At 50.4% G+C, this 287,589-nt stretch overlaps 1 protein-coding gene across 1 annotated transcript; it reads right to left on the bottom strand.

Annotated features, from left to right (window-relative positions):
- Positions 1–138,666: 138,666 nt before the first annotated feature.
- NFATC2 (nuclear factor of activated T cells 2) lies at positions 138,667–278,561 on the bottom strand. The gene is made up of 10 exons (XM_044262822.1): positions 278,432–278,561; positions 258,915–259,932; positions 255,021–255,192; positions 216,212–216,414; positions 215,022–215,194; positions 199,854–199,994; positions 182,648–182,703; positions 182,121–182,247; positions 179,400–180,089; positions 138,667–142,546 (listed from the first exon to the last, which is right to left on the bottom strand). Exons 1-10 carry the CDS (start codon positions 278,559–278,561, stop codon positions 142,518–142,520), a joined length of 2,739 nt encoding a protein of 912 aa, XP_044118757.1. The 3' UTR covers positions 138,667–142,517.
- Positions 278,562–287,589: the final 9,028 nt, after the last annotated feature.

Below are 287,589 nucleotides of genomic sequence, written 5' to 3'. Positions count from 1 at the left end.
AGAAAACAAGGGCTTGATCTGTGAATTGGGGACAATGAAGCCTTGGTTTTTCCCATCCTATGACTTTGTATTAGTTATGGAAAGGTTTGGCTATAAGAAACACAGACCTAAATAAGGGTCTCCTAAACAAGGTAAAGGTTTATTTCTCTTCTGTGTAACAGTCCAGAGGGAAACTGTTTGGATCTGGTCCAGAAAATCCTCAGGGACTGTGAGTCCTAAAAGTTTGTTGCTTCACTGTGCATGGTGTCCATTTTCCAAGGTCACCTCATTGTTCAAAAGGGCTTTGAAACTCCTGCCATCATGGCTACATTCCAGCCAACAGAAAGGAGACAGAGCAAGAGTCTTGAAGGACTTTTGCAAGACATTGCACACATTGCTTCCATTCACATCCCAACTGGCCAGTCCTTGGTCACGCAGCTTCTCCTGGCTGCAGGAGCATCTGGGGAATGCAGTCTCTGTCCTAGCAGCCATGTTCTCAGCTATAAGAAAGAAAGGAAAATGACTACTGGGAGGAAGCTAGCAGGTTGTTTGGGAGGGAGCAATGATGCCACGGAAAACATTGCTGAATGCATCAGAGGACCCGTGTTTGCACTGCAATCTGTCCTGCCTCTTCCCCCAGCCTCAGTTCCCTCACCTGCAAAGTAGGGATGGTGGTAATTACCTCAGAGTTTGTGAAGATTAAATGACATGTTGCACTGGAAGTTACTTTCTGAGGCTCGCAAAGCATCAGAAAACATTAGGATCTGCTGTGGAAATTCATTTCTGGTGCTGATAATATGTGTATGGAGGCATTTGTATGAAACAGTATGCACCTATCTACAGGTCTGCTCTTGCGCGGGTCTGGCAGCCTGGACTTTGTAGTTTCTATGAGGCTGCTTGGCCAGAGAAATCATTTGTCCGGTGCCCGGGACCTGTTAGTGCTGGTTGTGGTGTCAGGAAGCCCAGATGGAGCACAGTGAGAAGTTCTAATGTGTGGTGTGGGTACCATTGGTGCACAAGTTGACTTTCGATGGAAACCTTAAAACATTTGTCAATAACAGTATGTTTATTTTAACATATTGTTAGAATAAAAAAAGGAGAACTTGACCACCCAGACTGGGGCTTTCATAGACATTATGGCTTAGGACAAGACTGAGTTTCAATAAGGTGAGCTTAAAGAAAAATTAAGTAAATAATAATTTGGTACTTGGCTTTGGCAGAAACTCAGATGGGGATTGTATCTCTGGCCAATATATAGATTTCAGCATGGCGAGACCTGGAGCAGAGGACCCAGGAAACCTTTTCTGGACTCCTGACATGTGCGTGGAGACTATGACATAATATTTGTGTTTTTTAATCTGCTAAGTTTGTGATAATTTTTTATGAAGCAGCAGAAACAAATACACATAGTTAGGGGTTAAGACATCAGAAATGTCATCAACCTGGACATATTTTTAAAACCATTTCTTTATTTGGACCCTGGTGACAGGACTATGAACTTGTTGAGCTGCTGGAGGAACAAGTAAGGAGAAACATGTGGGTTCTTACCAAATGTGAGGCAAATATTGAGCTTAATAATTGTGGATTAGAACACAGGGCTGTAGGGTCAGTCCCCACAAGGACCACATTTGCCCAATTCCATGACCCCAGAGATGGGCGAAACTTGGCAAATCTCAATAAAGCTTTTAGACTAGACAATCCAGCAGAACTTTCTTCATGCTCTAGTCATTTAGTTTCTTGTGCTTTGATTCTCTCCAACCATTAGCAAAAGGGCTTGAACCTGGACCTAAGCCTGATGAGACAGTTGAGCATGGAAAATTCTGGGCAACCCACCGTCTCCACCAGGAAAAATCAGAGGGAGATGCTTTTGGGTGTGGGATCAGAGAAGCCAGGACACTTAGGGGACAAGCCCTGTTGAGCTTCTTTCTGTTGGGGTCTTGAGGAGAAGTGCTCTGCCCAGAAGTTGGATGGGACAGCAGCTCACAGGATCCTAGATCAAAACCCTTTTCAGAATCCATCGGAAATGGTTTCTTAGCAAGGAGAGGGCAGAGTCTTTCTAACTGGGAAGGTTTAACTGATCTAAGGCAACCTGGAGATAAGAAATCACCTGGGTCACTTGTTCTAAAACATTCCCAGATCCCCCAGCCCCACACCCAGAAAGTCGGATCCAGAAACAACACGTCACCAGCTGTCTGCATTTTATCAAGCTTCCCAAGGGGATTGTGGTTCTTGCAGCTATGTGAGGGCTGCAGGTGTCCTGACAGATGTTTTACCACCAGTTTTCTGGGATAGTAAACCGTGATTTGTAATGTTTGCAAATTTCTGAGGTATAAACACTTTGATGGTAGCTGATGGCATTGACCATGGAGAAGAAATATGCATTAGCATGTCATTACGTGGTATTTCCACCACACAGGTACGAAAGGCGTCAATGACCTCAAGAGCATAGAAGTACAGTAGTTAAATGTCAAGTAATTATGAAGGGCTGTGTTTTGAGTAGTACCTTTGTTTTCAATATAGTTTAATTTTAAGTTTATATAATTTAATAGCCAGCAGTGGATCTGTTTACCAACTGGGTCACAAAATTCCTGAAAACTGAACAGTAGGATTTTGCCAGCCAGCGCCAGGGGACTCCAGTACACAGTTGAGCTGAGGGACGTTGATGTGATTTTAGGCAATTACATGATTCCTGTGGGTAGGGCCTGGGCACCTTAGCTCGAAAAGCTCCCTGTGTGATTCTGATGTTTGTACATGGCTGTGAACCCCTGACCGAAACCCTCAGTACTCAGTGGGTGGTCCATAGGCATGGACGCCGTATCAGCATCACCTGGGGGCTCATAAGAAATGCAGACTCTCAGGCCTGGCTCCAGACCTGCCAAATCAGAACCTGCATTCTAAGAAGATCTCAGCTGATTCTTATGCACAGTAAAGGTAAAGAATTCAGGGTTCCCAAACACACCAGCCTGTGACAGTGACACAGATGTGCTTTAAAATGCAGATTCCTGGGCTGATGCCCAGAGGTCCCCATTCAGCAGGTCTGGGGCTCCAGGGAACCTTACTGGGGTGATGCTCCTGTATTTCTGGGTCTGGGAACTTGGTGTAGGAAATTTATTTCCAATATAGTTCTATAGGGTAGAAGGGAAGGGAAATCCTAGCAAGAGAGAGAGAAATTCTTCAGTCTGTACCTGGTAAATGTCACGGGGTGAAGCCTGAGAACACAAAGGACCCTGTGGAGGACATGTAATCGTCCAGGAGGCCGGGAGGACAGGCGGCTGACGAGGCCGAGTGCCCGGCTCACAGGTATCCCCGGTGTTGTTCTTCACTGCCCCGAGGTGGGTGTGGACTTTGGAGTTAGAGAGCCCGCCCGCCCCCACGAGCAGTTTCCTGACTTCCTTGTGCCTCAGTCTGGTCTTCTGTGAGATGGGGAGGATAGGCCCTCCCGGCACAGGGTGACTCTGAGAAACAAAACGCGTGTGTAGAGGTCCAGGCAACCAGGAGTCTGAGCACAAGACAGCCGTGACCAGTGGGAAGTTTGGCTCATGCGCACGCATGTGTGGGCATCTGCCTGCCTGTGGGTGGTCATCCCCACGGGTGTGCAAGAAGACGGGTGGGAATGTAGCTAGACGCCCAGCCACGGGCTTCTGTACTCTTTCTGTCCTTGCAAGTGAAGGTGTTGGCCTCTCCGATCTCATCCCCCATAGCTGTGCTGTTTAGTTCCAGGTCTTCCTAATCAGCCAGACTCCTTCCATTACCGCTGGTGTCCCAGTTGCCTTGAACTCAGCATGAAGCTCTGGGGTCAGCCAGCATGGACGTCTCGAAGGAACAGAGGTGGACGGGACTACGGGGGCCCCTGAGTCTGGAGGGAAACACACCAAGCAAAGAGGCTAGATATAGGCTATTTCTTTGCGGTTGTCTTTTTAGTAAAGATAAGTCATAAATAGCCAGCCGGAGCACTTCCCAGCTAGAAAGTCAGTTGATAACGGGACTGTAGTTTGAGATGCAGAAGGTCTGGAAGCACGAAAGCTGTGGGTGCTTCTCACGCTCCTCCCCCGGCTCCTCCATGAGCTTAGCAGATATCGCTGTGTAGCTTTTAGGCATCACTTTTGGAAAATGCCCAGGAGCAGTCCCTGCCTCAGAGGAGCAGATGTGCAGCAGTTTGCAGAAGCGTGTGTCTGTCTGGGAACAGGCAGTAGTAAAGTGCCTGGTGCCACAGAGAATTTAGGGCCAGTGCTCGTAGAATCCTGCTGGAAGGTGTTCCTTCCGTCTAAATCCCCAAGAATGTAAATTGCTCCTGTTAACCTGCCGGGATTTGCAAGGAGAAAGGCCATGGATGGAAGAAGCTCTTGTGCCGGCAGGTGCCAGGGCAGGGTTGCCTACATCGTTTGCAGGACCCAGCGTGAAACACAGACCTTATTCCTTTCTTCCGCGGTTTCTCTCTCTCTCTCACAGAGTTTCGTCCTTGCTACTTGATGTTGTTCTAAGTAAAGCAAAATTAAATTTTAATAAATAACATGAATTTTGTTGTTCATCTCGTATTGTGCAATGCATGTTTGGAATGTGGCGATAAGCCTTTAACTCATTCATGCAATTACCGACATGACACAATCTGTATTTTGTCACTTACACTTGGATAGATGTTCTGTTTGAACCAGCAGAGTGGGGACCTGCACAAATTTAACTCACCTGCTTTCATTTCACTTCCTGATGCGTGTACATTCTGCCAAGACTCTGTGCCTCCATTTCACGGATGAGTAAGGAAGGACAGAACGGAGAAAGAACTGTGGGTGGTTTATCTTTCCTTTTCCTCCCATGGTGTTGTAAACAGTCAGCTAGCATGAGGCTTCTCAGACACCAGGAGACAGGGTAAGAGAGGGCTCCTGTGTTGTTCATGCTTCTAAGAGTGTCATTGCCTCCTTTCTGGGTCGGAAGCAGGTTTTCTCCCCAGTCTCACTGAGGTGTAATTGGCAAATGAAGCTGTGTATATTTACAGTGTGCCGTGTGATGATTTCACAAACGTCCACATTGTGAAATGATCACCACTTCGAGTTAATGAGCACATCTGTCACTTCACATCATGATTTATTTTTCTCTTTTGGTGGAAACCGTACGATCTACTCTTTTAGCATATTTCAAGCCTACAATACAGCGTGAGTTCCGTGAAGCAAGTTCCAGTGGGAGCAAAGCATACTTCTTCTCGGCCTTACTGCCTACTCAGCCACAGATGTAACCTATACCCAGTACTCACTCTGGGCCTCACCAAACCAGCATGCATCCTGGGTCCACTGTAGTCTTATGTTAAAGGGGCTTTTTGAATCCTCTGCACAAGGAAGGTGGGGGACACACGGAGTGCGTGTTATCTCCTCTGCTCACGCACATGCTCCATTGTCCCATCAGACTCCACTTACAAATCATAAGGTCAGTGATAAAGTGAGTAAGATTATGAAGAAGGGGACAGCAAATTGAACCAAGCACGTGGGACTTCTGACTGTACAGGTTGCATGCCCTTGAAGGTGGCCCTGACTGGGAGCTGCCCAGGCACCACGCACAGGGGTGAAATGGACCAGTTTTCTCCCTTAGGGGCTTCACATGCCAGTGGGGCAGATGCCCTGGAGGGGGAGCCAGTGTGGCATGACTGAGGGACAGAGGAGCAGCTTGGGGGCCAGGGGACTGCTGGGTAACAGCAGAATGACAAAGTCCTAGTGAATATGGGCAGTGCAAAGAGCACAGGCTTTGGAGCCAGGGGGTCCTGAGTTCAAGTTCTGACTTCGTCACCACCAGGGTGATGACCTTGGGGTAGGTTATTAACTTTCTCTGAGCCCTCACCTTCCATATTTGCACAATGAGGACAAAACCCAGTACTCTGCGCTGCTGGCCACTTAGGGAGTGTTGTGAGAATTGAGGCGAGAGTGTATTTGGAAATCTTTTGCATGCTCTAGGTTGTTATACAGTCATAAGGAGTGAACAAGGGAAAAAGAGAGTCAGATAAATAGAAACAGCACAGGCCCCGAGAATGGTGGGGAGATATAACTTACATCAGGACCTTTCCAATGTGCCAGCAGCATCCCAGTTACAAACTCCAATGGAAAAGATCTCATGTAGAGCAGGATCTGGACCTCTGAAAGACCTGGGAACAAGTCAAATGGGCGACCCAAGGGTCTTATGCAGGAATCTCCATCATTTTCCTGGGGACACAGAAGGGAAGAGCAAATGGAGAGGCACGCTCTGCTCCCGGTGGGGAGAATCAGTAGAACAAACATGACAGTTTCCTCCAACAAAACCCTGATAACATTATGGACGATAACAAGTGAAAATGTGACATAGCTAAGAAAGTTTGAAAACAGGAAAGGAAGACGTAATTTCAAATATCAAAAACAAGACAAAACCAAACCAAAACCTATAAAAGCAACCCGCAAGGCAATGAGAGTGTAAGCAGCCTCGCTCTGGCAGAGGAAGGGACCCACGCGAGAGCTCCTATAGGTTGGTGGGAATTTAGGGCACGCTGACAGTGACCCCCACAGTTCGTGGAACACCTGTGGCTCCCGTTCATTGTGCCCTGTGCTCTGTGTGCTTCACTGTCCTCTCTAAATCCTCAGGGCAACCCTAAGAAGCAGGTGCTGGTATTACTCCCAGTTTCCAGGGGAGAACTCTGAGACACAGAGTTAGGTGACACATCCCTGAAGTCCCAAAGCCGTGGAGGGGTGGAGACTTTCTAGCTGAGACTGCCCAGCTCTGGAGTTTACAGCCTGAACCACCAAGCCGCTGTTCAGTAAATGGTGCTAGAATACTTGGGATCTCAACTGGGGGAAAAAGTGAGATTCTCCTTTTCATACTGTAGACCCCCTTACCTCCCGCCCTCCACAAAAGTCCCAGTCTTAAACATTAAAACACAGAAGTACTAAAAAAAAAAAAAATTGGAAAGTATTCATGCAATTTTGGGCTGGGAAAGCCCATTTTAAAAGCCACAAAAATCCCAGTTCATAAAAGATTGACTTTTAAGCTTCTTTATGGGAAAGACAGGAGAATCAAGTTAGAGGAAAATTACAAATCTGGGAAATATTTGTGCCCTAACTGACAAAGTCTCCATATCCTTAAAATGAAGCACTCTTAGAAATTTATAAGGACAAGTCAAACACCACTGCAGAAAAATAAGCAAAGGTCATACAACAGGCAATTCACAGAATTATAAATGATCCCTAAAATGGGGGAAAATGTTTTACCTCAAATAATATACGTCTCTTTCACCTCAGATTGCCAACAATTGGGAAAGAGACTGGGGTAAGGGGGTAGTAATAGCCATATTGGTAAGGATTTGGGTAAACACAGAGCTTTATATTTTTTGGTTGGGAGTGCTATTCCCTCTTGTCTGGAATGTTCTTCCCCTTCATATCTATCACTTCAGTTCCTTCACCTCTCAAAGGAGTTTCCTGCTTACTTTATCTAAAATAGTCCCCACCCATCCTGCCTCATTCTGTCCCTGTCCCTACCAGCTTTTTCCTGTAACTCTTGTTACCCTGAGACACTCTGCAACTTCTGTATCTGTTCCTTTTCTAGCTTCCTTCTTCAGACTGTAAGCTCCCCGAGGGTAGGGACTCAGTTTCGTTCCCATCATATTCTCAGCACCTAGAAAAGAGACTAGTACATAGCAGGTGCTCACTTAACATTTGAATGCATAAGAAAGAATGAAGGGGGGACCCCTGGGTGGCTCAGTGGGTTAGGCCTCTGCCTTAGGCTCATGTTATGATCTCAGGGTCCTGGGATCAAGCCCTGCATCAGGCTCTCTGCTCTGCAGGGAGCCTGCTTCCCCCTTCTCTCTGTCTGCTTCTCTGCCTACTTGTGATCTCTGTCTGTCAAATAAATAAATAAAATCTTAAAAAAAAAAAAAAAGAATGAAGGTGTATGGGTGTAGATTTTCTGGAGGGCAGTTTATCAGTACTATCAACTTAAAATGCACACATCATTTTGCTTTATAGAATTTACAGAAATTCTACTAGAATTTTTCACCAGACATACTCAGAAATACAGAAATGTTCATAAGAGGCAAAATTGTGTGTATGTGTGTGTGTGTGTGTGTGTGTGTATGTTAATTGTCTAGTGTGGAAATGACCCATCAAAAAGATGTATTTGAATGAACTTGTAGTCGATTCAGACAACAGAACACTACTTGACTTGTAAAAAGAATGAGGTAGCTTTGACATGGCTGCAGATGTGGCTAGATATAGTATAAATAGAGATATGGGTAAGGATATGGATGCAGTATCCTCAATAAGGGAAGAAAGCTAACTCTAGAGTAGTATATATATGGAATGATTCTACTTCTATGAAAGGAGAATTAATGTGTATACAAATGGATGATAATGTTGGAAGAAGTCTGGTAGGGCATATAACAAACCATGACCAGAGGCAGATGGGAAACTTTCACTTTAGATTTGTCTACATGTTTGATTTAAAAATTTTAATTCAATGAACATGTTTCACTTTTTAATTCTTAACTTTTAAAAATATTTATCTATTTATTTGACACAGAGAGACACAGTGAGAGAGGGAACACAAGCAAGGGGAGCGGGAGAGGGAGAAGCAGGCTTTCCGCTGAGCAGGGAGCCCAATGTGGGGCTCGATCCCAGGACCCTGAGATCGTGACTTGAGCTGAAGGCAGACACTTAACAACTGAGCCATCGGGACGCCTGGGTGGCGCAGTTGGTTGGACGACTGCCTCTGGCTCAGGGCGTGATCCTGGAGTCCCGGGATCGAGTCCCACATCAGGCTCCCAGCTCCATGGGGAGTCTGCTTCGCTCTCTGACCTTCTCCTCGCTCATTCTCTCTCTCACTGTCTCTCTCTCTCAAATAAATAAAACAAAATCTTTAAAAAAAAAAAAAAACAACTGAGCCACCCACTAATTTTTTATTTTTAAATAATTAATTAGAGACTCGCAAGCCTGTATTATCTTTGTAATTATAAAGTGCAAATGGTAAGGGGAAATGTGGGATGGAAATGGAAGGGGCTGTGATTCTATTCAAGTAGGAGAGACTTGACCTTGTTTTTAAGAAGAGGAAGGTTCTGGAAATTACAGCCAAGTCTGGTCGGTATTGGACACCACCCCCACTCCACCCTCCCATGATTGTCACCAGGTGCCCACAGGGCATGGTACTAGAGAGAAAAGGAACAACAGGTGTGTTCGATCCTGACTTGAGTCAGTACTTAACAAACAGGACAAGTATGTGACCTTGTCTTTGCACAAACACTCTATAACTCTCCTATTCACCTTGATCTTTTTTGTACCCTGAGAACCGAGCATAGTGTCCTGAATGCAATAGCCACTGCCTTCAACAAGTGTTGATGAAATTGTCTTTGGGGTCCAAATGAGTCCTTTAAAAAAGTACTTCATGTTTTAGATGTATGTTCAAGTTTTTATTTTGGCATAGTTTTACACGTGACATCCAAAATGAAGTCTTTGTGCCAAATTTTTGTAAATAAGATTCACACAGTAAGGACCAGAATTTGGGTTTAGGACTGTCTACAGTAAACATGCTGTGTATAGGGCCAAGTCTGGGGCAGAACTGAAATATTCAGCAAATATTGATTGATTGATTGACTGATTGACCGATCTGTCCTAGGCACTCTTTTAAGCTTTGGAAAAATGGCAGAGAAGAGTAGAGAGAGTAATTCCTGCCCTAAAAGAGGTTTCATTCTAACTGCGCCGGGGAATGAAGAACAATTAAAGTAAATGCCTCATTTCTTAAATTCTCAAATGCAAGACCCCTCCCCATGTTAACGCCTTTGACACTGAGATACATTTTATTTTGCAGTCGATGGCACTGCTATCCTGTGCTTGCTGTCAGGGAGACAATTGCCATATGCGGTTGCCATTGTATGCTTATGCATTAGCATCATTATAGCTGTCCTGTGGCTGTCCCTCCTGCCAAGTTATGTGCATTGCTATAACTACATGTGTTGAGTTTAATTTCCATTTAAAATATTGTAACATTACACTCTGTTGGATTCAGCATTGCTATTATGGAGGCAAAAGGGAATGGGAATAGAGCAGCAGCACATTTGTTTGATGTGAGTGAACAGACGTCATTGGAGGGATAATGGTTGTTACATTTTTTTTTTATTGTAAAGGAGCACCCACATGTTTTATAGGCCTAAGCAAGGAAAATATTCAAGGAAAATGTTATTATATTTCTTTTGGTTATTGAAATAAGTCCAGGAGGATCTCCTACCATGTGCCCATCAATGTTAGTAAAGGCAGAATGATCACATCTCCTTGGAAGAAAGACATTTTAGAATATCAAGAAGTTGTTATCATTGGGGTTTATGTAAAAGAATCAGATCTGTTGTTAAAGCATCATGCCATTTATTTTGTTTTTAAGATTTTATTTATTTGACAGAGAGAGAGAGATCACAAGTAGGCAGAGAGGCAGGCGGGGGGTGAGGTGAGGGGGAAGCAGGCTCCCTGCCGAGCAGAGAGCCTGCTGTGGGGCTCGATCCCAGGACCCTGAGATCATGACCTGAGCTGAAGGCAGAGGCTTAACCCACTGAGCCACCCAGGTGCCCCAAAGCATCATGTCATTTAATTAGCTACTTTTTATTTTTCATTTTTAGTGGTACCTAAAATAATGGTGTGTCTCACAGCAAGTGGCATCTTAGATGCAAAGGAAACACTTGATGTAAGAAGTAGCAATGGGAAAACAACACAATTCCTTGCATAAGGAGTAAGGAGTTGGGGAGATTGTGGCTTTAAAGGTGTGATTAGGGAAGACCTCATTATCACTGTTACAATATTAAGGCCAACAACTGTGCCTTATAAAGAACGTTGCTACTCAAAGTGTGGTCCATGGACCAGCCATAATTTTAGAGAGAGTCAATAACTAGTTTTGAAAGCAATGAATGCAAATGGAAGGTCTGTGGAATGTGGAAGAGTATTTTCTTTGGGGAAATTGGCCTGAAAAAGAAGTTGTCCTTGGTCCACACTCTGTTGAACTGATTGATAAAGGAATTCTCAGTCCAGCCCCCTCCACGTCTGAAGATCTCACCAAAGTTTCGTAGGCCACACAGTTTTTACATTGTGTTGGGTTTTACATATTTAATGTTTGTAAAAGGCATTGATTTACTTTGTGTATTTTCTTTTCTTTTCATGGTCTGCCTGCAACATCTTTGCCTGAGCATTTGACTTTTGACCATTGTTCAGGATTAATTAAATCTTAAGACAGAGGTTGTCCGTAAACACACTGTATGGATAGTACTGGTGCCTTAACACTATTTGTTATTTTTCCCCATATTAAATACTAGCAAAAATGTGTAACAATGTCTGTCCAACACTCCATCCAATAGGCAAGTTTTAGTTTACTGGTAGGATATTTAGAGGGCTTATAATTGTAGATCATGTTACCACAAGCGTTTTCCTCGATGCTTTTATCAACTCCATAGGCCAGTGTGGTTCTAACAGGACTGCATTGCTCAGCCAGACCGGGAGACTCTTGGAGCTGAGTGGCCACTCCCGACACCTGCTAGCACAGGTGTAGCAAGTGGTCAATAAATATGACAAAGTGATGGATCAGTGCGTGAACAGATCATCCACCAGATAGTACGTGACTCTCCAGAAACTTCTGGGAGCCATTCTGCTTGGTGTCTTTGTTGACAGCCTGGGTGATGGGTTTGAGAATGTGCTTTTGAAATAGGTAGATGATATAGAAGAGGCAGTGCTCCTGTCCTGGAAGACAGAAATGGAATTCAAAGAACTTTGAACAACCAGAGAAAAGGCTATTTGAAAAACAGAATGAAATGAATTTATACTGATTTATGAGCAAAGATTGGTTTCCACATAGAGTGGCAAGGATGTGAGTTTTGGAGTCAGGGGAAATGTGGGTTCAGATCCTGGGCTTCATCACTTCTGGGCTGTGTGACCACGGACATGCCATAACTCTCTGAACCTCCGTCTCTTCATCTAGGAAACAAAGACAAAGTGTTACCTCCCGTGGTGTTATTACTGTAAGGACCAAATGACTTAATATAGTTGAAGGGTCTGGCATGGTTCCTGGCACATAGTAAGTATTCAATAAATGCTACTAATTTTAAATAATATCCCGAGGTCCCCAGAAAAATGGGACTCACAAAAATCATGCAGAAATCATCTAGGGCTGGGATAAGGAGGTGTGACTCAGCTATAATCCCTCCTCCAAACTGCAGGTGGGACAATGGTCAGGAGAGACTGCCCCCCACCCCGGATCAAGACTGTGATAGGTAAGGTCAGAAGTTCCTCCTATACCCTGCATTAGATAAACCTTTCTTGGAATTCCAAATCCAGCTTTGGCTGCTCATTCCACAAGGAACACTGAGATGGTCCAGGGAGTCTAGGGAGGGAGGGATGGCTGCGGGGATCAGAGGGTGGGAAATGGCCCCGTGGAAGAGGAAGGAGTTTGAAGTCAGAATAACTCAGTCACTGATGTATACTAACATGTACATTTAATTACTCTCTTACCTCGGGGGCAGGCAGTTGAGGTAATCTTATGCCTCATTTCATGGCATGCTCTACGATTTATGTATTGGTGAATAATAAATCACCAAGAATTTAGCTCAAATCAGTGTAAATTCATGACCTCCCAGTCTGTACAGGGTCAGGGGTTATGGGGTCCTCTGCCCGAGGACTCATGGGGCCGTGATCAGTGTCAGCCCAGCTGCATGGCTTTCTGGAACATGGACCGTCTTCCAAATGCCAGCGGTTGTTGGCGGAACTCAGTTCCTTGCCATTGTAAGACTGAGGTACCACTTCCGTCCTGTGAAGAGGCCCCTTGCAGATCCTAGAGTCCTCTGCGGGTCGCTCCTTGGCACGTGGCCCTCTCGTGACGCGTGACGCAGCTGTCACAACTTGGCAGTTCATGTCTTCAGAGCCGGCCGGAGAATCTCTCCCTCTGGTCTGCTAAGATGGGACGTCCTACAACATCACAGTCAGGGGACTGGCTACTGGGCACGTTGGCCGTGTAATACAGTCTGGCTGGGGGGACCCTCTGTCTTTACCTTTGTCGTCTGCTCTTGGCTGGAGGCAAGTCGCAGGTCCCATCTGCACTCTAGGGAGGGGGATTGGGGTCACTGGGGCTTTCTTAAAATTCTGCCAGACACACATTGTCATCATTTGCTTGGAAAGCCCTTCATTTTTACCTTTTTGAATTTACGTTTCCTACTTCACTCTTGATCCAGGCACACTCCCTGCTCACTGCCACCCCGCCCCTACCGTGGGCATCGTGGGTGTGATTTATGGGCTCGGAGGTATATGCATATTATGCAATTCTTCCTGTAGTTCTGGTGCAAAGGTGCTTTTAATTCACAGGAATGGCTTTCTGTTATAAATCTCATTCTGTTTCTTTGTCATTCGACGTTCGGTTTTAAGATTTATTCATCTTGCTATATGTAGTTCATTGCTTTGTATGTATCTTCAAAGATGAAGGTAGGATCATGCTACGTACCTGGATCAGTAACTTGTTTTTTATTTTCACTATGACTTTGTCATCTTTCTTTCTTTTTTTTTAAAGATTTTATTTATTTATTTGACAGACAGAGAACACGAGTAGGCAGAGAAGCAGGCAGAGAGAGAAGGAAGCAGGCTCCCAGATGAGCAGAGAGCCCAATGCGGGGCTCGATCCCAGGACCCCGGGATCATGATCTGAGCTGAAGGCAGAGGCTTTAACCCACTGAGCCACCCAGGTGCCCCCTTTGTCATCTTTCTATGTCCACATCTGTTGGTTGTCGTTATTTCTTTTAACCACTGCATAATTTTCCATTTAAGGGATTTATTTAATTCCTGTCTTCACAGGTCTGAAGGGCATTTTGAAGGCCAGTGGAGGGGTTGTTTGATCGAATGGGACAGAGGGATAGCGCTAGGGATCAGAGGCTCCCATCCTAGGGTTGGAGGTCCCTATCTGTGTCTGGAAGCCAGATGGTCACCTGTCTCTGCTTCTAACCATGGGTCTGCTCTTTTCTCTGGCTCAGTTTCCCAGACTGTGGGGAAAGTTCAAGACCAAGTCTGGTCACCCCAACCCATTGTCCACCTGGGCTCTGATCTCCAGCATCTCTGTTCCTCTTCTCCCACATTTGAACAACAGACCCAATCTGATTGGCTTTTGGCCAGCCAATGGGGATGTTGGCTGTTAGTCTAATCAGAAGGAGCTGTGAGCTGAGCAGTCACATGACGTAATGTGAACAGAGCCCCCAGGGGTGGCTTTGCTAATGGACTCTGGCTGCTTCCTTCCCTGGCAGGTGTTGGCATTTGCAACTGTGGCCCTCTAGGTCAGCACTTACCAAGTGTGTGTGCGTGTGCACGCGCACACACACACACACACACACACACACTCATGACTCACCTGGGGCCCATGTCACCATGCAGGCTCCATTCTCCCTGAGACACAGTCGTGAGACTGCTGATACCATGGAATCAGGGCAATGGCGGTGACCGCAGCAGGGAGTGGTCACTGCGTCTTCTGTGAGCCAGCCCCCCTGGTGTGTTAAGACCTTGGATCTTCAACAGCCTTGGCTGAGGGCACTTGGGAGGGCACTTGGATAGCCCTTCTGCTTGGAGATCACTGTATTGTTCACAGCTCCTGGAGAACTGGAGGTGGATTCTGACTGGGGCCACCTGACTCCAGGCCAATGGTCTTCACCTCTTAAGGGGCTGGGGAAGCGAGGCATACAAGTCCAGAGGATGAGCGGCCAGGCAGTGAAGGCTGTGGGCAGGGAAGGGAACAGGGGTCCCTGTGGCCGTGGACTTGAGAGCCCAGGCCCAGCACCTAAGACTGCCTTGATGATGCCCACCAAATTAAAACCACATTGCGATACCACCTTACACCAGTTAGAATGGCCAAAATTAGCAAGACAGGAAACAACATGTGTTGGAGGGAATGTGGAGAAAGGGGAACCCTCTTACACTATTGTTGGGAAGGCAAGTTGGTGCAGCTTCTTTGGAGAGCAGTGTGGAGATTCCTCAATAAATTAAAAATAGAGCTTCCCTATGACCCTGCAATTGCACTCCTGGGTATTTACCCCAAAGATACAGGTGTAGTGAAAAGAAGGGCCATCTGTACCCCAATGTTTATAGCAGCAATGGCCACGGTCACCCAACTGTGGAAAGAACCGAGATGCCCTTCAACGGACGAATGGATAAGGAAGATGTGGTCCATATACACTATGGAGTATGATGCCTCCATCAGAAAGGATGAATCCCCAACTTTTGTAGCAACATGGACGGGACTGGAAGAGATTATGCTGAGTGAAATAAGTCAAGCAGAGAGAGTCAATTATCATATGGTTTCACTTATTTGTGGAGCATAACAAATAGCATGGAGGACAAGGGGAGATGGAGAGGAGAAGGGAGTTGAGGGAAATTGGAAAGGGAGGTGAACCATGAGAGACTATGGACTCTGAAAAACAATCTGAGGGGTTTGAAGGGGGCGGGGGGTGGGAGGTTGGGGGAACCAGGGGTGGGTATTAGAGAGGGCACGGATTGCATGGAGCATTGGGTGTGGTGCAAAAACAACGAATACTGTTATGCTGAAAATAAATTTAAAAAAAAAATTAAAAAAATAAACAGCCACATAATAAGTTTAGTTGCTATTGTAAGGAAAATGTTTACAGCCCTTAATCTCTAATCAGGACAAGTTCATGACCATGAGCACATAGTGGGGAGTTCCAAGTGGCTGTTTTCTGCCAGCAGAGATCGTGGGGGACAGAGAAAAGTTACTGCTGACAGGGAGCTGACAAAAGAAATGAAGGGAATCACTTAATATGAAGTTGAAATGAACAGGAGAAGTATTAATAGCTTATCTAACACATGCCAGGACAACAGAATACTTACCAAGTGCTTATAGTGCATCAGGCAGTAATTTAGGTGCTGACCTGCATTCATCTAAGCGGTACTTAGATTACGCCCATTTTCAGGGAAGGAAGAGAGGGTCAGAGAGGCTAAGTGACTTGCTCGAAGTCACACAGGTGGGTGGAAACAGAGCTGGTTCTTCTTACTCTCCTGCTAACCCACACGGACTCCATGAGGTTGTTCACAAGAAGACAGTGTGGGTTGGGTGAACTACTTCGTGTGGTCTGCAGTCCCCAGAAAGCACCTTGTAGGCAGGGGGGTGTCTTACTTGTTGCTGTTAACAAAGCAACATGTTCTGGCACTATAAAATGATTTTTTAAATTTCTTAAGTTATTTTTAAAATGCTTTTTGAAGGAAAGATGAGATCTGTAGTGACCCAGTCAAGAAGGACTTCCTGGAGGTGGAGGCTCTTGGATGGCGCTTGAATGATGGGTAGGGACAGAGCTGGAAGGACAGGGGAAGATGCCCAAAGAGAGTCTGACTTATCCCAGGATTGCTCAGGTCACTGGCAGGCAAAAAAAAAAAGGAATATTCTCATATGGTCAGGAGGGACAATGGTTTAAAACCAAATACTCTTTCATCTCCGCCCCCCCCCCGGCCCCCGACAAATGAGGGAAGCACTGGACAGAGCTGCTGTGGGCTGGGCAGCCTTCCTCATTAGCTTCTTGCCTCCTCCCTTCCTGTGTATGTGTGTGTGTGTGTGTAGGGGGTGATAAATGTGTGTATAGGGTGTGTGTGTATACGGATATGTGTGTGTAGGGGGCTGTATGTGTAGAAGCAATGTGTGCGTGTGTGTATGTGTATGTGTGTGTGCATGTGCGTGCCAGGGGCTCAGGGATTGCAGAGGCAGAAGCAGCTTCAGTAAGGAGGAGGGGGAGTGAGACACCCTCCCCACCCCTCACCCTCTGCTCTGATCCGAAAGGAAGAAACCCAGCCACCAAGCTCTAGGTAGTGGAGTCTAAGTGCATGCATCGTCCTAATCCCATGAAGAACTTTCGAAACCTCTCCTCAAGTCTGCATAACGTTACTGTGGCAAGAAGAGAATGTTAGTGGTTCTGTTGTCCTGATCAGCTCCTGCTGCGTGTCCAGTGGGACAAAACACACAGCTTCTGAACAACTGAGGAGAGCAGAGATCTCCCCCCTGGCCGTGAGGATCGCTGATCGTCTGAATCTTCTCTTCCAGGCTCCCTTTCTGCTACACCTCAGTTATCCTCCCTACTTTGACTGGGGGTTCCCTGCACGAAGGAGGGTGGCCCGCTGTGACGATCTGGGAGGAACCGGGGGGATGGGATCCTGTTTTGGGTTCCGTTTCTGACTCACTCCGTGACCTCTTGTGAGGGGTTTGGTCTTTTTCCAAAGTCTTGTCCTTTGGCTCCTGGGTAGATCAGTGCTTGGTTTCTTCTAGATGTTTGAAGAGTCCTCTGGGTCTTTACTGATTTGTGTCTGAGACAACGGGATTCTGATACTCTTAGATTCTCTAATAACCGTGTCTCTGGCATTTTGGATTCAAGAATCCACTGTCCCACGTGTATGCACCAGCCAGTCCGTTCCTACCCCTCACCACTTTTTTTTTTTTTAACCAGCCCCGCCCACGGACTGTCCCACGCCACCACCACCCTCATCTGTTCTAGCCTTTCCCCTGTCATGCAGGGCAGAGATCATACACTGGCAGCCCACCACTCAATTCCAGTTGTTGTTGTTGTTTTGTTTTCCCCCCGTTTTGCTTAAGATGTAATTTACATACAGTAAAATCCGCCTCTTTTTACCATACCGTTCCGGGAGCTTTGACAAACGTCCAGTTCTGTAGCCGCCGGCACAAGTCAAGACACGGGGCATCTCCATCCCTCTCAGACTTCCTCCGGCCGCCTCTTCATGGTCAAGGCCTCCCTGCTCGCAGCTCCTTGCAGCCCCTGATCTGTTTTCTGTCCCTATAGTTTTGCCTTTGCCAGATGTCCTAGAAATTGAGTTCTACGTTATACAGCCTCTTGAGGCTGGCTTCTGTCATCAACCCGATGCATTTGGGATTCGTCCATGCCACGTGTATCTCCAAGCAGCTGCTGTCCCCGCAGACAGATGTGTGTCCCAGCCACCACAGTCCTCACCTGGCCTGCAGTTACTTCACCTGCCTGTCCCAGGGAGCACTTGAGTCTGAAACTCCCTGGCAGGTGCCGTGAAAGCAGCAGGACTTTTGGGAGCAAATGGTCTGGGGTCAAGTCATGGGAACTATGTGTGGTAACGCGTGGTAAGCACTTGGCGTGGTGCCTGACACCTAGGAGGTGTTCAGGTAACTCTTGTCAGCTTCATCGTCGGAGTGGACGAGACCGGGGTTCTCCGGGGCCATCTGTGCCCAAGTAGCAAATGCGTGGGACGGCTTAGCCACTCACTGAATCATGCCGGGGCCTGCCCTGTGGGGAACATTAGTGCACTTACTGTGCATCAAGCCCTGCTCTTGGGGCACAAGCAGGATCTTAGCAGATAAAAGAGGACTCACGTGAGCAGCGTTACTCATCAGACTTTGCTGGCCGTCCAGATCTGAGCCCTTGTTCAGTCACAGCCAGCTCGTTGAGAAAATCTGGAAAAGCTTTGGGGCTTTTGGGGTTTCTGTCTTCTCCTCCCCTTTCAGTTGTTAATCATCCCCCGAGGAACCTTTAAAAAAGAAGAAATGGCAAATAGTCCGGCTTTGCCAAACCTCGGGTCGTTTTGAGCATGACCTGTTTGCAATTCCGAAGATGGAATTTCACGGAGGTTTCATGTGGGGTTGTGCGGGTTGCGGGTAGGGGCATGGTTGGAGAGCTCTCCAGAGAGAGGCAGGGGTGGGTGTGGCCAGTGTAGCAAAACTTTGCGGGAGGCATGGAGCTTATGTTGGGGAATATTCCCAACAGCAAGTCTGCACCACCACGTGCAGCGGCATTGGGCTCTGGTGGGTCCCAGAAGCAGATGCGGCTGTAATCGTAACGGTCATATTATTCCTCTTGGTAGTGTGCTTGCCTCTCCTCCCTGGACTGTCACAGTCCCCTCACTGAGCAAGCCAGGCCCAGTGTTAGCATCTCGTTCTACAGATCAGCACACTGAGGCTCAGAGTCACGAGGGGCCTGGGGCCCAGTCACCCAGCAAGGAAGCAGTGGGCAGTGCTAGCCGGACCCATCTTCTGTGTCCTGCTTTTACTTCTGTCGTGTGGATGCGTCTGCAACGGGGGTCTCACTACTGGAAACCTTGCGGGGTTATTGTCTGCCTGTACGGGCTGCACACTGAAGGTAAGGGTCACAGGACTGGATGCAGGATGGTGGACAGACGGCAGGGATGACCAGGGAAGACTTCCAGAGTTTTGACCTGAGCACCTGCAGCTGCTGTTTTCTGAGACGAAAGACTTACCAGGATCAGGGGCGGGGAGGAGGTAGGGAAGGGTTTGGTTGCAGATAGGCTATGTTTGAGATCCTTTTGACCTCCAGCTGGAGATGTTGAGTGGGTGGTTAGATGCATGAGTCTGGAATTCAGGGCAGAGGCCTGGCCTAGGAGTGCGCATTCTGGGGGGCCCCAGATGCAATTTAATGAGAGTGGGCTGGTGGAAAGTCCCTAGGAAGAGGTCTGCACTTAGCCCTGGAACCCTCTGATGTTTTGATGTTGCAGGGAAAAGGAGCCGGCAAAGGAGACAGAACAGGGGTGGCGAGGGAGGCAGAGGGAGGGCAAGGAGTGGTGTGGGGGAGGGGAGGCGGCGTCCTGGAGCCAAGTGCAGTGGTTTCAAGGCAGACACAGTGCCCGAGTGCACGAGTGTGTGGCTGGGCGGGATTCGAAGGGAGAATAACTGCTGGACCGGCCACAGTCAGCCACAGCCCCTGGAGGCCACTGGTGACCTCAGCAAAAGCTGCCTCGGTGAGAGGCAGGTGAGAACGAGCAGTTGGGAGCCAGCTCGGGAGGGGGGGGAGCGGGGCCGGGGAAGGGAGGTGTGGAGTCCGCTTGGTGAAGGTGCTTATCCGTAGAGGGGGCAGAGAGACGGGGTAACCGCAGGAGGGTGGGGGTCTAAACCAGGAGCAAGCCGTCAGCTGAGAGAGAGGGTGGGTGGGGAAGGGACCACCGGGAGAGGATGAAGCGGAGGAAACCGCCACCCCTCGGTCATTGTCAGGATGGAAGGGCGTGGCTAGAGACGCCCTCTCCCCTCTCGCAGCGGTGCCCTGGGCCAGACGTTTGACCAGAAGAAAGGAACTGCCTGAGCAGTTTACTAACATCTCATAGCAAACTAGTCAGCCTTTCCGAGAGGCTTCCCCCGTCGCTAACGGGTGCTTTCATTCAAATCTTCCAGGCCGGCATGTTCTGTTTCCTGAGCACACTGCCGTCTGTGTTTGGTGAGCAGAAGGAGCTGCAGGATTTCCTGCTTCCAGATGTGTTTGAGGCTGTCCCTCACCTCCCAACCGTGGGCATCCGGAACCTTCCCTCCTGCCGTGGAATCTGCCGCAGCGTTCCTTCCTCCCAACCCCCTCATGCGCTCGGTCAGGCTTTGCGCCTCGCTTGTCCTCCGTCCTGCGCGCCAGCCCCTCACCCAGGCCTCCATCGATTCATGGTTGATCTGGTCAAAGCCTCACCCCAGCCTCTTTGACTGCAGTCTCCCTCCCTGCCCCGATTCCTCCTGCCTTGGTAATATCGGGATACCACATTCCCTATGCCGCTCAAATGCACTTGTGTCTGGTTCCACGGGCATAAAATAGCCATGACCTGGACTGACTTCATCTCATTCCCCACCGCATTTCCTCAGGATACATCCTGGCTCATTCAGGCTGTCCTCTGAACCCCCACGTTCTTTTCTCTCCTCCTGCCTTTACTGTCTCCCATTGCTCTTAGGCTAAAACCCAGGTCCTTGCTGGGAACTTCAAGGCTGTGTGCCATCTGTACTCCACTTGCTCCAACACCAAACAACCCCGGCCTCCAACAACATAAGCACCTTCCCACCTCAGGACATTTGCACTTGCTACTTGAGTCTGGGAAGCTCACATCTTATTTACTCTTGACCTTAAATGTAACTCCTTGGAAAGCTCTTTCAACCTTTCCAACAACAATATCCCCCTCTGCGGTGTATAACCTGTGGTGTTATTTTGTGGATTTGCCTCATTCATAAAATTGCCACATTTTGAATTGAACTTGCTGATTTGTTTATCATCTTGTCACCCACTGGAATGTCAGCTCTATAATGTCCCTGCCAGTTCCCCAGTGGGATCTATGGTTGCTCAACAAATAATTCTTGGAAGATGGGTTGAAATGAGCCCCACATGCCATCCTCCTTCACCTGGGAATGCAGCCCTGTGTCGCTTGTGTTCATGGCCAAAGGTGGCCTCTTCCTACTGTCTGTTACTGGGGGATCCCTCCAAAGTGCTCCTCTCACCACTGTTATAGGCGCTCACAAACTGTGATGAAGGAGATGATAAAAGCTCTGTTTTATAGATGAGGAAGAAATAGCAGGAGTAGGGACGTCTACAACTTACTCCCAGCCCTGTAACTGCTAGGGGAAGGAGCTATTCATTGAAGGCATATGGTGGGGCAAGAAGAAGTGTGATGGGACATGATGGAGCATGACAGAGCATGATGGGACATGACAGAGCGTGGTGGGATGTGATGGAACATGGCGGGGCATGATGGGACATGATGGGCCATGGTGGAACATGACAGGGCACGATGGGACATGGAAGAGCATGATAGGTCACGATGGTCGTGACAAGGCATGATGGAACATGGCAGAGCCCGACGTAGCATGATGAGGCATAATGATGTCTTAATTATCTGAGAATCATGTGGGCATATTTTCAGCTGTCAGACTTAACATGCTCTTTGGATAACAACTATTTTGTAACATCCCCTTTGCCATCTTAAGCTGATACTCATAGATAATATAACTTACATATCCACATATTTTTAAAAAATAACATAATACCAAAACATAAGGCAATAAATAAGAGAAAAGTAATTTTTATGACATTAAATATTTAAGTGATCGCTCTGGTATGACTTAAGCATATGAAGTAGTCATATTTTTTTTTAACCTAATAAAATATTCAGCTGAACTCTTTGGCACTTTCTATTTTTTAGAAAAATAAGGCTATTCAAAACTCACTGTGTGAATGTGACAGCCGCAGACACAGACCAATACGGTAGTGTTATATGGTGACTCAGATGCCCCAGGCAGTGTTTCTAGCAGTCCGTGGGGGCAGTTCTTTCTCCATCACAACTGTCCTATTGCCAGGGTAGCCAGCCTCCCTGGCCCTCACCCTCTAAATGCCAGTAGGGCCCCGAAAATGCCCCAGTGAATTTCTGAAATGCCTCTGGGGGCAGTTCCATCTCCATCAAGAACCACACATATGGGGGAGCCACTAGGCTTAATTTGAACCCTACACAGGGGGAGGGATCCCCTTGGCGTCCCTGAATAAGCTGGATAGCCTTGATGAGCCTCCTTTTTTCTAAAATGGGGATAATAAGTCTTTCCTCTGAAGAAATGTTTGAGGGTAAAATGATCTGATTGTGCTGCTGCTAACATGGTAATCCAATATACAGTAACCCTTAATATTCATTAGTTCTTTTCCCTAAACTGGGCAAACTTGCTCTACAAAGGGCCAGCTAATAAATAGTTTCGATTCTGTGGGACACACAGTTTCTGTTATAACTAACTACTCAGCTCTGCAGTCCTGGCAGGAGAACAGCTACAGATGGCATAGAAACAAACAGGCATGTTCCAATAAAACTTTATTCACAAAATCAGATGGGGGGCCGGATTTGGTCTGTGGGCTGTAGTTCACCATCTATGCTTATGGGCACGTGTACACCACTTCCTCTGTCTGCTCAACTGGATTAAAGTCTTCCCAGAGTCCCATGTTTCAAAGTTTTGTCATAGTAAGTGAGGAAGGCCAGGGTTTTCAGATAGTGGAACGGGTAAGCTCCAGAGGCCATTGTCAGTGATTATGAAGTTACCTACAGAGTAGAACAGGCTCCCATCTTCAGGCTTCAGGGAGTGGTACAGGGGACAGGGGGAGAAGCCGGGCTGCTAACGACCAAGGTCAGTAAAGATGAAATCTCAGGATGAGACAGCGTGGGTGAAGCAGGGTGAGATCTCTCTGTGCAGGGGACCAAGCTTTGAATGGAGCAGATAGCTCATCCTTGGAGGTTTCTCAGGATCCCTAGTGTTTTTCAGAGCAAAATCCCAACCTCTCCCTTGCATTCGTTTTAAACTTCTCTTGTTCCTCCAATAGAGGAGAAAAAAAATGAAGTTTAAAAGGGGCAAGAGATCATCCAACAAGACTGATTAGAACCCTGGAGCTACTAGCCTCAAAGAGTCACCTGCATTGTGTCCCTTCATGCAACGAGTTGTAGAATTTGCATTTTAAGTTTTGAAGCTGGCAGCTCATGGTACAGCTTCTGCCTAAGGATAAGTTTGTTTTGATCTTTATAGGAAGGGTCTTGCACAAAATAAAATTTGGTTCCTGTACAAAAATCGATCTTCTGAGCTTCTGCTGAAAAATTAGAAACCCTGGGAACTCCAGGGCTGTTTTCTCCCTACAGCAATTGATGGATGGACAGAGGCTGTGGGTGGGGTATATGCTCTCCAGCTACAAATGCCCCAATCCCTTTTTCTCCCACGTCCTGCCTGCTTCCTCAACTGGGGCCTCTGGAGGCACTTGGCTTTGAGATGCCTGTATCCCTAAGAAATGGTAAAAAGGTCTTTCATCAGCCATAAGAACGCATGAAAGGTGAGGGTCGGCTGGGAGTGACCCTCTCTGCATTTATGGTGGGTTCCTACAGTTGATGTTCCTTGAGCAGATGGGAGAGTGGTCTAAAATACCCAGCTAGTCTGCCACTGCAGGGCTTAACTCCCTCAGTTGCTTCCCATTGCTTTTTGGACAAAGACCCAAACCTTTAACTCAGCCTGCAGAGTCCTGGGTGGTTTCCTCTCTGCCCACCGCCCAGCTGCCTTTCTGCTCCATGTTCTCCACCCACCCCCTCATGTCGAACTCCTTTCAGTTCCTTAAACAGTTTGTTCAGTCCTCTCGTGACTTTGTAAACCCACATTCCAAGTGTACAACTTTGTTGGGACAGACTCCGTTAAGGTTGGTCTAGTTTGAAGTTGACAGAAATTCAAAACAAATGAAAAGGATGCTCTTTCTCTCATATAATAACCCAAGTGTGTGTGGTCAAGCCTGGGAGGCATGATGGTGTGTGGTGATTCGATGCCCCTCTTCTGTTGTTCACTGTCTGTGGCCTCATGACCCAATATGGCGGCATACAGATCCCAGGAACAGAGAATAAGGAAGGAAGAAGAGAGCCAAGGGGGCATGCATACCATCTCTTATGAAGAGATCCTGGAAGACTTCACAGCTGTATACTTCTCACTAAATTCTGGCTAATGAGGTGACTCAAGGCCACCTGAGCTGCCAGGAAACTGGGAAATGTGGTCTTTGTTTCAGGAAGTCATGTGGCTATAGGAGTTATAAACTTCACACACCCGCAAGTAGACTCCAGTAGGCTCTATGTTCTTGGGCCACCAGCATCGCCGTAAGTAGTATTTGGATTTAGAACCATTTTTCCCCAAAGCAGTGCTCTTAATTTTTGCTGCATCACTTCCTGATGTGCAGTGCACACAGGAAGCATTTAATACATGCTCACAGAGCAGTGAGATACAGATTAGGGCTTGGGTGCTCTTGGGAAGTATTGGTCTGTGTGTGCAGGCTGCTTCATTAATTTTTTCACAAGAGTCTGCTAGATGGATCTTAGAATTTATGAAATTTTAGAACTGGAGGGAATGGCCCTTCTTTTTAAAATTTAATTCACTGAATTAGATATGATGCTTGATCCATGAAAAGCACACATTTTAAGCATACATTTTGATGAATTTATACAAACATAAACACTCTTGTAATTGTTACCTCAGTCGAAATGGAGAGCATTTCCATCACTTCAGAAGGTTCTCTGGTATTCCTTGGTAGGGAGCCCTGAACCCATATCCCACTCCAGGTGATTCCTGATTCATTTTCTATCATATGCTGGTTTTTCCTCTTCTCAAAGTCCATGTAAATGGAATCACACTGTTTAGGCTCATTTATATCTGGCTTCTTTTTTTTTTTGGAGATTTTATTTTATTTTTTTAGCTTAATGTGTTTTTATTTATTTACTTTATTTTTATTTAAATTGAATTGATTAACATTCAATGTATTATTGGTTTCAGAGGTAGAGGTCAGTGATTCATGAGTCTTATGTAACACTGGGTGCTCATTATATTACATGCTCTCCTTAGTGTCCATCCCCCAGTTACCCCATTCCCCCATCCACCTCCCCTCCAGCAGCCCTCAGTTTGTTTCCTGTGATTAAGAGTCTCTTATGGTGTGTCTTCCTCTCTGATTTCATCTTGTTTTATTTTTTTCCTCTTTTTGCCTATGATCCTCTGTTTTGTTTCTTAAATTCCACATAGGAGTGACGTCATATGATCATTGTCTTTCTCTGATTGGCTCATTTGGCTTAGCGTAATACCCTCTAGTTCCATCCACATTATGGCAAATGGCAAGATCTCATTTTTGAAGACCTAGTAGTATTCAGTATATCTGGCTCCTTTAGCTCGGCATTTTGTTTTGCAGTGCAATCTGTGTTGTTGTTCATATCAGTACTTTGTTCCTTATTCTTTTATTCATTTATTGGCCATATAGTGTTCCATTGTATGACTACTTCCAATTGTTTCTCCATTTATTTGTTGATTGACAAGGTTGTTTCCAGTTACTGGCTATTACGAGTAAAGCTACTATGGACATTCATGTACGGGTCTTTTAATTTTCATTCTCTTGCTCAGTATTTAAGAGTGGAACTGCCTTGTCACATAAATAGGGATATATTTACCTTTATAACAAACCGCTAAGCTGCTTTCCGCTTTACATTTTTGCGAGCGGTGTGTGGGAGTCCCAGTTACTCACATCTTCACCAAACACCTGGTATCTTCAGATAATTTTATTTTTTTAACTTGCACTATTTCAGTAGATACACAGTTATATCTCATTGTGGTTTTACTTTGCGTTTCCCTGCTGACTAGCAGTGTTGAGCTTCTTTTCATGTATTCACTGGCTGAATCTATGCCTCCTTTTTGAATTATCTGTTCGAATCTTTTGTTCATTTCACTACTGGCTTTCTTATTATTTAGTTGCAAGCATTCATTATATATTCTGGATACAAGTTCTTTGTCAGATACATGTATTTTGCATATTATCTCTCAGCTTGTGGCTTGCCATTTTATTCTCTTAATGGAGTCTTTTGATGAGCAGAAGCTCTTAAGTTTGATCCGTTTATGCAGTTTTTCTTTTATGCTTAGCACTTTTGTGTCATGTTTTTAAAACATGCTCTTCACCTGCCCTGTGGATAATCAGAAAATGTTTGCTTGAGTAGTTGAACTCCTTCAGAGCAGGGGTAGCTTGTAGGTCCGTAAAGATGTGTCTTCCTTGGACTCTCCCCTCTCTCTCTCTCTCTTTAGTTTTAGGGATCCTTGTTGGAAGGCTGCTTCCCATTCTGGCCTCCTATTATCCTAGGGTTGGGCTGATGGAGGGCCGTGTGTGTGTGTGTGTGTGTGTGTGTGTATGTGTGCACCAAAAACAAGTGAAAGGTTTCATTGTCAATGACTGAGGTTTTCTCAGGTGACTTCTTGGCCTGATATCCTCAGGAAATGTTGCTTCATAAATCTTGAATTGTGTCGTTACCTTCTGCATATGCCGCCAGCGACTGCTTCCTAGAAATGGATTTGGGAGTCGTGCAGTAATTACCCCTGCAAGTGTTCATTCAAGTCTGAGAGCAGATTAAATAATGAATAGCAATGTCATTTATTCGTTATAATTTAGAACCCTTGTCTCATTATTTTTCTGGATGAAATCGAATGTCAGGATGGGGAGAAAACTCGAGGGAAGGGGGATGCGGGGATGGAAAGCGAGGTGGATATGTGGGCTCACACTGCATGATGCCGGAGATGGAGTTCTGCTGGGGAATCTGGACCCCTCTGCCCCTCCAAGATAGTAGGGCTCTGGGACCAAGATAGAGGGTCAGGTAGGTGGAAATGTACTATTGTCCTTGCTCCATACCACCATCATTTTCCCCTTAGAACATAAAGTATGAAAAGAATTAAAGGGGGGAAAAAACCAAAGGTAACTGTCATGGAGCATTTCATTTCCCCTGCCTTTTTTCCCCCTCTCTGCTGCGTTGTTGTTGTTGTTGTTGTTGTTGTTTTTAAGCATAACCTGAGACCATACCATTAATATGATGTATCTCCTGGTATGTGTATTGGCTCACCATTAGGATGTAAACATTTTTAAATAGGACTGTGGGCACTTTATGAGAAACAAGCTCCATGGGCTCTGGGACCCTTGCAGCCCCAGTGCTCTATCTGGTGCCTGGCAAGCATGTGGGAAGGACAGGTCACTTTTAATGCTTGAGTGTCATGCCTTAATAAGAGTGGCCAACATTGTAGGATGCTTGTAGCGAGCCAGACACATGCTGAGAGTTTCATGGAGTCTGCCTTGTTTACCATGCCCATCACCCTCCTAAGAAACTGTGCTTTTCATGGCTGAGAGCACAGATCCTGGAGTGAGTCTGGCAGCATGGTATCATGCTTGAGAACTTGTGATTTGGAGCTGGACTACTAGGGTTTGTATCCCAGGTCCATTGTGTCTTAGCTGTGTGATCTAGGGTAAGTCACTTAACCTCTCTGAGCCTCAGTTCTTCAACTCCTAATAGTAATATCTACTACGTAGGATTGTCCAAGAATTCAGTGAAGTAACCAATCAGTGAAATAACTGATCTGGCAAAGAGAAGGTGGTATGGACTATGAGGTATAATTCCTATTATTCTTTATCTGGGTGACCTTGAGCAAGTCATTTTGCCTCTGAGTCCTAGTTTGTTTATCTGGAGGATGGATAGTGGTTGTGATCATTGAAATGAAATAAAATATGCCTGGTTGTGGTCAACGGGAATGGTTATCAATATGTACTAAGAAAGTAAGATCTATTGAACTCCTGTATTTCCTTCTAAGCTCATCCCCAGGGTCACTTCCTCCAGATGCTTTTCTTGATTCCTCTTCTCCCTGTCCCCATCTCCTTGTTCCTCCCGTGCTCTGTGCTATCCTCTGTCACAGCAACTCCATCCTGCCTTGTAATGTTTTAACTTGTTTGGGTTCTCACCAAACCCTAAACTCTTTGAAGGCACTCACCACTGTATCCCCAGACTCCAGCATCTAGCACACAGTAGGTGCCCTACGAAGCATTTACAGAGTAGAACCACGATTGGAGCAGCCAGGGAAAGCTGTGGGGGCAGCCAGACGGAGAGTGAGAGCTTCTGTTGAGTCATCTCAGAGGGGAGATGTTAGCAGAGGCTTCTGGAAAAATTAGCTGCTGTCATAAATTCCAGCTCTGTTTGGTAATGTTTGGCCAATCTTTCTTTTCCTGACTTAATTCAAAATTGGATGGGAGGGAAAGAAATTTGTCTGAGTGACTGTAAGTTAACAAACCATAATGATGCTCCGGGAACCGTATAGCTTGGAGCCATCAATTTGCAGAGAAAGAAGGGCAGGGGTGGAGAAGTAACTACGGGATGTTGGAAGGGGTTGTCAAGACACAGAAGCAGGAAGATTCTGGATTTTATCAGAGTTCCTGTGGTCCAAATACCTTGGATTACTTGTCTTTAAGAGGTATAATTTATGGACAACGCAATACACTGATTTTGCTGCACATTTTGGGTTTTGACAAAAGCACACATCTGTGTAACCACCACCACAATCAAGATAGAGAAATTTTCTGTTGCTCCAGAAATTTCTCTGTCAGTCATGCCCCTTTTTAGTCAGTCCCCTCACTTCCTGCCCTGGCAGCAACTAATCCTCTCTCTGTCCCTATAGCTCAGTGTTGTCTGTTTAGAATTTTACACAAATGGAATCATACAGAATAGATTCTTTTGCCTGGCTTCTTTCATTCAGCATCTTGCTTTTAGGATTCATATTGTGGTTTTTTTTTAAGATTTTTATTTATTTATTTGACAGACAGATCACAAGTAGGCAGAGAGGCAGGCAGAGAGAGAGGAGGAAGCAGGCTCCCCACTGAGCAGAGTCAGATGCGGGGCTCCATCCCAGGACCCTGGAATCATGACCTGAGCCGAAGGTAGAGGCTTCGACCCACTGAGCCACCCAGGTACCCCCATATTGTATTTTTGAAGTCAGGTTTAATCCTGTTTCATCAATATCCCAATCCCTTTCTGAGATAATTCAGGGCAATACATGCTTTCTTGCATGGTGTGTGCTTAGATGGTTCTGATTCTTTAATGTGCAGCCTAAATGCTCTCTCCTCTGAGATTCCTGGCCTCACTTTCCCCCAGCACTGCTGGCCAGGTTGAGGACAATACTGATCGCAGCTACCATTTAATAAGTCTTCACCATGCTTAATAAGCATTTACAAAGATTATTCTAGTATCACAAACCTCATCTGAGTTGAATAGTATTGTCCCCATTTCAAAGAAAGAAAACAAAGGCTCAGCGAGGTTGAGTCATTCAGCTGACATCACCCAGCTCAATAGTAGCAGAGCCCAAGTCTTGATCCAGGACCGTGACCCCAAGAACCGTGCTCATGACCTCCCTCCTATCCAGCCTTATAGGTGGATTGTTTTCTTCTCCTCCAGTATTTCCCCTCCTTTCAGATATCTGGGGTTAACCGCGGTCTGGAAGCAGATGGTCCTCCTCCTGATGGAGTGTCAGGAGGTAAACAGCAGCCTAACAGTATGTCACGGTGCCCAGGTCATGCTCGTTCATCTCATCACAGAGGCATTTATGGCCTCAGCTCATCACAAGAAGTGTGAGGACAGTACAGTGAGATGTTTGGAGGGAGAGAGACCACGTTCACATTACTTCGTTAGGGCCTATTGTTATAATTGTCCTATTTTACCATCAGTTGTTGTTAATCCTTTCCTGTGGCTAACTTATCAATTAAACTTTATTATAGGTCATATCATCATATGAATGTCATTGTGCATAGAGGGTGTGGCATTATCTGCGGTCTCAGGCATCCACCAGGAGTCCTGGAATGTGTCCCCTGTGGATAAGGGGAGGGGGATACGGTCTATTCTGACGCATGCTTAGACCTAAGGGTTTACCTTATTTACCCAGCATGTCACCTTCCTAGGGGACAGTTCTTTTCTTGGCTGAGAGCACAGACCTCAGATATCCTGGTATCTCCTCCATACGGCCCTTGTTTTTGTATAGTTCATTGTTTTACCGTCTTCCTACCTTATCAGCCCGAGTTCTTTGTTGCAAATGACAGAACCCACTCTAGACATTTAAATAGAAAGAAAATTTATTAAAGGAGATAAGATAGTTCCCAGAATCTCCAGGAAGACCAAAATCAGCTTGGAGGCTATGCAGCCAGGAATAAAGTGAGAATTTCACTGAACACCACAGCCCCTGCTGCCCTGAAAGGTAGACAGCCTCCCTGGAATGAGAGTCTCTGGTTGTCTGTCTGTATCTTCCGGTGCTCCTGAATTGCTGTCTGATTGGTGGAGTCTGTGTCACATGACTATGCCCTGGGTGCAAGGGATGCTGGGAGAATAAGTGGCCAGCTTTAGCCAAGGAAAGGCCAAAATTCCCCTGAACTTGAGAAAGAGGTTCCGCAAGAGTTGGAAAACTAGAAAACTAGAAGAGACGTGTCTGTTACAGTTTCTCCTAGACTATAAGCTCCTCCGGGAAGGGGAAGGGTCTGTTTTCTGTATCCCCAGCCCAAAGAACATGGCAGATGTAGTGTAACAATCAAGGACATATATATTTAGCAAATGAATGAATGAAGAAATGGATGGGCCAATATGCATTTGACATAGGGAAGACCTCAAGACCTCAAAATGTGTTGAGTCATCTTGAGAAATGGTTTCTTGGCTTCATACTTGAGTCATTCCTTCACGAGTTGAGGATGATTCAAGCCTGGAGCATTTCCGAGTCCACAGGCCGATGGACCCAGGCCCCCTCTTTGAATGTGGCAGCTCCATGGACTGATCTGGGCATGAATGGGGGAAGCCACCACTGTTTACCCAAAAAGAGGTTTCGAGGCTGTCCAGAAGCAGAGTGTCAGCCACAAGCAGAAAGCAGGCTGTGTGTTCAGCCTGGTGACAGTCACTAAGGTGGTAAGAAGAGACTAACACTTCTAGAACCCCTGCTATACTCCAGGCAGTCCGGGTTCTCTAATTTAGGTCTTGCTTCAACTCTTTGAGGTAAGACTACTATTCCCATTTTATAGATGAGAAAACTGAGTCTCAAAGAGACAGAGTAAATTTCATGACACCATCCGGCTGCTGTGGTTTAGAATTCTATCTCAAGGCTAGACTTTTTGATTAAAGTCTGGCCCTACCACATACTAACAATGTGACTTTGGTGTGCATATGTGAGCATCAGAAATAGTAATAGTTCTGACTTCAGGTGTTTTCTACAGACAAAATATGATGATGCATGGAAAACAGTCTGGTGCTTAACATACAGTAAGTGCTCAGTATGGATGTCCAGTTGTTCTGTCATCACTTGTTGTAAAGACTATCCTTTCTCCCTTGAATCATTTTTGTGTCTTTGTTAAAAATCAGTTGACTATATTTGTGTGGACCAATTTCTGGGCTCTCTCGTCTGTTGTACTGATCTATGTATCTATCCTTTCACCAATACTATATCATCTTAATTACTGTGGCTTTATGGTAAGTATTGAAACCAAGCAGTGAGATTCTTCCAACTTCATTCTCCATTTTCAGAATTGTTTTGGCTGCTCTAGGCCATTTCCTTTTATATAATTTTAGAATTAGCTTTTCAATACCTAAACATGACTTTTCTGGGATTTTGATTTGGATTGCAGAGTCTACAGATCAAATTATAGTTAACATCTTAATACTGCTGAGTCTTCCAACCCATGAGCACAATATACCTCTCCATTTATTTAGATTTTCTTTTATTTTTCTCCTCAGTGTTTTACAGTTTTTAGCATATAGAGCCTTCACACATTTTGTTAGATTCATAGTAATTATCTATTATAAATAGTATTTTTGGAATTTCAAGTTCTGGTTGTTCACAAGATCTAATTGTTCTAGTTCTGATTATATCACATCATATATTTACTTTTGCATTGAACGTGTTGAACTCATTTATTCTTGGAGTTTTTGTGGATTTCACCAGATTTTCTCATAGATGATCATGTTGGGTATAAATGAGGCATTTTCCAACCTGTACGCCTTTTATTTCTTTCTCTTGTCTTACTGGACTGGTTCTAACCAGTCCAAATGTCCAACGTGATGGTTAATAGGAGACATAGGAGAGGGAAAACCTTGCTTGGTTCCCAGTCTGAGGTGGGAAGTATTCTCTTTCTTATTAGTTTGCTGGATTTTGTAGATGACTTTTATTAGGTAGGCTGAGAAAGTTCCCTTCTTTTTAAAAAAATTTTTTTTAAAGATTTTATTTTTTTGAATATTCTCTACACTCAATGTGGAGCTTGAACTCACAACCCTAGAGTTGTAAGTTCAAGTAGTTCAAGTGAGTTCAAGTGTGAGTAGGAGTCACACACTCTACCTACTCAGCCAGCCATGTGTTTTCCAAGGAAGCTCCCTTCTGTTCCTCATTTGCTGAGAGTTTTTATCATGAATGAATATGGAATTTTGTTGCTAGCCTTTCCTACAATGATCCCATTTTTTCTTATTTAGTTTGTTAATATAGTGAATTACATCAGTTGATTATTTTTCAGTTGGTTTTTGAATGTTGAAATAGCCTTGCGTTCCTGAGTTAAACCTCACTGGTCACATATCCTTCTTACATACTTTACATTTTACAGACTGTTGGGTTATATTTGCTGCTACTTTGCTGGGGATTTTTTTCACCTGTATTCTTGTAATGTCTTTGTCTAGTTTTGGTATTAGTATAATCCTGGTCTCATGAAATGAGTTGGGATATATTTTCACGTCTTCTATTTACTGGAGGAGATTGTGCAGAATTGGTATTATTTCTTCTTTAAATGTTTGGGAGAATTTGCCAGTAAAACCATCTGAGTCTGGAATTAGTTTCTCTCTCTCTCTCTACATCTCTCTCTCTCTTATGGTTTTTAACTACAAATCTAACTTCTTTAATAGATATAGGACATTTCAGGTAATCAGTTTCTTCTTGGATGAGTTTTGGTAGTTTCTATCTTCAAGGAATTTTTCTGTTTCATCTAAGCTGTTGAATTTATGAACATGAGTTGTTAATTGTGTGTTCTTTTATGTCTGTGACTCCAGTATTACATTTCATTTCATTTCAGATATTGCTGACTTGTTTTTCTCTCTCTTTTTGATCAGTTTTATTATTGGTTTATTCATTTTATTGATCCTTTCAGAGAACCGGCTTTTGGTTTTGTCACTTTTCTCTGTTGTGCTTCTGTTTTTAATTTAATTGATTTTTACTTCAATATTTATTTTTTCTTTCCTTCTGCTTGCTTGGGGGTTTAATTTATTCTTCTTGCTCTAGTTTCTCGAGGTGGAAGCTTTGGTTACTGATTTTAGATTTTTTCTTCTTTTCAAATATATGTGTTTAATGCTATAACATCTAAACACAGCTTTGGCTATATTCCATGAATGTTGGTATATTTTATTTTTATTTTCATTCAGTACAAATATTTTTAATTATCTCTTAAGATTTCCTCTTTGAGTCTCAATGAGTAATTTAAAAGCATGTTTTTTAATTTTCAAACATTTGGGAGTTTTCCATATATCTTTTTCTTTGTGGTTGCTAGTTTAATTTTTTTTTTTTATGATCTAAGAACATGATTTGTATATTGCTGTTACTTTGCATTTGTTCAGGTTTGTTTTGTGGATCAGATTATGATGTATCTTGGTGAATCTTCCCTCCACAGTTCAGACGGATGAGTTCCTGTGTTGTTGGGTAAAGTGTTCTATAGATATTTGTTAGATATTTGTTGGTTGGTAGTATTGTTTGGGTCTTCTATATCGATACTGATTTTCTGTGTACTTGTTCAGTATTTACCAAGAAAAGAAGTGTCAAGGAATCCAACTACATTTGTGGATTTGTCTATTTCTTCTTTCAGTTCTATTACTTTTTGCCTCATATATTTTGATGGTCTGTTCTTAGGTACATACACATATATCATTGCCATGACATCAATGTGTCTTCCCAGAGAATGGGTGCCCTTATCATTATGTAATGCCCCTCTTGATTCCTGAAACAGCCTTTGTTCTAAAGTCAACTTTGTCTGAAATTAATATAGCTACACTGGCTTTCTTTAGGTTGGTGTTTGTGGAGAAGGAACAGAGGGAAGAAGGTGGTGAGCAGGGGCTAGGAATAATGTCTACATCTAAACAATATCTATTTCCAAACTATCAGTGTGTTTGCCTAGAGCTGTGCCCAGTGGAAGAGACTGGATTCCCAGCACTGACTGTAAATTAGGCACCTGCCTGAGATCTATGGCCATCAATAGCCCGTTTGCCTGTGGTTAGATTTCTCTGGGGAGGGACAGGTGTGGCAGGAGACCACCATGGCTCTGGAGGCTCTTCTAACTTGGGACTCAAATTATTCTGTGTTTCCAACCTTTCTCCACAATCGGGAGCACCTCGCAACCCCAGAAAGTCATCTTTTAAAATACTTGGGGTGTGCATTGGAGGGAAGGAGGTAGAGGGATTATCTGTAGGTGTATTTTTTCTTTTAAGAAGCTCTTTCATAAATCCCCCTGCTGTGTGATTGCGAAGTGGGCTGTGGGAGGAAAGGGAAATATTCCAAGTTTCATCAGGAAACACAGAAAAGACTAAAGTAGATGTCTAGGGCCCAAGGTCATACCTAGAAGATGAAGGATAAGTTGGCCACTCCTAATTATTGGTACTCTCTTGGAGTTTCAGCCTCAGTAAGGACGGAAAGGGTGGCAGGGAGGGGAGGAGATGTTACTACAGTTCTCATCTATATTCAGTCTCCAAGAATAGCCTTCCGATTGTAATTGAATATAATTGGAGACAGAGTCTGGCTGGCTGGAAGCTCGCTGATTGTCTACCTTCGCAGTCTTGGGGTTGGGCGGGGGGGAGGCGGCAGGAGCAGGAATGGGGGTGGCAGGGTGAGGAGAGAGCCCTCCCTGTGCAAGCTGGGCTCTATCCTGGACGAGTGAGCAGCCAGGCTGGGGTCAGACAGGCCTTGAGTTCAAATCCCACCTGCTAGCTGGGTGACTTAGCCATTCTCTGCCTCAGTTACCTTATCTGTGAATAAGGGTAATACATATTTAGAGCACGGTTGTGATAATTCATGTCAATTATTTCTCTTACTTGCTTCTCAGAGTGTGCACACAGACCAACAACATTCAGCCTCCCTGGTTCCCGGGGGAGCCTAAAGGAAATGCAGATTGTCTGGCCCTGCCCATCACAGGTGATTCCAACGCCTGTCACAGTTGGAAAGATTCTGCCTTTATGCCACTGCCCTCTTTTCTCACTGAGCCCATTCCATTTTTGAGGGGTCCCTCCACCCACATGAAACAACACTCAATACCCAGAGTATTTGGAGAAGGTAATTTCCTCCTGCTGTGAGGGTCCTGGCCTTTCTCAAGAGTATTAACGCTGGATTCCCTCCTTCCATCTCCTTCCCCCATCCCCCAAACCAATAAATCACCATCAGTTCCTGCATCTATTAACATTTATTAACATTTGTGAAGACATAGCCTTTTGGCAACTTAGATCCCTTTTTTTTTTTTTTTTTTAAATGTACCTAAGGGAGCCTGCCATTTAAAGAACACCCGTGGGGAGCACTTCTGCAAAGTAAATAATCACCAACTAATTCATCTATTTTACAGAATGCAAATTTGGCATATGATGATTTCAGAACAAAGCAGGTTGAACTACTGGGATTTCTAGTTCTTAATTAGCAGTATTCAGGAAAAACAATTTTTTTTTCTTTTTGTGAGTGACTTAGGTCGCTTTTCCCAGACTAAGTGGGGCTTCGAGTTAACCTGTAGAATTTTATGCTTTCATATTTTTGAACTATATAAATTAAAATGCATGGCTTGATGATTTTACATGTGTATACACCTGTGCAGACAAGATGTGGAACAGTTTACCACCCTTGTTCCTGGTCTGGAATTTCATATGATGAAATTGAGGCAGGAGGGAAGGGGGACTAGGGAGACACATTGACCAAAGTAAAGCTACTCTAGTTTTAGGCTGACCCTTAACCTGAAAGTCAGCAGGTCATAAAAAGAGTTATAAGATCTATGGGGCACCTGGGTGGCTCAGTGGGTTAAAGCCTCTGCCTTTGGCTCAGGTCATATTCCCAGGGTCCTGGGATCAAGTCCCGCATCAGGCTCTCTGCTCAGTGCGGAGCCTGCTCCCCACCACCCCCTGCCACCAGCCACCTGCCTCTTTGCCTACTTGTGATCTCTGTATGTCAAATAAATAAATAAAATCTTTAAGAAAAAAAAAAAGAGTTATAAGGTCTAATTCATAGGAAATCACAAGACCCCCTTCCTCCTACCACAAAAGTAACATAGGCTGGACGTTCTTCAGAGTCGCTCCCTGTTGGTAACTCCACACCCCTAAGACGATGAAAAAGCTTAGCACCCAATGTAAATGTTAAGCCCAAAGTTAAAGAGGAAGCCCCTCTCTTGACTGAGCTAATTTAAAAAAAAATTTCTTACAAAACCCTTGGTTAGAGGCAAGGGAAAGTCCTCTTCCTCACCTAGGAGAGACCACTGCTTTGTCTATGAAGTAGCTCATTTCTTCTATACTTACTAAATCTTTGTCCTTTTCTCTAAATGGCTTGCTCTTGAATTCTTTCTATTTTTTCTTTATGGAAGCCAAGATTCTGGCGGCATACGGTAGATGCAACTCTGAGGCCGGAGTTTGGATTTGTAAGGTTGGTGAGACCGGGACAGGATTTTCTTTGGTTATTCTCCTGCTCCCAAGTGGCCACCAAGAAGACAGTGGTTTCTAGATGCATCTTTGAGGTCCTAACTTCTGGTTTCCCATTAGGAGTGAGGTCTGTGAATTCAAGGACGCTAGCACCCTTTCCTTCAAATTCTCCTTTTCCCATAAAAATGCAATTCCATCTAAACTATAAGGCATAGTGAGTTCTAATTACTATATTTATAAAAATTATATACAATTAGAGCAGAGTTTCAGGAACCAAGCCAGTTCTCTGGGGTGGGCTGGGGTGGTGGCGAGAATTGAATACATTGAAATGCACATTTTAAAAGGGCAAAAAACGTTTTGGGGCAAAGCTGTATTGTGGCATCTTCCAGGCCCATTTTGGTCATTGGTTTTTAGGAGCAGAATACAGGTTCTTCCTCGGCTGTTGACTCCAGCTTTGATGCAAACCATTCATAAGACATCGGAATTCATTTTGGAGATTATACGGGGAATGGCTGTATTTTCTGAACCAGAGGTAGAGCATGTGGTTAGTTGAAGATCTTGATGCCCTTTATACATGTGAATGGCAGAGTGATGTCAGAGACAAAGATGGATTTAGAAATCAGAGAGAGATGGGACTGATGCATAGTGGTAGGAGGTCCCGGATCCCTTCCAGGCATGGGACCAAGCCCTGCTAATGGAAGGGTCAGGTGATTTAGCCTCCAATCCTCTGATAACCAAGGCTGGCACCAGGGAGACCAAATCCACATTTTTGGCCTCCAACCAAAATCCCAGAGCTCACTAGTTTTCCATGCACAGGAGAGCCCATAGAACTTTCACACAGGTTAGAGAAGCCCAAGCTAGAAGGAACATTTCCCCTGAGCATGCTGGTCCCCCAACCCTGAGATCATGACCTGACCTGAAACCAAGAGTCTGGTGCTCAATCAACTGGGCCACCCAGGTGCCCCCAGGGCTCTCTCTCTTACTGCTGACACTGAACAGCAAACTCCACAGTCTCTGGGGAGGGAGATACTCCTCACAGGAACTGCAAGCATTTCATGTTCTGGGTGTGGTAATATGTATACATGCCCTTTAGAAAATATCAAGAGTCTGCAGTATTACTTAAGGGTAATCCTCAATGTGGACTAATTTTGTTTCCCATCTGATAAGAAAAATCATTCACTGCTACACACAAAGTAGGAGAATTCAATTCAACATTGGGGAAATTCCTTGAGGACTTGGCCCAAACACCTTCTGTAATGCTGTACGTCAGAGGATTTTCCATGTCAGTTCATAGAGGACGCCCTGCATTTTTCATGGCTGCATAGTATTCCACAATGTGATGAGAACACATTTTATCTAAGAGGTATTGATGTGCATTTCACTTTTCAACCGAGAGACATTAAGGGAGGTCAACTGAGAGCTTTTGGTTTCAAATCCAGGCTCCAGTACATACTAGCTGTGTGATCTTAGACAAGTCGCTCAACCTCTCTGTGCCTCCATTCCCTGATCTTTAAAGGGTGGATAGTTATCACATCTATCTCATTGGGGATTAAAAGAGGTAATTTATGCAAAGGATGGAGAACAGCATCTGGGACATAGTGCTTGGTAAGTATTAACTGCATTAGTATGTTGCATTTCTTACTGTTAACTAGAAAAAATTCACAGTGCAACAATTCGTGCATGCGTTCTTGTCTTCATGTCTCCTCTAGTAGTGTCTAAAAGCAGGTCTTAAGAAACAGGTTAGCTAGTAAAGCTAGGAAATACCTGATAGTAATAGGCATTTTAGAAGTAGAAAGAAGAAAATTATTACTATAATTACTGCTACTATCTTTGGACTGTTTCATTCCAGGGCTGGTTCTCTTTTCCCCCCTGTTTGTTTGTTTTGCCAATATTTGGAGAGGAGTTTTGTCAGCCTTTATTTCTATGTGTGTATAATGAGGGTCATATTAAATTGAGTTTGTATCCTGACTTCTTTTTCCTACTTTATTTTTAGGGTTTTCCCCCCAGCTTTATTGAGGAATGATTGACAAATAAAACTGTACATATTTAGGATGTACAATGTGATATTTGGGTATACATATATGCTGTAAGGGGATGACCTTAATAGTTAACTTGCTTAGGTACCCTGTTTTCATGTGTGTAATAAGAAGACTTGAGATTTTTCTCTCTTAGCAAATTTTAAGCATACAATACATTATTAATAATAGAGTTGTTATGCTATACATTAGATTTCTAGAACTTACTTATAACTAAAAGTTTGTCCCCTTTGACCAGCATCTCTTTTGTTTTGTTTTACTCCCCTCTGTTGTACTTATTATTATTATTTTTTTTTTTTTTTTTGAGAGAGAGAGTACATGCAAGCTGGCGGGGAGGGGCAGAGCGAGAGGGAGAGAGAGAGTCTTAAGCAGCCTCCACGCTCAGTGCAGAGCCCGACACGGAACTCGATCCCACAACCCTATGATCATAACCTGAGCCAAAATCGAAAGTCAGATGCTTAACCAGCTGAGCCTCCCAGACGCCCCTATTCCCTTCTGGTTTAGAGCAGGCTTAGGTGAATAAGGAAAAGGGAGGGACAAGTGTGTGAACAAACGTGCTTAGCACAGAACAGAAGCTTCAGCATTGCAGTTCACCTGGAAAAGGGGCTGCTTATCTACAGGTTTCACATTACCCCCATTCTCTCCCGAAACTCAAGACGTCCCATGATGTTCTGGGTGGCCCCTTTCCCAGCACACATGTTGTGCCTATTTGTACTGGGGGTGGGGGGTACGCGCCTGGCTGTGCATTTTACTTTTCAAGCATGTGTCCGTCGAGAACTTTGTCCAACAGGTCCCTTCCAAGAGCCAGGCCAGGAACCTCTCCAAGTTCAGAGGCGGGCTTTGATTTCTGAGAGCACATTACAGAGCTGTTTTTGATAGAAGAGTGATTCTCAGCTGCTGAATAAGAAATGGTCCTCATCCATAATGCATAGCCCTTTAGAAGAAAGGGAGAAAGGGAAGTCTAAATCTAGCATAGGCTGGAAAAAGATGGTGAGTGATTGAGAATGCCATTCAGAACAGACTGGGTGCTTTTCTCAGCTAATTCATGCTTCCCTCCCGCTCGCTGAGGAGGCTCCCACCTCGGGGCTGGCCTGGCTGGGGGGCCCTGGGGTCGGTGGGGGTGGGGGGAGGCTGCACAGGAAACTCCTAGGAAGCAAGGAACAGGTAACAAGACACAGAGACCAAACGCTGAAAGGGGATGCTTTCCAACTCAAAGATGACTTTACTCGAATATTCTAGATCCTTATAAGGTTCTTATTTTGGGATCCTAGTTTTGGCTGTAGTGTTCACCAACCGAAACACAACTACAGAAACCGGGGGAGGGGAACATATGGGTTCGGGGGGCCTTCGCTGAATTACATTCCCACTGGCCTAAATATACCACCCAGACACAGGAAGGAGCTTGTTTCACATTTCAAGTGACATTTCTAGAGCCTGTCACCATCCATACACTGTTGCTTCTTGTTTGTTCAATCTCAGTGACAGTGGGAGACTTCCCAGGGCCCGTAGCTTCTAGAAAGGTTAGTCTTGGGAACATTGTGGGGGATTGCATAGTATCCCCCAACTCCTAACCCCCCTGCTCCAGTGAATGTGACCTAAATGGACATTGTCTTTGCAGACGTCATGGAGTCAAGGCCCGAGACAATGTTTTTCTGGATCTGTCTTCCTGAGTTAGACCCTAAATCCAAGGACTGGTGTCTTTACAAAGAAAGAGTAGCTCACCCAGGGAGGACGGCCATGTGAGGACAGAGCCGGGGGTGATGTGGCCACAAGCCAAGGATTGCGAGGACCCCCCAGAAACTGGAAGAGGCAGGGAACGGTTTCCCCCGAAATCCTTCAGTGGGAGCGTGGTCCTGGCAGCACACTGATTGAGGATTTCTGGCCTCAGGAACTACTGTTTTCAGTCACGCATGCTGTGGTGACCCATGACAGCAGCTCCAGGAAACAGATCAACCCGCCTCTCCAGGCCACCCTACTCACTCGTTCATTCAGCAAACGTGCGGGACCCTGGCCCTGTCTGGGTTGGGGGGTGGCCGAGAAGGGAGCTGTGGGAGAATTTCTTTGTGAAGAAATACTGATGTTCTCTTAGATAGTCACAGCCAATCACTGAGACAGTGGCTTTAAGAATTAAATGGGAGGGGCGCCTGGGGGCTCAGTCGGTTAGGCCTCTGACTCGGTTTCCCCTCAAGTCATGATCTCAGGGTCCTGGGATCGAGCCCTGTGTTGCCCGCTGTGTTGTGCATGGAGGCCGCCTGAGGGTTGTCTCTCTCCCTCTCCTTCGGCCCCGTCTCCCACTCACGTGCTCTCTCTTTAACAAAAAAAAAGAAAAAAAATTTTTTAAGAATTAAATGGGAAAACAGCTAGAAAGCTTAGAACAGTGCCTAGTCCACAGTTAGAAGTCAGTCGATTTTAGTTGTTGTTAGAGTTCCTATTATTAAGAAGTTATAATTGGGAAGAAACAGCATGTAGCCCAACAGAATGTGGCTGGGAGCCAGATCCTGCCTGTGCGCCCACTATTCTCTGGCAAAGCAAGGGCAGGGGCAGGGAGTCTGGGGGGGGTGGGGGGAACAGCACACAGCACATAGCTCCTTGCTGTTGCCCCTGATTCTCTGGCTCAGGCTCTGAGTGTCACTCTCTGTCACACACACACACACACACACACACACACACACGGCGGCCCCCGGTCTGCCACGTCACCCCACATAATTGGCATGGCAGCCAGCTTTCCCAGTGGCTCTGAGGCCACAGGGGAATTTCTCAGAATCTCTTTCCGTTCCAGTGAGCCGCCAGGAGCCGCGGGCCGGCCTCCTAGTGCCGCTCTGACGAGTTCGCACAAACTTGGTGACTTAACACAAATCCGTTATCTTCCAGTCCAGAAGTTCAGAACCTGAAATGGATCATCCATGCTGTGTTCCTTCCAGAGGCTCCAAGGAAGAATCCATTTCCCTGCCTTTTCCAGCTTCTGGAGGCCCCCGGCATCCTGGCTCTGTGGCCCCGCATCCCTCCGACCTCGGCTTCCACCACCACACCTGCTTCTCTGACTCTGACCCGCCTGCCCCCTCCCTCTGACCACCCAGGCAATCCAGGGTCATCCCCCGATCTCGAGACTTAAGCCCATCTACAGAGGCCCTTTTGCCCAGTGAGGTAACAGAGTGGCAGGTTTGGGGGATTAGGACGTGGACCCCTTGTGTATGGGGTTATCATTCTGCCCGCCACACCCCACAGGACTGGTCGCGGCAGCCAGCTTTCCCAGCGGATCTGGGGCTTCGGGGGAACTTCCCAGAACCTGCTTCCTTCCAGAGGTGAGCCAGGCAGTCTGCACTACAGACTTCCATGAGGCAGCCACAGCCTGTTTGCTCAGATGCTGGTGCAGTTCATCCCCCTTGGACTGGGCCCCTCCCCCGACCAGGGTGAGGTCATCCTCACCTCCTAGCCCTGTGAGCTGGGGAGGGAGGGCCCCTTTGATCCCCTCCCTCCCTTTCCCCATTCCCTGCGGTATCCATGCCCCTCTCTAAAACCGTATGTGGGAATACATTTGGGGTCAACGCAGGTAATCCAGGACAGGTGCCTTGGCTGGAGAGCCTTAATTCAATCACACTTTATGCCACTAAAGGCAGTTCTCACTCTTGTATCATATAAAGCAACATTCACAGCTTTTAAAGATTAGGATGTGGGCGTGCCTTTTGGGAGCCACCATTCAGCCCACTCAAGGTGGGGAAAGGGCCAGCCCTCGGGACACAGTCGGGCTTGGAGTCCAGTCCAGGTTCTGCTGATCCCTGGCTGCGTGCGCTGGGGCAAGCTACCTCACCCTACTAAATCTTCAGCAGTCCCATGGGATTCAGAATCCAGTTCACAGACCTGTGGCCGTGGTTCAGCCTGCTAATGCGCAGAAGGCACCGGGCGCCGTGCCAGGCACTGCGAGGGCATTGGGCATGCGGGAACAGAAAGCACACTATGCGCAGACCCCAACTGCTGCACGTCCTCTCGGACACTTTGTAGCTGTGTCTTATGCCTCTTATGTATCTTATGTATCTTATGTGAGATAAGCAAGTCAGCTGCTTTCCCCGGACATGGGCATTTTCTACATTCCGGGAGAAAAGTGGGGAGAGCGAGCAGGAAATAGACACATGGGTTTCTCTTCCCCGATGCGTCACAGGGCCTGGTGCTTCTCGGCTGTGATTCCGAGTTCCATCGTTGCTCTGACTTTCCGCAGCCGATGGGCAGGTTTGGCCGCACCTGTCTCCCGGAAGCAGGGAGGCCAGGTGGCTGGCCCCATCTCACCCAGCCAGTTAGTGAGGAAGCCAGGAGGAGGCGCCCCTACCCTCCATCCCTGGACCTTGCCGCCAGTGGGATGTTTGCACTCAGCAGCGTCTGGAAATTACTTCCATCTCCTCCTGTTGTTTTACAGGCAATTTGGGAAGAGTGAACTGAGTCTAAAATGTTACCCACCTCCTGCCTATAATGAAATCAGCTGGAGAGAGGCACATGTGTTGCTTGGAGCCCCCTGGGCACATTAAACCACGTTCTTACTAATAGGAACCAGCACCCCATTGAAACACCAATGGAACATTTTCTCCCCTGAGGGCACCTGTGCAGCTCTGGAGGGTGGGACTGTTGCTGTTGGCTTCTGGTAGCTGTGGTTCCTAATGAGCCTCGAGGCTCTTTAGGAATGGGATCTACCTAATTCTCCCAGGATGGGCCACGGAGGAGGGCATGTTGACCAAAGAACGCCAACGACATCGTCACCAGAACTTCTATATGTTTCTCACTAAGACTGTCAAGTTTCTGAACAGGGGAAAGGAGTTGACAATCAACAGGGTCCTTCGCTGTCGGCAACAGAAGGAGACTGTGCGTAAGGATAGCACATGATGGAGATGCTCAGAGGGTGGAAGGAAAGAGTAGAAAATGAGGTTTGGGGGAAAAAATCAAGTTGTGCAGATCCGGGGGAGGGGGAGGGCGGTGTCTCAGTAGCAAAACCCACCTGACAGTCTCATCTGGGAACCGGAGCTGAAATGAATTACCCCTGCCTTCCCTCAGGGTTCTTTTCATCAGATCCCGCCATTTGGAACACTTTCTCAGTTTTTGCCCAGCTAACTGTGTCGGGCTCACCTTGTCCTTTTCCTGTCCTGACCCTGATTCGGCCATTTCTCAAGGAGCTCTGGTTGCTTTTTGTGGGGAATGGTGTTTGGACCCCAAGACGGAGAGTAAGATGCACGCTGTGCTGTCAGGCTGTCCCCGCTTCTTGGCCTCTCGGTGGACAGAGCATCCATGTGTGCCTGCGCGCATGCGTGTGTGTGTGTGTCCCCGTGTATAATCTAATGGGACTCTGTACCGATGTCTTCATGCCAGCCTGATGCCACAGGGCTCCCCGTTGCCATTCTGCATCCCGTGTTGGTGTCTCCCTCTTCTCCCGCAGTGGGAACCCAGGCTTTCAGCACAGCCAAAATATTTACTCATTTGTTTAATCCTGCAACACACACAAAATCATTTCAAAATTGTCATCTCCAAACCACTACAACAGCCTCTCTACAAAACAGAATTCAGGATTCATTTGCGGTCCTTTCGGGTCATCGAACTGAGGGTCCCTAGTCCAGGTGCTAGGTTCCGAAGGTATGTGCGTTGGCAACCTCAGCTTGGCTGTATAATTCCTTGAAACGCAGCTTGTTTCCTTTGTTTTTTGTTTTTATTCCATTTTAGGGATTTTCCCCATTATTGTTGATATCATACTTTTTTCAACAATAAGTTATTTTATGTTAATCTTGTTAATGCTCATGCAGATTCCGAAAGACTGACTGTATGAAAACAGTACTTTCAGCAGAAGGCCCTTGCTCTCCAGTCGCTTCCACCAGGACTCCCCCCCTCCCCACCAGGGCCATTAGTCTTTGGTCATCAGACCTGTACATCTTTTTTCCAAAATAAGCAGGTACGTATAAAACCATAACAACGCTCATATAGGGAGGAGGGCAGAAACTGTGATTGTTCTCTGACTTTAAAGGAGAATGGACTAATGCGGCAGCTACCGAAATGTTAATTTTTAAAATAAATAAAGCGCCTGCCCCTGGTGGTCTTCCCAGCTCAGACTAGACTAGCCCCATTCCTGCAGCTCTCAGACTGTCCTTTCCAGCCTCCAAAATCATTTTCTGGTCCCTAGGACAGATGACGCTAAAAATACCCATGAGTGTCCTCACTGACAGACCCTAGTTCCAGGAGGCCCTGGGGCCCTCTGCCTCAGTGACTCACCAGCTGATCTGGGGAAGCGGCACTGCCCGGAAGCGCTTGGCTTGCAGCAGCGTTGGCGGACTCTGAGTGGAGAGTGCCAGCAGTGGATTCCAGACCTTCACAAGGCATCGCGGAGAATATTGCTTAGAGGAGGCCTGAAGCAAAGGGAGGTTCACTATATCGCACTTGGAGCGGACAGCTGGTTGCCCAGGGCCCAGCTACCGGCACCCCACCTCCCACGTGGCTCCGCCTTTGCCAAGAGCCAGCTGCAGAGGCCTCTGTCTGCCTGTTCCCCTCAGGCGTCTGCACCTGCTGTTTCTTGCACCTAGAATAATCCTCCCAGAGGTGTCCTGAGGTTGGGTCACTCTTGTCAGTCAACTCCAATGCCAGGTCTTGGGAAAGGCTCTTCCTGACTTTCTCTGCTCAGAAATTTGCTCAGGTTCCCGGGACAAGATGCCACAGACTGGGGGGCCCGAGCCCAGAAATTTCTTGCTTGTGGTTCTGGAGACTAGAAGCCCCACAGGGCTCCAGATCTCTGCCGTGTGTGTGTGTGTGTGTGTGTGTGTGTCTTCATCTCCTCTTCTTAGAAGGACACCATCATTTTGAATTAGGGCCCACTTGAGTGACTCACTGGAATCTCAGTATCTCTTTAAAGACTTCAAAGAGGGGTGCCTGGGTGGCTCAGTCGTTAAACGCCTGCTTTCCGTTCAGGCTCAGGTCGTGGATCTAGCCCCGCAATGGGCTCTCTGCTCCGTGGGAAGCGCGCTTCTCCCTCTCCCTCTCCCCCGGCCTGTGTTCCCTCTCTCACTGTGTCTCACTCTGTCAAATAAATAAATAAAATCTTAAAAAAAAAAAAATAAGACCTCACATATATTCCTGACTACAAATATGGTCATATTCTAAAATAGTACAGGTCAGGACTGCAGTGTATGAATTTGGGGGGTGGTGGGGACACAGCTCAGCCCATAACCCTGACCATCCCATATCAATGCCCTCATTCTGCCTCAGCACCCTTTATCCCGTATCCTGCTCTGCCTTCTTCAGAGCGTTCATCATTTCCAAGATCACCTGAAACGATATTTGCTTACCTATTTATGGTTCATCAGTTACTGTCCAATAGTTCGTTACTGTTCAGTGGAAGTACAATACAGGTGCAAATGTAGCCATACACATAATTTTAAATTTTCTAATAGCCACACTGAAAAAAACGAGATGGGTGGAATTAATCTCACTAATGTATTTGATTAAGCCAATATGTTAAAAATATTATCATTTCAATATACAAGCAATAGAAGTGTTACTAATGATACGTTTTATGGGTTTTTTTTTTTTTGTACTAAGTCTTTAACACGTGGTGTATATTTTACACTTAATAGCACATCTTAATTGGCCACATTTTAAGGGTTTCAGAGCCGTATGTGACCTGTGGCTCCACACTGGGCAACACAGCTTTAGATTGTTAGTTCCTGCAGACCAGACCCTTATTTCCTTTGTGTGACCCAGTTTCCCTCGTGCCCAGCACGTGGTAGGCGTTCAGTATTTGCTGAGCGACTGGAAGGACAGATAATGTGCTGGGCGTGATCGGCTCCCCTTGCCATACCCGAGGCCAACTTGTTAATCAGAATCGCCTTTCCTTGGTGTTGGGAGGAGATCCTGTCGTTTTGCAATAGATGCTTCCAGAAGAATGCATTTGTCATGCGAGCTGACCCTGCTGGCCGTCTCCAATCTCACCAGTACCCGAGTTGCACACCCTTGTTTTGCCCAAGTAGTCACAGTTGTTTGCCTTGAAGCTTTGCTGCTTGTCTGGGATGTGTGTGTTACCTACATGAAAGCCAGAGCCAGACGCTCGGGTTGCAAGAGCCCCTCTGGCCAGGAAGGGTGGTGGAGGCAGCGGGTCCAGTGCTGGTTTAGTCGGGCTGGTAGAAGTTTGACTTGGGGAGATTTTGTTGCCTCCTCAGCAGAAATCCTGGAGAAAGAAACAATGACAGGGGTATTTATGTATGTGCCTCGGAGGGCCGACCACGCTTCATTCTGCTTGATTTTTCTTATTCCCCTCATTGAGCACTGCTGAACTTTATGTTCTGCTTGAATCATGATTCTGCTCTAAACCACGCTTCTAGAATCCTATTCCCTGCCTAGTACGGGCAGACCCAAACCAGCATGTTATTTATTAGAATATTGTAGCTCCTGGGTAGGATGGCATTTCTGTTGGGGCTGCCAGCCAGCGTGGCTTTGATCTTGCTGTGGTCGTTTGCCCACAGAGCTGTTCATGTGTCTGATAGCCCAGAGAGTGCCCAGAGTTGCGATGGTCCCCAACGGTGCTATTTCATCTCTCCTGGGCTCTGTGGGAGCTCTTGGAAGGCCCTGGTGAGGAGCTGGGTTTTACTCCAAGTGTGCTGGGAAGCCAGTGGAGGGCTTTGAGCTGAGGAGTAATGTGACCTGACTCAGGTTCTACAGGGTCCCTCTGGCTGAGAGACGGGAATAGGGGACCGGGGAGATGGGAGGGGCCCAAAACAGTTCAGGCGGGAGAGAATACAGCCTCTCCTCTCTAGCATGTAAGTTCAATAGCTTCTCTCTCCTTCATCCCCTTCCCATCCCCTTCCCCCAGAGGTAAGAGGAGCTCATCACTGCAACGTTGGGATCTTCTTGAAGAGTTTGGTGGGACTCTGAGTGATCTTCCTGCCTGGTTTTTCTTGCATAATAAGAATGAATGAGATGCCTGCTTGTGGGAAGTGGGTTCTTTTCTACTGTTCTGTAGTTCAAGGGAGTATTATATTATCTAAATTTGATAGATGTCTAAAGATCGGGCCAAATCCTTCAAAGGAGCGTGCTTACTCCCCAGTCAGTTAGACTGGGGAGTAAAGGAATGTTCCAGAACACTTCGAGCTCCCAAGTCAGTGTCCCACTGCTGCCTGAAATGTCACCACTATTCTCTTGGGGCCAACCATTGCCCTTGTCCTGCTCCTTATCTGCCCCGCGAGCCTGGATTCTTGGTGCAGACACTGTCCAGTGTGGTGTGTGTGCTTTCTGCTGTCTTCCAGCTGCAGTTATGGAAGCATCTCTATGTAGACAGCTGCAGAATCTTCCGGATATTCTCTGCTTCCCTTCTTACTCTCCTACATGTGCCTCAAATTAGCCTTATAAAGTGTAAGTCTGTTCATGGAATTCTCCAGCTTGAAACCCTCCAGAATCTCAGAGCACTTGGAATAGAACCCAGACTGCTTTCTGTGCCCTGCATGGCCAGGCTTGATCCGCCCCCATAGCCTCCTGCCATCTTCCTCTGGTTCATTCTCTCCAGCCACGCTACCTTCCTTCCATTATGTTGAACATGCCAAGATGGTTCCTACCTCAGGGCCTTCGCCCTTGCTGTTCCCTCTGCCTAGAACACTGTTCCATCCTCTGTCTGCGTGCCAGGCTCATTCTGTTCTTTCAAGTCTTAATTCAAACAACCTTTCTTCAGAGACATTTGCCCCGATCATCAGATTACAAGTGACCATTCAGGTCACCCATCATTGTTTTAGTCCCTTTAGAGCAGTCCCTGCTGATGTTTTGTTTATTTTTTATCTGCTCATTTATCAGCTGTCACGTCTGCACTGCATGCTGTAGAGACAAGGATCTGGCCTGCCTTATTTGTCACCGTGAACCAGTGCTTAGATGAGTGTCTGGCACATAGTAAGTGCTCAGTAAGTATTTGCTGAACGAATAAACAAACTTACAGCTTCAACACTCCAAATGGAGTTGAGTATCTCCTAGTATAGATCTTAGATGAGAGCAGCTGCGTAGTTCTCTTAGGCACGGTGTGTTCTGGTTACTTGGCACTGATGTGGCTTCCTTAGATGGGCAGAGCCTTCTCGATGGGGTGGGAGGAGCGCCTGAGGTGGGCTCTGTCATTCCTTTCGCCAGGGCCCCGAATCACCTCCCGTCACCCACAGGGTTGAGCCTATGAAGTCTTTACCTTGATCCTGGCGGCCCCTGGAGGCCAGCCCTTTGCTGCCTGCCGACCCTGTCTCTGCCTTTCAAGCTCATCTTTCACCTAGCCCCCCACTATCCCCACCTGATACCTGGCACCTCTCAGCCACATTCAGTAAGCTTGGAGCTCTCCACGTGTCTAAGTCTTTCAAGAACTTGTATGAGTCAGGAATGAACTCTTCCTTAAATGTTCCATAGAATTCATTGCCAAAGCATCAGGGATCTTGTTCCCCTGGCTCCTAGATGCCTTGGCAGCTCAGACCTCCAACCTGGGGTTCTCAGTTCCATGAGATTGCTGAACACAATCCCTGTCTCTATATCCTGTCTGTCTCTAGCTCTCTCTAGCTCTACCTCTGTCTCTGTCCGTCTCTGTCTCTGTGTCTTTCTCAGAGGCCACAGAGGTCCTAGCAAGAGGGCAGCCATCTGTAAGCCAGGAGGAGAGATCTCCCTAGAAGCTGAATTGGTGGGAACATTGATCTCAGACTCCCAGTCCCCAGAACTATGAGAAATGAGTGTCTGTCGTTTAAGACACCGGTCTGCGGCCGTCTGTTAGAGCAGCCCGAGCTGACTGAGACGAATGCCTTACTCTATACTGAACGCTTTATGTTCTCTGCCTCTCATTTTCTCTAACCCGGAACTTGGCCAGAGTGTCCGCATGTCACAGGAGAGGCAAGCGAGTAGGGGCATGGTCAGATGAGTCCCTCATGTCAGAGAGGTAGGTCATAGCCTTGTTCGAGAGAGGGGAGGCTGGGTGGCCCCTGAGCTATGCCATGCCAATTTTTTTTTCCTTATTAAACATTTTTTTAAAAGCTTCTAATAGTTATAAATTATAAAATAGACATGTTTGGCTTCTTTTGAGTTTGTGTTTCCCTGGACAACGAGTAAGAACTGTTGTGTCTGATGTCGGTCCGAGGGCCTTGTTGAAAACGGTAGGAAATGGACCGACCAGCCAACCCTGCCAACGCCTCTCCTTCCCTGGGGGAGGGAGGGGGCGCAGCATTTCGAGGCCATGGCCCTGGAGACTCTGGGCATCCACCCATCACGGGTCTTGTGTCTTTTCCTGGATCAAGGCAGTCTGTCCGGGGAGGGTCTGCCTTGTCACAGAGAAACCCAGAAGCCCAGGGCAGGTGCTTCGTAAAAAACAGAGATACTGATTCCAGGAGGACTGTGGGAAGGGGGAAGGTAGGCTCCCACCTGCAGCCCGTTCTAGGACTTTCACTAGAGCCCCCCCTCTACCTGATGACATCCCCGCACCCCTACTGCCCCGTGAGCTAAGCGGGTGGGCCCTGGAGCCGGGAGGGCTGCGTGGGAGACCTGGCTGAGCTACTTCCCAACCCCGAGACTCTGGGCGAGCTCTGAGATCTCCAGCCTCTTGCCCATGTGGTCCCCCCTCTGGAAGACAGAAGGGCACCAGGTGTGACAGGGAGAGGTCACTCCGCGGGTGTCCGGGAGCAGTCACTCTGGGGCGCTTCTTCCGCCGTTGGTGATATGCTCGCCCTCATCAGCCACTCCCAGCAGCACATGAGCCGTGGGGATGAGCCCACATTTTCGCACTTTCTAGGCGGAGTTTCATATCCTGCCATAGCTGTCAAAGCCCAATGTCAGAATGTGATGGCAGAGGTTTACTGACATCGTTTCAAGCTTTGTCGTTCAGATGAGACTTGTCAATCAGGCGAGAGCCTGCTTTCTCTTTCCTCCTGCAGCTGCATTTTTACAAAGCGGTGGGACTCTTTTAGGGCGGAGAGGACCTGTTCCAGCTGTTCTGCAGAGTGCTGAGATGTTAAGGGTGTTATGGGCAGACCCCGCGCCCACCCGGCTTTTTAAACACACGTCACCGTCCTTACTGTGCTGCCCGTCTCCAAAGCCTTCTGTGTTCGGAGTGTTTGCACACACAGTCTCTTGTTTGAGCCCCACAACAGATCTTGAAACACAGCACAACAGTGAGCCCAGCTTTAGCTGGGGAGGAAACAGAGAGGCAAAGAAGTTGAGACTGAGTCCCAGGACAGACCGGTCACAGCAGAAGAAAGTCTTTGCTCCTGGCATTAATTTGGATGCCCCCTGAAGGGGGTCTGATTTTTTAAACCACACATTCTGGCCTGCCAAAAAAAAAAAAAAAGGCTTTTTTTAAACAGCTGTACTCGACCTCTCATTCTGCCCAATGGAGTACATGTTAATCAAGTCCAAGAAGTCATTTCCAGGTTTTTCCCCCACGGGCATTCCAGATTTATTTATTTATCTATTTAAGAATGGAAGAAAACTTATGCTAGAATTGAATGAAATTTATAAGGTCATGGATGACTTTTTATTTTTGTTTATTTATTTTTTAAAAGATTTTATTTATTTATTTGACAGAGAGAGATCACAAGTAGGCAGAGAGGCAGGCAGAGAGAGGAGGAAGCAGGCTCCCTGCCAAGCAGAGAGCCTGATATGGGACTTAATCCCAGGATCTTGAGATCAAGACCTGAGCCGAAGGCAGAGGCTTAACCCCCTGAGCCACCCAGGCGCCCCGGGGGCATTTCAGATTTAAACCCAGCTGTTTGGGATGCCTTCACCTCCACGCCAGGGTGGCACCCATCTTTGGTCGCACCTGTCATTGGAAAGACACGCCCAATGTTATCACCTGTTTTGGAAGGTGCCCACGTCCATGTCCATAGTCACGCCGTCTTTTCCCCAAGAGGCTGTTCTTATCCAGGTCTTCTGGGTAACTTCGAGAGACTTGACCAAGGCCCCACCTAGAGGAAGTGGATGAGTCTGGATTCAACCCAGGTCTTGGGAGCTGGGCTGGTCGCTGCCTCAGACTTGGGGCCTCCCTCCTTGAACTTCCAAGACACACAGGCCCTGGAACCCTTTCCAGTTGTCTCTGTCACGAAGGAGTGAACGTTTTACTCCCTTGTACGGGAACTGCCGAACGTATCACACCTTCAAGGCGAAAAAAACATCTGAGGCTTTTAAGTGCCTCTTTTTTTTTTTTTTTTTTTAATTAATATTCTTGAAATAGTAAAGTGAGGAATGTGCAGACCACTTACCAGCACCAGCAACCTCACTCCTTCCTCACAGGCTGTGGTGGGAGCATCAGGAGAGACGTGGGAAGTGGAAAAGAAGGAACCAGCAGTGCAATTTCCAGGGCAGATTTTCAGGACCCCAAGAGGTTCTTGAGCCTTTGGGACACATGGAAAGTTTATGGAAGTTGCCAGTAGTCGGACCTCACCCCACAGCCTTCTGTTCTGTAGCTCTGGGGTGAGTGAGAAATTTGGTTTTTGGTTTTTTTGGTGCCTTTTTGAGACTTCATTTTATTTTTTAGAGAGGAGAGGGGCAGAGAGAGAGATGGAGAGAAAGCATCTTAAGTAGGCATCACACTCAGCGTGGCAAGACTCAATCTCATGACCCGAGATCATGACCTGAGCTAAAATCAAGAGCGAGTCACTTAACCAACAGAGCCCCCGAGGCGCCCCCACAGAAGTTAGGGTTTTCACATGCTGCCCACTGGCACCTTGGCGCAGGAGGTCCGCAGACCCTGCTTTGTAGAATTCTATCTCAAACCTGCGATCCCTGCTGAGCTTCACGGCGATTCTAAGACTGAGCCATCTTCAAAGCAGCTTGGTATCTTGGGCTCCAGAGGCCTTCAGTCAAGTTCAAGCCTCATTCTAAGCTAGTCTGTGTAACTCTGAGCCTCAGGGAGTAAACAGTGTGAGCACCTGTGTGGAGGAAACTCACAGAAGAGATTTTACCTAGTTCACTGTGGCTCAAACAGAGTGGCAAGAGATTATGCTTCCAGAGTGGGTGGAGCCTTGTCAACCTCCAGGAGTCTGAACTTCTTGCTCTTTGGCAGTGGGGATCCCCGAGAAGATCTGGAGCAAGGAATGATGGGAGCAGAGGGCAGGAAGATGGGTCAAGAGGCTGGGGTAAGAGACCAAGCAGTGATGGACAGTGGCCTGACCTAAACAGAAAGCACCACAGATGGAAAGCAGCAGGCTGGTGAGGTCACAGGGAGAGGATGAAGTCCAGGTCTTAGAGACTGGTCCAGTGGAGGAGAAATCGACGCACCCCTCTGTGCTTAACATCCAAAGCGGTGTCTGGCACATGGTAGACACCCAAAAATAATTACTGGATGGGTGAACAAAGGAATGAGTTATCTTAGTTCTAGACCCCATCTGGTTGTGAGGCACAGATGAAATCTTCATATGAAAACACTAGAAACAGGCATACATTCAGAAAGTAGCTCAGCTACTAAAACAAATCCCAAAATGGTAATGGTTACAACATAATAGAAGATTCTCTTTCTCTATCATGCAACAGGCTGCCTGAGCATATGGGGCTCATAGGGCAGCTTCATGATCATCTGAAATCCAGGCCCCTTCTTTCTTGTTTTTCCATTATCTTTTTTTTTTTAATGAATCTTCTTGAAGCTCCAGTCCCAATACTGTCTTTCATGGCCCATGAAATGGGCTCTAGCTCCTGCCATCACATCTGCCCTCCAACGGTCCTCATTTTCCCTGTGTGTGAGTCAGTGGTAAAGGAGAAAGGGCATGTACTTCCTTTAAGGACGTGATCCAAATGTTGCAAACATCACTGCTTGTCATTTACTATCAGCCAGTACTCAGTTATGTGGCCACCTCAGGTGCGGGAGAGGCTGGGAACCGTAGTCTTATTCCGACAATTGTCTTCCCAGCAAGAACATGAGGGTTCAATTTCTAAAGTGAAGAGGAGGACAAATACTGGGAGGCAGGCAGTCGGCTGTAGCTTTCATCATGTGAAGCTCCTTCAGCAGATGTTAACACTTGCTAAATCTGGATGGAGCATCCACGGGCGATCATTAGATCGTCGTCTGCACTTCATGTCGCTCCATAAGGACACAGAGTGCGACACTGATGGGAGCACCCAGCACCGCTTTTCTCTGTCCCAGCAAGTCACCCAGCATGATGCCGAGGCTCAGTGTCCCCACCTCCATCACTGGTTCATGGCGAGCGGTCAATGAATGCAAAGCAGTGCCTGTCCGTGGGGATTTGTGGACTTGGGCTAAAACGGGGACCTCACAGTATTGGGACTGTAAATAACAGAGCCTCTGATACAGAACCACTTATAAAAAGAGGCATTCGTGTTGTTTAACCGAAGTCTGAAGAAGGGTCCTCCCGGGATTATGCTAGCAGCTCATTCATGTCGGGGCCCCTGTCAACTCTGTGACTCTCCAGACCTCTCCCCATGGTCCCAGAATAGTTGTCACAGCCCCGAATGTCATCTGTTCATATGGCTGTACCCACCTTGGCACTCTGAACATGGGGAGCAGCTAATTCTCTGCTGGGGTGGTGGGGCGCGGTGCGGTGTCCGGGTAGGATGTCTCACAGCTCCCTCCTCTACCCACTGGGGGCCACCAGCAGCCCCCACCACCAATTTGCAGCCACCAAAAATGTCACCAGACATGGTCCTAGGTCCCCTGTGGGACGCAGTCACCCCCGGGCGAGAAGCACTGTCCAAAGCAGGAACGAAACTATTCTTAACTGCAGCTTACTCTGTCTTCGGTGAGGAAAGGACCCCCTCGCTTTGCACTGGCCAGGGCGGGTCACCTGCCAGAGCCCCGAAACGGAGCACCTGGCATCTCTGCTCTTCTCGGAGGAGGCAGCTCCGCCACTGGGGAGGCGGGAGGGCGGTCGTGGTGGTCCTGGGTGTGCCCAGCAGCGTCTGCATGGGGGGGTCTTCTGAGGGGGTCCAGGTGTCTTTCCAGAGCTCTTTACCCTGGGGGTAAAAGTGTCTCCCCGGGTCGCCCTGGCTGGCAGGACCCACTGCAGACATCTGTGGGGCGCTCTGCCTATGTCAGGCGCTGTATTAAGTCCTTTACCCACGGGGACAGGATGAATGGTCGCCTCACCTCTGTGGAGACGGGATATTTTTATCCCTTCTGTGGAGGTGAAGACATGGTGACTGAGAAGGCTTAAGCCACTTGCTGTGGGTCCCCCAGCCCCTGATGGGCGAGGTGGGCACCGAAGGCCATGCATGTTGCCCAGTGCCCCGTCAGGGACAGAAACCACAGCAGCTGCTTTCCTAGCGAGAGAGCACGAAAAGGACTGCGGCCTGGGAACGAAGGAACTGCAGGGGTAGCTGAGACTAGGAAGGCGCCACGGGGGAGCGTGTTCTGGGAGCTTCCACCACACCAGGGGGGATCCAGAGAAGGCCGGACCTGCCGAGACCTGGAAGCTTGGAGAAAGGTCTGAAGCGGGGCTCCAGCCACTAAGAAGCCTAGGGAGGCTGGCTCTGGGCCCACTGCTGTGGTCGGAGACGCTGGCTAGAGGCTGACGGCGTCAGGAAGCTGGCGCTGGACAGACCAACGGACAGAGAGAGCCTGAGAGAGCATGCTTCCCCCATCCTTTGGCCCCTCGCAGCTGGCAGAGAGGAAAGGTGGTTTTTGGAGTCCCGGTCCAGCATCGTGAAACAGCAGAGAGGGGGGTGGTTTGGGGCTTGGGGACAGTCCCTAATAACCAGCAGGTCTCCCAGCCTCCTTCTCGCCCTGCCCGATGTCGGGAACCAGGAGGGCTTCACGGAGAGGTTAGATGATTGACTATCTGTTAGGACTGGCGTGAGAGATGGGCCAGATGCCTTCGGGATCCTTCAATGAAGGATTCTTGCGTCCGGGATCACAGCGTTTGCTGTGTGCTCACGAAGCTGGCAGCTCTGGAGGCAGCCTCTAGCTCTTTGCTCTCCTGATGGAGGCAGATGGGCCAGCTCCCTTGGTGGGCCGGTCCTGCCGTGTTTTCCATGGAGACAGCCCAGGACGGCTCTGTGTGACCTCCTAGTGGTTTCCGTAGGCCCCTAATGCTCCCCCCCAATTTCTCTGAAATACAGAATGGTTCTGCTGTTGGACACTGACTACTTCAGTCACGCCGTAGTCTTCATGAAACTGATTCCGTTTTACAGATGAGAACGCGGAGGCCCACAGTGGTTCGGCATCCTGCTTGAGGCCACAGTCCATAGTCAGTGGCAGTGGCAGAACCACAGTGTGAGGCCAGGTCTTCTACCCCCTGATACTGTCCCTTCCCACCTAACCCCGGGAGGGTGTGACTTTTAAACTGAAGCAAGGATGTGGTCTGAAGTTACATTTAACTTGCAAATCACCAAATGTGTCCCACTTTAATGCTGAATTCATCTGAGCCTTGATTCTTGTTTGTTTCAATTGTCTGATTAAGGAGAGCATCATGATTCTCCTCTCGGGTCGAGTGCCTGTGATTGACAGGGTCCCGCACCCAGCCAGCACCTCCACAGTGGCTGTGGCATGGGGGCCTGTGCTCCTGACCCTCATCGCCGACCCCTGGATATGACACGAGGACAGGACAGTATAGAGGGGTCCAGCTTTTATCAGGCACGCACCCAGTGCCAGGTGCTCAGCCCCAGGGTGGTACCTATGGTCCTTGCGATGTCCTTGTATAATGAGGACAGCCACGCCCTTGTACAGATCAAGAAACCTCACTCAGGTCATGATTATTAAGTAGTTGCAGGGTGTGGCTGTGGTTCTGAATTGCTCAGCCTCCCATCCCACCCCACTGGTAACAGCGCCTCTGTTTTCCTTTGTGGGGGCGCTGATCCCTCCCCCACCCTCAGGCCAGGCAGGGTTTGGTTGGCACTGACTCTTCTCATCTCCAGCTGCAAAGGGAATTCCTGACTTCCCCCTTTCATCCTCAGATTATGAGGATTCAGCCAGGGGCTAGTTAGCATGTCACCCAAACAAGACAAAGAGACTTGGTCCTGCCACCACTCTTGAATTATTGAGAATGAAAAACTGGTTCTTTCTGCTTCAAGACGTATTCATGGAGCAGCTGGGGTTTCAGGAAGACACAGGAAGACAACCTGTCAGTAAGAAACCCAGGAGGTGGGAGCAGGGAGAAAGGGAGAGCCAAAAGAGACAGGGAGAGAGGAGGCAGATTCTTGATGACATCATTTATAATGCTGGATCCAACCCTACCTGAAACTATCCCTTCACACCCTAGGTTTCTCAGTTATGCAAGACAATAAATTATTCACCTTTCTTAAGCCAATTAGGGTTGACCTCGTACTTAACTTGAACTTCAGTGTCTCCTGACTGCTAACCAGATCTTTTTTCCAAGCAGGTCCCATGTTCTTTCCACCAAACTAACCCCCTCTCCCCTCAACTCTAGATAGGTCGAGCTTGGACTGGTCTAAACTGCAAACTACTGAACTTTTTTAGGGTTGCCATCCTGACCTCTCATGTGACCAACACTCGAGATTCAACCAGTCCCACTTCTTTGATTCTCCGAAAATAACTTAAGATTGCCTTCAGATGCCACCTCCCAAATTACCCAGAAACCCAGTGTCACCCTCTGGGCTCGCTCTGTCTCTCCCTCTTTCCCTGGATTGTCTGTGAGTGCTGGAACACAGGAGGAAAGCATCCTGCAGGAGGGGGCCGCTGAACTGAGTTTCAAAGAGTGCATGTGTGTTATTCTATCAAAGGGGGCAGAAGGAGTGCTTGCCGGGGGAACCATCCAGCTGTGTGAAGGCAAACACTGAGAGAGAGCAGGCGAAGGGCTTGGGGCTTTATGGAACTCCAATGTTTGTAAAAAATGTTCCACTGAAACATCATGTAGAGAAAAGGGTACATACACCTGCACGCCTGGACAAATGTCACCCGGATGGACACATCCATGTCCCCTGTGTATGGATCCAGAAACAGAGCACAGTCACTACCCCAAAAGTTTTCTAGTCCTTCCTGTCTCTATGCACCCCAAAGGTAAGTTCTCTCCTGACTTCTCCTATCCTCATCATAGCTTAGATTTTCCTACTTTCAAATGTATAAAAATAGGATCATATCTGTCTTCTGTTGTCACTGGCCTCTTTAATTCGACATTGTGAGGTACATCCTTATTATTGTATGTATTTATGTGTTGTTTACTCTCAATGCTGTTGGGCAGAGCTCAGCAAACTTTCTAGAAAGGGCTAGAGATAGTAAATACATGAGGCTTCTCATGCCATTTGAGCTCTAGCACAGTGACGCAACACTACTGTCATTGTTTGAAAGCAGCCGTAGACTGTATTTAAAACAAGGCATGGCTGTGTTCTAATAAAACTTTATTTACAAAAATGGCAGCCTGGATTACAAACACAGAGCTGTAGTTTTCCGACCCCTGCTGTAGAACATTCCAGTGTGTGAATATACCACAGTTCATTCATCTGTTCTGTGGATGAGCTTTTGGGTGGGTTTGAGACTATTTTATGCCTAGCACTGTGATGAACATTCTTCTAGATGTGTTTGGTGAACAGATGTTTGCATTTCTGTTAGGTATGTTCCAAGGAGTGAAATTGTGAGGTTGGAAGTTATACATATGTTCAGCCCCATAGCTTTGCAAAGTGGTTGTCCCCAATTTATTTCCCCTCCTGGCTGCAAAAAGCAATGCCTGGGCTTTCCAGTTGCTCGACCTCTCTACCAACGCTTGGGATTTCCACGTGTACCTTTCCAGTGGGTGAGTCCTACTATTGCTATATGGTCTCCATGTGCATTTCCCTGAGAAGTAAGAAGCTCAGCCCCTTTTCGTATGTCTAGCTGGGGTAGTTTTGCGAGGTGCCTGTTCCAGTAACATTTGTACTTTTTATATTGCTAAATCTGGAAGCCTCCTTTGAAGAGTTTGGTTCTCTTTTTCTCCTCTAAACTCAGGAGTCTTCAGGGGCCTGTGTTCTGCATATGTTACTAATTTGTCTTTAATTCCAGAATCTACTGTGAGATGGTAGCCCACTAGGAGTTTGTTGAAGTCTTCTTGCCTGAAGGAATTTTGCTCCTGTGTCTTGTACATGTAACTACTGTTTTGAAATGCGAAGCCAAAGGAGCCTAAACTGTCAGAGATTGGGACCTAAAAGAATTTAGATAGTGGACACTTTCCAGGCTCAGGCGAGGGGCTGTGATGGTGTGCACGGGGTCCATCACTGAACCAGCCCAGGTACCCGAGTGTAGGTGTGAGTGGTACTTGATGCCTCTATCCACTCCTGTCTTTTTGCTCAGGACCCTGAAGATCCTCCATGAGAAACTATAAATTCTAAGAGTCCCAGGGGAGAAAAACTTTGAAATGGGGCAGGATGAACAGTAAATCTGTCTGAGGAGGGAAGATTAGTGGTAGTGATTATCATATTGTTGATTCTGAAATAGACTACCGTGTGTGTGTAACAAAGAGAGAGATAAAGAGAATATGACTGTTGGCTATGGACTATCTATGGCTTACGTAACCCACATAAACCTAGCTGCATTGAGGTCCAGCACAGCCAGTAGTCCTTATAAAAACAAAAAGAGTGTAGCAACCCCAAATTCACTAAGAGTCATCTGAATATATATTGGAGCCTTTCGAATAGCACACCAAAGAAGGGACCTGTGGATAATATGTATCAAAACTTCTTTTTACAATCCTTCTTTCTACAGTATACAACAGCTGCCATGAAGCTATTTTCTCCTCTTTATCTCCCACATTTAAACAAAGTGAAACAAACCCAAAAAAATCTGTCTAATGCAACTTTCTCGGGTTTTGCGATTTTGATCCTTCCCTAATTTCCCAAGTCTGTTAGACGTCATCAGCTGAAGTTCTCACAGTTCCCACTGGAGCCCCCACTAGGTCTTCCTCAGCTTATCTCCCTTATTATTTTATTTTAAAGTTTTCATTTCTTTATTTGTGAGAGAAGGCACACAAGCAGGGGGAGCAGCAGGCAGGGGGAGATGCAGGCTCCCCGCTGAGCAAGGAGCCTTATGTGGAACTTGATCCCAGCACCCTGAAGGCACATGCTTACCTGACTAAGCCACCTAGGCATCCCTCCCTTATTGATTATTGCATTCAATTAAGAAAAGGCTCCGTAGCCAATCAGACAAGATTCCTTCCCAGAGCTGGGAGGAAGAGAGCAAAGACAAAGCTGATAGAATTTTCTTTAGGGTTTAAGATAAAAGAGGCCACGAATACCTCATGAGTTCATATTTCTGTCCTTGCGACCCTTGATTCTTGGTCCATGCAAGTATGTATCTTTTGAACCTTAAAAAAAAATAAAAAATAAAACAAACAACAACAGAAACCCCAACCAGTTACTTTTAGGGAAAACTCTGATCTGATTCTTGCAAGTAGGACATTGAGCCCATGACTGTGATGGGAACTCATTATCTGAGGCTTCTACTTCTGAAGACTAATCATGGAGCAGGTCTAAGTGCCTGAAGGTCTTCACTGGGGCTGGCCACCCAGTCACTCTCTGCCCGGCATGTGCCAAATCTCACAGGAGGGAAGCAGGTGTTCCGCAGAAGCCGCACTGTGGGTGCCCATTGTGGGCAATGTGAGCCCTCCTCGGCAGGGAATGGTGGGGACCCTCCTGAACCCCACCTTCTCTGATGCTCTCCTTTGAAAGGCCTGCTTTCAGAGCTGCCAGGCCTCCTATGGTAACTGCATGTGCACAGTGAGAAAGAACCCTCCCAGCATACCCTAGGAGGCTGTCTGATCCTTCTCCCCTGTTGGAGGAGAAACTGAGGCTCAGAGAGGGGGAGAACTTTTCTACTAAGAGCTAATAGTGGTAAAAGCTGGAAGGAGACTATACTTTCACCATGCCCCACTGCCTCTCAATTATTTATTTCAATTTGTAACTATTTAATAGCCAACATCTACTGAGTTTTTTCTGTGAGGCTGGCCCTGAGTTAACAGCTCGTTTACACCTCCCTTTATGTGCTCTTCTGGTAACCATTATCTCCATTTTACAGATAAGGAGGCTGATAAAGATCCAATCCTTCTCCCCTGTTGGAAGAGAAACTGAGACACAGAGATACAGAAAATTGAACACTGGGGCATAATAATCATGGCTATGTGTTGGGTGCTTTTTGGGGCCAGACTCTGCAGGAAGCATTTTATGTGCTCATTAAGTCTTCATAATATCTTTATAAAATGGACCTATGGCAGCCCCAGGAGTCAGGGGTGGAAGTGAGTAAGGGATGGCAGTCTGATTGGGAGGAAATTTTTTTTTTTTTAAGATTTTATTTATTTATTTGACAGACAGAGATCACAAGTAGGCAGAGAGGCAGGCAGAGAGAGAGAGGAGGAAGCAGGCTCCCGGCTGAGCAGAGAGCCCGATGCGGGACTCGATCCCAGGACCCTGAGATCATGACCTGAGCCGAAGGCAGCGGCTTAACCCACTGAGCCACCCAGGCGCCCGATTGGGAGGAAATTTAAGGGTTTTTTTTTTTTTTTAAGACTTTATTTATTTGGCAGAGAGAGGTCATAAGCAGAGGGAGCCGCAGGCAGGGGGAGAGGGAGAAGCAGGCTCCCCACCAACCCGAGAGGACCCTGGGATCATGACCCAAGCCAAAGGCAGACGCTTAACTGACTAAGCCACCTAGGTGCCCCAGAAGTTTGAGGTGTTCTGTCCCTTCACCCAAGGCTGAGGAGATCTGATTGTCCACATCAGGAAGGGGGGCCCCTCCAGGGGACTAGGCGTCACAGTTGTTTCCAGTTTATGGCTGAAGTGTAGGAGTATTAAGTAACAAGTGTAAGGCCACACTACTCCTGGGGGCCCCCTGGTTTGATTCCAGGATCCCAAGGCATGTTCCTCCTGTGTGTCTCTATCAGCTTTGCCGAGTGTCTTCTCCATGGTGACCCCCGTAGAGCAGAGCTGAATTGGAGGTGACTTTTCATGGAGGAAAGCTGGCCTGAGAAGGAAATCAAAAGTTCCAGGAGCCAAGGCTGATGCAGGGCTCCAGCTCAGTGGAACTGAGTAGAATGCCTCCAGAAGAAGAGAAAGCAACTCATTTACCCGGTCAGGAAAGGGAAGACCAAGTGGAAACTTTCAGTCTCTGGGCTTGCATGAGTTCTCAATGCAAAGTGTCCTGTTCTGTTAGGTGGAGACGCCCCATATAACTTCTCCTCATTCTCTTGCCCACACATACCTTTGCCCCACCCTGGTGCCCACCTAGAGAAGGGGGATTATGTAGAGGCTGGGGGGCTCCTTGGAATCCTTGTCTGGAGAGAAGAAGGTGTGCACCCAGCGAAGAAGAGAAGCTGAGAATTTATCCGAGCCCAGAGTGGCAAACTGGTGCCTCTAGCCGACTTGACAGGTGCAGATAGCAGAGAAGAGAGCAAGTTAGTTAGAAGGCCAGGAGGCCAACCAGAGAGCTGCTGAGTCATTGCCATGGTCTGGCCCTGCTTTTCGGCCTGCCCAGCCCAGCACATACCACACCTGCCCTGAAGTGATACAATTTGTGAAACATGCCCTTCCCAGCCCTCTGGAGAAAGTCAACAACTGATGTTGATTTTAGGAATTTTAAAAACTAAGGGTTACTGCTATTCTGCTCATAATACAATGTAATGTGATGTTAGGCTTGTTTTTATAGCAGAGTTAATACTGATCCAGAGCATCCTAAGATCTGAAGGGGACACTTCCGTTACATTTTCCTGCAATTTAGAGTGAAATTAAATTCGGCAGCAGGGATTGCCAACTCAGGAATTTACCAAGAACTGCTGGAGGGAACCCTTGCAAAGCACGTGGGATTGTTTCAAATGCAAAGATGATGCTCAGCCTAGAGGCTTGGCCTCGGTTTAATATCTACCTTGAAGCCCCACCCACCCAGCCGAGCACAAGGATGTGACTAATACTTTGCCTACATTAGCAATCTGAGGACAACCGCTTGCCCCTTTGACTATTTTTGTTGTTTTTTTTTCCCCCAAACATTTTATGTACTTGACAGATCACAAGCAGGCAGAGAGGCAGTCAGAGAGAGCGGGGGAAGCAGGCTCCCTGCCAAGCAGAAAGCCCGATGTGGGACTCGATCCCACGACCCTGAGATCATGGCCTGAGCAGAAGGCAGAGGCTTTAACCGACTGAGCCACCCAGGTGCCCTACCCCTTTGACTTTTTAAGTTCAGGCCAATAGCCCTGGGCAGGTCGATCCAGCCCTCCAAGCCTCAGTGTCCTATCTGCAAAAAGGAAACGACCACGTTCCTAACACTGGTTAAATGAGACCGTGGACGGCAAACGCGGGGTCTGCCGCTAGGAGGTACTTCACACACGCTAGGTGCTGCGGCTCCTGCTGCTGGTAAAGGTACCGGAACCAGTAAGGCACACTGAGCACAGGATGCAGGCGGGAGGCAGGGCTTCTGCATTAGCTCAGCGGAGTCTGCGCCCACTCTCGTCTGTGAGAGCAGCCAGTGGCGATCTGGCCCCACCGCATCTTCCCCTTCCGCCTTCCTCAAGCTTCTAGAATTTCCTTGAGGCTCGTGTGCCCCACCTCCACGCAGCCCAGGCTTTGGGGAAAGATGGCTCCACCCCCTTGCTCCAGCGGTCGCCGTGATTGGTTTATAGGGAGCCGCGTCCCTTTCCGCACGGACCAGTCATTGGTTCGCAGGCGAACATGTGACTCAGGGGGCCCAATCAGGGTGCATCTTCCTTGGCCCCGGGCGCTTGCGGACCAGGAGAACGTGTCTATGGGATCGTGGACCCGCTGGGGATGCAGACGTGTTGCTGAGAGCAGGGCTGGGCAGAGAAAACCCCTGCGGCAGGTGGCGTTGTGAAGCCAGTGGATCATCTACCCGGAGGCTTGAGCTTACCCGCACTTTCTCTGGCACGAGACAGATCCCCTCGACCGCACCAGCCAGTTCAAGCAGCTTCTCTTCGTTCCTCCCATCTAGGAACACCCACCTGCGCTGCGCGCGTATAGAGGCAACGATCTGCTTTCATGTCTGCCCTGGAGAAGACGGTAATGTCTCTATTATTTTCTGCGTTCACAGCTTCTCGCGGGCGTCGAGGACACCTCAGGCACTTAGTCATTGTCTGTTGAATCCATCGGACACGACTTAGCCGTGGAACTTGCAGTCTGTTTGAAAAATGAGACACATGGCTTTGAATCCGAATAAGATGTGAGACAAGCTGTGACCAAATCCCAGCGCTAGTCCTACAGGCTGTCAACGTTGTCATACTTAATCCTCCTTGAAGTGACCGTATAATGCTGTTGTGAATGAATGACAAGCCCATACGAACTAGCGAACTAGCGGGGCTAGAGAGGAGGGTTTTTCTTGAGAAGGTAAGTTGGAATTGTTATTGAAAGTAGGAGACAGGCCCCAAACAAGGTGTCTGTTAGAATTCTTTTGGTTCAAATGGTACAGAAAATTGTTTGCAAAATGGCTTAAGCAAAAGAGACCAAGAGAGGCAGAGGGAATTTATTGATTCCTTCGAAAGAACAGCCCAGGGGCAGGTCGATCCTCAGGAATGTAAATGTGAGCAGAATCCATCCCCAAGATCTGCCTTCCTCTGTGTTGGCTTCCGTCTCCCACTCTGCCTGGTGACAGTTGCTGTCACCAGTACTCCTCATGGGTTCACAGGAGGTGGGAAAGAGCCGGGGGCTCCTACCTCATTGTGTCTGTCCCGAAGCTAGTGGCTGCGGCTGGGAGGTGTTATGCTTTGATAAGTTGAGGCTTCAGCGGGATGCTTCGCCCCTTTGGTGCGGTCCCGTTGTCAGTCCCTGAGACACTGGGGCGCTATTGCCAGAAGGCCTGGGGTGCTGGGGACAAAAACAAGAGCTGTCTGCTGCACACAGCAATGACAGGAAGAGTGGACACAGAGAGGTGCACACATTCTCCCCGGCTCACTCTGCGAAATGCCTCCGCCTCATCAGACCCTGGGCTGGGAATACAGGGATACGTGAAATACAGGGCCTGGCTTTGAGGAGCTCACAGCCCAGATGACAGGTGGGAGTTTTATTCCTTTGCGGCTTGGAATAAGGATGAGGCACAGAGCTGAGCAGGACCTCTGGCATCTTCCCGCCCCTTATCCCTTATCTTTCCATTTGGTGTCAAATCCCCAGGTCCCATCAAGGAGATGGAGGGATCCAGGCCTGCCTAGAGAGCTCTGGAGGGACCCAGGGTAAATTCAGCTTCTGTCTTCCTGAGGAGGAAATGTAGCACTGAGGACAGGACATGGAGAAAATTAGCACTTGAGAGGAAATTGTTTCTCTAGGGGATGGCTTTTTTTAAAGGTGGAGCTTGTTGGTTATACCTGCGGACAATCCTAGAGCCCGTATGACGCCTGGCACGTCAGGTTGAACAAGTAATTTCTTGGAGTTCTGCCCCTACCCACCAGCTTCTTTAGATGTCTAAGACTTGGTCTCAGGGGGTGACTATTGCCTTATGATTTATTTTGGTCGCTCTACAGTGTGAAGCCCAGTGCCTGGCACATAGTAGGTGGTCAGTTGTTTGGGTTCCTGGCATCTCCGTGAATGTGTGGTGCAGCCTGCAGAAAAAGAGGATCTGTATCTTTTTTTTTTTTTTTTTAAAGATTTTTATTTATTTATTTGAGAGAGAGACAGTGAGAGAGAGCACGAGCGAGGAGAAGGTCAGAGAGCGAAGCAGACTCCCCATGGAGCTGGGAGCCCGATGTGGGACTCGATCTCGGGATTCCGGGATCATGACCTGAGCCGAAGGCAGTCGTCCAACCAACTGAGCCACCCAGGCGTCCCGAGGATCTGTATCCTTATAAACCTTCCTGTGGAGTCGGGGCTGATGGCTCCTTAGACATGCAGAAAAAGAGAGTAATGATAATGGACTTAATGATCACCGACTGGGCCCCTGCTGTGCGTTAGACTCTGTGGGGAAACTTGACAGGTTGTTTCAAGTCCTCCACCAACCCTTCAGTCTGGGTATTATCCCCATTTTCTACACAAGGCAACTGAGATGTAGAGATGGCATGTGATTAGCTCATTCTTTTAGAGCAGGGATTCACACACTGGCCGGTGGCTCAAATCTGGCCCACCACCTGTTTCTGCAAATAAAGTTTTATTGGCACTGGCCTCAGCCATTCATTTACATAATGTCTTCAGCTGCTTTCGCACTACAACAGCAAAGTTGAGTAGTTGCGACAGAGACCATATGGCCCACAAAGCCTAAAATATTTACTATCTGGCCCTTTACTGAAAAAGTTTGCCTGGTTTAGAGGAAACGTTTGAATATTTCTCTTTGCTGGGCTGGAAATCAGATGTGGGAAGGGATGTAAGGAAAGGAGATTTGCTGGGCTGGCAGGGATCACCACTGCAGGGGTTGGAGCAGGAGAGGGACAGGCCTGCATTTGTGTTCCAGGACAACCCGGCTGGTGGCTGAGTGGGGAATTGTCAGCAGCAAGCCAGAGCGCAGGCAGCGAAACCTGTTAGAAGTCTCTTGAAATAATCCAGGCAACAGGAGGCTAGGCTGGAAAGTCCCAGTGGGGTGAGGGATTTAGGAGGGAGAATCAGCAGGAGTTGGTAACTAGTTTTCAGTGTGGGGAGGGGGAGCGCAGTAGTGGAGAGAGGGAATCAGGGAAATAACCTCCGATTCAGCGAGGGGATTAGAGGACTCATTTACTGAGGAGCAGGGAGAGGGGAGCAGGAGGAGGAGCTCCTGGTGCTGGAGTCAGAAGCTGAGTCTGAGAGGGGTGGAGTTTGAGGTGCCTGTTGGATGTCTCCGCCCAGATGTCCAGCTGGAGCTTGGCCCGGTGGGTCTGGAGCTCAGAAGGGAGCGACTGGCTTGCACCAACGGTGGGGACATGGAGACATCCACGGCAGGAAGAATGAGCTGAACGGCAGGGCTCTGTTCAGACCTGGGGCTGAGTTCTTGAAAACCCCTATTCTTGTAGCTGCAGCACAGGGCTTCTCCTCACGTCCTCCTGAGACCATTTCTTGAGCCTCAGGTACAGCTTTAGCCCGTGAGGGGAGTCCAGAGCCCAGCAAAGCCCAGCCCAACCCCCAAATGGCCGGATCCTACTCCAGGCCACAGAAGCAGGGAGACAACGGTCTACCTAGAGGCAGAGATCCAGGGAGAGATAGAGGCTGTCACTCTTCCTGAGAAGTTGACACCTGTCACGCAGACAAGGCCTTTTCTGGTGCCTCACACCCGCAGCTGTGTTTCTGCTCCAAAGTGTAGCTCCGGGGCGGGGTGTGTGTGTGTGCGTGTGTGTGTGTGTGCGTGCGCGTGTGCCGTGGGGCTGCTGTGTCCCCACATGGCCATTTTGCTGGAGTTGTTTGCTTCTGTGGGCTCACGTGAGTACTGGCTGGTCCGGGAAGCTGGAACAGGACCCATCTGGCCCTCAGGTCCTATCTTGAGTGCACAGAGCGACGAGGATGCGCGCTTCGTCCGGGCCTGGGAGCCGATGGCAAGTGGGAGGCATACTGCACGCTGGAAATGTTTTGCACCTTAAAGAAGGCTGAGGAAGTCTTTTTCCTCTCAAGATAGGACTGGTGCCTCGGATTTATTTTTTGACTTGAAAGATTTCAAGGCTGCCTGAAACCCTGAGAGGGGTGAGGAGAAGCAGGGAGAGGCCAGGTGCCCGGCAGAAAGCAGCTCAGGAATCCCTCCGTCTGGGAAGATGCTAGTTTTCCTGCTCAAAGCCTCATTTGCCCTCTGGTCTAGTCTGCCTTGGGGTTTTGTCTGCCTTTTCCCGTTTCTGGTGAAAAACGTTGCCCCCTGTGTGCCGCAGAGAAAGCAGTGTGGGGAAGCAGTGTGGGGCTGGCGCCGGCTCTCACCTCTGGAGTTTGGACAGTGGGGAAAAGGTGGCCCTCTCTCCGCAACTGGCACTTTCTGCCCCAGCCCGCTCCCACTCCCCTGCTGCCGCCTGACGTCTCTACTAACCAGCTACGGACGAGTGCTTGCTCTGTGAATCAGAGCAGTTGTAGCAGCAAGTGACAAATTCAAGTCCAGCCAACTTAAGCACAAAAGGGAGTTCATTGGCTTTCGGGAGTGGCCGCGCTCCAGGTGAATCCGGATGCAGGTGCGTGCAGGATATCGTCTGAGCGGCCTGTCCCGGAGCTCTGCCACCCTCTGTGCTGGCTTATTCGCAAGGCAGGCTGTTCCCACGCTGCCGCGGGAAGATGGCTCCGGGCGTTCATCCACTTGGCTTGGCGTCCCCGACACAACGGCGCCTCCTTGCTAATTCACACGTGCTGAAGGTCCCAGAATTCAGTGTCTGTGGGACTGGCTGGAGTCACGTGACCATTCCTAGCCAATCACAGGGGAGGGTAGGACAGCGCTGTGCTCTCATTGGCCAGGCCTGGGCCACGTGTCCTGCCTTGAAGCTGGGGGTGGGCTCGGTCTGAGCCCTGGGGCCTGAGGGAGGGTGAGCCCTGATTCGGTAGGGACAGCGTTAGGGTTGTTGCCCCAGGGGGAGCGTGGCGGGGTGGGGGGGGAGGTGAAATAACAAAGTGTTATGCTTGGTGCCTCTGAGCCCAGTGATGTGAACTGGACTGGCCCTCATGACCAGAAGAAATACCAATGACGGAATGTTATATGGGAGGCAGCCGTCTACACGGGGTTAGACTGGGTGTTGGAGTCCAGTGGGGGTGGGGGGGTAGGTCTTGTGCGTGAGGGGGCTGGGTGGGGCTGGGGGCGTGAGGAGACCCGGCACCTGAGGATGCGGGGGGAATGGGCGCTGCAGAATGGGGGAGGGGGAGGGCCTCCAACTTCCTCCTCCTTGCCCTCTGGTCCCCCACCCCACCCGTCAGCCCCAGGAACGCAGAGCTGGACAAGACGGAAGCGTTCCCTATCTCTCAGTGCATATACTCTCCCTGGGGGGGGGAGAGTTAATAGATAAACGAGATCACTTCCCAGAGATGAGTTAGAACATCTCGGAGGAGGTGACATTTGGGCAGAGGCCAAATGATGAGAAGGAGCTGAGCCTGGGAAGAATAGGGGTGGGAGAGGAAAGGCAGCGAGCATGATGGCCTTGAGGTAGCAAAGAGCCCCAGGTCCTGGAGAAATAGGCAGCAGCCCATGTGGGTGGAGCCCGAGGATGGAGTATGTGCTAGAGGTCAGAGTAGGGCTAGGCGGGAGCAGAAGGGGCAGTCCTGGAAGGCCAGGCAAGATGTCTGGATTTCTGGGCCATTGGAAGGGAATTGAGCATGGCTGCCTCCTGGTCTAGGTGGGGGTTGGGGGGATGATGGAGCCATGCTGTGGCTTGGGCCCAACCTTCTAGAAAAAATAAGAAGAAAGAAGGATCAATGTCCTTCAGAGCCAGTTCTGTGCCAGCTGACAGCCATCTGTATTCCTTAACCTTCAGAAAGACCCTGTGAAAGGTATGATGCCCATTTTACAGATGATGAAAAATGAGGCTCAGCAAGGCAGGCGGCCCCAGGCTTCTTGTCATATTTTGTGGAGCTAGAATTTGAACCCTGGTCTTTTCAGCTCCCAAATTCTTCCTCCTACATGAACCTGCCTCTAGCCACACGCATCCAAATGAGGCAGCGGTCCAGAGTGATTCATCGCTTCTCTTCCCTTCCCGCCGCCTCTCGTTTCCTTTCTTAATTTCCACATTTCGGCGCTGAAACAGGCTGGTATTTAAATTTGCCAGTAGCAGAGTAGCAGATGGGGGTGGGGGTGGGGCAGCATTGGCCCCTCAGAGCACTGAGGAATGGGAGGCTGAGCCCCACCTGGCCACCAAGACTGGCGGGACCCTCCCTGCAAGCCAGATGCTCCCCACAGCTCTCGCCAACGCCCCCCCTTGCCCAGCTCCTGAAATGGTTTCAGAGTAAGACAGAAGCTCTGCTTCTCCTAGCACGTAAATGTCACTTTACTTCATGTCTTCCTTTTTTATCAGTGCACTGGGAAAGTGCCTGCTATCTCCAAAGAAACGGCTTTGGTTTCGTCTTCCAAATGCCACCACAGTTGGTGCCGGCACAGGGCTTAATAGCAGATTATTTTTACAGCTTGTACTCTTCCCTGTCTCTGAGTCCCGATACCATCTTAGGCAGACACGTGAGAGGCTAAGTGGAAGATTGCCATCACAAACGCCCCATATGTCCTGCATTATGGGGACTTACAGAGCCCTTCCTCGGAAACCCTAATTCTGGGACTGGACACAGGGTCCCTGACAAGGGCTCAGGCTTGAGAAATTTGCTGCAGAGGAAAGAGTTGCTATTTCACATAGACATTTTGCATGCCTGTCTGCTGATTTTTCCTGCCCAGTCACTTCTGAAAATGGGACCCTTAGTTCATATATTTGGATGGGGATGAAATTATTTTTAGGGGCAATCACATTATCCAGGCCTGGCTAGTGGACATATTTTCTCCCTGATCTACCTTGGTGATTCGGACGTGAACAGGAAACCCAAGCCAGGCCAGCGAGTTTTGCTCTGGGGACTTATAAGGGAAAAGAGTAGTTGTCCTGCTAGGAACTGGCTGAATGGGGAAGATGGAAACCAGAAGTTGCTGGCAGCCAGAGAGTTCAGGGAGAGACTCTCCTTGATAATGAGGCCAACACAGGAAAGCAAAAGCTATAACTTGTATGTGAGAGAGGGAAAGATGGAGTTCTAATGACATTACTTGGACATCTGGATCCCACCATTCCTGAAGCTAATTGGTTTTGGAGTTGATAGCTATACACGCTCATAAATTCAGTTTGATGGCAGGATTACCGACTAATAGCTGTTGGTATGATCTTAGCTGCACAAGGCAGCCTTGTATCTGAGTTCCCCACACTGACATGTCACTGCAAGGGACAACTCATAGCGAGAAGAATGGGTAGGAGCAAGGCATAGATACCACTCTTTCTCACCTCTGTGGACACCTTGGGGCCCTCTCTTGAAGGTTCACCTGTTCTCTGGGGATCCCTGAGAGGGGTGTTCAGAGTATAAAGACAGGGCTACCTGCTAGGACAAAGTTGGCAGTTAGGGGGAAAAGGCAGGGGTCACAGTGTGAAGAGACCTCCCATGGCCCCATCCTTGCTTTAACATGGGGGGTGGGGGGCCTTTGTCCTCCAGTTTGCACTCAGCAAGGGGCTCTTATAAGTACTTTCATTCTGCTTATTTCCTCCCAGAATTGCACTTAGACTCAGCAGGTAGTTACCAAGGGCAGGCAATTGACAGACTTGGGTCTGGGTTCTTCCATCCTTGTCCCTTGGTAACTTGTGGTGTTGAACTTGTGGTCCCTGACCTCCTGGAGCTTTCTGTTCCTTATCTGTAGATCAGGGATAACAGCATCAATTGCTTCAGAGGGTGATTAGGAGAACTTAATGTTTAGCCCTGGGTCTGGCACACAGTCAGCAACTACTAAGCATTCTCCAGGATTACTGTTCTAGAGATGATAATGTCCTAGGCCCTGTGTGTGTTTTGGGGGGGTCGGTGGGTAAAGGTGGCTTAAGTTTTAGAGACTTAAATAAATGGATTATTTCTATGTTGTATTGTGAATGATAAGATGGACTTAATCCACTTATACAGGCAGCTCCTGGAATCCAGAAGGAGAAGTATCTGATCAGTAGGTGTGATTCAGGGAAGGCTTCCTGGAGGAGGTGACCACTGAGCGTAGCCTTGAGAACTGGGTAGGAGTTGGACCAGAGAATAGCAGGGGCAGATACTTAGAGGCATAATGTGAGCAGGAAGTGTGCCCAGTTTGAGTAAGAAGACAATGGAATGTGATGGAACACAAGACTCAGAGGGTAAGATTGGGGAGACCACTAGAAAGAAAATAGCAAGAGTGCAGGTTAGATCCTATGGGCAGCCAGGAACCTTGGAGGGTTTACTGAGGGAGAAGAATGATCCGATTTGAGTTTTAGGTGGTTCCCCCATTTGCAGTGGGGAGATCAGAGGGAGAAGTGTCCACTGAGCGGGGAGGTGGTTAGTGGCATCTGGACCAAGTTAATGAGGCTCACCATCAGGCAGAGGTAACAGTCTGCGGGGAGGGGCAGAGCCAAGACAGATGGGAGGGGCAGAGAGCTCAGCTGGACGAAGCACCTAAGCACCCGGCGTCCCTCTGATCCGTGATTTGAAAACACGTCACGTGTGCCTTAGGGAATGATGGATTGTTTACCAGGATCTCTCAATGCTGACATCATCTCTCCCCAGATGCATGTCATTTTTTTCGGCCCATCTGCCATATCTGGACATATTTTGCCCCGATCAACAGTTGCCTGTTTTCATTATTTTCCATCCTGAATGCCCTTGCTGACTCTCCTAGCTGTAGACCTGATTCTCTCCATTCTCTGTACGTCAGAGCCCTTGACCACTTACCAAATGCCCCTCCCTTGTGTCATCCCACTTAATTTACATAGAAGCCTCACGTAGCAGCGTGCAGTGGATATTGTGTCCCTTTCAGACACAGAAGAACAGAGGAGCTGGGAATTTAACTGACTTGCCTGAGTGTCTGTTAGAGCTGCCCTGTGTGTTTGGGGATTTTCATTTCTGTTTTAAGGGCATGTGCTAGATACTTAAGCATGAAATCACATTTTAAAAGATTTTTGAAATTCAAGGATGCCCCTCTTTAGCTGGGTGGTACATGTAGCGAACCGGTGTTCAGCATCCATGTTGACCTTCTGCACTTGCCCAACTACTTTTCCCAGAGTCCCTTGCAGCAGGCATTCTAGCTGTTCTTTAGGTCAGGCCAGTCAGTGTCATGCCCAGGGGATATGCTCTTCCCCTGAGACCCTTTGCCGTGTCCTGTCTTTTTTTTTTTTTTTTTTAAAGAATTATTTATTTCTTTGACAGAGAAATCACAGGTAGGCAGAGAGGTAGGGAAGGCAGGCTCCCTGCTGAGCAGAGAGTCCAATGCGGGACCTCGATCCCAGGACCCTGAGATCATGACTTGAGCCAAAGGCAGAGGCTTGATCCACTGAGCCACCCAGGCGCCCTGCCGTGTCCTGTCTTAATATTAAGCTCTGTGATCTTAGGACATGCTTGTGGCCACATGTGTTGAGCAGAGTACCAGAGATGTGTGTCGTCTCATGGCAGAAGGGTATTTGTTTAAAAAGTCGGTCTGCACATTAAATGCATATACAGACACGTTTTCTTGGGCTGATGACCAGACACTCTGTCCCCAGACAAAACTTTGCTTGAGTAACCGGCTTATACCCAGTGCAGGAGACTGACCGCTAGCTCTGTCAGGGAGAGCTAGCTGTGCACAGAGCGGGAACCCGACCAGCAGTGGCTCAAACAAATAGGTTGGGGGGGTGGGGTGGGACTTTGTTCTTTCACCACAAGATCCCCCAAGGTAGGGAACTGCTGACACTGATTCAGCTGCCCAAAAGGGACACGAGGAACCTGAGCTCACTCTTTGTCCTAGCCTTCTACTTTGCTCTCCTTCACATTTTGACCACCCTTGCCTCATGGTCACAAAAGGACTCCTGCAGATAAGCGGTCATTTGTCCTTCCTGCAGCTTCCCCTGGTTGTCGAGAGAGGCTTTGTTCTGTTGCTCCCTCTGCTCTGGTGCGGCCAGGATGGCCCCACGCTCCCATGTCCCATGTGCACTGAGTGCTGGCAGCAGCGGACCCCACGGCACTTGGCCCCTGGAGCAGCCGGGGGGCCACAGTGGGTGCTGCTTGTGTAAGTGACCAAGGCCAGCGATTTTAACATCGTTTCAGTCATAAAAGCTGATCCAAAGCTGCACAAAGTGATGAAAGTTCACAAGCCTCAAAATATGGCGATGAGGACTGTCGATCAGCCTGGCTGAGCTCTGGAGTCTGGATGTCGGGCCTGATACTCACCGTTTCTTCCCTCTGGCCCTGACAGAGGTGTGTAATCCAGTGCCTTCTGCCCAGACCTAAGAGTCCCTGCTGAGTGCCCTGTCTGTGCCTGTCACCTCATCTGAGAAACTGGGGTACCTTGAACCACGAGATTTATTTCCTGTGGTCCAGATCTCTGGGGGCCGTGGTGAGGCTTTGGTGGGATTACACAGGTTCATCTTTTAGCCCCGGGCTGATCCCCTTCACCTTTGCGGGGGGTGCTGGATATTCAGCCAGAAGATCTCTTATGTTCAGGGGATCACTGTTTACGAGAAGCATTTACATACATCATCTTACTGAAGCCAGCCCTGGGGGTATTGACCCCCCTGTTTCACAGGTGGATTCACCAGGCTCAGAAAAGCCAAGCTACTTGCTCTAGGTCACATCGGCCGGCAAGTAGCAGAACCAGGACTGGAATGCTGGCCCTCCTACGGCAAGCACCAGGGCCATGAAGAAGATGAGGGAGGCGAGGCACTATTTTTAAAAACTGAAATCCATACAGAAAGAAGCCAAGGCAAATACCCACATGGCAAACTATCACCATTGTAAACACAGACAGGATTAGTCTGATGGATTTTTTTCCCTTTTGCTTAGATGCCAGCAGGGCTTGGCATGGCTGTACTGTCCCCCTTGCTGGTGGCTGAGGTGGCCCCAGCACCCTTGGGCGTGCTTCCTTCTGCATGAGACGCACACGGGGGCTGCGGACAGTTCTGTCCTCCACTCCGGCTCGCCTCCAGCACTGGGAGGAAAACCAGCCCCACCTGACCGCACAGTGACAGTTGGGAAGGGACAGCACTCAGAAGTGGTGGGGTGCGATTGTGATTCTGAAAAGAGGCTTGGGTGTGAAACATGCAGACGTTGCAGGTTCTAGTACCGGGGGCAGTGCCTGATCCAAAGGACCATCACTGCCACAGTGGAAGATGGGTTTGGGACACAGCCAGGCTTGGGCCAGGAGTCCCTCCTGGTGTCCCTAGGTGGGTGCAGGTCTTGGAGGCAGCTGGCACCTGGGTCCTTGTCCAGCCCTGACTCTCAAGTCTCAGCCTTCTGCTCAAGGCTGCTTAATCTGTACTTATGTTTTCCTCTCCCTCCTCCTCTCCCTCCTCCAAGGCAATCTTGCAGAATGTTTAGGGCACTTAGTTATAATTCTAATCTCTTGTGATCAACCATGTCTATTTTTGCACCAGTAATGACTGGGTTTGCGCCTTGGTCCTGCCCACAGTGAGGAGTTCCGGGGGAGGAGAGCAGCAGGGTGAACACATCCCCATTTCCCCGGGAAGGAGCCCAGCACGGCGGGATGAGGGGCTCAGGTAGACCTCTGACAGTGCTCAGAGCGTCTCTGTATGCAATACAACACAAGAACAGCGGCAAGTTTGTTCTAGAATGTTCCCTTCTTGGGGGTTCACCTCTCCTGTGATGGCAGGTTGACGATGGCATCCCACAATGGTGCTGTGGGCACTCGGGAGCCAGGGCCAAGCTGGCAGAGACGGCAGGAGTCGGTGGAGAGGTTGCACACCCGTGGGCAGTCTGCCGGAGCCGAGGAGCCGCTGAGGGCACTCCCTGGTGTTACACCTGCGCTGCTCTCCTCGTGTCTGTTGCCTGCCTTGCTATTGCAGAATCAGAGTCTCTCTTCTCCCCTCATTGAGACTAAGCCTTTTGCGTCCCAGTATCAGGGCATCTGCCAACAGGACGGGGGAGGGTGTCCATCAGCTCTCAGATCCCCAGGCCAACCTTTAGATGATTGTTTAGCAAACGTTCAGTCTCTTCCTACTTCCCTAAGCCTCTGTTCAAGGACTTTATTCCCTGCCCCACTGAAGTTGGGCTTGACCTTGTGATTTGTTTTGATCAGTGGAATGAGGGTCCAAGTGACAGTGTGCCAGTTTTGAGTCTAGACCTTAAAAGGAGTCACACGGTCCACTCGCCCTTCTGGTAGTCCAGATTGTACCCAAAAGAATGAATAACAAAACTCCTGGGTAGCTGCTATCTTTCTACCCTCGACTCCAGAACAAACACAGGTAGAGAAAAACCACTGCAGCTTTCCTGCATACCTTTGAGCACGAGAGTAAATTTGTACGGTATCGTGCTGAGTTCTGGCGTTGTTTGTGACGCAGCAAGAGCGGCCAGATACAGAGCCCAGGGCTTTTGGAGGTTCAAGAAAATTGCAGTAGCAGTGAGCATCGGTGGTGCTGACTTGGGGCCAGCTCGGCCTTGGTTGGACGCTGGTAGGATCTTGTACTTTTCCCCTGTTGAGCTGAGGCCTGTTACCTAGCCTCTCCTTCAGGAGCGTCCTCGTGTGACTAATGGGTACAGTCCCACCTCCTTCACAGGGCTGTTGTGAGAATTAACATAGCTTGTATCTAAAGTACTCGATATGTAGTGGGTCTTCCCGTGCCTTGATTTCCTTTTTTTCCCTTTCCAAGTACAGCCAAACTCTTCAGTTTTTTGTTTTTTGTTTTTAGGATCGTATTTACTTCCTTGACAAAGCGAGAGAGCACAAGCTGGGGGAGTAGGACAGAGAGAGGGAGAAGCATACTCCCCGCCAAGCAGGGAACACAGTGTGGGACTCAATCCCCGGACCTGAAATCATGACCTGAGCCAAAGGCAGACACTTAACCAACAGAGCCACCCAGGAGCCCCTGAAACTACTAAGTTTTCAGTAGGGCTTTGTAAATCACCGTGTCACCGGAAGCCACTTGATCTAAGCTTTAGATGATATCTATATCCAGTCTGTGGAGTGAGGCTGTCTTGCTCTAGGTCTGCCCCCACCCCTTGCTGGGAGACTCTGGGTCAGCTTCTTGGTCCCCCCACGCCTCAGCAGTCAGTGGGTGCGGTGGCATTTCCCAGCTCAGGGCTGCTGGAGGGGAAGGATGTTCTGAGACGGGGGAGTGGCAGGAAGGCAGGAGGATTATTTAGTTACTATATTTTGAATTTCATCAATAAAAAAAAAATGCGTGGAGATTTTTTTTTATCTTGTAAATATAAATACGTACATAATTCAGTTTTGCCTCTTGACCCACAGTCTAAAATATTGGCTCTCTGGCCCTTGATAGAAAAGGTTTGGTATTTCTGGTCTGCACGCGCCCTCCCCACCCCGAGTGGTCTCACTAACCCCTTGGCCACTCGCCTCCCCCCATTGCCTGGAGGTTGGAGTTTCCCATGGCAGAAGGAACAGAGGGAGCATTATTTAGTGATGTAGCTCAAGGCAGAAAGGGGACGGAGGATGGGCGCTGTGGGCGTCCGAAGGCGTTATCCCCACTGCTCCCAACTGCTGGACCATCCCCCTGTCAGAGAACGGGCCGCCGCCTAGATTCATCTGCCCTTGGTCGTGACCATCAGGTGGGGCTTTTCCCTCCTTCCTTTTCTCCGCCGTCAGAATTGGCAGCTGTCCATGGCCTCTGCCAGGTCAAAAAGTAGGGAGCCAGCCACCCCCAGTGCCAGCCCAGGAAAGAGGAAGTGGAAGCCAGAGCAGGGGAGAAAGGGGAGGCATTGAAAGCCCTGCGGAGGAAGAGGGACACAGGGCAGAGAGTCCACGGGGTGGCCCCTGAGGTCCTGGAGGCCCAAGCCCCGCGCCAGCAAATCCCTCACCGCTCCCCAGCCCGAGTCCCCACAGCCCTGGTGGGCTCAGATTCGGCGCCTGTCATTGGACTCAGAGCTTCGTGTCCTTCTTTGTTGGGGCTCCAGGCCCGCCCACTTCCAGGCGGGGGCAGATCCTGGAGGAGACCAGACGGCTGTGTATGCGTCTGACCCCACGGCGGGTCACCAGGCTGCTTTGTGTCGTGGTGAAGCCCTCCTCTGCGTCCCCCAGAAAGGGCGTGGAGCTCAGAGAGCAGGAACTTAAGCAGCAGTTTATAAATGCGCTGAGTACAGTTTTTCATAAAAGTTAAAAGGAATCATGTCATGATATTGTCCTAAAATTTGCTTTTCTCACCTCTCTCCAGTCTCCCGGGGAGTTTCGCCTCTTGCATTTAACTGCTATATGCTTCCCCAGTGTTCTGCTGGTGCCGGAATCTACATAACCCACTGCTCTGTTGAGCGGTGTGGAGGTTGTTGCATGAACGGGCATGTACACATCACCTCCTGTTGCACGCGATGTTTTCTGAACATTCTGGAACATAAATCTTACTCAGGCCTAGATTCCTGCTAGGAACGTTTTGGAGTAAAAGGGGGATCGTGTCTCTCACTGAAACGGATTCTGCCAAACCACACTCCAGAAAAAGCCTGGACTGCTTTGTCCACCAAGAAGCTCCAAGTCGGATGTCCACTTACAGATGGGGAAACCGAGGCACAGAGCAGTTCAGGGATCCGCCGACTAGTTTCCCTGCCCCGGGGTCATGGACTGCTGGACCACAGGGTGGCCCGGGCATGGCGGCTGTCGTCGGCCGCCCGCTGGTGCTTCCGGATGTGATGGCTGGCTTGAGTTTTCTCGGGAACCCTTATGAACAAACCCAGAATTCACTAAACTGTGTCAGGGGCGCTGTGATTCACATCTCCTCCGCAAACCTTCCCTTTTATAGGCACGCCCTGGGATGCATCTCAGCGTTGGTTCTGCAGAAGTCGGTTGTTGGTAGAGTTTTCTAGGAACCCTTCTGCCGGAGAAGTCCAGGTTCACCTGTGAGCTTGGGGGACACCGCGGGTGGCACCTGTTTTTATCCATCTCGTTGATGAACATCCAAAGCAAAGATGCGGACATGGCCTAATGTACTAGAAGGCTCTTTGCCGGGGGGCACGTGTTAATGCCAGAAATGGCCTCGGAGCGAGCCGGGCAGGCGATGTCTCGGGCTGGGGCATGGGGAGGGAGAGCAGGTGATCCCCGTGTACCTACTCAGTGCCCCACACTACGGAAGGTCAGTGAGCCACGTGCCAAAGAGAGAGACAAGGTCCTTGCAGGAGGCTGGGTGCCGTGAGGATACTGAGAAGTGTAGACAGGGTGGTGAAGAACCTTCCAGACACAGGGAATAGCAAGTGCAAATGCCCTGAGGCAGGAGTGGACTTCACTGAGTAGAGCAGCCGAAGAAGGCCTGTGTGTCAGGATGGATGGAGGGAAGGGAGGGAGGGAGGGAGGGTGAGGAGAGGAGGCCCTCAGGGGTCTCAGCTTGGATCTTCTCCTCAGAGCAAAGGGCAGGGCAGCTGTGGGAGGCTCAGAAGGGGTGTGAGTGTTAGCATGTACCCAGGAGGGAAAGGAAGTTCAGAGGTGGGCCCAGCCTGTCTTTCTGCTGTCCGTCTGTCTGTGGCTTGTCACCTCACAGTGTCACAATGGCCACCAGAGCCGCCACCATCTGAGACAGGAAGGCAGGGGTGGTAGGATGCCTGCTGCGTCTGTGAGGCAGACAGGAATAAGGCCTCTTCTGGAAGCCCCAGGAAGCACCCGCTTTCCAGCCGTTGGATAGAATTGCATCTGGAGGCCCACAGGGAGGGAGGCTGGGCGACAAAGCATCCGCCCTGAAGCATCCGCCCCGGGGAGATCAGTTGGAATTCTTCCCCCAGGCTGGACCGGCCCCACAAACCAAGGTTCTCAGAGCAGGAAGGACGTGGGGACCAGCCCTGGGATCTAGTGCAGAAGAAGAAATCTCAGGCCAAGTAAATCAGTAACTGTAAATTAGAGGCCTGTCCAAAGTGCAGGGCCGCTGCGCACCCTACCCTGGCTGTTGCTGGGGGAAGGTGGGAGGTCAGGCTACCCCCCCCCCCCCCCCCCCCCCCCCGTGCGGGATCTTGTTCTTAGCAAAGGTCTGGCAGGAGCGAACCTGTGTTAGGAAAGGCAAGTGCTCCCTCTAGTGGCTGCACAGAGGCGAGCCGGGCAGGCTTGATCCATCACTGAGCCTGGCAGGGGGAGGGCACCAAGGATGCTGGGACAGGCGGACACTCCCTGGGGACCTGCAGTATGCCAGGGACCCTTCCGTGCAACTGGCATGAACTCCCATCCTCTTGACAGCTCTGAGAGCTTGGTCCCTTTCACGTTTCCATTTCAATGATGGGGTCCTTTGCCCAATATCACAGGGACAGGATTGGACCTGTGTCGGTCCCTGTAGAGACTGTGCTTCCAGGCCGTGGATTCAGGGACCGGAGAACACACCCTTAAGTGTTACACCTGGGGGACAGCTGCCCTGATCACGAATTACATCTCTCCACTGTTTTAACAGGCGTGCTGGGGACTAAGGGACTCATGGAAGTCTCCAGATTTGGATGCGAAGTGCCATAGGCAGCTCTGACACTTCCCCGGACAGGGCCCCAAGCAGCCATCAGACGGGCAAAGGGATTGGGACCTGAAGAAGTCGAAGAGCCTCTGTTTCTTATTATTTGGATGTCATGCTTCCTCCACAGACTTGGGAGGGGGGCAGGGATGGAACCTATTAGAGGATGTTTGTCACAAAGGCGTGACTGAGCCCAGCTGACTTGTGATGATCTTAGATTTTGCATAAATTCTGCTTTTGTTTAGCTCTGGAAACCTCTTGACTTTGACATCTAATCAGGGCCCCTTGAGGGTTGAGGAAGGCCAAAGCCAACTCCCTATTTAAAATTAAAATGTTGCTTTTAAAAGTCAAAAGGGAATGTGGAAATGATGGTAGATTTTCGGTACTTGGGTTTAATAAAATAGCACTTTCCACATAAAGTTCAATGATTACTCATCTAAGTTTAGAGGGCCTCACGAGTCTAAGTTGGAGGAATGTGTGAATGAATGGTGGGGGCCGGATTGACCTCCTGTCCTTTTCCCTACTCTAGAATGGGCATCGGGGAGCTGAATTACACGGACACCGATGCTAGATTTGAGCAGAGATAGCAAAACATCTCCCTTCCTTCCGGTTCCTGGAGAAGACGGCAGAAACAAGGCTGCCTCTTCTACTTCAAGTAAGTAGGTTCTTCTGCACGGAGTTGGGGCACATCCAGGGCCTGGGCAGGGGAGGGAGAAGGAGATTAAGGAAATTTCTCACCCAAGCTGAATCCTTGACCATTTGGGGTCAGGGATTGGGGTGACGTTGATCCCGAACAGCCAGCCCCTATTCAAAGGATGCAGCGAGGTCATTCCAGAAACAGAAGAAATGATTTTGAATTCCCAGCTGTTGGGTAATAAAGGGAAGAGTATGGACTTTGGATTTGGTTTCGGTTCCTACCCCTTGGGGGCTGCGTGGCTAAGGGTTAGCCTCTTTGAACTTCTGATTCTTCACCTCTCAGCTCAGCTTGGTAATTACCCCTTGCCTGGAGCCATAGGAGAAAGTGGGGTTCAAGCGGTAGACATTGAGGGTGGGTGCCTGGGCACCGGGGGTCTGCCGGGCACTTGGGATACAGGGGACTTGAGGGCCCCCGTGCTAACCTCAGGGTCATGGTGTGGCACGTGGGAGACAAGGTGTTGGGATTTCTGGAGAGATCGGGCAGGGGTTGGGGAGCACAGGGCAGGACTGCCTGTGGCTCAGAGAGAGCGTCTTGGGAACTAGCAGTGTGGAGATGACGGCTTGGGGTAGCCAACGCCTGGGGAGCAGGTACCATTGGCCATTTCATCTTTGCAACAGCCTGTGACAGAAGTGCTGTCGCCCCGTTCTGCAGGACGCTGAGGCACATGCTAGCTCAGATCATGCTGGGAGCCTTGTTGACCGCCAGTGGCAGAGTGGGGTCTCATGCCTGACCCCACAGACCTCAGGACTGACTCTGTCAGAGCAGGGAAAAGAGCTCAGGAGCAAGGGGACCAGGAGAGGGAGAAGCAGACTCCCTGCCGAGCGGGGAGCCTGACGTGGGGCTCAGTCCTAGGACCCTGAAATCATGACCAGAGCCAAAGGCAGACTCTCAACCCACGGAGCCACCCAGGTGCCCCAAGTTTAACTCCACTCCGAACAGCCTCTAGAAAGCCTATTTTTCTAGCCCTACTGCCCAGCTCCTGGAGAGGCTCTGGGCCACCTCAATATTTTGATGACCTCCTGAGGCTCATGTTCCTGGGGCACCGCTCAGCCTACACCCCGGCTCCCACGGACCTCACTGCGCTGAGAGCTATCCTCCTGCCCCGAGGCCAGTGTTCCCTGTTGGATCTGTCACATGAAGAGCACAGAGGTTTGGGGTAACTTTCACACGTGCACACAAGACCCTCTAGGAAGGCTTTTGGGCACGGAGAAGGTTTGGATCAGTGGAAGTACTTACAGCTCAGTAACTAAGCCCTGAGCACTTTGGCAGATCTCTCTGCCGGCCTGACCTCCAGCGTCCCCATTCTGTCCTCTCCCCAGAGGCCGTGTGGGCCCAGGACTGCCAGGCTTCAAGTCTAAATTTTGGGTGAAATCGGCCCACCTGTGGGCATTAACATTCATTATTCCAATATTACGTAGACTTCTCCAGCTCTGTACCCTGACGGCTTGTGACTTTTGGAGAGAAACTCAATGATACTCTCCCCAGTTTATAACGTTTGTGACTCTGTCACAGCCCCCAGGGAGAGCAAAATCGAATCCACACATACCCTGTGACACACCCGTTCAGCCCTCGGATTAGGTCCCCTGGAGGAAGCCTCAGTCCCGTGTGCGGGAGCCACGCTGAAGGGTGCTCGGCCCAGCGTCATGTGTGCACGTGCGTAACCGGGAAGCAGGGGCAGCCGTCGGATGTCCCTCGCCCGGCTAATGGCACTTGTGACATACTCACCGTGAGAAGGACCCGCGGCTACATTTATTCTTACGGACGAATCTGAAAGCATCACTTTAGAATGAGGGAAACGTAGTATTGTATTGATGTAAAGCATTCGGGCAGACAAGTAATAAGGTGGTGGTTTGCGTGTACATGTCAGTGTTCTGTCACCATGAGGACCGGTCAGGGAGTGACAAGTGGCATATTCAGGACGATGGCACTGGGTTAAGAGAGAGATATAGTTGGTTGGGGCGGGGGGTAGTTCCCCATGAGGCTTTAACTTGAACTGCTGCAGATAGATAGGCTTTGTTTCTTACAAACAAACCATGGGCACAGGAAGGTTTCCTGGGACACTGCTAATAGATTTCTTCATCTGGATGCTGGCTTCACTCTGTGAAAACGTATCCAGCTGATCACATCGTGCATGTGCATTTTTCTACACGTATGTGATTTTTCAATAAAAATTGAAGAACTTAAGTCACAAAGCAGATCTGATCCAAGCTAGGCTGTGGGTCCACGCCGTTCTCAGATGTTCACCTGTGTTCTCTGTCATAGGCTTGAAATCCTTACTCATGAAATTCTGTGAGCCCATAAATGCTTGGCAATGACTCCACAAATTGAGATCACAGAGGTTTAGTCTTCGCAGCGGCGTGGCTGGAGGGATGGTCTGTGTCTGTGACACACAGACGTGGAAATAAGATCAGTTTGCCCCCTTGGGCTCCTCCCCTGCCAGTGGGGGACGTGGTAAGGCCAGCCGTCCAAGGCCGGGTCGGACCCCTGTGGGGCCCTCAAGGACACGTAGCTCTAGGCCTTTGCACTGAGCAGGACAGGATATGACAATGAGGGGAAGCCGGTCTGCAGGAGGCGTTCGCTGCTGAGTCAGCTCTGTTGGACATTTGCGGGGTGGCTTGTTCGGGGACAAGATTCGCCCTTCACAGGCCTAGCCCCATCTCTGGGACTTCCTTTCCTCTGATGGGAATGGCACAGCCTGAACATAGTAAACCTAACTCTCTCTCTCTCTCTCTCTCTCTCTCTCACACACACACACACACACACACACACACACACGTGGCCAGTGTGTTGATTGGAAGATGATGGTTCATCAGCATGAGGATGACGTCTGTTCTCTGAGCTCATCAGGATGAAAAATAGCAAGGAGATCAAGAGGGGGTCCCCTAGGTGTCACTTTGTCCCACTGGAGGTCATTTGGCAAAGTCTGGTGATACTTTGTTAAGAGGCAGGGAGGTGCTGCTGGTATCTCGTGGCTGCCTGCGAGGAATACAGGTGACCGTCCTTCCGTGCCCAGGACACCCCCACAGCAGAGAAGGATCTGGTCCAAGTGTCTGTAGTGCCGGGGTCCGGCTTCCCCCGGGGTGGTGGTGGGTGGGGGATGGATAACTACTTGGAAAAGCTGCCGCATCCCATACAGGCTGCGGGAATGGGCTCTTGCAGACGGGGGCACCTTCTGAAGGCTTCTCTGGAGCTCCACCTGCGGAGAGCCCTCTGCCCCCACCGCTCTTGTTCCCGGGGCCGCCATCTGCATGAGACTGTGCAAAGGGAGGGCCTCTCCCTCTGCCTGGACTGGCTGCCACGGGGTCAGAGCTGGTCCCTGGGCCTAATCTGGGGCCCTTTGGAGGGCACAGGTGGACACATTCCCTCATTGGCTCCCCCACTTGGTGATTGACTTGATAGTGCATCTGAGAGCAGCTGAGGGAGGCAGACCCAGAGCTCGAAGGGAGAAAAGAACCAGGAGAAGATACCATCGGCTCACTTTGGTCTGAGACTCTGGAGTCACCGGCTTTGCCTCACTTAATACCCCCAGCAGCTCTGCGGGGTGAGCGCTACCTGCGTCCAGGTGACAGACGAGGAGTTGGGCCCAGGGAGGCGGCGTGTGGCCACAGATCCCACCACTAGTAACAGACGTGAACCTGGGCCTGGAACCCCAGAGCTCAGAGCCGTCTCTGCAGACACCAGCTCTGCAGGGCTGGACTTCGGGACAGTGAGCTCCGAGCCGCCGGGCCCCTAGAGGAGGGAGCAGCCGGGTGGAGACGCTGTGGGGTCAGCTCCCGGGAGACACTCGTCACTGCTCTGCCTCCCCGGGCCCCTTACACACACAGCATCATCGGGTCCTCCCAGAAGCATTTGGCAAAAGGCTGAAAGTCGTTAGCTCCACTTTCCAGAAGGACATGAAATGAAGCCTACCCAGCATCCCCCAAACAGAGAGGCGCGGAGGCAGGATTCGAACTCCGGTCTCTGATCCTCTAACCGGCTGCTCCCCCACCCCCCAAGACAGTCTTCGGGTCTACACTGCTTCTAGCCGCTGTCGCCACGAGTTCTGGCCCGTTGGGAAGCAAAAGGCCTGGCTAATTCCCCTCGGGCCCTCGGAAGCGGAAGTGCCCCGCAGATCGACCCTCAGGCCTCAGGCTCGGGGCCAGGCTCGCTGGTTTTAGACGAAGTGCCTGTGTGTGTGTTTAAAGAACAGAGTCAAAAAACTGTTTGCTCAGAGGGGTGTGGAAATTTCTCCAGCGTTTCCTTGGTTACGTGTTTTTCTAGGGTGCTAGGGGCGACTCCAATAAGTCATTTTAGCAGTATTTTATCCACTTCTAAATCTTTAACCTCGAACCCCCTCCACTCAGACAGCTGTGGCATTGGAAATCGGTCTTTATTTTGGGCGAGCCCGCTACCAGCTGATTCCCCTCCGCAGCAACCGTATTCGTCTCCGCGTGCTGCCAGGAATAGAAGCGCCCGGGGTTCGGGTGCCCACAGAGGGGGAACCTCCCACAGACACACCGGGTCTGGGTCCGGCCTCCCCGGGACTCGTCCCCATGTCCCGTCTCGGACACCAGCCGTGGTGAGGTCACCCGATGCCACGGTGCAGAACGCCCCTCCGTGGTGTCTGTGGTCAGCCCAGGGCCCAGAAGTGTCTCGCTTCCTGGGCTTCGGTGTCCTGATGAAGTCACAGTTCCTGGGCTGTGGATTCGGTTACCGATAATTGCCTTGTGAACTGGCAGATGCAAGACAAACATTTCTGGAGCCCGGAACACACGGAGGTCTGGCAGCGGCCCCCCACGATGGCTGGGAGGGGGTCCTGCAAGGAGGCCGCCTGGGCCCCTTAGGTGCGTGCTGGCAAGGCCCCGTGCTCTGCCCTAGGGACACGCATACTGTGAGGACCCCTGGAATGGCTGCGGAACCTGACCTTTGGCTTGAGGGGCAGGGAGAGATGAGTGTGTGTGACCGGGGCCGGGCTGAGGGCCCTTGTGGAATGTGGGTTTCCGCACTCACACAGAAAGTAGATAGGGCAACGGGAGGGTCCCCCCTGCCAGGCCCAGCCATGAGTCACTTTTTCCACCAGCCCCTGTCTCCCCTCCAACTCTGCTGTCTCACACTGTGGTTGTTCTGTGGAAGGTGGAGCAGAGCCTGGAAAGGGCAGATCCAGGGCCAGAGTCGAAGGGACCGTGTCCTTCCCACTGGCCCGGTGCGAGTAAGGTTGTGGGATTTCCCCAAAAAAGAGCTATCACTGAGGAGGAATGGGCCTCCCTTCCCAAAGAGAATAAAATCCGAATTCTGACAAGACCCTACATAATATAGGCCTTACCTTGCACCCCCCCCCCACGCCTTCTGGATGATTCAGTCTCAAGATCTCCCCCTGCTGTTTCTCAGCTACTCTGGGGCACCTACCCACATCTGGCCTCAGGGCATTTGCACTGGTTGTGCCCTCTGCCTATAGTGTTGATCTCAGTCTTCTACCCATTGTCACCTCCTCAAGGAAGCCCTCCATGATAACTCTATCTAAAATACTATCTCCTAACTTTATTTTCTCACTCTTATAGGTTTTTCCTCATCCTACAGCCTTTATAATTACCTGGCGTGATGCTACATATTTGGCTACTTACCAATTGTCTCCCCCTCACTTAAACATCGGCCCCTCAAGGGTGGGGATTTTTGCCTGTCTTGCTCACTAAGTCTGTTTTGGCATCTGGAAACTGGAGCTAATAATAATACTCACAAGAGATTTGGGGTGGGTCTAATGAGATAACACAGCCAACAAATTTAGCTTCATGCCTGGCACTTGACACCCTTGCAAGAAATGTTAGCTTTAAAAAGATTTGGTTGCTGGGGCGCCTGGGTGGCTCAGTGGGTTAAAGCCTCTGCCTTCGGCTCAGGTCGTGATCCTAGGGTCCTGGGATCGAGCCCTGCATTGGGGCTCAGCGGGGAGCCTGCTTCCCTTCCTCTCTCTTTCTGCCCGCCTCTCTGCCTACTGTGATCTCTGTCTGCTAAATAAATAAATTAAAAAAAAAAAAAAAAGATTTGGTTGCTCAAGGGATCACCTTAGTCCATCCAGGCTACTAAGACCCCGAGTACCATACACTGGGTGGCTCACAGCAACAGAAATTCATTCCCCATCGTTCTGGAAGCTGAGAAGTTCAAGATTAAGGCACCAGCAGATGTGGGGTCTAGTGAGAGCCCACTTTCTTGTTCATAGGAAGCCATCTCCTCGCTGTGCCTCATGTGGCAGATGGGGCAAGGGAGCTCTCTGGGGTCTCTTTTATAAATGGTACTAATCCCAGTCTTGGGGGCTCCACGCTTGTGACCGAATCACCTCCTTAAGGCCCCACCTCCAAATAACATCACATTGGGAGTTAGGATATCAACATATGAATTTGGGGGCGGAGGTGGGAGGACACAAAAGTTCAGTCCATAATACCTCCCAATGCCTGGGTCCAGGGACGACAAGTGTCACTCTGCTTAGGTTTTCACAGTCTGTCCAAATACTCAACTGTTTAGGTCAGACTTTTTACTTGTCTGAAAAGTATTTTAATTTGCATGCCACTCACTGTGGGAAGACCTAGATGTCTTAAGAGGTCGATACAGTTATGATACTTAACAACTTTTCATGCTTGGTGCTTGTGTGGTCTAGAAACAGGTGTATTAGTTACTGCTGCGTAACAAATGACCCCAAGCCCAGTGGCTTGGAACAGCACACTGAAAATAGTTTCTGTGGGTCCGGCGTGGCTTGGCCGGTCTGCTGCTTTGTCATCTCCCAGGGCTGCAAACGAGGTGTCTGCCAGGGCTGGGATCTCAGGTGAAGGCTTGACTGCGGACGGATCTACATCCAAGCTTGCTCACATGGTTGTGTGCCAGATTTGGGGCCTTGTTGGTTGTTGGATGGAGGGCCTCCATGGTCCCCTGGCTGTTGGGGAGCCCTCTCGGTTCCTCCCTGCCGCGGCCTCCCCGTGGTGCAGCCAATGGTGGGAGGTGGCTGTTGGCCTCTGAGGTTGCTTTGTCACAACCAGTGGGGGGGAGAGTCTGCTGGCAAGATTGAAGTTAGAACCCATGAACACAGGTTCTCTTGGTTAGACACAAGTTATTCAAGGGGACAGGGGAGGTTATCCAGGATACAATGGGCAGGCAGTGGAGGTCATTGACGTCAGATATCTCAGATGCTGCTGATAACAGGGGAGAACCTGTGAGGTATAAGCAGAGGCTTAGTCCAGTGGGCCCAAGGGTATCGCCTCCTTTAGATTTAGTAATAAGGTCCCTGAAACTGCCCATAGTTCTGCTCAAGTCATCTCATAGTCAACCTTTGATCAGGAGGCAGCTGGTCTCTCTTAGCTCATGTTACAGGGGACAGGGAGCACCATTGCTCAAAGCTGGGGGTAAAGAACTTATGTGACCCAACAAAGGTGGGTCTCTCACCATAAAAACCTAGCTGGGGTTGGGGCAGAGGGAGGTTGGATCGCGGAGCCAGGATCTCTAGAGAAGGAAGGGGCCCAGACATCTGACCTCTGCTCCTTAAGATGGGAAGTCAGGAAAACCTATCAGAGTGGACTCCAAAGCTCCTATCTAACACACCGGCAGAGGAGGACAAGGGAACTTGTCCGGGGCCTCACCTGGGAACTCATCAGGAGGGTGGGGGCACCTGGCCAAAGATGGAGAATCCCAAGGAGCTTTGTGGGCTGCTTCTCACAGGGCAAGCGGATGAGCTCGAACCCCTTCAGGTCCCCGTGACCTCCTACAACTGGGTCTGGGATCAGTGCAGATTGTGTACTAGGCTATCTGGGAGAACTACTTGGAGCCTGTGTTCCACAGTGACCCCTAGTGGCAACAAGAACCCGTGCATGGTCCAGACACCCTATTCTGTCTTTGGGATGCTCCTCCCGCCCCCTTGGGACCAAGGAAATGCCCTGGTTCTTGGGCAGTAGGTGTGGCGAGGAAGTCAGAGGCTCAAGAGGAGGTGTCAGACTTCTCAATGAGGCGTGATTTATTTATTGAAGACATGAAAGCTATAGGGAAGTCGTTGACTACTTCACAGATCACAGAGATTAGAGAATAAATCAGAGGTCTGCAAACTTTTAACAGACGATCACATCATAAATACTATTAGGCTTGCAGGCCATAGGTCTCTGTCCCAGCTAATGAACTCTGTCCTTGTCACATGAAAGCAGCCACAGGCAATAAGTAAAAGAATGAGCCCAGTTGTGTTCCAATAAAAGTTTATTTACAAAAACAGCCAAGCTTGCCACAGGCCCTGGTTTGCCCGGCCCTGGAATAAACAGTTAAAAAGTCAGTCTTTCCATCTTCAAAAAACAGAAGATCATTTACATTTTTGTAGAATGCCCTTTCCTCCCTTGGACAAATGAAGCCTCAGCCATGGATTTGCTAATTGCCTTTTTCTCCTTTATACAGACAGAGGCTCACTCGTGGATTTACTTTATTTTTTCCTCCTTTGGATAAGCGGAGCCTCATCAACAGACTTTCTAGTTGCTATTCCCTTCTTTCTATAAGAGGAAAGTTACTGATAATTATCATCTTCTGCTTTAGGCTAATAGAAGCTCCATCAGAACCTTGCTCTTACCGTTCTTTCATTGTGAGTTACGCTTGATTTGGTCATTTTAATGCACTGACATACACATACACGTAAAAGCTTAAGAATGTACTACTTGTGGTTGTAAAAAGTGAAGCTGTTCATCTTCTGCTGTGAGAGTCTGGAAAAGCTTATGCATCTCGAACAGTATCTGCCGGGATTGCCCAAGGAGACACATCACTGCCTAGCATGCGGGCACTTCTGTCCTGTCTAGCCGCATGCTTGCGACATAGCTCAAGCTGGCATCAGGATTTTCCACTAGACAGCCCACATTCTCCAGCATCCAGCTTGGAGCTGTTCCTGCCCTCAAGGCCACAGCCAAGTCCAAGGCCTTGGGGGCAGGCAGGTCTGGGGAAAAAACCACCAAGTGATTTGAAAGTACCAGGGAGTCTGGGTCAAAGACTTAGGGATTTCCTCCTGCCTCAGCAACTCTCCAGACATACCATTCATCCCGAGCGTAGTTTTTCCAAACTTCAAGCAGAGCTTCTAGCCATGGTGTGTGACACCTGTAGGTATTCCTTACGTGCTCCTGGGTATTTGATGTACTTATTTGAAAGCAGTGGAGCTGTGAGTATAGTCTTGGTTTATTATATTTTAAAGTACATCAGATGAGAATTAGCCTTCAATTATTGTCTAAGGGTTTGATTGGAGAAACAACTGGAGGGATTTATCGTAGGGATTTGGCCTTATGCAGAAGTGGAAGGTAGCCCGACGGCCTTTGTGAGCTTATTTATCTGGAATCTGGTGCCAGAGCCTCAAGTCAGCAGGGCAGGCACCAAGAAGGCCAAATAAATGAGACACGGAGGGGATGAGGACAGCCGGGAACAGCAGGGACAGGCCGGAAGCCCTGCCTCAGGGATCCACTGGCAACGGTGGCATCCTTTACAGCGGAACTAAACAGGCACCTGTGCGGGATTCCGAGGAGCTGGCAGCTGTGGGCTATTTCCTGGCCCTGTGCCAGGCAGGTGAGCCAGAAGAAGAGTCTGTGTAAGTGACCACAGCCAGGCCCCCACGCTCTACCTCCCAGCAAAGAAACGGAAGAAGCATCTGCTTCTTCGGGCTTCCCAGTCTTACCTACAATGTCTCGAATGGTGCATGCCAGCCACTAGCTCTACAGGGGAAGGAATTCTGGGAATTCAAACTCAACCGACACACCCAAACCGAACACAGTTTCTACATTCAAAAGCAAATAGCAGTAAGTGAATTGATTTGGGCTTTTGTTAGAAACTCCCCACTGTCAGTTTGGACATTTAAACACGCATATGAAAAAGTTCTGTTGTCGAAAAGGCTCATGGGTCAGAAAACCTACATTCCCAATACTACTTGTGTGGCCTAGGACTTGTTCCTCAACCTTTCCGAGACTGCATTGCCTCACTTGTTAAAATGGGGATTAAAAACACCAACTCATCTAGATAATATACACAAGATGCAGCTTGGTGGCTACATACAGTAGATGCCCAATAAATAAAGAAGGAATTCATCAAGGCACCTAACAATAGCCTGTCCTTTTGTGCGGTGCTGTTTTTAGACTAGATCAGTCTGTCTGAGTCTCTCACTAAACTGTGAATCCGTGGTGTCAGGGATTATGATTAAACGACCAACATAAAGGAACAAATGAGCTCTGTCCCTGGGTGCTGGGCAGAATGCTAGGTCACTCCCGTTGAAATATAACAAATGCAACTTCAGTAGTTGATCAATCAAGTGGCCAAACCAAGACAAGATACCGACCTTCTGATATCTAACCTAGTGCCTTTAACCACACATCCTTACGTCTCCTCTGCATGTCAGAATGTTCCGGGAGTATGGTGAGGAGTGGCTTTGTGTTCAGAGCTGTTGCTTTTTCTTTTACGTCCCCATGATTCTGAAGCTATCGTACACGGTTGGCTTCACAGGCTGCCCAGGAGAAAGCCTTGCGGGAGAGGCCATGCCCCACCTGTTCTCAGCTGTCATTCTGCTTTGGCTGGCTGAGTTCCACCTGTACTAGTCGGTCGGTTATCCCACAAAAGTGGGTTAAGAATCTGTTAGGTGCCAAGCATTGTTCTAGAAACTGAAGACAAGTATGAACAAAATGGACATGGTCCTGCTCTCATGAGATTTGTGTTCTAGTAGACTGTGGTAACCAGCATCTACGGTGGCCTCAGGGATGACTTCTGTCTCTCTCATACACACACAGGAATGATGGAGGTGACTTCTGAGGTAAAGTTGTAAAGACACTGTGCCATCTATCATGCTCTCTCTTGAATCCTTCATTCCAAGGGAATCAAGTAGCCTTACCACAGGGTCCACATAGTGAGGAACTAAGGCCTCCAGCCAACAGCCATGTGTGGGCGCCATCTTAGAAACACAACTTCCAGTGTCAGTCCGGCCTTCAGATGAGACTGTAGTGCCAGCTGACATTTTGACTGCAACCTCACAAGAGACCCTGAGCCAGAACCACCCAGTTAAGCTGCCCTCAAATTTCTGACTCACAAGAAATGTAAGATAAGATTTCTTCCTTTTAGGCTAATTTAGTTATTACTGCGTAACAAATCATGCCCAAAATGATGGCAGATGAAGGATAAGTGCTGTGGAGAAAAATAAATCAGGGAAGTGTGACGTGGAGGGACTTGAAGTCTTAAGTAAGGTAGTCATTAAGGTCTCACTGAGAAGGTGACAGTTGGCTAAAGACCAAAAGTAGCTGAGGGAATGAACCATATGGAGGAGTCTCTCAGGCAATGAGATCAGCAGGTGCAAAGGCCCTGAGGCAGGAGGTTGAGTGTGTCTTCAACAAAGAGCCTGATGTGGCTGGACCAGGTGAGGGGAGGAAGGTGGTAGAAGATGAGGTCAGAAAGATGAGAAGGGGCCCAATTGTGAGGCACAGAAAGCTCCATGATGAGAAAATCATAGTGGCTGATGACCCTGGGCGTGTCTCAGTGACAGGTATAGCCTTTCCCATGCATAGCTTCCTCAGTTCTCACCAAATGGGGTAGACACTGTCACTGTCCCCACCTGTCACATAAGGAAACTGAGGCCCAGAGAGGTTATCTAACTTACTTGAGGCCACACCATCAAGTAGGGGTTCGAATCCAGGTCTGAGGTCCTCAAGCCTGTGGTTTTCGTAGCCAACTGGAATTTGGGTGCAGAAGGAAGACAAAGGGGCTTCATCTGTTTTCCTGAGGAATCACTACAGTCTGTGACACTTTGTTGGGTTGCGATCTGTTGACTCTGTGTTGTAGGAGGTAAGTATGCAGACTTCGGGCCCTGGGTAGAGCACAGACCATAAGCGACCCAACGGGCTACATTCAGGATGGGTCCAAGGTTCTGAGGACCAGCAGAGTAGCTTGGGGGAGCTCCAGCCCCAGGGCAAAGCGGGACCAGCCGAGGCCCACTTGGCAGTGGAGCGTGTCGGCTCTGGTACTGGCTCCCCACAGACGTGCATGAATCACCACAGGCAGCCCCGCGCGGTCTGCCCAGGACGCGCCGTTCTGCGGGGACCACGGCTCCCACGGGAAGCTCGGGCCAAGCAGGCAGAGTCTGTGGAAAAAGGCTGTGGTGGGGTCCACCCTGGCACTCTGCTATGTTCTCTGCTGCCCTAGATTTGCCTGTGGCCTCCTGCCAGCCCAGTGGGATACGGTGCATTGGTAAAAAAAAAAAAAAAAAAAAAGCCAGTAGAGCAGTTTTTGAGAAGCTAGAGGCCCAGATGTTAGGTTTTGCTGCTTTCCCTGTCTAAGGTTATCACAACATCTCACAGCGTCAGACGACGCTTACTTCACGAGGTCTGTGTGCCAGCGACCGCACCAATATGTACATTGTTCTCTCGCGGTCTTTGGAGGCGATGCCTGTGTTATTCCCATTTCCAAGGGATGAACCTGAGGCACAGACAGGTTAGGTAACTTGACCAAGGTGAAAAGGGAGTTTTCCTACTCTAGGAAGTCATGCTAAGGGGCACGGAGGGCATCCCATTCTTTGGTGTGGGGCTTCAGGTTAATAATGTTAGTTTGAAATTAAACTAGTTTTCTTTTGCTTTTTGATGTTAACAGTGCAGTCTACTAGGCAGGGACTCTTGGTTGTCTTCTCAATATCTGTTCTTTCCTTCCTCACTAACAAAGCCCCGGTTTTATTTATTTTATTTATTCACTAACAAAACTCCTTGGTCTAGCTAAAAGACCCCGGTCCCACCCTTGCTTACAATAGAAGCTGCCAGGAAAATAGAGGCCAAAGTCACCAGATGAGGCTTTTAAAAAGACTCTTAATGAAGAGTTTACTCACTCACTGGAAGGTAAGTCCTTTTGGTCCTTCTCTTTGCCTCCTTTTTCCTACTCAGAACTTCAAAGTAATGGCTGGAGCCCTGGCAGCCGCTTTGGGCCATGATTCATCATTGAACATTGATATTGTGTGCTGACGATGGCTGAGCAGGAGCCTTGTGCTGCCTGCGACATAAAGAGAAAAGGAGCTCTACTTTTTTTTAAACTGTATTTAGATTTCTGTTCTGTTCAGCTGGAGTTAAACTTACGCAATCATGTTCATTGAGCATTTCCACATGTTGGGCACTGAGCTCAAATTGTACACATAATCTCATTTAACCCTTACAGTAACCCTATGAGTTAGGTAGGCTCTGGAGCCATGCAATCTGGACTCAAATTCTTGCTTCTTTCAACTTAGGGAAGTAATTCCATCTCCATGTGCCCTGTTCTCCTTCTTTCTAAAATGGAACCAGCAGCAGTGGTTCTCATCAGGTCCCCCAGAGGATTATTTAATAGAATCCTGGGCTGTGTGCACAAAGTGCTAATAGTAACACATGGCACGTGGTAGGCGCCCGTGAATGCCAGCCCTTGTCCCTGCTGCCCCGATGAGGACGTTTGGGTGGTTGGGGATGACACTCTGCAGCCAGGGTAGGGGGAGAGCAGGAATTTGAAGTCAGGATTCCGTCACTAAAAGCAAACAAATTAGCTGCTCGCTATTCGATGATCTGTAAGGATTATTCTTATTTTGAATTCTGTACAGTCTATTGCTGTATGTATCTGTGATAATAAATGTGGAACTAAAATGTGTCACTACTTTTCAACTAGTAAAGAAACGCTCAGTTTAAACAAAAACACGGGGGATGTCTGGGTGGCTCAGTGGGGTAAAGCCTCTGCCTTCAGCTCAGGTCATGATCCCAGGATCCTGGGATAGAGCCCCGCATGGGGATCTCTGCTCCACAGGGAGCCTGCTTCCTCCTCTCTCTCTCTCTCTGCCTGCCTCTCTGCCTACTTGTGATCTCTGTCTGTCAAATGAATAAATAATATCTTAAAAAAAAAAAAAACACGGAGCCCAACTGTGTGCCCAGGACGGGCAGGGGCCAGGAATACAATGAAGGGTAAGCTGGTAAGTCAGAACGGGTGTCCTTTGGGAGCCCCCAGTCTGATGAGGCGGGGCGAGGGGGCTCATCTGTGCTGCTGACACCCAGTAACGTAATAAGCATCAGAAGGCCATCTCTGGGTTGTGGAAGCTCAAAGAAGGGGATCCTAGTCCAGGAGTCAGGGAGGGCTTCCCGGAGGAGGAGACATTAAAATTTAATGCTGGAAGAGGTGTGGTAGGTTGTTTTTGCCACAGCCCCTAGTGATCCCTGCCGGCCTCATGTAGTCACATCCTTGTGTCAGCTTTCCCCTTGTGTGGGCACTGGAGCTCCACCTGCTTCCGGGAATTAAAATGTGGCGGAATGATGGGATGTCACTTCCAGGATGGCCTCCATCTCCCCCGCACCCCTTCTCACTCACTCTGCCAGCAGCGGTGTTCCCTGCGCTGTGGAGAGGCCCCCCAAGCGGAGGAACCAAGAAGGCCTTGCCCCCAGCTGCCTGTGAAGATGGGGTCCTCAGGCCAACAACTCAGGAGGAACGGAATCTGCCAACAGCCCGTGGCTGGGCCGGGGCCTTGTCAGTCAGGCTTTGGGATAACTGCCACTCTGGAGGGACCCAGAGCCAGAGGCCCCAGCTATCAGCGTCTGGATTCCTGACCCATAGGAACCACGCGATAAAAAATGCAGTCTGAATTGGTTTTGAGGAAGTGTGTTATGCAACAATAGATAACCAAAACAGAAGAGTAGGAATTAGCCATATGTTGGGAGAGAAGTGGAGAGCGGGAGGCCATGGTGGGCGTGGGGACCAGCTGAGCAGAGGTCTGGAAGGAAGAGAGAACCCGGCTTTAGCAGAGCAATCTGGTTGGGGCAGAGCTCAGGCTGCAAATGTCCGGCCCATGAGGGCACGAGCTTCACCTCACTGACTGACCACCCCTGCCTAGAGAGTGAAGGGCAGAAAACAGCAGGTACTCAACATGTGTGTATGGGCACACAGCACGTACTCAATACATGTGTATGGGAGGTGTGATCAAGGGAGGGAGATGGTCGAAGAGGATCTTGGGAGGAGAGCTCAGGGCAGGTAGCCAAAGCCTGCCGGCCTGCTTCTGGAACCTGGACAAGTCCTCAAGGCCCCTGGGGCCCCAGCTCACATTTCAGCAGGATGATAGCTGAGCCTTGAGAATGGCCCAGGGATGAAGAAGAGGCCGGCACAGGCCTGCCGGTGAAAGATGGCCTGGACCAGGCTGGGCCTTGGGGAGGGGAGAGCAGGGCCCAGCCTTGGGGCATTGTTGGAAGGAGAACCCCTAGACCTGCCCGTGGACAGGATGTGTGGGCAGAGGGAAGTGGGGCATCAAGGGACACCTACTGTGATGGTCCCAGTGGCCAGGAGGGGGAGCAGTGGTGCTGTGTTTGGCGATAGAAAACATTGGAGGCGTGACCTTGGGTAGGTCGCTTAGCCTCTCATGCCTCCGTCCCAGTCATCAGTACAGCTGGGGCAGTAAATCCACCTAGTAGGGCTGCTGCAAAAATTAAATGTAACCGACGAAGACCCTGGAACGAGGGGAAAAAACAAGATTTAGACACACACACGCGCGTGCGCGATTCATGTGTGATGTATGATTTGTATATTACCTCCGTGGTTTCTCCACCTCTGAGTCTTACGTTCGAGCTCTGTAACGTGACCACACCGGAGAAGGAGTGGCCCGGGCCACTCGCAGGGGTGCCGGGAGAGATGGGCCCTCCGGGAGGTCTTTCCCCAGTTTCTGTCCCTGGGCGGAAACAAGCCACTCAAAGGAAATGAGAACCCTCTGGATGAAAGCTCACGTCTGCCAGTTGTGGCAGAGACGAAGTGCATCACGCATTTTTGCTGCTCACTGCAAACAGCACCTGAGAAGCGGCCTCCCCCCTCCCCCCGACCCCGGGCACCCTCCTGAGAAGGGCCCCCCACCCCCACCCCGCGGAACATCTGAAGTAGGACGTGACCAGAATGATCAAGGGCAGGCGGATGGCGTCTTGACCTCACTCGGCGCCTCGGGGCTCATGTCACCACGACAGACGCACGGATTTCAGGGCAGCACGTGCCGGCGAGGCGAGCTGCGGCCCGCTTCGAGGCCCGGTTGTGCCTGCCCCCAGGATGGGATCACGGGGTCCTGACGAAGGGACGGACCCTTCGTGTGTCAGACGTGGCGGGGGCCTGAGGCCGGTGTTTCCGACGCGCCCCTGGGGTCGCGGTGTTCGAGAACGTTTTTGGTGCTTCCAGCTGCAGGGGACGGAGTGAGTTGGGGTGCTGCGGGTCTCTGGTGGGTGGAAACCAGGGATGCCGCTCAACCCCCTGCAGTGTCCCCCTCCCCCACAGACACCAGCAGTGCTGAGGACAAGAGACTCTGCTCAGGACTGACTCACACATTGAATGACTTCCCGGTGCCTGCAGGGCCCTGTTCAGCCCCGAAGGTGAGTCTGGGGACGAGTCTGCTGACTTTCTTCCTCCCGTGGAACTGCCCCCCGCTCCAGGGGAGCGGATGGATAGAAACAGGTACACAATGAAGAGTATTTCCGAAGGTGGTGTCAGATCATGGAAAACGCTGTGAGAACAGGCGTGTGTGTGTGTGTGTGTGCGCGCACACACACATATGCACGTGCACAGCTGTGTCCCAGACAGCGTGCCCCGCACGGACGCTCACTGGGGTAGCGGCGGTTAAGAGTCCTCAGCTCTGCAGTCGGCCAGTTTTGTGCTCTTGGGCAAAGTCGTTTCTCTGTGCCTCCACTTCCTCATCTGTAAAATGGGGTTTGTCACAGGACCCAGCTGGTAGAATGGTGGGGACCAAGGGAGGGGATATGTACGGAGCACTTCGGACACACCTGGCCCGCCGTAAGTGCTCCATAAATGTCGGTGATGCGCATTCGTTCATTCCCCACCGCCTTCTCGTGAACCAACAGAAGGTGTTTGCTCTGACTCCTTCGTTCCATCTCTGCCCTTGACCTTTGCCAGCCGTGATGGGAAAAAGTACCAAGCACAGAGCGATAGACCTTCCAGAAGATATGAGAAGGAAGGTCACAAAAGGACATGGTGGGGAATGGCCATGACGGAGAGTAGCCCACACCATGCTGAGGGGGGTACAGCGTAGCTCTGTGTCCCCAGACGGTCCTTCGGGGTCACCATGAACCTGAGTGGTCAGCACATTTCTTGTGCCATCCTTGGTGGCTCACAGAGATCCTTAGTTGGCTTCTGACCCCTGGTAAGTTCTTCTTCCTGTCTGTGGCCAGTTCCCAGAGGGGCAGGTATCTAAGAGCTCAGTCTTCTTGGGTGAGTTAGGAGCCTCTGGTCCCAAGTAAGAGAAGACCCCCAGGTGCCATGGACAGCCCCCCCACCTTCTCACTTCCTTCCGAAAAGACTCTGCGGGCTTTCCATAGAGCAAAAGTTCCATTGGATCCCCTTTCTTTACGTAAAACTCCCTGAAAGTTGGAGGCAAACTCGTGAAACCAGTTGAGTTATAAAGCATACTCAGGATGAAACCCGACCCTGAACCTGTTTCTTGTGTAAAGGAGAGCTTTGGATACGCCTGCAGCTGTTTCGCTGAGTTTGAAAACTTTCAATCGATTTTATTTGGTTTTTCAACTTCTTCCAATGGCATCTGCTTGGCTTAAATAAGAACAGGAGGTGGAAATGCCGCTCTGAACGTTTTCCTTGTTTAATTTTTAATGGAATAAGTACAATAACGTACAAATTAAACATGCAGTAAAAAGCAACACGGGAGGAGTAACTTCAAATAGAAACGCCACCGTACAACTCACAGCAGTCGTGGTAAGAGAAGCTCATCCCTCCTACCCCCTCCTGCGAACCCGGTGTTGCTCCAAGTGCTTTATCAGGACGCACCAGATGCTCACACTGTCCCCACTTTATAGATGGGGACAGTGAGGCACAGAGCAGTGAAGTGAGTCGGGTAGGGTAACGTGGCTGGTGAATGATAGAGCAGGGATCTGAAGCTGTCGTACCTGGATGCAGAGTCTGGGTCCCCAAGCACTGGCCCAGGGGCCTGGGTCAGTCTGGGTCCCAGCCATTATGTCGCAGGATGACATCACTCATTCTAGATGGCTGAAAAGCGAGGCCACCCCACTTGAACCTGTTTTCAGGTTCGTTCGGCAAAGGCTGTGTTTCGTGACAGCCCGAGGTCTTGGTCGTTAAGCTGGGGAGCCATATTGGTAGATGGATTCCTTCAGAGTCTCTCCCTCCGCCAAAGTTCTCTTGGGCTGCAGTCCTCAAAGGCGCTTTGCATATACGGACTTCAAAGCCAATGACATCCGGCCTGCCGTGACTGGAGGGGGCCTCCCAAGGCCCTGGCAGAGATGACAACTGATGATGGGGCTGTTTTTAATGATGCTTCATTTTGATCAAGCCAGAAAAAAATGTGCAAATGCTCAAAAGATTGTTTACAAACTCCAGCTGTGGCCACTGACCCACATCTAATTCTGCTAATCACACAGACACAAGTTTTATCCCCCCCCACGGAATCCATTTCCAGCTGTCCCGACCTTTTCCCCTGCCCCCATTCCCATCCCCGCTGCGGTCCCCACCCCGAGCCAAGAAACCACTTTTCTTTGTGACTGCAGTGGCTGTAATTAGCATTGTCTACACGGCAATACCAGGCCTGTTCCCTTTCTTTTCCCATCCTAAGTTGTGCCATTAAAACAGAGAGCTTTGAGGTTTTGTAAAATCCAAACATTCCAAATGTGTAGGGCTGCATTTGTAAAAAATTTCAGAGGAAGAGTCCCACTTCAGATTTCCATTTATAACCAATTATATCTGTTAGGATTAGGTTTCACTAAATATAACAGGGGGAAAAAAACACCCACCCAGAATATGTTATGCCTTTAAAAAAAAAAACCAAAGGTTATTCTTCTTTCATAAAAAATTAAGAGACCCAGACTGTCTTCCTCCTCCATCACCCTCAGCATGTGCCCTCTGTCCTCAAGGTCATCTCGTGATTCTGAATGGCTGCTCTAGCTCCAGCCATCACGTCTACCTTCTAAGCCAGCAGCCAGGGGAAACTGAGGAGCCAAGGGTCCTCCCTCACACATTCCCATGTCCAGAGCCTTCTTGGCAACAACCCACCAAATTTCCTTTTATGTCTCCTGAGCCAAATCAAGGTCATGTGGTCATATCTAGCTTCAGTAGACGCTGAGAAATGTAGTCTTTGGACACTGGCTGACAAGGAAGTCTTTGTCACCACAGAGATGCAACATGACTGGATCAGCCCAGAAGAATTGAAGTTCTGACCACCCGGCACAGTGCTGGGGACCGAGGAGTCCCTTGGCACTTCTCCCACTTCACTGACCCTGAATCTTTGTTTCTTGGGGCAAACTGTCCTCTTCCAGAGGAGCTGTGATCTGGGGATAGACGTGACTTATCGTTTAAGGTACATTTGGCGCAGCAAAACCAAAGGAGCTATGTTTGGGATCTCTGGGGTGTACCTCCATCCCCCTCCCCAGAGGCAGCACAGCCCTCTGATAACTCGGTAGAGAATCTGTCCCCCTCCTTCACAGTCTGCTGGCCTCTACCTCACCTGTCTCAGTAGAAAAGCATCCCAGTGCTGTTCCCTGGGTGTCCTTGTCTCCCTCGAGTCGGCATTGTCAACATGTCGGCCCTTCTGCCATCACTTGGCTCTCATCTCATTCTCTACCTCCCGTCAGCCCTTTCTGGAATGTCTGAGTTGGCTCTGGGGCAGGGGCCTCAGGAGAAGTGGGGTCTCCTTCAAGGGAGGGCACTTCGGGACTTGAAGCCCAGAGGGGAGAACTTGAGTTGAAACTGGGGCTTTCAACCAGGGAGGATTTTGGCCCCCGGGGAAGTTTGGCAATACCTGGTTTTGGTTGGCAAAGTGTTGGGAGGTTGGGAAGTGTTACAGGCATCGAGTGGGTAGAAGCCAAGGAGGGGGTGCTAGACATCTGCCAGCAGGGAGCACAAGCCCCCACAAATAGGCATCTGGCCCCAAATGCCAAGAGTGTTAAGGCTTAAAGGGAGCAGAGATGATGTAACCTCGTAGTCGAGAGCATGTGTCTGACATTGAAAGACCTGGTGAGATTCCAGCTCTGCCACGTGGCAATGTCGTTGACTCCAGGCAGCCCCCTGGCCTCTCCGACCCATCCGTGTGTCCACAGTCTTCGTACCTCTCTCTGGGGTCGTCTGAGGGGCGAAGGAGATGATCCCAAGGAGTGGTCTGGAGAACACCCGGCACGTGGCGCTCTCCCAGGTTTGCAGAACAGGATGGAGGAAGGAAATACAGACACCGGGACGTCTCCCAGCATCCGCTTCCTGTCCCGCAACTGAAAGGAAAGCAAAGGTTGATTCTGAAGTTGAGAAAAAGAACCAGAAATCTGGTGTGATGATGCAAATACTGTTTTTTGTGGAACCGGGGAGAACGAAATGCGGGTGCACGCGGCTGAACCCGAGCCCTGCGGAGGAGGATGGTCAGAACAGCCGGACGGACGGACGGACGGACGGACGGAGATGGTCAGCACCACCAGCCAGCTGGGTCCTCTCCTCGGATGTTCCGTTGCAGCTCACCACACTGCCCCGCTTCAGGCTGTGCCTTTCCTCATCTAGATTTCTTGCTTGTGTTGGTCCCGCTAAGAAGAGGCTGTGCAAGCACAAACGTGAAGATGAGGAAAGAAGAAGTTCCAGAGAGAGCAAACCAGGCAGAGGGAGCAGCCAGAAGGCCCCGGAGCAGAAGCAGGTCTGATGTCCTGAGGAGCAGCGAGGAGTCCTCAGGATGACAAAGGGGAGGTCATGGGAGGAGACAGGCGCGCTGGCCCGATCTGGGCTTTTGGTTTCTGCCTTCGAGATGAGAAGCCACTGAGAGGCCTTGAGCAGAGGAGGGACGGGACTTGCTTGGTCTTAGCAGGACCCCGTGATGTTGTTCTGACAGCGGGCAATGGGGCACCGGGGAAGCGGCGGGGAGGGCATGGTGGTGGGAGTGTGGTGGGCCGAGGAAGATACCAGCATATACTTTGAAGCTGGGACCAGTAGGATTTGCAGCTGGGCTGGAGGCGGGCTGTCAGGGAGAGTCACATCACCGTCAGGCTTGTCTCCACGTGTTCTGGCCTGAGAAACTGTGCTGGGTTAGATAAAGCCCCCTCCCCACCAAAACATACGCCCAAGGCCCAACCCCCCGGAACCAGTGAAAGTGACTTTATTTGGGAAAGGGGTCTTTGCAGGTGTAATTAAGGATCTCCAGGGGGGGATCATCCCAGATTTCAGAGGGCCTTAAATCCAATGACAGGTGTCCTTAGAAAGGTTGGAGGGGACGCGCACACACACACACAGAGGAGAAGGGTTCATGAAGACGGGGGCGGAAATCGGGCGGTGCGTCTTCAAGGAGCTCGGGCAGCGAACTCTCCTGCCAGGAGCTGGCGGGCGGGGAGGGTGCGGCGTGGGACGGACTCCCCAGCAGAGCCCCCAGAAGGAACACAGCCTGCCGTCGCCTTGATACTGGTCCTCCAGCCTCCAACCTTGTGAGAGGACAGATGTCTGTCGTTTAAGCCCGCAGGGTGCACGCCTCGTTCCAGTAGCCCCAGCAAACCGGAAGGATGGGGTTGGCACTATTTGAGATGGAGGAAGTTAAGTAAAAGGGGGCGGAGGGTGGGGTTCCTAATCCTGTGCGTGGATGCTGTGAGGGCCCACTGAGGCAGTGTAGGCGAAGTGGCCAGCACACCCGACCCTAGCTGTCTCGCCTAGAACCTTGTCCCCCAACTTCCCATGCCTGGTCTCGCGCTGAGGTCTCCCCACCCCCCACAAGAAAGGCCTTCCTCCCCCACCGTCTAAAACAGTCCTCTGTCCTCCCACTGGCCCTACCATCCCATCTCTTTTCCCTCCCAGCACGTGGTACTTTCTGGAATAATCTCATTCTTTGTCTGCTTTTTGCCATCTGTTACCCCCACACCCGGACCCTCGCGTGCTCTAAACCGAAATGTGCCTGTGGGTGGGGCTTTTCCTCTTTCTATTTCATTTTCTGTGTTGTTCCTTTGTTTTACATTTTACGTGTCACTTTTCTATTATGCATCCCCCGGGGCCAGGACCGTGCCTGGCCCAGAGCAGGCCCGGACGAGCCGGCATGAAAGATCTTAGCGGCTGCTGGGCGTCCGGGTACAGTGTCCAGCCCCCGGGCCCACAGGCCCTGAGCCTCGCGAAGACTCTTGCATGACTGTGAGTCACTGGGTCTGGTTAGGACTCGGAAGTCTGCATGTGTAACCAGAGCCCCACGGGATCCCGATGCGAGTGTCCTGGGGCCGGGGGCGCACACTGTGTCAAACACCGTCGTCCAGGCTGCTCCGGGAGTCATATGGGCACAGACCTGCTGTCAAAACGTCGCCTGCCTGGGAGGCTCTTGCAGTCAGGGTCTCGGCAGTTTTCCGATTGGCAGGAGCTTAAACTCACATACAGCTTCAGGCCCTTCCCCTATGGCCTGTTCTTTGGGGCGGGCTTCCAGCACACAGGATGTTTGTGCACATATGTGTGTGTCTGACTCACACGACACTCTATCGGGCCAGGAAGGAGCCTCCCAGCAGGACACCCACTTTGATGCCAGCCCTGGGATAATGTCACTCCCGTCGCCTTGTGACTAACCCGCGGCCCCAAGGGCATCCCTGGGTGGGGAAGGGATGAGGTCTGGCATCTACAGAGTTTAAAACCAACTTTCTCAAGATGATTTCTTAAAGCATCGACTCTGTTCAGGGAAAATTCGGATAAAGGCCAGAGCTTGAGGGATGGAGGCAAGGAATGGTAGCCAAGAGGTCGACTTGCAAGCTTGACCAATTCAGGGCAGGACTTCCAGCGCCTTAGGCATAGCCGACCTTTAGAATGATCCTTGACCTTGGGAAAGCAGTGAGTCACAAGGCTCTAGCGCCTGGTTCCTGATGGCGGAGCTTCCAGCTTCTGTGAGCCTCGGGCCTTTCTGTCCTGACAGTGTCTGCTTGGCCCAGGTCAGCCGATTCTGCCAGAAGAATGAGGCCTCTTGCCCTGGAAGCCGACCTCTCTGGGGAGAATTCAGCTATCTACCTGGGCTGATAGAGACATAGGATCTCAAGTGAGTCTCAGCTGGTCCCAGGTTTGGGGTGGTCGACCAGTAGGCCCTGGAGACACGCAGGAGGATAAATCTTGCTGACATGCGGAGAGGAGACCCAGAAAGCGGGCGGCAGGCAGCAGGTGGGGTGGGCTCTGTTCTCTCTGTGTCCGGGTATACGGATGGACAGCAGCCGCCAAGGTTGATGGCGCAGCCTCGCAGGCCAGACGGAGCAGGAAGAAACCCTGTTCTCCATTTGTTTTCTCATGCGCTGCTTGTAGTGCTTCTGAAAGGAGGTGTGTGGGGTCCCCCCCCCCAGGAGACTCCACCGCACCATGCGTGGGTCCGCGACTCACTCCGATTCTGACCCTCCCGGAATCGGCGCAGACCCCACGGGCTACGGGGTCAGTCCCACGAGACCGCGCTGGTGACTTCCACACTGACCAGGAGTCCAAACGGTCACCTGTGCTCCTGGCCCACCATAGCCCCTTCCTTGGGTTTGATCATTTGCTAGCGGGCTCAGAGAGCCTGGGGAAACACTTCACTTCCTCTTGCTGATTTGCTACAAAGGCTATTTCTAAGGCTGTGAATGAACAGTCAGCCGAAAGGAGATTCATAAGGCAAGGTCCAGGAGGGTCCTGAGGGCAGGGGACTCTCTCCCCCTGGGGTTGGATGGGACGGGCCACCCTCCTGGCCTGTTTGCCAGGTCTGAAGCTCTCTGAATCTCATACTTGGGGATTTTTGTGGGGTCTCCCTCCCATAGACACAGTCCATTATGGACTCACTTTCCGGCCCCTCTCTTTTCTCTGGAGGACAGGGGTGGGGCTGAAATTTCCAAACTTCTCATCACAGCCTGATCTCTCTAGGGACCAGCCCCCAGCCAGGAGCCCACCACCGTGAGAACAAAAGACACTGCTGTCACCCAGGATATCCCAAGAGATTTTGGAACTCTGTGTCAGAAACTGTGGTCAAAGACCAAACATGAAAACAAAAGATGCCCCTCGCATCCCTATTTACAAGGGTTTGAGGAGCTCTGGGTCAGGAACCAGGGGCAGAGACCTGAGTATGTGTATTTTGTAGGATTTCACACATGCCTGCCCTAAGTGCTCTGCAGACCTCTCACCTCTCTGTTCAGAGGTGGCGTGGGAGGGAAAAGCACTAGGCGCAACAGCAGGGGACCAGAGCTGAAGACAAAATTATTTCTAAATTGTTGGGAGGCCTTGGGTCACTTAGGGCAGTGGTAATTGCAACAGTGACGATGGATGGCCCTGGTCCTTGAGGGTTTCCCGTGTGCCAGGGGCTGGTCTAAGCCCTTTTCATGGAGTCGGATGGGACGGGGCAGCGGGTGGCATGTGTGTGAGCAGAGGAGACGGGCTCAGTCCGCTCATCTGCTGCTCACGGTGACCCGGGAGCTGGGACACCCTCCGCGCTGGAGTTGGTGAGACTCAGAGCGACTCCAAGGTGTGCATGTTATGCTTAGGACCAAGCCATCCCTGGGGGGGCACTGACAGCCCCGAGAGGCCAGGCTTTCTGTCAAAACCCAAACCTGCTTTGAATGTAGAAACAAGGCAAATCCAGAAGGCAACCAAGCAAGGAGCCCTCATTCACCCGTGGGACTTGCCCATTCTGGTTGGCCCTTGACTCTGAGAATGAGGAGTCGGAAGGAGAGGAAGGAACGCAGAACCCAGAATTCCTTCTCCTTGCTCTCTGTCCTCACCTCACTTTGCGGTGAGCAGAAGGCGGAGGGGGCTGCTAGGATGTGCACCTGCTTCTGCAGAAGGTTCTGGGCAGCGTTTCCACAGCACTGGTGAGGATGGGGTGTGTGTGTGTGTGTGTGTGTGTGTGTGTGTGCGCGCGCGTGCTGCAAAATACCAGTCACGTATCTGGGTGAATCTGCAGATGGACCAAGTGCCCTTAATACTTGAATTTGGAATTGGGGTTCTGCAGTATACAGCTGGGCAGCAAAACTTCACGCTAATAATTTCAAATTTTAAATGTTTCCATACTTAGAACGTTAAATAGCAAAGAAATGCCATGAGCAGTCCAGAAAGGAAAATACTTGGTGTTTTCGTCCTTTGAGTACCTTTTGCTGCACTTTCATCCTGTTGTTTGGACAAGGACCCAGCGTTCTCATTCTGCCCTGGGCTCCCCGCTTGCGCCCCAGGCCCATGTACCGTGCAGAAAGAAGGGCAGGAGGCAGCAAGGGCCCAGAGCCGTGTGTGGCGAGCAGAACTTGGCTCGGGGCCCAGCGCCAGCCTCCCCCGACCCAGATTTGCAGAGAGGAAGGAGCTGGGAGACTTGTTTGCACTCGGTTCAGTTAATCAAGAGGCCGGGCAGGCATCAGCAGTAACTTAGACTTTATCACAATATTTGCTTTGGCTCCTGGCTTCACCTTGAAGGTGAAGTTTGGGGAGGGCAGTGGCTGCTGTGAGCTCACTCCCCTGGGTCCTTCTGGAGGCGTGTGAGCACAAAGAAAGCTCATTCTTCTGCTCTTAAAAACAATCAGGCCCTTTCCCTCTTTTATTTATTTTTTCATCTTAAGTCCAATTTAGAAAGGGCCGGGGGCCGTGACTCAGTCCTACGTCGTGCCCCTTGGAGAAGCCGAGGACGGAGCGTGGGGCCCAGTCACCTCCGGGACCGACATTTACGACCCGCCAAGAGGCGGAAGGCACACGCCGCTGGTGTCCTGTCGCAGGGACTGGGAGCTGTGGCATGGGGGGACCTTCCACCGGATGGCCGGCAGCGGGGGCGGGGCCCTCCTAGAGGGACAGCCTTGTCGTCACCAGCTTAGCTGCGCTGAAAGGCTCGTCAGCTTCTGGGGCTGGCAGGAGTGAGGAGCCAGGGAGAGGAGAGACCCACTCCAGGGTCCGAGTTGGGGGTAGTGTCACCTTCTGGGGTCCCCAGGCCATGGACAAAGTGTGTGCCTTGGGTCCTCAGTGATCAGGAGGGGAGGAACTGAACGAGGGGACACTGCCTGCCCAGATGTTGGGATGACGATGGCACTCTCGGGAGGGGACTGGGGGCAGGGCAGCTTGTGGAACTGACTCGGGCCCTTCCGAAGCGGCTTTCTCTCGCAGGCACCCAGCAGGATCCGGGAAGGGGCTTGCCGTCGCCTCACTTGGGGGTGAGTGTGACTGCCAGCTCGCGCTCTCAGACGGGTGCTGTCACAGGGCCAGAGCAAGGAGGGCAGAGAGGTGCTCGGTGCCGCTCGGTGCCTGTGGGTTCTACTTATAATCAGGATGCCGCAGAGTTTAAAATTCCCCATTTTGAAACATCAGTGGGCCAGAGGCTGCTCTTTGTCACCCAAATTGATGTTCTCCTTCTCCTTTGATGACAACACCTCTGCCCATCCCAAATACGATACGTCCCCAGCAGCTACACGCGGGCCAAATGACGAAGGCCAGGCCCAGGGTTGATAGCAGAAGTGATATGGGCAACTGCCAGGCCGAACCCCAAAGGAAGGGGGTGGCCTCCCCCGCCCTTCTGCCGCTGACTCGGTGCAGACTCAGGCCACGTGATGGTGAGCCACCGCGGACCTTCTGGGGGTAGCACTTGGGAAAGGAGGCAGAGTAAGAGGGAGGGGGCCTGAGTCCCCAGCCCCAGGGAGCCTCTGTGTCCATGTGCTTGTCCTCAGACTGTTCTGGAGAGAGAGAGAACATTGTGTCTTCCTTAAGCCACCATTATTTGAGGTCTGCAGGTCAGCCGCTGAGCCCGTACCCTAACTCATTCCTCGGGCAGCCGTCTCGGGTTCTGAAACCACCGTATGGGCCCAGACTCGGCGTGCCGAACAGGACACATCCCAGGCTGGGCACAACGTGTGGGACCCTGGTTTACAAGCTCTGCCTTTGATTTGGAAACCTGACCGGGGAATAAGACAGGAAAAAAAACAGTTTTATTAGAATCAGTGTGTAATAGTAATCATAATTAAAATCTCAATCTTTGGGGCACCTGGTTAGCTCAGTCGGTTAGGCATTCAACTTTGGATTTCAGCTCAGGTCATGATCTCAGGGTCGTGAGATTGAGTCCTGTGTCGGACTACATATGGGTCATGAAGCTTGCTTGGGATTCTTTCTCTCTCTCTCCCTCTGCCCCTCTCCCACTGCTCATGCTCTCTCTCTCATAGATAGATGAAGGCTCCATAATTATCCTGAGCTGTCTATGCCCAGACTGTGCTCAGTCCTTTTCCTGCATTATCTAGTTGAATTCTCAAATGATCCTGTAAGGTAGGTCCCTTTACAGATGAGGGTGTGAGGGCTTATGACATCAAACGTGGACCAAAACAGGTTCTGCCTGCGGTCAGTGATAGCTTCTGGGCACCTGGGGCCAGCAGGAGGCCGCAGGGACCATGGACGTGATGCACTCTGATCACACGCTCACCATGGCAGAGACGAGACCGTGGCTAGGATGGGGCCTGGGGGGGGTTGCCCCCTGCAGACCGCCAGGTAGTGGCAGCGTCAGGCCTCAGGAGAGGGGTGACTGAAGTAGAGAAGCAGAAAGAACAAGGGTGTGAGGGACCAGGGATCCCCTCCCTCACGGCTGGGTGTCAGAACTCCCTCAACTCCTTCGTAAGCGGCCTGGCTGGGGGAGACACCTGGAGGGTCCCCAGAGGGTGTTGAGATGGGGAGGGGAGCCTCCCAGGTTTGGCTGAGGCCCCGCCCCTGTGGTTTCCTGAGCACGGGGGCTCTCGGGAGTACCCTCGCCGTAGGTCCCCAGCAGCACCCCTGACTCATGCTCTGTCGTCACAGGAGAACTGTTCCCCCAAACAAAGGGAGGAGGCCTGTGGTGTGCTTCTGGGCAGCCGCAAATGAGGGGTCTCTGAGCCACCAGAAGGCAATAAAGCAAGGGTTCTTCTAAACCAGAAGAGAGAGGCTTGGGGGATTAGAAGGATATCCTGACAAGTTGGAAAAAATACGGCATTACTTCCCAGGTTGATTCATAGGCCATGGGTTTCACGCCACACTCTTGCCCTTCTGAACTTTCTTAAGGTTTTTCTTTTTCTTTCTTTCCTTTTCTTTTCTTTTCTTTACTTTACTTTTTTTTTTTTTTTTTTAAGCCGAGGGCAGAAGAGCGACATGTGAGGAACACAGCCTGGCTCTGCTGTGTGATCCGCTTACCAGCTGTGTGATCCCGGACAATTTACATAACCTCTCTGAGCCTCCGCTGCTTCTGTGAAGTGGGGGTGACGGGGGGAGTCCCTTGGTCGGGTTGTGAGGATTGAGGTGGAATCGTTGGGTCACAAATGGACATTATTCATGTTGGATGAAACACTCCACAAGCAGCTACTTGTATTTTCTCGGGGACAGCATCCCTAGCTAGCGTCGTGGTTTTCTACTGCTGCTGTAACAAATTACCACAAACTTAAAACAACACACATTTAGTGCCTCACGGTTCTGGAGTTCAGAAATCCTGAACTACAGGTGTCAGAAAGGCGGAGCTCCTTTGGCAGGTTCTGAGAGAGGATCCTTTCCCTTGCTTTGTCTAGCTTCCGGAAGCTGCCTTCTTGGGTTGTGGCTCTTACCTTCGTCTTCAAAGCCAGCAGCATCTTTTTTTTTTTTTTTAACGATTTATTTATTTATTTGGGGGGGGAGGGGCAGAGGGAGAGGGAGAGAGAGAAGCTCCAGCAGACCCCCCACCACACACACACACACACTGAGCGTGGAGCCAGAAGCAGGGCTCGATCTCACCACCCTGAGATGATGGAATCAAGAGTCAGATGCCCAACCCACCAAGCCCCCCAGGCGCCCCACAGCAGCATCTTTAAACCTCTGTCTCTGACCCCTACTTCTGTCACCGCACCTCCCCCTCTGACTCTGACCCTCGTGTTCCCATCTTCTACAGACCCTTGTGATGACGTTTGGCTGCCCCAGGTTGCCCAGGGTGATCTTCCCATCCCCGAATCCTGGATCACATCTGTGAAGCCCCTTTTGCCACTTAAGGGAACATATTCATTGGTTCTGGGGATTGGGACGTGGCCATCTTGGGCTATTATTCTGTCTACAGCTGGTGATGGTGATATTTTTTTAATGGGACTGAGAGGAAATCTTTTTTTTTTTTTTTAAGATTTTATTTATTTGAGAGAGAGAGAGAAATAGTGACAGAGATGGGGGAGAGAGCACAAGCAGGGAGGAAAGGAAGAAGCAGACTCCCCATTGAGCAGGGAACCCGAAATGGGGCTCCGTCCCAGGACCCTGGAATATGACCTGAGTCAAAGGCGGACGCTTAACTGAATGAGCCACCCGGGCGCCTCTGAGAAGGCATCTGGAAGGTGGCTGTTTGGACTCGGCATCTGCCACAGAGACCCGAATCGCAGCAGCTAAAACAAGGTGAAGCTCTTGCCAGAACTGAGGAGGTATCCATTATCTCAGGTCCTCACTCTCTCTGCCTTGATGCTTTACCATCCCCAGGCATGTTCCAGAAAAGCCTCCATCACAACTGCAGCCTAGCCAATGGAAGGAGTGAAAGGGAGAGGACACCCCGCTCCCCTTTATGAGCACACCCAAAAGTGGGATCCTTCCCTTGTGCCGCCACTCTGTTGGCTGGGACTTGGTCACCCAGGCACACCGAGATGCACGGAAGGTTGGGAGTGTGGCTCTTCTCGGTGGCCAGGTGCTCAGTAGAAATGGGAGTTCTAGTATGAAAAAGTGGGGCGAGAATCAATATTGGGGGACAAAGAGCAGTCTCCACTACTGGGCTAAGAGAGGAGAGAAAATCGAGGTCTTTCTCGCAGACATGGTGGGGGAGGAATAAGCAGCTCCCAGGAGTGGTAGGGGAAGAATTTGGAAGCATCCATCCCACACACACTTGGTCACTTACCCAGCATCTGGTTTCCTTCCTCCTTCCTAAGAGGAACCCTGGTTTGCTCAAGATCACAAAGCAGTTGGCTAAAAAGTTGGCTAAAAAGTATCTCCCAATGTCCCTCGAGATCACAAGTGTGAGCGGAAATCTGTTGGGGATTTCTGGAGCGGCTTTCCATCTCCCAATGTAAATGCCCTGCCTTCTTGCTTCCCTTGTCTTCCTTCTTACAGAAGCTCAGGAGCGAAGCTTCAAGGTGCAGCAGCCACGTACATGTCACACATGAGAAGTGGGCATCTCGAAGGAGCCTTGATGGACGATGGACAATGGATGGATGGATGGATGGATGGATGGTTGGACAATGGATGATGGCGATGGATGAACGATGGATGATGGATGGATGGTGGACGATGGATGATGGATGATGGATGATATTGCCGAGCCACCTTAACACCTGTGGATTTCCTGCCCTCAGACTTCCTTCCTCTGGAGAAAAATGAACGCCTCATTTGTTTGATCCTCTTTGGCGATTTGGAATCTCCTTGGCCTGCCAGTTTGCTCTCTGCTCTTGTACCTTAGGGAGCCTTGCTGGTGGGTGTGCCCTGCCCATGGCCCATCTCATCCGTCCAAGGAGAGGTCCACTGGGGGAAGGAAACCATTTGGAGTTGCAGAGGAAGACCATGCCTCTCACAGACATTGACCAGCTTGATCCTGTGTTTGTCAGTGCAAAACAACATTCAGGGGATCTCAAGGCTCTTGGAGAAAATAAATACCACAAAAGGGAAGGACCACCGTGGATACGCTGACTACTTCACTTTGGAAGAAGCACAGATAATCCAGGGAGGAGGAGAAAAGTGATTTTTTTCTAGTTTGCATCTTCAAAAGGATTTGAGAGTCTTTCGCATCAACAAGAGTAGGTTGGTGTGAAAATGTAGTCATCCAAGAAGAAGAAAATGAAAGAAATATGATCGCATTCGAAGATTTCAGTGAGTGGGCTGGAAAAAAAATGCCCAGTGAGTGGGCATCACCCAGCCGGCAGTAAAGTTAGTATCTTGAGAATGGAACAGAAGAAATAGCCCCAAATGTAAAGAGCGAACCCTAGAAAATATGAGGAAGTTGAGACAGAGGAGATAAACCCGGGAGTTCTAACCCCGGAAAATGGGAATTCCCAAGGAAGGAAGAGAATGGATGAGGGGTGGGGGCACTGATAATTAAAGAAATGAGAAGAATATTTCATTGCACTCCAGGAGAGACTTAAGGTCTGCAGATTACATGCTCCATTGACTTCCATTCCTGAAGCCTGCCTACAGACGTCAGGGGTAGTATTTAAAACTTTGAGAATGAAGAGGCTACCCTCAGCCTTCAGAACATAATCATTTTAAAGAAGCAAACTACACAAGACAGACTCAGATTCACACAAGATTTGTCGTCTGCTTGGATGGTGAAAGATAATAAAGCTTAGTCTTCCATGGTCTGAGGGTAAACGATTCTCAATCCAGAGTTCCTTGGATGTAGCTATACAAAATAAAGATATTCCCAGACGTTCCAGAACTCAAACATTTACAGTCCTCGTACTCTATATGAGAAAATGGTTCAAAGGTCTATGTCAACCTCCTGGAAAAGAATCTAAGAGCAGAGCATGCACATTTTTTTTAAGTGGCAGTAGACTGTTCTACCAAAGAGGCAAGGAATACCAGAAAGAAATGAAGGGAATGTATTAGACTTGATGCTTAGAAGATTCTCCTTTGAGTGGTAAAGGTCCAGTGACCCAGGATCACATCTCCTTCTCCTTGGGTCCATTCATTTGTGGCAAATACTCTTTATTGGTCTTGGTTTTCAATGTTTAATAGGTCAGCCTATTGACAGTTCAAAGAAGACTTAATTCCAAATTCTACAGCAGAATAATGGGAAATCATTTAAGTAATAAAAACACATTAATGGTAATTTATCAAAAAAATTCCACAGCAGACACTGTTTTAAACACTTTGCATGAATTAGCACATTTAATCTTCATGAGAACTTTATGAAGCAAAAACTAGCATTATCTACATTTTTACCAATGAGGAAACCGGAACACAGAGAGGTTAAGCAACTTGCCCAAAGTTACACAGCAAGAAGTGGGAGAGGTGGGATTTGAATTCAGACAGATTGACCTCAGGGTCCACAAAGTACACTAACATAACCAACATGCATGGGAGGGAAAGGGGGCAGAGAACAAAAATCAGAGTGACTGTATTAATTCCCTCGTCTCTCAATGGAAGAAATCGTTCATTACCGTTCATCATTGGTAAGTAGAAATAAACGTATCATTCAGGGTAAAGGTTAGCATCAAAAAAACAAGAAAAGCCAAGGGCTCATGAGTACCGTGGAGGAAGAAGAATTTTCATGTTGCACTTTTTCCGTGTCCATGTTAATGTCCTCATATTAACTGTGTCTTCGTGTTCACTGCTAATTCTTTATTATTGAAAAGAGCGTTCTCATGTGCATATGTGATTGCTGTCATTCCAGAAACAACTTCAATTTTCCAAAAACTTGATTCTCTAAGTGCAGTAAACCATCCTGACAGTCCTGAGTGGAAGTTACACGTTTTGGAAGAACAGTGATGGGGGGCCCTGTTCTAGCAGCCTGCTCGGCCTGACCCCTCTGCTCTGTCCAGTCAGGGCTCTCTCCAACTCTGGAGAAAAGTCAGTCTGGCAAAGCCTTCCGAGTTCAGAACCTTGGCAAATGCAGCATTTTAAGGGGAGCCCCCAGGGGTGTCTGGGTGGCTCAGTCATTTAGGCCTCTGAATCTTGGTTTTGGCTCAGGTCATGATCTCGGGGTCATGGGATGGAGCCCCATGTTGGGCTCCGTGCTCAGCGCAGTCTGCTTGGGATTCTCTTTCCCTCTCCCTCTGCCCCTTCCCCACTCACGCTCATGCACATGTGCGCTCTCTCTCTCTCTCACTCTCAAAATAAACAAATCTTACAAATTAAGGGAGCCCCAGCATTCCTGGGAAATGGCTGTTAGTTCTTCCCCAGAGAGAGGGGTTTGGATGGGGCAGCTCAGGGAGAATCTGGAGCAAATAGAATCACCAGTCAGGGCATTATGGACATTTGTAAAACCCCGTCTCGGTCTAGCAGGATCCTCCAGCTCCCCGGAAGCTAGTGTAGGGCGGAGTCACCCCAATTTTCGGGTCCCTATATGGTCACTCCTGCGACCCCCTGCGTCTGAAGTCTGTTGGCCTCCTGGCTCTGCCACGCACTGGTGTGGACTTCCCAGGGCCTTCTCAGGAGCCATAGCCCTTGCCACTGACCCCTCCGTACCCCCGTGTTTCTTGCTGTGAATCGTGCGGGTCGGCTCTGCGGTCCCCACTATCTCGGGGAGCCGGAGAGCCCTGTTAATTCCCTCCAGCTGCCTCTCTGCAGGACTGAGGTCATCCGTTCTGGCGCAGGAGGAAAGCTGAGTTTGTTGTGTCTTTGTTTCATTCAAATGGTTTGGATGATGACTCACTTAATTTCTTCTTTCTTTCTTTTTAAACCAGGGCACCGTCTGGGAGTCGTTTTTGATTAGGAGTTGACCTCAGAAATATGCTCGCATCATTTTGAAAACATCTCCCAGCACCACAGAAACCAGCTCAGAAGGAGAAAGGACACTGAGTGGACGAGAGCCAGGCCTGGGCGTATGCTTGGGACCAGGACCTTCCCGCGGCTCCCGGGGCGTGCGGGCCTGAAGGGAAGTGGGGCTACATCCCGGTCATACCCCCGGAAGCGTGCTGGCCTGGCCCCACTGGGAGTGACGATGATGATTGCCATCGCCATCACCACGCACGACAGCAGCCGTCTCACTGTGGTAGGCTTACCTACCACAGACTGTCCGGCTTCAGGGGGGTCCCGCGGGTGACCTCATCGTGTGCTCACATCTGCTCTCAGGCAGGCCTCACTGGAGTCTGAGGTCCGAGTGGCATTGTCAGGTACCCTCTGCTCAGGGGCTGGCAGGGTCAGGGTGGAAGATCAGTGCTCTTGACCCACTGGGTCAAGGCTGTCATAGGGGTCCAGTGATTAGGAGCACAGAGCCAAGAGGCAGAAAGCATGAGCCCAGGCTGGGTATGGGAGAGGGCGGTCACAGGCGGCGAGCAGGGCGTGCGTGCTGTCGGAGGTTAGTGTTGGAAGGGGGGGAGCAGGTGGGCAGCTGGGTGCATAGGGTCGGGGGCAGTGGAGAGCTATGGTTGACCAAGGATGAGGCTCCTGTTTCCATCTCTTGCTGTATATGCCTCTGGGATCTGCCAGATGGCTTCACGGAGGGAGACTCGCAAGGTGGAAGTTGTTCATTCCCCCAGGAGTCCACAGCCTGTAGGAGAACCAGGGAGAAATCCCCTCTGAGCCCGGGATTCGGGAAAGCTCCCCCTGGGAGGCAGCTTTGGAGTCTGCAACGCATCAGTCTCCCAGGGCCACGCGGCAGCAAAGTGCCACAGACTGAGTGGCCTAAAACAATATGGGTTTGCAAAAAACATTTATTCTCTTACCAATCTGAATGCGGAAGTCCACGGTCAAGGTGTTGGTGGAGCCAGCCTCCCTCCAGAGGCTTTGGGGAGGAGTCTTGCATTGCTTCCTATAGCTTCCCTGCAGCCCCGGGTGCTCCTTGGCTTGAGGCCGTGCACCATCTTGCATTTCCACAGCCTCCTGCCACTTCACGCTGGGTCTTGCCCTCTTGGGAGGACGCTTATCCTTGGATTCAGGGCCTACCCAGGTGGTCCAGGATGATCTCCTCTTGAGATCGTGACCCTAATTACATCCCCCCAAGACCCTTTTTCCAAATAAGGTAGCACTCACGGCTCCTCATGGGCGTTTCGGGGTGGGGAACACTATTCAACCTTCTACAGTCAGTAAGATCGATTTTCCCCCATCCAGTGGGAGCTTCTTTAGAATAGAAACTGTACGTCTTCACCCATTTCTTCAGTCATTCGTTCATCGCACAAATATCAAGGGATGCCAGGCGCGTTCCAGGCCCAGACCGGGCTACCACAGCAGCCCCAGCAGATCCCGGAGCTGACCTTGCAGCAGGGGAGGCTGACCTCACAAGACCGGAAACACGAATGCTATTGGAGGGGGAGTCCCCCAGGGAATGAGGGAGAGGCAAGGCCAATACGGGTGGGGTGGGGTGGGCCAGCTCTAACCAGGGAGGGCAGAGGATATGACCCACAGGCTGGGCCCCGGATGCTGAGAAGGACCCGGTGGTTCCCTCCCCCTCACTGTGTCCCTGTGTGATCTTGGGCAAGTCGCCTACTCTCTCTGTGCCTCAGTGTCCTCCTGTGTAAAGTGTCGATGGTGACAACACAGCCGGGGAGAGCCATCCTGCGGACGAGGTGAGGGAGCCAGGAGGAGCCTTCAGACAGCAGGGTCCCTAGGACCTGCTCCGGAAGCAGTAGCCAGTCCTCATGAAAGAAGACTTCAGTATTAGCGTTATTAGTGCAGAGCAAAGTGATGCACCAAACCCTTTTTGTTAACAGTTTGGGGTATTTATTCTAAAAAAAACGAAAAAGACTTCAAACTAGTCATCACGCAACACTCGGAAACGTCTTGGACTTCCTTGTTTTACAGTCTACTGTTGGGTTTTGTTTGAGTTCGAGTAGGCGGTGTGAGACGTTATACTCTGCTCAGGGCTCGGGGATGTACAACCAACCCGTGGAGCGGCCTGGCAGAGGTGCCTGTGGACGCTGGTCCCTACTCTGGGCAGAGCAAGCGGAGTCCCTGGGATTCAGCCCACGATCCAGGGACCTGCCTGGGCTGGCAGGGCTTCGGGCCTCCTCCACGTCGTCGCCTCAGCAGATGGACTGAGGTCAGGCTGACATTCATTGTCCTGGGGCGAGGACCAGAGGAGCGACAAAGCTCCCCCGCCCAGGAGCTGCTCTGATGGGCACAGGGAGGGCCCCAGACCCCTAGGCTCAGGGCCTGCGTGTCTCCAGCGGAGCCTCCAGAATCTGTCCCTCTAGGGGGCAGTAGGGCTCCACTGAGAGACCCCATCTCCGCTCCCAGAGGCCAGGAAAGGCTCCCGGCCCTAGAATCGGCCTCCCTGTGGAGCGTTAAGGGGGATGGCTGCACGCACTTTGCCTTGTCTGGGCCCACGGCTTCGATCTTTGCCCATTCGGGTGTTGGGAGGTGGGGACGCTCACGGGGAAGGCATCGTTCCCGTTTCTAAAGACAAGCCCGACAGCTGCATCCACTTAGGGGAGGGTTAGGGGCTCCAGCCAGCAGGCAGAGGTCACCTCCAATGGCCGGGTAGGTGGGTGGGTATCTCAGGCTCCGGACAGAGGCAGAGGTGCCTGTGGAGAAGGCACGTGGAGAAGGTGTCCATTTCCACGTGCATGTTTATGGCCAGACGCAGGTTTTTAGACTAAAAACAAGCCTCCGTGGCGCGTTCTCCTCTACCCACCCTGGGGAGCACCTGCTCCTCCTCCTCTTCCTTGGCAACCGAGGACAGCCCCGGGCGCGCTTTGGTGGAGAACTGTGACCCCAGACCTGAGACTCGTGGGCAGCACCCCCGATGGCCCCGTGGTTCTCCAGGGGCAAGTGTCGGGGTTGTGAGCGCTCCTGCCTTGGGCGCACACAGCCCCAGGTTCGGATCTGAACTTTGCCACTTCACACTGGGTGGTCATCAGCAGGGATCCTCCCTGACCCTCCCACCCTCGCCTGGGAGACAAGGGGAGACCTGCCTTGCAAGGTGGCTGTGATTCCTGGACCTCCTTCTGAGGACAGGATTCCTGGAACGGGCTCAGCGTGGTGCCAGGCACATAGTAAAGGCGACCCACGACTCTGCCGGCCACCCCTCCCTGCCGCCACCCACCCGCCTGCAAGACTTTTCCTATCCTGACCTACATTCCTGCGTGGAAAAGTTGCTCTTCTCTGCATCTTCTCTGCCTCCTGATTACAGTCTGTCTCCCCTGCTGGGCACGTATCATATCCGTATCTATCTGTTGATTACATGAATGAATAATGGGAGCTCGTAAGACAGCTGTCTGGGCCTCCATTTCCCCAGCTGTGCAAGGGGATGATGCTGTTATTACACGTCTCCGCGAGTGCTGGGGATGGATGAACGCCAGCAAGGCTGTGTGAGCGCGCCTGGCCCAGGCACTCAGTAGATGCATATTTGCTTCCTGGTTCAGATTTCAGGTGTTGTCCGAGGGCTTTATAATGCCAGCAAGAGACTCACCAGCTCACCCTGCAGGCCTCAGGGGCAGCTCAGACCTGTAGGCCTTGGGCTCAGACAGGTGGGGTCACTTGCCTGTGTTAGTGGCTGCTTTGAGCCCAGGAATGGTCTTAGCCGTTCCTCTGTGTGAAACAACCAGAGGCTTCGAGTCTTCAGGGGACGGGGTGGCCCATGGTGGGGGGACAGACCTCCTGTGGTGGCCAAGAGCAAGGACTCCTGAGGCATGAGTCCCAGCTAGGCAGCGTTCCCCACCCAGGCCCTCTGGGCAGGTGGATTCACACCTGTGAGGCCCAGCTTCCTGTAAAGTTGGGGCTGATGCTGGCCCCTCCCTCCAAGAGCATAGTGAGAATATAACCAGCACCATAAATGGGAGGCGTTACTGCTGAGTTCACTGTAGAGAAAGGAGGAACAGCCTCCAAGGATGTGCCAATCCTGGTCCCCAGAACCTCCAGATTTGTACTATGTGGGGGGAGGGGGGATTAAGTTTGCTGATGCGCTGGCCTTCTGGTAGGGAGGGTGGCCTGGAGTAGATCCAGTGTAACCACAGGACCCTTAGCAGTGGAAGGGGGAGGCAGGGGCTTCGGTGTCCAGGGGATATGGCAAGAAAGGCTCTACCTGGCATTGCCAGCTTTGAAGATGGAGGAAGGGGCCACAAGCCAAGGCATGCCGGTGGCCTCTGGAGGCTGGAAATGGCAGGGAACTCTTAGAGCCTCCAGAGGGAACACAGCCCTGGCAACAGCTTGCTTTTAGCCCAGAGAGGCTTCCGCCCTCCCAGACTGTAAGCTCATCATGGTTGCTTTCAGCTACATGTTTGTGGCGGTTGGTCACAGCAGCCCCAGGGACATCACAGGGAGGACTCCCTCTCAGGAAGAGGCTCTCACACCTGCTCACAGGTGGCTGAAACGAGAATCCTGTCCTTCATCCATGAACAGAGAACTTTAGGATCACGTAGCTCAACCCTTCAGAGTGATATGTCCCCAGAATCCATCCAGGGCAGTGGTCTGCTGCATAGGACCTCTTCGGTCGGTCAGGAAATGCCAAACACGTGGTCCACCTTTTAGACAGTCACAGTGTTCTGAGCTCTTCAAGGCCCTGACAAGGTCAGCAGCAGAGAGGAGAAACGGATTTCTGACTTTAACTCAGCACTTTCAAAAAGATGTACCACCAACTACATCCTCCCTAACACCGAGGAAGAGCTCACAAAGCCTGTGTTCAGTGCAAGGACTGACTTCATTCAATCGATCTCTGCGACAAAAGGAGAAACTGGGGCCCAAAGAGGCGTCCGTGCCGCCGAGCAGCGATGGAGCCCTGCGGCAAGAACGGAGGCGTTGGCAGCAGGGAGAGCCGGTTCGCAGCCTGGCTCCGTGGAAACCAGCTGTGTGACCTGGGGAGGCCACGTCGCTTCCCGGAGCCTCCATTTCCTCGTGGGTGACCTGGAGATAAAAGTGGCTGCTTTGCCGAACACCATGAATGACTGTCTTCATCCATCCTGAAAGCTAAAACAAGTTACTATAGACTGGCTGGCGTAGAACAACAGAACTTTCTTTCTCGCCCTTGTGGAGGCTGGAAGTTGAGACAGGGGTGGAGGGTCAGGCCTCTGGGAGACCCTCCTCTGAGTGGCCCCTCCGCCTGAGAGCTCTTTGTAAAGGCCCTCACCCCTTCCCGAGGATTAGGCTCCACCTTCGTGACCCTGTCTCCGCCCCCAAAGGCCCCTCGTCACGACATCCTCACAGTGGGGGTTCCCCACGCAGGAGTCCCCACTCCGTGCAAGGATCTGCTGCAGGGGCCGGCACGAGCCTGCTAGTGAAGAGTAAATATTACCATCTGTGTGCGTTTCCTCTTGTTGCCATAACAAATCATCACGGACTGAATGGCTTCAAACAAAAATGTGTTATCTTGCGTTTCTCGGGGTCAGCAGCCCTAAAATCAAGAGGTCGGCAGAGCTGATTGCTTCTGGAGGCTCCGAGGAGAATCTTTCTTTGCCTTTTCCAGGTTCTAGAAGCTGCCCACGTTCCTCGGCGTACATGCCTATGTCCTCTGCTTCCTGTCCCTTCTTGGAGCCTGACCCTCCTGCCTCCCTCCTTTAAGGCCCCTTGTAGTTCTGTCAGGTCCACCCAGATAATCCAGGACCATCTCGGGATCTCATGGTTCCTCCGCACAGCTGCACAGTCACTTTTACCGTGGAAGGTGACACCTTCACGGATCCAGGATGGAGGATGTGGACATCATGGGTGCCGTCCTTGAGCTGACCACACGACTCCTCTGATGCCTCCTTTCCTGGGTCTCCCTCCTGGGTTTGCTCTCTTCCGCTCCAGCCTGGACACCGAAGGAGTGACTGAGTTCGGATTTGGGGTTCCAGTTGGTCAAGGGGAGGAGAAAGTTTGTGTCTCCCCAAATACTCCTTCTCACCCCCAGACCATGTAGGTCGCCCTACGGGGTCTTCTCAGAAGGCTACAGCCAAGAATTCCAGAGAAAACAGCAAACATACCCGCGCCATTGTCAGATACAGGAGCCCCTGCTGCGTGCCTGGCCTGTCTCATGCCTGTGGGCACGGACAGACGGGCCTTGCTCTCAAGGACTGACTTCCTTATGGGGAAGACAGCAGAGAGATCAGATGACAGGCACTAGACCAAAACATGGAGGACCATGGATCATGGAGATGGAGGGAGGCAGAGGGGTGGCAGGTAGCCATACCGGCCTGGGAAGTGGGAGGAGCTGATGCTGAAGCCTGGGGTTCTAGGTTCAGCAACAGGACAGATGGTGGGGCCATTTTCTGGGAGGGGTTCACAGGAGAAGCCCATCTTGCAGGCATGGCGGAGATGTTAAATTCCATTCTGGCCGTGACAAAATGACAGTGTGAAGGGCCAAAGCGATGTCCACATGGGGCATCAGTGGTAAGGGACGATCCGAGCTGGAGCAAATGGACAGACATTGCTGGTCTCAGGATGGGACTCAAAGCTGTGGGGTCCCTATGGCAGGAAGATAAGGACCTGGGGCTGGAGCCTGGGGAGCCCCTGCTTTAGCTGTAGAGGAAGAGGGGTCAGAGGGCAGGAGTCAGGGAAATGCCCGGGTGGAGCATGGAGTCCTGAAAACCCGGGGGAAAGGGACAGGTTCACCTGGCGGAGAGAACTCAATAGGGCGAAACACGGCAGAGAAGTCCAGGAAGAGAAGGCTTGAGAAGACTCCATTTGATTCAGCCTGAGAAGGGTGCCGGTCGCCTTGGTCGCAGCAGAGTGGTGGGGGCAGCAGCTGAGGAGAGAGCAGAAGAGGAAACAGGAACAGGACACGTCAAACACTTCTTAGACGCCTGGCTGGGAAGGGTGTGAGAGAGAGCCAGGACCGTGGCTGGAGGCAGCAGCGGGGTCAATGGTGTTTCTGTTTTTGTTTCTGGTTTGACAGGGGACACTTCGCCTATGTAGAGGTGGCCTGCTGGAAGCCAGAAGGGAGAGCATGAGGGTAAAGGGATGGGGTTGAGTTCAGGGGAGTGGGGGTGGAACCGGGGCCGGGGCAGCCCTCCTGGAAGGAAGGACCCAGGCGGGGACAGGGGAGCCCCCAGGGCTTGTGGCATTGGGGGAGGGGAATCCTTGGGCTGGTCCTGTGTGCAGCAAACACAGCCCCCCTGCCCCGGACTCCAGGTGGGACAGGTGTGGGCAGGACCTCATCATGGCAGCCCCAAGAGCCCAGTCAATGGGTCATCCTAGGGCCTCAAATCCCAGAGCGACTGGGTCTGATCTGAGCCTTCACACCAGTGTCCGGCCCCTGAATGATGGGTGGAGGACGCTTGAGGATCAGTCCGGAGGCAAATGTGCAGGCCCAGCAGCCTCACACCCATCTGCTTTTTGGAGATGCTGGTGGAAATGCCCCTCATAACACACAGAATATTCTGGGGAGTGGTATGTTTCAAGGATATAAAGCACAACTTTTCCAAACCGGGCTTGGACCCTGACTCCCTTCCAACAAGCTCTGTGACTTCAGGCTGGTAACTAGACCTCTCTGTGTGTTATTCATTGCTGTATAAGAAACTGCCTCAAAACTTAGCAGTTTAGGGCCGCCTGGGGGCTCAGTCAGTTAAACGTCCACCTTTGGCTCAGGTCATGATCTCAGGGTCCTGGGATGGAGCCCCACATTAGGCTCCCTGCTCGGCGGGAGCCTGCTTCCCCCTCTCCCTCAGCCCTCCGCATACTTCCCCCTCTCCCCGTGCTGCCGCGCTCCTTCTCTCAAATAAATAAATAAATAAAATAAGATAAAAACAAAAACAAAAATCAGCTTAGAACAGCATGTTTATCATCTTAGAGTTTCTGAGAGTTGGGAACCCGGGAGCAGCTTAGCTGGGTCCCCTACTCAGGATTTGTTGTGGAGCTGGGCTCCAGGTGTCCGCCAGGGCCAGAGTCCCCTCCAGGTCCCATGGGGCACCATCAGCGGCTGTTGGCAGGGTTCGGTTCTTCATGGGGCTGTTGACTGAGGGCCTCAGTTTCTCTCTGTGGGGTTCCAAGGAGACTTCGTCCAAGCAGGCAGGTGGGTCGTCGAACCTGGAATCCAGGGGTGGAATCCAGGCAGGTATATAAATCTGAGAGTCTTGTGCACTTAAGTAGTATTTAAAACCATGAAATTGGATGAGGTCACCAAGGAAATGCGTGCAGATAGAAAAGGGGGGGTATTCAAATGTTGGGGAGATGAGAAGGAACCAGCAACAGAAGGGAAAAGTGTGGAGGACTCGGGGGTGGGGTAGCATAAGGGAAACAGCAAGACAGGAATGCTCAGCTGGCCGGCGAGGCTAGCCGATCCAGGGGGATGGTGCTGGGCAGGTGGCCACTGGCTTTAATGGTGACCTGCGAGTCGCTGGTGGCTTGGACCAGGTGGTGTCGGGGATGACAAAGCTGGTGGGAGTGAGCAGGAGGGAGACTGGTGGGGAGGGTGTGGGAGTAAGCGGACATGCCCTGCGTTTCAGGAGTTCGGCTGCGAAGGAAATCAGAAGGCAAGAGCTGAACGGGACTGTGAAGCCAGCCATTATTTTTAAAGGAGGAGAAATGAGTGCACGTGTGTATTCTGATCAGACTTCTCTTGGGTGCAGGGAAGGTTGGGACCGACGACGGCGTGAGAGGGCTGGGTGACGTCCTGGGAAGGCGGGAGGAAGGAGAGGCCTGGCCTCAGACCGCGGGGGGCAGGACAGTTCCCGGGAGTGTCACTGAGCAGGGCTCACAGCAGCTCCAGCCGGCAGGATATAGGGTCCGGGGGAGACAGGGAGGGTGGGGCAGGCGCTGGCGGTTGACGTTGGGGGAGGTCGGGAAGGTGTGAAGGGTCCTCCAGCAGAGCTGACAGCTTCGGATGAGGAGCAAGGGACTCGGGGGTCCCAGCCCTGGTAGAGGTCACTGGCCGGCACGCGTGGACAGTACGTTTGTGCTTTGCTGTAGCATGTTCATGGGCACAGAGGAAACAGCGTTGGATTTAACCAGCACAGGTGAGATGATGACGCTTGGCCTTGAGATTGAAGCTAGGAGAGGGGAGGAGGAGGCGGATCAAGGGGAAGGCAACAGGGAGAGGTTGTAGGGGCCGAGGATTGTCGGTGGCCGCTGGGATGTAGGGTTTTTGGAGTCAGGTGCTAGAGAGGGAGGGGTCAGGGTCAGAGTGAGGGGCTGGAAACTGGAGGGCGGAGCCACCGCGACTGGAGATCTCAGGGTCAGCGCGATGGTTCTGCTTCTGCGTGACATCCCAGGACCCTGATAGAAATGCAGGTTCTCTGGCCCCGCGTGATGGTTCTGCTTCTGCGTGACATCCCAGGACCCTGATAGAAATGCAGGTTCTCTGGCCCCGCGTGATGGTTCTGCTTCTGCGTGACATCCCAGGACCCTGATAGAAATGCAGGTTCTCTGGCCCACCCCAGACCTGCTGCCTCAGAATCTCTGGGGATGGGACCGGCGATCTGTGTTTGAACAAGTCCCAGGGTTCTCAGATAAACACGAAAATTTGAGACGCTCAGCTCTAGGGTATGATGGCCGAAGAGGGGGACAGATCACAGGACCAGAAGAATTTAAGAAACTGAGACGTCGGGATGAGAAAAGGATCCTTCAACAGATGCTAAAATTGCCCAAAAAATTAAGCCAAGAGTAGAAGCAGAAGAAAGTTCTCTGACCCCGGAGCTCAAGTCACCAGGAGATGAGGACATTGCCTGGGGGTAGAGTAAGGAAGGTGACTGCATGCCAATCCCGGTGATGGAAAGGCTGCCGGCCAGACAACAGGCCCCCTGACGTCCACCTCGCAGTCCCCAGCACCTGGGGTGACGCCGTGCGCACTACAGGTGTGAGTCCTGCTCTCGGGCTGGGGAGGGCGGATTGCACTTTCCAGGTGAGTCCAGTGTAATCACCAGGGTCCTTAAAGAGGGAGGCCGGGGTCAGGGGTGAGGGTATGTGATCTCCGGCTTGGAAGATGGAACGGGCCCCAGGCCAGGAGGCGGATTCTCCCCTGGAGCCTCCAGAAAGAACAAGGCTCCGTGGACACCTGGGTTTTAGCCCAGGGAGACCATTTGGGATTTCTGACTCCGGAACCGTAAGTTAATTTGAGTTGTGTCAAGCCACTCTGGTTTGTGATCATTTGTCACGGGTCGCTGAGGGGAAGGGGGCCTCGGCCGGGGGGCGGCTTCAGTCAGAGCAGAAGCACCAGGCACGCGTGCGCCGAGAGACCGAGGACGTGGGGGTTTTGTTTGGGGCTGGCCGTCATGCCGAGGGCGAGGCAGCAGCGGTGTTTCGGGAGCTGCGGGGCAAAAGGTGGGGTGTGCAGGGCCTCGTGGGGGCCAGAGAGTGGGACACGGAGGGGGCTGGCTTGCCTTGACGTCAACAGGGACGCAGGACCAAAGAGATGAGTGCTGAGGATGAGGCCATGGGGGTGGGAGATGGGAGAGGGGCTCTGGGCCCCGTCGCCACAATGCTGCGAGGGGGCCTGGACCCACTCAGGGCAGTGCTGGTCCCCGTCAGGGCCCCTGGGGTTGTCCAGGACGTAGGCTTGAGAAGGACTTTCTGCAAGGCCTGTTGTGCCCAGAGGGACCCTGGCCCCTCTGCCCCTTTCGGGGGAAGGGACAAGATGTCGGGCAGGGCGCGGCCCGGCGCAGGTGTTTCTGCGCCACAGCCTCTCGTGTTTGCACAATCTAAGGTAACAAGCAGGACGCTCTGTCTGCGTCTCGCCTGCCTCAGACCCTCCCGTGACTCACCTGGTCCGACAGACGCCCCGGCGAAGTCATGTTTCACATTTGGCTGGTAAATGGCAGTGGGCCAGCCGCCCTGCTCTTCCCTGTCCCCGAAGAGCTGTCGAGCCCAGCAGCAAACCCTTTACGGGCAAGAAGGCGGCTGCTGGCTGCAGAATGCCAGAAGGCAGATACCAGCCTGGCAGGCTCCAGGATTCTAGGGAATAATGGTCTTTACTGGCGTCCACAGCCAGGAGAACTGGTTCTTTCTAGAAGATGGGCTGGAACACACTGGTGTGTAATTAGAAGTGAACACACCGAGCCATGTGGGACAGAAGTAAAGGTCTCTCTCTTGAGTCAGAGGTTTGGCTTTTAAAAATTATTAATTAATAGGAAACAATTAATTTTTCATGAATTCCAGACAAGTCCGATGTTCTCAATGTCCCCTGCATATGTGAAATCCAGACACGTTTATTCATTCAGTGCGCCATTCCGGAGGGCCTGTCGAACGCAGGGTCCAGGTGTGTGGCATCACACAAAGACCGTCCTTGCGCTTGTGGAATGGACGAGTGTACAAGACAGACTGTAAACAAACAAGGAAGTGGTTGTGCCAACAGGAGCATGCCGGGGGTGGTGGTGTGGGTCAATCCCACATTATCCGGGGGTCAGGGAAGTCCTCCGAAGAGGAGAGATTTGCTCAGAGACCTGAAGAATGAGGGAGAGCCCGGGTCCCTGAACCTCTGGGGGTCAGAACATTTGAGATCCTGGGAGAACAGAGGAAGCTGGACAAAAGTTTTTGTCTATGCAAGGATCAGAGCTTTTTTTTTTTTAAGATTTTATTTATTTATTTGACAGAGAAATCACAAGTAGGCAGAGAGGCAAGCAGAGAGGTGGGGGCGGGGGGAGCAGTCTCTCTGCTGAACAGAGAGCCCAATGGGGGGCTCAATCTCCTGAGATCATGACCCAAGCTGAAGGCAGGGGCTTTAACCCACTGAGCCACCCAGGCACCCTGGCACATAGGAGCTTTTTACCCTACTTCTCCCACAGAGCCTGGATTCTTTCCCCCCCAGCTTTATCTAAGTGTAACTGACAGATAAAATTATAACCTAAAGTTACAAGGTATATACATTATAAAAGATACCCCCTTCTAGTTAATTAACACACCCCATCACTTCACATACTGACCTTTTCCTGTGTGGGAGAACATCTGGGTTGTCCTCTTAGTGAATTTCAGTTCTACAGCAGTGTTCCCCACCAGCACATGGTTGTACGTTAGACCCTCCGAACGTACTCCCCTCACAGCTGAAAGTCTGTACCCTTTGACCAGCCTCTCCCTATTTTCCCTGGCCCCTGGTAACCACTTTTCTATTGTCTCTTTGAGCTGGACTCTTCTAGATTCCACATAGAAGTGAAACCATGTAGTAGTCTTTTCATGTCTTTCCATGTGTGCCTACCTTCACTTAACATCCTGCCGTTCAGGTCCACATTGCTGCACACAGCACAATAGCTTTCCTTCTCGTGGCAGAATAATATTCCACTTGTGTAGACACCCCGCCCCTTTGTCCATTCATCCACGGACCGATGCTCCAGTGGTTTCTGTATCGTAGCTACTGGGAAAATTGCTGCAGTGAATGTGGGAGTGTAGGTCTCTCTTTCATTTCCTTTGGATCTATACCAGAAGAGGGATGGCTGGATCACCTGGTAGTTCTATCTCTAAGTTTTCAAGCAAACTCTGTACTGTTTTCCACGGTGGGTGCACCAGCTTCCATCCCCACCAACAGGGTGTGAGGGTCCCCTTGCTTCCTCACCAGGGCTTCTCTCTTGGCTTTTCCATCACTGCCATCTGAACAGGTAGGTATGAAGTGAGGCCCCCGTGGTTATGACTTGCATTTCCCTGATGGCGCATGATGCTGAACGCCTTTTCATGGACCCGTTGACCGGGTCCATGTGTTCTTTGGAAAAACGTCTTATTTAGTTACTCTGCCCATTTTTAAAACTGGATCATTTGGTGCTTTTGCTGTTGCACGAGGAGTTCTTTGTGTATTTGGAATACTAACCCCTTATTAGATTTCCAAATATTTTCTTCCATTCTGGAAGTTGCCTTTTCATTTTCTTGATGGTTTCCTTTGCTGTGTGGGAGCTCTTTTAGTTTGATGTAGCCCCGTTTGGTGTTTCTTTTCTTTCTTCTACTTTTTCTCCCTTGGCGTTTGTTCCTTGTTCTTCTGGTGTCAAAATAAAAAAAAAAAATCCTCACCAAGACTGATGTCAAGGAGCTTACTGCCTATATTTTCTTCTATGAGTTCCATGTTTCCAGTTCTTATGTTAGGGCTCTAATCCATTTTTTAAATTTTTTTTAAATTAAAAAAAAATTTAAGGATTTTATTTATCTGACAGCAACAAATAGGTAGAGCGGCAGGCAGAGGGAAAGAGAGAAGCAGGCTCCTGGCTCAGCAGAAAGCCCCATGCGGGCTTAATCCCAGGACCCTGGGATCATGACCTGAGCCGAAGGCAGCCGTTTAATGACTGAGCCACCCAGGCGCCCTCTAATCCTCTTCTGAATTGATTTTTGTATGTAAAATATGGGTCCAGTTTCATTCTTTTGCATGTGGCTGCCCACTTTCTCCAGCATTATTAGAGGGACTATCCTTTTCCCGTTGTCTATTCTTGGCTCCTTTGTTGTAAATTAGCCATGCATGCATGGCTTTTGTTCTGGACTCTCTGTTCTCTTTCACTGATCTTAGGTCTGTTTTACACCAGTACCACACTGTTTTAATTACTATAGCTTTGTGATGTAAGTTAAATTAGAAAGTGTAATGCCTACAGCTTTGTTCGTCTTGCTCAAGATTGCTGGGGCTAACTGGGGTCTTTTGTGGCTCCACATAAATCTTAGGATTCTTTTTTATTTCTGTCAAAACTACCATTGGACTTTTGAGAGGGTTTAAGTCTGTAGATCGCTTTAGGTAGAATAGACTTGATATATTGTTCTATTTATTTTTGTCCTCTTCAAATTCTTTCACCAGTAATTTCTAGTTTTCGGTATACAGATCTTTTACCTCTTTGGTTAAATTCATTCCTACGTATTTTATTCTTTTAGGATGACTTTCTCTTTCAGACAGTTTGTTAGTGTATAGAAATGTGACTGACTTTTATATAATGAATTTTATATCCTGTAACTTCACTGAATTTATTCTAAGAGTTTATTGGTGGAATCTTTAAGATGTTCTATATATGGAGTATCCTCTGCAAACAGAAACATTATATCTGATAATGAAATACAAAGGATCATAAGGGACTACTGTACACAAATATACATCAATATATTGGGTAATCTAGAAAACATGGATGAATTTCCAATTTTAGTATATGTGCTGCCGAAGTGAGCACCATGGATGAATTTCCAGAAACATACAATTTGCCAGTACTGAGTCCTGAAGAAAAAGGAAATCTGAAAAGACCAATTACTGATTCAGTCTCCTTACTAGTAATTAAAAATCTCCCAACAAAGAAAAACCCAGCACTAGATGGCATTACTGGTGAATTCTTTCAAACATTTAAAGAGGAACTAGTGCCAGTCCTTCACAAGGTCTTCCAAAAAAAATTGTAGAGTAAGGAGTATTTCCAAATTCATTTTATTTTTTTTTAAGAATTTATTTATTTATTTGACAGAGATCACAATTAGGCAGAGAGGCAGCAGAGAGAGAAAGAGAGAGGAGGAGGAGGAGGCAGGCTCCCTGCTGAGCAGAGAGCCCAATGCCAGACTCAATCCCAGGACCCTGAGATCATGACCTGAACTGAAGGCAGAGGCTTAACCCACTGAGCCACCCAGGCACCCCCAAATTCATTTTATGAGGCCCGCATTACTCTGCCACAAAAGCCAGACCCAGGACCCTGCAAGTAAAGGCAACTATGGGCTAATATCTCTCATGGACATAGATGTAAAAATCCTCAACAAAATACTACCAAACTGAATTCAATAGCACATCCAAAGAATTCTACACCATCATCAAATGGGATTTTTCCCTGGCATGAAGGATATTTCAGTATTCACAAATATATAAACATGATATACCCCTTTAACAAAATGAAGGATAAGAATTAAATTCTCCATCTCCACAAATGCACAAAAAGCATTTGACAAAATTATCCCAATGATACAAACTCCCAAAAAATTAGGCAGAGAAGGAATGTACTTCTCATTCAGCTTGTTAAAGGCTCTATGTGACAAGCCTACAGCTAACCTCATACTCCACAATGAAAAGAAGAAGGCTTTTCCTCTTAAATTAGGAAAAGGACAAGGGTGTGCAATCTGATCTTCTATTTACCACAGAACTAGAATTCCTTGCCAGAGCTATTAGGCAAGAAAAAAAAAAAGAAGATATAAAAGCCATCCAAATTAGAAAGGGAGAGTAAAATTGTCTGTGTGCAGATGACTCCACCAAAAAAACCCGTGTAAGAATAAATGAATTCAGCAAAACTGCAGGATACAAAATTAACAAAAATCAGTTATGTCTCTATACATGAATAATGAACTATCCAAGAAAGAAACTAAGAGTATGATAACCTCAAAAAGAATAAAACACTTAGGAGTAAATTGAACCAGGAAGGTTAAAGATCTGTACATTGGAGACTAGAAAACATTGAGAGACACTGAAGATGACCCAAATAAATGGACAGATACCCCGTGCACATGAATTAGAAGAATTGATAAATTCTCCATACTATGTAAAGTGATCTACAGATTCAAAGTGAGCCCTAAGTGTCCACCAGTGGATAAATGGTTACGGAAAATGTGGCACATGTACACAAGAGAGCATGATTCCTCCACAGAAAGGGCATCCTGCCACATGAGACCGTGTGAATGAAACTGGAGGACCTAATGCTAAGTGACATAAGTCAGACAAAGACATGTAGTGCATGATCCCACTTATATGTGGAATTAAAAAAATTTAAACTCCAAGTAACATGGTAGAATGGTGATTATCAGCGCTGGGGGCTGGGGAAAATAGGGAGACATTAGAGGGTACAGACTTTCAGTTATGAGATCAGTAAGTTCTAGAAAGCCAATGTACATCATCATAACTAGAGTTAATAATTACGTTTGAAGCTTGGTAAGAGAGTAGATCTCAAGTGTCCTCACCCCCCACACACACACAGGCAACTATGAGGTGATGTGTGTGTGTGTGTTAAATGGCTTGATTTTGGGGGGAATAACCTCAGTGTTTGCCTATATCAAGATACCATGTTGTAGACCTTAAATACATAGAATTCTTATTTGTCAACCATACCTCTAGACACTTGGCAAAAACCTGAAACACAAGGGAATCCCTTAGAAGGCTTTAAGCGAGGGTGGGACACCTGAATTTTCTTTTAGCTGAGTCTGGCTGTTTTGTGGTCCCTGAGGGCAGGAGTGGGCCCAGGCAGCACTCAGGCAGGCAGAAAATAATGGTGGTCGGGAGGGCGTGAAACCACGAGTAATTGCAGAGATGGACGAACCACAACTTGCTGATGTGTGAGCCTTGGGGACAGGGAGGGATTCAGGATCACTCCTGGGGTTTGGACTGCAGAATGCTTGGGTAGTTGCCACAAATGAATGGAGAAGCCTGGGTATACTTGGAAGGCCTAGGGGTGGGGAGAGAGGAGACTGGGAACTGGGAAGGTCCGGAGGCACTTTGAACGAGAAATGGCTCATGGCTAGTGAAGTGGAGAAGTCACAAGGGCCATTGCGGAGGAGTCTGGGGAGGGCATAGGCGAGGGCAAACTCTGGTGCTGAGGTTGTCCTGTGAATGCCTTCCCTCAAGAGCCGTCCTGAGCGTATCAACTGCAGAGGACTCTTGATCAGATCCCAGCTACCCTCTGACACTTTGAGCACCAGCAGCAATGGTTGTCGGGGTGTTCACTGGGAAGTCCTAGCAGGGACTTGTGGAAGGCCACCATCTCCCAGCCCCTAGAGAATGGTCATGACCAGTTTGTCCTTGCACTTCCTGTCTGAAGTTCATCGTACTTTGTGTGCAGAGTTTCAGGGTTTGGAATTTTTAGTGAACCAAGAAATCCTGGGCTAAGGCAAAGGTTTCCATGTCTTTGGTGATAACTCCACATTGGGCCATTTACCAAGTTCGACTTCTGAGTTCTACCAGGATTGGGGGTATGAAGGAAGGGACTGTGTACAATATTAGAGTGGATAGCCCTTTTTGGAGAAAGTTTGGTCCAACCTTGTTCAGCAAATGGGCCTCCTGTAGTTCAATCAGCTACCCAGTCTCCTCAAACAAAAATGACTTTGTTTTCATTTCTTTTTTTCCTTTTTAAAATTTTTAAACTTAATTCCCACATAGTTAACACACCATGTTTATATTAGTTTCAGGTATATAATGTAGTGACTCAACAGTTCCGCACGATACTCAGTGCTCATAACCGTACTCTTAATCCCCTTCACCTGTTTCGTCCATTCCCCCCACCCACCTCCCCTCTAGTGACTGATTTCACTTAGCAGTACACTCTCCAGATCTATCCATGTTGTTACAAATGGCAAGATTTCATTATTTTTTTATGGCTGAGTAATAGTCCATTGTGTATGTACATGACATCTTTAGCCATTCATCTGTCAATGGACACTTGGGCTGCTTCCATAATCTGGCTATTGTAGATAATGCTACAATAAATATAAGGGTTCAAATATCTTTTTGAATAAGTGTTTTCATTGTCTTTGGGTAAATATCCAGTAGTGTGATTATTGGGTTGTAAGGTAGTTCTATTTTTAATATTTTGCGGAATCTCCATACTGTTTTCTGGAGTGACTGTACCAGTTTGCATTCCCACCAACAGGACACAAGGGCTCCTATTTCTCCACATCCACCCCGACCTTTGTTGTTTCCTGTCTTTTTTAATTTTAGCCATTCTGACAGGTGTGAGGTGATAGCTCATTGTAGTTTTGATCTGCATTTTCCTGATGATTTATTAATGATGTTGAACATCTTTTTATGTGTCTTTTGGCCATCTGTATGTCTTCGGAGAAATGGCTGTTCGTATCTTCTGCCCACTTTTAATTAGATTATTTGGGTTTTTTGGTGTGGTGTTGTATAAGTTCTTTATATATTTTGGATACTAATCCTTTCTTGGCTGTGTCCTTTGCAAACACGTCCTCCCATTCAGTAGGTTGTCTGAAGCTTTTTATTTTGATGGAGTCCCAATAGTTTATTTTTGCTTTGGTTTCCCCTGCCTTGGGAGACATATCTAGAAAAACATTCCTATAGTCAATGTCAGGAAAATGACTGGCTGTGGTGGTTTCAGGTTTCACATTTAGGTCCTTGATCCCATTTTGAGTTTATTTTTGTGTATGATGTGAGAAAGTGGTCCAGTTTCAGTCTTTTGCATGGAGCTGTCCAGTTTCCCAGCACCATTTGTTGAAGAGCCTGTCTTTTCCCCATGACATATTTGTACCTCCTTTGCCAAGGATTAATTGACCATATAAACATGGGTATATTTCTGGACTCTCTATTCTGTTCCATTCATCTATGTGTCTCTTTTTCTGCCAGTACCATACTGTTTTGGTTACCACAGCTTTGTAGCATATCTTGAAACCTAGGATTTTGATACCTAGTTTTGTTCTTTTTCAAGATTGCTTTGGCTATTTGGGGTCTTTTGTGGTTCCATACAAATTTAGGATTACTTGTGCTAGTTCTGTGGGAAAATGGTCTTGGTATTTTGATAGGGATCTCATTAAATCTATAGACTGCTTTGGGTAGTATGGACATTTTAACAATATTTTTTCTTCCAATCCCTGAGCATGGAATCTCGTTCCATTTGTGTCATCTTCAATTTCTTTCACCCGTGTTTTATACCTGTCAGAGTACAAATATTTCACCTCCTTGGTTAAATTTATTCCTAGGTATTTTATTATGTTTGGTGCAATTGTAAGTGGGATTGTTCTCTGAATTTCTCTGTGCTACTTCATCATTAGTGTGTAGAAATGCAGTGGATTTATGTATATTGGTTTTGTATCCTACAGCCTTACTGGACTCATTTATCTAGTAGTTCTAGTAGTTTTTGGTAACTTTAGGGTTTTCTCTATAGTATCATGTCGTCTTCAAACAGTGAAAGTTTGACTTCTTTACAAGTTTGGGTGTCTTATCTCTTTCTGTTGTCCAGTTGCTGTGGCTAAGACTTCCAATATTACATTGAATAAAAGTGGTGAGAGTGGACATCTTTGTCTTCTGATCTTAGAGGAAAAACTATTTTTCACCATTGAGGATGAAGTTCACTGTGGGTTTTTTCATATAAGGCCTTTATTATGTTGAGATATGTTCCCTCTAAACCTACTTTTGAGGGTTGTTTTTTTTTTTTTATCATGAATTGATGTTGTATTTTGTCAAATGCTTTTTCTGCATCTAATGAAATGCTCATATGGTATTTTTATCCTTTCTCTTGCTGATGTGATGTACCACATTGATTTATAAATATTGAACTACACTTGCATCCCAGGAATAAATACCATGTGATTATGCTGAATGCCTTTTTTTTTTAATGTATTGTTGGATTTGGTTTGCCAACATTTTGTTGAGGATTTTTGCATCTATGTTCATCAGAGATATTGACCTATAGTTCTCTTTTTCTGTAGTGTCTTTTTGGTTTGTGTATCTGGGTGATCCTGGTCTCAGAATGAATTTAGAAGCTTTCCTTCCTTTTCTGTTTTTTCGGAATAGTTTGAGAATAGGAGTATTTTTGGAATAGTTTTGAGAATAAATAGTTCTTTAACTCTTGGGTAGAATTCACCTGTGAAGCCATCTGGTCCTGGCCTTTTGTTTGTTGAAAGTTTGTTGTTGTTGTTTATTTGTGGATCTTTGGGTTTGTTTTAGAGTGAGAGCAAGCGAGAACACAAGAGAGAGCAAGAACAGGGAGAGAGAGAATCTTAAGCAGGTTCCACACTGAGCATGGAGCCCCACTTGAGGCTCAATTTCATGACCCTGAGATCATGACCTGAACCAAAATCAAGAGTTTGAGCCACCCAGGTGCCCCTTGTTGGGAATTTTTGATTACTGATTCAATTTCATTGCTGGTAACTGGTCTGTTCAAATTTTCTATTTCTTCCTGCTTTAGTTTTGGGAAGTTATATGTTTCTAGGAAGTTGTTCATTTCTTCTAAGTTATCCAAGTTTGGGGCCTATAATTTCTCATCATTTTCTCATATAATTTTCCCTGTATATGTATAGTATTGGTGGTTCTTTCTCCTCATTCATTTCTGCTTTTGTTTGAGTCTTCCCTCTCTCTCTTTTAAATGAGTCTGGCTAAAGTTTCTATTTTATTAATCTTTTCAAAGAATGAGCTGGTTTCATTGATTGTTGTTTTAGTTTCTATTTTGTTTATTTCTGCTCTAATCTTTATTATTTTCTTCTACTGGTTTTGGGTTTTGTTTTTTGTTTTTCTAGCTTCTTTACGTGTAAGGCTAGGTTGTATATTTGAGATTTTTCTTCCTTCTTGAAGTAGACTTGTATTGCTATAAACTTCTCTCTTAGAACAGCTTTTGTTGTACCCCAAAGATACTGGCCCATTGTGTTTTCATTTTTATTTGTCTCCATGTATTCTTTTATTTCCTCTTTTGATATCTTGGTTGATCCATTCATCGTTTAATAGCCTGTTACCTAATCTCCATGTCTTTGTGTTTTTTCACAGATTTTTTCTTATGGTTGATTTCTAGTTTCATAGCATTGTGGTGAGAAAAGATGCTTGGTATTACTTTGATCTTTTTGAATTTGTTGAGACTTGTTTTGTGGCCCAGTATGTGATCTATTCTGGAGAACACTTGAAAAGAACGTGTACTCTGCTGTTTTAGGATGAAACTTCTGAATATATCTGTTAGAGTCATCTGTCCAATATGTCATTCAAAACCACTATTTCCTTACTGATTTTCTGTATGGATGATCTATCCATTGTTATAAGTGGGGTGTTAAAGTCCCCTACCATTATTGTATTACTATCAATTACTTCCTTTGTTTGTAATTAACTGCTTTATGTAATTGGGTGGTCCCATGTTGGGTGGATAAATATTTACAATTGTTTTATCTTCTTGTTGGTTTGTCCCCTATATGATTATATAGTATCTTTCTTTGTCTCTTGTTACAGTCTTTGTTTTAAAGTCCAATATAAACATTGCTTCCTTGGCTTTCCACTTCCATTTGCATGATACATACTTTTCCATTTCTTCGATTTCAATCTGCAGATGTCATTAGGTCTGCAATGAGTCACTTGTAGGCAACATACAAATGGGTCTTGTTTTTGTTTTTGTTTTTTTAATCCATTCGGTCACCCTAAGTGTTTATATTGGAACATTTATTTCATTAGTGTTCAAAGTAATTATTGACAGATACGTATTTATTGCCATTTTGTTATATGTTTTATGATTGTTTTTAATAGTTCTTCTCTGTTCCTTCTATAGCTCTCTTGTCTCACAGTTTGCTGGTTTTCTTTACTGGTATACTTGGGTTCTTTCTCTTTGTTCTTTACATGTCTATTACTAGTTCTTGATTTATGGTCACCATTAAGTTTGTATCTATCATCTTCTGCATAGAGCAGTCTCTGTTAAGTTGGTTACTTAAATTTAAGTAATTTAAGATGGTTACTTAAATCTGAACCCATTCTTTACTCCTCTCCCCTCAATATTTTAGGTTTATGCTGTCATACTTGTGTCCTTTTCTTTTGTGAATTCCCTGGTTTTTATAGATATACTTGATTTTACTGCTTCTGTGTTTCCTACTGTTCTTCTATGAATGGTTTCTCCTTTCCACTCAATGAGTCCCCTTTAACATTTCTTGTAGGGCTGGTTTAGTGGTCATGAATTCCTTTATGTTTGTTTGTCTGGGAAACTCTTTATCTCTCCTTCTATTCTGAATGGTAGCCTTGCTAGATAGAATACTCTTGGCTGCCAATTTTTCCCTTTCAGTACTTTAAATATATTCTGCCATTCCCTTCTGGCCTGCAGAGTTTCTGCTCAAAAAGCAGCTGATACCCTCATGGGGTTCCCCTTGTATATGACTGCTGTCTTTTCTCTTGCTGCTTTTTTTTTTTTTTTAAGATTTTATTTATTTATCACAGAGAGAGGGAGAGAGAGCACGAGCACAGGCAGACAGAGGCAGAGGGAGAAGCAGGGTCCCCGCCGAGCAAGGAGCCTGATGTGGGACTCGATCCCAGGACACTGGGATCATGACCTGAGCCGAAGGCAGCTGCTTAACCAACTGAACCACCCAGGCGTCCCTCTCTTGCTGCTTTTAAAATTCTCTCTTTATCTCTACTTTTTGCCATTTTAATTACTGTGTGTCGTGGTGTGGAAATCCTGAGGTTGATTTTGTTGGAGGATCTCTCTGCCTCCTGGATCTGGATTTCTGTTTCCTCTTCCAGATTTGGGGAAATTTCAGCTATTATTTCTTCAAATAAATTTTATGCCCCCTTTCCTCTTTTCTCCTTCTGGGATCCCTATAATGTGAATGTTATTACACTTGATGGTGTTGCCAAATTTCCTAAGTCTCTTTTCACCTATTTTTCTCTCTCCTGTTCAGCTTGATTGCTTCCCATTAATCTGTCCTCTAGGTCCCTGATTCATTCTTCTGCTTCCTCTAGTGTACTGTTTATTCCCTCTAGTGTATTTTCAGTCTAGTTATTCATCTCTGAATCCACTTCTTCATCTCTGATTGATTCTTTGTTTTCTGCCTCCTTGTTAGGAGTCTCACTGATACCCCTAACAATGTTTGCATAAGTCTGCTTGCACAAGTCTGCCCGGAGAACTGGGGTGGAGGCTGGTAGAGGGGATGTGTCTACAGAATACAGGGGCAGGGCATGCTGTTAGCAAGTTAGATAGGGATTGTTGTGGCCTTGCTGTTTCCCCTGGGTGTGTAGGCTGGGGGGCAGGGGCAGGGAAATGACACCCACCAGCTCCTTTGTTCCTGGAGAAGTGTCTCTTGTCTCTCCAGCACCAGCTCTGAGATTAGTAAACAGATCCCCTCCCATAGATCACAGGCAATTTGCAACCTGCTGCTTCTCTGCTTTATGTCCACGAGCTGGTGTATTGTGCTGTTCTCTTTAAGGGCAAGGACTCAGCCTCCTCTCTCCTCCCAGCTCTCCCAGAGCCTGTGGATTTTTAAAATTCTAGGTTTTAAGCCCTGCAGATTGTAAGAACTCCTGAAATTTGGCCCCTCCCATTTTCAAAGCCAGATGATATGGGGTTTTGTCTCTCCTATGCAGGCTTCTTAGTCTAAGAGTCTGTTTCTCTTCCCTCTATGCACCTGTGGCATCCCGTGGGCAGTCCTGTGGTCTGTTTATCTCCCAGCTGTGTCTCTGCCCTTCCTACCCTCTTTGATGTGGCCTCTTCTCTACCTTTACTGTGGAGAGTCTGTTCTGTCCTTTGTTTCATTTTCTGGGTTATTTACCCTGATGTGGCTGTTGCCTATGAGGCAAGCTTATGGTCCTTCTACTCTGCCATCTTCCCCAGAAGTCTGACCTTCATTTCTTAATGGTCCCTGTGGTTATGCCTGCTTCCCAGGATTATTTCCTATTCAACCTGCTTCTGCCAAGAAATCCATTTCCTTCCAACTTGTGCACCTGAAAATGTTGTAGTTAGCATTGTGCTTGCTCTTATAAGTCTAACTGCTTCTTAATGTTCTCACTCGTTACTAAACTAGTGTTGTGTTTTTATTCCTCAGTACAAAACTACATCCTGCTGTTGCACGTAGCAAGATCAATTCACAGATTTGCCAACCTGCCCTGATTCAGAGAAGTTAGATGCCCCCGTGAGCTTCCCTTTTGTTTCAGGATTTGAAAATTGGATAAGCTCAAGTTTTTGGTTTTAATAATTTCATGTGAGAAGTTCAAGATCTATTATCCGTGCTCTGAATGCTTCCTTCCTGATACCAGGAAAGTGAGGTCCAGCTTTAGGTGAATCTAAAATTTGCCAGATGATGGGTATTGTATCAACAGCTAATTATTGTTACATTAACAATGCCCATTCTTATCTTCATTTTACATGTAGGGAAACCGAGGCACAGGTTCACTTGTGTTTACTAAATGTGAGTCAGAAATAAACACAGAACACAGACTTATTTTCTAATGGCTGTATGGTTTTATCCTTGTCCTCTGCCTAAGGTGATTGAGTTTCTATTCAAGAAGAGCAGCATAAAATTTTCAGAAAGTTAATTTAAAGATAACCAATGTACACAGCTACAGCAAAAACTGTAAGGGGGCAGAATTGCCCAGAGAGTGTGTGGACCTGGGCAAATTGTTTTTATGGGGATCCTGTCTACATAAGCAATTTGGGACTTCCTCAGATCAATGTTTCAGCACCATTTTGGTGACCCAATACTACCTGATCCCACAAAAAAATTAAACTCTTTACCACAAAGCTTTTCTGGAGACCAGGTTGGACCCCCAGGTGGGTGGGTGCTAGAACCCTTTGGGGCATCTGGTTGACCTTCTGCCGCAAGTGGAAAGAGGAACCAGCAGGGCTCAGCCACCAGAGGGGACCATGGGTTCCAGTATCCAGAACCCATACAGGGCCGTGTGTGTGCTTGGAACACCCCACCCAGAGGGCACTGTTGCTTCCAGGCCCTAGAAGCGGGGCTTGGAAAATCCCCAAGAAGGCATTCCCGAGGCAGGGCCATGGTGTGGGAGAGTGGTCTGCAGAAGAGCACCCAAGGCAGGGATCCAGCTTCCCTGGGGCTTCATGGAGGCACTGACCAGTGGATGAAGTCTGAGCAATATTAGGACTTAAACAGTGATTATTTGCAAACCTCTTGATAGCTAAAGTACCCGAAGTGGGGAAAGAAAGCTGTTGTAAGGAGGAAGCCAGCTGGAAAGTTCTAGTATTTACAATATCTAATTCTGTTTGTGGGTTTGGTAAGAGACTTTTTTTTTTTTTGTAATTGTGTAAAATGTTCAAGTGAAGAACTGCTTTTCCTTTCCAGTGACCAGCTCAGCCTGGCTGGCTGGGAATGTTCTGCTGGCCTCTGTGAGCTGGCCCAAAGGGGACATTCAATCTTCTTTACGTAGATGCTAGTTCTAAACAGGTGTAGAGACCCATTAGAACAGAGCTGCTATGGTGGGCGCAGGGAGAGAAATGGACGAACCCAGGATGACCTCATGGCTCCGTCACTTGGGGTACGTGGCTCCCCGAGCCCTACCTAGGATTAGATATAAAACGGATCGTGTCTACTGCCTAGAACTGAGACGAGGACCGGACGTAGTCAGGGTATCTGTACACACGGCAAAGTTCTTTACAGGAACTCCAACTGGAAGGGGTAAATTTGAGCAGCCTCTCTAGTGAAGAAAAGATACACCAACGCAGCCATTGCTTTCAACCGTTTTATTGCTAAACTATCATGATACAAGCCGTATAAAAATACTTTACATATAGCAAAAATAAACTACATTAAACTGGAGATTAAAAACGTTTTGCATAGGAATGTGATGTATTCAAACTTCTTTAACAGTCGAGATTTCTAAAAAACCTAAGCCTTCCAGCACCGCCTGTTGCAGAGAATTCGGTTTGTCGGAGAACTAACAGAGCACTGTCAACATTTTCTCCCCTCTGAGGGCTGTAGAGGCAATGGGGGTAAGGAAGTTTCTTCGACAAGATGCTCTGGAGGCTAAGTTTGTCCCAGCCCCAGCCTCTGTCTGCTTACACGGCCGCCATGCTGAAAACACCTCTCTACAGGGAACGGCTTCGTATCCAGTGCACCCAACCCCCTGAGCCAGGAAGCTTGCAGGTGTTTGGTCCGCTAACAGGTGCATCAAGGCGGAATGGTCAGTGTTCCCCGCACCCCATCTCCTTTTCAGGGTGACTTGCTCAGGGACCATCTCCAAGGGAGGTTAGGATGTGCTGGGTACCTGCCAAAAGCTGAGTGCAGGAAGGTTTATCGCAGCTCGTCAAGAATGTCACAACCCCCATGCCTCTTATAAATGTGAACAAAATTGTTCGCGTTTACAAAAAGCGGACCTCTGACAGCCTTTCGATTCTGAATGACAGAAAGCACTTGGAAAGTGTTTGACATGAAAATAAACACATTCAGTGACAACTAGAACACATCAGCTTCCAATCTGTCTACAAGGGACCGCTCCCACACTGGCCAAGGCTGGCTTCCTGAGAACGACGTCTTGGCTACTGGATGTAAACAAGAAAGGCCACATCAGTGCTTCCCAGCTTCTAGAAGAAATCAACCTGATTCATCGAGGGTGTGTCCCTGCTGGAAAACTCTGCAGGTCCTTTGGATAATGCATGGGGGAGGGGGGCTTATCTACCCGGATTTGGTTAGCTCTGTAAACAGGAGCCCGCACTTAGGGTTCTGTGAACGAGAACTCTTCCAGAATCCCATTACAATACAGGCAGTTTTGTTTTTAATTCAGAATCACCTACTAGGCACTGCTGTGGGGGAATCTCAACACTTGACAGTTCTCCTCCATGACCAGATGAAGGCTCAGAGCTGAACTCTACATCCTCCTAAGCGAGCATCAGAGCGTTCCTTCTTCAGCAAAGCCATCCCCCGTCTCCAGGGACGCTTTCTTCTAAGACTCTGGTGACTGACAGGCTTGGAGCTGGGATTTTGGCTTTTGTTTGCTTTGCCAGCATGAATCACACAGTTTCAAGAATACATCATTTCCCTTAGGGGGAAAAAAATCAACATATGCAAAAAGAAACACCTGAAAAAGATTTCAACCATTTATAAATATTTTCTAATTCCAACAGAGGGTGTGTGTGATATTTTCAGGACAGATAAAAAGCATAAACATACAGATAAGAAAATAAAATTTAATAACCTACTAATTTGGATCGCTCTTATATATTATGAAGCAGCAGTATTTTTGTACAATACCAGAAGACTTGCAGACTTTGGAAATCTACTACATTCAGCAACACGGTAGATTTCTGTTGGTGGCGCTACCCATTTACCTTGGATGTAGCAAGTGCAAACCTCAACCTGAGATCCTTTCTATCACGTGCAACACACACATCTTTACCACTTAGACATCCTTGTTTTTCTCCTTCTCTTAGAGGATCATATTGCCTCTTCCCAGACTGAAAATATTTCATGAGTGATTCCTCTTGGCAAAATTTCCTCCTGGCGTTTGTTACCGACCAAACTTTCTTGATCACTGTCAGTTCCTAATACCCATTCTCTCGCCTGTTTAGGTCTCAAAACTAATGCTTTGGTTTCTCTGTCTTTTGTTATTTGGTATAGTTGTTTATGGACATGCTTCCTCTAATATCCAGCTAGGAGGTCTTAGAAAAAGCTTGTGTGTGCATTAGATGCGTGCGCACACACACCCACACACCCACATATGTGTGTTAAAGACTCTCAACTAGCGGGACCCCCTTTTCATGGACAGAGTTGGAAGATCGGTGGAAATACACGTTAGCCCTTGTTCGCCCCATCCAGGCACAACGAAGCAGGGAGACTTTGCTACAATAGCAGGAAGGCACTTGGGTAAAACATTCAGATAACTGAGGAAAGGCCAAATTCCCTCATGTGCAAAAAAAAAAAAAAAAAAAAAAAGAAAAAGAAAAAGGTTAAGGTTCCCAGCCAGGTCAAGGGAGAACAGATCACTCACCAAACACTTTAACTCTTCCCCAGGGAAGTCAGTATTGCTGGAGAGAAACTGCTTTACGTGAAGCTGCTGGTGTAAGGAACCCTTTTATTAATTAGGAAGAATTTCACATCCCAGAAGTTCTGCAACAGCGGTCAAGCTCTTACTGGCATTTTGTATAAAAGAAGGATTTTGCCAAACTTTGGGCTTGAAGAGCAGCCCCTCCATTGTTGGGGAAGATAAATGCTAGGTCTCCACTGAAAGGTGGAGTGTTCTCATCCACTGGGTGTTCTCATCCACTCTCCGCAGCACAAGACCCTCCGGGCTGTAGTCCCCAAGCCTCATGCTCCTGGCCACACCGTGGGGAAGGTTTCATCTCTGCGTCACCTTGACAAGGAAGCCGGGACTCCAAAAACCCACAGCAAGCCGTTAAAGGCTGTGATTCTTCTCCTAGGCTTCTACCTAGCCGAGCTGACCGAGAAATCCCCGAGGAGAGCCTTTGGAAGAGTGGCAGGAATATTTATGTTCTGTGTGGATAAGCGGGGAGCAAGCAGAGTGGCTGAAAACGAAGTCCCGGCTTGCCTCAGGGTGTCCCCAGGAAGGTAAACAGGAACACATCTGTGCGATGAGAAACTCCCCTGCCGAGAACTTTGAGAGTTTCAGGTGTTTGCAAAAACTGCACCAAAGGAGGAAGACTCTAGAGGACTCGGTGTGTGCAGTAGAGACAAGGGGGGAGAAAAATCCCCCCATACACCCCTTTGGGGACGCTCCTTCCATCTGAGGGAGGCACGCAGGTTGATTCTCTTCGGCGCAGATAAAGCGGCTAATGCAGACAGGTGTCTTGGGATGGAGGGGCGCTGGAGATGGGCTTGGGTATAAAAATAAAAATAACCAGTGAACTTGGGGCCAAAGCCCGAGCTTGCTGTCCTACTCAGAGGCTAGGCCAGAGAGGGAGTTCCACCCTGGTCATGGGGGAACCCACTTACAGAAATACTCAGGCCTGCCCGCCGCTTGCTTCGTTTCATACTTCACAAAAATCCCTGCACCGTTTCCGTGTTTTTTTTTGGTTTTGGGTTTTTTTTTTTTCCCCTTTGGTTGCTATAGCTTTTCTAGGATTCTTTCTCACAATTCTCAATGCACACGCTTGAGATCTTCTTCACCAGTTCATGGACAAGCGCTCTGGCCACCAGGGAGAAAGCAAGCGAGGCTAGCAGAAAGCCCTCGGCCTGCAGGCCTGCAGAGGCCGGTGCTCACGCCGCGGGCTGGGCTCCCTGCACCAGGCCTGCCGCTCTCTGCAGGGTTGAGGAGCAGCGGGCCCAGAGAGCTCCCCCAATCCAGCCACCTCCGGCTGGCTCTTGGAAGCGGAGACAAAAGTAACAAACGTGGACACGTCTCATAACTTAAGGCTGAGTTTTAACCGGTCATCTGGTGTGGGCCAGACAGTCTTGCTTCAGAAGGAGGAAACTGACCAATAAGGGTTCAGCCGTGGCCCGACCGTGGCCGGGACCAGGCGGTCCCTAAGGAGGACGGTCCGGCTTCTGGTTTTTTCTTCAGCCCGGAAGCCAGGCCTGCTCGGGTCACGTTCCTTGGGTGTCTCTGTTTGAAAACTCCTTTCCTTCAAAAGGTACAGGAGCTGTATCTGTGACCTGGAAAAATGAACGCAGGGCTGGGGTTTAATCACGGGGGCCCACATCTTCCATCCCCCAGCCCAGCCCACACCCCAGGCTCCGGTCACTCCGTTCTCGGGCCGGTCCGGCGTGCTGTCTTGTGTGTTTGCTCAGCAGGCACTTAAGGTTTTTGGATGGGACACCAGGAAAGTCAACCAAGATGCTCTCTGGGATTTAAACCCCAAATCAAAAGGCAGAGTGTTCTCTCTGGTGTTTTACACAGAGAGGTGGCGAGCTCCTTAATCGAGAGTCAGCTTTCTGCCAGGACCTCGTCCTGCACATGGCCTCCGGGCCAGGAGATGTACAGTAAAGGAAACAGAAGGTGAGGGCAGTGGAAGGCTCCCAGGGGTCAGATACGGAAGGTGTCTTGCTAATGGCATCTTCTACGTCTGATTTCTGGCGGGAGGTCCTGAAAACTCCTTCCTGATAATTTCATTAACTACAAAAGAACAGAGAGAGAGAAAGAGAGAGAGAAGCGGCGAGTGAGCGGGCGCCAACAACACGGATCAGCTTAGCTTTTCTAGAACCGGAACAAGGGGAACGCTTTTTAAAACACACTTTTGTTCTGATAATGCATCTGACGGCTTTTAACCTAAGAAATGCTTTCCTCTGCTCTTTTCTCTGGAGGATGATATTTTGTGCTAGAGGGGTTTGTGAAGGTCACTTTAAACATCCTGGCAGAGATGGTGCTGGGCCGGAGGGCGGGTGCTAAGTGTGTCCCATCTCTCTGTTGACTCCCAAACCCCTTCCGCTATTACAGCATCTAGAAAAGCCCTACTACATGACTCAACTCTAGTTGACCCCCAGAGCGTACGGTTCTCAGAAGAGGGGCCTTTCCACAGACAGCAGATGGGAATACCACAACGACCAGCCATTGTGTGGACAAAAATCTCTCTCCGCACAACCAGGAATTCCTCCCCGCAACACACACACTAGCGAAGGATCACACCATGAGTCTTCCGAAGGGGAAAATGTCCTCTGAGGGGTCTGGAAAATTCGGCTACCCTCTCCCCCTCGCCGGGACCCAGGAATGGGATGCCAGCCCCTGGCATCAAGAAGCTGGCTATCTTCTCCCATCTTGGTACCTTATCCAGGGCTGTGGTCCCTGGAAGAAAGGCAATAAGGTCTTAGAAGGGGGCAGCTGGCAAAAAAGCTTCCTTCGACTTTCTTGGTGAAAGTTGTGGTCAGTGGCAGCCCAGCCCCAAGGCAGAGGTGTGTGTCCACCACGGTTTGTGCAGTGGGATGGGTTGACTGGTCCCAGGGGCAGGACAGGAGGGAGGGAGGGAGACCCCTTTTGGATGCCATGGGAAGTCTCCCAAGTTCTCCCGCGGCCCCTCCCCAACCTCTTCAACCTGCAGGTTTCATCTTTGCTTTTGTCTCTAACCGTTGAGATGTGCTCAAACTCTCCCCATGTTCAAGCTGAGCCCTCCAAGGTCCAGTGTCCTTTCCCAGAAACCCCCACGTGGATGAGCCCACAGGCCCCAAGGAGGAGGCATGTGCAAATGCCAGAGGCAGCGGCGCTGAGGGGCAACAGCACGTCTGAGCCTTGGCTCCTGAGCTCCGAGGATGGCGTGACTTGACCTCTCTGGGCCCGTGCCTTGCACTTCCCTGGGGAGCAAACCCATGCACACCGTTCAGTCCCCGTGAGGCACGGAGGTCCGTGCTAGCTCCTCGCATCCGCCTGGTCAGTGGTGTTCAGCTGCTGCTGCCTACGATCGGGATAGGCCCAGGCTCTGGGTCGGACTCTGAATGAGTACTTTGCCCCGCAGGCCTCAGCTTGTGCTAGAAACTAGTCAAGCACACGCTCTGTTGCTCAGATACAAGGTGGGAGTCTGGGCTCTGGAGCCCGCTAGCCAGGGTTCGCATCTCACCTCTACCACCTCCTCGCTTGCTGAACCTTGCCTCAGTCTCCCCATCTGCAAACTATGTACAAAACCATCCCCCCTTCCTTCCAGGGGTGTGGAGGAGCTCAGATAAGTTAATGCAATTGCGGAAATGATCACCATGCCTAGTACGGCGGGTGTTCATAGTATGGTGTGCATTAGATCTGTGCCTTCGACGTGCTGTTTTGGTGTCTACTAGAACTGCAAACTGTGGAAGTGGATTCATTAGTAGCAACTCCGAGGATGAATTTATAGGCAGCAAACCAACATTCAGTGGGCACTTACTGTATACCAGGCACCAGCCTAGCTGACTCCCAGGGGCCCTCAGGCAGGAACCCCACGAAGGAACCCGCCCTCGTGCGCACCCCACCAGGGCCTGGACTGCCCAGAGGCCTTTGTGCAGTGGGGCAGGGAGGCGGCAGTGAAAGCAGAATGGGAGGGGGGCAGTGTGGCTTCACGCGGAGCTTTTCAAAGCCCGGATTCTGAAGGGCTTCCTGTTTTCTCAATCTAGGAAACCAGAGGAGTCAATCCCTCATGGAAACTTTCCATCGCCCTGGCTTTCTAAAAATAGCTGGGAGGCAGCAGTGTTGGCACCCCGACCCTCGCTAAAGGGTCGTTTCCCTCCTCAGAAGGCAGAGGCCGGGGCTCGAGCCCAGGAGAGGACAGAAGGTAGGAGACGCGGCCAGCAGGCCCACACGGCCTTCGCCTCCTGCCTTCTGAAAGCCACTTCCAGGTAGAAGCTCATAGTGGCACCTGGAAAAGCTATGGACACGGTGTACTCAGACCTTCATGAAGTTGGGGTGGGGGGCGGGGAGGCAGCTGTGCACTCCAGCCCCGAAGGGAGGCCTCGAACCCCACAGAAACCTCTCTGGGTAGAGGAACCTTCACTTGCTGAAACCTCAGAGGGTGCTCCCCTGGCTGTGAACAAGGAGAGAAAGTTCCACGGCAGAAGAACCTGCTGGGCTCATCACCACGGCGGCGGCAGCGCAGCCCCTTGGGTCTGGGAGCCTGGAGGATATCTTTCTACTCCGCCACTTCCTCCAGAGCCTGGCGTCCTGCCTGTAGGAGGTCTCCCCTTCACAGCCAAGGGTAGTGGAAGAGTGAGTGAGGCCACCCTGCCCTTTGAATGGATTCCCCGGTGCCCACCGTGAAACCCCTCCTTGGTCTTTCCCAGCTTCTGTCCTTTAGGGGGAAGAGGGACTCTGCGCTCAGCCCTGTAGCACGTCATGTTCGGGTTTTGATCTCACTCCCTTGCTCTGTCCCCTTAAGGTCTCCCTCATGCAAAAACCCTGCTCTGGGCCCCACCTGCTCTCTTAGGGGCCCTGCAATGCCAGCTCCCTGTGCCCTGGCTGGCCATTGGGTTTTCACCTGCGCCCACTAGGCCTCTGCCCTGGCTGTCTCCCTTGCCACCTCTAATGCCTTTCTCCACACTCTTTCCTTCAAGGCTCTGCTCCCCCTCCTCCAGGAAGGCTGCCTGGGCACTCTGCAGTGTACACCCAGAGTCCCGCCCAGTTTCACTCTCCCTCTATCTTCTGTAGTCATTGGTTCCTACAATTCACCAGCTAGCGCTTTGGCAGTGGTCTTGCACTGAGTCTTCAGCTTTTAAGCAGGACGTCAGGACAGAGGAAGTGCTCACTGACACTTCATGAGAAAGAGGAAGCTCAGGGGCATTAAGTAGCCTCGGGTCCTACTGACAGCTCTGGGTTGGGCCCCAGCTCTGACTGAGGTCTGAGTGCCAGACTGTGGGTCAGCGCTCTGCATGTCTTTCCTCTGGTAAACATCTGGAGCAACTCTTCTAGGCCAGCCTCTGTATCTTTCCTCCCACTTCTTCTCAAACTGGGCCATGTGCATTTCTGCAACTAGCCCCTCTCCTTGTCCCAGCCCTGACTTCCCTCCTGCCCCTGTTCCCACGCCACCTTTTCATGGGAGCCATCTCCTGCTCCCACCCTCGGGCCTTCACTCCCTCCAAAAGCAAATACTGAATTCTCCAAATGCCTTGCTTGCAAACTCCTGGGCCAGGTTATCTGAGTTCCCTGTATCTCCACGGTGCTCTGGATAGTACCATGCACACAGCAGGCGCCTAATGCATGCATCTCATTCCCCACCCCACCCCCCCGCCCTACCCCTAGGGATCCTGCATCATCAGCCTAGGTCACTTGGTTTGGGGAAGCACATTTTCCTCTGTCACCTAATTGACAAATGGGTTGCCTGTCTATTACTTCTCTGGAGCCTTTTCTCTACAAAAGAATATAAGCCATTCATATTTACTGGAAGCTAACCATGTGGCAAGCACTATAATAAATGCCAAGTTTATCTTATACCAAACACCGTAATCCTATCCTTGTTCTACAGATGGAGAGAGGCAGTCACCAGCCATGCTAAGTGACGGCATCAGAATTTGAATTCGGGACCCGCGTATTAACCTCAATGCTGTACAGCTACACAACTGATGAAGATGCTGTGCTATTAAGTTCAGGAGTCATCACCTTCGCCTTTCCTCTGTGGCCCTGGGGTCCTCCGTGTCTGGAAAAGGTAAAGGCAGCCTCTGCTAAGTTAACAGCCACGAAGGCCAAGTGCCGGGTGGTTAAGGTGGTCATGGAGTATCACTTTCTCAGAACACGATTGAGGCCAATGGTGCTGACTCTACCACAAGCTCCCCTGACCTTTTATCACCCTCTGAGTGAGGGCTGTGCTGCAAACACTGATGGCTGTGGGCCCCACCTCAGGATGATTTCTAAGCCTGACACCTGAGGCTAAAACCAGACCGGAAAAGATGGACAGATGTATAATTGTAACAGTACTTATAGCTTTCTCTTTAAAACTCCAAAAAAAAAAAAAAAAACAAAAAACTGGTAGCATAATAAGAAAAATATAACTATTCTAATAACATGGCTGTAGGCAAAAAAAAAAAAAAAAAGTAGATGAGGGACCACCAAGCTTTATCTATCAAGGGCCCGACAAAACCGTTCTCCGAGCCCTGGGCCAGGCGGCCCCTTGCTCAACTGCTCAGCTCTGCCGCTGTGGTGTGAAAGCCACCACAGACAGCATTTGTGAGCAAATGGACGTGGCCATGTGCTGATAAAACTTTATTAAACTGTAATAGGCCGGGGGGCCAGATTTGAACAGACCAATTACCACCTGGCCAGAGACTTCGCGTACCAGCCCTTTGTCCATACCCATGCAGAGAAGAACAGGGAAGTGGTGTTCCCTTCACCTGCTTTTGGGGAGTGGCAACTGCAGAAGTCGATGCCTCCTACTGGTGAGGCTCATCGAAACATGCTAGGTGTTTATTTCTAAAAGCCTGGGTTTCTGTTAGCATCCCACTCTGCCCTAGGAATTTTCTGGTTCACTTGAAGAGGTCACTTGCACACCGACTTCCTTCTCTCAGCTGAGCGCAGAGGTGCTCAAGCATCACCTTCCAGAAGAATGACTGCTCAGACTTGCATACGGAAAACCACGCCGATCTACAGTGGGTCTAATTTAAAAGGCTGTGAGGAGTCCTTTTGACTCTAGGCCTTGCCCCCTTAATTGCTGAGTTTGGAACTTCATCCCCTGAGAAAGCAGCAACAGGAAGGAGTGGACAGACCCCATCCTGCTTCTCTCCCAAACCTCAAGCATGTGTTCTAAAATCTGGTTAGATCACGTGAGTGCCTACGAGATTCTGGGGCCGGCCACAAAGGCCACAGCCAGAAAGACACTCCTGGGGCTTGGATGGGAACGGAGGGGGGAGGCTGCGTCCTCCAAGGCCAAAGAGGCTGAGCGCCCCGACAGGTACAGCCCCGCCCCCCACCCGCATCGCTTCTCAGTCTTCACTCCCCAGACCCAGGCTTGGGGCGAGAAGGCAGGAACAGAAAGCACGGGAGTTGTGCCCTGTCTTGTCCCAGCTGCTGGCGGGAAAGGCGGCTCGGACAGCCGAGCGAGAGCTCCAGGCCTGTTTTCCCCACTAGCGTGCGGAAAGGGGCTCGGAAGGAAAGGCAGCTGGTGGCCTTGCCTGGGACTTCAATATCAAAACGGATGATCAGTCCTCTGAGAACAAAACTCTCCCCAGGCTCTGTGTTTTGCTTGCTAAGCAACTTCCCAGCCACCGAGGCCTGCTCCACGGGCACTTGGGAACAGTGAAGAACTTTCTGCAGGGTCCAGGCGACGTTAGAGGCTCAGTGACAAAGACCAAAAAGAAAAAAAAAAAAAAAACCCTCGACAGGCCTGAAGCCCAAAGCCGTGGGTGGGGTGCACAGTGGTAAAGCCCCCTGGGGCCCTGACCATGCGAGCCAGCCTGCGGCAGTTCCGAGGCCCCTATAAGGTCAGAAGCATCACCAGGTGCTAATACCAGGGAGGGGAGAAGGACTTTGGTTAAGTGGCTTGTGACGGTGTCTAATAGTCCCTGCTGGGGAACGCCCCAGGGCTACACCCCCTTCCCCCTTTCATGCTGCTCCTGGGAAGGGCTAGGATCTCTGCAGAGCCAACCCTCCAGGCAACAGGATTCTGGGGACCACCCCCCCGCCCCGCTCCAAGGCCTCTGTAAACGCGGTAAAATTCACCAGTGTGCTGCTGCTCATCAGGGCCTTGATGGCAGGAGCCCACTTTCTCTGACAAACAGGCCGTTCAATAAGCCACAGCCCAGGGAGCCGGGGAGAGGTCAGGAGGCCTGTAACCCCCGCCTCCCCGGGCCCACGGGCTGACTTCTGGGGAGGGCTCACCACACGCGGGCCGCCGGTTGTGCAGGTTCTACCCAGAATGTCAGAGGCTCCAGTCGTAGCTGTGACCTCCCCACAGCAGAGGGGCAGAAAGTGGAGCATCAGGCCTCACTGACCCGCGGAGGCCTCCTGGGCCCTGGGCCATGGAGTCTGCAGTGGCTCCCAGGCTCTTCTGTGCAGGCCCAGAATCCCGACTCCCTGGAGGGAGGTCGAATGTGGGAGGCTAGCTCAGGGGCACTGCTGGGTTCTGCTGGGGTCGGTGGGAAAACCCCTTCCACCTCGGACCAAGCACAGCAGCCGTGGAGAGCAGCTTGCCGGCTCCTCTGCCCTGCCTGGCTTCCCTCGGTCCCCAGCACAGAACGCCCCTCCTCTGACACACAGTCTGACTTAACTGGATCCACCAGGCAAAGCTGCACAAAACCAAAACCGAGCTGGTCCCCCACAGAGCATGACCAACCGTTCAAATGTAGGAGCAGGACCTGGCTGTGCCCTTCCTAGTAGAGGTGGAGGCAACCCCTGGGAGAACATGCAAATTCCCAGAGCCTCATCCCCACCTCCCCACCCCAACCTGGATACCCCAACCTCCCAGACAGTCTCAGGGAAGTCCCCCAGGGGTGTCCCCTTACGGGGAGGGGGGGGGCCCAGCCCTTAAGAGCAGGAAGTGTGGTGTCTAGGAGGACGGTTGGAAAAGTTTTCTTCTACAAGTATTTCAAGTTAAGGAAACACACAGCTGGAAAACAAAAGGAGAAGCAGAAGATGTCAATTACCTTTAACTTTGATTTCTTGGATCAAAGATCACAGTCATTCTGTTTCATAATATGTTTTGTATCCAGCTAAGGTGTGTGTCTATCAGCTCTGAAAAAGATTTGCAAAACCATTTTTGAGAAGAAAAAAAAAAAAATCACCTTTGACCTCTATCATGCTTCTAACTCATGTTAATATCATCCATGTCATGAGTAGCAACCCTTGGCCGAGGGCCCCGCAGAACCCAGGACAGAACTGAACCCCCTGGCTGTAGTTTAAGCCCACATTCTGCATCATCTTAACAACTGTGCCAGAATTAACCCCAAACCAGTGTTCAGAGGCCCTGAGAGGAGGACTTGGTGCAAGGAAAGGAAGGTCTCTGAGATCAACAGGCATCAGCAAGGGTTTTGCGGGTTTTCTTTTTTCTAAGCTACTTGAAACAGCCTTGGTGCCTCCCTAGCCGAGCATTGCAAATCAGGGTCAACCAAAGAGGTAACGTTTTAAAACTCTAGCTTCTGCGGTCAAAGGAAAATCAGCATTTCATGAAAAATCTACTCAAAAGTAATCCTCCTTCAGGCTTTTCTATATGCTAAACTGGAACCCTGGTTCCTTCCTACAAGTGATCTCACCTCAGTGTGCATGCAAATTCATCAGACTGCACATTCTCTTCCTTTTTTTTGGTTGATGATGAGAAAAAGTTACTATTTTTATTGCTCCTCCCCAGTCCGAGCGCTGAAGGCCCTTACAAAGGGCTCGCGAGCTATCTACATTTCAAGCCATTCTCTTAGATTTTCTCTTCAATTTCAATAAGCCATACACTCCCTTCTATGATCCCCTTTAAATGGACAAAGTCCAAGGCCAGGGTCTGTTTTGAGTGCCTGCAGTTAGAAAACTTTCCTGGGATTAATTTCTTACAGAGAGTGACCCAGCCTTCATAGACAGAGCTTCATTGGCATCAGCAGGTAAACCAGGATGCTCTTTGGATCTCCACGAAATGCCCCCTTCAAGGCCGATCTCATTGAATCAGGAGAGCCTTCCAGTGGTGCTGGGCTCCAGCAGGGTCTGGTGGGGGTTAGGCACAGGACCACCAACCAGCTCCCCTCTCCTCTGTAAGCACGGCTTGCACCCTGCATTTCAGGCCATCTCCTGAAGCCAAAAGGCCCACTCCCCTAATTGCGGATGCTCGAGGTCCTACTGCAGCTTCTTCACTGCACTTCCCTCTCTCTACTCCACAGTGCTTATACCAAACCCAAGAGCTGAAGGCACTGTCAGGGTATTCCCTTGGGGCCTTAAAATACCACCTGTATCCTGACAAATCAATGTTTTCAGCCCCAGACCTCACCCTTGAACTTCAGGCTCAAACTTCTAACTGCCCAGCAGGCAGCTCAAACTGAACATGGCCAAAGCCAATCTCCTGCTCCCCATCCCCCCACCCCCAAGCTCCCGCCCCGTAACCCTATACCAATTGTTCCCACCATAGGAAACCTTCTCCCTTCTTCGGGTTGTTCAGGCCAATCTTGGTCACAACCCACATCCCTCCATATGCAAATGCTTCTGGATTTACCCTTGAAATCTATCCGGAAACCAGCAGCCTCTACCACCTCCTGTCTCGATTGCTCCATCGGCCCCTCCTCTGCCTCCCTGAGCCTGGGCTGGGACTCCTGGTCTCTGCCCACAGTGGGTGGGCCTGTTGGCCGTCAAGGGAGAGCTACGGGCTCTGTTGTTACTCCCGGAAAAACCAGCTCCAGGGCGCTACTGGGGCCAAGATGTGTTCACTCCGTCCGTCTGCACCCACTCAGCATGGAGGAGGCATCAGGGCCATGCACAGGTCCAAAGTCACATGCCTGGAGCCATAAGCCAAATCTGGGGAGAACCCCAGGGAACATGCCCTTAAGACCAGCCAGCTGGTACCCAAGAAGCCAGCCCTGCTCTCTCTCCTCCCCACTCCTCATCAAGAGTGTTCAGAGAATTTGTAAAACATCAAACTAGTTTGCGGCCTTTTGAGGTGCAGCTTCCTGTTTAGTCATGAAGTTTCACTCTTTAATGGTCTGTTTCTTGGTGGAAGACAGAAGCGCCAAGAGGAGAGGAAGGGCCTGTTTCCATTCAACTAAGACCCCCAGACTCCACTCAAGACCCAGATGCCCCCAACCCCTGGCCAGCTGTTCTCTCCTTCAGGCAGCTCTCCAGGTGCTTGCTTTACCTCTCCCGGCCCTCTCTGGGGAGTGCTGGTGGGATGCCCATTGCTCGGGTCAGGTTACTGAGGCACAGAAAGATGGAATAACTTGGCCAGGACCAGTGCCCTGCACTGGGCAGAGCTCGATAAGGCCTCTGCTTCAGGGACTAAAGTCCCAGGCTCCCTGCATTTGGAAGACCGTCTGGCTGCCCTGGGAGCTGGGCAAAAATGCAGACTGGCGTCGGTAGCCCTCAGAACCAAAGCGCTCTTCTGGCAGGGACATCCATGTCAGTCTCGTGGCCTCTCGCTGAACCACATGCAGGCATAAGCATGCCTCCCTGGCAAGGTTGCTGTGTGGATTAAGGGATACATTCTGTCTGACTTATGCACAGGTATTTATAAACTCCACAATAGGGTCTCCCAAAGAAGAAAGATGGGAGAGGGAGAGGAGAGTATATGGAAGGAGATGGAGACCTGGCCTAGCCATTCTCGCAGATAACCAAGAATGTGACTCTTATTTCCCTACGTGGTTCAAGAGGAAGTAGGTTCTTTTGATCAGCATGACTGCTCTGGCCAGTTGTTAGTAAAATGGAGGAGGACCGCAAGAGAGAAGGCCATGTTTAGAATTACCTGGCAAACATCAACAAACCCTCCCAAAGCCAAGGAGACGGCCCTCTGGTCCTTGAATCATTACTCCATTTTGTGGTCTTTCGTGAGGCTACAGATAAAGACCGATGCAGTGATGTTGCATTTTTACAACACTAGGCACAAATCGGTAAATCACTCCGCTAGTGCTGTGGGTTAGACGATCACTGAGGCTAGGGATTGGAAGTGCTTCACTGATTAATCAACGCTGATAATTAACATGCAAGCCCATGGTATCAACAGATAAATTGCAAAATCAGGCCCAAGAATCTGTCACCCTGATGAATCCTACAACTAGCATCTAGTCTCCTAAAAACACAGGCGTGCTTCTGTAAGTGCAGTGGAATCAGATGGGGAAAACCTGTGTGCATCTGTGTCAGGGTGCTGACAAGAATTAGAGACTGGTCTGAGGTGCATTCAGTTTGACCGTTCCACAATGAAAACACCAATGTCTCTCCCAACTGCAGTAGAAATGACTACTGTCCTACCCATTTTCTACTTTTTCCAGGGTTCCACATGAGCTTACAATCTAGAGAAAAACAACTTGGACTTTCTCTCGGCTAAGCTGCCCTACAAGGAAGGACTCACTTTCTGTAGAAACTCAGACCTGAGCTGGGTTTGCCCCTTCTGCCCAGTCCATTTCTCCAATTCAGCAAAACTGCTTCTGAGTTCAGGCTGCTACATTGCACCTCTACTGGCAAGCAACCACACAGCTTCTAAGGTAGCAACCACAGGCAGGAAAGCATTCTAAACAAACCCCCACTTGCTTCCTTGTCCTTCTGCCATTTCATCATGGCCTTGACCCCAAACCTCTGCTGCGAGGCATCAGCCACAAAGCAAGCATTGCAAAATAAGTTGTTGGCCAAACAGAAGCAAAAGAAAAGCACTTATTACTACATCCAGTTGAGATTTGGGAAAGGAACAGCCGTCCAAACCCACAAATCAGCCTGGGACCGCAAATGAGATGATAAAAAATACCTAATTGTTTGGGAAGCCATTTTTCTCTTTGGGGGTGGAAGGAATGAACCAAACACTTCCACGAAGACACTGGAGTGTATTTTCTCCTTGTCCTGTGAGACACGGGACAGAGGCTGGGGAGGGGAGTTAACAGGTGGAAGCCTGGTGTACTAAGAAGCACCTCTCTCCCAGGCCACTTTCCTCGTGTCACAGAATGGCCCCAGACTTCCTCACGGCCTCTCCAGAGCTGGCCAGAAATCCGGTCCTGGCTCATGAGACCCTGCCTTCAAAGACCAGCATGGTCCTGGATGCTTGGAAAGGACTCACTGGCTTTTTAGTTGACTCCTGCAACTCTGTCTCCATCTCACCTTTCCAGATCCTTCTGTATCCTCCCATATCTACCCTGATCAGCTCAGAGCACAATCCACCCCCAGAAGGACACCCCCACACACACATCCACAGCCCAACACAAGCCCATGTCCTGTAAGGAGGCCTCCTACCACTTTGCACTCCCTTCCACTATACCTTCCTCGTCTTGAGCATCTTGTCTTGAAATCCCCCCCGAAAGAGTTCAGCCACGTCTGCCTCCCTGTAGCTTGGGTTGGCGTAAGACTTGCCTCCTGAGGGTGTAGGCCTGACCCCTGGTTCTCTTGGCAAGCCCTCCCTCTGCGGTGCAGCCCTGGGCAAGCCCACCTGCCTCAAGGAGGGAGAGGTCAAGAGCAGGGCCAAGAACTTTCCACCTTCCTGGTTCAGCCAAGGGCCTGTGGGTGGGTGAGAGCAAGATAAATCAGGGACCGCCTGGGCCACCCAGCCCACTCCTTCTAGGCTCAATAAAGCTACTAGCTTCTTGCAAAGAAATTTTACCAGGCCTGAGCAGGGACCAAACCCAGTCCTAAAGGTCTCCAGTGAGATTCATGGTCCTGGACCAGCCACTTGTTGCTCTCAACTCAAAGGCTGGCCAAGGTACCGGCAAGGACTGTCTGTGTGACTTTACACCAGGTGTCCCTACGACACATGCAAACAGAGCCCCAACTCCTGACTCACCCCTCCAACTCCTGACTCACCTCCAGGCCCCGCCATGAGCTAAACTGTGCCCCTGCAGTGGCTATGTTGGAGCTCTATGCCCTGATGTGATGATATCGGGAGATGGGGCCTTCAGGGGGCTGGTCAGAGTTGATGAGGTCGTCAGAGTGGAACCCCATGATGGGATCAGTGCCCTCATCCAAAGCTCATACACTCTCTCTCCCTACCATGTGCCAACACAGCAAGGAGGTGCCCATCATGAGAGGGCTCTCACCAGAACCCAAGGGCGCAGGCACCCTGATCTCAGACCTCCAGGCTCCAACAGTGGGAGAAAAGGTAGCCTGAGCTAAGATGTCTCCAGCCAAAGCACCTTCCTCTCTCTATATCCATTTACACTCACATGGCAGGCATGTGCAGCAAAGCAGCCCCGGTTAAAGGACTGTCCGAGGTCACAGAGCTGGTGTGGCAGGATCTGAACAAGGAGCAGAGCTTCTGCAATGCCCGCAGTGCTCCCACTGCTCCCACCGCATGCGGTCTGGCTCCAGGCCCGGAAGGCCCCCTCTCCTGGCTCGATGTCACAGCGTGCCACTCTGTCCACACCCGGCCTCAAAGGCTGCCTGGCTCCTCCAGCCCAGAGCTGCTTCTCCCCACTCTGCCCTCCACCGATGGCGCGTGCAGCCTTGCTGGGTCCGATAAGGCTGGACAAGCCTCGGAGGGTGAGGTGGGTGGGGAGTGTACAGACCGCTCAGGGCCGGGGCTGAGCGCACGGAGAGGGGCTCGCACCCCACGGCAGACTCACAGGGAGACATGCTGCTGGGGGCCAGAATCGTGGCTCCAGGTCCCATCCCGCCACGTCCTGCCCCGAACTGGCAACAGGCCCCGGCACTTCCCGCACCTGCCCTGGGGAAGGTGGGTGGGGACTGGTCCCGGCCACGGCGGAGGGAATCAAGGAGCTGGCACAGGACACAGGCTTCTGATGGCATGTGTGACCCATGACGAGCGCTCTGCAGACACTGAGGGCACGGGACCAAGCAGGTCCCTCCCCAGGGCTCCGCTGCCTAACCCACAGAATGGGCAGCAGCAGTTACCCAGCAGGGCCCCGCGCTCAGCCTCCAGGGGACTCGATGCTGCGCTCGCGGAAAGCGTGTTAACTCCGGCTACTGGTATGGACTCGCCCACTGCGCGGACAGCGTTTGGTTAAAGACCAAGCGGATGGGACAGCCGCCGTCTGTCTCCAAAGCACTTTCACCCCAGCAGCTATTTCTGCATTTTCAGAGTGGGTGGGTCTGAGGTCGGCCGTGCTCTCAGAAATGCGTTTTCACATCCTGCCGAGAGGGGCCCCTCCAGGGCCACCCTGCACCGTGTGGGCCAGCGACATGCAGAACAGCCCTCTGAGTCACCCACGCTCTGCAAACCGGAGGCCTCCGGAAGCCAGCCCCGGCATCGGGCCCGCACAGCACCCAGCCGCCCAGACATCTTACCGGCAAGATCTCGGAGCTTACGAGAAAAACGCCACACGGCACCAAGCTGTCCCGAGCTTTCGGGATGAGTCAACATGGCAGTTGTGAGGCTCGGGTTCTGGGTGGGAGGCCAAGGTGCTAACAGGGAGGAGGCCCTGTCACCAGCAAATGGGGAAGACGGCTCAGCTCGCGGCCACCATGGGAATTCTCCTGCAGTTACCATCCGGCCCCTGGGACCTGCTTCTCTGAAGGCAATGCTGAGCAAAGGCGGGTCCCTGGAATCCCCTAATTTTTAACAGGCTTACCCAGTAAAAATCAGTCAAGTAGTTTTGAGGGAAAATGGCGTGAGCTAATCATGTTCACTCTAGCTAAGCTGAAGGGGATGAGATTTAAGAAGCAAAGAGGGGCCTGGCAATGTCGAGTGTCGGGTGCGTGTCTTAAAAGGGACAGGGTACAAGGACATCACAAGACTGAAAACAGAGCTGAGACCCAGGGCTCAGAGGAAGGCGGGGGCTTCCCCAGGAAGGACAGGAGGCATCCCAGCCAGCCCTTGCTGATAACAATCTCCAGCATCCTGCAAAACCACCAGCAACCTGTGTTTCTAGACTCATGGAACCCGCTCCTTCCCATGCTTTCGATGTTATTCTAGCTTTGGATTCTAGTGACCATCTGCAGACCATACAAGGTACTCCTTCTCCAGAGAAAGTATAACCATCTTAATCTCCATGGTCAGGGGCCTGATGGGGAAATCCAGGTGACCCTAGAAGATGATGGGTGAGCGGCTGCCAGATAGCAACCATCTACAGCTGGAGCCTGGGTCCTGTGGATAGCCACTGGATTCCACTTTGATGGACTTTCTCCAGCTACCACTAACCCATTCCTCGCACACAGGGAGCCCCTTGGCCCTGGGAAAGTCCACACCTTTAAGATCCAAGAGAGTACACTTATCTTTCTCACATTCCTCTGACCCCCATCCCCACCCCACCTTCCCACACTCTAAGCACAGCAAGCATACTTACACCCCAGGGCCTTTGCACTTGCTGTTCTCTTCTTCCTTCAGTACTTATAAGGCTCTCTCATTGGGCTCTCTGCCAAATGTCTCCTCCTCTGGGATACTTCCCCTTACTAGAACAGCAGGCCTCTGTGCTGCCCACAACTCTCTGTTCCTGCTTCCCTTCTTTTGCCTTTTTCCCCAGCACTTAGCTCTACTTGGTTCTGTCATTTAGACTGGGCTCAGTGAGGGCAGGGCCTTTGAACTTTTCATTCATGCAGCATCCCCAGTAGTGACAATAAACCTCTGTTGGGGAACTGAGTGATTAAAGAAACAAGGAAACAAACGGGTGGATAAACTCTGGCTCTGGGTATCAGCAAGTCCAGTGCCAATGTCATCATGGCAAAACAGAGGAATCTAATACTTGTCCCTTAGAGCAGATCCCAGGAGAAGCAGTGACATATCATGCGTTGCTATCATAAGGGAGAAGCCAAGGCCTCTGAGCTTGGGTCGTGATGTCACCCACCTGGCTCCTGTAACTAGTGACATCCTGGCTCAGAAGCTTCATGGGGCCCCCTTCCCCTTCTGAGGACCGAGTATGGACACAGCGAGCCTCCTACAGCCCGTGAAGATAAGGACTGTGGGACCTGGAACCCCAAACCTTGGTTTTCCACTAAGTCTGACTCAAAGACCTCTCTATCCTGTGCCCGTTTCCTGGGGTGGCCGGGATGGGGCTAGAAACGGCCCATGAAGAGACCTTCGCAGGAGGAAGGTTTTAAGAGTCGCGCATCTGCCGGCAACCAGAGACTCTTAGGCATGAGACAGTCGGCCTTCCCAACCGAAGCCCCCCGTGTTCCTGACCCTGAGCGCGCGTCCACGGAGGCCGCCACGCTCCGAGGGGGGATGCAGGGGCAGGGCCATTGAGAGCTCAGGAGGCGCATCCCAGCCCACGTGGCAGGCTCAGAGGCCCAGGATGACTGTGAACCATCATGGGAGGTGGCTCTAACTTTCCTCCTGTTCTGAAGGATGACCTTGAACAGGTTCTAGAAAAACTCCACAAAAATGCAGTACTGTACAAGGTTTTGTTTTGTTTTGTTTTTGTTTTGTTTTGTTTTCCTGCCTGAGCTAGAGATTCAGCGATCTGAAGTCAACGGAAAGACTCCGCGTCAGTCTGCGCAGCCCCACAAGCCGGTTCCACCATGTCCAAGGACAGGCACACGTCCCCAGACGACCGAGACATTTCTGGAGAACAACGAGCAGGGACGGACCCTCCCAGGAACCAAGACCACCTCCAAAGCGGCCATAATGAAGAACCATCGCCAGGGACAGAAAGCCTCATGTATGGAAGGAAACCGAGAGGCCAGGAACGAGATTTACACACCGCGGGATTACAGGCCCGTGGGGAGAGCACGGACTTCTCAACAGTCGGTCTAGGCCCAAGACTTATCCGTATGGAAAACAATAAAATGCAAACCTTACCTTGCACTGGATGCAAAATCAGTTCCAGCTGGATTACGATCTCCAGGGTGAAAAGTCAGACTACTACTTATCGGAACGAGATACGTAGAGGCTCTTTAAGGCAGCAGGGTGGAAAAGCGTTTCCTGCACCTGTCCTCCAGGCTTGGGGAGCATCGGACTCACCTGGAGGGCCTGTAAGAAGCCGAATGCTGGGCCCCACCCTGGGGTTTCTGATTTACCAGGTCTGGAATTTGCATTTCTAATAAGCCCCCAGTCCAATGACACATTTTGGGTAGCACCACCCAAACTACACGCAAAAAAAGTTCAAACCTTGCGGAAAATAAATTTACCTTAAAAGTTTCTGTTTGTCAGAAGTACCCTTTCACACATACCAGCTATGCAAAACCACTTACAGATCGTCCCCGTACCCAGTGCTGGGAGGCTGTGGCGCTGGGCCATCACTTCGGTGCTGCTGGTGGGAGGGCAAACTGGTACAACCGCTTGGAAAGACAATTTGGTATTGTCTACTAACAGCCGTGTACGCCCAGTGCCCAGGCAATTCCAGCTGGCGGCATAACGCTACAGAAACTCCCACGCGTGCGCGCGCGCGTGTGTTTGTGTGTGTGTATGCCAGGAGACAGAGAAAGAATATTCCAGAAGGAACTGTCTGTCACAAGCAAAGGGGAGAAATCTGGAAATGGCCAGAGGTCTCCCAGTAGGATGGATCCAAGAGTTCTAATAATGGAATACTACACAGCAGAGAAAAGGAAAGCGCAACAGCTACCAAAACGACAACACCCGAATCTTCTTAGAGAACGATCCCGTTTATGTACCCTCCACAAGCACACAAAACTAAACATACTACTGTGTGGAGAATCAAGCAGGTGGAAATGTTAGAAAGAAAAGGAAGTGCCAGACACAGAACTGAGGACAGCATGACTCGAAGGCAGGGGGTGAAGAGGACACATCCCTGACCGTGAGCCCTGGGGGAAAGACACAGCTGCACCCCAGGTCCCTCCTGACGTGGGAGCACACCGCCTCTTCTGAGGTGGTCGCCCCCGAAACATGAAGCAGAATTGATCCAGCCCCTTGGCTCACTACTAATTTGCAGGAAATACTGGGCACGGAGCAACCCGTCAGAGGCCAGTGGGGCTTCAATCTGCTGAACCAGCCATGGTGTGAACCATGTGGCTTCTTGAAGACAGCAAAGGGGAGAAAGATGACAGGGACAGGAGCAGAGGAAAGAGACAAAAACACGCCAAACAACCACAACGTGTGGGCCCTGCCTTGGATCCAGAGTCAAACAAGCTGTAGAAAAACAGAGAGAGAGAGAGAAAATGAATAGGGCACTCAGGAGACAAGTGAAAATTTGAGAATTACATTTTTAGCTCTGACAGTGAAAATCAGAGAAAAGTTTTTTAAAGAGCCATCTTGTAGAGAAACCTAACTGAAAGGTTTGCAAATTACAAAATTTTCAAAGACAGAAGAGCTACAAGGCACTGATTATGTTCTTTTTCTTTACACTCAGGGGAGGGACACAATATTGGTATTGTTATGTTTGTATCTTATGTATATATGTAATAAAAGCAATTTGGTACTGGTAAGAAGGGAGGGAGGGAAGGAGGCAGGGAGGAAGGACAGAAGAGAAAGAAGGGAAGGAGGGAGGGAAAGGGGGTGGGGCAGAGAAGGAAGAAGGTGGGGAAGGGGTAAGGGAGGAAGGGGGCGCAGGTAGGGAATAGAGCCAGGGAACAAGGAAGACAGATGAGCCCCATCCCCTGCTGCCTCCCACAGGATCTAGTGCTTGGAGAGCAGCAGGAAGCAGCGCCCCTTCAGGGGATGGGGAAGGGCCTGGAGCACATCTGGGGCAGGAGAATGCCTCCTCCTCCAAGAGGCCTTCCCTAACTGACTCTGTCCCACAGCACCTGTTCCTTCGTGGCCTGCCTCCCCATCTGAAACGCATTTCTGTCGTACACACTATCCCCACTCTCCCTTAGGCTGCAAGATCCACGGCCCAGGGACCTGCCCTCACTCGCCCGGCACCTGTCCGTGTACCTGGCTGGCCACAGGCGTCAACGCACAGTGTAGGGGGCTGCCACCTACACGCGCTGACCAGGCAGGGTTCACGAGGCCCCACCAGGAGATGTTGCTCTGTTCCCGTTCTGTAGGTCCGTAAACCCAGGCTCTTGCTCAGAGTGACAGAGCCTGAGCAGGTAGCCGCGCCAAGATCTGAATGTAGGCGGTGACGCCCCGGGCGCAAACTCAAAACCCCCCTACCCTGCGCTCCTGCCCCGCCCGTAAACCTGGGTTTAATGGTAAAGACAGAGCTTTCTGTTTGGGCCTAAAATGATTGGAGTTAACCCCGATCGTCCAAGGAGAACCTGACTGGGCCAAGTGCTTTCTCGTGCCCAGACTAGCTCCGGGGCTGTTCCTTGGCAGGCGTCATGGTGGGTCCACGCACACCCATGTGCACACTTGCCTTACTACACACCACAGGGCAAGGTATGAAGGCGACCCCCTCTGACTTGTTTTCTGCTTGGTACACAGTAGGCACTCAGCAGATGTGTTGAGTGGAACAGACTCAAGGGCAAACAGTTTGGGCCAGGACGTCCAGCTTTCCAAAATAGAAACTTTCATGCCAACCTCCACAGGAAAACACGCCGTCCCGTTTCTCCTTAAGAGACCCGCTGGCGTGAACGAGCCCCTCCTGGAAATGCGAGGCCCCCACAGGAGGGGGCCTGGATCTTCTCAGGATTCCCGCCTCCGCAAGAGTGACTTGAGACAGAGGGCTCTACTTCTGTCCCTCTGCCAGCACCAGCCACACAGAGGGGCCCCCGCAAGGCTAAGAGCAAGAGCTCAGAGCACCAGCGCCCCAGGGCTGTGATCTGGAGTGGGAACTTAGAAAGCTCTTTCCAGGGCAGTCCTGGGCACAGTCAAGTGCCAAGAGGCCATCTTGGGGTGAGCACCCAAAAGAGGACGAGTCAAGCGACAGCGACTACACAGAAGACAGGAGACCATCGTAGGACCGTCGCTCTGATCAGAGCAAAACGGGGCGCCAGCCAGAGTGGAGGAGCTTGGACCAGTCTGTGCAAGGGGCCAGGGGTCGGCAGGAGAAGGGAGTTCCAGTTCCTGGGCCGAGGCAGGAATTTCTCAGAAGCTTGGCAGCTTGGAGAACACAGGGCTGGTTTCTGTTTTCCACCCCCAGAAACGCCTGGAACCGCAGCGGGAGGGAGGCCCCGCGGGCTGCGCCAGGCCCGGCCAGGAGAGCCCTGGCCAGCCCCGGGATGCAAACACCGTGCTGTTTACAGAGGGAAGCCCCGGCCAGCTCGGATGCCCATTCCGGGCGTCCCCGGCCACCTCGCTCTCGGCCAGCTGGGCCCGGGGACACTATCTGCGGGAGGAGCCGGGGGCGTAGGCAGCCCCGGCAGAGAGAGGAGGGGCGCACGTGCCAGCCAGGCCCGCCTCCTGGCGCAGGCAGGAAAGGGGCTCGCGGGTCTCCCTGCAGAAAAGTTGCCGCGGAGCCTAGCGCCAGCCCCCGGCCAAGCCCAGCAGAGGACTGAGGCTACCGCGCACACGCTCTCCCGGGCAGCCTGTTCAGGGCTTGCACAACCGTTTCCATGGCACCGGGTTTTGCTGTCACAACAACCACAGGATGGCCGGGCGCTGGGCAGTGCGGCCGGCTGCAGGCGAGAAATCGATTTTCTCGTGGGCCCCGGGGCCAGCACATTTTTGAAGGCCTGCCCCCAGCTGGGCCAACTGGACCGTGGGGGGCCCACGGAGCAGGGGGCTGGGAGGGAACCCAGGGCCTGGCCGCTGCCTCTCCGTGCCGTGCACCGGCCCGGCAGGACCGTCAAGGCCAAGGCACGGCTACTTTCGGAAATGCTAGGCCCTGGCATGCCAGACCACTGAGACACCCCCATCATTTGCACTGGATGTCGTGAAACTATTGCTACGAAGGCTAAAGGTGGCCGCGGACATCTCTTGTTTATGGGCATTCTCTGTGACAACCGTCACCTCCGTTTTGCAGCTGTCATGGGATTTAGAGGGTTAGTCCTCTACTTCCACTACCACCCCCAACCCTGCGTCTCTCTCAGGCCTTTTGAAAAGCTCACAGCTCTAGGTTCCAAAGCTGTCCTGATGAGACCTGCTTCTGGGACCGGGACACAGGCTGTTGCCCACTTTCATGCACTCTCAAACCCTGCTAGCGGGTGTCACAAGGCTGTGCATTTCCACTCCTGAACTTCCACGGGAGGAGGTAGCATCTTGCCTCAAGAACACATAGAGAAAGGACGACTACATGTTTACTCGCAGGCTGTGTGACCTTAGTCAGTCGCCTAATCTCTCTGGGCTAGAGTTTCCTCGCCTCTAAAATGGGAGTAATAGCAGTACTTGCCTCAGGGGCTGTTGTGAGGGTTAACCTGTGAAGGTTAAATGAGTTAGCATGGGTAAAGTCTTAGCAGAGTGCCTGGCACACAGTGAGTACCATCAAAGTATCCGCTACTATCATTATTATTAAAAATAAGTATTACTGTTGTTTCAGGATGAACAGTCTCGCATCATTTAAGAGCCAGACGGCATACGGTGGGTGTCCGTTCTGTTCTCAGACATTCACTCAGGGCCCTACGTCTCACCTGTGGGGAGTGGGCGAGGCTTGGAGCAAACGGGCAAGAGCGGATGCTGCCAACGACCTACTGTGTGCAAAGCCATCGCAGGGGCAGTTGTGGGTACCAAGTCAGAGATGGTAGCCCTTCCTACCCAGAGACTTGGACTTGAGCCAGGAGGAAAAAAAAACCAGAAACACCTGAGAGGTATAGGGATGGACAGCACCTGCCAGGGGCCGTGTGTGTCTCCAGGACTCGGAGGAGGAGAGCCCCGCCCCGCCCCGCTACAGGGAGCTGGGCAGAGCCTCCAAACGCTGGCTGGACTCCAGAAGGCACAAGAGGGAGGGGATGGCATTCCAGGCAGAGGTTATGGTATGGGCACAAGTTCAGAGGCAAGAAAGTCTCAGCACAGCCACATGGCATCCTCCACTCAAAGCCGAGAGGGGCGGACGAGAGGCCCAACGTTGCGTCCAAACAGTGAGAGGAATCCGAGAGCAAAACTAACAGCTTTCCATTTCGAAAACCCCATTTTTCATGCAAGCCTGTAGGATCATTTCTCTGACCTGAAGTGTGTTCCTTTTATTTTTTTCTTCGCAAATTTTCTTAAGGAATACGTGCATATAGCCAAGAAGAAAAAGAAATCAGTAAATTTAAAAACACCAACAGCAAGAGGTCTCCCCTAGGCTCCTGTCTCAACTGCTCGACACCCTCTTTGGGGACTGTATCTTATTAATAGGCAGGTAGGTTGCTTCGGGTCATCTGCTCGCGAGGACAAGAGGGCAGTCCACACCCGCGCCCCTCACTCGGGGAAAGGGGGGCTCTGGCGGACGGGCCAGGGGCCCTGATATGAGGCTCACTGCAATGTCTGAGCAGATGGCTTCAACCCGGAACAGACAAGAGGACATTAACGAAGGGCTGGCACATCCCAGATGTATGGATAGGACATTCCTTGGCTCTGGACAGAGAGGACGGTGACAGGGGACACGATGAGCTGCCAGTTACTCCCTGCCAAGTGCCTCCCGTGGCTGCTGTTACAGGCATCAGCCACGTGTCAGTCATTTCAACCCAGAGCACCGTTATGATCCCCCTTTTACAAACAGGGAAGTTGGGGTCACAGGTATTTAGTAACTTGCCTAAGGCCACACACCCCCATTCCCTAGGCAGCCAGCCAGACAGGGGAGCCAGGGACAGAGTGGGGGGGGGCACTGGATTCCCAGGGCGGCATCCACAGTGGGGTGTGCAGGCGGCAGACAGACTGGCGGGTCTGCCGTGAAAGCCCACGTTCTCGAGGCCCGTCGGACGGAGGGAGTGCAAAGGCCCAAGATGAATGTCCCGTTCCGCTCGTGAATTGTATCTAGATGACTCTCAGGCCACCGATACACACGCGCCTCTGACGGCTTCTCCTCTGGGCTCCAGCTCTGGGACCTGAGACAAATCCTTCCCTTGTCCCTCGGCCTGAACTCACAGCTGCGACGGGAGATGGTAATTAGTCTCTGCCTTCCAAAGGTGCTCATTAAGTGCGAGAGACTGTTGTTATAATTATTTCCTGTACTTGCCAGCCTGGCAAACACACACTCCCCCAGCCATCTGCCAGCAGCTTCCCCTCCCTCCCGGGATCAAAACCAGGCCTCTCGCTGTGGCCTCTGAGGCCCTCTGTGGTCGGGTCTACCCCCAAACCTCCCTCTCACTCACCTCCTGGCTACGGCTGTCAACGACATGAGACCCCTCTCTGCCCTCCACACCAATCGGGCTTCCTCCCAGCTCTGGGCCTTTGCACGTGCTGTTCCACCTGCCTGGAATTCCCGTCCCCCACCTCCTCCTCCGGGTCTCAGGTCCAGGCCACCCCCTCAAGCAAGCTGTCCCTGGCTGTCCCCATGTGAAGTCCCTCCCTCCTCGACCATCCCCTTGTTTGTTTTATTCCGAGCCCTGAGCTCCAGCTGAAAGCCTCCTTATTTATTGGTGGATTTTTGACCAACATTTTCCCCCTAGAGACTGTCAGAAGAGGGGCCTCATGCACTGGGTTCGCTGGTGTGTTCCAGCCCCCAGCACAAAGTCCAGCATGCAGTCGGTGCCCATTGGTTATCTTTTCAAAGTAGGAATGAACGAATGGGCAAGCAGTCGGTTAGAAGCAAACAAGAAGGCAAATGCCCCAAAGATGGCTCCGGGACGTTCCCCGAGGCAGCCAGCCTACCCCGCCACAGGCTATGGGAGGCCAAACCCACACTGTCAGCCCTCCCCATTTTTTGTGGGGCACTTTTCACACATGCCTCACCCAAGGCCACAAAGCAGGCTCCGAGTCAAGCTGCCTTAGACTTCAGCTACTCGTCAACATCTGGCCCCGAAGCCAGTGTCCTGGGCTTTCACCAGGAAATCCACTGTGCACAGCGAGAAACTGCTTCCTGGTGGCTTTACACACCCAGTGAGATCTAAGAATTCTCCAGTCGATAGAACAGGCTTGTTCTAGAGTAGACCCCCAGGTGCCAAAAGTATGTGAGAGTCTGGTCAACATTCCACGTTATAAAGGCGTTGTTTCCACCAGAATCGGCACTAAATCCGTCAGACTGCTGGTTCTTAGCAGCAGTGTTCCACGCTGAGGGGTCACCTGGCTGTCACAAGTGGGGAGGCAGGTGGGCTGCTGGAATCCAGTGGCCGGGGACCAGGGGTGCTGCTAACCGTCCTACCGTACTCAGGGCACCCCAACAAAGAATCATCCAGCCCCAAATGTCCGTAGTCTAGAGGTTGAGAAACTTGATTCAGGCAAAAAGATAAGAAAATGTTCTGGTGGTTCTTGGACTGAAGAGAAGTAGTCCCTAAATTTGGGAAGAATCAGTAACTATGTCCTTGAGGCCTCATTCTGTTTTAGATTTTCCTCCTAGTGCTATGACCACTGGACATGATCATATCTATTTGTTTAACTGTTTGCTTCGTTCCCCAACCAGGAGGTAAGTCCCATGAAGGCAGGGACTCCCTCTGCTTCGTGCACGACTGTGTCTGCAGAACCTACAAACTTCGCTCGGCACATGGGAGGCATTCAATAAGTACTCATGGAACAGATGAAGAAACTCCTAAGAACATCAAAAATTACAAAATATCCAACCTCCTTTTGGAGCTATTTTCCCATTACGATCATGCTTCATGTGCAGAAACCCTGAGTCTGTTCTCCTGTCACCCAGAGTCACAGGTTTTGTGATTGGGAAATGTACATCCTTAAAACTACATTTCCCAGCCTCCCTTGCAGCTCAGTGTGGTCACATGACAAGGCTCTGGCCAATGAGGTGTCAGATGAAGGGCCATATGAGATTATCAGGTTACCCTGCTGAGAGGAAGGAGCATGCCTTTCCTCCTCCTCGTCCCCACCCTCTCCTCCATCCAGGAGCCATCTTGGACAATGCAGATGGGGCACCACCCTGAGAATGGTGGAATGACAAGACAGAAAGAGCCTCATCTTGGCACCTCGTGGCCAGTATTGCAGCCCTGGACTGTTTATGCCCGTGCTGTTTTATCGGAAAGCAAGCCAAGCATCTATCTTGTTTAAGCTGCTGTTAATTGGGTTCTGGTTACAGCAGCCCTGTAGACCTAATCAATGCATAACTTTCTCCTGCCCTGCAAACTCCAACCGCTTTGAAGCTGAAGACTCCGCAATGCTTTGAGGAATACCTCCGCCAGCCCGTGCACAGGTTCTATCTTATGATGTCCCCTTCACACGTGCAGGGATCATAACCCTGAGTCTACACACAGGATTCGTTCCTCCCCAACACCTCAGAAGAAGCATGTTGCTAAGCCAGAGAAAGAAAGGAGAGGAAGTCATAATACTGAGACCCATCGAATGATGAGGACAAAAGGAACTACCCAAAAAAGGTCTATTAAAATCCAAAAAAAAAATTATGTTTAAATCTATGAATTCATAATGGCACAAAAAAAACCCCCACAAAACCCTAATTGATTGCCTCTGGAGGATGTTAAGGAACCAACCCATTATTTTAAAAACTTGGTAAATAAAGGGAAAGAATCAAGCATTCATCCTTCTTTTCCTATATGAATTCTACCATTGTCGATGAAGGGACATTTCTCTTTATAGAAGTTTTCCAACTAACAGAAGAGGAAGGGAAGACAGAATTAGAACAGAATACCACCATTTTGCCATTAACACACCACTGAATCCACGGAGAGAAGCACTACGGACGGTTACGAACGTCACCTCTGAGAGAAGCGACCTGACACCATGTGCTTCCTGACGAAAGGACCCACCGCCAGCTGTGAGGGCATCTTGGCCTCTGAATCAACTGAGCTTCTAGAATCAACTGCCAATTTACAGGAAATACAGAAGATGGGGGGGGACGGGGATGCTTAACCTCATCCCAGGACTATAACTGCCAAAAGCCAGACTGTAAGAAATGTCATGGGATAAAGAAACCGGTTTTTTAACAAATAAATGGCAAAATAATAATAATAAAAATAGTTCTGTGGGGGAACCTTTAGATTAAAGCAGACTTAGAGAAACCAAGGTATCCCACCTTAGAAGGTATGGGCCTGGTCTGAATCCCAATTCAGACAAACTATAAAGTCATGAAAACAAAACAAAGAAAAAAAAGAACACTTTACGATAGGTATGAGACAACAGGAAGTTTAAACACTGGACATTTCATGATAGTAGAGCATTTTCATGAAATTTCATGTGTGCTAAGAGTATTAGGAGTGTTTTCTTTTCCTCTGAGGCACACAGAGCACATATTTACACATGCAATGACACGGTTCTGCTCTCTAGAATTTCTGATGTCTAGGATTGGCTACGATGGGAGTGGGAGATGGTGGAGGTATGGAAGAAAAGGCATCAGCCGGGAGTTGAAAACAATCGATGCTGAGTGGTGGGTCCATGGGTACACTCTGTTACTCTACATTTGGGTATATCCAAAACATTTCATAATAAAAGCTTTTCTTTTCTTTTCTTTTTTTTTTTTTTAATCTTACCCCCCCACCACCAGCTACAAAGAGGGAGACAGGAGAAAGATGGAGGGAGCTGATACATTTTGAGTGTGGCGGTCTACCGAGTGCTGAGTTAGGCAGCCACGGATGGAAATGGCCCTTCCAGAAGATGGGTCACCAGTTCAGATCCTTAACAGATCAGAAAGAAACCCTGACAGAGTGAGGTCAGCCAAGGACGAGAAAATCAACAGCACAAGCATCATGGCAAAACACAACGGCCTCCCGCCCACCTTCAGGACGCAGCAGGGCAGGGCGGGGGCTGCAGAGGACACAGGTCCGTGCTCTGTCTAACGGAGGTGGTCTCGACAGTAGGCCAGCCTTGACTTGGATTCCGGGTAGCCAGCATGCAGAGCGTGGGGCCCAGGGCAGGCGATTCTTGGATTTTCCAAGGAAAGCCTGAAATCTGTATTTTTATGTGCAATCTCCCGGTTTTTAAATGTTGGCATCGAATCCAAATATTTTTTAAAATACTGTGTGGGCCAAACAAAATATCTTCAGGCTAAATGGAGCCCATGGAACAGCAGTTGGCCGCCCCTAGTCCAAGTACTGAAGCAGACCACAACTCGATCCATCTGCGAGAAGTGGAAAGGGTGCATTAATCAACTTTGGGTCAATTCTTTTTTAGGCATCCAGGAAAGCTGAAAATTCAAAAAGACACCACCAACTTCCAGAAATCTATAAGAACCGGCTGCGGAACATTTCGAAGGCGGCGTCCACGTAAGTCAGCTTATGCAACAGAACCTTCACTCTGTCCAGAGTTTTGGAAACTAGCAACCAGGGAGTGTCCTTTCAACTTTCCTGGGATGGTGTGGAACTAACAGGCTTCAGATGCAACCCATTTGCTGGTTTGCAGAACGCCTGGGACTTAAGTCCAAACCACTTGCAACAGATGATCCCATCATAAAATCAAGTCAGGGTGCTCAGCGTCCATGGTAAAATGACCAGGAAGCGCTCCATTTTGGTTTGCCAGAGATCCCGCTTCATGGCCACTGAAAGAGAAGAGGCAGATGGCATCCCAAAGCCTTAAAGTGCCAGGACTGCTTGCTGAGGACCTGAACAGACTTCGTTCCGGAATCTCAAGCCTCGGTTTGCTGGTGACTTTGCCCAGGGCAAGACTCCTGACATCCTGGATGGACAAAACAGGCCACAGCCTTGCCTTTATAGGCCCAGGCTCAGCTTCACCAGATCCTCAGGTTTAACAAATTAAAGAGGTGTCAAGAATGTGGTGGAGAAGGGCCAGAGACATGGTTTCATCATTCCCTGAGAACAAAGCCCCTCTTTTTTCCTGAGAGCATGAAAAGTAAAAGAAAATTCATGCTGAAATAAAGCTGAACGGGCCCAGGGCACGAAAAGAGTCCAGAATTATGCCCAAAGGCCACAAAAACAACATGCACCCGGCTCTTAGCTCTATAGAATGGAGTGAAACCAGGGCTTCTTCATAAAAGGTTTTTTTTTTGGGGGGGTAAATAAAGCTTTACTATTTATCTGAAATGGGTTTCTTGATGGGGAAGAGGGTAGGGAGTACAGAGAAAAAGGCAGCATTAAAAGAAGATCTGATATGCAGCCACGCATTAACTCATGACCTCCAACAACTAAATTGCTTTTCAAGTTCTACTTTTCTAGAGAGAGACAAGTGACGGCTAGAGCAGATACTGAGAAGTTTCGTATTTTTTAATGCAAAAATTCAGGACTGTGTTGGCTTGTGGCCTGGGACCACTGAAGGGCCATGACAACCACGGCCCTCCACGTAAGGGTGCTCCCAGCAGTCCCTGTGCCGTCCTGCAAGGAGCAGAGCTTTGGGCATGCCCAGCCCACTGGCTAGGGAGGAAGTGAGCTTCAGCACTTCTGCACCCTCTGCCAGTAAGCCTGAAAACAGAGACGAGCTTTTCAAAGCAGGTTTGGGTGCTGATCTACCCATAAATCTTGTCTTACTGATCACTTATTCCTGCACAAGGATATTTACTTGTTACCACAAGACAATAACCTCACTTGGAGGTAGAAACAAGAGCTGCGCAAATGACTCAGAACAGTTAAAAGCGTGGGTTTGGGTGGGGTGACTGTGGGGCCATCGGACGACACCAAGTGACGTGTCTCTTGGTCCTCTTTACTGGGCCCTGTCTGCTCGCTATGGGTCAGATGCTGCCCCGGAATGCAGGCTGAGTGGACAGCAAGTCTGAGAATGGACTTTCTTGTGGTTTGGTAGCTCTTGACCTTGAAACGCAAGAGCACATTCCTTCGGAAACATCTGCGCTGCAGAATTTTAAAAAGATGGCTGAGCATCTCCGGGTCTGGACTCTGCTGGACGGTGGCTCCTTGTTACTTACACGAGCTAGCGATGCAAAGGACACATCACTGGGGATCAAAGGACACCTAAGGGGCCCAGCGAGAGAAATCTGAGGTTCTTAGAAGGTGAGGGAATAGCAAGAGGGGCAAAATAAAGTCGCCTCTAGGAAAGTACCTCCGAGATGCTCCCTCTCCTGGAAGAGAGGGTCGCAGACGGGCTGTGGGCTCCATCAGCTCATCTTCCGGCAGCGGCTCTCGCAAACGTTGAGGGCTCTTCCCTAGACAAACAGTTTCCTGGACTTTGGAATTTTCTAGTAAGACTCTTAAATATCCTTTGCTGAATTCACAAGAAGTAGCCTAGCAAGGTCGCAAGGACACAGGTTGAGTCAGCCTCCGGGTTCTTCTTCAAAGCCCAGCCGGCGCTGACCACCTGCGCGGCTGTCTTAGTCTGTTCCGGCTGCTGAACCAGATGAGCCGCTGGGCGGTTCAGAAACAACAAGGATTTATGTCTCACGATTCTGGAGGTCAAGAAGTTCCAAGATCGAGGCACCACCTGTTCCTCATAGACAGCCTCCTTCCCCTGTAAGCTCACACGGCTTCTGGGGGGGTCTCGCCTATGAGAACACCAGTCCCTTTCAGGAGGCTCTGCTCTCATGCCCTAAGCCCCTCCCAGGGGCCACACCTTGGGATACCATCCCCTTGGGGGTTAGGCCTCAGCATGTGGATGTTGTGGGGACCCACATATTTCAGACCATAGTGATGGCCAGACCTGATGATGAGGATAATGACGGCAGGGCTGGGGAGAGCCTCCGGTTCACTCCGGTTCACCGTGCTTACCAGGTCCTGGCCAGAGTGCTTTCCTTCCGAGGAGGAGCCTTTATTCCATTCTGGGGCCGTGAAAGAGTAAGGAGGTGAGGCCAGAATGAAAGCAAGCCTGGAACTCTCCACCCCACAGGCCCCCCAGATCCATGCTGGACCCTCAGACCAGCCTTCCCAGTCCCGAAAACCAGTCCCTGGCACAGCAGTCCCTTCAGCGGGTGACAGATTTGCAGGTGCTGCTTGTACAGGAGATGCCCAATTCCCCATCCATGGGGGGGACCTGGGAACCAATCCGTGGCATTTTGTAGAAGGAAGAGGAAAACAGGAAGATGTATTTGCCCCTGCCTGTGAGTACATGAACTCTAGAGCCTGCATTTCCAAGCGGGTGAAGACCGGATCTTACGGAGTGAAGAAACCTTATATATTACAGGTGTGTGGCCCTGTGAAGGGTCACGGTACATAACCAGACAGACGGTGTGCCTGCGGGACGGACAGTCACGCCGGCGCTGACAGGAAAGAGCTGCCAGAGCAGCCTGGCCAGAGAGGGTGGTGGCGAAGCAAGTTTGAGAAAGGCGAATGTTCCAGAAGGCAGGAGAGGGGGCAGGGCAGACATGGGAGCAAGACTGCGCTGCACAGACCTTTTTGTATGTTTTTTTTTTAAAGCATGTGAACACACTGCCTCAATAAAGTGTAAACATCTTCAAATGAACTTTAAAAAAGAACGCTGACCAAAGACCTCAGCGGGGGCGGGACGCCGTGGGCACCCACTCAGGGCGGCTGTGTGAATTAAACTTGGCTTTGGTTTCTGGTGAACAGCAGCGCCCTGATCCACGGCTCCGGCACCTCTCGAGGCATCCCTGTGGCCTCATCAGGAGGCGCCATCCCCGTGCTGCCCCAGTCCTCCCGGGGCCAACGCAGCGCCCGGGCCCCAGGTCCGCTCTTGGTAGCACCAGGCTGACCCTGGGCTGTGCACGCCTCTCCCCTCTCCCTCCGGGGGCTGCTTTGTCACAGGCTTGCCGTGGGCACCGGGCAATCCCTGGAAAGATTCCTGACCTGCTGAACAAAGCTGTGCCAGTCCCCCTCTGCTCCTTCCTCCCTTTCTGCACATCCCTCTGCCCACTCCTCCCTGGCCAGCTTCTCACGCGCTGGTGCATCCAGCTTCCAACTCCCTTGGCCCCTCTGCCAGTGGCACCACTAACAAAACTTGGGCCACCGGGCCACGCTCTGCCAGGGGAGGAGAGCAGGGGCCATGCTCACCGGCCTTTCCAGCAGTCCCTGGGCAGATGGCATCATCTCCTCACGCAGGCACACATCCCGAGGTCCCCAGAAGGTAGCCTGGGAAGGGCCCCCTGAGCCCGGGCCATGCAGGGGGACAGGGCCTAAGGGTCCTAAGAGCCAATTTTTTATTCTCCTGAGCAAATACACTTTTATAAGAATGTAAGCCGTGTTAACTCCTGAACAAAAACGGCAGCTAACATTTATGGAGAGTTACTTTGTGCCAAACATCGTTCTAGCACGAATCCATTCATTTCCTTCTGATGGCAGCCCCAGGAGGGAGGAGGGAGGAGGGACGAGCGTCTGCATGGGACAGAGAGGGAGATGGGGGCACAGCCAGGCAGTAACCTGCCCCCCAGGGTCACAAGTCAAACCTGGTGTCTCATGTCGTCAGGAGTCACGCTGAGGAAACACTGACAGCTGGCACAAGGGAAGGGGAGAATGAAAGCAAGACCAAACGCAGAACACAGACGGCATGAGGGCAGGCCACCAGCTTGCCTGGTTTCTGGAGGGGGGCTGACCCTCCGGTTCCACGCTGCCTGCCAGCCTGAACTCTCCTCCATGGAGAATTCCGTGGGCTGCCCTTCCCACTGTGCCTGAGTGGCTCTCCCAAAGGGAGAAAGGGAGCTAGCCACCGCCACCTAACCCGCAGTGGGTCAGCCCGCAGTGCTCACTTTCCCTGCCAGGTCTTTCCCTGGGTGGGGAGGGAGCCTGGGACCGTGGAACGTGGGACCGTGTTGGCCCCTGAGATGATCAGAGCAGCTATACCGTGTCTTTGCTCTGGGAAAGCCGGTCACACACCAGAGCTTCCGCCGAGGCTTTTCCTAGTTGCTTCTTGCATCAAGTATTCTTGTCAAACAAAAAAAGGCCACAGTGGCCAAGATACAGGTAAGCCTGGAGAACGAGCCAGGAGAAACTTGAAGCAGAGCTACTGTGATCGTCACGATTATTATTAATGGAGCCCAGAGGAAATGCTGGACGTCCTTCAGGAGTCTTATGTCCTTGGCCAGCAACTCCCAACTTCCGATCTTCATGAATCTTTGGCACTCTGAGTATCTGAGCGAGAGGTAGACTTTTCAGGAGAGAGAAAACAGAGGCTGGGGTCTGTGGCCTGGAACCCCCACCACCAGGCAGTTCATCAGGCGTGAGGACAGATCCCAAGGCCAGGAGATATGGAATGAACCACACCCTCATGGGCCACCCATGCCCCGCTGAGGGCAGATAAATGGGTTCACCCACTTAGGAAGGGTGTCTGGCAAGGGTCTCCTCCTGACCTTGTGGGTGGGCACCCGAAGAAGAGATCATAAGAATTTGATTCATAAAACTGGAAACGAGCTGAAGGTCTGTCAACAGAAACACGGGTACAGAGCCTACAGGCGATTCCCTGGATGGAATGATCCACGGCAATGAGGGAGTGAACCCCAGCTGTGCCCAGCGGCATCTCCAGTGGCCCGGGCCCGCGGTTGATGCGAGCAGCCAACACACGTGAGCGCCACTGTATGACTTCCTTCTCTACGGAAAGGCAAAACGAATCTCTGGGGTCAGAGGGCAGGAGAGTGGCCATGCTGGGGGATGGCACAGAGGAGGGGGGACCCATAGGGACTTCTGGGGTGCTGGGCAGGGTCCAGGTGGTAATCCCGTGGGTGGCCCAGCCGGTGACATTCGGAGTATGCACCTCATTTCTGAACGTGCATAGGTCTCGACATTTAAATATGTAGCGAGAGATTCAGATTCATTCGATGTATTTCAATAAATGATTTCTTAAGTAGTTCACACGAAGACCACAGAAGCAGATCCAAAACCGGACTGCTCTGAGCTCTTGGCGCCTGGAGGGACACTCACTGACATGCACACATGCACATGCCATCCGCCGTCCTCCCCAGCCGCTGGCGGAGGCTCAAGCATCACCACGACTGCATCCTTTCTCCCCGACATCTCGAGGATGGGATCGAGGAATTCCTTGGCGTCCCAAGTCTCCCATTGCCCCTGAGTCCTCTCATCTGTGGCTGAATCCCGAGGTGGATGGCAGAGGCCACCACCCAGAGCCTGCGGTGAGATGGCCTGGTGACCCGAGAACCCCCGGTTCGGCAGAGACTGTGCCCACGGTGGCATGGAGAGCGCATCCACGCCTCTCCCCTGCCTGGGTCTGCGTGGCGCACACTCTCCCTACCTGCCGGATCCAAGTGCCCAGGGCTGATGGGGCTCAGTCACCCCCGCATCCCCCCCAACACCATTGTTCCAGGCGGGCAAAGCAAGCGCTACTTTGGAACTAATCCCGTCTTGACAATTTCAGTCACATTTTAAATAATCGCACTAATGAGAGGACACATAAGGCAACCTTTTGTAAAATGCATCTCCCCTCCATAAACTGCCACTGTTTATATCTGGCTTCGTCCAAAACAAAGCAAGGCCCCTGTTGGCCGACTCCTGCCTCCCTGTGGTCCATTTTCCAAACATAGCCAGAGTCACCTTTTCAAAAGGTAAATCAAATCATACGGCACTGCGAAAAACCCGGCCAATGCTGGCCCATCCCTCAGCCCTCTTAGCTGCCGGCACCTGCTGTCCTCACCCTGACCTGCTGTCCCCACCCCCACAGGCTGTCCCCACCCCACCTGCTGTCCCCACCTCCCCACATCAACCTTTCTGCGCACGGCATCTCAGGGGCCAACACCACCCCCATCCGGCCAGACGCTCACTCCTATCCTTGTGCAATTTCCCTCATGGCCTTTTATCACCATCTGAAATATGCTTATTACCTTACATACGAATGTCTGTCTTCTTTACCGAAAATTTACCCCACGAGCAAGGACTTCATCTGACTTGTTCGCCTGTGTACCCAAGTCCCAGAACAGTGCCGGGCACAGAGTCGGTACCCAGTCACTACCTAGGGGTGGGAGAGAGGTGCAGGGGGAGGGCAGGAGGGTCAGGATGGAGGAGACAGAGGGAAGGAGGGAAGCCTACCAGCAGGAAAGGTCAGCAGGAAAGAGGCTGGAGGCTGGAAGGGAAGGAGGGAAGGATTTATTCACTGCTGGTGTTTTCCAGGTAAAATCAGGGACTTCAGAACAAGGAAGTTCTAGGGACAAGAAGACAGAGAAAAGGGGCGCCTGGGTGGCTCAGTGGGTTAAAGCCTTTGCCCTTCGGCTCAGGTCATGGTCCCAGGGTCCTGGGATCGAGCCCCACATCGGGCTCTCTCCTCCATGGGGAGCCTGCTTCCTCCTCTCTCTCTCTCTGCCTGCCTCTCTGCCTACTTGTGATCTCTGTCTGTCAAATAAATAAATAAAATCTTTAAAAAAAAAAAAAAAAAGAAGACAGAGAAAAGACAAGGGAGTGCGTGGGCAAAGCCCACCTTTCCGAAGAGCGAGGTTAAGAGCCTGCTGTGGGAGGAGGAAAGGCAGAGGCACGAGTGAGGACGCACGTGGCTCTGGAAACCCACTTCCGTTGCCAGGGCAAAATGAGACTTTTTGAAAATGTCTCAAGTCCTTAGAGGAGGGAAAGCAGAAGCTGCCTTTCGGAGTTCCAAGAAAAAGGGGGGCCCAGTCAGACAGTCTGCGTGCAGGAATGCAACATGACGGCGTCAGGGGGAACGCCCGTGCGGGACACTCTGGACCATGCGTGAAGGGTCAGGGGGACACCCAAACGTGGGGGCTCCCAGGGATCACAGCCGAGTGGCACTTTCAACTTCGAAGATGATTTGTTTGTGCTTGGACCCGAGTCTGCGGGTGACCCCTTCCTTTTCCAGCTCAAGGAACCTTCCCTTGACCCTTGAAACACTCCAGCGCGCTCTCGCGAAGGACATATGAGAAATCCCTGCACACTGAAAGCACACCCTGATTCCTGGGTGGGCTGCCAGATGTGGCCTTCGTGGGCAAGGCCCCCCGGTGTAATCCGAGAAAGGCACAGAAAAGGGGCTTCTCAACCTGGGATGTCTCCCAACGAGGCTAGAGAAATGACCCAGGGATTTCCGGTTTGTCTGTCAGAAATCAACGCAAAATCAACTGAGAAGTTGGAACCCCACATCCACGAAGCCAACGGTGGAATTTGAGAATATTCCACTGGAGGGGTCTGAAATCCCAGTAATTGCAAAACCAAGGGCACACCCCCTTCCTGGGAGCTGCCGTGGTGATGCTGTCTGGGGCCCACAGGGGGTACAACTGGCCATACTGGCCCATCCTGCGTTGCTCAGAGGCTTGGGGGACCCTCCTGGTCAAGCACTGGACATACCCAGCAGCCACCTTGCTGCCTTTTGGAAGCCACACAGGTAGAAATTATTTTCTTGCCCTGTCCTGCTCTGGCCCCACATGAAACCAAAGAACTCAGAAGCATGAACACAGGCGTATGGGATGGGGGCAGTGCTGGGCTTCTGAACTCCAAAATTCCCTCAAGGTTATTTCCCCAGAATGTTGGGGGACAGGGGTTCCAGGCCTGCCCTGTGGAACCATTCCAGGATTCCATTCACAGACAGAATAATAAAATGCAGTGTGAACAGCACCCCTGGAGTTGCACTTCTCTTGCGTATGGCTGAGTAATCCTGGGAAGCACTACATCCTTTGTTTTAGAGATTGACAATGTCCATAGGTGCAGTAAAGGCACTGATAAGTCCTGCAGTAAACAATTTCAAAAGAAAAAAAAACCTTGGTTTTATAGAATTTTTTTCACCTTTAAAAGCCACAGAACCTTCATTTCAGAGCATATCTCCTAAAAATCCCATGGAATTGGGCTTGGGCAGAAAGTACTTAAGAAAAGGCTCCAACAGGAGAAGCAATTTCACCACATGCAGTTCTCCGAAACATCCTTAGGGCTGACTCATGTTACTGATCTGCCAAGAGCTCACTTTCACCATGACTTTGAACCTGCCTGTGTTCAGAGGGGCAATTAGGAGGCCCTAAAGGGTTGTCATCATCTGTTGCTTTGTCCGAAACTCAGACTTCTATGAAAACAGGAAGCACCTCTATGAGTCTGGGGCCATGACGGACCCTCGAAGGAGAGTCATGACCACATGGACACTGATGGATCCCTAAGAGCCAGGGCACGGACTGAGTCGCCATCTCCAAAGGAGACCCTTAGCATTTGTCTTTAAGGTGGACAGACAGACAGGTGGGAGGCGCCAGCACCTGTGCAGCTCCGGGAGACCAAACCAACCACCAGACACACAGTCGGTGGGGGACGACGTTACCTGGGCCTGCTCAGGCATCAGTTACTTAGAAAGCACCTCATCCCTGATACACCCTCCAAGCGCGTGCATGGAGAGAGGTCTGGTTACAGCCACATCTCACTTATCCGCTCGCATTAGGCATTCTGCATGAAATGGATTTTCTGCAAGACAGCCCCCTTTCAAATAAGCAACCAAAATTTTATCTCCACCCTCTGGAGTGTAAGATGTTCAACGACAGATCGCCCGTAGGTCTCCCTTTCAGAACCGAGCACAGTGACCCTCCCCCAACCTGTGTCTGGAACATTCAGGATGAGACGGATCAATTATTAACGTGGCCACACCCAGCGATCGGCCTGGCAAGGGCAGTTTGACCCTCTAAGTGGCCCAAGCCATCTTTGCTTGAGGCGCTTGGGGGAAGTCTGTGATCACTAGTTTTACTAGTGAGAGGATGTAGAAACTACCAGAAGTCCCCGAACCCACAGATCACCCAGATTGTCAAAATTTTGCAAAAAAAAGGAAAAGTCTTTGAGCGAGTACCAGAGGATGCCTGCCGCCAAAGTGATACTCGGTGTCTGGTTTTTAAAAGAACCATCGTGGCCATTCTGAAGTTTTTGGCCTTACTTCCTATCACTTGGCTGGGTTCCTGAGAGTAAATTTTCCACAATAATTGACGTTTTGGGGTATATCAGATGCTGCCGCCTGTAAAAGGTGAAGCCCAGGCTGCCGGTGGTGTAGGTGGTGTAGGTTTTCATTCTACTAAGAAACTCACACCACCTGTTTTCCTGACTCTGGCGCTCCGGGGAAGGGGGGGCGGGGGGGCGCGGGGGGGTTACTCTGCTGGCCCCACCCTCTCGGTGCCTGGCAGATCCCAGGGGAGTCCTCCAGCAGAGCTGGCCCCTCCTCCCTGACATCCCAGACCAGGGTCAATGCCCAGTGACAGACACAGCCACTCTGCCAAGACCGACCCTCCAGGGGGTCCCCCACTCCCCCACCCCGACCCACTGCCCTCTGCCTGCAAACTCAGGCACCTACAGACTCACACAAAGCCTCCCTGAGTCTTTTCCTTTGGCCCATCCACCCCAGCAGCCGGGCTCACCACAACGGAAGCCCGCTGTTCCCCACCTCTCAATGCGTCTCTGTTCCACGGGCTCACGGCTCAGATATGCCCGGAGCCTGCCTGCGAGCCCCCCATTCATGCTCGGCTTTGCAGCAAGCCTGCTCTTTCCCTTTCTACACTCCCCTCCCCCAAATGCACAAAAGAGAGCTATCAAGAAGCAGGACTTTTTTCCTCTATGAGAATAAAAGTTTCGCCTTCCTTCCTCTCGGTTGGTCTATTCTTGGTCTCCACTTGGCAATGCAAAGACAGTGGTGGCGGTTAAACCAGCCCAGTTCATGACCTGTGGGACACTCCTTCGGCCAGAACTGCCCTCATTTGCTCTTTCTATTGCACTGGTTGTAGCAAAACCCTAAGTCTCTTACCAGCTGCCCTAAAAGTCCTGCAGGGCAAAGGATTTGTGCCCAGGGTCGGGTGAGGCATTAAAGGTTCTCTTCTTCAACCCCCTTAAATTAAAGAGGGGGACACAGAGGTCCAAAGTTGGGTAGGAAGATACCCAGGCTCCCAGTGAACCCGCTGGGGGAAGCGGGGGATGCTTTGGGGTCCCTTACAGGCAATGAGAAAGAAACAAGCATCTTACCGTCATCCAAGTAGGTCTGGTCCAAGTTCTGCTCCTGTTTAATTGTCACTCCTGTGGGTAATACTTCCTTTTGGTCACTGACCGGGGGTCCGTTTTTGGCGGCTCTTTGGCTGGTGGCGCTCTGCTGCTGAATGACCGTGGGGTAGGAGCCCGGGCTCAGCCTCTGGCCTTGACTGGCGGGGGGCGGGCCAGGCCTGGTGGGGCCGGGCGCGAAGTTCTCGCAGTACAGGATGTGCTGGAATTCCTGGTGGTTGCCGCAGCGCAGCGGCTGGTTGGTGGGCGAGTAGTGGATCACCGGTGAGGCCTGCTGGTTGGCCGGGGAGGGGTGGAGCATCGGGGAGCTCTGGCCCTGGGAGCCGGCGTGCACCAGCACGGAGCGGTGGGCGTCCGCCAGGGACAGGGGCGCGGCCATGAGGGCCGGCTGCTGGTAGCCCAGCAGGCTGGGGCTCAGGCTCTTGCTCCGCTGGTAGAGGACGGCCGCTGGGTTCTGCTGCTGGTAGCGGGCGTCGGGGGACGGGAGCCCCGAGCGGAATTGCTGGCAGGGCGCCATGGTGGCCACGAGGCAGGAGGGGGATTCGGCCACCACTGGGTGCTGTGGGTAGTAAGGCTGGCTGCCCAGGCCCCCGTGCGCGGGGCTGCAGATCAAGGTGGGGTCGTACTCATCGGTGGGCTCCGTCTTGATGGCTGGGACTGGGAGAGAGAGAGAGGCACATGGGGAGTACCCTTCTTAGTGAGCTGTGGGGGTGCACACGGGGTCAGCGGGCTGCGGCAGGGAACGTGGCCTTGGGGATCCCAGTAGATGGGAGCAGACACTTGGGCTCCGTCGCATCTTAGCCTTGACCCAGAGCCTCCCTGTGTAATAGTCTTAGGGAAAAACTGGACCCCAGACGATGATTGGGAACCGCAGGTCTTTCCAGGAGCAGAAAGGCCGTTGGTAGGTCTCAGCTCTATCTCAGCTCTGGGATGTTCTCAGGCTTTTCCCGGAGGCAGAGCTCAGACAAGAAGGCTTGACTGAAAATTATATCCCCCTTGTCCTTCTGCCCTAGTGGTTCACACCCACCTTCCGGGCTTGCTGTCCTTGGTAATGTTTATCACCACCAGAAATATTCTGTATCTTTCTTGTGCTTACTTATTATCTGAATAGCCCGCCCCCGCTAGACTGTCGGCCCCTGAAAGGGAGGATTTTTCCGGTCTGTTTTGTTCAACGCTGTGTCCCTAAGCACCTAAAACAGCACTTATCATTCAACTGACACTCAGATGTTTTTGGGAAAAAGAAAATGACCAAATGGTGGTGGATCCATCCCCTTAGTCCTGTAGTATTGTGGGGGAAAGGAGACCTGCAGGCCAGGGCCTCAGTTTCCCCATCGGTTACCTGGCAGTAACAACCACACTGCCTGTCTCCATGGGGTTGCTGGGAAGATGAAATGAGATGTGTGAAAGGTACTTAGCACAGAGACTGGCATACAGTAAGTGCTCAATGCTTGCTGCTGTTACCATTATCATCTTCCCACTATCAGCACTGGTGCCGTTGCGGCTTCTCTCCCTACCAAGACAGTCTCCAGAACTTGTCCTCCTCCAGCATCCTTTCCTAAGACACTGCCAGCCCCAGGAGCTGAGGACCCTGTCTCTTCACTGGACTGACGCTAATCAAGTTTGGGGATCTACCAGGCATCGGGAAGTCAAGGCAGCAAGGAGGTTTGGCCATTAGAGCCAAAGGCAGCTTGGACACCAACCAGGAATCGTTTCTCGAGATGCCCTTCAAAGACCAACATCTCAGTCCCTGGTTGACCTGGGGGACTGAATTCTCACTCAGACCACGCTCAGAAGGGCAGGGGCCAACGCCAGGCCCAGGGAGGCCTCCTAACCATAAGCACGAGGTGAAAGTGCCGTGGAACACAAGGAAAACCTCTGTGTTTAAAAGGATCATTGATCCGCAGTCTAGAACCTTCCCAGAGTTTGTCTCCCATAGTCTTGGGCCCCTGCAGACTCCTGACAGTCATGGCATGTCACGTTAGTCCTGGGATGGTGGACGGCCAGAGTGACCAGACAAACCCCTGGACGCCCTCCACCCAAGCCAAACCCCGCCAAGCCTGGGCTCCCAGGACAGTCCCCTTGGTCTCCTGCTTCCGGCAGCCCAAAGTCTGCACATGACGCTGTCACAGGATGGCAATTATATGCTGGGTGATTGCCTCGTGTTATAGGTTTCCGGTCCTGGAAGGGTGGCTAGTAGTCCTGTGTCAGCCTTGGGAAGCTGTAGTGCTTTGTGGAAATGAGAACCCCCCGGGCCTGGCTGTCTACCCAGGAATCCACGGGGTCCACTGTGGGGTCCACTAAGGACCCTGCAGTTTTCGGGGAATGTTCAATCCCTCGATCAGGAGCAAATCTAAGGCACAGACAGGCATCATCAGCCTTGCAACCTTCTGTTGTTGATCAAGTCCAAGCGTGCCCCCCTCCTCGTCTGCGACACCCCCAAAGAAAAACGTAGACACTAGTCAGTACCATCCATACCTCCTTACCATGTGCTGTGCTAAGAACTTCACATGCGTGTGATTTCTGTATGTCTTAGAAGGAAGGTGCCATTCGACAGATGAGGAAATGGAGGCTGAGAGAGGTTGAGTCACCTGCCCAAGGTCACCCAGCTGGGAGCAGACCTCATGTGTCCTCACCACATGCCTGGGCTGCCTCTCAACACCAAAGGGGCCTCCAGAGAAGACTCCTTACCTGGGTGGTAGGTAAAGTGCTGAGGCTGACTTCGTTTCCTTTTCCCATTGATGACGTAGAAGTTCACCTTCACCGATGCACGGATGTGCTTGTTTCGATACTCGGGGATCTCAACAAAAAGCATGTTCTGGAAGGAAGGAGCTATCATCAACTTAACTGCAACAGTGCCCACATTCCTACGCAAGGGCCCAAGCACATCAGGCCAGCTCCTCTCAAAGGAGTCAAGACATGTTCTGTACATTTACAGGTGAGGTTCTATCTAGGGGGAACTTGACCTTCCAGCTGCAGGCGAAGAAAGGATTGCCACTTACTCTACCAAAGTCTGTTACGATGCCCCGGTTAGAAATCAGAGGGCCTGGTGCTCAAGAAATGTTCAACTGATGTGTCCATTTAATACCTACTGAGGGCCTGTTAGCTCCAAAGCACTGGGACTTGGATGAAGGAAAGAAAAAAAGAAGGAAAGAGAGCCCGAGGGAGGTGGGAAGGGAACATGACGGGGCGCTCAGTCATCTCGTCCAGGTGCTTACGGGCTGGCTCTTGTCTTTATCCACCGTAGCTTCCATCTCCCAAATTTGCTGCCCATCTGGAAAGATTAAAAAAGGACACACTTTGAAGGAACAATGAGAAACCAAAGATTGAAGACCCAAACTCACCAACTTACATTTATCTTGGTTTACGCATTCTATCATTTCAGCAAGATGTATACATGTTTTTTATATGTGTCTGTTTGAACACACAAGTATTTTTATTTATATATGTGTATATTTCTTTTTCCAAAGGGAGCGTACGTCGACAATAGAAAATTGGGAACCAGTAGGTAACTAGGAAATGGAAAAGAACAGGAATTGCCCCTCCTCCCGCTGCTCTCACGTCTGGACATCTCTTATATCTTTCTTTAAAAAAAAAAAAAAAGCAAAACTGTTATACATGATACTTCACTCTATGCTTTGTTCAACCAAAGTACTATTTCCAAAGTGTCCTGCCATGCCAGGACGGTCACAAGGGCCTGTTACAGATCACTGGCTGCCCGAGACATTGCTTCTTGATTGTCTGAGAACACAGGCCGTTTGCATATTCTGTCTGAAGAGCCAGAAATAATGTCCTGACTCGTGAGTCCTTGGAGAGGGTGGAAACGTAGGAGCCCGCCCCCCACCTTTCAGTCAATAGTCTGGAGTTCACATGACTCACTGCAAGAATTGATGAGAGGTTCTTCTCAGGAGAGAACTCTCCTTCCTTGGAGAAGAGCACTAGTTCCTCAGTTTGGGGCCAACAAGTTGGGCCAAACAAAACTCTGCATTTGCAAATAACAGATTTCTTCTTCTGACCACCTACATTGGCCATTGGGCCATTTTCGGCTGAAACAAATCATTTCCACAAGTGTTTCCAGGGTTTTTTGTTTTGTGGAACGCTGGCTCTGAGGAATATTAAATGGGTTTATGAGGACGGGAAACAAATTCTAAAACTATTAAGCATCTGGAAAATGCTGAGTCAATGTCAAATGGGTTTCTTTGCTGCAGGACTTCTCAGAGCCTTTAGTCAGCTCACACACAGTATAACTCTCCAAAGTGAGCTGGGGTAAGTATCATGTTCCAGCATCTGGCCAGAGAACCCTTCTCCCCTGTTTTAAGCATAACTATTAACATCTTCGGTGCTAGGTTAGATATGAATCTAGATGGTCTTGGCTCTTAAGGTTCACCCAAAGAAATCTGGTTTCCAAGCATTATTTGGACTTCTTAGTATAGAACATATTTCCCCAAATAATAATTAATAAGGTCCTATGATTGCTACCAAAGCTGATGCGGTATAGACGATCTAAACGACACACAGGCAATGAGCTATTTGGAGTCCAGAGTAACGAGAGTGTCTGCAAGTCACGGCCTTAGAACTCTATTAGTCTCCTGAAATGACTAAGGGAGACCAGGGTTTCTGTTGAAAAGCAAGAGGGAAAATGTGCTCAAAGTACCAACTCTCATCATGATGACAGGGACCACGTTCAAGTCACCACCATCTCCCCAACACCCAACACACTGCAGGTGTCTAGAAACATCTCCTGTCTAAGCACGCATTCCAGAGTGTCGGCAGCTCCAAGGGACAATGTCAGCCACTACTCTGAAGAAGGCAAGAAAGGACAGATGGACGGACATCAAGGAATTTGAAATTAGGTCATCAAGACACAGTACTTTCCATGTGAAAGGCCTTGGACAGAACCAATCAGAGAAAATTCTCACCCCTTTATCAAAGATGGGTCAAAAGTCATCCACCAGGAGCATACGCCCGTCTTTCAGGTGGTGGTTATGAGCGAGGCGTGGGTCCATGTCAAAAGGGCATTTTTACTCACTAACTGCAACTCAAGCTCCACGTCAGAAGATCAAGTAAGAAATTAGCCAACGGACAGTGAACAATAATGCGTCAGTAGCTGGTGGGCCACGCCTCCCCGGCCTCTCTTTGGCTGAACTGGGTTCTGTCTCCAGTAATATCTTGGTTCCTTCAGCTCAGCTCATTCCCCCAGAGGACTCTGACCCACTCTGGAACGAAAGGACCTCTCCCAGCAGTCTCATAATTGGGAGGGAAGGGAGAAGTGATCAGGATGCATCAGGTTGGGTCCATAGTCCCCATCCCCAGTTCTCTGCCTGACTCACGCCAGCAAGAGAGACGCAAAGCACCAAATGCAGAAGGAGGGCTCTCATGGGGTCTCCTCTCCTGGTCCAGGGACCCAAGAGAAATGAGAGGGAGCCCTTCTCCTTCGCTATCCCCTTTTTTTCCATCTCTGGTGTGTGTCCATGAGTAAAACGCCACCCCGCCACCCTCCAGGAGCCCCAGAATCCCAGTGCACAGGGGCTTGGGACTACCCTTAGGAATTAGTCAGCCCAGCACCATCGGATGGGGAAACTGAGGCCCAGCAAAGGCACGGGGATTTGTCCCAAGGCGGGAAGTGGACAGTCACGAAATCACAGCTCTTAAGCAACAATTGGCACAGGCCAATAACAAAAGAGATGCTTTTGAGGAGAAAAGCTCAAGGTCATTAAGCAGAGACAGCATGACCAGCTTCCCGCGAGCCTGAGGGAAAGTCCTAGCCGGTAAGATGCCCTCCAGGTCACACCAGCCACAAAGGTTCAAGCGCCTCTTCTCAAACCCATCCCTGGTCCCCCTGTGCCTCCAGATACCATCTGAGCAAGTGCAGCCGCCTTGAAGGCCCTGCACGACCTGTTCCAGCCTCCACAGGCCCCCTGCGCATGCCCCGCCCCCGGGAGGAGTAACAGCTATTGTTTCCAACACTGTCTGCACGCAGGGCACGCAGGGCACGGCTCACAGCGCCTCGAGGGTTTGGACCGGTCGAATCCGGAAGCCTCTGCCACAGGTCTGATCATCACCCCCATTTGACAGGCGAGGACGCGCAGGCCGGGGGAGGCAGAGCTGTAGGTGGGGAAGTCAGATCGGAGCCCAGCCAAGCCTGGAACCGTGCTCCTTCTCCCATGGACACTGAGTGGTTTCAGATCCCCTTGGAGCTCCTCTGCGGAGCAAATGGAGGACACATGGCAGGCATTCCCGGTGGCTCATCCCTCAAGACTGAGCCGCCGTCTCTCCCGGGGAAGCCAAGGCACAGCGCTCACTGCACCCGTGGCGCCCCAGGCAACCCCCGATCGCCACCGGACTCCCCGCAAAAGCCTATGTCTGCCTCCCCTGCTATTGCCCTGTTTTCCTTACTCCATTCCCTAGTGCTCTGCCACTGGCCTGCTCGTTTGGAGTTAAGATCATTGCAATAAACGATGGCCATCATCTAAGCACTTGCTGGGCCAGAATGCTTCTTCGGAGAAGGCGAGGCCCATCAGCAGATGATCGGACCATGCAAGGTTGTCAGCTCAGACATACCAGACACCAGCCTCCAAAGGGAAGCGAATTCTGACCCACGCCATAAGGCGGATTGACCTTGAACACACATGCTGAGTGAAACAGGCCCGACACGGGACACTATGCCGTAATCCAATTTTAGGTATCCCCCCTTTTAGGTAGCATGTGAAAGGCATACTCAAGGGAACTAGTCTCCATGAGAAGTGTGTGGTTTGCAAAATACCTCAAGACCATTTCCCTGGGCTCGTCTTCCCTTCCCCCACCCTGCCTTCCGCAGCGCACAAGTCCAAAGTACACAGAATTGGCAAATTCAGACACAGAGAGAAGAACACAGGTTACCAGAGGCCGTGGGAGAGGACGGGGGGCGGGAGGGGGTTACTATTCAATGAGGACACAGCCCCTGTTTTGAAAAATAAAAATATCCTGAAAAGTGATAGTGGTAACAATGATGTACCACACGGAGAGATTTAATGCTACTGAAGGTTTCGCTTACAAATGGTTACAGGGATCAATATTGTAATTTGTATATTTTACCACTTTTTTTTTTTTTTTAAAGCTATTGGCCTCTCCCTAGAGACCAGGCCTGTTTTGTCGCCTATAGGGTGGGGTGGCTTTTTTGGAGGTTTTTTTTTTTTCATTAGCTGCCACCATTTCAAAATGAGATTTCACCTAAAAATGCAGACTTGGCTCTTAGAGAAAAAAAAAAAAAAATTCACGTGATCTGACCATTCCAGACACCCACACAAGACTCTGGCCTCTTCAGACGGCACCGTGCTCCCCATTCAACCACAGCACGGCCTCCCCAGCCCCCACATCTCTCCTTTACTTCCCATGCCCCACCCCCCAGGGGCCTCTGAGAGAGGCAGGTGCCGCCTTGCACAACATGGGCGTGGGCGGGGAGGGGGTCAGGTTTCTGCAGATCCCCCTCTACTGGGATGAATCTGAGGTCTTCCCCAAGGATGCTTGACATTTTGGCCAGAAAACACCACCATCCAGTATTCTCCTGGTCAGCGTCCTTCTCTGCTACTGCATCCCACCCGCCCACAGCAAGGACCTCCGGCTGTCAGGATGTGAAAACCACTAGCTTTCCTTCCTCCTGGACCCTAGGCCCTCCCTTTGCTCTGAGGACTTGACCTTTCTTTTCTTCAGAATCAGGACCACGTGCCCAGGACGGCCCAGGGTGTCCACAGGGTTTTCCCCAGATTCAGGTGCAGAAGGATGTCCCCATAACGTTAAGCCACTCACCTAAAACTCTCCCTCCCTCCTGCCCCCTTCCTCTGGGCTTCAGGCGGAGCAAACAGGATCCACCAGGCAGGACCTCCCCAGAGGCCCATGCAGCAAGACAGCCTGTGGCCTCACCCCTGGCCTGGGGGGCCTCCATGCAGCGTGGTCCCTAGAGCTCTGGACAGCAGGTCAAGGAAGAAAAAGCCCGTAGGGTCGAGGGGGCAATGCCTGTTCACTCCAGGGCTCTCTGTGGGGCCTTTAGCTACATGGCTACTGTAACCCCAGCCGTCTCCAGCATGTTCTGCGGCCAGAACAGACTTGCCCTCTGCAGCACCACAGCGCTATTTCGTTCCTGTGAACCCCAAACCCCAGAGCAGACAGACCCAGCTTGGAAACCCTGCATTTTTAGTGAAATCTCATTTTGAATGGCCACACTGCATTACAAAACCTCTAAGCCCCCCTACAGGCCATACTACAGGCCATTCAGGGTGAAAGCTCAGAAAAGGCACTTTCCTTCTCTCAGCCTCTTATCCAAACTACCGGGACAATCATAGAACCTGTACCCCTACAGATTTGTTCCCAACAGACACACAGCATAGGAGAAATGTGTGGCAGATGGTGGTGAGCAGCATTATTACAGATCATGGCAACACGTTCTTTCCAATACTGTCTTATCATTTTTTGCATATATTCCACAATGCGTCATTATTGAAAAAAACCACAAGCATATTTTAATCAGAAAATAATACACATTTCTCTGATTATAATTATAAAATATAAATACCCTGGCCTGCGGGCATGAGTGGAGGGAATTCACAAAGGGACAACGTCTGTTAGAGGAGGCGGGTGGACACGGTGTCTGACTCCTTTCCTTTCGGATGGGCCTTTTTACCATGACCTCAACTTTAAAGAAGAGAGACAGCTCACAGAAATGAAAAATCAAAACCTAAATCATGGGTGTCTAGGTCAGTTAAGGCTCAATCAGTTAAGCATCTGACTCTTGGTTTCAGCTCAGGTCTTGATCTCAAGGGTTTTTGAGATGGACCCCTGCATCAGGCTCTGCACACAGTGGGGAGTCTGCTTAGGATTCTCTCTCTCTCTCCCTCTGCCTCTCCCCATGCACATCTTCTCTCTCTCTCTCTAAAATAAATATATAAATCTTAAAAACACACAAACAAAAAAAACCCCTAAATCATGAGCCAAACCCAGGGGCCCAGTTTCTTCCTTTTGTCTTTAAGCCTCAGAAGCCCAGATGGCAGCTTTAAAAGTCTAGCCTTGTTGTTCCCAACAAATAAGTCCCCAAGAGGAACTGAAAGCTGACACTGCCATCCCCAGTTTTAGGTAGCATGTGGAAGGCATACTCAAGGGAACTGGTCTCCATGGGAAGTGTGTGGTTTGCAAAATACCTCAAGACCATTTCCCTGGGCTTGTCTTCCCTTCCCCTACCCTGCCTTTCATAGCACACAAGTCCTGGGGTTTCACCAAGAGAACACACTAATCCCATCCTCTGAATTGAGCTTCCAGGAGGCTGAGGAACTCACCATAAATGCTGGCAGGTTTCTCTGCCTGAACAACCTCCCTCTATGTTGAAGCTCAATCATTGCTATTTACTCACTGTGTGGCCTTTGAGTAGTAGCTTAACCTCTCTGTGCCTTAATTTCCTCATAAGCAAAACGGTTGAGTTCATTCACTGATTTCAGAGAGTTGGCACAAATTCAAGTAGATTATATGAAAGATGCTTAGTAAAATGCTCAGCCCATAGTGAGTACTGCTGTGATTATTTGAGAATTTGGTGTTGCATAGGTCTGACTCTGGGGGGAATGAACTGGCTGGTCGTCTTGACCCAAGTGTTCTGGTGGGTGTCCCCATTCTTCGTTTCATTGCATTGCAGCACCTCTCTCACTCTGAACGGATAAAATGGCCACAGAAAGTATTCACTGACCGGGCTACGGTAATGACATGCCCGTCATCTTAGGTATGGAAAATCAGGTACATCAGGTCTAAGAACGCTGGGCAGCACGTACAATGAGAATGATCTTATTCTTTGTGCTGGAAACGTATCCTCTTCCTATTAAAAAGCAGGAACTGGTAAGTAACACAGCCCAGTGTGTATGGCACAGACTCAGGGAACACGTGCCCCTGCGGCCAGACGGGACAGATCAGCCCAGGAACCCACATCTTCTACAACGCTGTTCTAGAACCTGGGTAGAAGTACATTGCATGCATTTTTTTTTAAGATTTATTTTATTTATTTTAAAGCAAGAGAGCGCAGGGTGTCGGGACAGAGGGAGAGGGAGAGAGAGTCTCAGGCAGACTCCGGGCTGAACACAGAGCCTGACACGGGACTTGATCTCAGGGCCCTGTGTGAGCAGAAACAAGTCACACACTTAAACTGAATGCACCACCCAGAGGCTCCACATTGCGTGCATTTTTTAGTGTTATTTATTTATTTATTTATTTATTTTTAAGAGAAAGCTTTTTTCCTAAGGAAAAAGTATATTGCAACTGCTTGTTGATCTGCCCGTCTCCCAGGGGCCCTCTGGGGCTGCCGTCCTGGATGGAAGCCAGGTGTGGACCAGAAACACTGACCAAGCTCCCACTGCACAGCGGGCCCTGTGCAGGTTGCTAGACCATGGTGCAAGCCCCACATGCCTTCCCTGCTCTAGTCAGGCCCACCAGAGCTCCCAACTGAGGACCCAAGGTTCTTCACCTCTCCTGGGACGGGAACTCTGCCTCCTTCCTCAGTTTCCCTCCAGCCACACGGGCCATCTCCATCTCCCCAACAACCACACTTGCTCTTCTGCAGACCCCACTCAGACCAGGGCCTTCCCGGTCTCCCTTGATCTGCCTCCCATCCCCTTCCATCCTCTGATCTCATTTTCTCAGCCCATTGGCTTTCCGTCTCCTTCCCCTGCTAGAGCAGCGCCACGTGCCTGATTCGTTCTCTGCTTCATCCCAGCAGCACTGTTGTCTAGCACGTAACGAGTGCTCCGTAAACACCAGTGGACTAAAGGAATGAGGGGACCTCAGGATTTCCCAGGGCTTGGCCCACAGCCAGACACTGGCCTCGCCAGCATAAAGACCTTGCAAGGAGAGACTGCAGAACCCTTTGTGAAGAATCCTCTCTGGGACCTGAGTGACGGGGAAAGCACCTGGAATGACACTGCGGACATTGACTCACGTGCAACCCAAGCAACGGAGCCGATCTACAACCCACCTCCTGGCCCAGCCTCCAGGTCCAGGACTTTGGGAAAACCTGCCCAGAGCAGAAGAGGCCCCAAGATGACCAAGTCTGCTTCTGCTGCTCTGCGCTGAGATGAGATGAAGGACTTCAGTCCCTTGAGCAGATGTTTGGGCAAATTTCCTCTGTCCTAAATTAACAGGGACTGGCAGCCAGCATGGAAAGGGCCCTTCCAAGTCTTACTCAGAGGGGAAGAGAAAAGAGCCAGGTTCTTTGGGCAAACGGACTGGGTCTCGAAAAGATTTAGCAAGACTTTGCAAGAACAAGAAAACACAGGATGGAGGGTGGGCATGGTTCAAAGAACATTCTAGGCTTGATGGCAGCCTGGCCACGGCGCCAAAGGAACGCACCCCAGGAACCAGCGTGTCTGCGGACTCACGGCCCCTACCCGACCATTGCTTTATGTCCGCTTTTGGACGCTCCTGAACCCAACGCGTCAGGAAGTGGGAGGGTGTGCGCTGGCTCCGGGCTGGGGTCTTAGCAGTTGGCCTGGATGGGCTCCTGCCAGCACTCGAAGGAGGAATAAGGGAGCTTTCAGAAGGAGGAGAGCAAACCCAACCCCACGCAGGCCGTGAGCACGCCCCGGGCTCCAGGCAAACGGGGAGGAAATCAAAGTGTCAGTTTGCGTTAGGAAATCATGTGTGATGCTTCCCAGTCCTGGCCCTGCTTTTAAAATTAGCTAAATGAAGATGGCTGCAGTCCCTCCAGTCCGCCCTGACGACTGCTGACTAGCAGAAAAATGCATACTCTCTGGGTGTAGGGGCTTAATGAGCTGAGCAGATGGGGGCGGGGGCTGGGGGGGTGGGCAGGAGGGTCCCGGAGCTGAGGATTTCACCCCCTGCCATGGTACAACTGCCCACATGTCCTCGCTGGGCGGTGGAGAGGAAATGCCTTGATTCCCAACACCCCACTTCTCTCCCGATGCCCCAGCACCCCCTCGGTGGGCTCAGCAGCGCCCCCCCTCCCTGCCATCCCCGTGCGGACGACTGCAGTGGAGGCTCACAGCACCTTCCACTAGTCCCCCCCAACCTTTGAGTCCATCCTTCATCCAGATTGCCGCCACAGTCTTACAAATTAGATACAAATTAGATCATGTCACTCCCTGTTTAGGGACAAGAGCTCCTAGTTACTTTTGTAACAAAATCCAAACTCTTCTCTGTGCCTACAAACCGGGGCATGACCTGAGCCCCACGCACCCCCGCTCCACCCCAGAGACCTCTCCAGGCTTGATTGGTGCCATCTGCCCCATACCCTCGCACTGCCCCCATGGCCTGGGCCTGCTTTCATTTCCTCAAACACCTCAGGCTCATCCCCATACTGGGACTGAGGCTCTGGGCAGTTACTTCTGCCTGAGACCCTCTTCCGACAATCTGTACAGCTCCCTCTTTTCTGCCTTTAGGCTTCTGTGCAAAGCCACCTCCTCAGGGAAGCCCTCCCTGATCCCACTTTCCAGGGTTGCTAGATTTATTAAATAAAAATATAGGACATCCAGTTAAATATGATTTTCAGAAATCAGGGACTTCTTTTTTACTACAAGTATGTCCCAAATCCTGTGCCATTGCATGGGACATACTCATACCACAGACCCGTGTTGTCTGAGATCTGAATTTCACCGAGCCTCCTATATTATACCCCCTCACCTCCAAGCCCTTTGTCTAGCTCCTCTGACCTGGCTTCATTGTCTTCAGAGCACGTTCCCCATCTCGGAGTGGCCTGCTCACCAACAGGCCTGAGACCGGCCAGCCGCTGAGCACAGGGACTTCTGTAATGGGTCCCCAGTGCCTGGTGCCATACCTGCACATAGTAGGTGTTCAGTAAATACCCGGGGAGTGTTATGGAAGCTGAGGAGGCTAAAAGAGCATCACTGGGTTGTTTTCCACAAAGGCTGGACTTCTGCCCATCTTTCTGCCTCTCCCCCCCAAGGGGCAACACTTCTCAGTCACCTTTGGATGGCCCCCAACCACTACGTCCCAGCCCATGGCTCTGGGAACCAGGAAGTGGGGGTTTGGGACCCAGCCCTCCACCCACAAGCTCTACCACCTCAAGGAAGTCTGTCAACCTCACCATGTGAGTCAGCTTCCCCACCTGTAAGATGGGGGCCGGGAGTGGCCATCAGTCAAGCTCCCTCCAGCTCCTGGGGGAGGCCATGGCAGCGGGTGTGGGATGGCTTGAGGGAGAAGAAGAAGTCTCTGCCCTGCACCCAGAGACTCTTCTCTCAGACATGAAACCAATACAGCCCTGCGGCTCCGTGTTCAGCAAACTGAGCTCCCGGGGGCACGTGGAAGGTCAGCTGACATCTTCTGAGCACCTACTATGTGCCCGACACTTTTCGATCCCTGATCTCCTTTCATTGCTGAAACAGCAGGAAGCCCACTTTAGAGATGGGGAAACTGAGTCCCGAAGCACATAATATGGGACCTATCCAGACTTTGAGCCAAGTCTGCTAGATGATCCAAACTCTAGCCTGCTTATACCTTAAATATGTACAATGTTTATCTTTTAAAAAGAGCACGGCACCAAAAATGTAGAAAAAATACAAAAGCGTGTTTATTAATAAAAGAGATTATGATTTTCTTGTGGGCGTGTGTGGCAGGGTGGGGTGGGGTTGGGACTTCACCCTGCTAATTGCAATTTACATCAGACACTGGCATCGAGAATGATGTCTGATGGTGGAAATGCCTGAACCCAAGTTAGCTAGAAAACTCATTTCTCTGTGTCCTCTCTCAAAGGCTTCCAAACAGAATGAACTATAGGATTCTTTCACCCAGCAGCCTGTCCTTACAAGCAAGGGACTGAAAATGAGACCCTTTGCTCGATCTCCAGCAGGGCTTTGGGGCAACGACCTGGCCTCTAGCCTTGGAGGCGAGCTTTGCGTCCCAGCCAGCTGTGTGTAAGGGGCTTCAGCCCAGGGGGCCGATGACACTGTGGACGTGAGTCACCAAGGGCAAAGGTCTGCAGGGCCTTAGTCATGCCCCAGCCCAGCCTGGAGTCTGACCTTTCCCAGAGGGAAGCCCAGTGTAGAGAGACTCCCACACCAGGTCTATTGTTTTAGAAGAAAACGCCACATTGGGCAAAACCAAACCCGCGGAGGAAAAACAGGTGGCAGGAGCAGATGCCTTCTTTCAGGTGGCTCCAAGGTTTCTAGGATACTAATTCGTGGAAAGATACTTAATTTAGCAAAAAAATTTTATTTTAAGCATGTGCATTTATATTTATTAAACAAAGCTCAAAATACAACCTTTGGGAACCTCCAAGTAATAAAATGACTCATATTAGGATGTGATGACTCAGTGGGAAAGAGGGAATTCCACCACCCACGCCTCCTTTCTGAAAAATCAATTTGCCCTCTCAACAGGTGATGGGAGCCTCTGCCATCAGACTGTTCCAAGAAAATCGTCCAGCAAAACAAAACACAAATTCTCTTCAAACAATTTAAGTTTCAAAGCTGAGTAATCCGAGGCAGGCAGGTTTCCAACCTACACCCCCGCAGGACACCGAGAGCCAGGGAGCTACTTGGCTGGGGCCGGGGGCCTGAATTAAGAAAGATTTACCAGCTGAAAAATTCCAAAACCCTGTGTCATGTGGAGGAACCTTCCAAAACATTGGATCCCACCCAGAAGCGGCGAGTCGCTCAGAGCCATGGCAACCCTGTTTCCGCTGCCACATCACTTTTATTTTTGTGTCCTTAGATTTTTTCCTGTTTTGCAATGTTTTGCTGGGACCCCCAACTCCGCCTGAGGCCTGGGTGGCCGGGGGCCAGGGTTACCAGCTGAAGTCAGGAACGGCCTGGACTTTGCCTGAACTTTGCCTGGAAGGTTACACATTTTTTAAATTTCAGAGAATATATGAAGGCTTTTAGGCAATTACGGAGGATGGTAAATAGAGAAGATCCTGATTATCCTGTTTGGTTTTTCTTTGTCCTTGTGGATGTGACTAGAGTGCTTCCTTGGGGGCTGTGTTGGGGGGGGTTGTTGATGATAAATGCCGTTTGGGGTTTCCAACTCTGTCATCAGCTGCGGGCTGACCTGGGGCCTGTGGCTTGACCTGTGTGTGACTCAGTTACCTAGACTATAAATGAGGATCATGTCACCTGCCTCTCGGGGCCGATGTGACAATTCAAGGAGAAGACACCCATTCAACAGTATGAATGCCAGGGATTGTTCTAGATGCTGCAGATACAGCAGCCAACACCGAGTCCCCACACTTGAGGAACTAAGAGTCTAGTGTGGGAGACCAGATAAACCAACAGGCAAGATAATTTCAGCTGTGCGAGGTGCCACCGAGAAAACAGAGCAGGACAATGGGACAGAAGGTGACAGTATTCAGGGGGGAGGGGGGATGCTGAACAACTTCTAAGCAGATGGGCAAGAAGGGGCTCATTGAGAAAGTCACCTCTGTGCTGAGCCTTGAAGACACAGGAGGGTGCAGCCTTGTAAAGAAATGGAGAAAGGGCATTCTAAGAGGAGACAGCAAAAGGAAAGGTCCTGAGGCAGAAACCAGCATGGGGTGCTTGAGGACAGAGTGAATACAGGTGTACCTACAGCCAAGTGAGTGAGGTGACAGTCCAAAAAGCTGAATTCAGAGGGATAGGCAATGGCCAGATCCTACAGGCTCCTGGAAGTCATGAAAATGATTAAAAATAGCAATAAAAATAATAGAATAGTCATTATTATTACTGCTGCTATAAATAAAACGCCATTTTCCAAAACACCAGACTTTTCTAACTTAAGAAACACCATGCTGCCCCTCTCCTACTGTTTTTCCATCCTTCTCCAATATGTCATCCTGCTGGAGTGCAAGCTGCCAATCCCATTCCGGCCGACAGCTATAAAAAGAACGTTGGAGCCGGTGGTGCCGATGACCCAACTTGGGGGCTAAGATTAGCCCAGGAGGCTGTCACCTTTCCTTAATGTGAGAACCAGCTGGGGTTCCCCTTCCTTGGAAAACTTCAACCCGTTCCATTCCGCCCCGCCCCGCGGCGCCCTCGCCAGCCCAACTATCCATGGAGATGGGAACGGAGACGCGTTTTGGAAAAACGAAGTTGAGCAACAGGGATTCCCCCTGCAGAAGGCTGTCCCCTGGCTGGGAGGCGAGTGCTTGGGGTCAAGGGAGCAGGACCAACTCCCTGCAAACGCAAGATGCGCCCCCTGTCTGTTGGGGCCCTGAGGAGCCAGACATCCCCTGAGGGAGGGAAGCCCACCACTTGGGGGGGGGGGAGGAGCACAGGCACATCTCCGAGACCCTTGCTTTTCTGCAGCCACCAATCCAGAAACCCCGTTCATCCTGGATTCCTTAAGCTAGGCATGAAAGAACTCTGCACAGGTCCTCTCGAACCCGGTGACCCCACTGCAAAATCCAAGGGTCTGTGTCACCACAAAACGATTCACCTCAGTGGCTCAAAACAGCTGAAGGGACTCTGGGCAAATTAACCTGGTTTTGAGCTTCCTTAGACAGAAGAGCTCACAGTCAAGGGTGCAGATTCTAGAACCAGTCTCTCTGGGGTCGAATCCCGCACTGCCAGTTAGCAGCTGTGTGATCTTCAGGAAGTGACTTAACCTCTCTGTGCTCAGTCTCTCCTTAGGAAAGTTAGAAGAAGAGCTCTCTGGCAGGGTTGTCATGAGGGACCCAGTGACTTAGTACACACCAAGTACCTGAACAAGGCCGGGCGCAGGGCTCGTCACTATTATTGTTTTTCAATGTCCCCCTGGTTCCATGAGGTAAAATCTGACTCATCTTTGTTATTGCATAGCCTAAATATAATGATAATAAAGACTAATGTTTCATTAGCATCTATAATGTGCCAGGATCTGTACCTCCAACTCCTGTCATCTGCTCTTCTCTCGTGAGAAGAAAGTCCCCTGTATTTTACCTGAGGAGACGTGGGCTCGGAGAGGGGACAGGACTTACCAAGACGCCAAATGTCTGTTTAGTAAAATGCACATCATGGATTAGCCCCCAGGCCTCCTGAGCTCAAAGCCTGTGCTTGCCACCATGGCCTGAGCCATTCTGACCAGAAGGACAACAGCAAACATTCAGTGAGCATATAAAATGAGCAGATTTCCAGACGGTGAATGATGGACATCGACCCTACCTCACACCATACAAAAAATTAGCCTGTGTGCGCCCTCCACTTAACTCCCAGGGGGGTGGGGGGCGGCATTAGTACCTCATTTCAGAGAAAGGGAAACTGAGGCCCGGGGAGGTTAGACATGAGGACAATGCTGGCTGTGCCCTGTGGGTGAGCCGCCTCTCTCCTCCACGCTTGGCTGGCTGCCCCCCACGGGTCCCGACTTAGAGGAGACAGTCCGTGGCAAGCGACCGTCAGAGAGCACAGACAGCCGCTAGTAGGCTTCCTTAGTGATCCCTCAATTATTAATTAATTCCTTAATTACTCCTTATTCCTTATTGATACACAACTTTTCCGAGCTGAAGCAGACTGTTTTCCTCCCCCCAAGAGGTAAACTGTGAAATTTCTCCTGAAACCAAGAGAAAGCAAGCTGGAGAGGAAATGCCATTGTTCATTCACTCGACAAACAGGCGACGCCCCCATGCAGCGTCCCAAGTACCTGAGCTCCTGGGACCATGAGAGCTGGCTGGTTCCTAACCCTGTGAGGGACCTGGTAGGACCTGGCCTCTCTCCAAGCCACCCCGATCCCAGTTCCATCGGTGGCCCACCTGCCCCCGACGGCACCTGCCAACCTGGTGTGGGTAACAAGACATCTGTTTATTGCCCGCATTTCCCCCTCTGCTAACAAGGGGTCATGAGCCCAGAGGCTTCTTGAGGGGGTCCACGGAAGGCGCGCTCAGTGGTGTCCTCACACAGGAGGCCATCAGAGCTGGAGCAGCTAACGTGGGCTCCGTCATTTACATCCCACGCCACCCTCCAGCTGGAGAACTCACCGTGACTCCCTATCGCCTCACCCATGTGCCGGCCAAACCAAGGCCATGTCTCAACCTGGTGCTGGGAAACCTCTCTGTTCTGGCCTCGGCCTGCTTCTCTCTGCGTGCCAGCCACCTCGGTTGGCTCTCTGATTTACAACAGCCTAGACAATTCTCGCAGCAGACACTCCCTTACATTGTTCCACCATCTGAAAAGTAAGCCTCTGACCAAGATGCTTAAAACTGGGCATGCCTCCATGAAGCCACCACACCAGGGAGGCCTTAAGTCTAGGAAATAATACCAAATAGCATTAGTTAATGTATACTGAGCACTAAGTACCAAGCATTTTTTAAGTACTTAACGTGTAGGAATTCTTAATCCTATGACCACCTTATGACGTAGGACTGTCTTCATCCTCATCACACAGACAAGAAAACTATTGCCCAGAGAGGTTAAGTAAGCTGCCTGTGGTCACACAGCTAGAAAACAGTGGTGCTGGATTTTGGCTGAAGGGCATGAGCTCTTACCTAGCTGATGAAAGGGATGGAGAGAATGTTGATCACTGTGTTACTTATAATAGCACGGAGCTGGGCATAATAAATGAGTAATGGCTAACTGAAGTCTTAGATAGGGATAGAATGCAATGTATCTGTTTAAATGTCTGCATCCCTAACCCCTCACTACACCACCTCGGCCCCTCAAACCCACGGTGACTGAGCACATACCCTTTAAACCACTTCCAAATCCACCTATGGGCCACAGCCTTCCTTAATGTCACGCCTAGTCACCGAGCCAGCCCCACCCAACAGGAGGCATTGTGTGAATTGAGAAGAAACACCCCTTCCCCAGGACACCCTGCTTCCTCCTGCCAGTGGCTGTCTTAGTAATACACAGATTGATGATGTACCCGTTTGAATGGCAGTTCCTCGAGGAGACACCCTTGTGCAGTGCACAGCCCTCACAACTGAACAACCTGCCTAGAGTAGTCTCTGTATCATCCTAAGGAGAGTAAACAAACAAATATGAATATCACCTTAGAATGAACCTACTGAAATCATGTCCATTAGAGAAAAAAGTTAGGCCAGCATCTGTAACTATCAAATAAGTGCATAACTTGAAATTTACCCTACTTCCTGGGGTGCCTGGATGACTCAGTCGGTGAAGCATCTGCCTTCAGCTCAGGTCATGATCTCAGGGTCCTGGGATCGAGTCCCACATCGGGCTCCCCACTCAGTGGGGAGTCTGCTTCTCCCTCTGCCCCTCCACCCACTTGTGCTTACTCTCTCTTTCTTTCAAATAAATAAATAAAATCTTAAAAAAAAAAAAAAAGAAATTTATTCTGCTTTAGATGATTCTCTTTTTACTATGTCTACATTGGCAGAAGCGATTAATACCTAGCATATAGAACAAAGAATATACACAGCCAATAAGCAAAAACATTAAACCTCTCATAGCAAAGGAGTGTATAGTAAAGAGAAGCATCAATTTGGCAAATGTTTTTTAATTTAAAAAAAAATTGGCGGGCGCCTCGGTGGCTCAGTGTGTTAAGCCTCTGCCTTCACCCCAGGTCATGATCCTGGGGTCCTGGGATCAAGCCCTGCATCAGGCTCTCTGCTCCGCAGGGAGCCTGCTCCCCCCGCCCCCGCCTGCCTCTCTGCCTACTTGGGATCTCTGTCAAATAAATAAAAATAAAATCTTAAAAAAATAATTAAATAAATAAAAATAAAAATAAAATGGTACTTCTGCGATGGGATGAAACCATTCCTGACATGGCGGTGATGGAAGTTCGAATGCGTAGATTTCCGGAAGGGAACTAAAGCTCTCAAAATGACTACACAGAAATTAGAAATTTAGGAACAAACCCTGAGTACACAGCGACTGGCGCTCTCATATACAAGATTAGTTCGTTAATCCTAACGGCGTAGAAGCTGCCCCCAACTGCGGCACTATTTGTCATAAAAATACAAGTAGCTCATGCTTACTGGCCCACAAGAAGCCGGGCACTCTTACGATGACTCAACAGGTATTAACCTAGTTAGCCTTCCCGAAAACACCGTGGGGCAAGAACCTTTGTTATTATCATTCTGTGTATAAGGAAATGAAGACACACAAGGGGAGGTAACGTGCCTACGATCACAGAACAAGCTGGCGGCAAACTCAGCATCTGCACCCAGGAGATCCAGGGCCAGGGCAAACTTACTCGCCACGTTGAACGGCCACCCCTTTGGATAATAGTTAAAAGTTGTAAAGTTTTGCCTATGTTAAAAAAATAGTTGAAAAAAATATATATGGGAGTTTGGGGTTGGGGTTCAACCTCATCATCCAATGGAACAACCCAGGACCAGTGAGGACACATGGTCTACCATCTAGCATGGTCGATTCCCCCACCGTGAACCATAGCGACATCTCGAGCTGAGAAGACTAGAAAGCCCTGCCCAGCAGAACCGATCCCCCCCAGGCGATGCTGTTTGCAAGAAAAGAAGACGGGGCTTTGGTCTGGTGCCGGCGCACAACGGAAGAGCTCAAAAAGCCCCCTGACCTGTGGTCTTCTCGGTAAACACGACTTTGGACTCGGCCGTGAAGTTCTGTCCGGTGAGGATCATCTGTTGGCCCCCGTAAACCAGGCAGCTGTCGATGTCCTGTCTCTCCACCATGGGCAGCTCGTGGGCGGATCGCTGGGCTGAGGGCCAGAGAAAGAGAAGTCACTGGGACGGCAGGAGAGGTCCACTCAACAGAGGCTTTCTGCTTTCGTGGCGACCAAACACGCTCCGCACACCCCCCTGTCACCTGTTGTCATGGCAAACATGGAGCCATTGGCCCCAGCAACTGCAGGTTCTGGAAATGCCATGTTCCTGCGAAAGGGCCCTCAGTCACTTGGGCTAGTTTGCTTTGAACCACACGGGGTTTTTTGTGAATCAAGGGATAGATGCCTGCTCACCTTATAGGAAGGCAAGGGGAACGAGATTTGATCTTTATTTCATAAAGAGGCAAGTCAACTTTTCCATAAGAGAGTCCCTGTGCTGGAGCGTACTCTCTCCTTGTGCACTTGAGGTCAACAAATGCTTGATTGGATCATACGTGCTAAATGCTAGGGCCCAGTTCCTGCAGGGTTTAGACATACTTGCTCGGGAATTCCTGGGAATCCTAAACTGGGTCTGTGAAACAGCATGAGGTTGTCCCATCACCTCTCTGACCTCACTTTCTAGGACCCCCCCACCCCCACCCCACTGCCTCAGTTGTGTTCCAGCCAGTCTTCTAGAATGTTCTCAAAGTCTCTCAAACATACCCAGCATACTCCGATCCGCGAGCGCTGGCATTTCCTAGTCCCCCTCTCTGGGAAGTTCCTCCTGATTATCTGGGTGGCTCCCTTTCTCGCTTCTTGTAGGTTTCTCCTCCGACATCCCCTTCTCTGAGATGTTTCCTTACCCCGTACCCCTCCACCCTCCCGCCTTGAGGTTTAAAACAGCAGTCCCTGCTCTCTCTCTCTCTGTCTCTCTCTCCTTCTCTCCCCTTTATCTTGCATTATTAGTTCACCTGTCTTTCAAAATCTCTCTCTACTAGAATGTAAGCCCAGGAGGGAGCTTTGGGTACTGCTGTAAGCCGGGGACCAGGAACGGTGCCTTGGACTTAGTAGGGGGTACTCAGGATGGACGGACTGATGGTAGGATTGACAGGAGGCAGATATAGATATATCTCAATATATCTTTTTTTTTTAAAGATTTTGTTTATTTGACAGACAGAGATCACAAGTAGACAGAGAGGCAGGCAGGCAGAGAGAGAGGGGGAAGCAGGCTCCCCACTGAGCAGAGAACCTAATGTGGGGCTCCATCCCAGGACCCTGGGATCATGACCTGAGCCGAAGGCAGAGGCTTTAACCCACTGAGCCACCCAGGCGCCCCCTCAATATATCTTCATACATACAAGCACATACCTATCAATCTCTCTACATACACCTATATCCTCACCTGTGTCTATGATGCATGAAAGACGGAGAAAGAGGACAGGCTTATGCTAAGCATGGGGCTATGATGATATACTTGAATGCTCCCAGCAACTTTTAGAGGAAGGAAACATTAAAATTATTCCCATTTGCCTAGGGAGAAAACTCCGGCTAAGAGAAGTCAGGTGACCCCCGGGCCAAGGGTGTGTGGTGGGACTTAGATCTGAATCCTTCTGGCTTGTCCAGCTCCAGAGCCCCGCCCCGTGGTCACTCTATCTAGACCCTGATTTTTCTGGAGGGCTGGCTGCGGGAAAGAATGGAGACGCTCTCCAGCCACCCTTCCTAGGCAGGGGGACAGACGTGTCCCTGTCAGCAAGAGCGACCCGTGGGCTCAGGCCTCGCCTTAGCAGCGTGGGCTGCAGAGGCCGGCCCTCCCCTCGTGAGTCAGCCCGCGCTCCTGGCTTTCCTCCCAAGCCCGAGAACTGGGCCGAGGGCCAGGCCTTTCCGTGCCAGGGGCCCGAGGACCTCCCCATCCGGGAGCTGTGGCAGGCAGCAGCCGCGTGAGGCCTGAGGCTCAAAGCGAACCCTTCCCTGCCGGCCGGGCCACACCTCCAGGTAGCCGAGCATCCCCTCCACCTCACCTGAAACTGTCTCCTTCAGGAGCAACCACGCCCTTGGCAACGTTTCAGGAGTCTGTTGTGGACCAGCCGGATGCTCCCGGCCACTTCACCTTGAAAGTGCAGCCCAGTGACTCACGGTGGCTGGTTTCGCCCCTGCCGGGCTCAGCCCAGGGACCGGCCAGCCAGTGCTGTTCCAAGGGGCTGCCAGTTAAGAGTACATATGAAAAAGGCCTCACTGCAGAAGCTGCTAATTTCTCCCACATGGGCCGGGTTATTAATCCCTTCTTTCAATAGAAGAGTTTTGTATGACTTCCTAATTGAGCTGCCACAAATGGAGATTTATTAGCAGTGAAAACAGCAGTTGCATTGCCTGGAAAAGCAGGTCCTGACTTTTAAGATCTGCCTTTGATGAGTCTGGGGGACCGCTGGGGGCTTCTGGCCCCAGGCATGGGTGGGGAGGCGGCAAGAGCCGTCCCTCCCATTCTGCAGGTGGAAAGCCTGAGTCATCACTACTGGGCAAGCCAGCCATGGGCTCGCGGCCAGCCAGGCCGGGGACCGGCTGTGGCCGTGACTCTCGGCGCTGGGTGGGAGACTGGCCCCGATAGCTGGTCTGTGAATCACTGTGCATTGCTGTGAACACGGCGGGCTCCTTCCCCGAGAGCTTCACGGTGTCCCCCTGCAAAGCCTCGCAGTTTCGAGCCACCACCTTTTTCTTCCTCGGCTGCATTTGCATTTCCCACCCCTTCTCCTCATCGGCAGGAAAACATTCTTTTTTTAAACAATAGTTTAAAGAGAGAGAACAAGGATCCCGCCCAGCTCACTGTACTTTTTCTGTTCCCCAGTCCTGAACGTGAGGCGAGAGCTGGGAGCACCAGCACCCCGGGGAGCTTAGCAGAAAGACAGAGCCTTGGACGCCCCCCTTCCCAGACCCCGGAAACCCAAGCTGCGCTGCAACAAGGAAAGGGGAATCCACGTGGTTATTATCCACTAGCAAGTCTGAGAGGCGCTCCTGGCCCTGAGGGCACATGAGAATGGGACCGGAAACTTACAGAACACTGACACCCAGGCCCTAACCCTGGAGCAGGGGCTCTCAGCCTGGGCGCTCCTGATGCGGGTGCCGTCGGTATGAAGATCAGCAGCGGCCCTGGCCTCCCCCACACTGACTGCCAGCCGCACCCCTCCCCTGTGGACAACCAGCACTGTCCCTGGTCATAAAACTGGATGGCCCTGGGGAGGAGGGGGCCAAAATTGTCCCTGGTTGAGAACACTGTTCTACACATTCTGACTTCAATGCTCTGAGGGGACCCCAGCAGAGATTTTTTTTTTTTTTCGTTTTTTTAAATGACCTCTAAGAATTCCAGTGGGTCCCACCAGGTATGATCTGCCAGAGACCATCAATGGTAGGATAACGTAGGACCTGGGAGCCAAAGGAGAGTCCCTGGTTCACTGCTGCTTGGGCTCTGGGGTCAGAAAGACACGGTTTCTAAGTCTTGTGTCGGCCACCTCCCTGCTATGTGACCCTAAGCAAGTCACTTCACCTCTCTGGATCACAGATGTCTCCTCGGGAAAATGCTGTCCGCTCCTGCCCTCGTAGGTCTGGTACCAACATCTTGGGAGAACATACTGCGTGTAAACGCGGGCTCAGGCAGTACAGAGTTGGCGAAATAGCAGATGCCGACCACCCAGACATCCACCGACGCCCGGACGGACAGACCCGTAGAGAAACACGATTCAGCCGCGAGAAGGAACGAAGCACGCTACGGGCCACACTGTGGAGGAACCTTGAACACGGGATGCTAAACGCAAGGCCAGACACCAAGGGACAGCTCTTTCTGGGACCCACGGATACAAACCGCTCCGACCGGGGCGAATCCGCCGAGACGGAGCACAGACAGGTGGTCGCCGAGGGCCGGGGAGTACAGGGCTCCTTTCTGGGGGGGGGTAGGGGCGTGGGGACAAGCTCTGGAACTAGAGGGTGGCGGTGGCACACCACGAGTGTCCTCTGTGCCATGGATTTATACCCGTTCAAGTGGGTCAAGCGGCGCAGTTTGTTACGTGTATTTTATCACAATAAGAAAAGTGTCTTATGCAAGACAAAAGCACTGAGGCAGCGCGGGGCCCACGGGAACCGTTCGAGAAATGACTCTTTCTCACTGTCGACTTTCAAAATGCCACGCTTTCTTGCTTAGCCCTTTCCAGAACATTTTTTTTTTTTTTATTTGAGAGAGAGAGACAGTGAGAGAGAGAATGAGCGAGGAGAAGGTCAGAGAGCGAAGCAGACTCCCCATGGAGCCGGGAGCCTGATGTGGGACTCGATCCCGGGACTCCAGGATCACGCCCTGAGCCGGAGGCAGTCGTCCAACCAACTACGCCACCCAGGCGTCCCCAGAACATTTTCTCATTTGTTCTTTTTTAACCCTTCAGGGACAGCCCTACTGGAGCACAGACCAAGACACTTAACATCTCTTAGGCCACAGAGGAACAGACACCCGGCTCCGGCGCCCTCAAGGGGCAGCCCCGCACAGGTGACACCCTGGTCCTAGCTCGGGGGGTCCTCGCATGGGGCTCCCCTAAGCTTGGTTCTCCCTCTGGGCGGCGCGACTGTTCACAGACCCACCTCACGGGCTGTTCCAAGACGCCCACGAGAGAACCCACAGGAAGGGTATGTGGCTCAGTCAATTCCAGCCAGCAAGGTCACGGATACGAGACCCCGTAGTAGAGCCTCCAGCAGTTTCCACTCGCCAGGCACGGGCTAAGCGTGGCTGCCTCAGGCGCTGCATTTCACCCAGCCTGCGCCCCCCACGTCCACCTGCCGATGCACGCTACGGAGCGGGTCACTGTTGCTCTTGGTGGATCCCGACCCAGAAACTGGATTGCTCAACCTCGACCGGCGGAGTTGCTCAAGAGAAGGCTCCCGGGTCCCCTGCAGCCGGGTCACCTGGTTGGAGGAGGCGCCTGATAATCATACAGGTGCCCAAACCACACCCTCCATGCCCGGCACCCAGACCGCCTAGAATTTGCAATGGTAACAACCCTTCCAGGCGACTTGTTACACACATCTGTTTGAGCGCCAACTCTGACACTTAAAGAGGCCACCTGAGGAGAGGGGACCTCCTCCAGGGGATCCCCGGGCATCCTCAGAGAGCCCCGAGGTAAAGCAAACAAATCCAATTAGCCTCTGAAAGAGGAACTGAAGAGAGGCAAACAGCAACCAAAATTACCCTCCTGGGGTCCACTTCCTCCTCTCTCTCTCTGATGCAACCTCTCACACGGATGGCTGCTAATTGGACCATCCAAGACCCTCGAGAGGGCTCACAGGAAGCCCAGGTGTGCACACCATCCCCCATCAGTCCCCACTGACTCTCAATGGGCCTCTCAACCACTAGAAATTCCGGACCATCCAAACCATCCGCCTTGCACTGTTCTACCCAAATCAAGAGCCGCCAGGTCAAAGCCATCCTGAGGGCTGGACTCTCCCTGTGGGTGAAGTCGAGAACGTTCTGCTCCAGCGCAAGCTTCTAGGTGGCCCCACCAAGAAACCCCCTGGCTTCCCTCCTGGTCCCAGACCCCGGCAGGTCATAAAGGGGTTCGGGGCTCCTGGGTTTTATGGGCTCTGAAGCAACAGGGCACTGCTGGTTTTAACCAGTTCAGGTGTTTGCTTTTCTGCAAAGGTGGCTGGTGGGGAGCAGAACGGGCAGCGGCTGGGGGAGATTCACACCAGCTCAGGGTGGTGCGGGTCTGCCCGCGTCAGCCTGGAAACAGGACGTTACTGCTCGCCTGTCTGCAATTCACCCGTCATCAGGGTATGTGGCCAAGAATTACGATCTACCCGAAAAACCTCAAGAGACAGGCAGAAGAGGCTGGTCCTGGCAATCTGATTCTGCAGAGTGGCTGGATTCGGCTAATAATAGCAAGTAATTACAGCTGACAGAGAGCGCCTTGGATTCTAAGCACTTTACACACATGTATTTGTTGATACCATAAAACACACATGAGGAGGCAATTTAGGGTTGTGGATAAAAGGATGCTGCCACGTCAGTGCCGGAGCTCAAAGCCCAGCTTGGTGGCTTCCGAGCTTTGAGACCTGGGGCAAGTCACTTCTTTCTGTCTCCCTTTTCTCATCTATAAAATGAAAATAATCATAGTACCAACCCCATAGGGCTATTTGCAAATTAAATGTATCAGTGCGTGGGAAGCGTGTAGCATTTTGACAGGCTCACTGAACCTTAGTTACATTTATTTTTACTGCTGAGCTTCAAGGGACCACTAAGCAAGAATCATTCCCATTTTGTAGCTGGGAGCACTGGGTCTCCCAGGGGAGAAGGGGTATGCCTGAGAGCTCACAGCTAAATAAGGCAGACAGACAGACCACGGGGTGCTACTACCCGGAAGGGCCCCTTTTCAGTAAAGGCTTTCCCGCTGGGAAAGCCGCCTAGGCAAGAGGGGACAGCAGTGGGGGGGAGGGAGGGGCTCCCATCAGTCTCATTCTGGCCCAAGCACTGGCCACCCCCGGCCGCAGTGCACCAGCTGCTGTCCATCCTTCTGGTCTCTACAGCAGGCTGCCGTCCTTGGCTGTGAGCCCAGCCCAGCTCAGAATACAGTGCTGACGCAGGCCTCGCCTGAGACCGGCCCGTTAGGTCCCTCAGCCCCTGCCGTGACGATTCTGGGGTCTTCCCTGGGAAGTGGGAGGCGGGACAGCAAATCTCCCTGAGCGTGGGGTTCAACTCTGCGCGGACCTGTCAGCACTCACCCCGTGGCAGTGAGGTGTAGAGGGCGCAGACACGTGGGGCCCACGGCACACTCGACCACCTTCTCACTCCGGACCTCGGGCAGCCTCAGCTTTCCCATATGGAATATGGAGCAGTAACGTCGTACCCTGCAGGGCTGGTGGGTTTCATCTCCCCAACTCACAAAGCAGTAGGGCCACGGTGGACGCTATGACCTCTCCTTGCTCAGAAAATCACGCTCCCATTCCAAAGTGCTAAGAGGCGGCCCCATCAGATGATTCCCACATATCTCCATACCACAAGATAATCCCTGAGGGCCACATGACCCTCCATCTGACTGCTGGATGAGCATTCTGATTGCTGCAGGCCTCAGCCAGCCTGGACAGACAGAAGGACACAGGTGTCACCCCCGGCTCGGCCCCTCTCCTTGCCAGGCACAGCTGCAGCAAATCACAAAATGCTTCCGCACTTCCGCCCACGAGAAAAGAAGCTCCGAGAGGACAGCATGTCACGCCTCCAATGCTACTGGCACTGGTCAATGTTTCTGAATGAATGAATTGAGCAAGTCTTTTGGGTGAGCCTAGCGAGGCCATGAGGAGGCTGGAAACAAGTTAATACACGTGAGAGCCGTGGGCACATGGCAGACTTTAAATCAGGGCGGTTTTGCCTTCCCTGCCCTTGCATGACTAGCTCCGTGAGGGGCCATAACCTTCCATCAGATAACCATAGGGATCAGCAGGGCAGCCTCCCAATCTTGGCCCCCTCCCCGCTAAACCCAGCCACCTGACACGACTCGCCACCCGGCCCACCCACTCCACAGACCTTCTCAGCAGCAGGGTGTGCTGCTTGGTGCACACTCCCCAAACCCGTGTTTGTTAAACTCCCACACCTGTCTGCTGCTGCCTCGGCTGTGGTCTCTTGGCAGCGACAGAGTGGCAGGCAGAGGTGTATGCAAAGCTGCTGTGCAAAGCCACGGGAAGGGTGGCCAACCAGCAAGTGTGGGGCATACCACAGGAGAGGCACTCGGTTATCCTGCTGGGGTTTCAGCTGGCACCTACTGTCGGACACACACACACACACACACACACGCATTTAATCCCCAAGAAATAGGTACGGCTACCATCCCCATTTTACAGATGAGAAAACTGAGGCACGGAGTGTTAAGGAACTTCCTGTGACTACCTAGCCACTAAGGAGCAGAGGCAGGCTTCAAACCCAGGCCCAGACCTCATCACTGCCTGAAACTGCTTCTCCCCATCCTATATGTTTCTGGTGTTTCTGAAATGTGGCTTCTTGGTCCTTGCTTAGAAGTCTCCCTGGGCAGCAGGGGCTGAAAAAGGCCTAGCCTAGCCACCCTCTGTCCAGTGCTCAAATTCCCTCCCAGATTTACTGCTGTAGCAGCTCGGGAGATAATCTACTGCCATGGGTAGCTGGGCACCCACAGGCCTCTGAAGGTTGCTGAGCTGGTCTCCTGGGTATGTGAGAGGATGCCAGTTTGGGGGTTCTGGCCTAAATTAATCTGTCACCCATGCTGTCATTCCATGTCCAGCATGATGTGAATGTCATCTCTGGTTTGGCCCCCTACTAGTTGTGTGACCACAGGCAATTTATTCAGCTTCTCTGTGTTTCTGTTTTCCCAGCTGTGAAATGGGAACAGATACTGAGTACTGAGTTCCCCGTGTTTTTGATGATTCAGCAGCAACATGGAAAGTGCTGGGCTCACAGCAGGTGTCTGGTAATTGTTCCTCTTCCTTTACCTCTTCCCTGCCAGGTCCCTGTTGTCACTTTTTAAGTATTTATGAACATCAATGTGTACCAGGCAGTGTGCCAAACAAGTATGAAAATACAGATCCCATCATGTTAGTCCCCTACTTGGACCTCAAGGCTTCCCATTTCACTTGGAATAAAATCTGAGACCCCAGCTTCATCTCCAGAGCTCTCCTGACCTCTAGTCACTCCACACAGCCTCCCCAGCTGCCCTTCTGTTCCCTGAAGACCTGGAACTTATCCTGCCCCAGGGCCCTTGCACTTACTGTATTCTTCAGCTGGACCATGCTCCCCCACCACTCATGCCCAGCTTAATGTGTCACCTCTTCCAAGAGGGTCTCCCCTGATCGGGCATACCCAAGTGTGCTGGTCCCCACCCCTAAGTCACCAACACATCATCCTTGTTATTTCCATCACCACACCTGTTTGAAATGATGGTTTTCATTACTTGTTTATTGTTGGTTTCCCTGCTAGAGTGTGACTTCCACAAGGGCCAAGACTTTCTTTTGATCACTGTTTTATCCCTAGTGCCTAGAACAGTGTATCGTGCCCTCCAAACATTTCTAAGTGGTAAAATCCACATTAAGAAGCCCATATGAATTAGGTGGGTCCTCTCGGCTTCTGGCAGAAGCAGGTGGACAAGTTAAGCATCTTTGCTTTCGTGAAGCAAATGAGGGAATATGCTAGGCTGGTCTCACTGATTCTAAGTACATTCATGGGCAATCCTGCGTGATCACCCATCTCCCGAGCCAGACCTAGGGGAGTGAGGGGGAGCAGCGAAGGCCTATTGATGAGGGAAGGAACACAGTTGGGTTTTCCAAGCTCTTGCTTGCAGGGCATATAAAATGAGCAGATTTCCAGACGGTGAATGATGGACATCGACCCTACCTCACACCATACAAAAAATTAGCCTGAGATGGAGTGTATCCCTAGACCTAAAAGCCATAATCAAAAAGCTTCTAGAAGAAAACATAAGAGAGTATCTTTGTTCCCTTCAGACAGGTAGAGGGATTTGTTGGAGGCGTCCTGGGCTGACCGGAGCGCCTGCCGGCTAGAACTCCGCAGCCAGCCAGGATGCAAAGAGCACTAACCCCAAAGGAAAAGAAAATGGTAAATCAGGACTTCATCAAAATTTATCAATGCCCGTGAGAAGACACAAATAAAAAAATAAATAGGCAAACCACGGACTGGGGAAAATATTCATAGTACATACATCTGACAAAAGACTCCTATCCAAAACAATTGCTATCCAAACAACTGGTGCATATTAACAACAAAAGTCTGAGATTTTTGCCAATAAAAAATGGGCGAAAGCTTTGAAAGGACACTTCATCAAAGAAGACACGGAAACAGCCCAGAGGCACACCACCGGCACTCAGCACCCTGAGTCATTAAGGAAATGCAAATTGTGCCCAAGGGGGTAGACTTCAGGCTCCCCGGAATTATAAAATGATTTAGGAAACACTTAAATTGGTACACATCCTTTCCCCATGAAGCGGTAACTCCATTTCTAGACATCCACCTGGGAGAAGTTGGAAGCACTTGTCCACAAAAGACCCAGAACGAGAAGGTTCATGGCAGCCTTCTCCACAGCACCCGAACCCGCCAACAAGCCCAGCGTCTATCAATGGAAAATAATCGTTAGAGTCGCACAACTGAATAGTGCTCGGCGAGAAAAAGGATACACTATCAAGTCATGCCTTAAGCGCAACGGATCTCAAAGCCACCGTGCGGAGCAGAAGCGGCCAGCCCCAGGAGCCCACGCTGCAGAATTCCATCAAGTAAGTACCAGAACCGGCAAAGCCAATCTACGGTGATGGGAATCAGAACAGAGGTGGCCTGGGTGTGTGGGAGTGGGGAGGAGGCCCTGGCGGGCGGGGAACGAGGGCCCTTCCAGGAGGGAAGGAAATGTCCTGTGTCCCGTTTTGAGTCGTGGTCAACAGGTGCTGGGAATTGTCAAAAATCATTCAGCTGAAGACGTGCGGTTGAGTAACTGATTGTATCTTCACTAGACCTCGGTGACACCCAGTTACGTCACGAAAAGGGAGAGACTGGAAAGAGCTTGTGAGAAAATCCACCTGCCGCTCCCCATCATACATCCGTCCCCCAGGTCCTGCGAAAAGAGCAGAGCGAACGTCCATTCTGCGCTGGGAGTGGGCAGGACTTGGTGGAAAACTGGTTTTGGTGTTTTCTGAAACTCTATGAACAGAGACAGGCCCCTCTGCAGGGCAGGAAGTGAACTCACGGGCAGGTTCTCAAGGGAGAAGACCTCTGCACCCGGGGAAAGTCCCCCCCACCCCACCTATCTCCCCATGGCCTTTCTCTCCCGCCGGGCAGCCTGGAGATGCTTGTTTTCACTATTTTTTTTTTTTTTAAACCAACCATTCTAGAGATAGTTGCTCTGTGGCAGGCCTCTGGTTTCTGTCCTTATGGGAGAGAGACTGACAAGTAAATTGGGCTGTCAGCACACAGCGGAGGCCCCGGTACCCTGTGGGGTCAGGACAAGAGACTTCCTTGAGGGGCCATGTGAACGGCAGCCTCTGGTGAGGAAGGGGCCCAGGGACTGGAGGGTGGGAGTCGGTGAGGCGAGGTCGGGAGGGCTCCAAGCTTCGCAGCACAGCAGAATCACCAGGCGACCTCCGAAATGTGTCCATGCACAGACCCCACCCCTGACTGACAGACTCGCCGCCTCTGGGGTGGGACTCGGGCCTCATCCTGTCTTTGAAGAACTCCCCGGGTGATTCCAACAGGCAGCCAAGTTTGAGAACCTATGTTCTGGATGGAGGGGAAGCAAGGGCAAAATCCAAGAGAGAAGTCCCAGAAAGATGCCCAGTGGATTTGGGGACCAAGGAGCAGAGACGTATGTGAAGTCAAGAAACGCAGCGGAGGAGGCATCCTGGGCTGACCGGAGCGCCTGCCGGCTAGAACTCCATAGCCAGCCAGAAGCTCACACCTGACTAGATATGGAAATATGGTCTTTGAAGGTGCAAGCAAGCTCAGGATAGACAGCAGATCAGGCAGGATCAGCGTGGGCCCCCACCCCAGTGACTGTGTCCTTGGATGAGACCGAGGAGAGGGTCTCATGAGAAGGCAGCAGAGACTAGAGTGATGCCCCCACGAGCCGAGGCATGCAAGACCACTGGCCAGCACCTGCAGCTGGGAGAGGGGCCTGGAACATCCCCCCGTAGAGCCTCCAGAAGGAACCACCTGGCTCAGCCCTGGATTCTGGGCTCTGGCCTCTGGAACCGTGAGACAACAGATGTTTGTCATTCCGAGGCTCCCCGTCGGGGGCACCTAGTCTGTGCTCACCCTGGGAAAGTCCTACAAGATGGACCCAGGGGTGCAACCACCCCGATAAAGTCACGCTGGTGTTGAGAACACAGAGGAGCCTCGAGGAAAGGAGAACTATCCCATGGCAAGGCTCTGGAGGAGGAAAGGCACCGCAGCTGGGTGTGGGTGTATAGTTGGGGAAGACAGGGGTGTGCCCTCCTACCCTCGGCTGTGTTCCCTATTCCCGGACGAGCGGGAGTCATGGCTGTCCGTTGTCATCTGCAGTGGGAAGGGGGTGGGGGCGGCACCTGGAGCCGGCAGGACCGGGGAAGCTGCAAGGTCAGCTCGGCTGACAGTCAAGGGAGGGAAACTGGAAGCATCTCCTTGGCCATACGGAAGGCTCTGGCGGGAAGGGGGAAGTAGCGTGCATTGCCCGTCTACGCAAAGGGGAGCTCTGACCTCTTGCGTGCTGACCTGTGAAGGAATGTGAGCAGTGGACGGTTCTAGCAAATTAGTCCACTTTCCAAAGACTGGCCTCCAGTAATCTGCTCAAGTTGTTTGATTTTGTTTTTATTTTTGTTTTCACTAGAATCTGAGAACGTACCCTTGACCCCCAAGATGGTATAGAAGCAGCACGTCCAAAGTGTAAGTAAGCGAGCCTTGCAAATAAGTACCAGTCCACTGAGTGTTTTTCCTGCCAAGTCACCCTCCCCACGGGGTCCCTCCTCAGTCAACCAGTCAACAGACACTTACCGGACACATACTGTGTCCGCATGGGCTACAGACCAAGTGTCAATAACTAGTTACTGAATATCTCTGTAGGAACCCTAGAGTAAGGCCATTCGTCAGTAAGTATGTACAGAACCATCAGGTAGTGGTCTAGGCAAATAGGACAAAGGAGGGAATAAAAATGACAGAGGATTCTGGGTAAGAAAGAGAGAGAGAGAGAGAGAGACCAACTGCTGGTTCAGTGTGGTATTGCAAGGAACCGTGGTGTTCTAGAAACCTCAAGAAGTTATTTCGCAGAAGTGGAAAGCTGGAGACTCCGGCTCTGCTGCCTACTGAGTAAAAATGAGTGAATCACTTTACCAAGAAAGTCTGTTTCCTTATCTGTCAAAAGGAGGTGGCTGAATCAGCCAAATACAGAAAAAAGCCTACGTCTGAGGTTCAAACAAGTTTGTAACACCCCAGAGATCTTGCTGGAGGTGCACATGGTTCAGGGGTCATCCTTAAAGTCTCAGATCAATAGGAGATACGCTGACACAGACACAGAGAGAAACAGGGTACTCTGGCATGTGCCTCTCCTGAGGCCACCTGCTCCCCACCTTGCTACAAACCACAGCCCCATCCTGTAGTGTGAGTCATTGCCAGAAAGAGGAGAGTTTATCTTCTCAAAATCCCCCAAATTACTGAGGAAGAGCCCGAGTTTCCTTCCCAAAAACATCTCGAGATGTTCGAAACCAACATCGGAGCAGGGCAGCCTCCGTGGCTAGCACTCAGGGGACAGGGGTGGGGTCTGCTGGGTAGGGGAGGGGAATTCCAATGTTTCTGAGATGATGTTTTTCAACACTTGTTTTCCTTTGTTGTCTGCTGTTGGGTCTTTCTCTTCTAACATCAGAGGATAGACTCACCACCACGTTCAGCCTGATCCACACACATCGTGACTCGTAAGGCTGGAAGAAATCACAGGGCCCCTTCATCTTTTTCCAAAGACCAACCAAGACCAAGTTCTGGCTTCTCTCCCAATGAGAGCCCAGGCTCTTTCCTCATTGACTTTCAATCCTGAGGGTCAGGCTTCCTCAACCTTCTCTGCATAAAGATATTCATGCATTTGCTTTACTCATTAATGTCTGATTAAGATTATCTCTGATTAATCAAAGCCACATGAAGATTTCCTCTGATCCACACAGTATTTTGAACTTGCTGCTGTGTTTTTTTGTTTTTTGTTTTTTGTTTTTTTTGTTTTGTTTTTAATCAGGAGAGTTTTGGGTTTGTCTTAGAAAGTCAGAGGATTTGGCCACCCCCAGCCTACAGGCCCACATGGAAATACTGGCTGGGGTGACAAAAAGGCAGTCCCTTTAGGTGGGGAACATGTCCTCCTGCTCCCTGGTCTCCACCCTCCCTACTGCCTCCCACCAAGCCACTCTACGCCTCCATGGGACCTCCCTGGCCTCCACAGGCAACAGATTTTTGCGACACAGAATTATGGTAAAATGTCCAGTAGAAAGGAAAAAGAACCCTGAAACGCAACTGAATACAGAACATGACTGTAACAACATAAAAAATGCTCTCAGAAGAAACTAAAAAATAATATAAACAGCTTCGATTTCTGCAACAATGTTTACTTTTTTCTCCTTCGTGCTCTGACAAATGATTTGTGAACTCTCAAAGCCGGGGCAGACAATAAGCTTTGCCATGTCGAACTGCAAAAAACCAACTACAAACCCCGTCTCAAGTACCCGGGAATGAGATCAAAGCAGCTGCTGCTTTCAAAGCCTCGTGAGAACCGGGCCGGCTCCTGCTCAGGGCCCGAGCACATGGCAGGTCTCGGCCACCGCATACTGGATCATTCTAAGATTCCTCTGGATCTTTGTCTGGGCATCTTTCCCTGTCCACATCCCAGCCCTGCCAGCACAAGTTAGCCAATCTCTCAGCTCCTGCCACCTCCCCCCTACAAAATGGGCTTCATGGCACCAGCTATCACCAAAGACCACTGTGAAGATTCTACAAGCTTTTGAGTGCTGAGCACTCGGCACTGAGACCAGCAGAATCACCGCTCCAGAGGCGAGAGCCACTGGGATACTCTTCTGGTAGAAAGGAGAGGTGAACAGGTGCCTGGGTGGCTCAGGGGGTTAAAGCCTCTGCCTGCGGCTCAGGTCATGATCCCAGGGTCTTGGGATCGAGCCCCGCATCAGGCTCTCTGCTCAGCGGGGAGCCTGCTTCCTCCACTGTCTCTCTGCCTGTCTCTCTGCCTACTTGTGATCTCTGTCAAATAAATAAAATTTAAAAAAAAAAAAAAAGAAAGAAAGAAAGGAGAGGCAAGGAAAAGAAAAAGAGGACCGTGTGTACAGTAAACCCACTCCAAGGGCATCTACCCTCTTTAAGACCAAAACATTTACGCATTTCAAATGTTCTGAACAAAGCGGTAGGCTAACTCGTTAGCTGTATTATTTTTTAATTTCCTGTGAGACCACGAAACCTTCCACCAGTAAATAGAAGCGGAGAGAAACTGCTACATGGGCTCGGTCTCTGGGCCCTTGGGTCCTCTCAGAGCCCCAGTGAACCCTGTGAGTCCAGCGTCTTCTCGCTGGGCACCTTGCCCCGGTCCAAAGGTCACATAGGTACACTTTGCAGAGGCCGACCCTGCCCGAAGCCCAACTTACAGCACTCGATGGGGTTAGACGCCGTCTGCAGGGAGACGATCCTGCCGCTGGACTCTGGAATGTGCACGCGGAACACCAGGCGCACCCGTGTGTTCTTCCTGCCGATGTCCGTCTCGCCTTTGCGCAGCTCGATGTCGGCGTTCCGAAGCTTCAGGATCCCGGCGCAATCAATGCTGTGGGGAGGTGGAAAACCCTGGTTAGAACTGAGCATCTCAGGGAAAGCGGAAAGATCGCCCACAAGACCACCTTACTCAGTTAACCAAAATCATTCCATCGCCACCTACGGCGGTGGGGGGAGGCGGGGAGGATCGCAATCCACGGTAAACTCTTCCGCCGGGAACTGATGCCCAGCCCGAGGTCAGACGCGGGCAAAGTCAGGAGAGAAACCCCCAGGGGAAATTACTTCTCTAGGGAGGTTTTTTTTCCATGCCAACTTTTCTACTCCCAAAGGTATCTAAAAAGCTCAAATATGCAATGGGAAAAATTGATTATAGACAGCTCAGCAGGTAAGAGGGATGCATCACAGTAACTATCTGTAATTTGGTAAATGTACTGTGGTCACCGAAGAACGCATTCTTGTTCTGAGGGAATGCACACTCACGCATCTAAAAGTAAAAAAAAAAAAAAAAAAAAAAAGTCACTCTGTCTGCAGCTAAGTCTCAAACAGCTCAGGAAAGGGCAAAGAGTGAAGGGAGCAGTGACGCATGTGTGGGGCCTGTTCACGATCGGCAGACCTGAGTGAACAGTAGTCGGGAGTTCTTTGTAAGATTCTCGTGGCTTGGAAGTTTGAGATTATTTTCTAACATGGAGTTTGTTTTAACGCCAATACATGGGTGCAACGTCTCCCCAACTTTAGCTATAGGCCTATTGCTTGGTGAATTTTGACCTTTCTGCATCCTTATTTAATCATTTTCTTTATGCCAAATCAATGTTGAAATGTACATAAATTAAGCCTCATCCCGAGTAACATAATCCACAGATGCGCTGGTATTCTTCCTCCTAACACCCAGGACAAGGACTTCGGTAGAGAACTCTGAAAATAGAAACTTTCTCGACAAATCTTGAAGGGTCCATCACAGAGTGGGAACCACCATCCATGGCTCCTTCTGCCAACATCACAGTCCCCTGTCCCAACTCCCTGCCGCTCGCTTCCCCATAAGGACCCACCACCCTTGGGCCCCAGCCCTTACGTTGCCCTCATGTTGTTTTTTGGCTCGAGAGGGATCTCCAGGACTTTGGTGTTGCCCACGATCTTCTCGTAGCTGGTGGTAGTGACGGTTTTGCCCGTGATTCGGTGCACCTGGTAGAAGGCGTGGGGCTTAAGGATCCGCTCATCAGCTGTCCCAATGAAGATCTGAAGTCCCAGGGGCTTGTTTTCCATGTAGCCATGGAGCTGTGGGTGAGAACGCAAAATCAAATTATTATAACACCTTTAGTACACAGGGCGCTGGTGGGTGTCGTCCCACAAAAATGTGAGACGATCCCAGGCGGCAGAAAGAGCACAGGATTGCTGTACCATCTGGAGGAATGGAGAACTGGAAGGGACCTTGACGTCCGACCAGAAGGGCTGCTTCAATAAAATACAGACATCCTCTCTAAAACGGAATATGAAACAACCATGAGAAAGAATGTAGGAGATCAGAACTGCATTTACAAGGAAACAGCCAGAAACTGCCAGTGTTCAGTGTTGTCGGGAGGGGTATGGGGAGAGTGTTACATGGTGGTGAGGACAGAAAATAATTGGGAAAGATAAACCAGGGCTCTGGACAGTGGTTGCCTGGGAACATCAGAAGGAACTTACACTTTTTATATGAATAGATTCCAACTAATATGTTATATTTTTAATTAAAAAAAAAGAAAGAAAGAAACAGCTAGGCAAAAGTACCATCATCTGAGTCCAAAGAAGATTAAAGACTGGAAAAAAATGTGTGCAACATAGAACAGGCAAAGGATTAGTACCTAGAATATATAGAGAATGCCTATAAAATTCCCGGCCATCATGGGGCGCCTGGGTGGCTCAGTGGGTTAAGCCGCTGCCTTCGGCTCGGGTCATGATCTCAGGGTCCTGGGATCGAGTCCCACATCGGGCTCTCTGCTCGGCGGGGAGCCTGCTTCCTCCTCTCTCTCTGCCTGCCTCTCTGCCTGCCTCTCTGCCTACTTGTGATCTTTCTCTGTCAAATAAATAAAATCTTTAAAAAAAAAAAAAAAAATTCCCGGCCATCCTATTTAAAATCGAGTCTTTCCCCCAGTGGGTAGGACTACCTCCTTCCTTCTTCTCTAGCTCCTTTTCCTTCTTTTTATTCCATCTAATATTATTATATATTTCCTCAATTCCTTTTGGTTACATCTTTCTTTCTTCTTTTTTTTTTTTTTTTTTTTGCGAAAGAGAGTGTGGGTGTGGGTGTGTGTGTACAGATATGTGTGAGAGGGAGAGGAGGGGCAAAGGGAGGGGAAGAGAGAGGGAATCTTAAGCAGGTTCCATACCCAGCATGGAGCCCAACATGGGGCTCGATCTCACAACCCCGAGATCACACCCTGAGCCAAAATCAAGAGTTGGGCACTTAACCAACTGAAATACCCAGGTGCCCCAGGTCTTTCTCCTACAATTAGACCATCACCTCTTTGAGGGCAGGCATGTCTATTTATTTTACTTGTCACAACATCCCTAGCCTAGAATACAGCTTGATGCATTGTGGGCATGCTGGTACACTTGCTGAATGCATTAACAAAATTATCCAACAGAAAAACACACAAGAGACATCAACAGGCAAGTCACAGAAAAACAAATGGCCACTGGCATGGAAAAGATGTTCAATCTGACTTATAAACAGTAAAATGCAAATTACATAAAGATAGGAAACCATTTTTCACCTGTTCGATTGCCATGCATGTTGGTATTTGATAAAATCACACGTTGTAGTGACTTCGGGCACAGAGGCATGCTCACACAGTTCACAAGAACATACCCTGGTATAACTGTTTTGTTCATCTTTTTTTTTTAAGATTTTATTTATTTGTTTGACAGAGAGATAGAGAGATCACAAGTAGAGCAGCAGACAGAGGGAGAGAGAGAAGCAGGCTCTCGGTCTAGCCTGGAGCCTGATATGGGGCTCGATATGAACTGAGTCACCCAGGCACCCCGTTCATATTTTTTTAAAGATTTTATTTTTGAGTGATATATACCCAGCATGGGGCTGGAACTCACAATCCCGAGATCAAGAGCTGCGTGCTCTACCAACCAAGTCAGCCAGGCGCCCCTTAAAGAGAATTGTATAGCAGCTATTAAAATTAAAAAATACATATTCCCTCTGACCTGGTAATTCCATTCCTCACTATGTGCCCTAAAAGAAATACTGTCCATTCAGGAAACATGCACAAAAATATTCACTAAAACAAATGGAATAATAAACAATTACAGCAATAGGCTTCTGAGTGATCTGAAATGTCCAGGCTATGAAATACTACATCAATTCAAAAACAAACAAACAAACAAAAAGTAGAGATCAATGAATTGACCCAGAAAGATCTAAGACTCACTCCTGAAAGAGAAGACAACTTGCAGGAAAACATGTATTGCATGATACAACTCATTTTTTTTAGTGCTGGATGTTCGGGATCTCTCCATGGATAGATATAAATACAACAGGAAAAGAGGAGAAGGGCGCACTCCACAGGGACCACAGCACGGTCCCGATGGAGGAGGAGATCAAGGTGAAGAAGGTGCTCACACAAGACTCCTCCCACTTGATTCACAATGAATGAAGGATCCATGCCTAGACACTTGCGAGATGTAACACTGGTTTAATATCTATGATAACAAAAGAAAGAGAGAACCAGGCTGAGACTCTGAAGACGGTGTCCTGTCTCGCCATTCCCCGGCTGAGAAACACTGTTCCTTCCCCAGCAAATTGCAAGGGGCTATGACGGGGGACAGCTCCCTAAATCCTACCCTTCTCTGCAAGTCTCCAGAATTAGGATCTCCAGCCAACTGCCGGAAAGCAAAGGCCCTCCGGCCATGGAGGGTGACGCAGGGTCTGCAAACTCTGCAGGTCCCCACCATCAGTACAAAAACTACAGAAAAGGGAAAATCGAGTTTCTCAGACACACTGGCCACATTTCAAGTGCTCAGAAGCGACAGAGGGCGAGTGGCCACTGTCACAGATAGCACAGACCCAGAACACCTCCAACATCAAATTGCATTAGACAGCGCGGGCCTGCAGAGATGCCGTTCTCTCCGCCCTTCCTGTGCAGAGACAGGCAGGGAGTGAAGCTGAGCAAGGTGACACCTTTTTTTTAAAAACCTGCCCGGCTGACACCCACAGCATTTACATGTCTGGGACACACCCAAGAGATGCCCTGGGGCAAAGATGGAAATCCCAGTCAGAGCCTCTTATCTTTCTCCCCCAGGCAAAGTGAGGAACCGGGCTAGGTTCTCTTGCAAAAATCCAGGGGGGAAGGTCAGAGTCATGATATTGTTTTGGCCCAGTTGCTTTGCAGGGGGACCCAAGATAATCAGAAATCCATCCCTCCCGTCCCGGAAGTCTGGCAGGTAGTAAACAGAGTTATCACACAGTGAAGAGAAAAGTAGGCCGGAGAGATAGTGAGCCGGGATGGTCTCAGGTTCCCTCCTCTGCCCCAGGACCAAGAGCAGAAATTGCAGCTGGGTGTGCTCCCGGTCAACAGCCAGGGGACACCTGAAGACCAAACGATGCATCCCGACAGCTCGACCTGAATCAAGTCATTTCCGCGTCTTCCCCCGCGGGTACACGCACTGCAGCAGCAGTGCCCCCTCACTGGCCTCTTGCTGGCCTTCCACAAAAAAGCCCCCAATAACTTTTTTTTTTTTTTTAAGTGCAAATGAGACTCAGACATGCCCCTGCTTGCAGCTCTCCCGAGACTTCCTGTGGCCTCAGACTTGGTCCCAGTGTCGCTGAGGCTTCCACCAGCCCAGCAGCTCACTTCTCCCTCCACCCCCATTAGGTCCCTGCCAAGACCAACCAGTCTTCTGTTCCCTGAGCCCACAGAGCTCTCTCCAACCGCAGGGCATTTGCACAGCCCCCTTCTCTGCCTAGAACGCTCTCCCACTGGTACTTGTTTTCAGATACCTTCAGGTCTTTCCGAACCACACCCAGGGCTGGAGCCAGCTTTTTCGGCCTTGCAAGAGCCACTTGTTGAAGGTTTTAGAAATTTTAAGAGCCAGTTGGTGCCACTTTGGTAACCGGAAGTCAGCCACAGTGGGGATATTTATACCACAGAAATTGGCAAATGCTACACATTGGGGCTCTCCCCCACCCCAGAGAATCAGACAATGCACATTCTCAAGCACACCCCGGGCATGGTGACTTCATTATCATCTGAAATGTTCTTGCTTCTTAGTTGTTTGCTTAGCACCTCTCCCTCCCGCCTGAACTTGAGGTCCAGGAACCTTGGTAGCAGGAACCTTGTTGACTTTGTTCCTCATGACCAATCAACGTATTGCGTTCACGGTCACAGGCAACAACAACGCCCCAGCAAAGCACATGCTTCCCACAGGTCCAGCACCACGCCCCGGCTCCCTGCAGGACGGGCCCACCGAGGCTTGCAAAGAGCAGGGGACCCGTCCAGCTAACTTGACTAGGATAGGGCCCAGTTAGCAATGTGCAGCCAGGCTCTCGGGCCACCCTGCTCCCCCTAACTGACACACGCTCTGTGACCTGGGGGGTCCAAAGCTGCTCTGGGCTCGAAGACTAAGGTCAGAAAGGCAGATCAGGTCCTCGGAGGAGACACAGGTCAGTGTTCCATTGTGAGATCCAACATGTTTGTTCTGTTCCACGAGGGGTGGTGCTGAGAGAGAGACCCACTCCTTGAAGAAGGACCCCTCTGCATTCCAAAGCAGCCCCCCAGGTAAGCCAAACTGGCCACTGCCGTGTGAGCGGACGGAGCCCACCTCCCCAGGGGGGCGTCCCCTCTGCATGGAAGAGAGAGGGGTGTGGGATGGTGGAGAGAAGAAAGGATTTCACTCTCGGTCAGACAGCTGGATTTCAGCCCTGGCTCTGCCGCTTATAAGCTGTGACTCTGGAGCGGGGGGGGGACTCCACCCTCCTGGGTTTCAAATGCTCCCATGAAACGGGGGTGTCACCTCCTACTCCCCGGGGCTCTTTCAAAGGCTTTAATAAGACGCCTTTTGTGGGGCCCCAAAGGAGAGCTCCCAGTAAGTGCTGGTGAGCAGAGGCTTTTCCTTGTCATCTGAGGATGACGTGAATCAGAACACGAAGGTGATACTACAGAACTGAATGGAAAGGTGCAGAACGAATGTGAAAGACTAGCAAAGTGAAAAATGACCCGAAACAGGCTTGTGGGAGGTAAACCCGGCACTAATTCCAGTCTTCTCTGTGGGCTGGCTGACAGCCACTCCGTCATGGAGGGCTGGAAGGAGGCGGGGCCCGGCAAAGAAACCTCACCGTTTTGCAAGAAAAGCAAAGAACACTTCCCCTCCACCCTCCCCGCCCCGGGAAGGTAGTAGAAGGGGCCCAGAACCCTGACTGCGTGGCCTGCTCACTCTGGAGAGCCTCACCAGGCAGCTGGAGATTTGGTAAGGAGAGCATGGACCCATTTCCTTGATTCTCCAAAAGCCAAGTGATTGGGGCCTAATGAAAAGAAATTCGGGTCCCACGATGGCCTCATCGGCTGCTGAGGTCCCCTGTGCCCTGTCATCCCCGTTTTAGGGAGACTTTGGTCATGAGGCCTTCTAGGATCCTCCAAAGGTAACGTCTCACCAGGGGCCTGGGGAAGCAGAGTCACCTTCCCACCTCGGCAGACACCTGCTGCAAACCTAGAGAAGTTCAAGGTCAGCTGGTCTCCCAGGCACGAGAGGGTCCACTTCGGGCAGCCGAGGTGAGAGCCAAAGTTCTGCTTCTTGTCACTGGCCAGGCGGCTGACAGGGTTCCAGGAAGAAGGGGGTTTTCTAGCGCACACTGAGGCTTGATACCCAAGTGGGCAGTGGCAGGTTGATTTAATCTGCACGGCGGGACAGCAAGGTTACTCCTTTTTTGGAGGAGAAAGCTGAGGCTCAGGAGGACCCCCCAGCTTCAAAGCCCCCCAGGATGGAACCCCAAGGACGTGGCCTTTTTGGCTGCCTCGTGTCACCCCTGCCTCGGAAAAAGGCCACCTCTCCTGGCATCTGGAGGAAACATCTTAAGACAGGCAAGAGCATCCTGCCAGCTCGGCAAACAGAACCCAGAGGTGAACATGGTCTTCACGCCCTAGAGACCCAGGGTTTTACAGGGACGGCTGAGCACCAGAAGCCCCATGCCCAGACTCAGGCTCCACCCACTCGCCCTCTAACCGGGCTGCTGTGCAGATAAAAGGATCATCGACCTTTGTTGGTATTAACTGTGTAACAAGACAAAGGAAAAGTAAGCAAAGGTTCATTCACTGTAGAACAAACAGACGGCGCCCCGAAAAAGTCTAAAATTATAAAGAAAATACTCTCTCAAAAGAAGCAAGCATTTTAGTGTACTCCTTCCAGACTTTCCTTCTAAGCACACACATATTTGGGATTCTAGGTTACATAGTGTTTCCACTTAACAATACAGTGCGGCCATTTCCCCTTGTCACTGAACCTTGTTTCATGACACAATCTCTGATGACAGGGACAGCATCCGGGGCTCAGACTAGTGAGGGAGTATGGTGCCTGGGCACCTGACACGGGATTTAAGCAGGCGCTGGTTGTCGGGGTCATCGAAATGCGAGGCAGGCACGGGGAGTGAGTGCTGCCTTACCCTCTGCCCCACCCCTGCCTCTCTGGCCTCCTGCTGGCTCCTAGCCCTGGCATTCCCATCCTCTGCCTGGGTCCAGATTTAACCCCTACAGTGGGGTACTTAAGTTGTTCAAACCTCCCCCCATGATAAACACCGTAAGGAGAACTCATAAATGACATTTCCTTAAAAATGATTTTTCTATCAACTCCGCTCAGAGCTTTTTAAATACTCTCAGATGGACGAGACTGCCACCGAGTCCAAAATGTGCGACTGATTTTCACTGTGGCGACCAGCCAAAGAAACTGTTTTGAATTTTACTGAAATCAAACTTGAACAATGTTAAGTAGCCTTTTTTTGTTGTTGTTGAATTTGGAATATTAGGAAATTGGTATCGTCCTTAATGACTTCACTCAGAAAGAAAGAAAAGCCCGTAAGCGTGTTTTCTTGTGATTCCCAGTGGCCACATCGCGTGTGGGGGGAAGATTTCTACAAATATGCACAGATCCCAAATTCTGCCTTTATTTCTGAATGCAAAACCTGCAGAACATACCTGCCAGCCCAGCCCCCCAACACACAGACACAGACACACACACACACATGCACAGACTCATACAGACACATTTGCAAACACACACAGACTCACACACACAGAGACACATGCACACACACAAGCATACAGACACACATACAGATACACACACAGACTCACACACACATGCACACACACAGACACAGACACATGCACACACAGACTCATAGACACATGCACAAACGCACATAAGCATATAGACACACGTACACACACACATACACACACAGACACAGACATGCACACACACAGACTCGCACACACAGAGACACAGGCACAAACACACAAAAGCATACAGACACATGTATACACAGACACACATACAGATACATACACACTCACACACAGACACACACACCAGGGAAACTAGACCATGATTTACTCTCATCTCGGGCATCCCAATAAGCATTACGTAACCATCTGGTGAGCACATACTAATAATTTCACTAGAAATCCTGATTCTCAAGACCTCCTCTGCCTCACCTGCATACTGACTCCATCTCCAAGTCCTGTCAATTCCACTTCCTAACGCCCACTCGGCCCCACACCCTCCCTCCCTCCATTGCCTCCCCACTCACCCAAAGTACCACCCTCCCCTCCGGCCCTCACCCCCCACTCCCCACCCTGCAGCCAGGATGACCTTGGAAACGGGTCAGCCATCCCTCCCTCCCAGTCCCTCTGGCTGCAGTGCCAAGCATGGTCTGGCCCTGCCCCAGGGTGCACCCCTGCCCCCCCACCCCTTATGAGGTCTTCCCTGCCTCTGAAGATCAGGAAAAATCTCCCCCCATCCCCCACCTATGCCCTCATTAACTCCTGGTCACACTACAGAGCCAGGCTCAAATCTTACTTTCCACTGAAGACGTTCCTTGCTCCCCCGGCGGGGGCAGGGCCCCTCAGGTACACTCCGCTTTGTTGCTTTACCACCATTACCAGATCTAATTCGTTCCCCTTCCATTCCCATAAAGTTCCGTGAACTATTCAGCTACCCTTTTACAGAAGAGGAAGCAAAGCTCCGAGGCGTGAGGTCCCCGGCAAGCAAGCAGCAGAGCAGGGATTGGAATCCAGGTCTGACCTCCTTCATCTGCTCTGCATGGACTGACAAAAGACAGGACAAGGTGCCACCCATGCAGCGTGGTTAAAATACATAAACCTACGAGCAGAGCCTGTGGAAACAAATCTGTGTGTAATTCTGCAGTTATCTTTCAAAATTAAAAATGTACACCCCCTTTGATGAGATAATTCTACTACTAGTGAGTGGGCTGTCCTAGGGATGTCTTGGCACATGTGCAGAAAAAACTAAGGATGAGGTTATTCAATGCAGCACTCTTTAAAATAGCAAAAGATGCAGCCCATCAAGAGTACTGGTGAAGTCAGTAGTGACATATGATGCAGCATAATGCTATCGCAGAGAAGAATACATATTCTAGGAACCAGCATGGCAGTTACTACGAATGGTGTCCCTTGGCATTATGCAGTGCACAACCTAGGCAATCCTAAGGAAGCTTTTAATATATGGATATGTCATAATCTCCAAAATATACCACAATGGTGAGAACAAATATATCTGTTTTTGTTATGAAGCTATGAGGGTGCAGATTGTGTGGGTATCCAAAGTAAAATTTAAGATAAAATTAGAAATCAGACCCTATTTTTTTTTTTTCAGACCCTATTTTTTTTAAATGTCCCCTGGATTTGGATCATTCCCAGGGAAAAGCTCTGTTGTCCTGGGAGCCCCAGGTTGTAGCTCCCCTGACCTATTATATTGATTAAAATTCAATACAAAAATTATTTTCTGAATGTATCATGTAAAAAATAAGGCCAAAACATTCACTCAGAGAAAGAGGCCCCTCCCCCCACCACCACCCTGGCCACTTTCTCTTTGTGAATATTAATATTTCTTTTTTTTAAGATTTTTCATTTATTTATTTGACAGATAGAGATCACAAGTAGGCAGAGAGGCAGGCACAGAGAGAGGAAGGGAAGCAGGCTCCCTGCTGAGCAGAGAGCCTGATGCGGGGCTCGATCCCAGGACCCTGAGATCATGACCTGAGTTGAAGGCAGAGGCTCAACCCCCTGAGCCACCCAGGTGCCCCTTAACATTTCTTTTAAAGGCCACAAGGAAGAAAAACTAAAGCAAGGAAGGTACCAAGAGATGAACAATGTGCCATTCCATCCTGCAAGAAAAGTAAAATCCCAGGACCCACCTGAGGAAACCTCAAGAGTAGGGGGTCCAAGGTAGAAGCAAAGGAAGAGGCAAGCAAAAGTGCTCCCTCGAGTTCAGGGTCTGGGGCTTACAACCAAGAGAGAAGCAAACCACACACCACAGCCAGTTGCACAGCAAGTCTTGGTGACTCAACGTTCAAAATCATCCAAAAATCTAACTGCTTGTCACGAGCCCTATTACCACCACTCTGGTCTGAGCTCCCACCGTCTCCTGCCTGGACTAGTGCAGTAGACTCCTTCCTGGTCTCCCTGCTTCTATCCTCCCTCTTCCTCTCCACACTCTTCACATAGCAGCTAGAATGATCTTGAAATTTTGAAGTTAGAGATCCTCTGCTCAACCTGCCCCCGTCCCATTCTCCCCTCTGCCCCCGACCTCCACAGCAAACATCTTACCCAGATCAGAAGATCCTACAAATCTGATCTGGTCCCCTCTTCACCATCTCCAGCCCACCCTCCTCACTCCCTCTGCTCCAGCCACACTGGCCTTGTTATCCTCAGACGGCCCGACACCCGCCTGCCTCAGGGTCTCAATGCTCATTGTTCTCTCTGCTTGGAATGTTCTTCCCCCAAATCCACAGGGCTCACCCCTCTCCTTAGTCAAACCTCTCCTCAGACAACTCCTCATCAGAGCACCCTTCCCCAACCACCCATCCCTGGGTGGCCCCCCATATCCTTCCCACTTTTCATGAGCCCACCCTCCTTTACGATACAGCAGCCACGCATCGGCACCTGACGTCGCACGATATATTTATTTGCTGGTTTCTGCCTCCTCAGCCACCTGTCTTGGTCACCGAGGCATCCACAGTGCCCACGGGGCCATGCGGTGCTCGATGCGTGAGCAACATTCGAAGGAAGGAGAGCCCAATGGGAGGGGCTTGAGCGGCTGCAATCCCCCCAGAGCCTCCCCTTCCCCTCTGCTGCCCACACAGCCTCCTCTCCAGCTCAAACCATCTTCCTGCCCCAGAGCGACTGTTGCATCCTGCTCAGCGTGGACAGGACTCGGCTAGCTGGATGGCTGGTCCCTGGGCCACCCTGTCTCAAACAGAGGTGACAGCATCCCCAGGTGTGATAAGAAAGGAGCGCCACGTCTGCTTTCCACCCGCTCCGGGCACGCCCCCCCCCCACCAGACCTGTCTTAGGGAGCAGGAGCCCCCTGGGACCGGCAAACTCCAGAGGCCCACGGAGTGGGCCAGGTTCTGAAATCACACGGTGAGCCAGAGAAGGGGAATTAGACATTCTGCACAGGCTTGAAAACAAAATAAGACAGTCTCTCTCAGGATTCTAAATTAAGAATCAAGTCATTCTATATTTCTCACATCACTGGAAATTAAAAACAGACCCATCTACCGCACAGCAAGCACGCTGCCTGAAGAGAGGCCTGATGGCCTGGAACACGCTAAATTTGTTTCCAATTACCATGTCCACATCGGAAACCCCGAGGAAGCCATAGAGAGATCCGAGGCGAGGCGCGATAGTGGCCGGGATTCCGGACCAAACGTATGTCTCCCCCCAGCACCTCTAGGGGTCTCTGAGCAAAGGCACAGACCCTTTGGCCCCATCCCCTCTCAAAGGCTAGAGACACCTGCTTTCCCTCCTCGGGTCTCTTCCTTCTCAACCCCCGGTCTGGTCTGCCCGGGCACTGGTCCGCCCAACACAACCGTCAGCTGGCCCGTGGCTCCCCACCAGCCCCCCATCCTGACCAACTATCTCTCTGGGCCAAGGGGTGACTGAGTCATAGAGGAGATGAGTCTGGAAGGCCTGGATGAAAATATGCGAGCCTTCTTTGAGTCAACCTTTGGATGGAATTCGGGGGGTTTCTGTTTTTTTGTTTTTTTAAGAAGCCAAACAAGAACTTTTCAGGTCTTTTTTCTGTGCTACCGCTTGAGTGGGGCCACTACACCATGGAAGGCCGTGAGTCCTGGGGCCAGACTGTCTGGGGTCACATCCCAGCACAGGCGCTTCCTCTGTCATGGGAAACAGACTTCTCCGGGTCTCGGCATCTTCATCTGTCAGCAGGGCTAAGGGCACCATGCCCCTCCCTGGGCTGCTGGCAAGATCACGTGACTTACATCTAAAGCCTGCAGCAAGATTTCAATAAATACCCATTTTTATTAATATTTCTCCACCAATAATGGCTGGGTGACTGTTGGTAAATTCCTCTTTTCTAGTTTCAGTTCTTGGAAAAAAAATCATCTCAGAGGTCGTCTCTCAGCTCTAAAGTGCAATGATCCTCAGCTATGTTTAGAATAAAATCCAAATGCCTCGCCACCGCCTATAAAACCCTGCCTGATCTGGCTGGCCTTTGCCCAGGTCACCAACTTCATGTCCCCAACTCTGGTCCAGCCACGTGAACCTCCTTGATGCTCCTTAAACAGGCTGAGTATGCTCCTACCTCAGGGCCTTTGCACTTGCTGTTTCCTCAGCTTAGAACACCCACTTCACCTCCCCTCCCACCACCAACATCAACCCCTCTCCCCCCACCAAGATCTTCCCATGGCTGGTTCTTCCCAATTCTTCAGGTGTCAGCCTAAATCCAACGCCTTCTCAGAGCAGCCTGGCTATAGCGAAGCCCCAGCCCTCACCCCACTGTCATTCCACCATTGCTTCCTGTTGATTTCCTTCCTGGCAGTGATAAGTGTCACCTCATGCTTCTGCTTATTGTCTGCCCCCCCCCCAGTCCCAGCTGGTAGAATGAAAGTTTGTTCATTGCTGTGGTCCAGCCCCTTGAGCAGTGCCTGGCATATAGTAGACATTCAATAAATATTTGCTGAGTAAATAACTGAATAGATTGATTCTCAGGTTCCTATGTGGCTCAACATATTGCCAGGTGATTCATCCTCCAGTGACCCTGAAAGAGGAGGCTTATTCATGTCTGGAAGAGAATCTCCACATTTGGAGTCTGCCTAAATTCACTACCGTTTGAGCCAGTCTGCAGGAATGTGTCTCACCGTGAAAGAGACATAGTATACCAGGCCAAGTCCACTGGAAGTCAAAGGGGAGACAAACTCGGGCTGGAAAAATGAGATTTACAATCTCTTCTCCAGGCAGCGTTCAGGGATCAACCCAGGGAGAGACTGAGTCGAAAGTGCAGTGACTTGGCAGCCCCGTAGAGATGATGAGGGAAGAGTGAGGTCCAGGCAGTGGCCCCCGCCGCCCGAGTGTTCACCCAAAGACCAAACAAAAAGGGACAGCATACTTCAAAAAGGTTTCTCCGGGAGTCTCTCATTCCAGGCACCAGCCTGGTATTGAGGAATAGGACACCTACTCTGTGTGGGGGACCTGGGCCCTGGGAGAAGGAGGAAGGAGGAAGAGATTGGAGTCGCCTTGCAGGGGGCAATCGGGGACCCAAGGCAGCTCATGGCCATTCTGGTCATTCTGTGAACCCATCTGATCCTGACCCGTGGTACCCGACACAGCAGCACGGGTGAAAATCCCACCATGACGGCAGCCCCCAAGAACACTCCGCTAAAACGCCTCAAAGAGACGGCAGTCCAGCTCTGCATAAATGTTCCACCAAAGACAGGGACATCTGGGGGAAGCGTCCACCTTGGCCTCTCCTTCGTCACAGCAGCCAAAAGTGGAGAGAGAGCCCCGGGACGGTGGGGTGGGGAAAGGCAGACTCCAGAAATGCAAGAGAGCCCTCAGAGAGGGGAGCCGTCCCCCCATCCAATCACACCCCCGCCCCAGCCCAAAGGCCGCACAGGTCTCCCTGGATCCAGACCAAGAGCTCTGAGTCACTTTTGCCACCAGGGGGAAAAAGGGAAGGCAGACGTGATGTGTACCTTTCCGTACTCTATTTTGGGATTTTAAGATCCAATTTCTTTCGTTTCAAAGGGTGGGTTTTTGGAGGGGCCCCCGCGCGGCTCTGCTGCCCCGAGCGTGGCGAGACAGCGGGGAGACTGCTGCCGGTGACCTGGGGAGAGGCGGGGCTCTTTGGCAGATCAACAAATCACATCATACAGGAACAAGGAGCCCCTTCTTGTGTGCAGCCGCAAGGGGCCCGGCTTTCGTAACACGGTGGGAGACTGTGGGCCGACCCACTCTGACTCATCTTTTTGGAGGCCGCTCCTGCGCCGGCTCATTCATTCGTGCATCGGGGGAAGGGATGCCGACTGCGAGCCATCCTGCTGAACAATGACCACACACCCCTCTGGCTGAGGAACCCGAGGCCCCTCGGGACAGAGCGCAACATCTGGGATTATCACTGCCCCATAATTTATTTATGATAAATTAAAAGAAAAGGAAAAGAAAAACAGAACAGCAGCCAATGAATCAGGGTTTCTCAGCCTGGGCCGAATGACCAAGGCTGACCATTGATTTGAGAGCCCAGTAATTACCTGACCTGTGCATCAGAGGAGGCTGGGGAGCATCTCTGGGCTCCCCGCATGAGCTGCCAATAACCTACGCCCCCCCACCCACCCAGCAGTGATGGCCAAAACGTCTCTGGACGTGGTCAAATGTCCCCGAGGGACAACATCAGCCCACTAAGAACCACTCTTCCATGGCACGGACACTCGTGGAGAGAGGGCTTTCCTGCAGGAAACCGGTACTGGAGTCCTATCCCTTGTCCGTCAGAGAGTACGCCCGGCAGAACCTCCGCCCTTCAGTTCAAACCTTGTCCCCCACCTCCCTTGGGTTCCGCAACTACTGCCCCATATCTGGACCTCAGCACCCACCCCGCTGATTGTCTCCCTGCTTTTCTCTTCCTCTGCTCTCTCTACCTCCCACATCCTAGATAACCTATAGAAGCCCCCAGAGGGATCTTTTAAAAGCATATCAGGTAACATCACTCCTCTTCTTGAAACCCACCCACGGCTTTCTAGTGCATAAAAAAAAAAATTAAATTAAAATTCCATGCTCTGCAAAGTCCTGCATGATCAGACCCCTTATTCTCTCCCTAATCTTATGTCCTACTATACCTTGCCTTGTCCACTGTCCACCCCAGGCAGCCAGTTAGACCTCTTGATCATTCTTGAAACGCCTGAGCTCTCCTGCCTCAGGGCCTTTGTGCTTACTGTTCCCTTTACCTGGAATGTTCTTCCACTGATTCTCACTTCCCCATTCCTTATGGTCTTTCAAATACCAACTTAAATGAACTCATCCCTGGAGAGGAACCCCCCAACGACCTCCAACATAACATAAAGTAAACCACCTCCCCAGGCATTCTCTCCTATTACCTACTTTTTCTCTTAAATCTCTTCACCACAATCTGAAATGATCCTGCTGATGGGTTTAACCTGTTCAGTGTCCATTTCCTCACTGGAATGAACACCTTGTTTTCCTACTTCACCTGGACTGAGCCTAACACACATTAGGGACATAATAATTAATAAGTGAGTAATCCACAATAGGTATATATTACCTTAGTTCACAAGGAAAAAAAAAATACTTATTAAAAAGTAATAGCTGTACCTTGTCCAGCATTCGGAGCACTGACTTTATTATTATTTTTTTTTAGACTTTAGTTAGACTTTAGTTAGTTAACATACAGTGCAATATTGGTTTCAGGAGTAGAATTCAGTGATTCATCACTTACATACAACACCCAATGCTGAGCACTGACTTAAAAGTCCTCTGGTACCTCCTATTTCCTGGGCTCCATAGGACGTGCTCTAGGTATAAAGCCCAGATGGACAGGGGCACTCGTCTGGGTTTTGCAGATGAGGAAACAAGGCTCAGATTCACTTCCTCTCTTCCTGACTATAGAGAAAGTGCCAACAGTGGGCCTCGCAGAGTTTCAGATGCTGGAAACCCAGCACAGAAAAAGGTGAGATTAGCAGGAGGGAGGCCTTTGGAAAGTTTCTGACTTCTGCACACAGGTTCTTGAAAGAGAATCCCCAAAGGCCCCAGGGACCGTCCATCACCGGAGACCCTCCTCGTCCTCCTCTCTAGTGGCATCCCATATGGCCCTCTCCCAAAGCCCCATCACATCTATGAGTTAAGCATTCACCTCCCTGGATCACAGGCAATAGAAAAAGCACATTAGAAAAAATGAAAAACCACATCTCTCGAAACTTTAAAATTCTATTATAAAAATGGTGTTACAGTATCTCTTCTTCAAGGTCATCTGTTGTGATGGAGACCGCTGGCCCTCTCCCTGGTGCTCATTTTCCCAGCCTTAGTAACAGGATCCCAATTATCTCTGGTGACAACGAGCCCGGCTAAGATCAACACTTCCCAGCCTCCTTTGCAGAGGAATGTGGTCACGTTACTAGGTTGGAGTTAATGAGATGAAAGCAGAAGTGTGGGGAGAATGTGTAGAAACGTTCCCAAGAGGAAGCTAACTCAGCTGGAAGCAAGCCCCTTTTGCCCTGTCTTCTTTCTTCCTGGGAATTTAACAGCATGGAACACAGATGTGACGGTGGCATCTCCTGCAACCATTTTGGACCACAAGGGGACCTTGAGTGGAACAGGAAGAGAGAAGGAGCCTGATCCTCATGATTCCTGATGGCTTCATAGTACTTTAAACCACTCACCTCTAGACTTAGCACATAAGACAATAAATTTGTGACTGTTTAAGCAACTGTAACTTGAGTCTTCTGTGAGATCCACCTAAGGCTGCCCGAGAGGCCTACCACTCCACCACCGTACCATCATCTACCTCCACACCTCCAGCTTCCCCTCACCCACCCCTCAGTGGGAGTAAGACAGTCGTGCTTACTTAGGTAAGTCTCAATTGAGACAGACAGACAGACAAACCTCAAGGTGCAAGCAGCAGATATCTGTATCAGAGCACAGACCTGCTTTACAGAAAACTTCACAAAAAATGATGTCTCTTAAGAGCCGGTAGTGAAAGTGAATCAGAAAGAAACTGCCATACACAAAAAGTCAAATGATCCAACTGCTCAGAAATCTGGGGTAACGACACCCAAGTCAGTCTGGGAGACTCCCAGTCCCTCCCCAGCACAATCCGGGTGAGCGTCTAGGAAGGTATCCCCCAGGGGAGCGGCGGGATGAGGGAAGAGACGGCTGTCTGACGCACACAGCAGGGACAGTGGGGCTCGCTAGAAATAAAATTGCTGCTTACTTTCTGTCTGGTTTCCCAATTGCTTTTTCCTGGTTGAAAGGTGCCAGGCCTGGCAGCTTTCTAAAAATCTAAAATTCAATTCAAGTCAACAAATATTTGTTGAACACTGTCTATTCACTCTATTCACAAAAAAAAAAAGCCATGCTAGGGAAAATCTGTATAACGGGGGGTACTATAATTAATCCTAATAACAACAACCATAATGACAGTAGCAGCAGTTAACACTGTCGTGAGTGCTTGCTAAATACTGGGCATTGTTCTAGGTGGTGGTATCTATCAACTCATCTAATCCTCAGGCCCACTTCATGAGGCAGTGCCACCATTTTACAGAAGAGGACACTGAGGCACAGAGAGGGCAGGCAATTTGTTCAAGGTCATACAGCCAGGAAGGGAGAAGCCAGGGTTCCATCCCTGGCAGCCCCAGCTCCAAGGCCCATTCTCTTGCCCACTCTCTGATATGCTGTCCCTACTGTGTTAGAAGGGGGGGGCAGGAAAGCACACCCACAAGGGGCCACAACCCTCATTCTCCAGCAATGTTCCTGAGCCGTTGTGGAACTATGAGTTCCTGACTCTTTCTCCTTAAAATTTAACACATATATTTACCTACAAAAATTTATTGAGGGGCACCTGTGTGGCTCAGTGGGTTAAGGCCTCTGCCTTCAGCTTGGGTCGTGATCCCAGGGTCTTGGGATCAAGCCCCACGTCAGACTCTCTGCTCCATGGGGACCCTGCTTCCTCTGCTCTCTCTGCCTGCCTCTCTGCCTACTTGTGATCTCTGTCAAATAAATCAACAAAATATTTAAAAACAATTTACTGACACATAATCTTTAGGTCATCACCATAAACAGGAAACCAGGAGCGCCAGTCAGAAATCAAAGGCGCACATAAATACACAGCAAAATAAAAGTTCCAATAAAAAAAACTATAAATGTTTTCTAAAATGCTGATTAAGTACCATGGAATTCATCCATCCCGGAACCTCAGTTTGCAGAACACTTGCTGAAGGACAAAGTATATTACAGGGGGTGCCGCGGTAAAGCGTAACCAAGTCTGGCTGATCCTGGGGCGGTGGGAACCGGTAGATCATCCGGGAACTAGTTAAGAAAACCACCTGGGTCAGTGCCCAGACATAGGAGAGGCTCAGCAAACCTTTCTTCGCTCAAGGGGCCAAGAAGCTCTGCTAAAGACTTCACTGCAAGAGGAAAAAAACACCACGGCCCTGCCAGGGGGGAGAAGGGGCCTGTGTGCAGAGAAGGGGGTGGGAAAAGAAAATCAACTGATCTATAAAGTTGGGTACATTTTCCTAAAACAAAAAGTGGCATCTGTTCAGGTGGCTGCCGGCATGTCTCCCTGTGGGCCTGCCTTGTTCTGGCTGTGTGTGCCTGCGGGGTACACAGCAGAGGGCTGGCGTATTTAATAACCGTTCTCCCAGGGAAAAGCCTTGATTGGTAGTGTTCACTCATTTCCAGCATGTAAATCCTCCCACTGTGGTCGATTTCAAGCTAGGGGCATGTTGTCCGTGAACATGGAGTTGGGAGTAGAGGGTAGGAAGCAAGGAGGCCGTTCTATCCCTCTCCTGCCCTGGGGATCCGAGGACATAAATGAGCCCAGATTACCGGAAAACGTACTGTGCAGAATTCCTGAAAACGGCACCAGCGGCTGCCACCAGCCAGCACCGCCTGGCTTGCGCACAGGCCCGGGAGGGTGAAGGTCTCTGTGCGCATCTGCTTATGTGACGATCCACCCGAGGATTCCAGGGTCCGCTTCTCAAGCTCTGAGAGCCCGCGCGCCCACGGATGCCCCCAACCCCACTCCCGGTGAGAAGAGAAGCGTAAGGGTCCTGCTGGGGCCCGGTCCCCCCCCCAACCGACGTGGCCCACCCTTGGATCGTGTCTGCCGTTCCTGTCCCCTCTGCTTTACCGGGTGCCACACATGCCCCTGCCTCCACCAGCCTGGGTTCCCCCGGGGGGTGGGGGCAGGGCTCCAGGCGGCTTCTCCCCCCAGCCTGCTTTTTGAATCCGATCACACACATCTTCCTGTCTAGACAAGGCCACTGGCTGCCAGGGCCCCGGAGTGAATGAATTCACAGCCCTGCACAGCCTGGCACAGCGGCGCTCCACCGGAGCGGCCCTGAGGGCCGGGGGACCCCGCTCAGACTTGGCGCGGGGCTCGGCGGGTCCGGGAGCCGCGGCGCAGGGCGCGCATCCGCCGGGTGTGAGCGTGCGTGAGCGTGGCATGGCGTGTGGCCTGCCACCCCCCGAGGGCCATCCATCATCCTGGCGCTGAAAAGTGGGAAAGCAAACAACAAAAACCCTGCCGGCCTCATTTAATGCGAACCAAACACAAAAGCCGCAGGAGAAAGCCTTTCCTCTTTGTGCTTCCCTTTTCCGGCCCAGAAACAACCAGGGGCCGAGATAAGGGCCTCGTGGGGCCCTCTGGAGGGTTTCAAAGGCTTGGCACCCACCCACCCCAGCCCCACTCCTACCCACTAATGGCCCGCGCGCAGCTCAGGGCGACAGAGGCTCCAAGCCAGGGAGTTGGAAGGGGTTTAAGGCTCCAGCCACAGAGGGGAGGAAGCAGGGCCTGTCAAGGGGCGTGATAAAGCGTCTCCTTATCGGGAGCTTTCCTTTCAACTGTCTCCAGCGAGCTGGCGGCTGGGCCCCCCTCAAGGCCGAGCATGTTCCTTTCATGTCCCCCCGTGGCCCCGGTCATCGGCGAGTGCGCATGTGCAGGGAACCGGGTTCGCGGCTTGGGGCCAGCGGCTCCGATGCAACCGTGAACCTCCAAGCCTGGGCCTCCCCTGAGCCATGTGGCATCTGCCCGGTCACAGAAGCCACCCAGGTCCTGGTTTTGCCATCAGGAAACCTAAAGGAGAGATTTCTGTGTGAGCCAGCCATGAAGGCCCGGGGGCTTGGGCGTTGGCGGACTCCAGCTCAGGACCCAGTGGCTGACCTTGCTGGCTGCTGACCTTGGGCAAGTCACTTACTCACCCCCGTGACCCCCCCCCCAATGCTTACACACACATTAAACGGAAAGGGCGTCCATCTATTTCCCGGACTGAGAAGGATGATTGGAGTCATGACAGCGCAGCTTTTAGAACAGAGATGGCACGCAGTAGGTGCTCAGTAAACATTAGCCATCATCTCCGTTGCTATAATTCTTATCGTTGGAAGGAGATTTCGGTGGCTCGTCACATTTGGTGATATGAAATCAAGGACAGACCAGAGAAATCGTTTTGGTCTTACAGGTGACCCTGCTCACCTCTCCCCTTCAGGTTAACGTCCCAGATGGACCTCACGAACCCACTGTCCTCTAGAGGACATTTCAGCCCCAAATGTGAGTCTCATCCGTAAGGCCCTGGACTGGAGGCTATCTCCATTCACAGAGGAGATTGGGGGCAGCTCGGTCCATGCTATGCCCCCATCTTCCACACGGACAGGGGCACCAGGTCCCGAAGCATTAGGCTCTCCCACCAGGATGGATAGAAAACACCAGCAAAGAGCCTGGCCCAGGACATGGTGGCTCTGACCACCAGCTTTCTCAGGCCCCATCTGCATCCCAGAGCTAACATTCACTGGGGCTATGCAACCCCATCTGTACAAGAGGGGTAATAAGAGGTATGCTCCTGGGCGGCAGTGAACAATAAATGATATAATACACATCAAGAGCTTAGATCAGTGCCCGGCATACAGTCAGTGCTCAATAAGTGCCAGCATCATCAACATCGTTATCAATTTCAAACCTTTCCTTAAGGCAGCTCCCTGGCATCATTAGTGCCTTCATTCTAAGGAGGCACAGAGGAGGTTTGGGGCCCGTGCGACCCAGCTCCCTGCCGAGCCCTGCACTAGACACGGGATGTTAGCTCAGAGAGGATGAGTGAGCCGCCTGAGGTCGCCAGCGCAGGAGGGGTGCAACTGGGAATCAGAGGCAAATCCAGAGGCTTCCCCAGCCTGTTGCGTCTCTGCTGCACCTGCTCCTCCTATTTCTGCTTTGCAGAAACATTTTTCTTTTACCTTCCAGTGGAAATGCAGCACATCAGTGGTTGGCTCAAACTTCGCTGGAGAGGCCTGGGGCTTCCCTGCACCTCCTCCACCCCTGCCCCTAATTAATGCCCCAAAGCCCTCTCCTATTGCTACCACTCAGATCCTTTCCATTCCCTCTGCAACTGATCCCAGCCAAGAGCTTCAGGTGGCTCCATCTGAGTCCTGAGACTCGGGACCTGCAAGGTTTGAGGGGCTGGGATTCAGCTGCCCTGAATGAGGCCCCTCGCCAGGTTGCTCCCCAGCAAGCGGGATGTTCTCACCTCCCATAGCAGGGACAGCAGGGGCGGAGGAACCACAGTTTGCCAAGAAGAACTTTCTGAAGGAAAGGGAAATGAAGTCTGTTGTAAAAAGGAAAAGCTCACTCTAACTCCTTAAGGATTACCGAGGCCTGGGCTGCCCAAACTTGGACGCCCTCTGTGAATGGGGGGAGGTGGCTTCGGAGAGGACGGCCACGTACTGGACCGAATGTGACTGCGCACGGGTATGCCCACCTCCGAGTCATCCACACTTGGGAAGCGGGCCAGCACGGGACCTCAATGGACACCCAGTCACTCACCGGACATTGGGCTATTAGCCATGACCTTCAGGTGAGCAAAATAAGAACCCACCCATCTCCGTGGGGCAAGCCCCGAAGCCTCCTTTCTTATGGGGATTTGAGTGTGACCCTAACATTCAGCTCAGAGAGAATGCGGCTTCTCCCTTAATTCAAGGGGGGAGTGGAGAAACAGATGCCAGCCTCCGGGGTGGGGCTTGGAGCCACCCACGGGGCAGGACTCAGGCCCAGGTCCCCCACAAGTCCCAGCACCCCAAAGCCCACCTCCCACCCGACCACGTACTTTCCAAGATGCGCCCCTGCCTGGGGAAGGGGCAGCAAGGTGCCAACGACATCAGCATCCTGGGGCATCCCTGATCCCCTGGCAAGGAAAAGAACAGCCACAGACAATAAACACAAAGAGGAAGCGCGTGGGAAAGCAGGGGCAGGCAGCAGGCGTATGCCAACGCGTGGGAGCCCCCCGGCCGCAGGACCCAGCACGCACTGTCTGAGCGCCATATGACCCCATTTTGCACAACCCTTTTCTGCGCTGTTTTTCTCCCTGAAGTGCTGGGTAGAGACCCCTGGTTGAGCATTACACCGCCTCTGCTCTGAGGCGCCAGACCACCACCCGGGAGCCCTTTCTGTGTCCCCACGGTAAGGACACTCCCTCAGGGTCCAGTGGGTGCTGCCCCTGCCGTCCACCGCTCGGTGCCTCCCCTCAGCCCCCGGGGCCGGACGGGGCTGAGAGGGGCAATCCGGAACAGGACGGAGATGGGGTAAGATATGGACACAATAAACAAGCCTGTTGCCTTGTTCCGAGACGGACCCCAGGACCCCCATCTGAGCACAGCCCTAAAAGCCCAAGTTCAAAGTTAAAGTTAGACACACGCAAAGCTGAAGCCCCAGGGGGAACTCAGAGCTCAACAACAATCCTCCCTTTGACTCAAAAACCACAAGGGAACACCCACAGCATACTTACTGATTAAAAAAGGAAAGTGAAAAATAAGGGTTTTTTTTTTCTTCTTCTTCTTAATCATTATAAAACTAACTTATGCCTATTCCATCAAGTCACGCTTCTGGGTGCCTCAGGCGAGCCCAAGTCATGCTGGGCAAAGAGACAAGGGGCAGAGGAAGCCTGGGCTTGTCCCACTGAACTGAATTGGTCCTTCTTAATTGTTGTCACTTCCTTCCTCCACTTCCGTTAGCACAGGAAAGCCACCGAGGAGCCGCCTGTGTCAGCACTCATCACCCGACCCCCCGAGGCATCGCTCGTCCGAGGGGTTGGGGCAAAGTGGGCCTCACTGGTGCCAACAGGGACAGTGGTTTGAGTAGCAGATGAAGTGCCCGCTGTGTGTCAGGCACCGTGCTGGGAACTGCGGCTGGAGCAGTGGCACAGGGGTGAGGATGGGTAGGAGAGACGGAGGGGAGAGGGGGAAGAAAGGAATACATCAGGTTATAAATCAAAACATCACAAGTATAGGGACAGAGGATGGCAGAGGAGGGGGCTGTTTTGACAGAGTAATCAGGGAGAGGTGACTGTTGAAGTGAGACCTGAGTGAAGGAGAGAAGAGAGTCAGGGGACTACTCAGGAGAGGTGAATAGCAAATACAAAGGCCCTAAGGCAGGAGCCTCCTTGGAATGGATAAGGAACAGCAAGAGGCCAGTAGGGCTGGAGTGGAGTGAGGAAGAGCAAAGAAGGGGGCAGGGAGCAGGTGACATCAGATCTTATAGTCCATGGCAAGGAGCTGGTGTATACTGAGTGGGGAGGCACAGGATTCAGAACAGAGAGGTGTGGACTGATTGCCATCTGGAACAGAGAGAGGCCTCTGGCTGCTGTGTGGAGAGCAGACTGGACAAGGGGCACGAATGGAGACAGGGAAACTGGTTCAGAGGCTGTAGGTGTCACCCAGATAGGGGATGACAAGGCTTGCCCCTAGGGAGCAGAGGGACGGTAGTAAGAAATGAGCCAGTGGCCACCAAAGTACCAGCATCCCCCCCCCATCCTGGCACAGACACAAAGACCGGGCATACAAAGATGCTAACAGGTAAACAGGATGCACTCAAAGTTCACAGAGCAAAGAGAAGTGCACGAGAAGAAGAAAAAGATCAGAAACCTGAAATGGTCCTGCTCACTACCTGCATAAGCTTTCCCCTGGGTAAGTCACATATTTATTTGGGGCTTGGTTTTCTCCTTTGTAAAATTACATGACCTATTTCATAGGGTTAAAATGGGTAAGGCAAACTGGTACTTAGATAAGGTCTGGCATACTGTACATGCTCAAGAACTAAGACCATCCTAACCTCTACTTCTAACAATCTGAGTGGTGGCTCTGTCCCCTTTGTCTCTATGCAACTTTTATAATTCACATCATCTCTCTGAGCCTCGATCTGGTCATTTGCAAACTGATGCCGATGGTACCTAGCTCAGGTACTCAGTGTGAGACTGAATGACACAATGTTAGTGTACACAAGGACCCGACATGCCAGAAGCCCTCAGTGAAATGGTAGCTGTAGCCCTCAGTGAAATGGTAGCTGTAGCCCTCGGCAAAATGGCACATGAATCAGACACACCAGGCTTTCAGCTAAATGATTTCTAATTCTCCTTCTAATTCATCATCCCCAAATTCTAAACAAACAAACAAACAACCCCAGCTTCAGGTCCCTGAATGAGTCAACTTTGGAGCTACAAAAGCACAGGTTAAGGCAGGCCAGGTTGAAGAGAGGCTGGAACTCCTAGCTCTAAGTGAACAAGAGTAAATACAGGCACTTTTTCTCAGGTGATCCCTATCAAGAGGAGTCATAGAGTCCTGGGAGTTGAGAGGTAGGAGGAAGTGTACAGCGCTCCCCTCCGCCCTTTTTACAACCGGAGTTCCCACAGCTCAGAGAGGAGAAGTGTGTGAGTGGAAGCTGCACAGCAAACACAGGCAGAGGTGGGGATGACAAGACTCCCCACCCGCAGTCCCAGGCTGTCTGGTCTGACGGCGGGTGGGAAGAAGAAAGCAAGGAAAGCCACGGAAACCCCATCTGGAAAAATACAGTCATGGAGTTGGGATGTCTTTTCAACCAGCAGAAATGCCTTTCCTGCTGTCAAGAGTTCAATTCAAACGCTTTAAGGGGCCATGCAGGGAATGTAGCTGAGCAGAGTAAGCAGCGCAAAGACAGAGGAATGCCCCAAACCTAAAGACAAGTACACTCAGATTTTCTTCTCTTTTTAGGAATCACATCACCAGGGCCACTGCCAAAGCGTCTGACACTTTGATGCAGATCAGCGAAAGAAACCTCATCGTTGGCACCCTTTGCAGGAGTGTGTCAGAACACTGCCTTAGTTAATATGCAAATGTGAAAGGTACCCTCATGGGCAACTGCATCCAGGGACACACCGAAAACTTCCCCGTGCTGGGAGATGGGCACCTCTGCCTACATTCCGTGGTCTCATAAAAGGCACTAAAATGCCATAGCAAGGGTCATGTGAAAAACCAAAAACCAAAACCTGTGATTGCTGTCAACACTTAATTTCTAAATCCGACCCAGCTAGCTCCCACTCCATACTGATGTACAAGGTGGACATCAAGAAAGTTCCTGCCTCAGGCCCTTTGCACTGGCTGTTTGTTCCCTCTCTTACATTGCTTCCCCCAAGATAGCCACAGAGCTTACTCTATTACAGTGTAACTCCTCAGACAGTTCTTCCCTAAATAGCGTCCTCACCACCTCACAGTCATCTTCCCACCCACTCTCCTGACTTATTTTTCTTTTTCTTTTTTTTTGTTTTACTACCCAATAGAGTAGATTTTTTTGGTTTGCTGCATGTCGATCTCCAGCAGAATGTGTCAGCTCCACGACAGCCGGAGTTCTTTCTGCCCCCTGCTCTATCTCCAGCTTCGAGCTGCAACATCTTCTGTAAAGGACAGGACAGTAAACGTGTTAGGCTCTGTGGGCCATAGACTCCACTCTACCCTTGCAGGGTAAATAAACATATGTAAATGAATGGGCCTGACTATGTTCCAATAAAACTTTATTTAGAAAGAGGTGCCAGGCCAGACTGGATGGTATAGCTTGAGGTCTCCTGTCCGAGAATAACATGCTTCAGACTCTAATACACACTCGAATCCCCTGAGGATCTCGTGAAAAGGCAGAATCTGACTCAGCAGGCTGGGAGGCAGCATAAAATTCTGCATTGTTAGCAAGCTTCCAGGGGATGTCTGTGCTGCCGGCCCGGGACCAAAAGCAGGAAGCACCTAGCCCAGTGCCCAACGTGGGGTAGAAAACCCATCATTATTTGCTGAATAAATAAAAGATAAACAGAAACACTCATAATTTCATTCAATACTTTTCTTGCTACTTTTTCTTTTAAGATTTATTTATTTGAGAGAGAGAGCATGCTAGCAGAGCGGGGAAGGGGTAGAGGGAGAGAGAGCCCCAAGCAGACTCCACACTGAGCACTGAGCCCAAAGCAGGGCTCGATCTCAAGACCCTAAGATCACGACCTGAGCCAAAACCAAGAGTCTGGTACTTAACCAGCTGCCCGACTGTGCCACCCAGTTGCACCTTTTCTTGCTGCTTTTTTACATGGATTGCATCTTTGCTGATCATATCCATTGCGGTTGTCTTCAATGTGTCATTTTCTGACGGAGCGCAAAAGGACCCGTGCACACAGAGGTGTCACACAGCCAGTGTGTGTGTATACAAGCCTGGCGTCGGGGTAAGCCAACACTTAACAGTAAAATATATTCATGAGAACGGTATTTACAGCTTGATGATAAATGTCAAATTGGGACGATGGGAGTTCCTTAAAAGAAACCCAAGTTTCATGGGGAAAGGTCTATCCAGTTAGATACATGATGCCAAAAAGATCGACTCAGCTTCACTTCCTATTTGGGGAACTCAAATGCGGAGCCATCTGGAGCTCCTCAGGAATAGCCCTGATCACTGATTAGGGATTTAAAATGCACAAAACAGGAACACCTGGGTGGTGCAGTTGGTTAAGCATCTGCCTTTGGCTCAGGTTATGATCCCAGGGTCTTCGGATGGAATTCCACATCGGGCTCCCTGCTCAGTGGGGAGTCTGCTCCCCACTCTGATTGTGCTCTCTCTATCTAATAAATAAAATCAAGAAAGAAAGAAACAAACGAAGGAAGGAAGGCGCACAGAACATTCTGCCAAGTCCTCTATAAATGAATATGCCACTGTTGATGAGGACAGTGACAGCAATGGCTACAAGCCCAAGGACACAGACTCCCTCTGGAAGGATATTCAAGAAGCCATAATACCTGGGGCTTAGGGAAGAGGAGGCGACTGCTCAGGTATAGGGTGGGAGGGAGTACCTTCCCCAAAACTAATATATAAAGGAAACCAGGGAGGTCGACACTTGGTGCTGTGCTAATTGCCTTAGAGAAATCTTCCTACAGAAATCCTAGATGCAACACTTTGTCTGATTTGCCAGCGGGGAGACGGAGGCCTTGGGAGGTTAGGGTTCTTCTTCTTCCCATCCCAGCACCGGTACAGTGAGAATAACTCAGGCTGAGCACCAGGGTGGACAGGGAGGTCCCGCGACCAGCTACCCCAGTTCTGATCATCAAGGTTTGCACACTGGAGCTAGCCCTCCGCCCCCACCACCCAGAGGTGCTAAGTCTCAAATCCCAGGTGCAGGCTACCCCATCTGGAAAAAGAATGTCATGGAGTGGAGATGTCTTTCAAACCAGTAGAAATGCCTCCCGCTATCAAGAGGTAAGCTCAAATGCCTGACCCGCAGGCCTGCCAGGCTCCCCGCCGTCACGCCAGGACAGGTGGGCGTGTCCACTGAAGGCCACACCCCCGGAGGCCTCACCTCCCATAAGCAGGCTGTTGTTCTGCACCTGGGAACGGCTTGTTGGCCAAAACTGGGAGGGCAGAAGCTGGACATCACAGAAGGCAGGAGCATGAGCCACTTGACAAGAGAAAAATTTGCCTTGATGCTCAACCAAACTATATTTATTTCCTGAATTTTTAATACTTAAGTAACAATAAGAGCCCCTGGGAATGACCTCGAAAAGTACCTCAGGGTTAGACCACCGAGGTTCAGCTTGGGCCTTGCTCACTTACTGTGTGACCTTAGGCAGGTTCCTTAACCTCTCTGTCTCCAAGTACTGCCTAGGAATAATGGTAGCATTGTACCTATTTATAGATGGAAAGTAATTTATCGATGGAAAGTAATTCTCTGTAACTCTGACTTTGGTAGGTGCTCTTTTGCCCCGGGGTCATCATAATAACCTGATATGAAGTCAGCCATGTCAACCTGCTCCAGGGAAGGAGCAGGGGGCAGGCACAGCGGGAGGTGACCGCAAGGAAATACAGCAAAGCAAAGCCAGTAGGTCTCCAGGTGACAAAGCCTGCTGTTTGATTTTTTTTTTCCCCCTGTATTTTTTAAACAACAAATACCTATTCAAACAAGAAAAAATGGGGGTGCCTGCCTGGGTGACTCAGTCAGTCAAGCATCTGACTCTTAATTTTGGCTCAGGTCATGATCTCAGGGTGGTGATCCCAAGCCCCGTGCCAGGCTCCTCACTGAGCATGGAGCCTGCTTAGAATTCTCTCTCTACCCTACTCTGCCTCCTCTTCCCATCCACACTGCTCACGCTCTCTCTCTTAAAAAACAAAACAAAACAAAAACAAAAACAAAAAAAAGCAAAAAAAAAAATTGAATTAAAATATGTATATATGTGTGTACCTGATACACAGATATATATGTACAATGTCTATATATACGTATGTATGTGTATATATTTAATTTATATATTTTACTATCTATATGACATATTTATTCACTATTAATGAACATAAATTAACATATAGATATTACATAGTATATAATACATAAATAATATAAACGGATATTAATATAAATATTATATTTATTTAATATATTATTTGATTTATATATTAAATATATAACATATTTAATGCTTGTGTGGATATGTATACACACACACACCAGACTTTTTCAAACCTATGTCAGAACGCTCAGAAGGACCTAACCCTAAGCCCTGGGCCTGAGGACGATGGGGACCAGTGGGAATGGTGTGGCCAAGCGGCTCCACAGATGTGTGTTATAATTCTGTCCTGCTGGGGCGACTGAGTGGCTCAGTGGGTTAAAGCCTCTGCCTTTGGCTCAGGTCATGATCTCCGGGTCCTGGGATTGAGCCCCGCATCGGGCTTTCTGCTCAGTAGGGAGCCTGCCTCTCTGCCTACTTGTGATCTCTGTCAAATAAACAAAATCTTAAAAAAAAAATTTTGTCCTGCCACATGCAGACCCCATGACCCCGAGCCAGTCCCCTGACCTCGCGCAGAGCCCAGGCTCAGTACATGACGGGCATTGACGTCACCCGTGTGGCGGCGTTTAACTCCTGTCTGTCCTGACTCCAGGGCTGTGGCACGAAATCAAAACTTCCACGTAAGAACAAATGCTCCCTTTTTCACCCTAACAGGATGGTGTGGAGAAAAAGAAACAATAATAGGAAACGGGAACAGGGAACGCACACTGAGTGCCCGTGGGCCGCAGGCCCGCTCTGTGCACTTCACCTTGTCGGGTCATTGACTCTTTGCAAAGCCCCGAGGAGGCAGGCATGGGGATCATCCCGCCCGGTGAGTGGTGGGACCTGGGGCCTCAGTTTCCTCCTCTGGGCCTGAGGTTAATAACAGCACCACGACTCCTGCAGCTGGCATGTAGAGAGAGCTCAGTCAAGGGTCGCTAATGACCACGTGTTCCTTGGAGAAGGCCCCCGATGCCTCTGAGCCTGCTTCCCCGTTCACCCAGCAATGGGACAGCATTCCTGCCCGAGCCCGCGCACGGGGCGTGCTTGTCATACAGCAAGTGCTCGATAAACAGACGCGGGTGTGGGCAGAGCCAGCCCACAGTCTGCCAGGAGGCTCCGAACGAGTGGCCTGAAAGTCCCCCACTGTCTCCCAGGGTCTGGGGAATGGCTTCGCGGCTGCTGCAGAGGAAGGAGGGCCCCTTCGAGAATCCATCACCGCCCCTCCCCCATCGTGGCGTGGTCAAGCCGACAGGTGCTTGAAAACTGGCCTCCGGCAGATGCCTCCTTTCTCCCAGGACCAGAGAAAATCTTCGTTTCACTCGGGGTCACTCAGTGGAGAAAGTAGAGACAAGGGTGGGACCCAGATGCCCAGCACTGGCCCGGTGCTCCTACCCTCGCGGGAACCCCAGCTGCGGTGCTCTGTGCTGGGACCTGGGGCAGGGCTGGCTGCGAGCAGGTGAGGGATGAAGGAAGGGTAAGTGGGAGGGTCAGAACCCAGAAGCTAAAAGCCAAGGCGAGGGCGGTAAGCTAGTCACCTTTAGGCAAATGCTGTGAGTTCCCGTCCCCTGTGCCTCTCTCTTCCCCTATGAACGGGAATCACAGCCCCACCTTCCTATGTGGTTGCAAGGGTGAAGTAAGGTCATATCCATAACACACAATGGGTACGTAAACAACCGTCAGACCCTCCCAGTGCCCTCCGTGAGTCTCAGATTTGCTTCACTCCACCAGAAAAAGCCTGAACGGACACCAGTGTCTAATTTTAGGCTAGCGGAGCTCTAAAGATCCAGATCCAAGTTGATCGCTCTATTTCTCAACAAAAAGAACAGCAGATTAAACACCCGCTTTAGGGGCGCCTGGGTGGCTCAGTGGGTTAAACCGCTGCCTTCAGCTCAGGTCATGATCTCAGGGTCCTGGGATCAAGTCCCGCATCAGGCTCTCTGCTCGGCAGGGAGCCTGCTTCCCTCTCTCTCTCTGCCTGCCTCTCTGTCTACTTGTGATCTCTCTCTGTCAAATAAATAAATAAAATCTTTTAAAATAAAATAAAATAAACGCCCACTTTTGGCCAAAGATCATGCTGGACACCCGTGTTTAGCGTCCTCATGACTCTTGACACAATGAAACAAATAATCCAAAAGATGCAGCCTTCATCGCTTTATTGCTTTACAACTGAAGAAACTACAGCCTAGCCAGGGCCACAGAGTCCCAGAGCTAATGAACCCTAGGACTGCCTTGCTCCAAACCACCAGCTTCCCAGAGGCGGTGCACACCAGTGGTTAAAGGTAGGCTCTGGCTTCAGGTCTCCTGTGTCCCAATCATCGCCACCAACTGGGTGACATCAGGCACGTTGCTTAACCTCTCTGTGTCCCAGTTTCCTTGTCTGTAAAAGGAGGGTAGTAATTCTACCACCTACACTCCACGGCGTCACTGCAAAGATGAAGTAGGTCACTCCAAGGAAGGTATACAGTAAGTGCTCCATAAGTGCAGCTCTCATCATTACAACAGAGTGCCCAACCCATAGGAGGGACCCAAAAAGTTTTTCCGGGAACACATCAAGTTCCCCCTATATGGCCCCACTGTCTGCCAGACATATTTGCAAGCCTCAGACTTAATCAGTCTTTTGGGAACAACTCTTTCTCCAAGATTCTGGAAGCTTTCTGTCTTCTCCCTGTGGGGGAGCAATGTCCCACTGAGTCGTGACTGTTTATCTTGTAACGTGACCTAGAAGCACTGCCTACCATCGGTGTGCCTTTGGCACACAATGTGTGCACACTGTATCACCCAATCCCACACCTGCTCGGCACCCACACCTCCGCCGGCCCCGCCCTGGACACCCCCCTCTCCTCCACCCGGCTCACCCCTGGAAGCCAGCACCCGTCTCTGTTCCTTCACAAAGCCTCTTTGGCCACTCGAGGTCACACACGGGAGGCCACATCTGGCCCACAGATGCCGGCAGCTTGGACTGCCCTCTCCGGAATTTTGAAATGAATGGCCAGTGTTATGACAGAGAGACTGGTCTAACCAAGGGGAGGCTGGGGAGGACAGCTCCTGCAAAGACGGGCGGCAGCATCTCCACCTGCCCCACGCCCATCTTCACCTGAGAAGGCTGGGTCAGGCCACCCCTGGAAGGGATCTTCCCTCTGAAAGTCAGTGAAATCTCTGGGGACCCGCAGGGTCGCTCAGGACTGGGGACTCCAGGCTTTCCCAAGACTCCAACCACACCCGCACCTCGACCAGAGCCGATCTCTCAAACCAGTTAGCCCGGCTTTCCAAAGATACCCACAAGCCAACCACTGCTCCTGCCCTCCGCCCCCAAGCCTGGGCAGCCACCCTCCTCTCTTCCCTGGCCTACAGCAGCAGCCCCACCCCCTCCCTGCCTCTTCCCTGGTCCCCCTGCAGACGGGTCCCACCAGCACAGCAGCTGGAGGGATGTTGCTGGGACCTAAGTCAGATCTCAGCCCTCGGGGCTCCCACCTCCCTGGGAATGAAAGTCCTCAGCATCCAAAGCCTGAATGTGCTCATGCTCGTTCCTCCGGGCCTCCGTCTCCTCCACACCCCTCCCAGCTCACCCCCTACCTTGGCCACCTCTGTGTTGCCAGCCCCTGCTGGGCCCAGAGAGCCACTCAGCCCGGAGCACTCCTCCCCGGATCCCGGCACGTTTTCCTCTCTCCTCTCCTCCTTTGCTCCAAGGCCACCTGCTCAGAAAGGCCTCTCAGCCCCTCCCAACTCCCCTGGGCCTGGCCACCTTTCCCACCCTACTTATCACCTTCCAGCATACAATTTAACCTTTCCTACTCTGCAGATTTCTTATCTCTCCGCAGCCAGAACAGAAGCTCCGCAGGGGCCAGAGGACCCTTGTCTGTTTGGTTCAAAGCCACATCCCTAGCGCCTGGAACGGTGCCTGGCACAGAGAAGGGGCTTGGTAAATTTCAGAGGAAGGGATGAAGGAGCAGAGGAACCTCTGGGGATCTCGGAACACAGTCTCCTCCTCGGAAGCTCGAGCCACCCCTCTGTGCTTTCCCTCTGGAGAAGCCAACACGGCAGCTCCTAAGACACATCAGCATCTGCAGGACCTGCTTCATGTTTCACGACTAAGGAGCAAAGAGGGTTGGGCGGGGAGCCTCCCTGAGCACAACATTTGGTTAGTCAAATGGAAGCCGACGTGTGCAGCCCATTGCCAAAGGTGCGCTGCTCAATGTCATGACTGCGGCTTCGCCTGGGAAGGGGAAAACTCTGCCAGGCTTCTCTCTGCCCTTTCCGAGATTTAAGTGAAAGTGAGTTGCAGAGAGCACGGAGGCTAAAATCCAACAGGATGAAGATCACAGCCTCTCAGTCCGTTCTGGGAGATGAAGGCTTGGAGACTTAACCAGCCTTCTCTGGATGGGGGCGGGGTGGGCAGGAGGGGAGATGGCGGGGAGGGGGGAGGCAGGTAGACGGGTGCGCCCCTGACCTCTGGCTCCCCACCCTGCGAAGCTCGCCACTCTTACCTGGCGTGAAACGTAGATCAGGTTTCTGCATCTGTAAGGAATTTCTCCGAAGGAACTAGCTCTGTTTTTTCCATATGTCTGAACATCTGTTTGGAAGAATTGTCTTTGGAGGTATGTACTCTGGTTACAAATTCTCATTTTGGTCCCTGTCTAACTGAAAGGATACCTTTCTGAGCATTCTTTCAGCTGAAAACAAGTCCTAGAGAGTGGTAAGAATAATGTGTTTTGAGAGCACCAGGATGGATAAGGAAGGTGATGGATAAGGAAAGTGTCCTCTATTAGGAAATTTCTACACAGGAATATGCTTACAGGGTCTGGAAGCAGGCAGGGAAAGGATTCCACGACAATGGCATTACACAGCCCAAAGCCAGCTGGGAGTATTAGGAGATTCCATAGCTGAAGAGCTGTGGAAATGCTTAAAGCCCAGCTTTGCAAAGCAGCCTGGGCATGGACGTCTGGTCCAACGCAAGATCCCCGCATCTTCCCCTGAACCAGAATGAGGAAGTGATGACTGGGTTCTGCCATAGGGCATGTGGCTCTTGGAAGGCCAGTCAAGCGGTTCCCTTTCCCATCTACTCCTTACCGGTCAAAGTCAGGCCAGGGAATTAAGATTCCTTGGCTCCTGGGAAAGAACTATAAGCTTGTTCTATTTCAATGGGATTTAAAGGTTTTATAAAGCAAACAACGTGGGCCTGGCTGCTCACAGCCCTCCTCCCCCAACCAGACAATTCTTAGAAATCATATAAATATAGCCTCTCTCTTATCTCCCTTTCTATTTGATAAAGCTTCAAGTAGCACAGACCTTATTTACTCCCAGACGATATGAACTGGAGGATATTTGCCTGGAGCCGAACTGAACCCAGAGGTGGATTTAGGGGCCAACACTTAAGAACCAGAAATTTCACATGAATATTCAGAGTCCTGGCTTCTCCCAAAGAAAACCTCTAGAACCCGGCAATGCTGGACCCACATTCCCACGTGGTACAACCAAGGGGGACTGAACAGTGGCTGCCTGCTGGAGAAGAGGCACACACTCTGCCATGCCCTACTCCCCACCACTCCCTAAGTGCTTCCTGACCTTTGGCCAATTCGGCCATTTCTTTTCACTGTCTGGCCCCCACCAGCTTGTCAGTTTGTGACCTTGTTTCTCCAATATCTTCTTAGATTCTCTCTTTAGTTCATCACTTCTGGAGGGTGCAGGTTCTTATTAGGGTATGGGAAATAACCCCTTCTAAGTGGATTTGTGCTAAGACTTCTAGGAACGGCACACGTGATTCTGTGGCATTCCACAGGCCTGAGAGGTAGAAAGCCCATACTTTGCTTCTGAGCTCCTGGCTCTTAAGTCCACCTGCCTGTTGGCATCTTTACTTGGATACCTCACAAGCCTTTCCAACTTCCTACACCCCGAACTGAAGCCATCATCTGCCCTTAAGAAAAGGATCCTTTCCCCAGTCTCCCCACATGGCCCGTGAAACCATCCTGAGCCAGGTGCCCTTCCACTACCATGTGGAGGCCAGCACTGAGTCCCGAAGGTCACATCATAGAGTCCCTCCCCACCCTTCTCCTCCCACTGCCAAACTTGTCTGCAGCAGCTGTACCTGGCACCTCCCCTAACCCATCAAATTCATCACCCTGCTTCCTCCCTTACCCCTTCTAACCCACTCCCTAGAAAGAAGCCCAAATGATCTTAGAAATAGTAAATCAGAATCACTTTCCTCCTCTACTCAAAATTTGTCACTCCCTTTCCCTTCCCTGGAATAAAACCTGAGCTCCTCCCCTTGGCTTTTATGTCCCGCACAGCGTGGTCCTGCCAACCCCTCGCCTCCAAGCTAAACCCAAGTGACACTGGCCCTCCTTCAGCAAATCAGACACACCAAGTTCCTCCCTGCCTCAGGACTTCTGCACACATCATACCCTGTGCAAGGAACATTTGCCCCCTCCTACCCAGAGAGCTAGAGAAACAGAGCCAGGGAGAGCACCACTCCTCTCTTTGCTGGCTCTGTCTACCTGCTCTAGGTCCCAGCTGGTAAGTCCACATCCTCAGCAAGACCCCCTTCTACAGCAGATCGTCCAAGTACTCTCTTGGTTTTAAGTAGTTACCCGCCCCCCATTGTAAATCCAACAGCTGGCCTCCTCATCAGTCGTGTCTTGTCCTAGAGTCCAGGTGTCATTCCAGATTGCCCTCCCCTGCCTCCCAGACTCACCCATATCTCAGCAATGGTCACACCAAACCATTCTGGTTGACTGGGTACCTCTAGCGGCCCCTGGGCTCCCCCAGGGCAGAAGCTGTACTCCTCTCCCCCATCACTGTATCATCAGCACTGAGCACAGTGCCTGGCACACAGTAGGTCCTCAACAAAGTATCTGCCAAGTGAAGGAGTCAGGAGATCTGAAAGCATTTAAGGTTTGGAGCAAACTTTCCTCCAAGGCCAAGGGACATTCAGAAACAAAACAAAACCAGCTAAATGTGGCCCACATTTAAGGTTTTTAATTTTATATGTAAAGAAAGAATGAAATGATCTTGTACTCATTTTATTTTCATCTAAAGAGGAACATAAAACCACTAGGTATGTAAAAAAAAATAAAGTTTTATAGTGTGGTAAATAAAAGAGAAAAGGGTGGGGACCAATCATTGGGGGGGGGGGAAGGAGCCGTGGTAGAGTACAGAAATAGAAACAGATGTAGAGATAGAGACAGATCAAGAAAGAAACCGGCAGAGGCATCTAGGCAAGGTACAAAACAGGGCTTCACTGCTCTTCTGGGAACCAAAGGGCAACCCTCCAGATTTCGAAAGGGGTTGTAAGTCCCCTCTTCACTTCATTTTTCAAAGAAGTTTTCTAAAAACTGAATTACTGTGCTAAAAATCAGTGGTTAGCACATTGCATTTTGAAGAGAACATAATCTATTCAAATGATTTTTTTTAATACTTCACTTTGTATCTTTAGAGAATGTGGCTACAAACTTTTCAGTGAGGCTCTGGGTTTTCAAAGTTACAAGCACGAAGAGGGAGGGATCCTTGGGGGCTGTCAGAAGGAGGGGCATGAGCGTCAAGCACAGTTCAGTACATCAAGCACAGTTCAGTACATCCCACCCATTCCCTTCTCTGGAACTTTCCATGGCCCAGGCCCTAGATGAAAGGGGGAGCAGAGCCTAGCACTGCACATGGTCTGACCTCTCTGGCTACACCAACAGGACCAGAAGATCTTCCCAACCAGGGCCAATTACGGTCTCCCTGAGAAATCACGATTTTGGCCCCAATGAGCCGGTGCGGGGACAGCACATGAAATGGACAGGCAGGAGGTGTAGACAATTTTCTACCAAGCTTTCTGAGCCTGGTAAGAGTGTGGAGTCAGGGAGAGATGGTCTGCAGAGGGACGTGAAAAGTCAGTAACATCGTGTAGTGGGTAGAACCAGCCCCAAGGGGCCAAACCCCAGGCCCACTTGACAGCTAGGATGCTGAACAAGTGCCTTGACATCTCTTTGACCTAATTGTAACCTGCTTCCTTGGGGCCCTTTGGGGATTGAATAAATGAACATGTACAGCACTCAGAAGAGGGTCTGGCACACAGTAAAGCATGCTGAATGTCAATGGCTACGGTTTCCATTTTGCTCAACTGTAAGCCCACGAGGCTGAGGCTTTCTCACTGGTTTGCTCATAACATATCCCAGAGTCTAGAACCGTGCCTGCAACACAGCAGCGCTCAGCCCACCTTCGATGAGTGATCAGAGAATGGAGATACCACACAGCCCTAACGACAGAGACCATGGACAGAGCCTGCTAACTCTCTCCTCATCCCAGCTCCTATTCCAGTGGAACAATCAGAGCCGGGTCTTATCAAAGCCTAAATCAGATCATGTTTCTTTCCTGCTTCTCAAGTCTCAGGATGAAGCCAAATTCTCCATCCCCCTTGGCTACCCAGGCCCTGCCGGCTCTGGCCCCTGCCTACCTCTCTCCCCCTCCCTCTGGCTTCCTGCTCCAGTTACACTGGCCTCCTTCATTCCTCCGGCTCTGGGCCCTCGCACGTGCTGTTCCTCTGATGCATCCCCGGCCCCAGTCTCCTTCTCGCAGAAATCTTAGCCGATGTTCTTCCCTTGTTTTCCTTGGCTCCTCCATTCTACACACTCAGAGCCTCATGTTCTTTTCCTTCACGCTACCTGCCACCATTTATCATTTATGACTCTTTAGTCAATGACACTCTCCCTCCTAGACCATGAGCTCCATGAAGGAACAGACCATAACTTCTCTTTTATTCTTCGTTGTATTTTAATATCAAGCACAGTGTATGGTGGAAAGAAGGCGCTCAAACCCTGGCAGAATGAACCCACTTGTTGAATGAGTTGACAGAACAAAGAAGTACATTTTGGGCCATTCTCAAGTCCAGCTTCTTCCCAAGTCTCCTGGCCTGGTTTTGCAATAGTAGCCTCTTCAGACAAGCCCCGAATCCCCCTTCTAATCTTCCTTAAGTGAGTTTCCCTATCGCTACCAAAGGCTTTAACTCCAAGCCACAGACTAACGCCACCCTCCCAGCTGGAAGTCCCCAGCCTAGAATTGATAATCCTAGATCAGTAATGATATCAAGACTTCCTTTCCCAAAAAACGCAATTTTCATGCATGACAAAGTAAACAGTATCAGACCAGCCCTCCCAGCGTCAACAACCAGTAAGTCAGGACAAACACACGTAAGTCAACTTCTGTCAGGCGTTAGACAGCGGGCAGCACATGACTGTGGCCACTGAGGAAAAGGAAACACAGGAGGTGAGCCCATGTTCGCTCCAGCTCTCCACCCGAGGACAGCTTCCATACCACTGGCGTGGACTCACCCCACCCCCCACCAAACATCCAAAAAGGTTGTGCCTTAGAAATAAGGGTACGTGGGGCGCCTGGGTGGCTCAGTGGGTTAAGCCGCTGCCTTCGGCTCAGGTCATGATCTCAGGGTCCTGGGATCGAGTCCCACATGGGGCTCTCTGCTCAGCAGGGAGCCTGCTTCCTCCTCTCTCTCTGCCTGCCTCTCTGCCTACTTGTGATCTCTGTCTGTCAAATAAATAAATAAAATCTTTAAAAAAAAAAAAAAAAAAAAAAAAAAAAGAAATAAGGGTACGCCTTCGAGAAAGGCTTCCCGAGAGCAGCCCTGACCGAGTCTAAAGCCAACCGTCACACAAGTTCAGTGATCAGCTTGTTACTGAACTGCCTTAGCAGAAGATAACAAAATCCAGCCTCGATAATGTCCAGTCTGTGGATGGTCCTCTCAACCTCGGGAGATAATCGATAATTACGAGGCATGCAAAGAAAGGAGAAAATGCGGCTCCTGGTCAAGGAGAAGAATCAAGGAAGAGACACAAATACCAAAATAGCTATGATGGTAGCTCTAGAAAAAGCAAACTGGTCAGGATTTGTAAGTTCCTGATATTTTCACAGAAGTCCTTAACCACGTGCATACACCGAAAGCCCCCGTGGAGATCTCAGGGTTGGGGGATTTGTGTTTTTTGTTTCAGGGGATGCTGAGGAATCTGCATTGTTAACCTCTCTAGAGGGTTCTAAACGCATCATAGAATTCTTATCATAGAATACATCTGCTTTAAGGCAAATACAAGTAAGAGGTAAACTGATAGATCCTGAAGGTTCTGCTTGCTCGAGCGGTGGGTGAACACCAATCAGCAGTCTCGGTTGAACAGATTACACAATTACGAAAGATCATTTCAGCTTAAATTATTTTGCAGAAAAATGCACATGTCTCTATTATTTTGGAAAAAAAAAAAGTCTGAGGTTAAATCAAAAGCCACAGACATAAAAGATAATGATTAAGAAAAAACAGAAGGAAATGCTCATGGTATAATTTAAAAAAATATCAGAGTGCCAACTACTGTAACATCGAGCATATAAATGTACATTAATAGACATTGCTGGGACACCTGGGAAGCTCAGTCGAGCATATGCCTTCGGCTCAGGTCACAATCCCAGGGTCCTGGGACTTGGCCCCACAGTGGGCTCCCTGAGCAGGGAGCCTGCTTCTCCCTTGCCTGCTCTGCCTGCCACTCCCCTGCTTTGCTGTCTCTCTCTAAAAAATAAATAAAATCTTTAAAAATATTTATATAAACATTGCCATGTTTGTGAATAGAACAAAAGGCAACAAGAAATATACAAAATGCTAAGAATAGTTATTTTATATGTAATTTTAATTTTCTCCTAGTTTTCTATATTTTACAAGAGTGTATGGAATTTCCTCAGTGGACATGCATCTGAAATTTAACCACAAAATAATGGCTGCAGAAACCCTCTGCCAATACACAAACCTCTGCAAAATCTAGCAATTTTTCCATCAGAAAGAGAAGGGAAGAAGTAGCTTGAGCTATTTCCTTCCTTATCCAGCTCAGGAAGACTTTATTCTCTGTCCTCTGAGTAACTGGACCAGCCTTGGACACTAATTCCACCTCGAATGTCCTCATCCATCAGACAAGTAGGAGGCTGAGACACATACCACAACCCAACAAGCAAGAGGCAGTGGCTGAGCAAAAGTAGCCCACCTACTGGTAAATGAAGGACACAGAAAATGAAAAGAATTCAAATTCATACCTGAACAACCGGGTGGCCACCAGTTGGAGCTTTGACAGCCCCTCGGCTGCCTTCGGTCTCATAGTGGGCGCGGTGATGTGGCTTGGGCTGCACCTCTATCCGCAGCTCATAGGAGCCCGCCTGGTGGGAGAGCGGCCACTCAAGCGGAGGGAGAGATGCAGTCACTGGGATGCTGAAGAAGGAAACGAGAGTCAGTCATGTGTCCAAGAAATCAGAACCAGCCAACCTGTACAATAAAAGTAAATGGTCCCTTTTCTGAAAACTCATGTCCAGTGGGTGTATGAGTAAAATACTGGCTGTTGGAAAGCACGTATTTCTCAGGATAGGTCGGACTCTTCACAAAGTCGAGATCTTTTTCTTGGTTTTTCTCTTCCATCTTTGATGACAACAGTACAACTGACATCTCCATTTATGAAGCTAACTTCATGACATGTGAGTTCTAGAGTATTTCTAATTGCTACAACTTCTTTTCCTCTGGGAATTTAAAGAGTACCACCTCCTACCTCTAAAAATCACCTTTTTCCCAGAATGTTCTCCCTTTCCAAAGGAAAAGTGTGCAGAAAGTACACTGAAGTGGAAATCAGGGGCCCACATGTGTCATGAATGTGCCATGTTACTTTAGGCAAGTAACCTCACCTCATTTACCTTCAGTGTTTTATAATAACATAACAAATGGACCAGATGGCACCTGAGGGTTATTGCGGCTCTTATTTCCAAGTCTGATGCTTTTAATTAATAGCAAATTCTAGGGAGAGATCATTTCCAGTTACAGCCATTGCTTATCAGGGAAAGTATAGAACATCTAACCAGAGAGGTGGCTAAATTTAGAGACCCCTAAATTTAAAGGAAGAGTAAAGGTCAAAAACATGACTGGAGTCGCCCACCCAAGTTCAATTCCAAGATCCACCTCTAACTACTTTGGGCAAATGCCTGACTCTACCTCCCTAGGCCTTAGTTTCCTTGACTGAGAAATGGGGATACTGAGATCATATGAATAGCTTAGCGCAATAACTCCTCAATAAATAAATATTGGGTTATAATTATAATTAGGTTATAATTATGTTATAATTATGTTTCCTTATATACAGTGCATATTTCAAATAAATAGTTATCTCCCATAGACAATCTAATTAACTTATGGTTATGGTATTAGATATAGATAGATAGATAGATAGATAGATGCCTTTACATCTGAAGTTGTAATGATATGCATTAAGTTTTATTTTCCTATAGAATCTTAAATCTACCCAGCAAACTCAATGGGCACTTGATATACGGTAAAAATGATGTCATTTAAGAACTGACTGAGGCCTTAATGATCTATCTGGACCATCCCTTCAGAGCCTCAGAGAACACAGACATTTCCTTAAGATCACAAAGCAAGACATGCCAAGGTGGCAACTTACGTGTCTTGATTCTTGGTCCAGTGCTCCACGCATATCTCTACACTACCTCTTATCTTATTAATTTATTTAAAATAAGGCCAAGAAAATCTCTCACTTATAGAATGACTCTAGAGCATATCTGACATTTAATAGGTTCTCAGTGACTACTCAGTGGGTGGGTAGATGGCTGGATAGAGGGAAACGTGAATGAATAAATGAATGAATGAATGAACAAACAGTTTTATTTCAAAGAAGCCCCGTATATTTAAAGTAGCTTCAGGGCCACATGGGTGGCTCGGCTGATTAAGCATCTGCCTTTGGCTCAGGTCATGATCCAGGAGTCCCATGACTGAGCCCCGAGTCAGACTCCCTGTTCGGTGCGGAGTCTGCTTCCCCCTCGCACCTCCCTTATGCTCTCTCTCTCTCATACACTCTCTCTCAAATAAATAAAATCTTCCAAAAAAAAAAAGTCAAAGTAGCTTTAAAGTTGCAGATACACGGATTTGTGTCACTGTGTCCTGATTTTGCACACAGGGCACCAATCATTAATCCAGTCAGCATCTTCTTTGCCACTAAGCCCTGAGCTGTTAAAAGTTGACATTTTCATCTGGACTTAGTTCAGCATTTGCAGTGAAACCAATTCCATCCCTTCTCCATCATAGCAGTACCAAGGGGAGATGTGGGGGGGTGGCACCCCATAAACTCCATCAGTGCTGGAGCTCAACGTGAACGTACAATCCAACTTAAACTTACATTCTCACTCTGCAAGCAGATCTCCAGCTCCTCTTTGCAACTAGCTGCCTCCTGATGTTACCTGCCTGAAGCCCTCCCTTACCCTGAAGCCTGGTGTCCACCTTAGTTTCAGTGGCAACATGCCTTCTGCTTCTGCCTGCAGCTAAGGTGCCAGGTGTGTCAAATACCTGTACTCTCATTATGTAGGCAAGTTATACTTTTTTAAGTGTACAAATTGAAGTTCATAAAAGATCACTTCACCCCTGCATTATCTTTTGAAGTATCAAGGAAAAAAAATATCCAGGAGTAGAAGATCCAGTGGGGTATCTCTAAGTATCAACTTCAAATTTTCCTTGGTTCCAGAATAAGTCTTTGATGACCATGATACAATCTTAAGAATTAGACCATTAGAGCCAATGTAAAATGCTGCATGTGAATTTCAGCCCTCTGCTCTGCATACCCTGAGACAAATACCATCAGGAGACTTTCCTGAACACCCTATCCTCTCGATCTTATAGAAAATTTTTTCAGCATTCAGAACCATTTGGATCCAGCCACAGAATGGAGATGGAAGGAGAAATGATAAAGTCCTTATAAACAGTAAAGTATCAGACAAATGCAGCATGATCTGATTTTATATCAATGTTCTTCCCCAGTCTCAATCATTATATGAATCACATTCTGGAGATAATCTGTAGCAGAGAGAACAAAGAGTTGAGAACCCGAGGTTCTTCGTTTTTCAATGCAGTCATTAACTAGCTGGGCAAGCCTCGGCCTGTCCGCTCACCTCACCAGATACCGGCTGCCCCTTTCTCTGCACTCCTCCTTTGTGCAGGCTCCATGCCAAGGACTTGATATATATCCTCTCACCCAATCCTTGCAAAAAAAACAAAAACCAAAAAAACCATGCTGACGGGAGACTATTATTATCCTCATCTCATAAGGAATGAGCTAAGGTTTAGTAAGGTGCTCAGTGAGAAAGGGAGTTCCTGATTGATTAGCAATGCCTGCCCTGGGAACAGCATCCATAAGGTGCTCAATGAGAAAGAGGCTCTGCATGATTAGTGATGCCTGCTGTGGGCACAGCAGGGAGGGCAGCACCAGAAATGTCCACGACCACACAGCCGGTGAGTGGCAGAACCAGAACTCAAATCCAGTCTGGACAGACCCTGAGGCTCTGGTGCCGCCATCTATCTGCATCTCCTCCGTGTACCTCTATTTGAAGCTCCTGGAGGATTATGGCTCCCACTTTCTTTTTGTAGGAGGTCCAGAGCTCTGACTGCAGTCCCGGGGCACAGAGCAGGTACCCACAAACAGCAAGGCCTCTTATAAGAGGACAGTAAATTCCACACATGAAGGCAGGCTCTGTGCTTCCCAGAATGTCAGCTCTCTGAAGACAGAAATTTATGCCCATTTTGTTCACCGCGGGCTCCCCAACCCCTGTAACGGTGGTGCCTGGCCCAAAGCAGGTATCTGAAAAACACCCATTTGGGGAATGCACAAACCAGCCAGGCGCCCTCTGGGCCATGGCAGGCATCCCCGTGCCCGCCGCCTGGTGAGTTAGGTGCCTGTACCTTCCTGGGTACCCGAAGGTCTCTCTTCCAGATGAGGAAACCACAGCTCGGAGAATTGAACTTCCTTGCCAAGATCTCATAGGCAGTAAGCGCAGAGCCAGGACCTAAACCCTGTCTAGAGGCCTCTAAACCACATGCCCCCGACCCAGAAAAAGCCCTCCGGAAGTAACCCGCGGACCAGACCGTCTCCCGAGCCGGCTCACCTGCAGATGGGAATGGCAGGCACCAGCTGCTTGGGCCAGGTGGGCGGCACCAGCAAGATGGACTCGGGGGCCGAGCTCCTCCCCTCCTCCTGCTCGCAGGGCCCCAGGAACTCCACGGCCGGGTAGATGTGGCGGGGCAGGCCGGCCTTGGGCGGGGCGGCGGCGGACACCGGCGAGGGGTCGGGGCTCGTCTTCCACATCTTGGGGGGGATGCCACAAGGCGAGTCCGCGGCGAGGCTGTTCAGGGCATCCATGAGGACGGCCGAGCCAGCCGTGGGGGGGTACCCAGCGGGGGCGCCGTCGTCCCGGGGCTGCGGCGAGGGGCTCCGGGAGCGCTGGGGTGAGGCTCCGGGCAGCGGGGCAACCAAGGCCCCGGCACACGAATGCCTCCGCTTGGCACCAGGCGACGAGGAGCGGGAGGCCGGACGGGGCACGGGCGAGTGGCGGCCCAGGCAGCTGTCCTCAGCGAGGCTGGTTCGAGGTGACATTATTGGCGAGGTTCTGGGGGAATAATGAGCAGGGATGTGTTGAAACTGCGGACACAGGTCGTCGGGCCCGCCGTTATTGGGCGAGACGCAGGGCGAGGTGTAGGGGGAGAAGGTGTCGGAAATGAAGCTCGCAGAGGAGCCGCTGCTAGCGGGGCTCAAGCAAAGCGGCTCGCGGTAGCCCTCGAAGCCGGGCACGGGCAGGGTGAACCGCGGGCTGGCGGCCACGCCGGCCAGGGGCGGCTGCTCCCCCAGCAGGCCAGTGTCTCTGCCGCGGAGGGGGCCCCCTGCCTGCATCAGTTCGTGAGATGGAGTGATCTCGATCCGAGGGCTCAGGCCCGAGGCCCCCGCTGGCTTGGCCGCCGGGCTCAGAAAGTTCTGCGGCCCTACCCTATCCGGCTCTCCGAATCCGCCGGGGGGTTCGCCAGGGAGACTGGGGAGGGGGCTGTATGGCTTGAGGCCATAGTCCAGGACTTCATCGGGGTATGCGAGTCTGGAGGGTGGGCTGGCGACCTTATGTGCATTCGGTTCTTCTGGAAAGAGAAGGGGGGAGGGGGGTCTTTTTAAGCCTCTAAAACAGAACTCCCGTGCAGAGCAATCGCAGGCTGGGTTTCGTCTCCTACTTTTTTGTTTTTGTTCTTTCTAACCCCCGCCACACCACCCCCCAAGCTGGAGCCTCCTCCCCTCGGCAGAGGAAAGGGAGGCCATTTCATCCCAGGTTCCTTGAAGAGGAAGGCAAGGTTTTGGCGCAGGTGCACAGAGCACAGCTCGTCTGAGTGGTGCAGGATGCCCCAGCCCGTGGTCTCCGAACGTGTGGTTCCGTGGAACCCCTGGGAGAGATGCACCGTATTTCACAACTCAGGTCACATCGTATGTCCTGGAGACTGAAATGAAAGCTTCGCGAAACCATACTTACCTGCTACATACAGTGCCCTCTTATCTTTCCTCTTAGATGGGGTTATTTGGTTTAAATGCTGGTCGTAACTCATTCAACAGACTTCTGGCCCACCAGTGGGTCACAAACCACGGTTTAGAAGCCACACACCTAGGCTTATCTCGTCATTCTGCATGTGTGACACAGCCCCAGGATGGAGGGGGAGACTACACAGCTCTGGAGTCCGAGGGCTCTGGGTTCAAATCCCAGCCCTTCACGCTCCAGTGTACCCACTGGCTTAGTTTAGAATGAGGGCTTCTGCATCATGTCTCATCTTGTGCCATGTTACAGATGGGGAAGCTGGGGTCCAGGAAGGGGAAGAGATTCACCCAAATTTGCAGGATGAGAAATCCCACAGACAAGCCCCTTGCCCTCAAAAGGCAGAGCCATGGCTCTCGAGTCTCCCAAGCTATTAAAAATGGTCAGTCCAGAAGGATCTCATTTTTCTCTAGTAGCAGCGTTCTGCTGCCACTGCAAAAGGACCCACGTCTGAGAGCGGACCGAGTGAGGGAAGGCGCTGTTCCTCCCGGCCACCCTGACCCGCATCAAACTCCCCCACTCAGCCGAGGCCCCTCCACCCTCCCTGCCAGGCATTGGGTCAGCCGGACTCCTCTCTCTCACGTGCCTTCTGTCCAATCCATAGCGAATCCTGATGGCTCTACTGTCAAAACATAAGCCACAGGCACACCCGTCTCCCTCTCCACAACACCCCAGCCCTAAGCTGCCAGCCATCCTCTCTCCCCTGGACTCTAGGCACCTCCTCCCTGGACTCCCCACTCTACCTTCGCCCCTCCAGTCTGTTCACCCCGCAGCAGCCTCTTGAAACGCCCCCAGGCATTTCAAAGCTTCCCCCGGTGTGATCTGAAGTCCTTAACACACTTGTCCCTGAGCCCTGGCCCACCCGGCCACTCAGACTCACCAACAGCCCCGCTAACCCCTTCGCTGTTCTTTAAGTAGCTCCCACCTTAAAGCTCTCGAGTGCTGTTCATTCTGCTGGAAACTCTACCTGCCACGATCTTCTCATGGCTGCTTCCCTTAATTTCTTCCTGTATCTATTCACTCTCCACTCTTTACCCCCGCCATCTTTCCTCTGCTAACCCGTTAACCAGCTCACACCATGTCAGATATTATCTGTGAAGGGACTCTCATGCCCATAGATACGGGGCAGGCAAGCTGCAGCTCCTGGGCCAGATCCGGCCCACAGACTGTGTTTCTAAATAAAGTTTTATTGGAATGCACCCATGCACCTATCTCTTTACATATTGTCTGTGGCTTGGATTTGCACTACAACAGTAGAGTTGATCATTACGACAGATACTCTATGGCCCACAAAACCTAAAATATCAGTTATCTGGCCCTTTATGGAAGCTGGCAACCAGCACACTAGACTATGTAGGCTACACCAGACTTGGAGCCATTATCTGCTGAGGTTCGGCACTGTTTGCCAGGCACCTAGCACAGGCTGTCCATAAACATTTGCTGAGTGACTGGGCAAACAGCAGAAGAAGCACGCCCAAGGTCCATCAAGCCCAAAATGGGGCCTCTTCCTAAAGTTGTGTGACCAGCCCTTGCCTTGGGGAGCCAAGGTGCCTACACAGGTGATCCTCAACGTCCTGGTGCCCTTTTTGGACCATCCTGGACTAAATGCTGCCTGGTTTAGCTGTGATGATCTCATGGGGTCCAGATGGTATCCCCACTCCTGGTGGGAGCCCAGAAATGGCTTCCCACAGCTCTTAGGGTAAAGATAAACAACCTCAACTAGGCCAGCCTGGCCAAGCCCTGCCTGCTACCTCTGGCCTCAACTTGCTCTGCTCTCCCACTTCTCTCCCAGGACTCCAACCAAACTGGCTGTCTTTCTGTTCTTATAAAGCACCTACCACCTTTCTGCCTCAGGACATTTGCACTTGCTGTTCCCTCTGCCACAACAGCTGTTCCCTCTGCCACAACAGGTCCTCCCTGCCACCACCACCACACCCAGGCCCCTTCTCTACATAGCTAAAGCTACTCATTCCTTCCAGCTGAAATGTCATGTGCTGGGGAAGGCTTCCTGGTCTCCTTGGCTAGGTCAGAGCCTACTCATGTTTCTCTGTTCTGCTCCATACACTTCCCAAAATTCCAATTAAATAATTCTGAAGTTAGCTGTTTATTGCCTGCCTCTCTCCCAACCTCCAGCTTCACCCCTACCAACAGCAAATTCTATGAGGACTCTTTTACCACCTAATGTATTCCTAGCACTGGGACAGGACCCTCCCCCCCATATGTGTTGGTTGGCTGAATGAATTTTTTTTTAATTTAATTTTATTTATTTATTTGAGAGAGAGACAGAGTGACAGAGCATGAGAAGGGAGGTCAGAGGGAGAAGCAGACTCCCCATGGAGCTGGGAGCCCGATGTGGGACTTGATCCCAGGACTCCAGGATCATGACCTGAGCTGAAGGCAGTCGCCCAACCAACTGAGCCACCCGGGTGCCCCTGGCTGAATGAATTTTTTAAAAGTGAGTTCACGAAAGTCTATATGAAATATTTAAACTGCTACTCAAAGATGCTAATATCCAAATCAAAAGGAAGAAAGATATAACCTCCAGAGGGTAATTTGGTAATAATCTATCAAAATTCCAACATATGTATCTTTAGAACCAAACAATCTTGCCTTAGAAATTTATCCTGCAGCTAAACCCTCTTATGTGCAAAATGAAGTATGCATAGATTAGTTAATAGTGGCCTGTTTGGGGGACACCTGGATGGCTCAGTCAGTTAAGCGTCTGCCTCTGGCTCAGGTGGTAATCTCAGGGACCTGGGATCAAGCCCCGCATCAGGCTCCCTGCTCAGAGGCGAGTCTGAGTTCTCCCTCTTTCTTCACCCCTTTTCTCCTGCTCCCTCTCTCTTGCTCTCTCACTCTCTCTCAAATAAATAAAATCTTAAAAAAAAAAAATACTGCCCTGTTTGTATTCCAGAAAGACTGGAAACATCCTAAGGTCCGTCAGTTGGGGGTGGGTTGAATTCTTGTTTATTCACACAATGGGATACAGCACCGCTAGAAAAGGGTTGGAAAAGTTCTTTCTGCATTGATCTGGAATGACCACAAGATACAGTCAAAGGAGAAAAGCAAGGTACATACAGCACACACAGCATAAAAACAGAGGCTAAAAGAATGTGTGCACAGGGACACACACACACAGACACACACAGCTGCTGCCTACACAGGCTGCCTCTAGAAGCTACAGGTAACAGTGACTTCCTCCGGGGAGGGGAACTAAGTAATCGGGCCCCAGAGGCATGGCAGAAAGGAGACTGATTTCTGTATGACCTTGAGAAAAGAAATACAATTCCCAAAAGAAATGTGTTTTTATTTTATTTTAAAGGTGGCAGGGCACGGAGGTGACATGACAGGATATACAGGATAAACAGAAGCAGGAAATGGAGATCTAGTCCTACCATGCCACTAACTAGCTTTGTGACCTTGGAAAAGTCCCTCACCGGCTCTATGTCTCAACCTTCCCATTCACAGGACAGCACTAGACTAGATCGGTTTCCTTGGTTACTTCCAGCTGTGAAATCTTTTGGTTTTTGTAGCTGCGGTGTGTAGGGTCTTGAGTTCTTACCAAGAGGCAGTGGATCACAACTTGTATCAATGTGTGCACGCACACACACACGCACACACACACACACCTTCCCGGCAGGTAACAGAGGGCAGATTTTTAATCTAGCGAGAGATCAACATCAAATCCATGTCCGACAACATTCTGATAATCCACTACCCTGTGAACCGGCCCAACAAACCACAAAAAGTCTCTTAGCAAAAATTCCGGCCTTATCAGATGAACAGCATCAGGTCTCATCAGGAACACCCCCTCAGGCCTGACGTGAGCAGTCGCTGAAACTCCGCCACGAAAACACACAGCACTCACACTCGCTGGCAGCCACACAAAAGAGAAAGGACCGTTTGCTCAGCAAAAGCATCCAGAGCATTTACGCTGGTTTTAATTAATCCAAGCAGCAGAGGTTTTTCCGTTCCCGTTTTCCTGTCGAGATTCTGCAAGTTTCACACCAAGCAGGGAATGTGAAGGTAATTTATCATCCTTCCGTTCTCGGCCCTCTGGGTGCCTGACGGTCAATATCCCGGGCTCATCGTAAACACCCTTGTGTGAGCAGCTAGGATTCTCAGCTCACCCTCCTTGCACAGTAATTCTGCCCCCCTCACAGCCAGCCCCTCAGGGTCACGGCCATGCCCACACAGCCACAGGGCAACGTGAGTTTCATCCTAGAACCATCGGATTTTCAGGAGGGTTCCCAAAAATCTCACTCTTTTTACCATTTGTGTGATCTTTGTGATATCCCTATACCACCGGTAAATATTATTTACTTAATATTTCTATATTTAAATTCACTCACATAGTACTTTAATTTTTTTTAAAGGAAAATTTATACCACTACCACAAATGGAAAATCTGTGTCACCTCCATAAATAGAAGGTAGGGTTAAAAACACAATAAAAATAAAAGTTACTGAATTCAAGGTTCAAGACACTGTGGCTGGCCAAAGGCTCTACCGGGAGGCCCACCCATTTTCTGGCCCTGAATGCTCTCTTTTTATGGAGGTAGAACTTACATATACAGATTTTGACTATGGAGAGTTTGATGAGTTTTGCCAAATGTTATACACCCTTGTAACCACAACCACAATAAAGATGTAGAATATTTCCACAACCCCAGTAAGCCTGCCTTTTTGAAGGCTGGAGCTGGGGGGAAGGGAATGGTAAGTGCTAGAAAGAAAGGTGTTAAAGACACAGCAGCACCTAACTGAGACCCTACCTTGGGCTCATTCAAAGCAAAGTAGCACTGCAAAAAAAAAAAAAAAAAAAAAAAAATGGCACCGGTTACATGCAGTGTACTCATCAGTGGGCCACATAAAATCATATCTGCCGTGGGAGATGCCCAACCCTTATGTAAGGCAGCAGTACCCAGGGAGAGGAAGAAGGTAGAAGCCGTGACAGGGGACTCAGTGGCTGCTGTTCTATGTCCTCTGTGCCTCCATGTCTTTGTACATGCTGTTCCCCTTGCCAGGAGCTCCCTTTCAAACCTCTTATCCTCACTTCTAGCCAGCCATTATTTGTTGATCAAGATTACACTTGGGCCACCTCCTCCTAAAGGCCCTCCTTGGTTCCCTAGTCCAGATTAGACTAGATCCTACAGAACCTACAGAATCCTGTCATGAAGTCTATCGATTACAGCTTACTTGTCTGTGGCCCTACAAGCCTGAACTTTCTGAAGGCAGATAGGGGTCATAAGTCATTAATAATAATAAACCTCAAAATACCTCATTAATAATAATAATAAACCTCAAAAGCAGCTGGAGAACTTACATGCCAGGCATGCAGTGAATTATTCCATGCTCACAACCACCTACGAGGTGGGCTCTGTGTACCCCCGTTACAGATAAGGAAACAGACACAAGAAGGTGAATGGACTTGCCCAAGGTCTCACCGCCTGAACCTGGCAGGCCAAGAGTGCCATCAAGCACCAGGCCAGGGAGTCTCAACCTTGGAACCAGCAGCATTCAGGGCAAGATAATTCTCTTATTTCAGGCTATGGGGTGTTCAACAGCACCCCCAAATTCTAATCATTCAATGTCAGGAATAGCCCCACCTTTCTCCCTGTCCTGACAACTAAAAATGTCCCCAGACATTGCCAAATGTCTCCCGCCAGGCAGAACACCCCCACACCAGCTGAGAACCCCCCTTCTATGCTGCACAGCCCTGGGGCCACACTCAGGGCCTGCACACAGCAGAGGTCCCAAGACAGATGGAAGCATTCATCCGGGCCCTCCAACCCAAAATGCTTCGGCAAGGGGCCGTCAGCCCACCGTCAGCCCCAGCAGGTGCATTATTTCTGCAGCAGACATTGGAAGTCCCGATTCTTAGCACTCTCCCCTTCCTCAGCTTTCCGGAGGGCTCCCCCCAGTATCTGGGCCCTGCGCATGTGTGGGGGGGCCTCTGACCACTGTCAAGGAGACTGCAGGATGAGATCACCAGGGAGACACCCCTGGCCCCACATCAGCAAGGTGCCCCCACTGACATCCAGGTCTCACCTAGCACAGAGTTAGGGGAGCCCTATCCCTTGGCTGTGTGCCCAGGGGAACCCCTAGTTCTCATGGTGATGAGGTCAGTGACAATGCACCAAGTCCACATGGAGCTTGAAACACACAGAATAAGCACCGGAGGAATGAGATCTATCAGTGTGGTGCTGTCAGTGGTGGTGGCAGCGTTATTACTGTCACTGGCAGAGAGCTTTTGTAAATGCAAACTCTGCCATTTCTGGGCTCCTGCTGCTTTATTTCACAACTTGCCAGCATGACACACACTAGCCCCCCCGTGCCTCCAAATGCATTAAAAGAAAGAAGGGTGGGGAGTCCCGCTGGCTCAGTCAGTGGAGCATGTGACTCCTGATCTCGGGGTCCTAAGTTTGAGCACCACCTTGGCACAGGGTCTACTTAAAAGAAAAAGGGAAGAACGGTTTATAAACATAAGTTGGGGGCACCTCGGTGGCTCAGTCAGTTGGGTGTCCGCCTTCAGCTCAGGTCCAGAGTTTCGGGATCAGGCCCCACGTTGGGGGCCTCCTGCTCAGCAGGGGGTCTGCTTTTCCCTCTGCCCCTCACCTTGTCCATGCTCGCTCGCTCGCGTAAATAAATAAAATCTTAAAAAATAAAAAATAAAGATGGATTAATCAGTACTTTGGGAAACCTTTTTCAGCTAGCCTTCAAAAAATACGGGGAGTATGTCAAGAAGGCCTCCAATACCCCTTCCATTTTATGCTTTTACTCTTTCCCCTCGGTCAATTGGGAGCTGATCAACTAAATCTGACTAAAGTGTGAGTGACTCGGTAAGCTACTCGCCATTACAAAAACGGATGATAGCTAACATGTCTAGACCACTTACTTTATACCAAGAACCACTGAGTACATATTAAATGTTTGTCTCTTAAGAACCCTGTGAAGCAGGTGATAGTTTCCACATTTTACCACTGGGGAAAATGAAGCTCAGAGAGGGTGACTAATTTTCCCGAGGTCACACAGCTTCTAAGGGGTTGTCTGGCTCCTCCACCCTCACTCCTAACAGTCATTCTAGCTTGCTATTCACGAAAGGGACTATGTCTTGGATGGTGACCCCTTAACCCCAAGCCTGGAATTATGAGGTACCTCAAAAGTTAGATCTGCTCTGGGAGCTCCATCAGAAGGCAACTGACAGCTAAGGACACAGATTCCTTTCTTCTGAAATATTCACAGTCCCTCCATTTGCCCCAGAATTGAGTCAACAATTTATTTTAAAATCCCACTGAGGCCGCCCGGTGGTCTCTGCCAGCGCCTCTCCTCCTGGAGCCTCTCGCAGGCCTGTTGCTCACCCCCGGGGACACACGGCCAAGTCTGAGGCGGCCTTTCGGTGCCAACCCACCAGCCAACAGATCACTCTTGAAAAAAAGGAACAGCAAGAGAACATCTTCTCTGCCTAGAGCTATGGGGGGGGGGTGAGGGGGGGTGGAATGTTCAGGAAGCAGAATAGAATGACCAAAATAGAAACCCCGGTAGGGAACCACCGCAGGGTCTGTCCTTGGGGGGAGGGGAGGCACAAGGAGAACCAGTGCCTTCTGGCCTGAAGGACCTGGAGGCAGGAGCCAGGTCATAGCCCAGAAACCAGACGCCCCTTGGCCTGGCAGCAAGGCCCTGGGGCTGCGGGCCGTCCCTGTCTGAGGTGGTGGACCCGCCGCCTGATGAGCTCACGCCCCAAGGTGGTGCGAGTCCCAGGCCTGGGGTCTGAGTCATCACAGTCTGTTGCCACGACAGCACCGAGGATGCCACAGCCTGGCCCCGCAGAGTGTGGCCGGAGGAGAGGGGAGAAGCCCCCGTGTGTTGGGGGCTGACAGGGGTCACCCAAGGAGCGCCTGGAGGGCCGCACCACCCAGAGCAAAGTTCTTCCTCGCAAAGCTACCTCAAGCTTTGCCCCCCAGTAGTGAGTTCAGTGCTCAGTGAACTTTCCCCACAGCCCGGTCCCCCCAGGTCCCTGCGGCCCCCACCGTGCGCACGCACAGAATGGCCGTTGGGTTTCCCATCTGTGAGGGGTGTGTGTGTGTGTGTGTGTGTGTGTGTGTGTGATGACGGGGAATCTGGCTGTCACACTCGTCCCTCGGAGATGACATACACAGACGCAGGGCATGAAAGGCGAGAAATTCCATCCAGATAAGTCAGGTCCAGAAATTCCAGAAAGGGAAGAAAGGCAGTTTACCATCCTGTCTCGCCCATGTGGAACTGCTGGAAAAAGCCACCTTGAACGCTCTGCTCTTTGCTGACCGTGTCCCAGAGAAGACAGCTGTCTGCCTTCACCAGACAGGACAGAAAAGAAGGCTCGGTCCCGCTTCCCAGGCAGCCTGCCATGAGGCCGGGCGCCCGGGACACGAGACCCAGGATGGTTTGCAAACCATCGGCCTCACAGACGGGCCGCTGGCATGGCTGTGTGCGAAGTCACACGCACCCGCCGGCGGACACACACTCCTTTCGGAGAGGGATGGAGAAGCGGACAGAATCCGCAGCCCACAGGCCTGGAGGTCAGCTTTTGGATGGAGGCGGCAGGGCCCAGGCGGCGGGCAGACAGCAGGCGTCATCTCCACCCTCGCACTGGGGCGGGAAGACCCACCTCTTGCGGTGCAGTCATCCCAAGGGCCCCTCCTGTTTCAAGAAGTTCGAGACCTTCCTCTGTCTACCTCCCGCCTGCTGCCTCCGTCTCCGCAGCTCACACGCTCCCCGCACCGGGAGGCAGGTGTCATCAAGTCCTCCGTGTTACAGAGAGAGAAACGGAGGCTTAAGGGTGCAGAGATTCACCCCAAATCCCAAAACAATCAGGGCCAGAGCTGGTGTTCAAACTGAGACGTCGCCGTGCGCAGTAAAATGCACAAATGTGAGATGCACCTCTCGTGCCTTCCTACATATGCATGGACCCGGTCACCCACCATTCAAGATAGAGCCCATTTTCTCCATCCTACCCGGGGGTCCCCTTGTGCTCCCCACCCCCAGCCCGCACCAGCCAGGCACACTCACCTGGCCTGACTTCTCGCACCACAGACCGGGTTTGCCTGTTCTCGAACGTCACATCTCCAGCATGGACAGATTGTGTCTTTCGTCCAACATTCTAACATTCATCCGTCTGGTGTGCGGCCACATTTTATTTTATTTTATTTTATTATTATTATTTTTTAATCACCTTGTCGTACCTCCCCATAGGATGAACCCATCATTTATCTGTCCGGTCACCAGACGACATGGCCCCTCTTTCTAAGGACAGCCGTGCAAGACCGAACGGAACTTAGCGAGGCCCATTTCCAACAGGAGAGACCATCCCTCCACACGGGCCACGTGGTGCGTGACAGAGGACACAGCTCAGACAGCTTCCTCACCAAAAGGAGAAGGAAAGGTCTGGTCAGAACTAACCAGAAATAGACTCCAGATAATCCTCCCTCAGAAACAGCGCTGGCCACGGTTAACCCAGCTCTCCGTCACAGGCCTGCGCAAGGGGACTCGGGAGGGCGCCCACTTTCCAGGCAGCTCAGCGAAGACCCCTCGGCCTCATGCCAGCCCCTCAAAGCTGCCCCCCTTCAGTCCCACAACCCCTGGCACAGCTGTGAAAAGCTGATGGCCCCCCCCATTTTTTTTTTTTTAGCCAACTTGAACTCCAAGTGGAAACTTCCCCCTTGAGAACAGTGGGGGCCCCTGAACTCCTGGCCAGGGGCAGAGATTTAAAATTAATACCGGATTGATGGACAGATTCTTTATTTACACTTCCCCCCCTCTCCAGGGGCAGTTTTCATTGTGGTGCCCTGCTCCCAGGGGCAGGCACGCTTAATCATTGGCCCTGCCAACCCCGGTCATTAATGGCATTCCTCCTTTGTCCCCGGCAACAGAGGTGACATCACCCTCTGGGGATCGACCGAGGCCCACCTTCTCAGCAGCCTGCAGGTGAGCAGCCCCTCCCTGCCTGTAGTCTTTACGGCCACCACGGTTACAGGCACCGCAGACCACGTGTTTCCCCTCCTCATTTAACACTGCCCCCCTCCTGCAGGCGTGCCCAAGCAGGTTTGTTTTGATAAGGGCCTTTATGAATCCTGAGCTTTGCAGGCGGCTTTCTTCCCTTCAGAAAGCTCACCCAGGCATGGCTCAATTAAAATTCACATGGGAAGGGCTGGCTTCTAGAAATGCATCTTAACGAAAATAGGTCCAGTGGAGAAAATGTGCTTTTCCTCCAAAACCCAGATTAGGAGGCCGGGAGGGTCCCAAAGGCCACCTCAGGAAAAGTCATCTCTCTGCTTTGCTTGTCTCTCCAAAGGCCTGCCTTTGGGTATATATCCCCTCCCCCATAATGGAAGCGGTTGAGGGGGAAGCAATAAAAATCCAAGCCATGGAGCTTTTCATCTGAATGCCAGTTTATAAGAAATGTAAAGGACAGAGGAACATGTTCAAAGACACCCCAGGAACGCCACCAGCCAAATCCAGCCCATGGTGAACGGTGCAGGAAAACTGGCCTGGTTTCTTCTGCAAAGAAACAGCAAGAAAGCAGACCGATGGGGACCTTTCTAGAAGGAGACGCAGTGATTCCATCCACCAAATACAACATGAAACTCCGTTTGACTCTTGATCTGGACAAACTAACTGTAAAAAAGATCCTTGTGAGGCAAGCGGGGAATTTGCAACTAGACATTTGAAATTAAGTCATTATGGTTCTGTTTTCAGTTCAATAACGGCATTTGGTTTTTCTCGAGTCCTTATCTTGGAGAGCTACGGACTACTCCGGTTATTAACGAAAACAGTGTATCATCTGGAATTTGATTTAAAGTAACTGGGGGCAGGAGCGTCGAGAGTAAGTGAGGGGAGGGGTGAAGGGTGAGGCTTACGCTCCTAATTAGAGCTGGGTGGTGGAAATGTGAAGTTCTATCAATTCGCTACGTCTCCATATTTTGGGTAAAGTTCACTGCAAAAATTCAGGAAAAAGTCAAAGGCAGTTGTTCTTGCTTTGGGGGTGGGGGGCCGTACTGGGCTCTGCTCCAGGTAAGGAAGCGCGCAGCCCCTGCCCCATCCCGGGAAGAGCCCCAGGGTCGAGTCTCGCCTTCTTCCCTGAGCTCAGTTTGAACAGTCAGCAGAAAAAACAAACCTCACACCAGCCTGGGAAAGCCAAGTTTGGCTGGAGCTCTGCGGAGCCTGTGGCTGTTTCCTGTGCTGGGGAGGAAGGAGGAGGAAGTCCCTCCATGGGGGGAAGCCACAAGGCTTCCATCCCACTGCACTTTCCAGGGCTGCTCCTTCCTGGCCCTGGTTCAAGGGTCCCATGGGACCCCAGGGCAGACCACCTGGGGAAACCCTGCCTCCCCAGGAAAGGCAGCCACAGGGGAACCTCCGAGCCCCAGAGTCTGGACAGTGAGAAAGGTTTTGCAGCCGGCCCGGTTCTGGGGCTGAGGCAGGAGCCTCAGTATTTCAGTCAGTACAGAAGGTGCGTTAAGGTAGAGAGCACTCGGGGCACCTGGGTAGCTCAGTGGGTTAAAGCCCCTGCCTTCAGCTTAGGTCATGATCCCAGAGTCCTGGCATCGGGCTCTCTGCTCAGCAGGGAGCCTGCCTCCTCCTCTCTCTCTCAGCCTCTCTGCCTACTTGTGATCTCTGCCTGTCAAATAAATAAATTTAAAAAAAAAAAAAAAAAAAAAAAAAAAGGTAGAAAGCACCCACCCCAGCCCAGCAGCCAGATGCTCCTCCCCAAGGACCAGTATCTTCTTTATTCTGGGCAGGTCTTCTCTTAAAGCTCAGAGTTCATCCAAGGCAGGAAGTCAGGAGACCTGGAAGCTCCCCCAGAGCCCACAGCCACGGCCACCCAATCTCTGCTCGCACTGCCTCCCGGTAACCTCACATCTGCCCCAGCAGGTGAGCGCTGCAATCACCATCCCCACGGCACAGGCAAGAAAACACAAGCCCAGAGAAGCAAAATCTCATGTCCCTAGGCATACCACTAATAATTTTCCTCCACCCATTTAGCAATAACTTAGTATGTGCTTGCTAATGCCGGGGACTTTTGCTTGGCCAAGGTCATGTAGGTAGGAGGCATCCAAATCAGAATTTCAAACCAGAGCTCTCTGAATTGAGACCTGGTGCTCTGACCCGCTGAGCCAATGGCTTCTGGGGCTGGGGGAACACGTGGGCCGGGAGGCATGCACATCGATCCCCTGGGAAGCAGAAAAAAATATAAAAATGACAGAACTCCCATGGATTCCCTGTCCTTTATCATTGCTACTTTTGCTGTAGGAATATAATCCCCTGAGGACAGCAGCAAACCTCAAGTTCATGATTCCGTAAATATCCAATATAAGGGGTACAGTCGGCCCGGGCTCCAGTACCTGGGACGACCCCAAAGCTGAGTTGTAGTGCTGACATCAGGGACTCAGGACCCCAGCTGCCTGGGCTCGAGACCCGCCCTGCCATCTACCACCGCATGACTCCACAAAGGTAACGCACCCGCAAAGGGTCTGACTTCCCTGGTTCCAAATGCGACTAAACGATTCTAACGCGCAGCCAGGACTGAGAACCACCGGCCACAACACTGCGTTTTTCAAATATATTCAGCCCGCGCCCCTCCACCTTACAGGATTAGGACACCTCGGGAACCAACCCAAATTGGCTCTAAGGTTTTAAGGGCCTCCCTCCCAGTCGCCTCCAGAACAAAGGACCTTGAATTTGGAAGCGCAGATGACATGTGTTCGGTAGTGACGAATGCTTAGGGCAACTTTCTCCCCACTTCCTTCGCCTCCCGGACAAGGCAGCGGCTCACCCCTAGCCCTCATTTCACCTTCCCGGCTGCACCTGGAGACGCTATTTGTACAAAGCAGGCTTAACAAGGCCCGTCCTTAACTCCACGCACAGACAGCAATGTCTCTGAATGTCACATGTGTTTAGTGAACCTGCTTGCTTAGGGTAGAACTCTATTTTTAGCAAGCACCAAAAAAAACCCATGATACTCTATCCCGGCACCTCCTTGGTCCCTATTTGTTTACCAGGCTGTGTCCTACACTGGCCTGGGGGCCAGGCAAGGGGAGGACCACATCTAATTGTCTCTACACACCGCCCCCCTCCACCTCCGGAGGCTGGCACCAAACCAGCACTTAGCGAGTGTTTGCTGAAAGAATGAAGTTTTAATTGTCCCCGGGAATGGGTTGAGAGCAGGTGTTCCTGAGTGGAAATGCAGGTGACAAGAGGGGATGGGCTCCAGCGGGGTCTGTGAGTCCACCTGAAAACGGTAGGAAAGGCACGGGGAGGGCAGAGGGGAAGTGGAGGGGGCCGTGCACGGGTTATGCACCCGCGCAGCATGTACGTGCCTGATAGGTGTGTACACATGCTCCTACAGTGTGTGTGCATGTGGGATCTGTGGCTTTCATTAGCTTTGCATTGGGGCTGAGACCCAAACGTTTTAAGGACCACCAGAATTGACTCTGTAAGACCAGGAGTTCTGAAAGGTCAAAGTTGGTGCCATGTACATTAGCTTATCAGGGGGAACACACCAGACCCACTGAGGCCTACCAGCAGGGATCACTCCCAGTGGGTCAGTCCCTAACACAGTCCAGAGGGGATGGGGCACTTCCGGAGGTGATAGGGACTCCCAGGACCATCCATCTCTCCCAGTGTTTTAGACATTGGGAGAAGTACTAATTCATTTCATTCAATTCTTGAGCACACACAAAGGAATAAAACTTCTAATCTGTCCACTGACAACCAGCACACCTCTCTTCCCTCCACGATGAGGTTAGGAGCACTGGTCAAGACTCCCCCAGCTCTGTCCTCATTCTTTGTTACTTTTTTCAGCTGAGGCAGACAGCTAAGTATGGTAAGGGTCATACTTTGCATGCCTCTAAGCAAATAAATTTGAAAACCTAGATAAATAAAATGAATAATTTCTTAGAAAGGCATGGCTTACCAAAATTGACTCCAGTAGACACAGAAAGTGCAAAGCAGACCAATTCCCATAGACAACAGAGAACAGAAGAGAGACAGCAATCAGAGAATAACCCCATAAAAAGGCACCAGGTCCGGGTGGCTTCACAGGGGAATTCTATCACACCTTTAGAAACGGGATACACACGTTGTCCCCGAGCATGGAAAAGGAAAGAAATCCGAACCTAGTAACGTACCAAAAAGGACCTAACAGACTAATATCACTCATGAATACTGCCAAGAGGAACCTTAAATATTATCAGACACCAGCCCACCACCATAAGTGACCAAGTGGGGTTTAAACCAGGAATTGTTCAATATTTGGAAATCGATTAGTGTAAGTCGGCATGCGAATAGATCTAAGAAGAATAAGATCATTTTTCCATACACCCAAGACATCTATGACATAATTCAACTCTCATTCCTAAGCAAAACCCTCAAGAAAATAGTAACGGGTAGGTACTTCCTTGACATAATAAAATCCATACACTTCAGTCCTAAAGTAGACACCAAAGGTATTCCTGCCCAGATCAGAAACAAGGCAAGGGTGCCTACCATTCCCACTACTATGTAGCAGATGGATGAAGGTATTTCTAGTGAAGGCCATTAGACAAGAGAAAATCAGAGAAGCATAATTAGAGGTTCTAGCTCGGTGAGGGCAGGGCCTGGGTCTTACTCCCTATTAGCTCCAGGAGCTAACATAATAGATGCTCGACAGATAGCCAGATGAGTAAATGAGTAATGGCTCACATTAACTGAGCACCTCTATTAAAAGCCAAGGGTTTAATAAAACGCTAGTAACAAATCACACTCTGTATTGACTTAAATAGGTCAGGGGCGTCTGAGTGGCTCAGTCAGCTGAGTGTCTGACTCCTGATTTCTGCTCAAATCATGATCTCAGGGTCATGAGATCAAGCTCCATGTCGGGCTCCGCGCTGGGCATGGAGCCTGCTGGAGATTCTCTCCCTCCCTCTGCACCTCCCACTTCCTTCCTCCCTCTCTCTCTCTCTCTCTCTCAAATAAATAAATAAATCTTAAGTAAATAAATGGGTCAAGCCATTCAAGGCAAACAACCCACTAAGATAAATGCTATTATTTCAGCCATTTGATAGATAAGCAAACCAAGGTCCTAAGAGGTTAAATGACTCACCCAAGATCACTCTGTCGGTAAATGTTTTAAACTCCAGTCTTGCCAGAGTCCCAGGCCCCTTACAAGCTGCTTTGCATCTTGCAAAATGAACCTGCACACAGTGGACACACACATGAACCACCAAGTTCATGTTTCAGCTCTGCCATTTACTAGGCCTGCTCTCTTGGGAAAATTCCTTCCCCTTTCCACACCTCACTGTCTCCTCTAAAATAAGGGCGACAGTAGTGCCCGCCTGCTAGGGTCGGAGGGTCATTGCACGAGCTAATACGCATCTGTTATGATGTTCCAGTTCCATAAAATGAGCTTCTGACTTCCCCCAAATTCCTAAGCCCCATCACCAAGTTCTGACCATCACCAACGTCTGTTCCATCCACCGGACCTCTCCTTTCTTGACTCTTGCCAAGCTCAGGCACAGCGCTGACAGTGGCCGTCACACGCATCACTCATGTACCGTCACCTGGGACAAAGCCCAACAGCAAGCTAAAGGCTAGTGTCAGTCCTTGGGGAGTTCCACCATTCACAAGCAGAGAGGTGACCCCATTAACATCTGGGTAAGCCAGAGCCAGTCCCACATCTGGAAGAGCTCACTCTGCCTCCCAACGCTCCCAACAGCCCTTCTCTTCCTCAGCCACGATGCCGCCTACTTTGCAGCAAGGAAGCATCACCTTCAGATTCCAGAGCAAAGCCCCCACCAGGCAGGAACTCCTTTCCAAAGAGCACTGTTTGGAAAGGAGGGCCTTTACAATAGAGAAGCCCAACAAAGACAACTTTGGCCAAGCTGGTCAAGGTCAGCATCAGTGGTGATCAATCAAGTTGATAACAGGTACCCTTGATAGGATGTGATGCACACAGTCCCTTCAGCTGTGTGGCCTTTGTCCTCCAAACACACAGCCCCAGTCTTTCCATGAGGGAGACACCAGAAAGACCCTAACTGAGGCACTCTCTAGAGTTGATCTAACCAGCGCGCCTCTGAAATGTCACACTCATAACAAGCAGGACAGCATGGACTCTAGCTCATTATAATGCATCGGTATTGGTTCATGAATGGGAACAAATACACCCATACAAATGTCATGTAAATAAAATGGGGACTTGGGTGCTCGGGGTACAGCAACTCCCTCTATTTTCTTTACAACTGTTCTCTGACTCTCAAACTGTTCCAAAAAATAGTTTGCTGTTTGTTTGGGGTTTTTTTGTTTTTGGGTTTTTTTTGTTTTGTTTTAATGGTTCCAGGGTTTTTCACTGTGGCCATTTAGATACCCATCTGGCGGCCACCAAGCACCACTTGCCAAGAAAAACTATAAAAAGCACCTCCCATCAGATCTGGCTTGGAAACTATTTCCCCGGAAATCTCCCCTGTGCAAAAAAAGGGGGGGGGGGGGAGAAGGGAAAAAAAAAAGTGAGCTGATTGTGAATCTGGGAGGGGTGTGAGTATTAGTTCCCTGCAAAACATGACTTTAATCTTAACAAACAAAGACCACGGATGTTAAAGGAACCTTAAAGGGATCATTTGCAGATTCTTAATTGTATCTTTTCAAAGCAAAGGATGGCCTCCAGATTGCAACTCGAGAAGACTGGTCTCTTTTGCTGACTAATTATTTCCATCTCCAGCCAAAATACAGAATAATTTACTAATTGCCATCTTGACTTGGCATCCAAGCCAAAGCAAGCCCCTCACCTAACGTGGCCAGGGAAGACCAGGAGAGAAGGAAAGGTAAAACCTCTCATTCACCTGCCTGACATAACATCTCCAGGAGGCACCGAGCCCCCAGATACCCGTGAAAAGGACTCCTACACAAAGCAGCCCGCGCAACCCCTTCCTGCACTCCTTCCTGCACTCCGGATGCGGCCAAGCCCGAATGCATCTGGAAGTTACCAACAGGCCTGCCCCTGAGGCTTCAGCAAGCACTAGCTGGGCTGGGCTGTTAAAATCAGGAAGCCTGGTTGGGGTTGGGGGTGGGGTGGGGGTGGGGGTGGGTGGTGTGTGTGTGTGTGTGTGTGTGTGTGTTTTCTTTTTTGCTGTTTTTTCCAAGACAACCTGCTAACCAGAAAAATACAGTGAGGTTGGGCATACGACCTCCTCCTTCCGACAAATGCTCCTGCTAGACCACGTGAAGTGATGGCCCAGCCTGGGGAAGTCCCCAGCCACATCGGGGACCTACGAGCAGAGACTGACAGGTCGCTGAGGCAAGAACAGGCTTCTTCCTCCTGAGTCCACATGCCAGCCTCCCCCCCCCCCCGCCCGCCCAAACCCCACATCACAACGGCGATGGGAGGCGGCTAGGGGATCACCAGTAACAAAGCTCAGACTGATCCATTCCTGCTCATTCACAAAGGCAGCCACGGAACTCAGGGAGGAGATGGGCGGGCTCCCTCACCCTGAAGCCAAACCACCCTCCAGCATCAGGTTTAGACAAACTCTTCAGGAGTTTCAACACCGAGTCCCTGACAAAGTCAGCCACCTGGCTGTCCGGGAGAGGAGGGTCCGTGTCCCAGGCCCCAAGAGTTGGGCTCAGCAGCAACCTCTTTGGGCACGTCCCCTCCCTACTGACTCCATTCTTTGGCCTCCTCGACTCCTTCCTCCAGAGGCAAATCAACCACTTCCTTTCCCCTCCGAAGACCCTGCAGCAGGCCAGAGCCAGCTGAGGCCCCTGCCACCTCCAGCTTTGCTGCTGGCGACCCTCCGGGAGAAGCCACCAGTAGCTGGAGACTGACGCCCTACTGGGCAAGAGTGAGCCTACCGCCCCCTAAGGGTGGCAACAGTCCCAGACGCCTCATGACCTCCCTCTCACCTGGGGAGACGCACTCTCCCTTCTTCCCTCCAGGCGCCCCCCCCCGCGCCCCGGAAAGTGTGACATGGGGACCAAAGCGGGACCCCGTGCCCATTCCGCAGGCCCAAGCCCCCGCCCGCGCTCGGGGGGGCCAGGCCGGGGGGAGCCTCCACCGACCTTCGATAGGATTCAAATACTCATAGTCGAAGAGGATGGAGAAGTCGAACTCGTCTTGGGGGCTGCCCCCGGGCTCATGGCCCGGGGCGTCCCCGCCGTCGGGGTCGGGCTGCTGCTCCGGGGCGTCCATGGCGCGCAAAGCTGCGGTAGGGTGGTGGCGGGGCGGGGGGCGAGCGCGGGCTCGGCCCTCTCCTGGCCCCTCGCCGTGGGGGGACGGGGGGGCGGGTAGCGGGAAAGGGGCAGGAAGCGGAGCGGAGAGGTGGCGGGGTCCCTGTCCTCGAGGGGACGCACGCGGGCCCGGGGATGGCGCGCTGGCGCAGCGGGTCCTGGACGCGCCCGGCGAGCTGAGCGGTGGCGGCGGCGGCGCGAGCTTCCTGCTCCGGGAGGCACCTGTTGCAGCCCGCGGAGGGGGAGGCGGGGACAGGGCGGCCGGGCCGGCGGGGGCGGGGCCGCCAGCCGGGCCCCGGGGGAGGGAGCGCGGGAGGGGGAGGCGGGCGGGCCGGCGCCCGGGAGGAAGGAGGCCGCCCGCCGGCCGGGGCCGCACCACCGGGGCCCCGCGCCGAGCAACAGCCCGGGACCACCGCCGGGCACTCCCGGGCGGCCGCGCTGCGACCTGCCGCCTCCCACCCTCCCTCCCCGCGGGGAGGCAGCGGCCCTGCAGGACCCGGGACCTAGACGGGAAAGCGCCTGCCACTTGTAGTTGTGCCCTAAATGAACAGCTGATCCATTCTTTTCCTTCCTTCCTTCTCGCAGGTGGTGAGGGTGGGGGGGCACCCATTCCCTTCCGCCACAGACTTCGCCTCCAGGGGTGGTCTCTGGGTGCCCACAGCTGTGGCATGACTTTCACCTACCGTTCAGTCACCTGTAGATCCCTGAACGCAGTTTCCCAGGACCCGGGAAAGAATGCCAGATACTCTGAGAGCGAAGCCCCGCCCTGACACCTGTACCTCTTAGACCCCCTGTCAGGTGTCTGGTGCCAGGGACCCAGCCTGAACCAGGCACTGACGCCCTGAGAAGCTCAGGTCAGGAGTAGGGGCAGACAAGAAGGTGATATACACCAGAGAAGAAAGATCATCTTGAACCGTGCTGGGAGGAATCACCAGAAGTATGAAGTAAGGGTTGGCCCCTGGAGAGGCTTTCTTCTCTTGGATGGTCAGGTGGGGGGGGGGGGATCTGGCAGTGGAACCAAAAGGAAGCTAAAGCCGGAAGGGGCTCTGTGTGCCCTCCAAGCGAGGAGGACAGTGCAGTTGGAGAGGTTGGCTGGTGACAAGTACATCTGGACACGTTAAAAACACAGCTTCCCAGGCTCTCACTGGAGTGTCCGACTCTGTAAGTCTGGAGTAGAGGCTCAGGAAGGTGTATTTTGAAATAAGCACCCAAGGTGAATGTTAAGAACAAGTACTTTTGAGGAACACTGAGTAAGAACCCAGTACCACCTACCCCCCCCACTCCCAATAAAACACTCCCAAGCGTCTCTGACCAAGTTGGCTGAAGTCAGAAAATAGACTCACAGAGGCAGACAAGGAGATGAGAACAGTGGTCTTCAACCCTAACAGAATGTCAGAAATCCCCTGGAACACTTTTTAAATGCCTGTGTCTAGGCTTCAGACCAACCCCCAGGGAACCAGAACACCAAAGGTTGTTTGTTTTGTTTTGTTTTGTTTTTTAATGACCTCAGATGCATCTAAACTGTAGCCAGTGTTGAGAATCCCAGAAGATATGGTGGGAGAGGCTCTAGGATTCCCAGAGAACCACACCTTGACCTCATGTGGGGAATGACTCAAATCCTTCCCCACAGGCAAGGAAGGATGGGGAATGTGTATCCTTCACAAGGAGCCCTCTCTGATCCATTAAGGGATTTGTGCCAAGCCAGGCATCATCACTCATTCCACAAATATTTGCTGAGCCCATGAAGTACCCGACATTGCGACCACTTTTGGAGATCCAGCCATCAACAGGACAGTATCTCTACCCTCACCATGCTCATATCCTGGGAGCAAAGAGACACAGCAATGAATAGGGTTTTCTAGATTGCACTTAGACTAGTGGTTCTTAACCCCAGTCATGCATTTGATTCACCTGGAGAGCTGTTTAAAAATTCAATGGCCCGGCCCCACCAGAGACCAGTTATAATCAGAATGTTTGAACGTGGGGCCTGGACCTCAGGGTTTTGTAACACCTCCCCAGATGCTTCCAATGTGTGGCCAGGGATGAGAAACACTGGTTTAGATTCTCACTTCCTTTCAAGGGACCCAGGCCTGGCCTCAGGACTCACCAACTTTCAGAGACCTAGGAAATACTTTCTGGTTGTCCGAGCAGAAAATGATTCTCTTCTTTAATTCCTAATTATAATCACAGTGACACTGGGTGTAGCCAATAAACATCTTAGAGAGGCTGATAAATGTAGATGGAGAAGGAGGGAGTGATGAGCCAGACTGGGACACTTAGACCCAAGTATCTAGAAGGAGATAGGTGCTCTTGGATCCTTATGATAGCACCCAAAGTCCAAATCCTGAAATGTAGTCAGGGATAAACAAAGGAACAAGCCTGTCCTTATGGTGTAGAAAAAAAGAAGGGCTGGTGTTACCTTCCCACGTCCTTTCTCATCACCCACCCATAATGATTAAACCCCTCTAATCTAGTGGACATCTGTTGATTTGCCTACCCGGAATCATTCCCGCTTCTGATAATAGCATCCCAGAGTGTTCCTTTGGGAAACTACTCTTGAGATAATTTTGGCAAAACTATCAACCCAATTGTCCCCCCACCCCCACACCTGGCAAAGAACTGGATGAATGACCCAGGCTTGAAAAGAGATTTCATCTTCTCTAGCCTATGAGACCTACTAAGGCAGTGGTCATGACTGCCCCATTCAGACACAACTTTATGTCTAGTGGATGTGTGGATGGATGGATAGACGGATGAGTGGAAGAGTGGGTGTTTGAAAGGATGCATGGGTGCATGGGTGAATGGACGGATGGATAATGGATGAATGGAGGGATGGATGGATGATGGATGGATGGATGATGGATGGATGGATGGATGATGGATGGATGGATGGATGGATGATGGATGGATGGATGATGGATGGATGGACGATGGATGGATGGATGGAAGGAAGAGTGTAAGTTTGGTTGGATTCATCAGTGGATACATACATAGATTAATTGATCAATTGGTAGAAGAAGAGATGTTTAGGTAATAGTAGCTGGATCAATCAATGGCTCAATGGAAAAGTGGATGTTTGGATGGAGGGATGGATGGACAGCTGGAAAAAGAGTTTAACTCTCCTGTGTGTGTGTTAGTTCCTTAGATTTTAACAACACTGTTGAGCAAGGAGTCTGCTTGTCCCTCTCCCTCTGCTTCTCTCCATGCTCCCAAGCACTCGCTCTCTAAAATAAATTAATTAAAAAAAATAAAAATAGAAAAAGACTCTAACTACCTTAGCTGTTCCTCTGAATAGTGGATATATTTTCAAAGCTTCTAAGTTTTGGAATCTGCACCCTAATGATCAAAGGCTCTTTAAAGAAATAGGTTCAGACTAGCCCTGACCCAAAACAGTTTCTGCTAGAGCCATGGGAAGTGAGAAGCTTTTCTTCTTGGAGGGCGACCTTGAAGGTGGAGGTTTGGGTTGGGGGGAAGACATATTTTAAATTCCAAAATAAATAATTTGTGCTCTTAGGAGCAAGGATTAGGAGCAGAATGCATGACCTTTATGCATTCAGTGCCCCCACCCCGGGGGGACAGGGGTGGGATGGAGGCCTTTGACAGTGCAGCTCTGTCAACCTTTCTCTGCCCTGTGCCTGACCTCCTTGCAGAGGCCCTGGCCTCTTTGTTTTTCTCCAGCCTTTCCAACAAAAGTGCAAGGGGTAGCCAGCAAAGCCCCTGAGAGCTTGAAACTTCTAGCACACCTTGGTACTGTCTGGCCCTGCTCCAGGAATTCAGCTCACTTCAACAAGCACTTACCCTAACGTATAGTTGCAAACCAAGGTAAGCACCATGAAGAAAAGGAGAAGGTGCTAGAGCTTGTAGCAAGGAAACCTAATGTAGATACACAGAGTTCAGGGAAGGCTTCCCCAGGAACTGATGTTTCCACAGAGGCCCAAAAGTCGTCAAGAAGGTGGCCAGTAATAGTGAGAAGAAGAACTAGCAGCCAGATGCGGGAAAGTATGTGCAAAGGCCCTGAGGCAGGAGGAAGTATGAAGTGTTGGAGGCACTGAAGGAAGACTGGAGTGGCAGGTACTAAGGAACCTGAATAAGGTATAAGGGAAGGCTGGGAAGTAAGTGGGGCCCGGGGACCATGCGGAGAATTCTGGACATAAGAGCAATGGGGAACAACCAAACAGTGTCTGGCAGTGTGTGACAAGATCATATTCAAGTTTTTAAAGAAATGCTTAGGTTCTATGTGGAGAAGAAACTGCAGGGAAAAGGGCTGAAGCGGGAAGACCAATTAGGAAGCAACCCGTAAGCCAAGGAGACAAGGAGCTCTGGGAGCGTAGCCTTCGGGAAGGGTGCTGGAAACAGCAACAGCCCGCAAAAGACACACACATGTACCCTTGTCCTTGGTCATGCTTGAGTGATCTCTTTTCCTCTTCTAGGCACGATTTGATTCCCCCTGAACACGAATATCAGAGGAGCATTGGTCTTGGGCTCTAAGTCCTGAGGCCCATTCAGGTGGGTGCTGGAAGGACCCACTACCCACAGCTCTATGCTCCTTTCTGCCTTCTGGCAGAAAGCTCATCTTCAGCGGCAGCCCGGACCTCGCCCCTTACATCGGGCAACGCGTCCAGCTGCCAACCCTACATTCCGTTCGGGTGTCCGACAAGCATCTCAAAGTGACCGGGTCCACAGCAAGCCCCGTGATGCTCTGAAACCTCTCTGCTTCCCGACCTCCCAGCTCAAATATCACTGCCACCCCCACCCCCATTTATCCAGTTCTCTCACCAAAATCCAAGGAGTAGTCCTGTGATCCCTCTCGTTTTCTCACACGCATGGACAAACGTGCAGCAAATCTGGACATCTCTATCTCAAAATGTAACCTAGACCCAACTGTGTCTCACCAACCTCGTGCCCCAACGAGCCACTTCCCTGGACAACTGCACAACTGCAGCCACCTCCTCCCTGGTCTTGCTTCTTCCATTTTGCCTTGACACAGAGCAGCCACGGGCATCTTCGCACAATATAGATCCCGTAAATGCCCCTGTGGCTTCCCATTAAGTTTAGAATTAAATACAAATACACTGGCCTATGAGACCTTGGACAAGCTGCCTCCAGCCCCAGCTCTCTTAGACGACCATCTCTCACCATTCATCCCTTCTCTTACCCCCTTCTACCACCCTGCTCATCCACCCATTCCTTGATAATGCCAAGTACAACCCCACCTCAGGGCCTTTGCACGTCCTGCTCCTGTGGGTGTTTGCCAGGCCAGCCCCTCACTGTTCATGCCTCAGCCCAAATGTTACTTCCTCAGAGAGACCTTCTGTGACCTCCCCAATAAAAATAGCGTCCCTGGCATTCTTTTTTCCCATGGTCTGCTTTGTGTTGTCATGGCCTTTTTCTCTACAGTATACTGTACTCATCTGTATATCCGTTCACCTGTTGATTACCTGTTCTCACTTGAATGGAAGCCCCATAGGGGCAAGGCTGTGTGTCTGCTTTGATCACTGGCATATCTGGGGCTTTAGTAGATAAAAATACAGGACACGAGTTAAATTTGGAGTTTAGACGAACAACACATTTTTTTAGTGTAAGTATGTTCCATACATTATGGGGGGCCCATTTAAGCTAAAAATGATTCATTTTGAAATTCAAAGCTACCCAGGCACCTTGTATTTCTGTCTGGCAACTCTGGCTATATCCCCACATCCTAGAATAGGGTGGTAGGTAGTCCCTAAGAGGCAGCTTAACGAATGAATGAAGGCACAGTGCCCAAAAGAGTTTCCCCCTGAGAGATCAATCTGGCAGAAGCTTGTACCAAGAGGAACACTGGGGTCCCCACTTCCCTCAGTTTAATGGGACTTGTCAGGGATATCCTGAAATCTGGTGTTTTGCACAACTGCCGGCCCTGCCTCTAGCGTGCTTACTATACCTGTAATCATTTTTATATAAAAACATCGCATCTGACTCAGTAGCTCTAGGGAAATTCTGCCTGTACATGTTTTTTATTTAAGAAAAAAAGAAGAAGAAATACTTGTAGAATATACGCTGTGTTCCAGAAAATATTTGCATGGTATTTTTTAATCCGGTCACCAGTGCCCCCCACCACTGACCTCCCAGAAGGTCAATGGCACCCACAGGCGTGAAAACACAAATGTCTGGCCAAGGTTGGGGTGACCTAGGGGTGGAAGACGAAACGTCGCTGGGCTGGGAGGCCCAGGAACCAATCCAAGTTCTTCCTCTAACTCGTGCTGCAACCTTTAAGCAAGTCACCTGGACTTTCTGTGCCTCAGTTTCTCCATCTGTAAAATGGGGGATGAACTGGGTCATACCTCAGCCCCCGTTCCGGCTCTAATAGTCAAGCATTTTTTGATGCTCACCCCAGTGACCTCCAGGGCCATCTTCATGGGTGTACCTGAGACCCTGTGCTCAGAAGGGCCCCACACTTGGCTTAAAGCTCCTCTGTCTTAAGATTCTTAATTTTTGGAATTGGGGCAGTACACGTTCACTGTGTGCCAGGCCCTACACGTGACACAGAGAGACACGATGGCAGACTACAACAAATAAGTCACCTCGTCACGAACGCCACATGCTGACAACGCCCATTGTAATAAAAGCTTGACTACAAAATGTAAGCACTGAAACCTTTTGAAGTCTAATCCAAAAAGCAGGCACATCCTTTACTACGTTCCAGAAACAAACCCACCTCGACCTCAGACCATCCTGGGATGATCTCCCTACATGCTACTATTATAATTCAATATGCTAATATTATAATTTAGAGATATTATAAATTAGAGAGAGGTGCGTTTGGCTCCCACAGGCCTGGAATGTGGATAAGGCGAATGAAGCTAGACCCAGGACAGCGCCAAAATACTCAGCAATTGATGAAATGATATGTCCATGAAATGGTTTGAAAAATGAAAACAAGTGCAAAAATAAAAATAAAAAAGCATCCACGGTGAGCAAACGATGACAATTCTAATGAAGACAGAATGAATACCAACAGGGCCACGCAGAGCCACACCACAGCCTGAGGCAAAAAGGAAAAATGAGTAATACTGGTCCTGTCTTTATTTAAAATTCTTATTTTCATTCTTGGTTCAGCATGGATTTTTGACATCAATTTTGATTTTTAAAATATTACATTGCAACGTTACTCATCTCGATTACAGAGTCTTTTGGCATCCCCTTCTAGTCTGCCTTCCCACCGCAGCCATTTTCAGGAATGAGCTCCTTATGGATCGGGGAAATAAGACAGTCTGAGAGCTAACTTCTACTCCAATCGGACACCTACGTGGTCTTTTAAAGCCTGCACAGGACTTCTCTGGTGTGAGAAAACAATTCTCCAGGAGAGGATGACTTCAAAAGGCAGTGTGTTCAAGCCAGCCGCCCCCTCTCCCTCCCACTTCCATCTACACCCTCCCCCACCCCGCACCCCCGGGCAGACATTGACCTTAACCATGCAGGCTCTCAGAGGGGGACCTTCTACTAAAAGCCCAAACCCGAATCCAGGTGTGGAATGTGAGAAGATGCTCCGTCTGACAGCAGAAATCACAGGTTTGCTGTAGCTCAGCCAAATCCATCCTGCACGCACATTACAACTGGGCTGCTTGGTCATTCTTTTTAATCCAAACTAACATTTTTAAATTGGGAGATTTGGGGGTTCCTGGGTGGCTCAGTCGGTTAAGCATCTGCGTTCAGCGCAGGTCATGATCCCAGGGTCCCGGGATCGAGCCCCACATCGGGATCCCTGCTCAATGGGGAGCCTGCTTCCCCCTCTCTTTCTCAACCTGCTCCTCCCTGGGCTTGTGCTCTCTTTCTCTCTCTGTCAAATAAACAGAATCCTTAAAAGAAAATAAATTGGGAGATTTTACAGAAAAACCCCAATTTCCAGTAGCTCCTAAAAACCAGGAAGATCTGGCCACGGCAGGTCTGTAGTCCCATGTGGACCAGTGGGCTGGAGAAGAGTAGAAGCTGCCCCCTTCAGATGATTCCATCGCTGCCAGGCCCCCACCCAGCTGGCCCTTGTCCCCTTGAGCACAGGAGCTTGAGACCCTGGCTTCCAGGCTCTTGACTCCTCCCACCTGATTCCTGCTCACCCAGGACGCCCTGGTTCTGTTTCTCCTCTTGATTCCTGGCTTTACAGCACATTCCCCTCTGCCTCCCGAAACTGGTCCTCAGTGGGGGAGCAGCAAATTTACCTTTCTCTTCAAGTACCGTCCTTGCTTCTGTTCAAGCACGAGGAGCCGCCATCACTCAGCCCGCGGAGCTTCATCTTCTACCAAAGCAGAGCCTCACAGGCAGGCAGCTGCTAGTTCGGGGACGGAGCACTGGGTAGTCTCCACCCATCCCCACGACCATTTCTCACCCATCTGCCTTCTGCCCTGCTGTCACCCAGGCCATCCCCCTAGATGCCTGTGCCCCCGGTATTGCATTTCACATCTCCATTCTCTCCCTTGCCGTAGTCTTCAGAGACTAAAACATCAGGGTTGACATCATACTCTTTGACGTCAGGGAGTGAGGACAGCAAGCTGACTTCAGGGAGCTCACAGCGACCCTCCACCAGCCGTCCTTCCACACGACCACACCTTGGCCCCCCAATAAGACCACAAGGCATCTCTGTCTCTCTCTCTCTCTTGCATTCCTCTGTCAAAACCATCACTAGATTTTACTTAAACCTTTAGCTACATAACATGTAAATGGCTTCCCATAGGACTGGGTCTCCCCAAATATACAAAAAGAAAAATCTTGATCTGACTTTCAAATGCAAACAAGCACGTCTTTCTATATCTTGGATTTTCTCCATAAGACCTAGCTGGTGCCTTGCCCCTAGTGGAACTTCCACACACACCTCTGGACTTACTGGTTCAACGTCTGAAGTAGGCCATCCAGAACACATAGGAAAGACCCCAGAGATCTGGTGGACAATGGACAGACTTGAAGGTTATGAAGCTAAAGGAAAGTACTAACTTGAATTTAAAACAATAAAGTGGCCGCTA

The sequence above is a fragment of the Neovison vison genome, chromosome 8 (assembly GCF_020171115.1).
Source record: "Neovison vison isolate M4711 chromosome 8, ASM_NN_V1, whole genome shotgun sequence".
In the NCBI taxonomy this organism is placed as follows: Eukaryota; Metazoa; Chordata; class Mammalia; order Carnivora; family Mustelidae; genus Neogale; species Neogale vison.
The sequence above is the reverse complement of the archived record's forward strand: the minus strand, read 5'-3'. Positions and strand labels throughout refer to the sequence as shown.

Coding starts and splice junctions, on each gene's coding strand:
- NFATC2 (XM_044262822.1), bottom strand. CDS start 278,561: ATGGACGCCCCGGAGCAGCAGCCCGACCCCGACGGCGGGGACGCCCCG. Junction 259,933..278,431: donor GTATTTGAATCCTATCGAAG/GTCGGTGGAGGC, acceptor TTCTCTTTCCAG/AAGAACCGAATGCACATAAG. Junction 199,995..215,021: donor GTCTAACCCCATCGAGTGCT/GTAAGTTGGGCT, acceptor TCTGGCCCTCAG/CCCAGCGATCCGCCCACGAG.